Source organism: Homo sapiens, chromosome 7 (genome assembly GCF_000001405.40).
Source record: "Homo sapiens chromosome 7, GRCh38.p14 Primary Assembly".
Classification (NCBI taxonomy): Eukaryota; Metazoa; Chordata; class Mammalia; order Primates; family Hominidae; genus Homo; species Homo sapiens.
In genome coordinates this window covers 25,092,785-25,381,142 of record NC_000007.14, presented here as the reverse complement: position 1 = coordinate 25,381,142, position 288,358 = coordinate 25,092,785, and the positions used below count along the sequence as shown (strand labels likewise).

At 40.9% G+C, this 288,358-nt stretch overlaps 3 protein-coding genes, 7 long non-coding RNA genes, 1 other non-coding gene and 2 pseudogenes across 15 annotated transcripts, besides 15 other annotated features; 6 read left to right on the top strand and 7 right to left on the bottom strand.

Moving 5' to 3' along the window:
• The first annotated feature begins 1,714 nt into the window (after positions 1-1,714).
• Positions 1,715-22,903, top strand: LOC124901604 (uncharacterized). Its single transcript, XR_007060262.1, has 2 exons — positions 1,715-1,842; positions 21,297-22,903. It is a non-coding gene; the product is annotated as an uncharacterized LOC124901604 (long non-coding RNA).
• LOC105375195 (uncharacterized) lies at positions 22,808-52,432 on the bottom strand. The gene is made up of 3 exons (XR_927105.2): positions 51,607-52,432; positions 49,678-49,741; positions 22,808-22,870 (listed from the first exon to the last, which is right to left on the bottom strand). It is a non-coding gene; the product is annotated as an uncharacterized LOC105375195 (long non-coding RNA).
• On the bottom strand, positions 47,429-48,424 carry LOC105375194 (uncharacterized). The gene is made up of 2 exons (XR_927104.2): positions 47,994-48,424; positions 47,429-47,873 (listed from the first exon to the last, which is right to left on the bottom strand). It is a non-coding gene; the product is annotated as an uncharacterized LOC105375194 (long non-coding RNA).
• A 6,790-nt stretch (positions 52,433-59,222) lies between the features above and the next one.
• LOC105375193 (uncharacterized) lies at positions 59,223-59,871 on the bottom strand. Its single transcript, XR_927103.2, has 2 exons — positions 59,404-59,871; positions 59,223-59,293 (listed from the first exon to the last, which is right to left on the bottom strand). It is a non-coding gene; the product is annotated as an uncharacterized LOC105375193 (long non-coding RNA).
• Positions 76,752-77,497: an enhancer, noted in NCBI's record as "OCT4-NANOG-H3K27ac hESC enhancer chr7:25343265-25344010 (GRCh37/hg19 assembly coordinates)". NCBI's record gives its function as "activates a minimal SCP1, AML or CMV promoter by ChIP-STARR-seq in naive H9 embryonic stem cells {active_cell/tissue: H9 hESC(naive)}" and the evidence as "EXISTENCE:reporter gene assay evidence [ECO:0000049][PMID:30033119]".
• Positions 77,498-78,243: an enhancer, noted in NCBI's record as "OCT4-NANOG-H3K27ac hESC enhancer chr7:25342519-25343264 (GRCh37/hg19 assembly coordinates)". NCBI's record gives its function as "activates a minimal SCP1, AML or CMV promoter by ChIP-STARR-seq in naive H9 embryonic stem cells {active_cell/tissue: H9 hESC(naive)}" and the evidence as "EXISTENCE:reporter gene assay evidence [ECO:0000049][PMID:30033119]".
• TSEN15P3 (tRNA splicing endonuclease subunit 15 pseudogene 3) lies at positions 114,853-115,803 on the top strand (annotated as a pseudogene).
• Positions 116,261-116,487, bottom strand: LOC124901858 (small nucleolar RNA U3). Its single transcript, XR_007060685.1, has one exon. It is a non-coding gene; the product is annotated as a small nucleolar RNA U3 (small nucleolar RNA).
• Positions 121,139-121,433: an enhancer, noted in NCBI's record as "tiled region #9537; K562 Activating DNase unmatched - State 12:CtcfO, and HepG2 Activating non-DNase unmatched - State 12:CtcfO". NCBI's record gives its function as "activates a minimal TATA promoter and a strong SV40 promoter by Sharpr-MPRA in K562 cells, with weak activation in HepG2 cells {active_cell/tissue: HepG2 | K562}" and the evidence as "EXISTENCE:reporter gene assay evidence [ECO:0000049][PMID:27701403]".
• Positions 136,451-137,209: an enhancer, noted in NCBI's record as "OCT4-NANOG hESC enhancer chr7:25283553-25284311 (GRCh37/hg19 assembly coordinates)". NCBI's record gives its function as "activates a minimal SCP1, AML or CMV promoter by ChIP-STARR-seq in naive H9 embryonic stem cells {active_cell/tissue: H9 hESC(naive)}" and the evidence as "EXISTENCE:reporter gene assay evidence [ECO:0000049][PMID:30033119]".
• Positions 152,657-156,573, top strand: NPVF (neuropeptide VF precursor). Its single transcript, NM_022150.3, has 3 exons — positions 152,657-152,841; positions 154,117-154,517; positions 155,970-156,573. The coding sequence occupies exons 1-3, from the start codon at positions 152,704-152,706 to the stop codon at positions 156,019-156,021; spliced, it is 591 nt and encodes a 196-aa protein (NP_071433.3). The 5' UTR covers positions 152,657-152,703; the 3' UTR covers positions 156,022-156,573.
• A 9,110-nt stretch (positions 156,574-165,683) lies between these two features.
• On the bottom strand, positions 165,684-227,125 carry LOC124901603 (uncharacterized). Its single transcript, XR_007060261.1, has 3 exons — positions 227,076-227,125; positions 166,947-167,145; positions 165,684-165,894 (listed from the first exon to the last, which is right to left on the bottom strand). It is a non-coding gene; the product is annotated as an uncharacterized LOC124901603 (long non-coding RNA).
• RPL7AP41 (ribosomal protein L7a pseudogene 41) lies at positions 168,158-168,979 on the top strand (annotated as a pseudogene).
• On the bottom strand, positions 187,164-194,238 carry LOC105375191 (uncharacterized). The gene is made up of 3 exons (XR_927102.3): positions 194,104-194,238; positions 192,420-192,479; positions 187,164-187,381 (listed from the first exon to the last, which is right to left on the bottom strand). It is a non-coding gene; the product is annotated as an uncharacterized LOC105375191 (long non-coding RNA).
• Positions 192,308-192,809: an enhancer, noted in NCBI's record as "H3K4me1 hESC enhancer chr7:25227953-25228454 (GRCh37/hg19 assembly coordinates)". NCBI's record gives its function as "activates a minimal SCP1, AML or CMV promoter by ChIP-STARR-seq in naive H9 embryonic stem cells {active_cell/tissue: H9 hESC(naive)}" and the evidence as "EXISTENCE:reporter gene assay evidence [ECO:0000049][PMID:30033119]".
• Positions 200,554-200,943: a silencer, noted in NCBI's record as "silent region_18024". NCBI's record gives its function as "represses an Ori minimal core promoter by ATAC-STARR-seq in GM12878 lymphoblastoid cells {active_cell/tissue: GM12878}" and the evidence as "EXISTENCE:reporter gene assay evidence [ECO:0000049][PMID:35858748]".
• Positions 200,789-255,371, top strand: SPMIP4 (sperm microtubule inner protein 4). Of its 5 annotated transcripts, NM_001371351.1 has the most exons (11): positions 200,789-201,172; positions 201,343-201,481; positions 201,811-201,968; positions 212,678-212,854; positions 219,883-219,954; positions 222,613-222,642; positions 225,951-226,132; positions 229,459-229,547; positions 238,329-238,503; positions 238,811-238,902; positions 244,350-246,451. In NM_001371351.1, the coding sequence occupies exons 3-11, from the start codon at positions 201,835-201,837 to the stop codon at positions 245,169-245,171; spliced, it is 1,773 nt and encodes a 590-aa protein (NP_001358280.1). In that variant the 5' UTR covers positions 200,789-201,172; positions 201,343-201,481; positions 201,811-201,834; the 3' UTR covers positions 245,172-246,451. The 5 variants fall into 5 exon arrangements, with proteins under 5 accessions (NP_001358280.1, XP_047275847.1, NP_001358281.1 ...); XM_047419891.1 differs by lacking the exon at positions 244,350-246,451 and adding an exon at positions 255,166-255,371 and having other exon boundaries at positions 200,789-201,481; NM_001371352.1 differs by lacking the exon at positions 201,343-201,481.
• Positions 201,004-201,283: a silencer, noted in NCBI's record as "silent region_18023". NCBI's record gives its function as "represses an Ori minimal core promoter by ATAC-STARR-seq in GM12878 lymphoblastoid cells {active_cell/tissue: GM12878}" and the evidence as "EXISTENCE:reporter gene assay evidence [ECO:0000049][PMID:35858748]".
• On the bottom strand, positions 203,512-205,329 carry LOC124901602 (uncharacterized). Its single transcript, XR_007060260.1, has 2 exons — positions 205,246-205,329; positions 203,512-204,303 (listed from the first exon to the last, which is right to left on the bottom strand). It is a non-coding gene; the product is annotated as an uncharacterized LOC124901602 (long non-coding RNA).
• Positions 255,473-255,722: an enhancer, noted in NCBI's record as "active region_25768". NCBI's record gives its function as "activates an Ori minimal core promoter by ATAC-STARR-seq in GM12878 lymphoblastoid cells {active_cell/tissue: GM12878}" and the evidence as "EXISTENCE:reporter gene assay evidence [ECO:0000049][PMID:35858748]".
• Positions 255,870-256,413: an enhancer, noted in NCBI's record as "H3K27ac hESC enhancer chr7:25164349-25164892 (GRCh37/hg19 assembly coordinates)". NCBI's record gives its function as "activates a minimal SCP1, AML or CMV promoter by ChIP-STARR-seq in primed H9 embryonic stem cells {active_cell/tissue: H9 hESC(primed)}" and the evidence as "EXISTENCE:reporter gene assay evidence [ECO:0000049][PMID:30033119]".
• On the top strand, positions 255,883-262,487 carry CYCS (cytochrome c, somatic). The gene is made up of 3 exons (NM_018947.6): positions 255,883-255,943; positions 257,016-257,192; positions 257,294-262,487. Exons 2-3 carry the CDS (start codon positions 257,024-257,026, stop codon positions 257,440-257,442), a joined length of 318 nt encoding a protein of 105 aa, NP_061820.1. The 5' UTR covers positions 255,883-255,943; positions 257,016-257,023; the 3' UTR covers positions 257,443-262,487.
• Positions 256,414-256,958: an enhancer, noted in NCBI's record as "H3K27ac hESC enhancer chr7:25163804-25164348 (GRCh37/hg19 assembly coordinates)". NCBI's record gives its function as "activates a minimal SCP1, AML or CMV promoter by ChIP-STARR-seq in primed H9 embryonic stem cells {active_cell/tissue: H9 hESC(primed)}" and the evidence as "EXISTENCE:reporter gene assay evidence [ECO:0000049][PMID:30033119]".
• Positions 263,093-263,362: an enhancer, noted in NCBI's record as "active region_25767". NCBI's record gives its function as "activates an Ori minimal core promoter by ATAC-STARR-seq in GM12878 lymphoblastoid cells {active_cell/tissue: GM12878}" and the evidence as "EXISTENCE:reporter gene assay evidence [ECO:0000049][PMID:35858748]".
• Positions 263,413-263,462: an enhancer, noted in NCBI's record as "active region_25766". NCBI's record gives its function as "activates an Ori minimal core promoter by ATAC-STARR-seq in GM12878 lymphoblastoid cells {active_cell/tissue: GM12878}" and the evidence as "EXISTENCE:reporter gene assay evidence [ECO:0000049][PMID:35858748]".
• Positions 263,613-263,682: an enhancer, noted in NCBI's record as "active region_25765". NCBI's record gives its function as "activates an Ori minimal core promoter by ATAC-STARR-seq in GM12878 lymphoblastoid cells {active_cell/tissue: GM12878}" and the evidence as "EXISTENCE:reporter gene assay evidence [ECO:0000049][PMID:35858748]".
• Positions 286,834-286,913: an enhancer, noted in NCBI's record as "active region_25764". NCBI's record gives its function as "activates an Ori minimal core promoter by ATAC-STARR-seq in GM12878 lymphoblastoid cells {active_cell/tissue: GM12878}" and the evidence as "EXISTENCE:reporter gene assay evidence [ECO:0000049][PMID:35858748]".
• Positions 286,934-286,983: an enhancer, noted in NCBI's record as "active region_25763". NCBI's record gives its function as "activates an Ori minimal core promoter by ATAC-STARR-seq in GM12878 lymphoblastoid cells {active_cell/tissue: GM12878}" and the evidence as "EXISTENCE:reporter gene assay evidence [ECO:0000049][PMID:35858748]".

Here is a 288,358-nt window from a genome sequence, read left to right as displayed (position 1 = left end):
GGTCTCATTTGTTGTAGAAGATTGTAAGAGTTCATTATAATGTAGTACTGCCTGTATGCCAGCTGCTTTACAATGCTGAGTGCTTTACAACCATTATTTCATTTAATCCTCAATAAGACCATTTCTAGATAAAGAAACTGGAATTTGAAAAAGTTTCAAAACTTTTGTCCTAAGTCATGCAATAGTAAGTGAGAGAGCTGGAGTTTGAACAGGAATGTTATGTAGCTTTCTTTGTCCATTTGGGTTGCTATAACAAAAAAACGTAGATGAAGTGGCTTATAAACAACAAATTTATTTCTGATAGTTCTGGAGGCTGGGAAGCCTTAGATTGAAGCACCGGCAGATTCAGTGTCCCGTTTCTGATTCACAGACACCAGTATTCACATGACAGAAGGGGAAGGAAGTTCTCTGATGTCTCTTTTGTAAGGGCACTAATCCCATTCATGATGGTTCCACCCCCATAACCTAATCACCTCCCAAAGACTTATACCTAATACCATCACACTGATGGTTAAGAGGCTCAACATACAAGTGTGAGGGATACAAATATTCAGTCTATAGCACAGCAACACCAGACTCTCCTTATATTTACTTCTCACTGAAGGCTGAACCAAACAGCCCTTCCAGGACAGACAGAATGCCACAGATGCTGGGGAAACCCTACAAGTAATAATGATGGCCCTAATGCAAATTTCAGACTATAAGTCAGCAGAAGCTGCCTTCTAAAGAATTTATTTCGTAATTTACTTCAAATAAATTAGCAAGAACTTTAATGTTTACTGACAAAGGTTTTAACTTTTCAACTCCTCTAAAAGTGGGAAATACTCTTACCCCAAATCTGGGTTATTTTATTCACCAAACCATCAGTATCATTCTTATATATGCTTCCTGGTAGTTCACACTCCTATTTTTCTCTCTTAATTTCATGCATCTTTAGAAATATTAACTGGAAATGATGGAAGTCAGCATGATAGAATAACTGACTTCACACTCTGTATTTTGAAATAATAAAAAGAATAATGTATTACCCATGGGGAAAATCACTCTTCCAGAATTTCAACAATCTTGTTGATGGCTGTTGTGAGACCTCAGTTCTTGTCTTATTAGTTTAAAAGAACTTAAAGAAGAGACACACAGCAAAGGAGCTGCAGCATAGAGCAATTTATTGCAAAAGAGAAAGAATATTCTAAAAGCTGGGTGCAGAATAGACAGTGCACCCTGAGAGAGGATTCATGGCAGGCTGCTCATAAAGAAGAGAAAGCATGGACTGGCCCTAGGGAGACTACCCTTATGGGAATCTTACATGATTATTCATAAGGGTGTGGAAGGAGATGTTACTAGTAAGCATATTGTGGGTGGTCCTCTGGATGCACATGTGCAGTAGCTGTACATGCTTATTCATAGGTCGCATGTCTCATTAACGTCTTAAATCTCCACCCAGGGGTTTTTTTAATATTAGTATTTTTTATATTAGTATTATAATGAGCAAAGGGTCAGTTTGAGGACAGGTAAAATCAAAATGTGCATGCTCTCTACAGAGGAAATTCCCTACTGAAAATAGCTTTGCTTGAATGAGCTTGACTACAGTGTCAACACCAGGGCTTATTGTGTTGGTGGTCATCACGGTTGCCACGTCTGAAAGACGTGGTTACTTCCTTGACTACCTCTCCTGCCTCAATCTTTCAGATACATTCCAGTGTTAGTTCACCATACATATAAATCAAACCCACAATCTGTTAATTGTCTTATTATATGAAGAATGGTCTTGGGCAAAAGAAAGAAAGCATCATCCTTGCTTCAAAAGTGTTGCCAGCCTAAGCCAGATATGGCTACAACCAGTGGGTGAGTATAGTGGCCACTAGAATGGGCACAGGACTGGGTAGTCAGGAGCCTAGGAGTCTGGGCCCAGTTCCCTTAATCTGCTGGGTGATGTTGATATGAAGTCACTTGGCATCCCGGAGCCTGCGTTTGTTCACCTGGAAAGCAAAAGCATTAGAGCAGGTGACTTTTGGGATCCATTGCAAGTCTAGAATTCTAGCATTTTGGTGACAGCCACAAAAATCATCACATTATTGGTGTAAAAAAAATAGTTCTCCTGTTTTTCCAGGATAGTATATAAGCTTCTGAGCCCCACTGTGAGGTGGGCAATCACTCTGTGATTCTCCCCATGCACACATTGTGTATGCATTAAATAAATTGTATGCCTTTTCTCCTGTTCAAACATGTATATATATATGTACGTATATATATAGGGGCAGAAAAATGATAATTTATAAACATGTATCTGTCAAGGTTGAGCTAAAATTCCATTGTTTCCCAGTAATAAGAAAATACTCATTTCATTTCTGACCCATTCATTTACCAAGTAGTACTACCAATCCCCCAAAGAACAGGAGATACAGAATCTTTATCAAGGAAAAAAAATGCCCTTTGGCAATAGTTTAGAGGAGTTTTCTTTTGTATTTCCATGTTATTCTGGAGGAAATAAGATAATGACACGCACATTCAGAATGTGGCCATTCTGCAGGACAAATGACCCTGTTTCTTGAACAAATTAGTAGCATTTAAAAGAGGAAAGAGATTGGCTTACATTAAGAGAAACCTTAAGAAACTTATGAAGTGCAATGTGTGGTCTTTGTCTAAATCCAAACTGTAAAAAAGACCCTTTAAAGACAATCAGGCATTATAGTGTTATTAATACAGGTATATTTTTATATCAGTCTAAGCAAAACATCACCTACTGCATTTCAAAGATTTTCAAACTAACTTTAGAATTTCTACCATTTTGTATTTTCTCACCACTGCTCCTCTCAACTTTCATAATATCTTTGCTTAGTTTCCTTCCTTAGAAAGGAGAGTCTGAGGCAAAGACTTATGTGTGAGTACTTGATTGGTGAAATCCTGAAAAGCACAAGTGAGGAACAAGGGGAAATGAGGGGGCAAGGAAGGAAGGGAGGAAGGAAGGAAGGAGGGAAGGGAGGAAGGAAGGAAGGAAGGAAGGAAAGAAGGGCCAATATAAGGATACATTATTGCATTGGCCACCAAAGAAAACAGCTGGTGACTTGATCCTCCAGGACCATCAGAAGAGCCATATGAATGGTATTTCACAACCATCCATTTAAGGGAAAAACACAGGGAGAATTTGTTCTTCACCCTTTATTGGGTAGAGGTTTGCCCTATGGGGCATTATTTTGCCTGCACTTCCAGGTTGCACAGGTATAGGTGCAGAGCAGGTTCCCTAAATTTGGAGCTAAAAAAACTGTTGGAAGCATAAATTATCCAGTTTCCTCACTTCTCAATTTCATGTTGGTTATATAGTTTTATTAGTATATAATATTATTATAGTATTAGTAAAAACAGAGAAAGTAGATGCTGCTCCAGGGAAGGGGTCAGGGGAGGTGGAGAGTGTTGAGTCACACCTGCAGTAGATGCTAGGAGAATAAGAAAAATTAGGAAGCAATTCATTATTATCTTTTTTTTCTGTAATGAAAGGGTAGATGTAATCCAGTTAAATTTCTGGAAATAATTATTCCAAAATTTGCTTTTGTTTTGAAACTATATTTTTGGTAATATTTTTTCTTTCCATTTTTCTTTAATTTTTTCTTTCCATTTTTCCCAGCTTATGACTCATATCTAGAAAAAGATGTTAATCTTTAAAGTTATAAAAACTTATGAAAAATGCTAATTATATTCAGTGTATTTAATGCAGTTGCATGATTGGGGAAAAAAATATATAATTTAACTGAGTCAATAGTTATAGATAGCCTTCTAGGTCATCATCCATCAAACACTTTGTATACTTCATACCAAGATTTAAAAAGATATTTTCCCACCTCTAAGGGGTTGATAATCTGGTTATAGAGACAAATGCCCATACAAAGTGCTTATGATATAAACATAAGTGCTTTAACTGAAGTACAAAGATCCAACAGAGAATGTGGTTTTGGGAATAGTAACAGTGGTGATGGTGGTAACAGCTTCATAAAGAAATTTGGTCTTGGTGAATTGAAACCCCTTTTGAAACCAACTAAATAATACTCAGATGCCAGATGCATGCATTGAAAGCAAAAAAAAAAAAAGAAACTGTAATTCTGGCTTGATCATTTTGATGCCAATAAATTATCTTTATACTAATGGTGTAATATTGTTGAAGGCTTCTCCTAGGACTTCAAAATAGTCTTCAACAGCCACGTGAGATGATTTTCTTCTTTGAAACCTTATTTCCAAATGAGGAGAGTTCCACATTAGCCTTAAAAAAAAATGCCAGCTTGTTCACAGACAGCAGGTTCTGTGCTGCTAGGGGTAATGAGAAGGTAGCATACTCATGCGGTCCCATCATAAAAGGATTTTCTGGATCCTGGGAACTCGGTCCCTAGAGCAGGTTTTATCCAAGATACAGTTCTTAGTTCAACCACCTGTATGTTAAAAATGAAGACAACTGGGATTCAACTCAGACCCACTGAATCAGATTTTCTGCAAGTAAGTCCAGGAATCTGTGTATATTTTTTAAATTACTCCAGATTATTTTTGTGCATGCAGAAAGGTTGCAAACCTTTCCTCTAGAGAGGAGTTGATCTGAAAGGTAGAGAGGCAGCTGCTTTGCATTATCTAATCTGACTCTTCTGCTGATGTCATTATCCCCAAATTTCCTTGGAAGGGTAATTGCAAAGGATACTTGGCTCCTATCAAGGAGTGGGTTTGCCAAGGGAGCCAGGAGTCTGGACAGGCTCTAAGAACTTTGGGGACCAAGGAAAGAATCTCCTGATGCATGGCTGAATTTGTATTCAACTTTGGATTTTCCCTCTTTGTTCTGTGTCAGTAATTTAAGAGTTGGAAGAGAAAAAATATGACTCATGACTCCAGACAGGGAAACGTGTTTATTTTTCAAATTATAGCAAAACAAACAACTCCAAATCTATGGTCTTGTTTTCCTTTTCACCCCTGTGAGCTCGTGTGTAGGATATAATAATTTCTAGCAGTTCAACTGGTTAGGATCCTGCACCAGGAATCCATGTGCTTAAAAATAAAAAAGAAGCCTAACCAAAGCTGCCCCATGCCCCAACCCCTGGGAACTTTTCCTTCATGAGGAGAAAAATCTGTCTTCAGCCTCCTGCACTGTAGAGGAATTGATGGGAAAGATAAGAAAACGAGAATGTCACATTTATGAGAATACACAGCTGTTCAGAAATCTAGTCTGCACAGCTTAACCTCACCATCCTCTCCAAAACCCCTCATGCCCTTTCAGATCCCCAGTACATCAGTTCATTGTCAGAGCTGATCATATAGCTTTTAGGGTATTTTAATTAGTCCAGTGTTCTTTGGGCTTGAAAATATGCTTTGACTTTCTCTACTAAAATTTCGGTTTAAAAAGGTGGCATGTTGTCCATTTCTTCATATATGCTTAAGAGAATCAAAGCTTACTTAGACATCTTTTGGAAACAAGTACAGAAGCACATTTGAAAACAGCTTAGGAATGTTTGTAAAGATGGCTCTGTTCACCGTCTGCCCTTATGATCAGTCAAATAAGCAAAATCTAAATCCCCGGCTCCCTCCCTGTGCAAGGAGCTACCGCTATTCCCATGAACAGGGCTTGCAAGGCCTGGAAGACTTTCTCAAAGTCACGACCTTTTAATGTCTCATTGATAGAGAAACCCAGAGAGGCTGGACTTGTAATTACTCCTGCACTAACCTGTTATCTTTCTATATGAAAAAATATTTAACTTTATTAACAGAATTGAAAGAGTCAAATAAAATCTAGAATACCTTTTATTCTATTAACTAACTCAGTAGTTCTTTTTAAAACCTGGGAAAAGATTAAAAGCAAAAGCAATAAGTCAGCAATTAGAGCCTCTTGTCCATGGTGGTATTTGTTAATTCTGGAAAGACATGCATGAAAGACTGAGAAGGTGACCCATGCTTTTAACAGTTTCTGGGGACTTAAGGGAGAAAAACCAGAGCCTAGGATTCACCAAGTGAGAGGGTTAGCGATCACCATGTTTTGAACTGGAACCCAAAAAGACCATACTAAAGAAAGTTCCTCTCATGGATGGAAGCCTATCTTTGAATCATCTCAATCCTTGAAATTAGACTAAGATGACACAGCCAAGCATGGTAGCTGATACCTACAATTCCAACACTTTAGGAGGCTGAGGCAGGAAGATCACTTAAGTCCAGGAATTCAGGACCAGACTGGGCAACATAGTGAGACATCTCTATAAAAAATTTAAAACTTAGCCATGTGTGGTGGCTCATGCCTGTAGTCCCAGGTCCTTGGCGGGGGCTGAGTTGGAAGGATCACTTAAGCCCAAGAGGTTGAGGCTGCATTGAGTTGTGATTGTCCCACTGCACTCCAACCTGGGTGGCAAAGTGAGACCTTGTCTCAAAAAAAAAAAAAAAAAAAATCTATTAAAAAATTTTCAAAAAATACAATGTAAGCAGAAAACAAAAAAAATTAAGATCATATCATAGCAGAAATCAATGAAATAGAGAACAGAAACCAAAATCTAGTTTTTTGAGATCAATAAAATTATTGTTAGCCAGACTGATCAGGAAAAAAAAAGAAGGCACAATGATTAATTTAAGGTTTGAAAGAGGTGATGTCACTGCAGATTCTTTAAATATTAAAAAGATAATAAAAAAATACAAGACACTTAGAAAACCTAGATGAAATAGACAAATTTCTTGACAGATGAAAACTGCCAAAGCACACTCAAGAAAAATTAGATCACCTCATTATACTACACGTGTTAAAGAAATTGAATTGACAGTAAATTTCCTCTCTATAAATTAAACCCCAGGCCTAGATGGTTTCACTTGTGACTCCTACCAAACATTTAAAAAAATCATTCCAATTCTACATAAGCTTTTCCAGAAAACTAAAGTAAAAGAAATAATTCCCAAGCCACTTATGAGACCAGTATGCTCCTGAAACCAAAACTAGACAAAGGCAATAAAAGAAATGTATAGACTGAAATCTCTCATGAATGTAGATGTCAAAATTCTTAATAATACTTTAGCAAAATGAATCCAACAATATATTAAAAAGGATAACGCATTATGTCCAAGTGGGTTTTATTCCAAGGGTTTTGCAAAGTTGGTTTAACAAAAATATGGCTATTCAATTGTTTCAGCACAATATGAACTGTTCTTACACATCTAAATTCAAGACTCATTATACAGCAACAATAATCAAAATACTCTGGAGTTGACATCAAGATAGACAAACAAATCAATGAAACTGGATAGAGAGTCCAAAATAACTCTATGCTTTTGTGGGAAATTGATTTTAGACAAGTTGTTAGAATGCCTAAAATGCAAAGGCTAATAATATGAAGTGCTGGTAAGGATGTAGAAGAAGGTGAGCTCTCATATGGTGATGATGGGAATGTAAAATGGTATGGTACAACCTCTTTGGAAAACAGTTCCATATTATCCAGCCATTCCACTCTTAGATATTTACCATAGAAAAAAGAAAGCATATACCCACATAAAGACTTGCACATGAATGTTCATAGTGCTTTATTTTTAATAGGAAAAGCTGGAAACAACCCAGATGTTCATTAACAACAATTTTGGTATATTCATATCATGGACTATCACTCAACAATAAAAGGAATAAACTATGATCTATACCACAAAAGTGTAGCAACATTAATGAGTCTCAAAACATTTGTGCTGAGTGAAAGAACCCAGACAAAAAAGAATATGTATGTTAAGATTTCATTTGTGTAACATTCTAGAAAATGCAAACTAATTTATAATGGCAGAGAGTAGATCAGTAGTTGCCTAACAATCAGGAAGACAGGGAGAGAAAAGAGGTAGGGGTTATGAAATAAATTTTTGATGGCGATGAATATGATCATTATCTTGCTTGGGATAAAGATTTCATGGATGTCAAAATATGTCAAAGCCTAGCAAATTATGTATTTGAAATATGTTGCTTATTATATGACAATTATACCTCCATAAAGCTGTTTTAAAAGTGAGTGGTGTGTCCATTTTACCTTCTTAAGAAACTTTCACTTGGAGCCCTCTCTCCTACTGCACCAATGTACCTGCTCAGGTTGCTCCTGTTGCTAGCTGTCCTCCTAGACATCTCCCTTCACTGTCATCCTAATAATTTATCTTTGCCTCTCCTGTATGTATCTCCTTTGTCTTGGATTCTGTATCTTCCTCTTTCGTGGTTTACTCCCTCAGTAAGGTGGATGAAATCATCAAGTTGCTTCCTCAGAAAAGGTACATATAATGTAAAATCCTTGAGCTCTCCTGAGAGAAAAAAGAGAACTTGTCCAAGACTTATATCTTATAAATTGACCTCCCAGAAAAAGAGTTGACTCTCTTTAAGCCTCAATTTAAATAGGGGATGCCTGATACTTCTGATCATCAACTTTCGGACCCCAGTCTTCCAACCATTATAGGGGAGGAGCGTTACTAACCATGAATGCTGATAATATAAGGTCTGACACTATTTGCCTCTTCATGTAGCTGCAACCTAAAGCTTGAATCCTAGCTCCTTGATCACCCCAGAGAAGAGGCTGATGCTAACTCCAACCAAAAATAGTGTCTTGGCAGAAAAGGGCTGGAGATAATTTTCTGCCAAGTACTACTGCCACTATATTCTGGCCTCTGATTACACAGATGACTTATTAATTCTTCCCTGTTTATGTAGTGTAAAAGTTCCAAAGCCCAAGTGTCTGAGTACATCTCCCCAAGTCTGACATCTCGCTCTGTCAGACTGTGCTCTCCCTTGGAATATGATAGACAATGGGAGAACTTCACTGTTCTGTTGCTGATGTTGCTACCATGAATTTCCCTAGTGAACATTGCTCCAGCAGCCAGCAGCCCTAATATGTATGCTCTCTAGATATTTGCCATTGTTTGCAGAACATCTTGAATATATAGAAAAGTCTTTATTCTCCTGCCCTACCCCCATTACTGCATCACCTTCACCACTATCTAATTGATAGTTTGGCTGGGTATAAAATTCTGGGTTGAAAATAATTTTCCCTTTATAATAAATAAACTCATTCATCAATCGTGTACTCAATTTCAGTGTTACTGCTCAACAGTTTAATTCACTCTGACTTCCAGTCTTTTGTATGTGTCTTGCTTTTGTTTTGCGTTTCTTTTTGGAAACTTAAGAGTCTTCCCACTGGTCCAGTATTCTGAAATTCTATACACATGTATCTTGGTATAAGTATTTTTTACATCTATTAAAAATAGATTCAAGAACACAGCTGTTAGGCCTTTTCTACCAGGAAATTCATGTGCTTTTGTTCTGGAAATTTTTCACTGGATTATTTCTTTGATGATGATGTCCTCTTTATTTTATCCTCATCTCTCTTATACTCAAATTTTGGACTTCCTGGGCTAATTCTTATGTTTTTTTCCTTTCCTATTTCTCATTTCTTTGTCCCCTCTTTCAACTTTCTGTGAGATGTACTAATTTTATCTATGAATCCTTCTTATTTTTCATGTCTGCCATCATAATTTTAATTTCTAAAAGCTCCTTTTTGTCTTCTGAATGCTCCTTTTTTGTAGCTTCTAGTTCACTGTTTCATGAAATATGGTCTTAATTTTCTGGGAATATTAATGAGTTATTTCTTGGCTGTTACTGCTTTTTTGTTCTTTATTTCTTCTCCCTTCTGTATCATTGTCTCTATCCTCTTTGTTTTGATTTCTGTCTTTCGTGTTAGAAGTTATTCTCAAGGGTCTGTTGATCTTTAGCAGACACTTTAGTCATGTTTAAGGGTGGGACCCAAAAGACCTAACTGGAAGCTTTACATGGAGAGTTGGAGTTAGTTAATTGGTTTGTCATGTACAAGAGGTTATGACAGAAAACAAAGGAAAAAAAGAAAAACGTCTCCACAGAAAATGTGCAGATACATAATAATTTTACATTCACATGTGGGAGCTCACAGATTAAGAACTCCTAGTTAACGAAGTAAAATATTCATTGTTGTTTTTATACCTTGAAACTAGTTAATAATGAACAAACACCTTTCTAGCCTTTGCTTGCATACTTAGAATGAAAAGGAGCCCACTATCAGTAAGTTCAGTTCATTTGACCCTGGAAAAGCTCTATTATTAGAAGATACTCTTACTTTGATCTAAAATATGTCTCTCCGTAATTTCTACCATTTTGTCTTATATATACTTACTGCATATATATTAACATTCAAATGATTTTTTTTTTACTTTGTCCTTGGAGCTTTTTAACATAAGTGTTGTTAATCCCACATCAATAATTTCAGCCTTTCTGGGATATTCCTATAAAAACAATGCCTCTGATTTCTCTGCAAATAACCCTGAGAAAAATCAGAAAATAAACTGTCTCCCACCTGGGCTTCTAAGGACATAGCTGGATTGCTGGGTGCTTAGACTTGTGTTCTGCTTCAGACGAGAGATCCCAACTGGAGTACTCAGAGAGTATAGATTAATTCACATTGGGAAAGAGTCGATAACTACTGGGAAGGGGTGGCAGTTGACAACTAGAACTGTTTAGGCTGGCATCAGAGCTATTCGGGACCAGCTGAAATTTGGGAGCTTTGAGAGAGCTATTTCCTATCCAGACTGGTCAGAACCCTAACTGTCAATTCTTCAGTGACAATAGGAAGCTCTTTAGCTTTTAATGTTTTATAACAGCTTAATATGTGGCTTTATTCCCTATCTACTCAACACTAACAGGGTTAAAGGAGATCAAACCTATTCATTCACTTTTACCTGTTCTTTCACTCCGATGTTCTGAAAACTTTCACCTTTTCTTTCATGCCACACAAATCCTGGAGTACTGTCCTTATGCAACAGAGTGCCCAGGCAGTTTGGTCAATCTTTCACAGGCAACAAAATCTATGTGTTTCTCCTACATTCAGCTGAAGAGGGGCTACCAACAAACATCCGTAAATACACAGAGTATGTTGCATTAGCACAGGTGGAAAACCCCTAGCATTCTTTAAGCTGCCATCTAATTCCCTTAAAAGCCAGTCCTTCCACAGTTCACCCTCAGAATGGAATCAAGGTTCCTTTAGCCTTTCTATCTCACCCGCTTCCCCCTTAGCTTTAATATCACAAAGGGAGATGTACTTCCAGTCTCTAATCTGGCTCCATCCCAGCACCTGGCTCTCTTGCCTTTGCGTGAGGACGGGCCAAGAATGAACTCAGTGGGAGAGGATATGCAGGGAGGGCTGGAGCCAGGGGCAGAAACAACCCTCCTTCCAGAGGCAACGGGCTCCACAGCTGTCCCAGGCTTCAGAGCCCTGCAGTGCCAGTCATGAGGCTGGCTCTGCCATGTCTCTCCACACTCCTGGCAAGGGATCTTTTTGTTGTTATTCCCCCTTCTTCCCTTCTGATTCCAGACCCAGTGTTTGCTTGTCTTGCAGCCAAAGATAAGCTCCAGGCATTCAGGAGGCCACATTTTAGACACCCAAATAGAGCATTGACTAAGGGAAAGGAAAAATTTGTCTTAGAAATTGCTTTCCCGTTTGCTTTCTCCTTCCTAGTTCATTTTGATTAGGCAACACTGTGTGTATGGATTCAATGAAATCTCAGGGTGAAAATATCATAAAATGCATTGAGACTAACCTCATGTAATCCTTGAACCCCATTCACCCCATTCCAAATCTACCTTCACTCACAATTGCCTGAAATTTACTGTCTACCCAGGAAACACCCATATTTGCAGCCAGTGTTATTAGAATTGTCTTCTTCCATGACATTCATTGAAGGCAAGATGATGTCTGTTTGAAAAGAAAAAAGTCAAATTTGTTGGTGTGTGTACTGTGGATAGGGATTGTGACTGCATTCTGGGGCTTGCATTTAATCAAGAAATCCTTTCCTATTCTTCCCTATCAAATGGCTTGGGCAGCCTTTCTTCAGCTTCTAGTATGTTAAAAACAAAAATCTAAAACAACATTGAAATTTGCCTCTTTAGAGGATTAGGACTGAAAATGAAATGCTACAGGATACTGTGGTGGCTTAGAGTTGTGTTCATTTTGGGGGAGTCCAGAAGAGAAAATGGGGGACAGAAGGGTTAACCATTGCCTTCTGGGCAGGTCAGTTGATCTAGCAGACACCATAGTCCACTTTGTCTCCGTAAGAAGCATTGCCTGTTCATTGACTTTTGAAATGCAAAACACGCACACTCTTTACTGAGTCATAAATAGATGCAAACAACCCCTAAAACCCACTAGAAAATGAGGCAGAAAGGACAGTGAACACAGGACAGACATTAAAGACAAAACATGGTATAAAACCAGAAGTGACTGGTGACTGTCCAAACCAGAGGAAGTCAAACCACACCTACAAGAGAAGGAAAAGCATGATTCTTTATGACCTGAGAATAGTTTGATCTCTGCTACACAGAGGATGTAAGGGATGTAAAGTAGGGATAGTCCCTGCTGCCTGTGCATTCAGCGTGCCAATTAGAAAACTGGGGGCTGGGGCAGCATCAAGACGGGGCACGGAGTTTTATGAATGATCCCCTGTCTCTGGGAAGACACCTGTGGGGCCTGGTGAGGACATAATGGATAGTGACTGAGCTTCATGGCCTCCCCAGCACAGGAGGTGAGGCTCACAAAGCCAAGGGCCCTAAGCACACAGGGGACTGGAGAACAGACATTTTCCTTCTGTTCTTCAACCATTCAGTGAACAGCTGGGCACCAAGAAAATGAGCAGGTGATTTCAGATTTACGAAGCTGCATTCTGACCCCCTAGGCAGAGTCTTCGAGAACAGAAGGTAGGAGGCTGACAGAGATAGGTAGGTGTGGGCATCTGAACCCAAAACACTAGCTCTGATTACATATGGACCCTTGAACCAGCTGCTAGAAAGGGTTGCCATGGTGCCAGGAAACACCCTTTCTCAGTGTGGAAAAGCCAAGTAGGGATCACCATTTGCTGAAGATTTCTGTTGAATATGCTAGTTCTTGAATTTAGAATGTAATTTAAAATTTCTGCTGCAAATACATCTAAATTTAGGCTTTGATAAAATTCTAGGATTTTCCTTAGATCCTATTGCTTTTTACAGATAATAAGCTCATTTCCACTAGTGATAGGGTCACCAACCCATCTCCCACCGTTCCCTTCCTATGGCAATGAGAACAAAGATGAGAAGAACCAAAGGCAGGAGATGTGCAAATATCCTCATACAGAGAAAGCAACATCACACGAGTTTTATGACAATTCCAGTGCTTACAAAGGAGCATGGAATAAACTAGTTAAGTGATATAAATATTATTGTTCAGAGATATTTGCCGCCCCTCCCTGAAGGAGGATCATATATTTTCTTACCCATTGACATTAGGCTTGGCCATATGAGTTAGTTACTTTCCAAAATGAAATGTAAGCAGAAATGACATGTATGTGTCATTCCAGGCAGAAGCTTTAGGGCCAGTACACGATCTGCCACGTTCTCCTTCCTCTCTGCCAAGAGGTTGTTTCAAATAGATGCTGCTCCTTTACTTTGGGTGCCTATAATGAACTCAATGTGAAGCAGGGCTGGAGCAGAACCATGAATGAGAAATAATCTTTATTACAAACCACTGAGATTTGAGGACTGTTCATTACAGTGGAATAACTTAGCCTACACTAGTTAATACAAAGTACCTTTAGAGGCCATATACATCGACCTTATTTTCAAAATATGCATATTTGAGTTTAAAGGATTAACAAGAACTACAGCAAAATCTTAATTGTGATAATTTCCTGAGTTAGGAAGTATGATTTTTTTCTACTTCATGCTTTTCTAATATTCCTAAAATTTCTACAGTGAAAAAATATTTTATTATTATTAAGGAAAACATAACTGTAATATTCTTTAAAAGACAAAGTTTCAATCCTTGCCTAGTGTGGAAGTTCTATTGAGTCTCACAAGTCATCATTAATTATATGAATTTGGGTGACAAGTATAACACTTTTAAAAGTATTATATTTCTAAGACCTGCAGCAGGTTTCTTTCATGAGCCATGGCTGGCATCTTACCCCGCTTCCTTCTACTTCCTGTCAATCTACAGTCTCCCACGGGTTCCTCCAGGGCAGTGCTAGACTCCAGTGCCCTGAAGTTATCTCCAGTGTGGGTGGCCTACAGCAACTAGCACTCAACATAGAAGAACCTCTATCCTTCTTAGGAGCTCTGTGCACACACTCTTCTCTTGTGTCTCATTTGAAATCATCAAAGTCAAGGGATTCTTTTCCAAGGTGTGTTCCTTCCCTATCAAATGCAAAAATCTGTATCCATGAATATGGGAATAGAGGAAATGCCTCTTTCCTGAAGACATATCAGGATATTGACATTGTATCCCAGCACTAAAACATCTGGGAACCCCTACTTCAAAAGACCAAAAATTAGGGCATGACCTAACTGCATTTGAAACTAGACTCCCATCACTGGGGTGGGCAAAAGTCCCTTGCCTAGACCCTGTTTCTATTTTTTTGGGAAGATCTCCTCTGCCCGTGTTCCCCATGGCCTCTGGCTCTGCCCCTGGGGACTCCTCTTGGTTTTTTACTCTCCTTGGCCACATTTGAGGAAGGCCTCATGGGAAGTAAATAACATTTGAAGCTGTCTTCTATTTTTGGAAGATAAAGGTGCCAGAGTAGTCAAAGGCTTTGGACAAATCAAAAGGCTTTTGTTTGTTTGTTTGTTTGTTTGTTTGTTTGTTTGTTTCCAGGTTAGTGGTTTTATTGACAATAGAACCCCCTGAAGAAATCAGTAGTCTTCTGACCTATTTGTCTCTAGTCAGTTTCAGATGTAGAAATCATACCTAAATTCTCTCTAATACATACTTCTCAAAACTGCCTTATTTCTATTTCTTCAGCTTAGTGGTGGTGACCTTTGAGCATGTCAGGCTTGAAGAGGAAGCCTATACCATTAAACTGATCTTCGTCTTGAAACCTAGTCAACTGATGATTTTTACTGTGCCATTGTGGCTCAAAGGCTTTTGTAAACCCTATCTGTTGCTGTCTGGAGTATAGAAATGGTTAACTTTTCCTAATTTGCAAAGCTCTGAATTTCTGAGATTTCTTCATTTCTTTTCATTTTTGCTTGCCACCTAGCCAGTGTCTTCCTGAGCTCTTCTTTTTTTTGTGAGAGTTATTAAGTACAGCCAATAATAATCAATACACGCCATCTCCCCCATGCTGCAGGCTGAATAGATATGTTGAGGTATACCTTCCAAGTGTTTTGTCACTACTTAACATTAGTTTTCTTCTTCCAGCTCCAGATATCAATTATTCTGCCACCCACTTGCTTCCCTATATGCCACTTCCTTTGAAGGAACACATTTCTGGAACTACCAGGCTACAATCCAGAAAACAGAAGCTGTTCTTGGTATTCTGAGTAGGAAAGAGCTTCATACAGGGAATTAGAGGAGACACAGCTATTGGAAAGTCAAGAGAGCATAGATCAGGAAGGTCGCTTTCAGGAAATCCAGAAGTACAGGATCATTGGAAAGCCACCACCAATGGCCTCAGCTTCTGCAGCATGAACATAGTTCATTTTCAGAAAGACCTGCATTGCGGTTGGAAGTCACTGCCAGTGATCCCAGCTGCCTACAGCACAGAAGCAGATTATTCTTAAGAAAATGCTCTAAAGCAAGCCACCAGTAAAATCCTACATTAGCTGTCTGCTCATGCTTCTATGAGGAAAACAGCATCTCTCTTCTTTCTGCCTTCCCAAATCTTTGGAAATCCCCCTTTGGAGGAATCCAACCAAGACCTTCCTGGCAAGGGAGACTGAGAATGCAGTTTCTGTTTTCTCCCCCTGCAGTTCAGATAAGACTGCTTAGATGGGTGATGATAATATTGAAAACCAAAAATAATATCCTGCACACTGAAGCTCACAGAAATTATTAAAGGTCACGACTGTTATATTTTTGACCATTTTAATTTTCCTGCACCATCTTATCCTGCTCTATGTATCTTGTTTAGCATGTTGATAGCATATAATAAATTATTTGAGGACAATAGCATAAGAAAAGTAAGGTTCCTTCAAGGTCTAAAGTTTTAGCCTATGAGCCTCAAATAAATCTGGACTTCGATAAACATTATTATTGAGTAGAAAAATTATGTGATGAGGAGAGAGGACAAGGCCCACTCCATAGTTTGCTACTAGATTCCACCTTAAAGAAACTGATATTCCTTCTCTAGGCCTCATTATTTCTCATCTGGAATAAAGGTTTTAGACTAGATATGTGGTTTCCAGACTTTCTGATAGCTATGGAGCCATTCTTGAAATGAAATCCCACAAGGAGTTCCAGTAAAGGGAGGATCTGGGCCGGGCACAGTGGCTCACACCTGTAATCCCAGCACTTTGAGAGGCTGAGGTGGCTGGATCACCTGAGGTCAGGAGTTCAAGACCAGCCTGGCCAATGTGGTAAAACCCCATCTCTACTAAAAATACAAAAATTAGCTGGGCATGGTGGCGTTCACCTGTAATCCCAGCTACTGGGGAGGCTGAGGCACAAGAATCACTTCAACCTGGGAGGCAGAGGTTGCAGTGACCCAAGATCTCACCACTGCTCTCCAGCCTGGGCAACAGAGTGAGACTCTGTCTTAGAAAAAAAAAAGTGGGGGAGAGGAGCTGCCCATTTGTAGTGGGATGGAGACCTGGAGCCCAGCCTTCCTGGGACAGCTCTGGAGAGTCCCTTCGGCTCCATCAGGCATAGTTTAAAAACTCCAGGATGGGCCTATCTGTAACATATCCCCCTCTACTTCTAAAGTCATATGACTGTAATCATTTTCCAAGCTTTGACTCTGTTGGAGGTAATGCCAAACACTCATCCTAAAACACATTTTCAGCAAGCTCTATAACTAATTTGTATTTGTAGGCACATCCAGTCAAAAAAAAAAATGCAGGGGAGAAGGGCTCTATTAAAGTGGGACACGCTCAACATTTTGAAAGCATTATGTTTGTGACCCAAAACTCAGGTTCCAAATGCTGTACGACTAACTTAAAAATTTGATGGATCATTATTCAGGTGTTACTCTGATCACCGAAATTATGCCACAGAAGAATGCCCCTAAGCACTGAAAAAGAAAAATGAACAGGTGCTGCTTAGGGGACAGCAATTAGACTTAACCAAAACCTGCTGATGTTGTCATGTGGAAACATAAAACCAATAATAATTTCAAAGGGAGACAGAATTCCACAGCATTCACCAGTCCTTTGCAGCTGTATTAAGTGGAGAACCAACCATGGTTAGGGTCCATTTGGAGTAATTTAAAAGACAGTTCATGCAAGAAAGCAGAGGGGACCAAAATGCATGATTACTAGAACTTTCTTGACAATTCTGTCTTCTTGCCCATTCCCAACTAAGCTTCCATGTTTTTCTTTTTCACTGTGTAATGACCTTATTTGAGCCACTACAAAGGCCAGATCATGAAATCTGCCACTGAGAGCTCAAGTAGGAATAGCCCATTGCAGCAACTTCAGGGAACCCATGAAGGTCTATAATTTTGCCATGTCCTGAGGACCATAAGTTTCTGCAAGCTGTGATGTACCTGGGATAACCCTGCACTTGGCCCTAAAGCCCTCTCACTTCTTTCTAAGATTGCCATGCAGCCATAAATCTGCAAAGCACCAGAAGTCATGTGTGGCTTTTTGTTTAATCGTGATTCCAACTGTGCCTCTAAATCCTTTTGATTCTGAAAAGATCAGCTCAAATCCCGTGTCTTGTTTGATTCCATCCCTAACAACCAAATCCATGATGCCTTCTCCTCTTGCCTTATTGCCTCTGACTTAGTTAAGCATTGTTAATGGTTGCTAGTGTTAACTCTATCTAGGTTGTATCCTCTCCCCTCACCAGAATAAAATAGAAAGCTTATAAACTTTGATATCATAAGCATCAGGATTTGAATCTAGGCTCTGCCCCTTTTTAGCCAATGACCCTCATGTCACCATGAACTTCAGGTTACTTGTACGTAAAGGGGATAATGATTCTGGCATTTCCCAGTGCACTTGCAAAATGCCTAGCATTAAGCTTAGCATATAGTGGCTGCTCAATAAATACAGTTACCTTCCTCTCCTTCCCCTTTTTCCCCCAAATTCCATGTATTTGTATCCTGGGCATATTTTACCTTATGGACAATGACGAATTCTTACTGTGTTTGATAATAAATCTGAAAACAGTATATCAGAAGCAGAGATGAGGAAGTCTTGTGGCAATAGAAGATCAACAGACTAATTTTCTTTCTCCTCCTCCTCTGTGATCTTCACACCAGAATACCCCATGGTAGAAGCCACTGTACAAACCTCCTGACTGGGCAAACCTAGAAGATGTGGCAGAAGTCACAAATTTTCCAAACCTGATTCAATCTACACTTATGGGGGATTAGTAATCTGATCATTATCAGTGGGGACTATCATAAGTGTAGACAAACCACAAGTGAGTGGTACAGATTTTTTCTTATTGATTATCTATAATATTACCTCAATTTTCTAAGTCTCTACTCTTTTTCTATTATGTGGGCAAAATATAATGAGTTTTTAAAATGTGACTAAGTAACACAACAAAATAAGAGTTTAACTCAGAATTTCCATCACCTCAAGCTTGTTTTCCCCTGAGGAAAGAACCACCAGCCCAGGATCCCAGCGTTTCATGGAAATCTAGATGTCTCCTTCAGCAAAGTGGTTAATTATCAAATATGTTTGGAAAAAGTAGTGCTTTTGTCCCTGGGCTTTGCTATGGTTTGAATAGCTCCCCTCCAAAATTCAGGTGTTGCCAATGTGATAGCATTAAGATGAGGGGTCTTTCGCAGATGGCTAGGCCATGAAGACTTCCCCCTCATTAATGACATGAAGGCCCTTGTAAAAGAGAATTCATGTAGCATTGCTCCAGTTTGCTCTTCCTCCTTCTGCTTTGTGAGGTTGCAGCAGGAAGGCCCTCACCAGAAAAAATGCCAGCACCTTGATCTTGGACTTTCCAGCCTCCAGAACTGTGAGAAAAACATTTCTGTTTTTCAGATACTGAGTAATTTGTAATCAGATACTGATTTGTAATCAGATACTGTTTTCAGATACTAAGTAATTTGTAATTTGCTGTAGCAGCACAAACACACTACAACAGGCTCCCTCTGGAAAGATGCCTGGTTGCATAATCACAGAAGACATTGGACAGCAGAAGCCACATATTTCCTAAGACCTCTCAGACTTATGGGATGCCAGGTATTCCTGGTGAATTTCGTTTCACATGGTGCTTGGTTTCTCTTGGTTGTTTGTGTCAGAAGAGCTATTAACACCTAGTAGACACTGGTGTCCACTGGAACACAATTTGGGAAAAGTACCTCTGGTCCACACCCCTCATTTTAGAAGTGAAGTTGCTGAGACCCAAAGATACTGTGACTAGTGACAGAAAATCCCAGTTTTTCAGATATTCAGTGTTCTTCCTAATCGCCCACATTTTCCTCAGGGCTAGATATGGTCTCATGAGAATATACTTCTTTCCTTTGTTACTCTTCTGTTGAATTATTTGCTGTGTGCATGTGCACGTGGATGTGTACACTGCAAAACAGGAGAGCACGCCCTTGAGAAATGTTGGCTCCCATCCTGAAGTGGACACTCATTCATACATTCATTCCACAGAACTAGAAGCCAACAGGACCACGTGAGGAGCACTGTCATGACTGCATGATCAGAAGAGGGAATGCCTGATTCCACCCAGTAGCTGAGATGACACAAGCTGGGTTGTGATCATTCACTCATTCATTATCTGTTGATTCCACAAAGCTTTCTTGAATGCTTGCTGTGTCAAACTGTGCACGGTGCTGTGGATACAAAGATAAGGAAGACACACTCCCTGCCTTCAAGAAGCTTACATTCTAGCATGAAAAACAGGCCTAGCCAGGCACGGTGGCTCACGCCTGTAATCCCAGCACTTTGGGAGGCTGAGACGGGCAGATCACAAGGTCAGGAGATCGAGACCATCGTGGCTAAAACAGTGAAACTCTGTCTCTACTAAAAAAATACAAAAAATTAGCCGGGCATGGTGGTGGGCACCTGTAGTCCCAGCTACTCGGGAAGCTGAGGCAGGAGAATGGTGTGAACCTGGGAGGCAAAGCTTGCAGTGAGCTGAGATCGAGCCACTGCATTCCAGCCTGGATGACAGAGAGAGACTCCGTCCCAAAAAAAAAAAAAAAAAGAAAAAAGTAAAACAGGCCTTCAATAGATAAGTTTAATGAAGTGATGGAACTGTTCTGAGATAAGCCAATTTCTACCTGAGACAACAGGAGATGGGAGAAGTGTGTTTTCTGGAAATAACACTTTGAGCACCTCCTAATAGTCACACACTGACTTTGTTTCCTACAGCACTTGGAGTTCTTTCCTCAAAAGCCCAAAGTATCTCAAGTTTCAATTGTTCAAATTAATCAGAGCAGCAGCAGAGATAATACAAAACAGGGACTAAGAGAAATGCCAATTCTTTGCTTTAGCACGCATCATATGAACATCCATCCACACCCCCACCAGCAGCTTGCCTTCCTAAGTGTGTTTTCTTAAAGCAAATGCTAACATTGGTTTATATCCCTTGAGCACACACCAGCTGGATAGTAGGAGGAAGCCAGTTCAGCATTAAAAATTAACTGCAGATAATTTAGAGGGCAGACAAGCCACAGGCAGATAACGGTGTGGAATATATCATTATAACCAGTGAGGGTCTGTCCAACCCTCCCTGCAACCTCATCTCCTGGCTCTGCTGAGGTTGTGGTCTTGTTACAGGTCTTAAGACACCCTTTTTACGAATATATCAGTAGGAGCATAAACAAGGTCACCTGAAATTTAGAGGACATTAATGAGATCTAGATAAATTCAGATGGCCCGGAATGCAGTTATTAGATCATTTTCAAGTGAATAAAAGGTGAAATTTGCTTTTTACTTTGCCAACCATCTTCTCGCCAGCAAATGCCCGCTGAAAACACTCTCCAAGGCCATAAAGCGATGGGCCTTGAAAGTATGTTTCAGAGAATAACTGAATCAAATTAAACTGCTGTTTATTTTTGCCATAGGAGCTCTGACAAATAAAAATGGAAGATGTTGTTGCCATTTTCATTGACTAAAACAAATCCTTACTGGGGAAAAAAAAGAGGAAAAAGAAACTAAAATGTCAGTTGCTCACATTGTCATTCCCTGCCACTCAGTAAATAAACATAACATCTATTAGTTGTCATGGAAACGTTCCGCCTGATTCTGAGCATCAGAGCTCCACAATAAAGAACCCCTGATATTTGACGCTGTGCACAAACGACTCTTTTGGCATTTCTCATGAGCTCATCAGCACAAGAGCTAACATTTTCCCTGTTTGTTTTCTTTTCAGACACGAATGCATTTGCTTCAGCAAAAGAGACATGTATCTTAGAAACCTATCAAAAATATTTGAATACAGCTACCTCGGCAATCTCTGCTCTACGGGCTCCTCCCCCCACCTTTCTTTTAACCTTTGCCTGAGAAGAATTTAAATGGCATATTTAGTGGCTGTATATTGTGCTTCCTGTACCCACTGCTGCATAAAAGGGATTGATTTAAATCGCTTACAGTAACCATGTGGGGGAGGAGGGTCTAGTTTTCTGCACCAAATGCTCCAGGATGCATAATAAGCAACCACAAATACAGACAACAAATGAGTGTGCTTGCATTTGTCTCTTCTCTGGTAAAGAATTATTCTTTAGTACGGATGGACTGCACACTTTTAGCATCAACAAGAGAGCAGCTCAGATGTGCGAGCACCAATAAAGGATACTTAAGCCTCCGTCCCCCAGGTAATGAGTCTCAGAAATGTTGGCTAAAAAAGTCAGAGAATGTTCCTATTTATAATTTTTTTGAATCATGAAATTTATAACACCTCCCAAAGCAGGAACGGACCAAGTTTAAAGATTACAGCTGAGTGCCAGTAAAGCGTTAAAGGCAACCATTGTTAATAACAATCGGCTGAAAAGCAAGACACAGCTCATGCTTTGGAGCCGTACTAAGAGATTCGGCATCTCTAAAATCGCTAGAGCCTTTGACAAGCCAGGCATAAATCAGGAGGGATTTAAATTCCTGATTTTCTGGCATTTTTTAAGCTATAAATCCTACACATTCCTAAAACCACATGGTCCCATAACTGGAGCTGAGGGCTAGAGTAGGTCCCTGGAACAGTTCAAAGGGTCAAACTGGAATTAGGAGCTCCTGCTTCTCTCTAGGCCTTAAGGCAATTTTTTCTGAAGGACATTTAAAGATTTTTTTTTTAAAGTCTTCTGAAATGAGGCCAAGAGGGTGTTACATTTATCCCAACAATCTACCAGGGCTTTCTCGTCTTTGGATGTAACCATGTTGGGATTTTTCTAGATCTTATTAATCCATGTCTATATACTCAAGATGGTTTGGATAGTCAGAGGTCAGAAAACAATTAAAGGAGGGAGACTAAATGGTCTATAAATGAATGTGATCTATTCAGGGTTTCTTAAAATGAGCTTAAGGACCATTTGCCTTCCTGGAGAGAGATGTGGATGGAAGAGGTGTCCTGCTCCAATCCATGACTTTAGCATGAGGAAAGCATTCAGGATGAATGAAAGAAAGAACAGAGCAGAATCAGGATGCCTGGGTAAGAGACAATAAGTCAAAATAAGATGAAATGAGAACCCAAACTACAGAGTGGCAGCGAAAATGCAGAGTGAATGTGGAAAACTTGATGAAGGTAAAATCTGAAGATCTTGGCACCTAATTGGATTCGCATGAGGAGAACCAGAGAAGGGAGAGTCACTCATGTCCGGGAGGAAAGAGCACAGCATTTGTAACCTAGAAACCTGGACTGAAGGTCTTTATTCTGCCATTTACTAGTTTTGTAAACTCTGGGAAGCCATTCACCTCTGAGTCTCATTTTTATCGGTTGCAAAACAAGGCTGGAAATACCTACAAAATAAATGAGAAAATGTATTAAATGTCTGAAAGATGATGAAATGGATCATTATTTAATAATAGTCACATTAATACTTATGACTTTGAAGTCATTTCTCTTTCTTGTGCCTCAGTTTCTTCATTTGTAAAAGGCAGACCAAAGTGAACCCTACAGGCCCTTCTGGCTCTAACATGTTTTCTATCTACCTGGAGGTGATCAGTTTGGTTTGTACTTAGTGAGTGTGGGCCAGCATTCATGTGAAAAGTTTCCTGATCAAGTTGGTAACACAGATCAGGACTTCTAGAGAGATATTTTTCAAATGGCCACACGGGCCCCAAGGCAGTATTGGGGAATTGCCTAGGGAGCATTTTTGATTGTCAAAATGATTTGGAGGGCACTCCTGAGGTTAGAGGATGGGAACCAGAGATATTAATTTGTTGCACTAGGTGCAGTATGAACACAACAATGAATTGTACTGTGCATGTCCCTCGAGATACTCGAGTAGGACATTGATACTCAAAGTGGGGTCTAGGGATCCCTGGAGGTCCCTGAGTCCTTTTCAAGGATAATTCAAGGTCAAAACCATTTTCACAGGAAGACCATCACATTATGTGCCTTTTTCATTGAGTTGATGTCTCCAATGATGACACAAAAAGAAATGGTAAGTGAAAATGTTGATGCTTTAGCATTAATCAAGGCAGCAGCACTCAACTGAACTATACTAGTGGTTACTGTATCATTCCCTACTATGCACTGGGTGTTAAACAAAATCACCAACAAAACCTTCTAGTTTCATTTAAGAATGTCCTTGATGAAGCAATAAAATTAACTTCATTGAATCTCAGCCCTTGAGTACATACCTTCTTAATATTGTGTCTGGCAAAATGCTGCATATCAAAATATAATTTTGTTTAAATTGCAAACTGAACTAGCCTCTTTTGTCATGCAACATCATTTTTTACTTGAAAAAAGAAGTGACATATGTACTATGATTATTCAGATGCATATCCAGCAGACTACTTTCTCAGAAACAACAAATAATTTTTTTCATTTCCAAGAAATTACTTCCAAGAAAACAACAAAAGTACTTGTTGCCAATGATAAAATTCAAGCATTAAAGAAAAAATTAGAATTATGGAAAATTTGTACCTACCACCATGAGCTTGGCTGCTTCTCAACACTAAAAGACCTTTCTGATGAGATAAGTGTCAGTATTAACTAATGTGATTTACTGATATTGTATAATGAACTGTGTCAACATTTGGAAGATCTGTATAACTCAGTGAGCCAATACTTTACAAATAACCAACGTGTGCTCTTATAAAATCATGCACGGTAAAAGAGCCACTCAAAGTGCAAACTAAGCCAATGGATTTTAATATAACAGAGTACAAAATGTTCACTGATATGGCTTCCAATTCAACATTGCAACTAACATTTAAGAAACTATCACTTGTTAAGTTTTGTGTGTTATCAAATAATATCTACATTACCTGAAAGATCTATTACACGCTCCTGTCTTTTCCAACTATTTCCCAGTGTGAGCCTGGATTTTCTTCAAACACTTCAAGCAAAATGCCATATGGCAACAGAATAAATACAGAAGTGGATAACAGAATTTAGGTGTCTTTAATTAAGCCAGACATTAGAGCGATTTCCAAAAATGTAAAACAATGCCACTCTTCTGATTAAATTATGTTTTGTTTAGGAAGATACAGATACTTTTTTAAAAAATACTATTTTAACATGTAATGGGGTTATTTTTAAAGATAATAAATACTGTTAACATTTCACTTTTAATTTCTAATACAGTAAATATCAGTACAACCTGCATAAATGAACCTTTGAGAAGGCTCTCAACAATCTTTGCGTGTAAAGAGGCGCTAAGACCAAAAAGTTCAAGAACTTTGTTTTCCCGATGTAGGAAAAATTCAATTATCTAAGCCAACAAACATTTTCTCAGAAAAAAAAATAATGTTTTCATTTCCAAGAAATTATTTTCTATAGAAACACAACATACTTTCATATGTTCTAATGTACACCAACATCCAGGATTGCAACTACCATGCAAGTCAATGGTAGATCATGTGTTCTTTGGTTCAAAACTTGACCAAGAATTGTTGACCATTTCATAAAATTACAGCACCAATGGCAACACTAATCATGACATTAGAGTTGTCGATATAGTATACCTGTATTGCCTACCACTGTAGTTGTCTCAGCCCTGTGATTTTTTGATAAGATGCAAACATCTGACATTTCATTTTGTGTTCTAGTGAAGTTGTGCCCAAGGTATTTGCACACTGAAATACACACTGTATTATTTTCTCTCTTTTTTATAATATAGTCAAGGCATTTTATTTTAATTATGTATATAGGTAATTTGTATTATTTATGAATTTCATGATAATAAAAAAGACATTACAAAATATGTGTTTTAAAAGGAGCATTAGGTCTGAGAATCACTGCTCTAGGACAATGAGACAGAGGCTGGTGCAAGATATTTGAGAGTTGACTACATAGAAGTATAGCTGCCGGGCACGGTGGCTCAAGCCTGTAATCCCAGCACTCAGGGAAGCTCAGGTGGGTGGATCACTTGACGTCAGGAGTCCAAGACCAGCCTGGCCAACATGGTGAAAGCCCATCTCTACTAAAAGTACAAAAAAGTTAGCTGGGCGTAGTGGTGTGCACTTGTAGCCCTAGCTACTTGAGAGGCTGTGGCAGGAGAATCACTTGAACCTGGGAGGTGGAGAGTGCAGTGACATGACCTCAGCTCACTGCAGCCTGGGTGACAGAGCAAGACTCCGTCTCAAAAAAAAAAAAAAAAAAAAAGGAAGTATAGCTGAAGCCACAGGGAAGACTCAGCTGCTTATGAGATGTCTAGTTTGGAGTGCCATGCTTTTAAAAATGATACAGGGGCCAGGCGCGGTGGCTCACGCCTGTAATCCCAGCACTTTGGGAGGCCGAGGCGGGTGGATCATGAGGTCAGGAGATCGAGACCATCCTGGCTAACAAGGTGAAACCCCTTCTCTACTAAAAATACAAAAAATTAGCCGGGCGCGGTGGCGGGCGCCTGTAGTCCCAGCTACTGGGGAGGCTGAGGCAGGAGAATGGCGTGAACCCGGGAAGCGGAGCTTGCAGTGAGCCGAGATTGCGCCACTGCAGTCCGCAGTCCGGCCTGGGCGACAGAGCGAGACTCCGTCTCAAAAAAAATAAAAATAAAAATAAATAAATAAATAAATAAATAAAAATGATACAGGACTATCCATTGGTGTATTAGTCCATTTTCACACTGCTATAAAGAACTACGTGAGACTGGGTAGTTTATGAAGAAAGGAGGTTTCATTGACTCACAGTTCCACAAGCTTAACAGGAAGCATGACTGGGAGGCCTCAGAAACTTACAAGTATGGTGGAAGGGGTAGCAAGCACATTGTACTATGGCTCGGGGAAAGAGAGTGAAGGGAGAAGTGCTACACATTTTTAAAATTTCAGATCCTGTAATAACTCACTCACTATCATGAGAACAGCAAAGGGTAAATCTGATCCAATCACCTCCCGTCAGGCCTCTCCTCAAATTCAACATGAGATTGGCGCAGGGACACAAATCCAAACCATATCAATTGGGTAGACACACAGTCCTAAAAGAATGCTGCTCATGAAAATTTGTCCAAAGTTCCCCCAATACTCTCTAGTTGCAAAGTGCTACCTCCTTGTCAATCTTATACTCCTCTTTGCCTACCACCTCTGCCTTGTATGCATTTCCTCCTTGGACTTGTCTGTTTTCTTCAATCAGTGGATACTTCGGCCCATCTCCAAAGTCTATTTTACTAGCCACACTTTCTTGGACACATGACCTCATTCCATTCCCGGTTTAGGCTCTGCTACTGCTGCCTGGGACTTTGAAAACTCCAGAAAACTGTCTGACCACAGAAAGGAAAGAGATCAAAGAGGACAAGTTTAAGAAGAGGAAATGTGAAAAACAAACTTCTTTGAGAAGAGGTTAGGCTCTTGCCACCCTGGGTCTCCCAGTCTCAGCAAAAGTCTTCGTTTCCTCCCTCCTATGAATTCTAAAATTCATCCAATTTCACATTTATGTAAAATGGCAAGATGTCTCACTCTCTTCGCCCATGATTAAAATCCAATTGTTTATTTATAGGGCCATTTGTTGCTGAAGCTTCTCCCTAAAAAATAATAATAATAATAATTGCTTCTTCAGATGGTTTGCTTCTATCTGCCAGAAGATGTCAGTTTGGGATGAGGCCATTCAAACTTGCTCAAATCTGAGCAATAACTCAACTAAAATGAGGTCAATGTAAATGACTACCCACAACGGGGAAAAACCTGTTAAATTAAATCCAGAGTAAGTAGCAACATATCATGTAGTGAGAGTTACATGTGTCAAATGAAGGAGTGTTATGAGGATTAATGAGTCCGTTATTAAAACACGCTTTGGGATTCTTGGATGAATGGCACTGTTGAAAGTGGGGGTAGGGCTGGTATTTACAGATTGCGTTATATCCAGGCCTTGCAACAGACTCTAGGGAAATATAGAGAAAGCAATGGAAGAACTTAAAACATATTTTTGTTGATTGTTGTATCTTATACCACATTTAGCAGTTAAATACTTAATTCAGCAAAATATGTAGACAGATGCCAGTGTGTACTTTGCAAAGTTCTATAAAATGTAGCGTAAGCTCATCGAGAATTTCAACATGGCATTGTGGCCTATGAAAGAAGCACTGGACAAAAGCAAGAACCAATTCAGAATAAATTTATTCTTATTCCCCACAATGGTTTGTGTAATAAGCAGATGTCAGAAATGAGAATGTCAGGGAATTCTCTGTTGGGTGAAGTACGGATCTAGCCTGAGGCAATGACATGATTCCAGGCCATTTCCCTACAATGCTTGATGTTGTCATAGATGGTGGAAAATGCAGTCAATTGCCTGAATGTTTCTAAATTCCTGCAGGTCTCAAGAAGGCTTCCAGATGACTGATTTTCTTTTCCACCTGGAAGTTTGCACATTACAATATGCACAACTGAGATCATCCTATCCTTTGAGATGTTTGTAAAATTGTGATAGGCAAGGCTCTTATCACCTTTCTTACAGAATCATACAGCCTCCATATCCCCCTGTGACTTCCCAGAGGCTGGATCTTCATGGTCCATGAGTCCTAGTGCAGCCAGATCCTCGTTCATAGTTCCCTGCTGCTGCTTGGCACCCCCAGCCTCACCAATCTAGCCACAAAGCCCAGTCCTTTCTTGGATTGCCCCACAGCCTGCTGACATAAAGCATTTGATGTATAGCAGCACATTTTACTGAAAAGTTGGGGTAGCAAATGGCATTTATCTCATAGGAGAAAAAGGAATTGAAAGTATAGTAATAGATATTTCTGTTCTCAAGAACCACCCCTGCCCAGTCACCCCAACCCCAATAATTTCTCATTGGCTGCTTTTCTCTTTACACTTCAGCCTCCTCTAACGCCACTCAGCTCCAGGATTCCTTCATTCCCTTCTTTGCCTCTCCTCTCTTCTGTTTGTTACTTCCAAATTCCTAGTTATTTTCTATGCAGAGCTGTTTTGCTTTTTCTTTGAGATCTCTTCCCAATCCATGCTCTCAGAGCATCATCTTCCATCCTTGATGCAGTTTATTAAGTTTTTTTTTTTTGACTAAAAACATTTTCTCAGGAACAGAAAACCATAATTCTTTTCCCAAATAGGAATTCTGTTGCCTTCCAGGGGAAGCCTTGACCATCTTGCAACTACTTAGGGTTAGGGCCTTTGGAGGGAGCCTCAGGCACCAGTTATGCTGAGAAATCACATCGTTGCCCTCCTTGCTACTTCCTAGTGTCAACCAACAAAATTTTAACAAATTGAGTTTTAAACAGTTAATTGGCTTTTTTTTTGTCGGGGGGACAGAGTCTCTCTGTCACCCAGGCTGGAGTGCAGTGGTGCAATCTCCACTCACTGCAACCTCTGTCTCCTGGGTTCAAGCAATTCTCTGCCTCAGCCTCCTGAGTAGCTGGGATTACAGGTGCCCACCACCACACCTGGCTAATTTTTGTATCTTTAGTAGAGATGAGGTTTCACTATCTTGGCCAGGCTGGTCTTGAACTCCTGACCTTGTGATCCACCCGCCTTGGCCTCCTAAAGGCGTGATCCACCATGCCTGGCCGTTAATTGGCTTTTATTAGCAATTCCTGAACCAGGCAGCATCCAGTCTACAAAATAGACAGAGGCGCTCCACTGGGCATGGCAGAGGAGTCTGTTTTTATCAAGTAGCTTGAGCAGGAACAAGGAAATAGCATAGGGCAAAAAGTAAATTGGTTTACAGCAGGTTACATCTGGTTACCTTCCCTGTGTGTGTTAAAGCATAAGAGACATCCTTATCATGGTGGCTAAGGTTGATTGGGTCCCTTTTTTTTTATTGGTTGTTGTGAATCTCCTGTTTTTTAGAAAATTGGCCTGTGTGGGGATTTGGCTATCATCTCTCTCCTGATTTCTCACAAGTTGAGATCTTACAACTAAACAACTTAGGTTTTGGTCTGATAACGTGGAGCCTTAGCATGAGTGCCTCCATTTGGGGTTGGTCCATCAGGGACTAGTGTAGCAGCTCAGTCCATAACAATGATCTCCCATCATTTTATTTAACGCTAGTGAGGACCTTCCCCTTCCACTGAGCCATCCATGGATGGTCCAGGAGCAGAGATGCCATCCATGCTGAACTCCATCCACACTATACTGTGTAGACCGCTCGTTAACATTAACAAACATACAATTGTAGATCATTCCACGGTATAAGAGATACCTTGGCAGGACATGACAGATTCCAATACAAATTGCCACTATTCCTACTATGGAAAGAAGGACACAATCCCTACAGAAAATATGTCAAAAGGATCATTTGTTTGCTTCTTTGGGGTTTTTTTGAGTCAGAACTTTTTATAATTAAGTTTGATTTATTATTTTGAATAGGTAATATGTGAACAAGTTATAAAATTTTAAAGGTCAAAAGACCAAAAGTGAAAAGTCATTCTTCTTCTCTCTTTTGTCCAGTAAGAGTCCAGCCTTCCTTCCTAGGGGCAACCACAGGCAACAGCTTCTACTGGATCCTCCCAGAGATTTTCTGTGCATTTACAAACATAAATATTTATGCTTTTCCTTAGACAGCTTGTGCCCACTCTATATAGTCTAATGTACTTTTCAATATTTTTTCATTTAATGATGTATCTTGGACATCACTCCTCATCAGTAAATACAGAGACTCATTATTTATATTGGTGCTATAAATTTATATTGTATGTATAGGCCATAATTTATTGAACCACTGATGCACATTTAGATGGTTTTCAATATCTTCCTGTTACAGTCCTGAAAATGAGTACCCTTATGGATATGGTATTTTATACATGTGCAACATATGTATAGGATTAATACTTTGAAAATAAATTCTTAGGTTAAATGGTATGCACATTTTATCTTATTTATTTATTTTTTGAGACTGTGTTTCACTCTTTTTGCCCAGGCTGGAGTGCAATGGTGCAATCTCGGCTCACCACAACCTCCACCTCCCAGGTTCAGGCAATTCTCCTGCCTCAGCCTCCCAAGTAGCTGGGATTACAGGCATGCGCCACCATGCCTGACTAATTTTGTATTTTTACTAGAGATGGGGTTTCTCCATGCTGGTCAGGCTGGTCTTGAACTCCCGACCTCAGGTATCCTCTCATCTTGGTCTCCCAAAGTGCTGGGATTACAGGCGTGAGCCACTGCGCCCCACTGGTATGTGCATTTTATTAGAGATTACCCAATTGCCTGCCATAGAGATTCACTAATTTACCTTCCCAACAATATGTTGAAGAGACAAGAATTTGTCTGCACTTTAGGAGATGGACATGAGTTACAATGGCATATAAAGAGGCGAGAAGAATTCTAGTAAAAAGAAGCGGCTTGCTCCTAGTCTGTAAGCACCTTCAGGACAGTAACTGTGTTGTTCATCATCAGATAATGCAGCCCGTAGCACAAAACCTGGAATGTGTAAATATGCAGACACTGCTGGTAAGTGAGTGGCATGATAACAGTGCAGAGCTAGGAACTAAGCCTAAGCTGACTGGGGGACAGAGAGTAGAACCAACTACCCGGGATATTATGTTTAATGGACGAGAAGTGGCGAAAAAAAAAAAAGATTGAAAATGTAAGTTGCTTTTTCTCTGTCATCACCTAAAAAATAATTTGTGCTCTAACCACTGTTAAAAGTCACAATTAATAGAGAAAATGTGGTGAAATGTACCTTGGATATCATAGCCTTTCATGGGAAAATATGACCATGTCATCCAAGAAAGAACATTAGCTTCTGCTATTTTTCCAACCACCGGTCATTAGTTTTGTCACTATGTAGCCACTCGATCAGGATGTTGTAAGTCCAGATGAATGGTCTTGGCTGCCCTTAAGATCAGGCTAATTGCTGGAGCTGCCACACTGGCCAGCAATCCATCCTGATCATCACATTGGGAGAAATAATCAGATAAGCCTTTCTGGGGCCAATCCATTCTGTATGTATGAAGCCAACAGAGGGCTATGAAGGGAATGGAATACGTAAGCTTAGTTATTGGTTTAATAATCCAAGAAAATAAAGTCTTTTTTAGAAGGTGGGTAAATCAATTATCTAAAGATAGTATAAAGATCACACACAGACACACAAACACACCATATACTTGTACTTCATTGAATGCTACGACCTGCCAGGCACTGTCCCTAGTTTATTTCCAGACGTCACAATTCTAGGTGTTGACATTATTGTCTCCATTTACAGACCAGGAAACTGAAGTCTGGGTAAGTGAATTGTATCTCTCATGATTACTCAGCTAAAAAAGTGATAAGATAAGAATATACCAACCCAGGTATATAAGACGCTGAACCTATATTTCTACTATTCTGTGAGGCTTAAATTGCAAATATGACCTAATGCCATGGGTCATTCACCATTCATCCCTTTATTACATATTTTTTCTTCAAGCTGTCTCAGTAAGTCAGTGGGATGGCAATGTTTATGACATGCAATTAAATGTCAGTCTCACATGCAGGACAACTCCTCTAAATAATGTGTTATACCCTTTCCATATAGAATGAATTAGGCTTCAGATCTAGTAATGGCACATTTGTAGTACATTACTTTCTTTCCAGAACACAACTGATCACCGTGGGCACTGGGGATGCTTTAGCATTTAGGCCCTACATTTATCACAGTGTGTTGCCTGCAACATTTTTTTTTGGTACCTGGCTCATTAGAGAGACCACTAGACATTTTAAAACCAAATTGAGTTTAAATACATTTCCTTGACGCATCTGTTTTGTTAAATGTAGCCCATGAAGCCAACATTAAAAGCAATGCCATTAAGAGGGCATAAGGTAAGCTCATTTAGTTGACCAAATTGTATAACACAATGAATTAATATGGTAATATGCCTTTGGAGACCAGCAACAGATAATAGAGGTGAACAGAGGAGCTCGAGTCTGGTTTTGGAAAAGCAAAAGCAATTCATCATTATGCTGTAACAATATAGGAGAACATTTCTCATTTCCCAGTCTCCTGCCCCCAACTCTGAAAACCTCTGGTCGTACTTTTTGAACACCAACACTGAACAACACAACTTTGCTAACTCAGACTGCTGCATTTTCATTACCCAGAGAACTCTTTTGTTTGTATTTTGAAGCCTTGGTAAATAAGTGGAGATTTCAGTTATGAGTGAGAGTTGGTGAGACATGAAGCTGCCCTTCTCTCCCTGCAGAACAACTAGCAAAACACTCCTCAAATAGAGAGAAGGCAAAGCCAGGAGACGGAGTACAGCAGGTAGAACAAAAATACCATAAGAGATTCCAGCTGTCCCTCCCTCCGAGTCAAGCATTAGAAATTATGTGCTATGTGAATTGACAGTCCAATTTCTTGGCCTCAATCCTTCTCTCAGTGGCTTGAGTCTTGTTTTTATCCTGCCAGAAAGAACCTAATTAAAGCTTATTATGCCTGGTCAGCAAGAATATATCCCCTAGCCACTTTAAGAAAAAAAAAAAACCTATCTAAATAATGTTTTCCCCTGACTGTAAAATTACATATGCGCATTATAGAAAATTTTAGAGAACACAGAAAAGCATGAAGTAGAAAATGCAGTCTTACATAATCCCAATTCTGAGACACTATTAATATTTTAGTGTGTTTATTTCCATTTCACAAACCATTAAATACTTTTCAAAAACAGGATTTTTGTTGCTACATAAAATGATTTTAAAATATTTCTGAGGTTGAATGTTTAGGTTTTCAATTAGTTTGTTTTTTCTTTTTTACAATGCAAAACCATAGTTAAGCTTTTCGCCTCAGTTTCAGTTCCTTTTAGGAGGACATATTCCTAGAAGCAGGCTCCTGGACTGTGAGGTATGGATAATTTTAGAGTCTTTATGTTAAACCCAGTGGATGCTTTTCAATCCTTATTTCTTGACCTCTCAATAACTTCTAATATTGCTGACAGCTACTCCTTTTTTGAAATCTTTTTTCTTTTGCTCTCTGACACCAACTTATCCCAATTCCCTCCTACCTCACAGTCCCTCTCGGGGTCCCCTCCTCTGTCTCACCATCCATGTTGAAGTTCCTTAGGTTTCCATCCTATGCCCTTTCCCCTTTCAGATCTACATTCCTTCTAAGTGATCTCATCTACACTCAGGGTTTCACTTACCAGTTCCATATCTAAACTTCCCTGTTGTTTATCTCTGTTCCAGGCCCTTTTCTCAAGCTCTAGGATACACATCCCAGACACCTTCTCTTTTCCCACATCTGTGTCTCACAGGTATTTCAAACCCTGGATCTTATGACGCTGAGCCTACACTTCCTACTCTCTGTTTCAGAAGGACAAATAATAGTGACAATAGTGCGAATCATTTTCTTGTTCCTGATTTTAATGGAAATGCTTCCTGTTTATATTTAGCAGGATATTGGTCCAAGACAGATTGTGATTATGTAAGACTGTACCAAGGAAGACCTTTTCCTCCTATTTAGACATCACTATTTGTCGATAGTGTGTTAATCCTACCACATAGCCTGACTTTGTGCCTCTGTCCTACCAATGATCTTTGCTTTGGGCGCAAAATTTACCCGATTCATAATGAATGCTATAAAGTTGACAAAGCCTAAAACCACACAGTAAAATAGATTAAAATATTCAATAAAGAACCACAGTTTGTTGAAGACACTAAAAACTAATAAATTGAAAATAAAGAGTTCATAGAAATATCAAAGACAAGATCAATTTTAAAAGCGAGAATCATACCAAATGATCCAGCAATCTCACATCTGGGCATATATCCAAAAGAAGTGAAATTAAGAACTTGAAGAGATATCTACATTCCCATGTTTATTGCAGCATTATTCACAATAGCCAAGATGTGAATATCACCCTAGTATCCAACAGATGAATGGATTTTAAAAATTGTATACACATATAACAAAACATTATCTAGCCTTAAAAAAGAAGGCAATCTTGCCATTTGCAATAACTAGATGAATCTGAAGGACACTGTTCTAAGTGAAATAAGCCAGTCACAGAACAAATGCTTCTTGGTTCCACTTATACGAGATATGTCTGATAGTCAAATTCATAAAAGCAAAGAATAATACAATAGTTGTTCCCAGGTGCTGGGGGGTGGGGTAATTGGGGAGTTAGCTCAATAGGTATAAAGTTTCAGTTATGCTAGATGAATAAATTCTAGACATCGCCTGTAAAATGTAGTGCTTATAGTTAAAAATATGGAATTGTGCACTTAAGATTTGTTAGTTTAAGATCTCACGTTAAGTGTTATTGCCAAATACACACACACACACACACACACACACACACACACAATTAAGACGAAAACAAAAAAAATGAGGAAACTTTGGCAAGTGTTGAATATGTCCATTATCTTGATTGTGGTGATGGTACCATATATTTAGAAATGTCTAAATTCAATAATACACATTAAATTTGTAAAGTTCTTTGTATATAAATTATGCCTCAACAAAGCTGTTAAAAATAAAAACCCAACAAAACCAAACAAAAATCAACAAGCAGTTAAAGTGCACAGGGTAAGCATAGTGAGGATTTAAATTAATGAAAGAATTAACTCTTCTCTTCAAAATTGGGATCTGCAAAATTTGACCTATAGACTTGGAAAAAATAGTGGCCATAACAGATAACTCACAAAGGCAGAAATTATTATCTATAAGATTTGCTATGGGCCAAAGAGAGTGGAAGAGAAACAAAAACAACTAAACAATGAATCAAACTTCTGTGAAGTCAAAGAAAATAATTTCAGAAAAATTAAAATGGGAAAAAGGGAACCAGTTTAACTGTGCTATAAATAATTGATTAAGAAATTAGATCTTATCCATGGACTCTTCACAGAGCAAAAGATAAATGATTTCCTCTGAGGAGGATTCATATTGAGTGTGATGGCTTCTTTTCCTCTTCCTCCCCACACTCCATCCAGAATCAGCAAACAAACTGCACTCTGCATCCTCAGGCTTGCAGCAGGCTGGGTGGCAAGGCTGTTTCCCTGTATGTACAAGATTCTATTTGGAGCCCTGGGGACCTGGAGCCGAGCCTACCTGAACATTACTCATGCCCTTTGCATGGCTCTCCCACACTCTTTCTCTAATATCACACCTAAGCCTTCTATGAAGAAGTCAAAGTTGAAGACTTGCACTGTCACCTGGGCTGGAATGCAGTGGCATGATCTCGACTCATTGCAACCTCTGCCTCCCAGGTTCAAGTGATTCTTCTGCCTCAGCCTCCCGACTAGTTGGGATTACAGGTGCCCAATACCACGCCTGGCTAATTTTTTTTTTATTTTTAGTAGAAAGGGGGTTTCACTGTGTTGGCCAGGCTGGTCTCGAACCCCTGACCTCGTGATCCGCTCACCTTGGCTTCCCAAAGTGCCGGGATTGCAGGCGTGAGCCACCGCACCCAGCCTGAAGACTTTTAAAGCATCAAAGCATCTTGAAAACACCTGCTGCAGTGTTTTCAAGCTGGGGCCATGGCATCCTCAAAACTAAATGCCCATCTAACATTATCTGCAGGGTGAATAAATAATAGATGTTCTACTATTTATTAAAAAGTGCTACTAGATTAATTGTAGTGTTTTCTCATTTTGTGTCTTTTCAATTAACAGATTCTACAAGCCCAAGTTTTTTTATTGAGGAATATACGACATCTTTTTAAGATTAAACAAGGTCTTTAAAGCCAAAATTGATCCAATTCAATCCCTTCATTGCAGACGAGGAGCAGGTAAGTGAAGTGAGACTCACCCAGAGTCACTTATTGAATTAGTAACCAGGCTGGATCTAAATATTCATACCTCTGATTGCACACCAAGGGTTGCTTCTACTAGGTTACTTTCCTCTCTAAGGAAGGACAAACTCAAACATGACTTCAAATTTGCTTCTTTTGAGTTTTTTGTCGTTGTTGTTTTTATAATCAGTGGTAGCTAGGTCCAACTATCCTAGAGAAGCTGCAAAAGTAGACGACCACGCTGATCTTCAGAGAATAATTATAAGACAATCACACCTGAATTAATTGTAATTTATTGTTCATATGGGAAAAACATTTTTCTTTCCTCCTAAGCCACCTCACGTTGAGGACAATGACAACAAAGTCTCAATGATTGTGACCTATTCTTTTCTTCCTGGGCACATGGACCCCCTGGTAGAGACTACATTTCCTGACCTCCTTTGCAGCCAGGTGTGTCTATGGGACTAATGAGACTAAGTACTCACCAACAGGACATGAACAAAAGTGATGTGTCCTAGTATGCCTCACTTGCTTAGAAGAAAAATTCTTGCCTTGGATTTTTGTTTTCTGTCTCTTGCCTTCCCGTTAGCTGGAATGTGAACATACCTGTGTCCCAGCTTTGATTTAGTAGACAAACTTAATGCTCCCATGTGATGAAGGAGCAAAATTAAAAGGGATGGGGAAGCAGGCACTGAAGTCTCTGAGTGACTGCATGGAACTTAGCTACACACCAGTGCAGATCGCGAAAGCTTTGGCTCACATCACTCACTCTTAAGACACTATACTTTGGGGACCCTTTGTCACAGTCACTCTAACTTTACAGTGAGCAAACGTTTTCTTGCCCCTTGGGGGCATTGAGAGAGAAAACTAAAGTCATCAGTTTGCCACTGTGACCAAGTTATATTTAATTCGAGATTAATCTGTGAAGTGCCTGACTGAGGGGGGAAAATGCCAACTCTATTTTTGCAATCAATATGGTGGGTCTGGTTCATGTTACAAAAGTCAGCCATAGATGTCTGATGCATATTTTAGGGGTCTCTATTACCTAACAAATATTTTTTTAAATCCTTTCCTGTTTTTATAATTCCTAGTGAAAGAATTATATGAGTTGGCAGAAAAAAAAAACATAAGAATTTTGCTCTGCATTGCATTCAAAAAAAATATTCCTACCCCTGAAACCTTGATAGTGGATATTAATTTAAATCATGTATGGCATTGTTAAAATATTTTCATGTTGATCTTCTTGACTACTCCTGACATTTTCTCCTTTAAAGAAACTTTACAATGGACCTTCTGGCATATAAGGGGCATTCAAACTTCCTTAACCCTTTTTGCCACATTTTTGTCGAGTTCCCAATCTGACATTACATTTGGACTCACACCTGGCTGCAGCTGACTTGAGAGAATAGGCCCTGGAAGTGTGGGCTGTGGGTGCCTGGTTCTTCCTAGGGCATGCCTTAGGGCTCCTCTTTTTAGATACACAAGCGCCTGAGGCCAGCGCTATCAATGCTCCTGTCAGCCTCCAAAAGGAAGCAGCTGCCTTTCAATCGTGGGCATGGGTAGCTCTATGGAGCCCACACCCAGATTGAGAAGGCATAGTCACCTCTCTCTTGGTCTTCCTAACCCCTACCCCTGTCCTAGAAAGCACCACCCCTCCCCTCTTCCTCCAAGGCATCTTCATAGAATCACGGATTAAATGAGTTCTCCTAGTTCCTTCTGATTTAAAATCTCACACTTTCATTATTTCTAATTGGATTATTTCTTCACTACAATGGGAAAATAAAAGTACTTTTATTTCCCATCAGTTCTGTCTACCTGAATCTCTCTCTTTCTCTGATGATTTACAACTCCAATTGTTCCCAACAGGATTGAAGGTGGCCGACTACTGTCTAACATACAGTGCATGTTTTTGTTCTTGTCTAACCACACAGGTCAGGTAATGTCCTTTTTTAAAATTAGTGACCTGTTGATCTGAAACCCATAATCTTTGTTACTTTCAAAAAATTTGTTATTATAAATTTAATCCCACCACACCTCCAACATGAGGAAAAAAGACTGTTTGGTCCAGTTTGATCCATTACATCTATTCAAGTCCAGAAATATATAATAGGGTGCCCTCCCAAACCATGTGGAAAATATTTCTCACTCTTTTTCAGTTTCTCAACTTTGCTCCAAGGATGGTCCGAGACTTTTCCATCATTGCCTAAGGAACTTAAAGTCTGTCACAGAAAATAACCTCCCACCACTATTCCTGGTTCAGAATCCACCTGTAATACTCATTTTAGTCTTTTGAAGATGAGACAATATTGAATTTTGTTCCAAAAGGCTATATCATAATAGGTGATATATATTTAATTATTTGAAATATAATTCTTAAAGATAGGAATATTTTCAAAGAAACAGCAATTAAGAATACCATTATTTTATTGCTTTGTAATAGTGAACAAGGATGTGAAAATTTTTTTTCTTTATCAACTCTGTCTTATAACAGTTCCTCATATGAAGACAAAATCTTTGGTTGACTTTTATCATGACAATTATCCTCTAAAAAATGAATTATTGGCTCTTACATAAGGAGCTAACACAACCTAAATCTCATATCATATTATACACTGACATGGTAAGTCTTAACTAGACAAGTAGTAGTATAATTTTTGACAGCATTTTGGATTGTGTTAAAAATCACGTAAATGAAGAGTTCTGGTTAATTTTTTTTTTTTTTTTTTTTTTTGAGACAGAGTCTCACTCTGTCACCCAGGCTGGAGTGCAGGGGCACTATCTCAGCTCACTGCAACCTCCGCCTCCCAGGTTAAAGCAATTCTTCTGCCTCAGCCTCCCAAGTAGCTGGGACTACAGGTGTGTGCCACCACACCCAGCTAATGTTTGTATTTTTAGTACAGACAAGGTTTCACCATATTGGCTAGGCTGGTCTCGAACTCCTGACCTCATGATCTGCCTGCCTTTGCCTCCCAGAGTGCTGGGATTACAGGCATGAGCCACCTTGCCCAACCTAATTTATTTTTAAGATCACCCTTTCCATGAAATCTAAACACCAACTTCGATCATAGAAATTTCCTCCTTTTTTCTGTCAGAGGCAAAAGTCAACACAGCTTCTCTCCCAGCTATAAAACAGAGAAGCCAATATATTTTTGAAGACCATAGTTAGTGATAGTCAAACATTGATTATAAATAGTGCAATAATTCAAACATTCACCTCCCTTCCATTGTTTGACCACAAAATGTTAAGTATAAATATGTGATGTTCCTTCTAGACAAATGAGACTCCAGGAAACAAAATTACTTTGTGATCAAACTAAAATCTATTTAGTAAAAAACCTTTAATAAACCTATGGTTTAAAATAAGTCTAAAGCAATGACATGATAAATGCTCTGCTGCAAACATAAACATTATAATCAAATAAAAAGGAGAAGTCAGCTCAATGCTCACATTGTTCTTAGATTCACCATTTACATGTTGAAACTCCATGCTGTAACTCAGAGTGGATAGGAATTGATAAATAAAAACAAAAGAAGCAACGTTGCTTTCCTTACTTCATATGGAGAGAAGGTTGTCTGACTCTACTCACATGGCATACCTGTATGTGTGTGCCCCTCCCACACACACAGCTAAATATAAACACTTCCCAAGTGACTCTGGGAGCTTATTTTAAATGAAAGCTTTAGAAAGATGTATTAAATAATTCATTCACTCTTCAGCAGAAAACTTCCGACTCTCCATTTTTAATGGTTAAAAGATCCCTATTTTTGAAGTCAACTGTGAACACTTGTGCTAGCTTCAGGTTAGTCTTAAAGGGAAACATTTGCTAAATCATGGTCACAGCATAAATCAGGTTGAGATCCAGCTCGATAATATGAGATCACTTAAATGATGGTTGCCTCAAGACTAGAGGTTGGATCAGGCAGTGTTTCCAAATTCCTAACAGCTATTAATTAGGATTCAGGCTACAAAATCAAAATTCCTGAAAATTCTCAGAAAGTTTTCAAATGAGAAACTATTCTTAAAATACTTGTGTCTGGCAAGGTGGCTCACTCCTGTAATCCCAACACTTTGGGAGGCCAATGCGGGTGGATCACTTGAGGTCAGGAGTTCGAGACCAGCCTGGCCAACATAGTGAAACCCTCTCTCTACTAAAAATACAGAAATTAGCCAGGCATAGTAGCGGACACCTGTAGTCCCAGCTACTTGGGAGGTTGAGGCAGGAGAATTGCTTGAACCTGGGAGATGGATGTTGTATTAAGTCGAGATCATGCCACTGCACTCCAGCCTGGGCGACAGATCAAGACTCCGTCTCAAAGAAAACAAAACAAAACAAAAAAATTGTAAAATTTCTCAAACATTTTACTCATCATCGTGCATATCTAAAAATTTGTTTAGTTAATAACAAATATTAACCTTAGCAGGATTTACGAAAAACTGCAGCCTATAGAAGATATTCAAACATGGAAAAACAGCCGCAAATATTATTGGGTAGTATTCAAATAACATTCGGATCTCCCAACAAAGTTGGGAGATAGCACTACACAGAGTCACAGTCTAAGCTGCTCATTTAAAGTCTTATTCTGCTTCCAAAACCCATTATCTCTTGGAATATCACTCATAGGATTTGTATAAAGTACACTATACATACAAATTTATTAATATTTGTTTTACTTGCAAGAATGAGTTACCATTAGCAGCAGAGAGGTTCATAAACACATATTCATAGTGGCCGTGGCTACAAGCAAGGCTGGCTCATTCATTGAATGGTGTTATTTCTCTCTTCTGTGCTTCTAACTAGGTTTCTAGAAATGCCAACCCAAACCTCACAATCCACGTGCTCATGTTTTCTGCTCCTGTGTTCAATATGATATCAGTGAATTGCTTCTATTCAGTCATATCTCTACGTTGATTGTTAAGCTTTAATTTGTCAGAGAATACCCTTTTTTCTTTTCTTCCCAATTTCTCGACAGGTTTTTCTGGGGATTCAAAAGACATGTTTCCTAAGAAGTATAGGGAAGGAATTTCCATATGGAAACACTAGATTTGGCAGAAGAAATAGGTCAGTAAAAAGCACAGAGTTTCACAATAGCATTTTGCTGTATTTTCAAATGATACCCAGCAAAAATACTAGGAACATGGAAAATGGCCCTGCAGCCATCTTTTCTCTTAAAACCTCACCACCAGCTTTCTACCCTCAGCTCAGTTAACCTCACATAGACACCATCTCCTTTCCCTGATACCAAATCCCCTAGGAGCTTAGCTTGGCTCCAGCTCAGCCCTGGCCACAAAACTGATTCTGGCAAGGCCAGCCCTAGAACAGGGTATTCAAACCATGCTCCATGGAACCCTCTGGGCTCAGAACACCTGAGGGGTCCCTGGAGGCAGGGCTAATCAGGCTCCCCTCTGCTTTCAACCATGGTAGCTCCGTGTCTGCCAGTTTAACATATCTGGCTTTTTCCAAAAAGTATTTGTTTGCTTAAAGGATCTGTTCTGTGATGAGTTAATGGGTGCAGCACACCAACATGGCACCTGTATACATATGTAACAAACCTGCACTTTGTGCACATGTACCCTAGAACTTAAAGTATAATTTTAAAAAAAAAGGATCCGTTCTCCTGCTAAAAATATAAACTGAAAAAATTTGAAAATTGCTGACTTAGCCTTGTGAGGCCTGACAAGCAATTTTCAAACTTTTTCAGTGTCTGCTGTTGTCTGTCCCAAAAGTACTACTGTCTGTCCCAACGGCGGGAGCGATCTCTGGGGAACCAGATCAGTTTCAGGCCAGGACCTAAAAATCTAGTGTAGATGGAACCACAGGAAAGTAGTTCCTGGACTTTAAAGGCCAGGCCAGCGTTACCTCCCCTCCACTCAAACCTGAGGACAAATACAGAATGACTGAGCCTTCAGAAGCCCCACATTGGTCTGAACCAGACATGCCCATCTTTGTAGCCAGGCATAACCTATCCGACCCACACCAGCAGACCAGGGACACAGTCAGACTGGAAAGACCTGCAAACCCTCACTCTAGACATATTTCTAAAGTTTTTTTTTTCCCCAAAGTGAGTTTCCAGTGACCCTGCAAACACCTCCACGGAGATTGCAAACTGGGGCAAACCTTTCTTTTTCTTCTTTTCCCTCCTTCCCCATCCCTTTCCCTGTCACCCCTTTTCTCATCTCCTTTCTCATCTCCTTCCTCCTCCCTCTACTTTCTTTCTTCTGTTGCTTCTTCCCCGCCCCTCTACAAAAAAAAAGAATCATTTCACTCTCTATCACAACAACTTTTGGTTTCTCCCCATTTTTGATCCCCCCAAGTTTGATCCCCCAGTTATGGATCACACTTCCCAAATCATCATCCAGGATGCAGTCTACTTTGTCAGCTGATCAACTTATCCTCTCTCCCTTCCTCCTTGGTCCCCATGACCTCAAAACTCCAGGCCCACCACACCAGTCACCGAACACATTGCATTTTCCCTCCCCCATTCCCCTGCTCAGGCTGAGCCACACCACAGCTCTCTCTGTTAAGATCAAGGCTCTGCTCACACATGCTTGAGCTGCCAGTGTTCGAAGTCACTGTCAATTTCTTTGAATGTGGAATGATCCATCACAACACAAAATACCCTGCCTTACATGTAGTATATTCTCAATACACAGAAGAAAGGAATTACACTGAATCCCCTACTCCCAAAGCACACATAATGCTCTTTATATAGCAGGCTTGGAAAATAGGTTATTGACTAGCTAACCAAATAGGAGAAGACCAAGGAAGCATCTCAGGATATTTATGTTGCCTTAGGTCTTAACTTCGAGGCATGAATGTTCTCATACAGAATAAACAGAAACAAAAAGACGCTGGATTTTATTCAAGTGGAAAAGATTTCCAGGTTTTATTCATAGCTTCACATATACCCATTTTATAAATTTTTCAACTCTTAAGCTTCACATTGTCAGAATAAATCTCAGCAAAAACCCTATAGGCCCCCAGCGTAGCAAATTCATAGATGGTGTTACTAACAGGAGCACAAGGTGTGGAACACTGAGTGTGTCATCAGGACTGTGTTCCCTTATTACATATCTTACCATCCTGACCCAGTGACTTGGAATGCTAGATCTCCAAAATGCCAAGTGACATGAAAAATTGACTCTAGTGAATACATTAAACTGCAGAATCATAAGCACTGAATAATTCAAAACAAAAACAGTCTTGTTGAATAAGCTGCAACTTTGATGATAAAGAGGGATAGAATGGACCAATGTTTAAGATTAAGGGCTTTGGAGTCAGATAAACCTACTGTGAAATCTTGGTAAGCTAGCTGTGCCACTACTGGCTGACTCAATTTCCTCCTCTGGAAAATAGGAGTAAGTACCTGGTAGGGCTGTCATAAAGATTAGACGAGATATCTCGTAAGCTGTGTGAAAACAGAGATCACGTCTTGTTTACAATCATTGCCCCAGTGCCTAGCAAAGTGCCTGACACAGCGGGTACTCAAGAAATTTCTGGAGATTCAGAAAAATATACAAATTTCTGAGAAGTGTTGGAAAGGAATTCCCACATGGAAACACTAGGTTTGACAGGAGAAACAAATAAGCAAAATAACCGAGTTTCATAATAGCATTTTGCTGTAATTTCAAATACCACCAAGCAAAACTACTAAGAAAGTGGAAACTTGACGAGTAGATGAAAAAAAATGGACAAATGAATGAATGAACCCCATAGTACAATGCTTGGTATATGTTAAGAACTTTATAAATGGAAGCTTTAAAAGTACATTTTAAATCAGGCCATGTTGGGCTGATGCCTGCATTTATTGTCTTATTGTAAGGTAAAAGGATTTGACTTTTTTTAGTTTAAGATTTGGTACTTTTAATTTTATTTTCAATTATATAAAAACATTATATAATTTCAAATAAACAATCATGTAACAAGTTACATTTATAAAGTCTTACTTCTAACCTGTCCTTTCTTCCCTCTTCCCTTTCTTCTCCCATAGGAAAACTGTTTTAAAAATTTTTTATGGTTTTTTTTTTTCAACTTTTATTTTAGAATCAGAGGGTACAGGTGCAGATTTGTTACAAAGGTATATTGCATGATGCTGAGGTTTGGGGTATGATTGAACTCATCACCTAGGTAGTGAGCACAGTACCCAAAATGTAGTTTTTCAGCCCTTGCCCGCATCCCTGTCTTCTCCCTCTAGTAGTTCCAGTGTTCCAGTGTCTATTGTTCTTCTCTTTATGTTCATGTGTATTCAGTGTTTTGCTCCCACTGTTAAGCAAGAACATGCAGTATTTGGGTTTTTTTGTTTCTGCTTTAGTTTGCTTAGGATAATGGCCTCCAGCTGCATACATGTTGCTGCAATGGACATAATTTTATTCTTTTTTATGACTGCATAGTATTCCATGGTATGTATGTACCAGACTGTATTTACATAATCCACCATGTTTGTTCCACTTCTTTGCTATTGTGAATAGTGCTGCAATGAACATACGAGTGTGCATGTCTTTGGGTAGACCAACTTATTTTCCTTTGAGTATATACCCAGTAATGGGATTGCTGGGTTAAAAGGTAGCGCATCTCTTAGTTTGTTGAGAAATCTCCAAATTGCTCTCCACAGTGGCTGGACTAATTTACATTCCCACCAAGGGTGTGCAAGTATCCCCTTTTTCCATGGCCTTGCCAACATCTGTTATTTTTTTACTTTATTAACAAAAGCCATTCTGACTGGTGTGAGATGGTATCTTATTGTGGTTTTGATTTGCATTTCTCTGATGATTAGTGATGTTGAGTATTTTTTTGTATGTTTATTGGCTGCTTGTATATCTTCTTTTGAGAAGTATCTGTTCATGTCCTTTGCCCACTTTTTATGGGGTTATTTGTTTTTTGCTTGCTGATTTAAGTTCCTTATACATTCTGGATATTAGAGCTTTACTGGATTCATAGTTTGTGAATGTTTTCTCCCATTCTGTATGTTGTCTGTTTACTTCCTTGATAATTTATCTTGCTGTGCAGAAGCTCTTTAGTTTAATTAGATCCCAGTTATCAATTTTTGGTTTTGTTGCAACTGCTTTTGAGAACTTAGACATAAATTCTTTGGCAAGGCCAATAGCAAGAAAGCTATTTCCTAGGTTTTCTTCTGGGATTTTTATAGTTTGAGTTAACCTTTAAATCGAGGTAAGCATGTCTGCAGGTTACTTCATAAGGAGCTTTTACCAAACTTTGCCACTGTATTTGAAGAGCATCAGGACTTTTCCTTGAACCTGCAGAGAGCTGGGACATTCTGAAGAATTCTGAGACAATTTACACTTAATTCAAAGTTCTGGAGGCCTATTTTCCAATTTCTTATTGCCCTATTACCAGGTCCTCAAGGGCTGCTCACTCTCCTCCCAGCGCCTTCTTGTAAGATGACAAGAGGATAAAGTGAGAGTCAAAGAACTTCTTTCTCTTCTGGAAAATTTTGGGTGATTTACTCTGCTCTTTTGCCAAATATTTATGGATCCAAATATTTACGGAACGCCTACTAAGTGATGAGCCTTGTAAATGCAATGGTCATCAAGGCCAAATTGCTGCCTCAGGCAAGGAGGTGACAATCCTGCTGAAGTAGGATTTGAGGGCATACCAAGTGCCTTGACATATATTAACCCCCACAATGTTCGCAGCAACCCAAGAAGTAGTTAGGCACTATTATTATTTTCATTTTGCAACTAGGGAAACTGAGGAACTTGTCCACAGCTGCAGAGCAAGTTCGTGACAGAGCTAGGGTTCAGGCTCAAGTATGAGGCTCCAGAGTCAGTCTTCCATGCCCTGAACGATAATCTATACCAACTCCTGCCTATTATCTACTGATGCAGAAAAAACACTGCAGACAATACAAGTTGCATTTGTTCACAATTCTGCATGTGAGAAATTGGAGCAGGAAATAGCAGAGATAGCTCATCTCTGTTCCACATCTGTAGTTCAGCTGGGATAACTCAAATGACTTGAGAGGGGCTATATGTTTGAAGCCTTTGTTCTCCTTCATGTGGCTTCTCCATGAGGCTAGCCTGGGTTTCCCCACAGCATGGTGGTCTACAGTTCCAAGGGGCAGTGTGCCAATTGCAAATGTGTATCAAGTTCTGCTTGCATCAAACTTGCAAACTGGCCAAAGCAAGTCACATGGGTCAAGCCCAAAATCAATATGGGAGAGGTAAGGGGTGAACACCAGGAATTATGGTTCACCTGGGGCCACCAATGGAATGTCTTACTACAGTAGACAAGTGGGACATAAAAGTGGGGTGAGAATAGCAGGTCTTGGCTTAGGGTTTCTGCTTCTTCATTTTCCTGTATTTCCTTTTACAAAGAATATGCTCCCTACAGGACAGGAGCTTAAAGCTAGCGCATATTACATTACAAATAGTGAAAAAGTGGCCATCCAGCCTCAGAGACAGTTGTCATTTTAGGAGACAAAGGGCAGTATCAATCGATTCACAAACTAAATTGGTTTTCACCTCATTTGATTCACCTGATTTAGATAAGCTGCAGAATGCTAAGTAAGTTAATGGAAAGTTTTCTCGAAAATAATAAATTTCCAGATTTCAAAGCAGACTAGGTCAGTTGTAATATTTACCATTAATAAGGTAGATAAAAATCTGCGCATTTAGCAAATTTGTCACTCAACACAGTGTGATTGGAGGACCAACATGTAAGGAGGAAATGGTAGATGCCAAGAAGTGAAACAAACAAACAATAAAACCAGATAAATAACAGGTTGTTAAGATACCAGTTTCTAAAACAGGAAAATCCTTATTTTCTGAGATGATAAATAAAGGCCTTAAAAAATGACCCAAGTATCATTTCTTGGATACTTGGAAAACAATAGAACCACCTAGAAATTTTGGTCCCATGAGGTCTAATTCTACTTCTTTTCCCATAAGATCCTGATGAATCATTTATTTTTCTACTGCTTTGTTTTTGCAGTTTTAAGTAATCACTGACTGGGAAAAAAAAAATCCCAACTTTTAATTCTAAAAGCAGTTTTGGGCCCAATTTCTTACCTAAAACCAAAGTTAACCATAGGGTAGCAGATAACTTAACCATATGTTTGGTTTTTCTCACACAGGTATTTTTTTATCATTGCTAGAAGCATCATTTTAGCATATGAACTAATACATATGTACATCTACCTACATTGTATATTTATGAGTATGGACTTGCATTTATTCTGTTCTGAAGTATAACTGAAGTCGCATGAGGTAATGTGAATCAAAGATGTAAACCAGGACACAGAATGATCTGTTTGTGTTTATAACTCACTTGCCCCAGTACAATCATGCAGAAATAAAAGTACACACCCTTCAAAATATGAAACAGTTGAGTTCAATTATGTTTACCCTCAGCCAGTTAATTAAAAAGAGTTCATTGATGATGTAATTATGTCACACTTGGGATTAAATACATCAGAGGGATAAGACAAAACGTAGCAGCCAGAAGTTCTGGGGCTGAAGGGAGATGTGATGGTATTTTGCAGAAAGCGTTGCCAGATCAGTACAAGAAACTCTCCACGTCAGTTTTAACCGCCAACTCTTGTAATGTGAGAGCCGGTCACCAGCAAGTTCATAGAAGATTATTCTTCACCAACAGAGTTCCCTTCAGAAACTGTGATCTGTTGTGATTTAAGACTCTTGAAATACAAAGGAAATGTGCAATTTGTGTAAAGCCTTGGACTCTGTACATCTGGAAATGGAGATGTGTCTAAGTTTACAATGCCAGTTTTCTACAGTTCAATTAAGAGGGGCAAAAAGTACACACAGGGTGAGGTGAGTCTTAAGGGTTTCCTGGTGTTCTCACACATACCTAGGCACAGCATTGTGGAAAAGTCTAAATCCACTGGAGACAGCACTGTAATTTATGTCTATTAGGAAGCGGGACAACCCTTGCTCTATTAGAGCAGTGTACGCCTTACAGAGCTTCCATGTATGTGACCTCATCTGATACACAGGCCCATGCTTGAAAATGGGCATTAGAATGTCCCCATTGTGAGGTAAAGAACACAGGATAAAAGAATTTTAAGTGACTTGTCCAAGGTCACACTCTAGTGAATGGCAGTGCTACAACTTGATTCCCAGTAACCATGGTAGATGGTGGTCTTTCTGCCGAACACAGAGCCTTTTCCTACCACCTCTAGCTCCTCGTGGTTCTTAAAAGTGTTCTCAAAAGATCATCCCTAGTCGGGCATGGTGGCTCATGCATGTAATCCCAGGACTTTGGGAGCCCAAGACAGGTAGATGGCTTGAAGTTGGGAGTTTGAGAGCAGCCTGGCCAACATGGTGAAATCCCGTCTCTACTAAAAATACAAAAATTAGCTGTGTGTGGTGGCCCGTGCCTGTAATCCCAGCTACTCAGGAGGCTGAGGGACAGGAATCCCTTGAACCCAGGAGAAGGAGGTTGCAGTGAGCCAAGATCTCATCACTGCACTCCAGCCTGGGCAAAAGAGTGAGACTCTGTCTCGAAAAAAAAAAAAAAAGAAGAAGAAAGAAAGAAAAGAAAAAAAGACTATCCTCATTTCTGAAAACTCTTGACTCCCATATTTATTCAGCTTCCCATATCCATGGAGTAGGGATAAGTATTCTCAGAGAGATGAAATACTTTAAACAATAACTTTATAATGCTGTATGTTCTACAGGAACGTTGAGGCAAGTTGAATTAGAGGGACTGACTACTCAAGTCTCTTATAGCTCTAAGATTCAGAGTCTTTGACCTCACTGGGTCAAAGTTTTCTCATCAATACAGAAGGTTTCAACTAAAAGATCTCTCAGGCCCATTCTGAGCCTAATATTCTATGATGATAGCTATAATCCCTAAAGTTTCTTTGAGTTATGATAGCTAGAACCTGCCACCTCTACTCCAGCCAGAAATAACTGCGATCAAGATGCTTTCCCTCTTGGGAAAAGCTCTCTAGAATTGGGCTTCTCAAGAGGAAAGGGAAGGGAGCCCACATTTCTAACTGCCCACCTCGCAAGTTGGCTTATAGCCCACTCAATGTGACCCTCACAACCGTCCTATTAGTCTCACATTAGAGATGAAGAAAAGGAGGTGCAGAGAAACTAACTACTTTGCAGAGGTCAGAAAGCCATTATCAGTAGAGCTAGGATTCAACCTGTTTGCCTTCAAAGCCCCTGTTCTCTTTCCATAGAGCTATTTGGCAACAGACAAGCTAAAGATCAGAAATACAAACAAAATGAAACACTTTCCCCTAAATAAAACAAACTGTAGCATGGATAGGTGAAATTATTAAAATATGAGTACTCACAGGATTGAAAGAGTGTAGATTTTGTGGTGCGATGTTTCCCAGCCTGTCCAGGGGAAATGCCGGGAAAAGGCATTATCTTTGAGGCCAGAGGCCAAGATTCTGGTCCTGGCTCTTTTGATATTTGAGGAAATGTATTTTTAGATGCCATGATCTAAATAAGTAGTAGTTCTGCTACAAGCTAGAAAATCATGACCACAATAGTAGCAGTTCGCATTCTTGGGTGCTTACCTTGCTCCAGGCTCTGTACGCGGCACTATACTTGGCATTGCCTCATCTTCACCCCATGATAACACTAACAAGAGAGCATATGATTATCCTCATTTTCCAGGTGAGAAAACCAAAGCACATAAAAGTGATGTGGCTTCCCCCAGCCTACATGTCAAGTGGCGGAGCTGGGGTGCAAACCCAGGAGACTGATTGCAGTGCCCAAGCACTTTGCCACCACGTACACGTACTATATATGTGGCTAGACAAATGAGCAAATCCAAAAAGCAGATTAGGGAAGAAAGACTCCCCTTATCAAACACCAAATGCCCTCAACCAAGGGAAAGTTCTACATGGTGCCATTACTGTATTATCCAACTTTCTTCAAAAACTGGCTCTCCCAGAGGTTGCACTTGGGTATCTGAACATTTTGGACAAAGTACTTGCTGTGACCACATACAGCTGCATTGAACAGAAACCCAACATCAGTGGTATAACTAAATCAGGGTCTGTTTTTCTTGCATACCAAGCACTCCAGGGCTGCACGGCTGCCACACTGACTTGAGGACCTATAGGATGGGTTTCTCTTGGTTTTCCAGGCTGCCACTCTTAAGTGCATTGCTTTCATCCTCTTACTTGAAAGATGGATGCTATAGTTCCTTACACCGTTCAATATGGAGTGATTGCCACGTGTAGCTATTTAAGCTTAAATTATTTTAATAAAATTAAATTAAAAATTCTGCTCCTCAGTCACACTAGCCACATTTAAAGTGCTCCATAGACACAGGGGCTAGTGGCTACTCTATGGACAGTGCCAATGGAGCACATTTCCATCATCGCAGAGAGTTCTATCAAACAGTGCTGCTCCGGACAGCACATCTGCAAAGGTAGCAGGAACATGAGGAAGGAGAGAAAGCAACTGAGTGCTGAGGCTGTTCCTTTTTAACAAGAAAACAATAACTTTCCTGGCATCCTCAACCAGTAGAATTTTGCTTTCATCTCATTGGTCAGAATTACAGCACTGACCACTCCTAAATATAAGAGAGCTTTGTTTTCTGGGCCTATTGCTGCCTCGAACTAAAATGGGCTCTGTGGGTAAGGCAGAGAGGGGAATATATAATTAGCCACATAAGTAGCTGTCTTTGCCAGCCTCAGCATCACGTGTAAGTCCAGCTTTAAATGATAGTTGGGTTTACCAAAACAGAAAGAACAAGCCAGGTCATAAACATCTGTCTTTGGACAGCTATGGGGCCCAGGGCATGCAAAGGCATTGAGTACATGATTGCTGCCACCTGGCAGCTCTTTTCATGGGTGAGTGGACAATGAAGCAGGAAAAGCAAAATCAAGAAAGAAGGTATCCGTGTCTAGGCTCTGTGTCTAGCCTGTGGGGCCTTCACCAGGTGGGAGTTCCAGGAAAACAGACTGCAGTGGGCAAAAGGAGTGGTCCTTGTGTGGGGAAAATGCTGCCTGTGGTTTGCCCTACTGAACAATGTGGGTAGGGCCACCCAGCAGTAAACTTAGCTCAAGCTACATGGGCAATGGCCACCTTCTCTGAGGTCACCATGTGGCCTGCTATTGCCATGATGAAAGACTTTCATAAGGAGATGAGCCTTTTAACTGGGCTGTGGCTGTGCGTGGCATAGGAAAATTTGCCTAATGGATCCAATGGCAGGGAGAAGGCTGCAGATAGCTTTCAGGGCCCCAGCAGGCAAAGCCCTAAACCCTTATAGTAACAAATTCAAGTTTGAGTGGTGTAAAGATGGGAGGTAACAAACATGTAGCAGCCTGTGTAGGCACAAAAGGAAAGTGTCTTGAGATTACAGCAAACAAAAGGTGGAGTCAATTGTTGGGAAAACACAAACTTTGTTTCAACAATTTGTCTCTGGCCAGTCTTACAGAAAGATAGAAAATAATTATACATAAACATATAAAGAAAAAAGACAACAAACTTACATCTTCCTCTTTATTGCTACTACTCCTTTGATTGACTTCAGTTTTTGAAAAATGCTTGTTTTTGCTGTTGGTGAAACAAAAGGATGACTTAGTTTAAAATGCATCAGAAGAAAGGCAGAACAATTTGTTTGCCCCCAAGTAATTTCCATGAGGAAAAGTCATGATGCCACTTAGTTCCTTCATCTCTAACAGATGCAAACCTATCCCCCAAAAGACATCTGGAGGCTGGAACACCAAACGGATAACACTGCATCGGTGGTCATATGGTGGCTATTTCCAAATGAGGTGATGGCAAAGAGAAGTTTGCATTTGGACAATAAAATCTATTGCTATCTAGAACTTTTAGTAAATAAATGCCCAGCCCTGAAAGAGTGACTCAGTGTGAGATGAGAGTTGGGGAGAAGAAAGGAAGGGTTTCTGCCAACCTCTAAAACTTGGAAAACATAAAATATTCAGCTGCCCTTAAAGAGAGAGAAGCCCCAGTACTAAAGCTTAGACCCATGGCCAAGGTCATAGTTGCTGAATAAGGTAGAGATTGATTCATTTATTCAGATGTATTAGTTTTCTGGGGCTGCCATAACAAATATCACATACTGTGTGACTTGAGCAAGAGAATTTTATTGTCTCATAGTTCTGCAGGCCAGAAGCCAAAAATCTCAAGCAAGGTGTTGGCAGGGCTGGTTCCCTCTAAGAGGCACTATAGAATCTGTTACATGCTTCCCTCCTAGCTTCTGGTAGTTTGCTGGCAATCTGGCATTGCTTGGCTTGTGGCAACATACCTCCAATCTTTACCTGGCATTCTCCCTGTGTCTGTGTCCAAATTTCCCCCTTTTATTTTATTTATTTTTTTTTTGAGATGGCGTCTCACTCTGTTGCCCAGGCTGGAGTGAAGTGGCATGATCTTGGCTCACTGTGGCTCACTGCATCCTCCGCCTCCTGGGTTCAAGTGATTCTCCTACCTCAGCCTCTCAAGTAGCTGGGATTATAGGCACGCGCCACCACGCCCAGCTAATATTTTTATTTTTAGTAGAGATGGGGTTTCACCATGTTGTCCAGGCTTGTCTCAAACTCCTGATCTTGAGTGATCCGCTCGCTTTGGCCTCCAAAAGTGCTGGGATTACAGGCGTGAGGCACTGGACCTGGCCCAAATTTCCCCCTTTTATAAGGACAACAATCATATTGGATTAGGGCCTACCTTAATGACCTCATCTTCACTTGATCATCTGCAAAGACCTTATTTCCAAGTAAGGTCACATTCACAGGTGCTGGGTATTAAGATTCCAGCCTCTTCTTGGGAGACACAGTTGAAATCATAACAACAGGTTACCCTAGCCAAAGAGTACTTCACTTCACTTTGTCACTCTGGATGGGGCTATGTTAAAGGAAACTTGATGGTGCCATTTTGTTCCTTGGAAATTACTAATATAGAAAACCAACCCCTCTAATTTTCTGGGTGTTTTCAAGCTTCAATCATTTTCTTTATAAAATTGAAAACGTATTGTTCCAACCTTGGATTCTGTGTTAGAAATTTCCAATGGCTTTTTCTACCTCCACCACTTTCTACCCATTCCAGATATCAAGATCTTGGATTTACCATCCGCTCCTGAAAGCACACTGGTTCAAAAGTTTAGTATCTTCCTTAATCCCACTCAAAAACTGGGGAGTCTCGAAACTCAATTCAAGGCAACAAACTTTTATCAAGAAGCCTCACTGTGCCAGATATTATTCTGGGGATTTAAATGCAAGCTCCATGAGTTGGCCATTTTCATACTGCTAAAAAGATGGTCCAGTATGGCGGTCATTGTTGACCCAATTGTTCTCTGCCTTCACGAGGGGATGAGCACGGAGAAAGCTAGGGAGCTCTGCTTTTAAACAAGTTGCTGCATTTTAGGGAAGCAACAGATTTAGGAAAGTTGGGTGATTTTATTTTACAGGCCCAGAAATTCCATATTCTCAACCCCAACCACATGTTAATATGCTTTTCCTTTCCTGCTACTCAAAGTCTGTTCCCAAGCGTTCTAGAACATAGATTGGAACTGCCTTCCCTTTACCATACTCTCTTCATTTCCCACCCTCCCCACCCCCGAAATAAATGACAGAAAAATATTCAAAATTCTTCTCTGTAAAGAAGCCAAAAGACCATGGTCAAATGAGTGTTTTAGGAGCTGGTGATTGTCACCTATCATTATTCTCCTTTCAAAGCTAAATAATCTCAATTTCTTCAAACTTTTTTCCTCATCTTATTTCATAACCTTCTGATTCTCTGTGTTGCTCTCCTGGACTCTATTTTAATTCTTTTAAATTTTAGAGTCAAAACCTGGATGCTTAATTGACGAAGCGCTGAACACATGTGAAGAATGCTGTAAAGAGCACTAATAGATGCTGTGAGATGGGGGGGGGTGGATGTGGAATACACACAGTGCAAGAATGTAAAATGCTTGAGAAATGAAACATCCGCCATAAGTACCACATAGCACTGGCGCTAATTGGACAGGTGTCTTCCAGAAACAGCGGCATGCTATAGAAGGTGCAGGAAATGTTAGCACTGATGTCTTCTCTGTTAGGAACAGCCTTGTGTCAGCAGGGTTTGGGCAGCTTACCAGAAGGATGTCGCCGGCATGACAGGTGAGCTCATGGTCCTCTACTTACAACATAATCACGTTTGTTATGTGACAGCGATTCGACTGCACGGTTCACAGGGAGGTTTGTCAGTCTCGTCGAGGGCTTTCCAACAAGCAACTTGGAAATGAGCGACGGTGAGAATGTGTCTGCGCTGATGCCATCCTGCTGCAAACTCTTTTGGCTCTGAGACGCCATCGCAGGCTTAAATTGCATTCTGCAAAGCCTTTTGTGTGCTACTTACTAGAGCCTCACTGCTTTCCAGGCCCACTTTCCTTGTGCACTCTGAGCCTTGTGGGGACTTATTTTCCTTCTCCCTGCGCCAGTGAGCCTAAGTCCACCTCTCCCGTCCCCAGCCCTCCACTGGGGAGCTGGCAGCGGAGGGCTGGGGATGAAGAACCTGCTGAAGATACCACTTCTTATCTTCACCTCCTCATTTATTTCCCAGGGTGTCTCTTCATCTTGCTAGTCTTATTCTAATTTCATCCTATCCTCAATACAAATGGACAAAAATGATTAAAATGCCATCTTCAAAGTCTACTCTTTTTATTTAAACTACCCCTAATTTATTTTCTATCTTTCTTCCTCTCTCCTATCTCCATCTTATCCCTACACTCCTACACCCACACTCCCCTCCCCCTCAACACACACACACACACACACACACACACACACACACACACACACACACACCCTCCCTTCTTCATGCAACCATTTCCTCCCTGATTTGGGTCCCAGATAAACAAAATCTACCTTGTTTTAATCTCCTGTAGCAATCCATTCAAATCTTATCCCTAAGCATCCAGCGTTTATTTTGTTATTGTAATCTAGACTGGGGAGTAGATTATCCAGACACATGCAAACTCTTCTTTCAAGCATTCTAATTCATAAGCCTCAGTGAATGAGGTGGATGAGGGAGGCGAAATCTTGGGTAATAACAGAAAATTTCATGGAAATCCCCAGACGTTGCAGGGAGCAAATACTAAGTATAATCAACTCAAGCAACAAACAGGATTTACTGGGAGAACAAAGGTTATGAGAAAGGCTGCACTTATTTTTCATGATACAAACAATTCTATTGACTCTTTAAGTTTTCATTCCAAGACCTTTCAATATCATTCAGTATTTGATGAAGATAAAATGTAACAGGGTCACATGTCATGTCACTTATGATAACTTAGCATTATGGTTGGTTGGGAAATAATGCCAGGCATATGAGGCTCACAAATTTGCTTGCTATAAATTCCCAGCACCTGTTTATAATGCACCTTTACTGAAAAAATAGCTCCAATAACATTATATAGCATGGGTCATGAATGCTATTAACCATCCCTATTGCATGTTACAAATTTAAAAGGTTTTTAACTTTACAGAGAATCCATAGGTTTATGAATTGAAAGCCACTAATATAAATCATCCTTGGTAATGAAAAGTGAAAAAAAAGACATAATATAATTTCTATTTGTCAAGGTATAATGATGTCACCATCCATTTATCCTCTGCACTTAAAGGTTGAAGCTCTTCAACAAATCTCTCCTCAGCCAAATACATCTGGTACCTTAATGGAGGCGACAGCACAGGCTTCTGATTAGTTCACACATCACTCACCAATTAGAATAGAAGGTAAAACTTTTTTTTCTTATCTTGAGCAATTCGTTAAAACAATAACCTTTAATGTAGTGACTAATAGTGGGAACATAAAACAATAACTGTGTTATAGCTTTAAAATGATCATTTTGAAGGGCACACTTATACACTGCTGGTGGGAATGTAAACTAGTACAACCTCCATGGAAAACAGTATAGAGATTTCTTTAAAAACTAAAAGTAGACCTACCTTTTGATCTAGCAATCTCACTACAGTGTATCTACACAAAGGAAACGAAGTCATTATATCAAAAAGACACCTGCACACGTATGTTTATTGCAACACAATTCACAATTGCAAAGATATGGAACCAACCTGAGTGTCCATTGACCAATACTATTCAGCCAGAAAAAAGAATAATACAATGTCTTTTGCAGCAACTTTAATGGAGCGGGAGGCCATTATTCTAAGTGAAGTAATCCAGGAATGGAAAACCAAATACTGTCTGTTCATATTTATAAGTGGTAGCTAAACTGTGGGTACACAAAATCATACAGAGTGGTATAATGGACACTGGAGACTCAGAAGGGGGAGGTGGGAGGTGGGTGAGAGATTTTTTTAAAACCACATATTGGGTACAACCTTCACTACTTGCATAACAGGTGAACTAAAATCTCAGACTTCACCACTCTACAGTTTATCCATGTAACCAAAAACTACTCGTACCCCAAAAACTATTGAAATTTAAAAATAAATTAAAAAATGATCTTTTTGAGTAGTTTATAAACTGCTTTGCTTCTAGAGGTGCTATTTTTATCTCAATCACTGCTTTAATTTATTGTTTCTTTAACCAATAATTCAATTCATCACTAAAAAGACAAAATATGGGGTAAGGGGCTCCTGGAAAACTTTTACCTTAAGGATAGCATATACTTATAGGGCTGTCATGAACAGTTGGGAAGGTTGTTCTCTGTCCAAGAAAAGGCCAAGCTGAAGGGCCAGTATGAGTTGAAATATAGCCATTAATCCAGTCAACAATCTTCAGGCACCGACATGTGTTCCATTTGCCAGGAGAATGGGGCACACGATATCACAGAGACCAGTGGTAGACTTTGTACTTATGGGGTTCTAGATATTGAGTAATCTTAGGGAAAGCTGTCTTAATTCTGCCTTTAAGGCTGCTAACTATCACAGAAGAATGGCTACTTGTTCTGGGGAATACAAGGCAGTTCTGATTCCTCACCTAGGGCTCAGTGATGGTTGATTGTGAATCAAACATGCCAAAGGGCCTGGGGAAGGACCTGGCATCCTTTAAGTTCCATCGGCTGGTGGAGAAGGTCACTCTTAGCGCTCCCCTGGGAGATCCATGTATTCTGGTTAGGAAAGTGTTTGAGAAGTGGTTGGGGTAAAAGTAGAGTCCAAGAACTTGAATCTTCAGAAAAAGGGAAATGTTACTCCAGACATTTGAAGGGAAAAATGGGAGTGTGGCTGGAAGAGGAGGAAGGAGAAGTTCTAAAAGGAAAACAGTTAGAAAAGAGAAGGGGGAGCAACATGGCAAATGCTTTATATAGTGCAATGCCACCCACTCCTATAATATCTCCCAAACATCAGTAAAGACTAGAAAAATCACGATACTTGGTATAATAGGGTTCTTGCAAAGAAACAAATACAATAAAGTGATTGAATTCTGCTTCCAGGTCAAGCTAGACCCAGCAAATGAGTCTGCAGGGACCAGAAAAACTCCAGGGATATGCCTTTGATTTTTCCAGTCATGAAATCTGCAGTCTGAAAGCAGTCTTAGAACAGGACAGACCCTACCCCAACATTTGCATTACACTCTCTTGTACTAAAGACAATTGCAATATAAAAATAAACCCTAAGAACTATACATGCACCGTCTCACTTACTCTTCTGAGCAATATCACCAGGCAGATGGAATTATTCATCCCATTTTGCAGCTGAGGAAACTCAGGCTTATGTGCCGAAGACACCAGCTATAATTTGCCAAATGTAATTTGCCCAGAGTGACACAGCTTATAAGAAGTAGAGCTGGAATTGGTATCCAGCACTTTCTGAATCTAGAAACCCCATTTTTTAAAATTGTAGTAAAATCTACATAACATAAAAGTCACCATGTTAACCATTTTTGAGTGTACAATTCATTGACATTTAGTACATTCACACTGTTTTGTCCCCATTACCACTATCTAGATCCAGAACCTTTTTGTCATCCCAAAGGAAACCCATACCCTTTAAGCAGCTCCCCTCCATTATCCCCTTCCCCAGCCCCTGGTAATCATTAATCTGCTTCCTATCCCTGCGGATTTGCAGAGGTCCTATCCTTACCCATGGGCTCTTTTGTACCCAGCACCGTGATGAAATACGGAAGAGGCCTTAGGGTGCTTGTAGCCATCCTGAACTGAATCAGAGGGACTAAGAGACAGAGCTGGGCAGAAAGAATATGAGGAGTAATGTGTCACAAGAGAGGCACTTCTGGTAGCTTTACTTGTAAACCTACATTTTCAATACCTCGTTCTCCTAGCAACATGCAGGTTAATTTAAGGATGTGAGGGAAGTAGAAAGTATCCATATCCTTAGGTTATGGAAAAGAATGATAAGATTCCCATGGATCTAGTTTGGCAAGTCATGGAGGTGAAGAAATGGAAAAATGATTAAGTGAATGTGAACACACATAGAAAGGCTTGCGAGGGAAAAGGGATGCCCTCCAGGCTATGGAAAATTATTCATGAAAGTGAGAACTTTTAAGGAACACACATGATTTAAAAAATGTTGTTTCAAAACATCATTTTGCTTCCGATACTGTTTGGCTGTCTTAAAACTCAGAATCCACTGCCCTCCTGGCTGCAGGAGGGGCACAGGCTGTGTGCTGGTGGTGTGAGCAAGCAAGGGCACCAGACACTCGGTGGGCAGCCCCCTAAATACAACAAGATGAGAAGGAGCTGCAGCCAGGGCTTTTGACTCTTCACAATTTGCAAAGCTACTGGAATTTTAAAAGTGAAAAAATTCTCTCTCTCTCTCTCTCTCTCTCTCTCTCTCTGCCCCCTCCCCCCACCTCCCCAACTCCCCCAGGTTCATGGATGGCTTTTGTGATGGTCATCTCCACTGGGACCGTTATTCAGGGCACTCCAGGAGTTGCTGTATATAAGTTTGTGTAAAGTTGAAACATAAACAGACATCTTATTCTTGACCCAAGTAAAAAGCTCAATGCTTACTTGATTCTCAAAAACTCTGGTTCCCTTACTTTTTCCCCAGGTTCTACTCTCAGTTCAAACTAAGCTACATTCTTAGGACACAGATTTTCAGCTTCTTTAAGAGAATACAACCCTCTCATTCCACCTTCCGTCTCTTTGTTATCTTCTGCCCACCACACACAAATCCCCGGGTCTCGCATGTCTTTGGTCCCTTCAGCTGTGGCTGCCTGCCCTCTAATGCTGCAAATCAGCCTAGGAACAGCTTCCACCTAGGAGTGAGAGAAGAGAGGAGCATCAGTTCCAGATGGGGTGCAGGAAGTTGGGAGGGAGAAAAGAAAAGGCAGCTTTTCTATGTGGTTACTTAGGACTCAGTGCTTACCTCTGCACAGGCAGGAGAGTGGACTTGACGGTGGCAGGGTCCTGTGTGGCACGTAAGCAGTCTCCTGCCAGGGAAGACCTGAATGCCCAGTGACAAAGCTCGCACTCCTCCTGCATTACACTATCATGTGTGCCCTATGACCCTGAGCCTTGTTCACGGTGCTTGGCTCTGCTTGCCCCCTTTGCTCTGCCAGCTCTCATACACACTTTCTTTATTTCTGTAGTGCATTTACAGTCTGCAAACAAGGATTCATCATGGGAAACTGTTTTTAAAGTCAGAAGATCTTGATTCAAGTCCAATTCTGCCCGTTACCATGTGACCTTGAGTGAATCTTGTAATCTCTCTTTTAAAAATACAGACAGCAACACTTGCCCCCTCCATTTACGGCATTACAAGCATCTGATGGGATCACACATTTGAAAATATATTGTAAAACATACATGAATATATGGTGTCTAGTTATCAAGACTCCAGGTCCTGTGCCTTCCAATGAAGTTGTGATTTCCTAACCAATATTAATTAATTAACTAATTTAAAAAAATAAACAATGGCATCTCCTTCTAAACTAGTTTTTAAGCCAAACTATTTACTTTATCCCTTTGCTGTAAATAAAATTTTAAATGCTAACTTCAGTATGCCAAATAATTAAACGTAGGCAATTCTTTTCAGATGTCTGTGTCTTATTAACCTTATGCTAAGAACCAAATTCTGGCTTATCTATGATGCTATGTGAGAAAAACCACACCCAACATGGAATTTGTATGGTTAGACAGAAACTGGAATGAGTGTATCTCTTAGAGGGTTAAAGCAGGCTAAAGGCTGCAAAACAACTAAGACTGAAAAGATTGCAAAAAAAAAAGATGTTTATACCGCTAAAGAGAACAAACTTCTTGAGCCTTCTGGAAGTGCCTTTTTATATACAATTTGTATGCTAATTATAAATCATTTGAATATATTAGATAAAGCAGTTTCCCTCAGGACCTAGTGTTTGGTAAAATTTGCCCTTGAAAAACACAAAGTCAGTGAAGTATTATAAAAGCCAAAGTCTTCGCAGTGGTCTCAAGAGCTTACAAAATCTGCCCCTACGTGCCCTGCAATGTTCTTCCTCATTGGGCCAGTTCCAGCCACATCAGCCTCCCTGGTGCTCCTTGAACAGATTCACCTGGAGCCTTGGCACTGGCTGTTTCCTCTGCTTGGGGTGCTCTATCCATGGACACCCACATGGCTGAATGCTTCCTTTCCTTCAAGTCCTTGCCCATACCCCTTCTCAACCAGGCCTACTCTGAACACACTTGTTGAATTTGCAGCTCTCCATCCTATATTCCATTTGTCTGTTCAATTTTCCATAGTACTTATCACCTTCTAACATACTAGATGATATTTCCTTATTAAATGTCTCTCTCCTTGGTAGAACATAAGCTCCACAGGGCAGAGACTTTTGTCTGTACAGTTTGCTACTGTACCCCAGCACCTAGAACAGTACATAGTACGTAGACACTCAATAAATTGTTTTGAATAAAAAGATGCTAAAAACCTTTGGTGTTTATAACATGGGACTTCAGAGAACTATCTGGAAAGAGAGGTTTCCAGGGACATTACAAAGATCTTCTAGTAAGAAAATGAAAAACAACAGAACAGAAAAATAATGGGACAGAAAAAATAGAACAGAGAAAATGAAAAACTATTATGGAGACAAAGAAATGGAAGCAGAACTGAGGAGGAAGATAAAACTGAGTCTCCTTTCCCTCATGGAACCCAAGAAGGCTTTCTCCACATGCTCTATCAAGACCAAGTTCAAGGTTGGTCTTTTTCAGTTTTGCTTTCTTCGAGGCTGACTGGCAAGGAAGTGAGAGTAGAGCTAAAAAGATCTAAAGACTTCTGGGTTGCCTGTTGATTTCTGGAGGTCAGGGAGTGGAGTAAATTGGCCAAGAGCCCAAAAGGGACCCAGTAGTGAAAGCCAGACTGGAGAAAATTCCCTCATCATCATCAAGAGGAGGGCACCTTCACCCCAAAACAGAAAAGGATGGGAGAGAGAAGGGACTGGCTGGCTCTTTGAAACAGTCACAATGTTCATAGTAAACACCTTTGGGTTAATTCAGCTCATTAATATGAATCCGATCCCACGGCGGTTGCAAAGAAAGGTTTGGTAGAAGAAGGAAAGGTACAGAAAGGGGGACTGTAACTGACATTCCTTTTTTAACTCATTCCTAGCAGAATTGGATATTCAAAGTCTTTATCTGGACCCCTGTGTTCTTCATGAGTGGACGCAGAAGTAGTGCTTTTTAAACAATCTATAATTCAGCATGCCAATGCACAGGTGAATCTAGTTGATAAAACTTGAGTATACCCTGATCTAAAATGTAAGCATGACCTTGGAGAAAAATGAAGGAATTAGGTTCCCTCACTTCAAATTGTATAAAGTTCCTTCTTAATCATTAAGATATATGTTAACTTCTTATTTTTCTCTATAAACCTAATATATTTCCCAAAGCATCCTAATTCATTTCCTTGGGGAGGGAAGAAAAGAGGGCAGGAAGAAGGACAGGGAAAAGGGAAAGAAGGATAAAGAAGCAAGGAAAGAAGGAAGGAAAGAAAGGAAAAATATCACCTATTTTCTTCCCCTGAAATACCATTTTCCCTTGGCCAGCTTCCTGCAGGGGTATGAAGCCAACTCTGCAGCAACCTGGCTTCTGCCACAGCCTAGAGCAGAGCTTCAAAAAGGAATTGAAACTGTTAGGAAGACTCTATATCAGTTATATTTCTCAAAAGAGAATTTAGCAAGATTCACAGACTCAGACTCTGCTAGTTACTTAGCAACTGCCCTCAGGTCAAAAAATGATCCCAAATAGTTGGGGCATGAGGCTGATATTTTTTTTGATCAAACACAGCAAGAGACATGCTGTTTCCTTATTTCTTGATATTCTCTGGTCTCATCCACTCCCAATAAGGTAAGCTTAATGCTGTTACACGTTATGGAAGTAGGTTTTCAAAAAGGAATTGTGTTACTATTGATTGCCGGCCAATGAAATTCTCATTGCTCACTACAAACCTCTAAGATGTTTCTTATGTCACTGCTCTGGGTGACATGGTGGACACTATGTTCTTTCGAGAAAGGCCACACATTGTAATATAGTGGCTGAAGTTTTTATCTTTTTCTATTAAGCAGGAGTTATTTCATTTCAACAAGCTCCCCTTGGAAAGAGAACATGACAAGTTAAACAACAGTCTGTCCTGGGCTGTTGGGCGCTCCTGTCACAGTAACTAGAGTTTCTTCAAGCACAGGCCTCTCTGTAGATTAAAACATATATCTTAAGAGCCCATGTTAAAGTTAATGCAAAAGTTCAGAGGGGCAAAATAATTTAAATGTGCCCAAGTGGTAGCAATAACATCTCTAAAATCTCAGCAGTGAATTATGGATATGTGGAATATTAAAAATGCAAAGCTAACTCAATTTGCATTTGCAATGCCACCTAGCTGTTACTGGGGAAGAGGAAATTGCTTTCTGCTGAATTCAAGGGCACACTACTTAGTGCTGTATTTAAGTCAAGGGGAAAAATTACTCATTTTTATTCTACCACTTAACTTGTGCTTATGTAATCTGTCTGGCACCGGAGTCAGTTGTTTGATATTATTTTCAATCACAGAAAGAGAATATGTAATTCAATCATCACACCTTTATTTTCACTTGCTTGGCAATCTCGCAGAGCCTTATTACCACCAGTAAATCCTAGTCTGTCATCAATCAGCGCTCAGCTGCCGGACTGTTCCCGACAGATCGCACCAACCATCAGTATTATTATTTTTATTTTGGTGAACGGGTCTGAGGGGAGGGCAGAGCCACATTTGTGCTATCAAAGGGGGCAGATAATGCATTCCTTTACCACAGACCTCCCCACCTTTTGCCATCTCTAGGCCACCTTTCCCCAGCAGGTAAATTTTCATGTATGCAAAGTAGCCACTAATATATGGCAAAGCAGAAACCCACTCTCAACTGTGTATCTTCTCCCACCTTGTTCTTCCTCTTTTCCAACTTGTCCTTCCTCCAACTGCTCCTTTTTGTCTTCCCTGCACACTCACCTTAGTCCATCCCTGGTAAATGAACAGGCATTGCCTACACTGCCCATTGGGCCATGACACTGACGTTACCTGCCACCACTCCTTGGCAAAGAGACCCTTAAAGAGCAGGCAGAAGAGGCAGCTATTAAAGTTTCTTATGATGGAAACCCAAAAAGAAAGACAATGTGAAGGACTGGAATCTGGTAAAGAGGGAATCAGAGGAAGGCACAAATAATGTGGGGTCCCTGGTTACAGGGCAAAGGAGAGGCCACACAGCTAGAGGGCCAGGTTGGCCAGAAACTCTGTTTCAGAGAAGACTCCATGCAGTTGGTCCATTTCTCCCTGATCTCTGTGATTATGTGTGATGGCCGTGTTGATCATAAGTTGCTTTGTTTCCCTTTCTTCACATTTCCTTGTATTGATCACTTTATCGGGGATCAGTTTTCTTTTTCACTTATCCCGAATGGAGGTGATATGATCTACTGCAGTGGATCTTAAACCGCAGCGTTGTAAGAACTGTGTAGGCCTCACACTCAGAAATTCTGACTCATTAGGTCTGGGGAGGAGCCTGAGGATCTGCATTTTTAATAAGAACTCCTACCCATGCCCACCGAGGGGTTCTATGTGCAGTTCAGCATTACTCTTTGTAAAAATGGCTTTTTTTTTTAAGACAGAGCCTCACCCTGTTGCCCAGGCTGGAGTGCAGTGGCGCAATCTTGGCTCACTGCATCCTCAGCCTCCTCGGTTCAAGCAATTCTCCTTCCTCAGCCTCCCGAGTAGCTAGGATTACAGGCATGCACCACCATGCCCAGCTAATTTTTGTATTTTTAGTAGAGACGGGGTTTCACCATGTTGGCCAGGCTGGTCTCGAAATCCCAACCTCAGGTGATCCACCCACCTCAGCTTCCCAAAGTGCTGAGATTAGAGGCATGAGCCACCACCCCAGGCCAAAATGGTTTTTTGAAAGCCGCAGAACAAGGGGGGTACTGTTGTGTAGCCTAGTCTAAACAGTCTTTCCCCTTGCATCCTTTTTCTTCTCCTTTTTCTCTCTCTCACTCACACACACACACATGCATGCACACACACACACACACAAACACACACACATGCATGCACACACACACACAAACACACACACATGCATGCACACACACACACACGCACATACTCACTTGCTTTGGTCAATGTGACTAAAAGGTCAAGGTTATCTCTTGGTTGCTGCCTTAAGAAATCAAATCTTTTTGGCAGAGTGTCATAATCAGCTAAAAACATTACCTTTACTTCCACAAAGAGGCAGAAATTACTCCCAAACATCAAAGATGAGGCACGGGGGATCCCTAGACAGTAGCCTATAAAAAACCGAATTGTAGATCAAGACCAGCTTCATAAAAACAATTCCCTTGTTTTTCTAACAAATGAAGCATCCTTGGATTTGGTGGTTTGGGACTTGGTAGTTCTATATAGAGCTCTCAGTAAGATGAATACTTGTAATTTGGGGTTTTTTTCAAAAGCCATGGAATTTCCTTATATATTTATAATGCATATGAGTGGTGAGACAGAATAATTAGGAGTATCTTAGACAACAGAAAGCTCATTTGGTCCTTGGAATTTCAAGCAAAGTCTCTAGTCAGATAATATTTTTAAAAGCAGAATTCAGGCTATTGTTTTGAAAAATACATCAGATGGAAATGAGAGTAGACAAATGAGAGATTTATAATCCCCGTGGTACGCAGTTCATAAATTGGCTGCCCTTTTATCTCTGCAGAAAAAGAAATGGGGAAATTCTGCAAACCCCAGAAGAAATAGGCAGGACATCTAAGTTAAGAATGCAAGGGGAAAGGGACTCCCTATTAAAGCAAAATACTACCCCCTGTGCCCTGCACATATCATAACTTACTTGTTTTATTCCATTCTAGCTGGGCTTTGCTAGGTGGTTTAGTAGTTAGTCTGTATGTGGCCCTAGAAGGAGGGGCGACTAGGAAGTGGCTCCCAGCTGTGCACTTCATGAATTTTACTTTCCTCTTGAGAATATTGTCAATATTGTGTCCCAAGATACAAGCAGCTTCCACCGGAGTTATGTAAACCAATTGACAAAAAGCACCTTATCATTTTAGCACAACTGAAATCAAACTCTGCCCGCACTAAAAAAAAAAAAAATATTGTACAATAAGGGGCTGCCTTAGTTCAAACCCACAGATTCCTTTGAGCAAGCGGCCTCTGTTCCTTCTGCTGGGTCCAGTCTGCCTATTCCCAAAGCTACTGGTGGTGCTGCTACTTCTTCAGGTGAGAAATTATCCTCTGCTTATTGGAAGGTCATTGCCCCCATGGGTCTAACGATATACCTATCCTGTAGCAATACAATATCATGCCATCCATACAACAGAAATTATTAATACATACATAAATAGGCTGGTCATTCCATCGCAAGGAAAAAGAAAAGGTTTAGATGCATGATATAGCTTGGGATGATTCATCGGAGAATGTTGCTAAAGATAGGGCAGTATAATATGGAAGCCGGCCCAAGGAGAAATTGTTACGACATAGATAACACTGGGTTAAAGCTACAGAAAAATGGAAAAGGAAAAATCAAGCTGTTTAAACATTAAACATTTGTTTAAATATTAAAGTAAAGTTAGCCTGACAGCAAAATCGATATTAAATCAGGCCTGGAAACTGTTTTACGACCTCAAACACTGGGCTTCTTAACTGCCAGTGTCATAAATGATGTCACTTTGCAGCATGATCGTGGCTGCCAGCAGCAGGTCAGAAATGCCAGCTTTAATTTTAAAATGTTAATTTGTGATGTAATTTACAGTTTGCTCCCAGGGACAAATGTCGCTCTCTGGGCATGAACCTCCCAAAGCGCTGTTGTGAGCAAAAGGCGTTCTCCCTCTTGATTTCCTCCTACCTTTAACAGCATGGTTTCACAGGGGCCTGCAGATTCTCCTGGGTTTGAATAAAGTATAGGAGGACAGTAATAAATGGGTCAAGGTTATTTTCCAGTCAGTGAGAACATTTTTGAGGAAATGCTTCTGGGGTAAAAGAAAAAAAAAAGCCATAGAAAGCTGTACCTGCTGTAAAACATTGCATGCACAGGCTGGAATTTCCTGCCAACGATATGGCCAGAGTGGGGTTGCAGCAGAGGAAACAACTTTGAGAGGCTTCCTGTACCATGTGACTTGCTGGACCTATGGACAAAGACTTCCTTTATTCCCAGCCTTGGCCCCTCCATTCTCCATTCTCCCACCTGAACCTGTCCTCTCTCTCCCAACACACTCCCCTGCTGGCCTTGTCTCAAAAGCAGCAATGTCTATGTTACTGACTTCTGAGGTCTCTCAGTGTCTCAAACCAAAATAAGCTTTGCCAGTGTGCCCTGTAGAAGCCGCTGGCTTCCCCAAGGTGGCACTGCCTGCCATGGGGACACTGCCTTCAGTAAGAAAGGGTGCACTTAGTTTACATTCCCCAGGTGTGGGTTGAGCAGATACAGCATGGGGTCCTTTGCTTATGGTGGTCCGGTCACAGCTGGCAGCTTTGTAGTTTAGGTGGTTGTCGATGAAGGCCGGGATACAAAGGACCATGGGAAAGCTGAAGTTTGGTGAGTGTGTGTTTGGAGGAGTGGTGATGATGAGAGACTGTGTTTGTCTGCTAGGGCTGCTGTAGCAAAGTACCACAGACTCAGTGGCCTAAACAGAACGTAGTGTCTTACAGTTCTGGTGCTAGAAGCCTGAAATCAAGGTGTTGGTGGGGCCACGTTTCCCCTCAAGGCTCTAGGGAAGCTTCTGTTCCAGGCCCTCTCTCCTAGCTTTGAAAGGTGGCAGTCTAACCCCAGCCTCTGCATGGTGTCCTCAGTGTGTCTGTCTCCATGTCCAAATGTCCCCCTTGTGTAAGGATGCCAGCCACATTGAAATAGCAGCCCATCCTACTCCAGTAGGACCTCATCTTAAATTAACTAATTGTGTTTGCAATAGCCTTATTTCCAAATGAGTTTACATTTTGAGGAAGTATGGGCTAGGATGTCAACACTGAATTTGGAAGCACTGTAACTGAACTTATAACAGTGACAAGCAGGGGTAGGAATCAGGAGGGGTCTAGATAAGAAAACCTGCAGAGATGAGCCCCGAGCAAGAAGGAAGTGTTTGCTGTCCAATAAGCAGGAGACTCAAAGGTAAGACCTAACTCAGAAAGGAATGCTGCTTGGAACAGAATTCCACCTGCCCATCCCCTTGTGGCAGGCCCTGAGATACCAGTGAACACTCCTCAAACAATGTAGCCATTTATGTTATAATTGTATTTTCTACTGAAATTGGATTGGCGTTCAGTTTTCTCTTCTGAAAAAAATCAAAGGACCATGAGAAAAAAAAAAAAAAACCAACACTGAAGCATTTGGGAAAGAGATCGGGGTCAATTTATGTTCCCCTCCAGAGGTAGAAGAAAACACAAACAAAAAGTATATGTGAAACCGAGAACCACACAGGATACATCACTGTGGCTGCAGCACCGCCACTCAGGAGCACCTCTTCCAGCAAACACACTGTCTTGACCCGAGGTGAGGACATGCCCAGGATGGGAGACAGGTCAGTGGGAAGCCACGGACCTCCAAACAACCACAGAGAAGAAGGCAAACAAAAGAAGTCGTTAGACACTACACTTGCAGTTATGGAAGCTCAGTTGTTACACTCTTGGAAGCAGTTCAGATTTCCACAAATGGCATGGAGTTGCTACGTGATAATTTTTTAAATCACAAAATTCATCTCAGCCCAAAAGTTCTAGACTAGAAATTTCTTTCTATAATTTTTATCCACTTGATTTTCTACACAGCTTAGAATAGGCTCCTCTGTCCCCCACTCCCCAGTAGATTTTCCTACACCTCTGCTCCTCTATAAACTTACAGACATCATCCTTCCTGTGAAAGAGATGTACAAGTTCCTACAAATATTGATTGCAATAAATGCCTGTTTTCTGTCTGCCCCAGTTCTGTCAAATTTGTGTTCACAAAGAGAGGTAGGCAAGAAAATTATTCAAGAAAGACACAATTTTTAATTAGAACAGAATAAAACAAAACACGGCCTTGTTTTACAGGTGAAAAGCAATGTCTTCAATTCATGTTCTATCCAAACAGTCCCCTGGAGAACATGCTGTTTTGATGTGCTTACCTGAAATATGAATGACTGATGTTTTGCTTTGGTGGTAGCAGTGGGGGGACTCTTGCAGAGGAGTTACGGGAAAGGGTAGCCTCTAAAGACTTTTGTAACAAAACAAAAAATAAAGTTTGGTTTTGGGTTTTTGTTTCTTTAAGTGTGTGCTCCAGCTTCCAATACAGCAAGGAAAGGCTATTCTGCAAACAAAAGGTGATTTTGCATTCAGGCTTATAAAAGCAAAAATACTTATCAACAGTTTTAAGAGTAAACAGTGTGGTGACATCCTATGGCCACATCACACGCAAACTCTTCCAGGTGACTCTGATGAAGGATTTAGCGTCTGCTTTGTGGAAATAATTATTTATGTGAAGTGTAGCTTAACCACTGTATTAGTCTGTTTTCACATTGCTATGAAGAATGCCACCTGAGACTGGGTCATTTATAAACAAAAGGTCAATTTATTAATTCACCTATGGTTCTACATAGATGGGGAGGCCCCAGGAAACTTACAATCATGGCGGAAGGGTAAGCAGGCATGTCTCACATCGCAGCAGGTGAGAGAGAGGGTGTGTAAAGGGGGAAGAGCCCCTTGTAAAACCATCAGATCTCATGAGAACTCACTCACTATCACGAGAACAGCATGGGGGAACCATCCCCATGAGCCAACCACCTCCCTCCCTCCACATATGAGGAATACAATTTGAGATGAGATTGGGTGAGGACACAGAGCCAAACCATATCAACCACTTTTGTCAACACTTACTAGATCCTATTTTAGTTTACATGGAGGTTAAGGCAAATAAGAACATTTATTTCATCTAGGATCCTAACGTATCAGGCTTTGCTTCTGAGAAGATCCAATGCTTTGCAAAATAAAGGTTATAATGCAAATTAGTGTAAATGTTTCTTTTCCTGATGATGCTAACTGAATCAGTCTGTATTAGTCATCAGATGAGACACATGGTAACTCCTGGCCTTAGAAGGAGCTACAGGTATGTAAATCAAGAGGAAGCCACTCATTGCTCATTGAATGGGCATGTGAAATAACACCAACTGCATACAGAAGAGCATTAACAGGGCTGGGATCCAATGTGTTCCAAATGGATTGTAGTGACCTATGCTCTGGATGAGCCCATTGGAGAGAGGAATCACCTGCTAATTACAGGCAACAGTGTCCTTTCTGGTCTTACAATCCAGGTACTTAAGTGGATTACCTTACCTGGGTTTTAGTGTAATAAAACCAAACGTCCATTTATTAATTGAGTTGCCTTTACTTATAAGTCACTGAAAACCCAACCAAACCTGCTCAAAGAGCAAAGAATGCATGTTAGCCTGGGTAACTGAAAAGTCCAGAGAGGTAGAATGGCTACAGCTGTGGAATCCTACTAAATCAAAGCACTCCTGGTGAGCCTGAAGCAGCCTTAGGACAGAAGCATCACCCTGGAGCATGTGATCATCCAGGCAGTTTGGGAGTGGCAGCTGTTGCCAAGATACTTGCCAAAGGTCCTCCTCTCCTTTTTAGCTGGAATAGCAGAGGTGTTCACTAAAGCAGCAGCTGGGTCTAATGAACCAACACAGGAATTGCAGCAAATTTCTGTGGCCTTACCAAAACCCTGGTGAATCATTTTTTTACTCAAGAACATTTATTTTCAGCAGTCTAGTTTTCTAGTTTTCAAAACTTTCAAAGATAGCATTCGACACAGCTAAGTAACACCCAACATGATAATAATAAATTTACAAAAATTGGGTTGGACTTGAGGTTGCCCTTGATCCACTCAAGAAATCCATCCAATCTCCATTCAGGAAGAGCCTGGGACCCTTAAGAAGGTTCCAGGTCACTGCTGTGCCCCGCCTTAACGGCCCACCAGAATGAACAGGGCCCTGCTGGCAACAGTGAAAATCATATTCATCTCAGCTATGCAGAGATGGCTCAATGTCCCTCCAAGAACACACAATGGCCTCTTCTGTTACCACATCCATGAGGATGCTAGTTTCCAATTTCAGAAGTCAAAGTTCTCATATGGTTGAAGCTAGAGGCTGAGTGGAGAAGGCTTCCAGGAAAGAAGATAGAACCTACAAAGTAGAGATAGATAACTCTACTTTGTAAGGACATTGAGTAAAAGGGTCAATGCCCCCACCAAGCTGGCCTCTCAATCTCTTTGACCCCTAAATAAGAAGAAGAGAAGACAGGGAACAGTTTCATACTTTGGCTGAGACATGGGGCTGGAGCTTTTTATGGACAAAAGATATTTGTTCCCCGCCAAGCCACCCACAGCTCGGGTCCCCTTCTCTGAACCCAAATGATACTGAGTGACTATAAAATACCCCTTTGCTCAAAAGCACCTGGTTTGCATGGTATCCTAATGCAGACTGTCATGCATTCTCCACTTTGGTGTATTTGGTGCCCAAGAATTTGTGTTTTTAACAAATTCCCAGATGGTGCTGATGCTGCTGGTTCAGGGACCACACCTTGGGGACCACTGCCCTATAATGGAGTATGCATCATTAATTGCACATTGGAATCATCTGGGGAACTTAATCCCCTGATGCCTGGGTTCAACCTCCAGAGATTCTAACTGGGTATTGGAATTTATAAAAAAAAAAAAACAGCAACACAGTACTTTTAGGCATAGAGGGTTATGACTGAAACTGTTGTGATTTACGGCGAGAAAGTCATTCACTGTAAACCCAAGATTTCTTCTCAAGGGTAGATCATAGAGGGAAGGAAAGAAACAGGCCGTTTTCATTAGCCATCCCCCTACCCCCATCCAAAGAAAAACCCTAGAAGCGGTTTTCTGGTGAGGATGACTACATTGGCCTAATGAGCCAAAGCATTTTTTCTTGGCTACCTTTGAGATCCACAGGAAAAGAAATCGCTGCTATAGTAACAGGAATGCTTGTACACAGTCAGTCATGGGGGGCAGTAGGATGAATAAATACTTCTGTTTGCACTATAACCCCACGGCCTTTTCTCAGCCATTCAATGTGAGGGGACACTCCCCTACTTTGTAACCTCAGAAACAGAGAGACTTATGCCTGCTGGCTTGCCATGGTAACCAGCAGGAAAGAATTGAGGTTTCTATTCACCCAGGGCAAGAGACTCTGGATTAGCTAGACAGAAGTTGGGCTATAAAATCCATTAATATAGTGTGGAAAAGGCTAATCATTATGCCTCTTGTCAGACTCTAGGATAGAGGCCGTGTGAAAAAAGAAGTTTAACTAGCTGTGGCCTTTACTGTATTTGATAAAGTGTAGTTTACTTTCTACTTGAGGTTTTTATTGACCATAATAATTCTAACTGAAATAAACATTTTGATTACAGCTCTGTTCTGCAACTGCTTAATAGGGAACTAAAATAACTTTCAATAATCATTTTGTGCAAATGGGATTCATTTAGCCTGACAGTTATTCCAGGCATTTATTGGCATGCAGCAGGCTGGGAGGGTTTCCGAGCATAATTACGGGAACGTTTTACACTGGGCTTAACCTTACCAAAATGACAGACTGAAAAGTGGTGTAAAGGAGCAAATAAAACCCATAATCTGCCATAGGAACTCATAAATGAATCCTCTTTCTCTACTGTTTCTGATGCCTAGGACTCTAGTTAAAATTAAAAGGAGTTTTCTTCTGAAACTGACAGTCTGGCCACAAGAGCACACTTTAATGAGGGTAAAATGCAAAGCTGGCACTTTGGGGCAAAGGGATATTTTATAGTCACTCAGTCAGTATTATTTGGGTTCAGCAGAGGAGACCTGAGCTGTGAGTGGCTTAGGGGTACAAACACCGTCTGTCCAGGAAAAGCTCCAGGCCCCTTGTCTCAGCCAAAATGTAAAACTGTTCCCTGTCTTCTCTTCTTAGTTAGGGGTCAAAAAGATTGAGAGGCCAGCTTGGTGAGGGCATTGACCCTTTTACTCAATGTCCTTACAAAGTAGAGTTACCTATCTCTACTTTGCAGGTTCTATCTTCTTTCATGCACGCCTTCTCCACCCAGCCTCTAGCCCCAGCCACATGAAACCTTGGAGATCTGAAGCATCCTCATGGATGGGATAACAGAAGAGACCATTGTGAATTCTTAGAGGAATACTGAGCCATCCCTGCACAGCTGAGATGAATATGATTACTCATCATTGCCAGCAGGGCTGTGTTCATTCTGGCGGGCAGTTAAGATAGGACAGAGCACTGATCTGGAACCTCCTGAAGGGCCCCGGCTCTTCTGTCTGAATGGATATAGGATGAAATCTTTGAGCAGTCCAAAAGCAATCTTAAGTCCAACGCAATTTAAGCAAGTTGATTATTTTCATGGCACTGGCTGATCTGCGTTTTAACAAGCCTCCATGTAAGTCCAATGCATGCTCAGGTTTGAGAACCACTACTGTAAGAGATTGTCCTTAAAGAGGAAAATAGAGCAAAGATGTTTATAAGTAACTCACCTGTAAAGAGAAGCCAGCATTAACCCCTAATGGAACAGATGCAAGATTATATGCCAACAATGTCCACTGACTGTCTGAATAGTAAGACAAAGGACATAAGAGAAGAGGTGCTAAAAATACCACTTAACTCTTACTTAGATGGGTGAGAAGGATCTCTGTGAATCATCATCATAAAAGCCAGCACCGGTTGATATAATAAGAAAATTATAAGAAATAATGAGTTAATAATACTGGCATATTATCTCATGATATAATATATATAATATAATTACATAATAATAATGGCATATTATTACTTATTATTTCTTATAATTTTCTTATCATTAAACCAGTGCTGAATGAATATTAGCATGAGTTAATAATAATAAAATAATAATAATGAGTTAACAATCATAAAAAATAGCAAGTTCACAGAAGCTAGAATGGACACACTAAAAGGCAGAGCTGGCTCAAAAGTAAAATCTTGAGTCAGGCAAATGTTTGCTTCCCCTTTCCTCCCTACCCTGTGTCAGTTCCTCTGATGTCTACTTCTAGGTTCCCAAGGTCCTCATAATTCCCAGAGGCTCTCAGAACAGAGAAAGGAATTCATTTATGCTAAGATCTAAATGACTAACAATTTTGTGCTCTAACTTTCTTTGAAGTATTTCGATTTTAAAGTTCCATGTTCAGAATCCTGTGCTGAACTTGGAGACCTACACAGCATTTCCCAAAGGCCAGGCCCTTTACATATATTAACTCCTTCACATTCATAACAATACTATGAGATCGATACTGGTTTACACCATTTCACAGGTGGAGAAATTGAGGCATGGAGATGTTAAGCAGTTCTCTCAGGGTCAAGCAGCTGAAGCATGACTTCGAACTTAGGTAGTCTGGCTATAAATTATAAGCTCTTAACTATAATATTCAACATCCTCTCAAACAAGTGGACTCTTAGGAAGATTTGGGAAGGAGACGCTCTGAGACAGATACTCACTCCACACCTTGTGAATAACTGCCAATTCTACCTACATATCGGGTCAGTTTTGGTCATGTATCACTTTGGGGTATTATTCCATCTTGGAAAATATGTGTATCACCCTTGTCTTCATAAACTTTTCCTGTCCCTACTGTTTCCATGAATATTTGCCTAATACAAATAAAAATCCTGAATTGTTTTTAAAGGATTTGTTTTTCTTATTAAAGAAAAAATATGATCCAAGTCAATGTAGTGCTTCCAAGATGTGTTTCTTCAAACTCTCAAGCATCCTAGAAATCGCAGGTTACATTAGTTTCTCTGAGAGATCCAACATCGGGACCAAACTCTAGCTTTTGGAGAGAGCTCCGTGGCCCAAGTGGAAGAGGGTTCAGATAAGGTTGGAACTTTTTTCCTCCCACATTTTCTCCGCAAGTCTTTGTCAAAGCCTCTTTCTAGATAAAGTCTTGAATTTGATGAAGGCATCATGCTCTGGCTTCTGACAAGTCTGTCAAAAATAGACTGTCATCCCATTTCAGTGTCATCTCACATCTAAAGACCACGGAATAGAGTGGCTCCGTGTTAGCCCATACAGGACTTACTAAATATTATACGTCTGAATCTTCTTGGCAAAAGCCTTCTCCAGTTGGCTGGGGAAGGGTGGGGTGGCAGCTCTGAGTAATCTTCAATTCTCATCCCTTGACACTTTAATTAAAGTAATTTAACAGCCTGTTAGGCACGATATGCAGAATTTCCTGCTAGGATCCCATGAAGAAAGAGTTGGGGCAACAGGAAGATATGTGTGAGGATGGAAATCCAGGCAGCCTAGGGTTGGAGGGAATCCTGGTTATTACTCAGCCCAGTGGCTGTGACTTTCCCAAGGTCACACAATTAATTAGTAGCCACTCTGGATCCTATACTGGATGAGGAGCTGTGGGATGTTAAATAGGACTATATAGGCATAACCGATTATGAATACTTTTCTAGAAAAGTACAGAGTCTAGGCTTCTCAAAAATTAATGGTCAGCCTAAGAGCACCTTGAGGTCTGAGAAAGGCTGGCAATAATACCAATGACTCAAGATCCTGTGTTTCTTCAGAGGAAAAGGATTGCCAAATGCAGCCTGAGATCCTTCTCATCCCTCCCCTAGTGATATGTCATGGGTACCCTGGAGACATACTGGGGAGTCCCCATGCCTCTCCTTGTTAGGTAGTTAAGAAAACTGCCTCCTATTCAGGCTGGTGCAATCACAAATAGCACCCATGCCATTAATCCTTTTAATCAAGGAGCACTGTCCAGTTCTGACATTCAAAAGTGTTATTCTTTGGCTAGACTTTTTTCCAAGACCTTAAAGAGCTTATTTTTTAATTCCACCATTTGAAAATAAGAATTTTTAGGCTGACAAATAATATGCATTTCATTCTAAAAGTGGATGACATTTACCCTGTTCTCCAGAAAGTATACCCATTAGTATTTCCATGTATGCTGAGCACGAATCAGGATTCAACTGGATTATTTCCATCTTGATTGGTCTGAGGCAGGTGTGAGAGTGTGTGTATATATATATGCATGTATATATAATCCCTATATATGTATGCATGCATATGTAAAATATGTATGCATATATATGCATACATATATAGGGATTATATACACATGCATATATATATATATATATATATATATATATGCACCAGACCAATCAAGCTGGAAATAATCCTATGTATATATGAGATATACATATGAATAGGGATTTTATATATACATATATGCATATATATGTATCAAAGCGATTATATATATAATCCTGAGACATGATGGATTTCAAATAGGCTTGTAATATACTGAGAACTTCATAATGCAAACTCTCAGATTGTGGTTATCACTCGCTCCTCCTTTCACATTTGAGAATCAAGATAAAGGAGAAGGCAGTTGAAGGCTGAGAGGCCAAGTCTGGTGAAGTCCAGGAGCAGAGTTAGCCAGTGGAGGCTGCTGGAGGGGGATATGCTGGAGAAGTGGGAGAATCATTAGTTCTGGCTTATTTTGCAGGCAAATGATCCACGGCTTTAAACAGTTCCTGATTCTATCATAGCTAGAAAAAAAATGCAGTGAAGGAAAGAATTGTGTGCTAAGTCATGAACCCGCAAAAGCAAAAGGGACTTCAGGGGACTGAGAAGCTCAGTTAGATGAGGTTGCTGGCTGGGAGATGGATGGTGGGAAGAGGCAATCAGAATGTGATGAGAAAGAAGTGAAACAAACTGGGTTTGGATCGTGACAGTCCCCCTACTCCCTTACGCTTTCTCTGGCTACACAGGCACAGAGTCACATCTTCCTGGGAAACCTCCAGCCTGTGTTATTGGAATCTTAAACCTGAACGGGATATGAAAGGTCACTAATACTTAGTCTTTGTGACAGATTCCATACTGTTACTCAACTCTGTACTTTGTGTTCTGTGTCTATAGTTTGACTCTTTAAATACATTATCAAAAATTTCATGGGAGGAACCTTCCCTTAATTGTAACTAATTAGGAACAGGCACAGTGACTTAATCAACAACAGTTGTTAAAGCATTTCTACATGCCAAGAGCTCCCTACATATTATATTTAATCCTCAAAATAATTCTGAGGCACATATTATAATTATTTCCATTTTATAAATGGGTAAACTAAGTCAGGAGAGCTTAGGTAATCTGCCCAAGATCACAGAGCTCATAAATGGAAGAATCAGGATTTGAAACCAGGTTGTCTCATCCTGGAGTTTGTGTTTTTAAACTTCAATACTCTACCTGCTTCCCTGGTAAATACTTAAGAAGGTGTTGTTGAATGAATAGAATAAGTGGATGTCGTCATTATTTTTTAATTGAATACTTGCTAATTGAAATACTCTTAGTACATTATTTAATTCTTCAACAACTAAGTGATTTCCTTTATCAAGTCACCAGTGGGCTCCATATTCAAAGAACATAAAGAGCCTACCAGTATTTCTCAGAGGTCTGTGAAAGAGAAACTGCTTCATTAGCTGGCAAAGCACCAACTCTGTCCAGACCACTGGGTTCTTTTCTCTAATACACATGAAAGCTCCCTGAGTGTTGAAGTTTCTCTCTTTCAGGGTGTTAGGCGATCTGATATTACTCTACATCTCAGAAGCATCTCAATCTTAAAAGCAAGAAAGCAAGCAAGATCAAGAGAGGGCTTGGGAATGTACGTCACTGACAGTTGGTGGTAGTGAAGGATCAGACAACTTTCAAATTCAGAGAATAGCCTGGGTGGGGTCCTCATATCTGGCCATCACCCAGAAACCACTAGGAGCCAGGAAACTCTGAGGGAAGGACACAGCTAAGATTTCTATTTAAACCCTAAAATAGGAGGGGTGGGGGTGAAAAGATTGCCCACTGCTATTTCAGAGCCAAATGCAGGCACTTGGGAATTTAAACCCATTATTACTTATCCTTGGCTGGGAAACAGGATGAGCAAAAAAATGAAGGTGCTGACAGCTCTGTTTTCAGACAAGTACCAGAGCAAAATCAAAGTCAGGACAAGCATCAAAGGAATGCAAGCAATGTGACATTCCTGCATTATTTAGGGATGTGAAGAGAAGGGGAGCTGTTCTCCTGAGGAAGGAAAAGCCCTCTCTCTCCTAACATTGGCCAAGAGGAGATGCCTTGCCATGCAATTCCCCTTCTGCAGAGCAGCTGTGCAGGAAAAGCGCCCTCCTTTCCCATGATTCTCATGTGTTTTGACTGATGCTTGTGGAATAGTTTAAACTCAGGCTTTCAAAGGTTGGCCAAACAAATCTTGGACAGAAATGTCAAACTTCAACAAACTATCATGTCCAATGTCTCAATTTCAGCTCAGTGTTTAGACTGGAAGGAAAGCAGATGAATAAAACAAACAATTTTGTATTTACATACATACATATTTGATCACCACGAAAATGACCCACTGCCAGATCACCAAAGGATATAGGTCACAACAGAAGCATGTGGAAGGTACAACTGCAAAGCAATGAGACTTTAATAAGTATGCCATAGTTTATCGTATGAATGAAAAATGTTGTCCTTGAGAATCACCATGGAAATAAGTCACTTATTCTAACAATAGTGCCATTAGTAAAAACATAGGAAGAGTTTGTGAAACATACATAAAAAAGTATTGCTTTACAACGATGAAAAGCTCAAACTCCACTCTGTCACCAACTAGCTGTGTGACCTTAGAAAATGTACTTAACCATAATCTTTCATATTTTCACTGATCAAATGTGAACATTAATTCCTTTGATGCCTGAATAAAATACAGGTGTATGTAAATTTTTGACATCTAGAAAGTACTCACAAATTGTGGCTATAATAATTATCATCATTAATGATGATAATAAGGAACAGGAATCAGCCATTTAAAAGCTATGGAAACTTGAGCAAGTGCCTCAGCCTCTCTGATTCTCAGGTTACTCATTTGAAAAGAAGGTAGAGGCTGAGCATGGTGGCTCCCGCCTGTAATCCCAGCACTTTGGGAGGCCGAGGCAGGCCTCCTACTTGATGTCAGGAGTTTGAGACCAGCCTGGCCAACATGGCAAAACCCTGTTTCTACTAAAAATACAAAAATTAGCTGGGTGTGCGTGCTACTTAGGAGGCTGAGGCAGGAGAATCACTCGAACCCAGGAGGCGGAGGTTGCAGTGAGCTGAGATTGTGCCACTATACTCCAGCCTGGGCAACAGAGCAAGACTCTGTCTCAAAAAAAAAAAAAAGGCGGACGGTGGGTGGGGGGAGGAGGCTTATAAAAAGAAGGTATAATAACATTTCATAAGGTTAATAGAGAGATACATGTGAACATATGAAAAGCATCTAACATAGTCTCAGCTACATATTTGATGCTTAATACAAATTCTCCTTTTTAGTGACACTTTATAGAGCATAATATGGTATTTACTCTGCAAATTAAAGAAAGGCCAGGATAAAGTATCAAATCCAGTTTTCTCCAGAAACTATCTTGCTGTTTAAAACCTTATTCTAATCTATTTAAAACTAAAAGTAAAAATTAAATCCTAGTACAGATTAAATTTGTAATTGGAAACACAACAGATAATACAAACTTCTTGTGTGTTACATTTATAATGCAAGCTAAATAAAATACTTATGAGTAGTAAGATATGAGAACATGGAAACTCTTAAAGATGATAATCATGAGAGTTTATAAGACCTTATATTCAAGTTATTACATAAATGTATTCCTCTTATTTCAGCAAGGAGGCTATAAAAGATGCAAACAACTACCAAAAAAAATCCAGGCTTTCACTTAGAGCGTAGGATGATCAGGAGTGCTAGAAAGAATGAATAAGTCTGTCTTCATTAACTAAGAGTCTAATCAGTTAAAGTCCCCATGGCTATGAAAAAGATCAAAAGATTTTGGAAGTCCTCTTCAAAAGCTTTTGACACCAACCTAGTGTGAAATTCTAAAGTATCTTTACAGTCCTCCACACTCTGGAGTGTTTTAATTCTAGGTTCAATCAGGTGATATTTTCAAAACAAAAGTTAGAGGTAGAGATAGTTATAGCAGTAATGGGAATGGATCAAGACTGGGAATAAAGACTCAATTGGACCTACTACTCAGTGATCATTTAAATAATACTTCTTAAATGTTCTATTTTCTTAGACATGAATACCATAATGTTTTAATATGTAATGATTTTTTATTATACAATTGTAGGAAATCCTTGAGAATGCTAGTTTCTCAGTTAACTAAGTTTACTCTTAGTAACTAAGCCTATCTGTTTAGATAATTAGGCAATCCATCCAAATTATAGAGAGCACACGGGAGAAAGTAGCCTCTTGATTGCTGAGTTTGTAAATTCAAACATGTAAATTGTTTGTCCTCAATATAGGAGATACGGTATCAGTATCACCCGTAGGGTGTTTTCAAACTACAGGCACATGTGTGCACACACACAACACACCCTACCCACCTTCCATCAGAGATTCTGGCCACCTATCTAGATACTATGTAATTTCCTCTGGGAAGGAGAGTGGCTTGTAGGTTAGGAAGAAAAAACCACACAGATGATTCTGATATAGTCTCTCTTCCCACCAGAGACCTACTGCTAAAAATTGATGGCTCGTGTCACAGTTATTTTTTGTATATTTCCGAAGAATCAACATATTTGCTATTATTGTAACAGACTCTTATTCCAGGAAAGGCTGTTGAGATGCAATTGAAATGATGGTAACCGACTTATTCAACCAAACACCCTGTCATTCTCTTAGCCGAAAAAGCCCAACCCAAGTATTTCATGTTCTTAGGCAGGGGCATCTGCAAAGCATGTGTCTGACCAAAAGTTGGTCACTTGAAGAAATACATGAGCAAGTTAAAATATAATTTATAGCACGCTTCTCACTACACATGGATCTGCTCTATGGTGTTTCTACCCTAGCCCCAAGTTTATAGTGCCTAGGATACCAGAAAGACTTTTAGGAGCATGTTGTCAGATCAAAAGCAGCAGAAAAAATGTTGAATTTCTTTTATATCAACTATTTCAATATATTACCACAAAAAAGTACGAGGGTCTACTAGAGATTTTTCATGCACACATCTTTTCTTTCAGTCTTGATATGCAATCTGTCAGCAAACTTTGATTTGCTTTATTAGGCCTCCTTGTTAACAGTTCATTGTCTCACAGCTTTCTGCCCATTTCTCTTGTGATTAATTTCTTCTTGGGTGCCTGTATGCCTGATTTGGGAAATGACACTGTTCACATTGAACTGTTAGTATTTTGTAATAATGAATGTAAATGAAATGTAATAAGAAACCACATACCCTGAAAAGTAAATGATGCTCAGAACCAGACAGGCTGGAGAGAGATGCTTGTGGTATGGAAGTCTTATCAGAAACCAGTTTTATTTTTATTTTAAAAATGTATTTGCCTAAAGAATAGCTATGGGACACTCCAGATGGGCCCATCACTAAGACTAAGGCCAAGTAAATCCATTCAGTTTCTCACATGATCTCCCTCTGACATTACATTCTTGTACTCTCTTCTGAGCCCATGTTTTCTCCCTAGTATATTAGTAAGAGCAAAGACCTTCTAAGGAACAAAATGGATCCACTTTGGAAGCTTAGCACTGAAAACTATTTAATCTGATGCCATAATGAGAAACTATTGCTCAATATTTTTTTCTTTCTATTGAGACAGGGTCTTACTCTGTCACCCAGGCTGGAGTACCATGACATGATCTCAGCTCATTGCAACCTCCACCTCCCAGGCTCAAGTGATCCTTCCACTTCAGCCTCCCGAGTAGCTGGGACCACAGGCGTGCACCACCATGCCTGGCTAATTTTTTGTGTGCTCAACATTTTAATAAGAGCTTTGATCACTGATTTAAGAAAAATTAAAGTGGTAGTATTTGTAGAATATCAGAACAACTAGTTGAAGAGATACATTTCTAGCCATAATTATCTCCCAGCCAGTCACTCCTTTAAGCTCTCTCAATTTACATGCGTTTTCAATGTGCAGTCCTAGCTATTGTTATAATAATTATTTTAACGAGGTTTGTAAAAATAATTTTCAGTTACTGGTAAGTCCCAATTGCCTGACTGGCTAAAAACTGTCAGCCAGATTTCAACCTTGCAGAAGGCAAAAGTCGTAGTTTCATATTCTGATGTCGAGACCCAGACAGGTAACAAAGACAATGATCAAGTACAAAATGTCATACTTCAGAGACATTTCAGGCACTCAAAACAACCTCTTCATACCCAGGAATTTTCAAAACATTGAGTCTGGCTTTCTCCACAACTCAACAGCAGTCCATATGGAGTATAAAATGTGCTTCACGCATGGGCTTTGAATTTTTTAACAAACCATTTATAGCAAAGGTGCTAAAGTTACGCTGGAATTTAAGACAAGAGTAATTGATAAGGCTGGAGTTACAAATACAAATATCCTCAGAGCTCGGATAGTTCCATCACCAAAATGTCTCTATTGGAGTGGAATTACACCTAAAAATCAGTTAGGAGACAAATAATGAATTGACTTAAGATTTTTTCTACAATGCTTTATATTTGCAAAGCCTACTGCAAAGTCTTCATATTTAGAACATCAATACATCTGGTCTGCACAATAAACCTTTTAGCATGAACAGATATGCAGGGCCATAATTCAAACATACAAAATATTAGACTCATTTCTGCTCCCTCTTAACCACACAGTACTGTGGCAAACTCTTCAGAAATGCCGATGGCTGAAAACCTCTCCTTCAACTCCTTCCTGATTTTCCAATATGGTTATGCCTATGACGGCAGTCTCTGCTGGGGGCACAGTGGTAAGTGAAAACAGTAAAATAAGGGTACTCATAAAAGATAGTAAAAGAAGGTGTTGTACACAATGTTCTTACTTCTTAATATTAATAATGTTTATTGGAATCGCTCCTGATTATAAAGTAATTATAGGCTCTTTGTGGGAAATATGAGGCAAGCATTTTTTTAACCTCATCTACTTAAAGAAAAGAAATACTTTTAAGGCTGGGTGCGGTGGCTTACGCCGGTAATGCCAGCACTTTGGGAGGCCGAGGCTGGCGGATCACCTGAGGTCAGGAGTTTGAGACGAGCCTGACCTATATGGAGAAACCCGTCTCTATTAAAAATGCAAAATTAGCCAGGTGTGGTGGCATATGCCTGTAATCCCAGCTACCCGGGAGGCTGAGGCAGGAGAATCACTTGAACCCGGGAGGCGGAGCTTGCAGTCAGCCGAAATCGCACCATTGCACTCCAGCCTGGGCAACAAGAGCGAAACTCCGTCTCAAAAAAAAAAAAAAAATGAAAAAGAAAAAAAACACTTTTAAGGTATGTTTTCCAACTCACTCATCATACCAAAGTTTAGGAACTGGCCAAAAATGAAGTCTCCCAGAATACAGGTCTAAGTTACCCCCGGGGGACTCCTATGCAAAATGTTGACTGACCTAAATATGAACCTTCTTTTGTCCTTACCCTTGTATTTTCTCTGAACCACAAATGCTAGCAGAAATAGGTACCTTAAACCCTTCGAGCAGGATGCCCAGTAAAAGCTAGGTAAGGAAGAAAAGAAAACGATTCCATGTGCTCTGGCAACAGCTTCCATGACCACTGCTCGTGGTGAGTTCTAATGGCTAATGGCTGACAGTGATGGCTAGAGAGCCAGGTCCATCATTATAGGAAGATGGGCTTACACAGGAGGTTGATATTGGTATTATCGCTTTGCCCATCTCCTGCTTTAGCAAATACTAGTACAATGAAAACTGGGAGCAGGACAGGGAAAGACATAATAAACAGTTATATTACCTAACATTCTAACTGTCAAAGGGTACATCATTTTCATCTTAAAATAAAATCTAAAACCTTCGTGACAATTTGAATGTAAAATGAAGACTCTCTTCATAAACCAAACTTCCCTTCTTTGACATTTCTATTATCACTAATTTTCAAAAATGTACAGTAGATCTTGCTAAGCAACAATAAAACCACCCATGTTACAAGTTTAGTTTTATGTAACACTCCATATGGTGGATTCATAATAAATTTCTACTGGGAATACAATCATAAACCACTATTTTCTGCTATAAAAAACCATTAAAGCACAGGCATGCACAAAAAGGTAATCTGCAATAAATTTGGAAATGTTAAAATACCACAAATGTAAATATATTCTGCCCCATTGCAATGCATGTAATTTCCATAGCTTTATTAGAAATCTTGCCTTAGCAGTGGTTTGGCCGATAGGTTATAAATATAGTAGGAATGAGTCAGCATGCAAATCCCTTCTGTGAAAAAACAATTTGAAAGGTTTTATAGCCCAAAGCTGTTTATTATTTTGTAGAATAGTAATGCAAGTTTCTGTTTGGAACCTGCTGAGAAGAGAATTCTCAAAATATCTTGTTTATAAAACAGCAAGGGGGAAACATCGGCAACTTTAAAATAAAAAAGAACATGATTTATGTAAGGCCATAGAAATAGGATGTCCCAAATAAAGTCTGTAACTGATGGAGTGTGCACACGTTAGGGTTGCACAAGAGGTGATCAACATATCCCACCGCGAAGAGGAAAGCAGCATTAACCTGGAACATTTGAATCCTGGGGCAGACAGGTAAATGTCTTTGGAGATGGGAGGAGATAAGGTCATAGAGGTAAGGAATTGAGAAGTGAATTAAGGAAAGAACTGTCAGGAACAACTGCAGGAGAGGATGGCATGAGGAAGAGAAATTGGCAGAGCAGGGGGTCACTGTGATACAAAGAATCTGAGGCCAACACAGGGGCTCTGAAGAGAGCAGCAAACTATAAAAAAGTTTATAGCCAGTGAAGGGGACAAGGCCAAAGATGCAAGAGACAGAAGGCATTCCCAACAGGGTGTGAGGTTCAGGTGGGACAAGAAGGAGGCAGGCTCAGAGACGCAGAGGGGGGGATTCCTTTAGACAGGAGGTGGAGCTGTTTTCTTAGAAAGGGCGAAACTACCAAAGATAAAATCTGCAGAGAGTAAGGAAAGAAGTTGGTGGAACTGAGGCCCGATGGCTTTGGACCAATTCAGAAAACCAAGAGGCAAACTCAGCTTATGACTTTCTTAAAGGTAAGAGTTCCTTTTTAAAAGGTATTCTCATTTTTGGGTGAATATAAAGAGGGTTTATGTGTATGTTGTCAAGGAGTCAAAGACTATAAAAGATTCCAAACCATCTAAGCACATATGGCCATGCACGGACACACGCACAGCAGAAATGCAAGCCCTTCCCAAAACTAGGTATCCCTGCTTATTGAACTGCTCATAGAACCAACTCATGACCTTTTCCCAATTTCTCCTTTCCCCTTGAGAGGCTCTTTCTAGAAAACTCCTGCCCATCTCAAGCAGGACAGAGCTGAGCACCCGCCATATACATAAGTGCATAAGAATCAGCACTTGTCTGCATACCAGGGCCAGGAAAGGACCCACTTAGCTCAAATTAGTTGTGGAAGGCCAGACATCTTTAAAGAATTGGAAAAGACAATGTTAAAAAAAAAAAAAAAAAAAGAGAGAGAGAGAGAAACAAATTAACCTCCCCAAATGAAAAAAATTGGTGCACTTTCTTATCTAATTGTATGAAAAGAGGAGGACAGTGTGAATATGACCAGAAGGATATATGGAGATACTATTTCAGAATTCTGACCAAAAAGAATTAACTATGACCAGAAGGATATATGGAGATACTATTTCAGCATTCTGACCAAAAAAAATTAACAGTCATTCTTTTATATTAAGAGGAAATTGGAGAGGATTGCAAGGGAATACACAAAAATACCAAGAGCTCTTTACTTAAAAGGAATTAAAAAAATTAATTAGAAGAAAATAAAGTGGTGATGTGGGTGAGCACAGAAAATTATTTAGGGAAGGGAAAAGTCAAAAGTATGAGCAAAAAGGTAACCAGAACTCACAGAGCTATTTTGAGAGTGAAAACCAAGTGAAAAATGTCAAGTATAAGATTATTCTTATTTGACATTTTTATACAGCAGCAACTTATAAAAACATCAAACACTGACATAATCCTTCCTCTAGCATTTTAACACATCATTATATCGTTAACAACGTCAAATGGCTGTAGCTATTCATGTGACTTTTTAATAGATTACTTTTATCATAAAAACGTCATTTTTAGGATAATCTGCATTCTCACATTTTTATGCTCAGCTATGGTCTTAAAATGTCAAGTATGAGAGATATCTGTGTCTGCAATTCTTGAAGTTGTCCTCGAGATCTTGAGAGTATCAGTATAAAACAAGCCTCAATCTGAGGCGGCTGCTGTACTCAAATTATTTTTTTTCTACAGTTTTTCTCCTTTTAAAAATAATTACAAGGTGCAAGGATCTGGTAAAGATGAGATTGTAGGTTAAAACCAGAATAGGCTGGAAATTAAGCCTGCTTTGACCCACATGAAAAGCATCTTATAACATGTCCAATCATCCAGGGTTACATTCCCATAAGCGTGATTATATATACGCAGCGTTTGACCCTCTTGCTCCGTTAGCAATGACGGTAATGTATCATTTCACTTCCAGGGGCTGACATGTGCCAAATGTCCAACCAAGTTTCTCTGACCATTCTTCTTAAATGTGAGGAAAACAAAGCAATTAAATAACGTATCAAAGATTAGGCAGCAAGTCGGCCGCAGAAGTGAGATTAGAACTCAACTGAGTCAATAGTCTAGTGCAAAGATTGGTAAAGGTTTTCAGGAAAGGGTGAACAGTCAGTTTTTTAGACTTTGCAGGCCAAACACACTCTATCACAACTACTCAACTCTGATGCTGCAGCACAAAAGACAGCAGGGACTGTACATAAACAAATGGGTGTGACTGTGTTCCAATAAAACTTTATTGACAAAAACAAGCAGTGAGCTGGATTTGGCCCATGGGCCGTAGTTTGCTGACCTCTGATCTCTTGGAGATCTATATACTCTTGGAGATCTATATATAGATATTCTTGACAGAGTATATACTCTGTCAAGATTGCAGCTCAATCCTAAGCAAACAGTAATTTCATTTAGATTCAATAACAGTATCTAACATTACTGAGATCTTATCAAATGCCAAGCACCATGCTAGGTAATTTATACAAATTATCTCATTTTCTCCTATTTCACTACTGTTACTATTCTTACTTTGCAGATGAGAAAATTCAAGTTCAGAGAGGTTATGTGAATTTCAGAAGGTCACTCAGCTTAAGTAATACAGACAGAATTTGAAACTGGGCATCTGGATCAAAGCCCAGGTTCTTAACCACCCACTGCCTGCTGTTCAATGCATGTAACTTATAGGTGTGAAGAAAACACGAAGCCATAGAAAACATGAGCATTTTCCCAAAAAGGGATCGTGGTGTGAAGCGACCTGTCCTCTTTAAACGGACAGAGCTAGACAGGAAACACTCTTACTGTCTAGGCATCTTGAGTCGGCCCCATCCTGATCTCCCTAATGCTGACTGTGCTACGTTAAGCCCATAAACACCACACTGGAAAACAAGAGCCTCCACAAGTTGAATTCTGCAGCCAGCTGATGCCCAGGTCAGTAGATGCTCTCAGCTGCCACTAGAAAGAGGCTGTTGACTAGGGCAGCAAGAAGAAACACAGTAATGAGTTTAAATAACAAACAAAACTGGGGAAGAACCTACCCCAGTACAGATACCTACAGAAGGGTTTGCATGCTAGATCTCTCATTTCATCCTCCACCACTCCATAGCCCCATGGAGATGAATGAAAGACTCTCCACATAACTGACAACCAGCATATGAGGTTTCCAGCACCTATTCGTCTAGCACATTCCTAACTCACAACACCCTCTGAAGCAGGCAAGTGTTATTTTATCTTTGTATTACAGATGGAATAAGAGGGGTCATTACGATTGAGTGAATTGCTTAAGGCCACATAAGAAAAGACTCAATCCTAGCCTTCTAAGTCAGTTTCGGGCCTCTTTCCACTCAGACTGCCTTCTCACCTTCCAAAGGGTCCCACAGTGATAATTCGGAAAGGCAAGCCACATCAAAAATCGAACGGCATTATACAAACATCGATATTTGTTCTTGTTCTTCAACTGAAAACACTGAAAAGACACGCGGAGTAATCCAAATCTTAGGTGATTCCCTCATCATAGTGAATTTCAGGCAGACTATCTATCATAATGAATAAAGGAGGGGGGATCTCTAGTTAAACTGAGTCCCAGAGGCCCAGAAAGTACAAGATCTGCTCTCAACCCTTTTCACCCAAAAATACTCCTGGGATCAGGGTGACCTTAGTTGCCTTGGTCATGTCAGGTCCAAGCCAATGTTTCAGTTGGAGGTCATAGGAGGAGGAGGGGGGCACCTCTATTCAGCCTCCCTGCACCTTTCCCATCATCACAAAAATTTACTCTTTGCCTACCTTCCCCAGCAACTCACTTCACTCCCAGACCCAAGGCGAAGAACACAAAACATCAAATCAAGATCTACTTTTTGTCAACTAGATTATTTGACTATTCCTTCAAACAGTGAGACAAGCTTCTAGTCTAAGCAAAGTTAGTGGGAGCTGCATATAAACAGCTGAGGACAAAGCTTGTCCCTATTTATACAAGATAAAAACTGTTTATCATTTCTCCTTAAAGCAGATGTGGGTGCTGTTTACGTGCACACAGAGGCATTGCTTTTTCAAGTTTCCTTATTGAAGAAGAAAATGCCTAATTTACATGTACAGCCCACAAATTATAGCCTTGCCAGACAAGGAAGCAGATGAAGATTGTGATTGATATTCCAAAATTTCCATCCTGATTCCCCCATCCTCCGAATTAGCCACTCTATAAATCAAACCGACATATGAACATCTGATGTCAAAACCAATAGGTCACATCTGCAAAAAGCATCAGAAACAAAGAACTAGATTCTGTTAGTCCAAAAACTACTTCTACTATCCCCACCACCACTTCCAACATTACCTTAAAATATCCTGTCTGTTCTCAGGAAATATAGTTTTTCATATGCATGTGGGTATAAATGATGGCCATTTTTTTTTCCTTCCTTGCTATGCAGAAAACTGGGATTGGCACTATTTTCCAGGGTAAACCTGAATGAAACCTCAGCTGTTTCTAGGTAAACAACTACTAGTGAAACACACATGTATATTGTTGACCAGTAACCTAACAGAGATGAAAATCCTCATCTATTATTTGGTAACAAACATTGCCTATTTCCCATTAGACTATGGATTCAATCTCTGAGGTCTATGAACTTTGACCCCTACTAACTGTGGAAATTCCTCATTTTTCAAGAGCATTTCTGCTGACCTGGGAACTAAAGTATTTTAAAGTTAAAGGCACAGACTACAAATACAGGAGCATCCCCTTAGGAAATTCACTTAGTGATTCTGAGCATCAGGTCTTCTCTCTCCAGAGGCTCTAAGCATGGAAAGCTGGGCTGTTCCTCCTGTGTAAGCACAAATTGTTGACCTGCCATCCTCAGAACATGTGTTCTGAGCTCTTTTCCAGTAGTGGTGATGGGTTTATAATAGTAAAACTTTTAAATTTCAGGCCTCTTTCCACTCAGACTGCCTTCTCACCTTCCAAAGTGTCCCACAGTGATAATTCAGAAAGGTAAACCACCTCAAAAGTCGAACGGCATTATACAAATATACTCACAGACCATCACAACCAAATTTCTCATTTACAGCTATGGAATCTGAGCTATGAAGAAGGTGACTTCAAGGTCATCTACCTTGTAGCCAAGCCACCCAGGTATCCTGATGTCCAAGTTCCATTCTTCCTCTCCTCTTTCTCCATTTTCAGCTGAGTTATCTGCACACTCACAAAGCCTGCTTGATGACCTTGGCACACACTTGCCAAATGGCTGGTAAGGATGAAAACAGCTCTGGTCTTTCTAAAGCTAACTAGCCCCCGAAGCATCATGAGGTGGTCCGTGCCTCACTCCTACTGCCTGAGCCAAATGACTATAGCAAGTTGCACATACTATGAACCCAGTAAATAATCATTCAGTAAATAAAATAAGCTAGTCAGCCCGGACCATAGAGCCAGATGGCTTATTTTGTGGTTATAATGAGGCGAACGTATTAGTCTGTTCTCTTGCTGCTAATAAAGACATACCCAAGTCTGGGTAATTTATAAAGGAAGAAGGTTTAATGGACTCACAGTTCTACATGGCTGGGGAGGCCTCGCAATTATGATGGAAGGCAAAGGAGAAGTAAAGGCATGTCTTACATGGCAGCAGGCACAACAGCATGTGCAGGGGAACTGCCCTTTTATAAAACCATCAGATCTCATGAGACTTATTCACTATCACAACAACAGCACAGGAAATCCCGCCCCCATGATTCAATTACCTCCCACTGGGTCCCTCCCATGACACGTGGGGATTATAGGAGCTACAGTTCAAGATGGGATTTGGATGGGGACACAGCCTAACCATATCAGCCAAAACATTGTATTATGGCACATTGTAGAAATGAATACACCTTTCCCCACATTGGGTTGGCTCTGTAGGAGCCATCACCAACTTCAGGGCCACAGAGGTCCTTGCTTTTTCATTTTATGGCTAAAGTTTCACCTATTATGGGAGAATTTAATGAAGTGCCTGTTGATCTGGGATTTGGAATCAGAGAATGACTAAACACATTAGAGAATTTTCAAGATCATGCTCTTATATGTTTAAAATTCACTGACTCAGCTGATGGAATTCACCATATTGACCCTGACCTCAAGTCCAACTGTCTTTCCACCAATGCAGGCTGCCTCCTATACACTGGAAGGCTTTTTTGCCCATGAGATTCAATCTCTGCAACATGGAAGCAGTGTCTAGAGTTCAATGTTCTACATAGAGCCCTTCAAACATCTACTGGCTAATTAAGGCTGGAAAGTCAGTCACTTTACTCAGCCCCCCACCACTGGCAGGATAAGACTCCAAGATTTCACTCTCTTATGATGTGTGGGTCAGCTAAAGCAAACTGAAGACTTCTTCCATCTGATTCGGACATGGCATCTGATTCAGCACCCCCTGAGAGACAAGCTTTGGTTTCTGCCTGCAGGTGGGCTGAAATGCAACTGCCTCCTTTTCTCCTTTCTTATACTTTCCTAAGACTCTGCAAATGGCACCCACAATGTGGGCAGTGAGAACATCCAGTCAATAATCACCAGGCTCATGATCATAAGTATGTCAGTCAGACCAGATGTTCTCTCCATAACCTCCTCCCCTAACCCCCCTCTTCACAAATATCTACAGGATAGATCGAGCTTTCTGCTCAAGGGGAATGGGGATGCTTTTCTTCTTGGCTAACAGCTGAGAAAACAAGAACTGTTTGTGTGGGAGTGTCCAGAAGACATGGAAGGGAAGACATCCTCCATACCTTCTTCTCTTTATCCTGGGCAAGGGTCAGTCTGTGAACAGGGTCAAGCCCAATCCAGGGAACTATAGACCTTCCCATCCCCTCCAACACAGCCTCCCCAGCTAGAGTTGGTATGTGTACATCCCTACCACCTTTGAAGGTATGAAGGGATTTACCTGTGTGCACATTGCATGTCCAAGAAAACCCCTGCTCTGCCAGCTTCTCAAATGCTGCACCTTCTTCGATAGTCTCACTGATTTACCAGAGCCTTCTGCTTATTGACTCTACATGACTTCAGTCCTTTATCTGAAAGACCCATCTTTTTTAATATGTATATTTCATGTTGACCTGCAAGTGTTGTCCAGCCAGATTATCCCAATCAACCTAGTGATGGGTGGAGTAACATTTTGCATCTAAATTGTTCTCATAATCCATTGGTTTGCTAACTGGCTTAAATTTTTTTTAAGTAGAGAAAAAACTCCTAAAGAAATAAGGTCAAGTAGGAAGGAACATTCTCGTGTTTGAGAAAAAAATTGGCAGTGTGGAGTCAGCAACCTGGGCTGCAGTGCCAACTCTATTAGGTAGTAATTAATAACAACAGCCAAGCAGAATGAGGGTGATGACAGGTGGCTGCATTTATTGCATATTACTTACATGCCAGGCTACATTCTTAGTGCTTTACACACAATCTCCTTTAATCATAGTTTTCAATGTAAGCAAATTGGTCTGATGCCTTTCTCTTTCTAAGGCTTTGAGCCTCAGGTCTGTCATGCTGAAGTAATAGTCACATCACAAGGTGGTTGTGAAAATTAAGTGAGGTAGTACAGACAAATGCAATTATTAAATGCTAAAGTGCCTTAAAATATGCCTTATTATTATCTTTGTTATTAGGAAAGTTCCATTTCTTCCAGGAACACTCAAATGTAAAGTCCCCAAGCCACCACTGAGTTCTGACCGAGTGTAGAGATCTTTGGGTTAAATGTCTCCTGACAGTGGGCCATGTACCCTCAAACATAAACCAAGGAGGCCAAGTACCATATTTTAAAAACCAGCTTTCACAACATTTGACAGAAGCTTCTGAACTGATCATTATAACATCAAGATTGGAAAAGTCAGTCTTCCAATGATGAAGCTAAAAGAATCTGCCTTGGTTTTGGCCCCCAGTAGATGTTTCCATGACAGCAGAAGGAGATGCCAGCATCCAAGTAGGCTTTGCTCTCTGGAAACTTTCCCAGACTGACCATGCCCTGGAAACCTGCTCCCTCCCACAGGCCCTCTCCAGCAGGGAAGGGCATCTTAAAGAGGCTTCAGGCCTGAGTGCTTCTCTCTGGGCTGCTTGCTCCAGAATAGAGTGTCCTGGTACGAATATACACCTTGTTTTTAAAAATGTTTTCAATGGATTTTTTTCCTGCTAGTTATGATTTTAAGTGTTTCCCCAGGGTTTATTTTTAAAAATAATCCCCTGTCCCTTCAAGAGCTGAATTGAAAACGTTCACATTTTCCCTTGTTCCTCCCAGCACTGAGTTCCTGAAAAAGTGCCAAACTGAATGGTGCAGTCCTGCCGAAAGAGACCCTGCGCTGTGCTGTGTTCTCAAAGGAAGGAATGTGTTTCACATCTCTACACCTCTGCAACTTGGGACAGTGTAGCTTTCCTATGTAAGTTGCCTGTTTAGGTAGAATGATTCACTTGAAGACATCAAGCCATATGTTCTACTCTGTTGGATTTTCAAGAGGCCTCATGACCACCGCGTTAAAGCACTGAACACCATCAACTGTGGTGGAGAAAAAAGTGCTGGTCCCCCTGACCAATAAAGAAAATACCACACAGAAGTATGATATTTTGCCACCATGATACTGATAGGGAGGAGGAAGACCTTAGAGGTATATTGTTTTTAAGGGGAGGGGGCTCTGGGTTTGAATCCTAGTTTCACTCCTTATTAGCTGTGTGACCTTGGGCCAGCTATTTAACTAACCTCTCTGAGCCTGAGTTTTCTAACCTGTAAAATGGAAATAATGACAGTACCTACTTCATCACATGGTCATTAAGAATAAAATAATGAATGTAAAACTTATTTAGGACTTGCAATAAATATTAGTGTTCCTGCTATACTCACTGTATTAGGTTCCCGTGGCTGTATTAGATTATCATAGACTAGGTGCCTTAAAGCAACAGAAACTTAGTCTCTCACAGTTCTGAAGGCCAGAAGTTCAAAATCAAGATGGTGTCAAGATTGGCTCTTTCTGGAGGTCCTGAGGGACTGCCCCCAGGCCCCACAGTTGTAAGATCACCTCCAGCTCTCTATAAGTCCATGGGGGAGGCCAACATGTTTCACACCTTACTCTATGCCCCTGGTTAATTCTAAAGGCAACACTGATTTGGCCATAACGGGGTTCAGAATGCACTACCCCAAAATATGGCACTTTGACATTTGAGAAGCAGGAAGAACTCTCTGACCTCCTCCTGCCCTTCTCCCATGAAGCAGGCCATAAAACCTAGCAAAGAGTCTTCTGACCATCTCCTGAAGTAGGTCACAGACCCTCAGGTGAGAGGTACCTGTTAAAAGGAAAACTTTAGCTGAATTAAATTTAAAAGAGTTTAATTGAGGAGGGGCACAGTAGCTCACGCCTATAATCCCAGCACTTTGGAAGGCCGACGCAGGTGGATCGCTTGAGCCCAGGAGTTCAGACAAGCCTGAGAAATATAGGGAGACTTTGTCTCTTAAAAAAAAAAAAAAAAAAAAAAAAAAAAGAGTTTAATTGAGCAAAGAACCAGGCAGCCTCCTGAGCCAGAGTAGGCTCAGATACTCCAGTTCAGCCATGTGGTGGAAGAAGATGATTTATGGACAGAAAAAGGAACATGACAAAGAGAAAATGGAAGTGAGGTACAGAAACAGCTGGATCGGTTGCAGTTTGTTGTTTGTCTTATTTGAACAGGGTTTGAACAGTTGGCCACTTTTGATCCACCAAAACTCGGTGATTGGCACAAGAGTAGGCTACAGTCTGTATACAACTCCATTTAGGTTATAGTTCACGATGTATAGAGAAGGCTTTAGGCCGAACTTAAAATATGTAAGGAGGCAGCTTTAGGCTAAACTTGATTTAACATACCCATCTTATACAGAGAGGAAAGGAACATTCTTATGTCTGAAGACACAGAGACAGAAGAATCTAAACTGGCCTCAATTCCTCCCTGCCACCCCAGTTTATTACCATTAGATCATGCTCCTTTTGCCTAATCCTACTTCTCCACAACTAACCACTTTTTCATCAAACAGCATAGAAATACACAGGTTTCCCTATTTCTTTGGGTCTTCATTTCTGAAGGCTTTTGTGTCACATAAAACTTGTATTAGATAAATGTGTATGCTTTTCTCTTGTTACTGTGTCTTTTGTTACAAGTGAGAAAAATAAACATTTTTCATCCTCTACAGTTTCTGGCACCCAAAAAGGGACAGCTGATACACCCCACTCACTCCAGACTCTGCAGATGAGATCTGGGACAACTGACAAAAAGCTGGAGACAGGTAAGAATTCTTGCCAAGGTCAGCTCTCCTGGATCTTTATCAGTAGCACCCCGTGGAGAGAAGAAGGTTAAAAACTTTTTCTTTTCCCCTACTTCCCAAATTCTGATTATCAAGAGAAAATCATTTGTTTGAATTGTGACTCCTATGTAAATGTGATTTGGGGTACCCATTCATTATTGATCCTTTCCCTCCCAGGGACAGCTATAACTTTCCTATTTGTCTTGTGTCCTGAGAACTTAGCTTGACTTTCTACCTGTCAGGGCATGCAAATTGTTGGCATTGTAGTCCATAAAATTAAGCTGTAAATAGCTAAAGTTAGACCAGCCAGGATGCCAATCAACTTTTGTTTTGCTTTGCTTTTCTGCATTTTGGGGTACATGGAGAAAGTCTGGAAGATGCTGCCCTGCCTACATAAGGACATGACGACCTTGTAACCTCACTTGAATCTTTGGTCATACAATCTCTCGTATTCTGAAGATTCACCTGGTACACCAATTGTTTGAAACTCAAATACTCTGTTCTCTTGAATCGATGTTAACCATGAGTAAGTTACTAGGCTACAGGCCCTACAAAACCATAACAACAAAAAAGAAATCAATATTAATACATAATTATAGAAGGAAAACTTAAATTAAATTAGAAAGTTAATTCTTTTATTAATTTGCCTGGAATTTTAGCTTGAGGAAAAATGGACTTAATGAAAGGAAAAGGAGGTGGAAGGGAGCTTTGGGTAAAGCAGATGAGGACTTCTGGGTATTTTCAAGGGCTTTAAAGGTCAGTTTTATTCCATTCCATTTTGAATTTATAGATTTTTTTTTCCAAATGAAGAAATATTTTATAACTCTTTACATTTTTTAAAACTGCTTTCAACATGAAGTTTCATTTGTGAGAGCAACAAAATGAGTGGAGATTTTATCAGGCAACCACACTAGATGAATTCCAGCAACTCATAAATTGGCAATTGGGAAGAGATTACTGCTGCCCTAGCTCAAAACCTCACTACCCAGAGTTGGTCAGGGGCATCAGCATCACCTAGGAGCTGGTTAACAATGCAGAATTGCAGCTCCTGGTCCTAGGGAATTGGAATCTGCATTTAACAAGATCCCAAAGGGGTTCACAGGCAGTTTGAGAAGCAATGCTTCTGCCACTGAACAAGCGTAACTTTATGAAATAAAATGGCTAACCAAGGGAAAGTGCTCATAAAGAATATACACTTGATTTTCATTTCCAACAACATGGCAAATTGAGCTAAGAAGATCCTCTTGACAAAGATACTAGAGGTGTAGATAAACTATTAAGTGTTTTCTAAAAGCCAAACTCAAAAGACAAAGGGAAATTTCCAGATACCCCCCAAAACACAATGAAATTCATAGCATGAACTAATGCAGCAGAATCCCAGGGGGTATCAGACATGGTGAGAGGCTCTAACAGCAAGGAACTAGAATCATGAAATCCCCCTGAAAAATCAGAGATGAGGCCTTGAACCCAAGTGTGAGCTAGAACTCACACACTGCCTGCTTTGTGTAAGGGGAACAGGAGAACTTCCCAAGAGGGCCCAGGGTAGAAGCAAAGAAGCTTCAGGTCTGGTGGGCTCCAAAGCCCTAGCATGTGCCACATGCAGATATGGACTCCAAATAAATATCATCCACATGGTGTTGGGATCTTAAACTCATAAAATACTGCAAAAATTCATCCTAGACAAATGAAACCCTTGGGATACTCAGCCATGGCAAATATAAAACCTATAAAGATATTTCCACAGAACTGAACATACATGATTCATACAAATCAAAAATAATTCCAGTTGAAAATAAGCCCACACACAAAAATTAAAGCCACATAAAAAAGGGATTCATTATAAGGAGACATTATCAGGTACTACAATCAGTGGATTAGCATGCCCCAGAACATGAGATAACAGAACAATTCAAAAGGGACTATTGTTTGAGTTTAGCTTCAGAGCAATTTACTAGCAGACAATTTATAGATTTTTTTAAAAAGTGAGGCTAACGGATAGCTTACAGATGAGGAAATTGAAGCTGAGAGAGACAGAGTGCTAATAAGGATTGAGAACTTATAATAAATTTAGTCCCAGTGCCTTTTCTACCACATCACATTATCTGTTTGTTTGTTTGTTTGTTTGTTTGTTTGTTTGTTTGTTTCTGTCTTGTTTCATTTTTTATTTTTATTTTTTGTAGATACAGGATCTCACTATGTTGCCCAGGCTGGTCTTGAACTCCCGACCTCAAGCCATCCTTCCTCCTGGGCATCCCAAAGTGCTGGAATTACAAGTGTGAGCCACCATGCCGTGACACATTATTTGTTTCTAATAAGTGTGTAACTCATACCTACTAGTTGAATCAATTCTTTGACTTGTGGAAAACAAAAGAGAGAAGTGATTCTTAGATGTAGAAAGGAGAATTCACATCCAGTTTATTTGGTCTCCATCAGTCCTATTTCATATACACAGAAAGCAAACAAATTAGTAGGAATCTTTGTGTGCCCAAGAATTTTTGTTGAGAGAAAAAGGAGGTGACAACAATTTTGAGGCAGTTGAACAAAATGGGAGGTAATAGGTAATTAGACATCTGAATGTCCAGGATGTTCAAATGACAAGGATTTATACTTAGGAGTTGCTTTTATTTTTCCAAAGCAGGATGTCAGGTAATCGCTATACCCTGAGCTGAGCTGAGCTGAGCTTTTGCCTTTACTTCCAGAGCATTGGCATGGTGTCTCTGAAAACCTACTGCAAGCAGCAGCTCTAACCCACAAACCCTCATACAGGGTGCTAAGGAACTGTTGTATAGCTCAGGCATTGCTGCAAAGCTGTAATTTCTCATTTCTTACCCCTTCGCTAAATTATAATTTAAATTCCATCATTCAAAACTGCCTGATCTTGGGCCAGATGCATATATCACAAAAAGGCATTAAAATCTGACTTTTTATATCCCCAATAAGAAATGTCATGAGTCCATCACAGAATCATAACTCCCTCTCGAATTAGAGCTAAGAAAGATTTGAACTTCAAAGGGGAACTCTTCAATTACAGGCAAATCTGAGGGCTTTTCTGGTAACCTCTTAAAATTCTGAATTCAAAAAAAAAAGAAGATGACTTGTATTTCAGAGCAAAAGCAACCATGAGTAAATAGCAGTCTGTCAAAGGATGCTACATGTGAAAGTGAGAGAGGAGCTCATTGGTTCATTTCTTTGAAGGCAGTCCCAGGATAACTGGCAACTCAAAACTCAGTAACATTTCAGCGGAGGCCCTAAAACCCAAAACAATTACCCACTGGCTCTTCTGCTGGCTAAGATTTACATCTAGTGGGTTCATCAGGACAGATACCACAGAGGCTCTGCAAAGAGTACTATGGAGCTTAGTGACTTCAGAGCTTGCTCTTGGAATATTTATCATTTTAGCTCAGTCAATAGCTAGTCCTTTGCCAGTGAGGAGATAAGCAAGCAGTCTTAACAGTCTTGATCCTTTCAAAAGATTTTTGTTCCACAGAACACTGGGGAGCAACCATCTTCCCTCCAATGCCCATCCAAGCCTGGGAGAGCGAACAGGAGATATTTTAGACCTTTATAAAAATGATTCACTTATATAAGAAAGAAAAATCTTAACTAAATAGGAAGAGATCAGGATAGAAAACATCCAGAGAGAGAGGTTTAAGAGCAGTGCCAGTTTGTTTTGGCATGATGGACAACAAGGCGGCTTGTTCTAATTGCGACTTGTGGGGCAGTTCTAGTTGAGGAAGGTAGACGGAGGCACTTCCACCTACAGCCACATAAAAGCAGAACTGGCGTCCAAGGGAAAACTGTGACAGAGCAGGATGGGTTTCTCACAATCCATTTTTGTCTTCATTCATTTAATAAATAAAACTCCAACTCTGTATAGATTCACCTCTGACATATGTAAAATAATATTTGAGCTGGGCTTTAAAGCATAGGTAAGATTTGGACCTACAGACAGACTATTGGAAAGTACAGTATTTTTCTCTGCATGACAAACAAGAAGCCAACTAAATCATTGGGTAGAGTATTTGTCAACCTTCGCTGCATCTATGAAACCCCTGGGGAGAATTTTTAAAAACCAATGCTTGGGCCTCACCCTCAGCTATTTTGATCTAATTAATCTGGGATGAGACCCAGGCATGAGTAGTTTCATTTTTTTGAGGGCTGCCCAGGTGATTCTAACGTGCAGCCAGCACTGAGCATCTTGAGCTAGAACACAGCAAACATGGAACCAGTATTTACCTTTGGAAGTAAGTATGTTCCTACTAAAACTTGATAAGAATCCAACTGCCAGTGTGTCATGGCTCACGAATTGACACAATTTCCTTATAGATAAGAGTAGGGGGAAAGACAATAATAAAACACTGACTTCAACATAGCCAAAGTCCTCCGGGAATTCCATGTGTCAGAAGAGGCAATAACACAGGAACTTTATGGGCACCATTTGATGCTCTGGTGGACTCGCTGCCAGAACAGCTCCTAGCGAGAGGAGCTGAGGGAGAAACTGGCCACGTGGAGTCGTAGTGGGCAAATTCAGGGTGTGCACACGCTGCTTTGAAACCAGAGTCAGGAGCACCTGATGGTCTCACCATTGCGGTGGCCTCTGTGAGAATTTAACAATGAAAACATGGGATTTTCTCAGTGAGAAGGAATCTTTCAAAGTTTGAACTTTAAGAGGTTTTAATATCCCAATCTTAGATGAGCCGAGTGCTTGCACTGGGCAACAACAGGGAGTGTTAAGTGTGAGGCTTGGGACTATGTCTGCAGTGGATTCACATTGCTTTCAAGTGGTCTCCTACTATAAATAGGGTAACTTGTGTTCCAGTTATCTATTGCTACATAACCTTCCACCCCAAACATCCAGTGGCTTAATGTGTTGTTCTCTCTGAGTTCTGTGAGTTGCCTGGCTCAGCTGGCTAGTTCTCCCTTGGTTCTGTTACACAGCTGTGGTCAGATAGTAGCTAGAGTCTTCTGAAGCCTCAACTGGACTGGACGGACATCCAAGATGAAGCACTCACATGGTTGGTTAGCCATTAGCTGGCAACTCAGTGAGGACTGTCCACTGTAGTGACCATGTGAAGCCTCTTTATGTGGCTCAGTTCTAAGAGACAGGAAGTAGAAGCTTCCAGTCTCTAAAATCCTAGGCTCAGAAACTGGCAAATACTGCTTCCACCATATTCTATTGGTCAAAGCAGTCACAGAGCCTGCCCATATTTACAAAGAAGAGATGAGACATAGACCCCATGTCTCAAGGGTGAAATGTCAAAAAATGTATAGCAGTCTTTAATTCTCCACAACTTGTGAATAGATTAGCCCTTCTTATTCTCAACACTGTATATTTGAGCTTTAAAAAGTTATTTTTACATGGTTCTCTGATAGCAACTCCCGCAGCAAATATAAAAGGGCAATAACTATACTATTCTTCATTGCAGATGCGTTGCCTGTAAGTTTGAGTTGTTTTTTCCAGCAGTCAGGATGAGTTGGCATCAAGCATTTCTTCTCTCTGTTCAGTCCCCTTTTTGGCCAAAAGCAAAAGTCTGCAAAGACAGGTGACCCGGGTGAAAAACAGTCAGTGGACCAGGGCACAGGTCAGAGCCACACGCAAGGGCCAAACCCATAGCTTGGGCCTTATAGCCACTCTGGAATTTTTCCACAAATTGTGACTGTTGGAATTCTGCCAACGTCAGCCCCACAGTCCATAATGATCCAGTGCCCAACAGTTTCTGCATCGCTAAATGTTTGTGGGGCTCAGAAATCAATATTTAATCACACTTAGCCAGAGCCCAATATTCTGTGAACTCAGCAGTGTATGTTTTTGGTTGCTGGGTATATAAAAGCTAACATGAGAAGCAGAACATTCGTTGGAATGAACTGCATTAAAAATATTACCACTGTGGTACAAATCACTGTTAATGACATTGATCAAGTGCTCATTTTGCAAGGGTCCCACCCTACCAAGAGTTTCAAGATGGTAGAAAGGAAATGGAAGACAGTTTTTTTTTTAACCTCAGAAGATAATGTTTCTCCTTTTCCCCACCCCCCGCCTCAGCTCTTCACTAGGAACATAACAGCTGGATTACTTTCCAAAATCTTTGTCAGCTTTAAAATCCTGTTCAGAGTAATGGGAATATCAGCTACACTTGATTTCCTGGTAGGCAATTGCTAGTTCAGCGAGGAGCGTATTGAGAGACCAAAAAGGCTTTCTCAACCATCAAACCTTCTAAACTATTTGAAAATCACAAAGATCTGAGAATCCTGATGTTACAGTCCAGTCCAGGGCTGGTTGGCACGGGTGTTTCAGGCAACATGCTAATGAGGTAAGTCCAGTCTTCAAGTGCCTTAACCCAAAATTCACATAGCAGGTCCTATAGTTAAAACATAAATGATGGGAGTTTACGTGAGGAAGTGAGAGTAATTAGCACAAGGGCTCCACTGTGCTTAGCAAACCCACCCAAAATTCACACTGCACAACTGCAGATATTGACGTGGAGATCAGTGGAAACACACACACTCACAACTTTGGAAGTTATATTCTGCAACTTTGCCTTGTTTCTCCACATAAATTCATCCTGAGAAAGAGAAAAGTAGGACTCTGACATCCCAGGAGATAAACTAGTATGATTGGGTAGGGCTTGGCCTTCTCCTGTTGACCATAAACAATTTCACAAGAAATCAACATCAGACAAGATCACTCCATGGCCATATTAGACCAAGAAGAAACAGGACCACTCGGTAACTACATCTGAACAAAACCAAACCACAAAATACCAAAAATCCCTCTCTCCCTGCTTACGTGAGTGACTCCTGCTTTGTTCCCAGTTACAGCTTTAGCTTTGCTGCTCTCCCTCAAGATTTACTGATAAACGTCCAATTCAGAGTGAACTTCCAATCCTTGGATCCTCCCCAAGTTACCCAACTAAAGCCCAGATCCTACAAATCCTTTCCAGCATTCTCTTACTGAAACTTTCCAGGCTCCCCATGGAGAGATGAGTAATAAACGCAACTTTTTCAAGCACAGGTATGGTCCTTCACCAGAGGGCATTGACAGGAAATATAGACTTGGAGTGAAGGTTGGAAAAGTAGGACCATGGATGTCTTGCCTTTGGCAGAATAGGGCACTAATAGTAGTGTAGCATAGCTGGTGTTTTAGTCAGGGTTCCCCAGAAAAATAGAACCTATAGGATACATAGTGAAATATCAAAGGGGGCTTATTAGGGGAATTGGCTCACTTGATTATGGAGGCTGAGAAAACCCATGATAGGCCATATGCAAGCTGGAGAACCAAGAGAGCCAGTAGCATGGCTCAGTTCAGGTCTGAAAGCCTCAGAACCAGGGAAGCTGGTGGTGTAAGTTTCAGTCCAAGGCTGAAGGCCTTTTGATGCAAGTCCCAGAGTCCAAAGACCAGAGAACCTGAAGAGTTTACATCCAAGTGAAGAAGGGCATCCCAGTTCTGGCAGAGAAATAAAATTCACCCTTCCTCTGCCTGCCTTTTTGTTCCATCTGAGCCCTCAGCTGTTTGGATGGTGCCTGCCCACGTTGAGGACATATCTTCCCCACTCAGTCCACCAACTCACACACCAATCTCCTCTAAAATACCTGCACAGGCACACTTGGGGCAGCCCAATCATTCTAATCTAATGCAAAACCACCCTGGTTTCCCTTTCAGCAGAAGTATGGGCTCAGTGCCTACTGAGTATTGGGAATAATTATTGCTTTACCTGCTATCCAAGTATTCCTTAACCCAGCCAAGTAGGCATGCAAAATCAACCACCACAGCTGGAATGGTGGTTATGTAGCCATTTTCTTCCAGGTTGCCATTTTGCAACCGCATAAAAACATCACTACTACCATTGATACAATCTGTATGAGTCTATGTAAATATTGGCTGTGCAGTTGGAATCTGCCTTCACCCCTTAAAAAGTAGATGTTCTCTTCAGTCCAAATTGGATTTCTTCACACATATAATCTGCACACCTTACATGCTATGATGTATCTTTATACTCAAAGACTTCTACATTTTTCATTTTGAATACAAAATAATGACATCCAGACTCTCATTTGAAGATTCCTGGCAGACTAGAGCACCACCTGTTCTTGATGTTTTTTCCCCAATCAATTAAGCATTTAAATTGTTTCTCATCTAAATTGAATTTGCCTTTTTTTTCAAATCCTTTTTCTTTCCCACAGCCATCAGCCATATCTTCGTAAGCAACTGTTTAATATGCTAAAGAAACAAAAGTGTAGTTGTAGGGAGGTGGAAATCAGAGAGGATAGGATAGAATGGTGAAGAAAAACTGTAACCTAGTTCTAGACCTGGAACTCACCTTATATAAGGTGAGCTTGGACAGGACACTTGGCCTCTTTAGACTCTAGTTTCCTCCTCCATAAAATGAGGTGAAGATGAGGTCACTAAACTTTCACAAGGTAAAATTGTCACTGTACTCTTATTGCCCACTTTTACTTCCTCATGTCTCAGAAGAAGAGCAGGAGCCCCATCTTCATTCTAAGACTTTCCCTTCCATTTGAGACCCAAGTTCATCCTCCCTGGCTTCCATCAGGATGTTGTTCTTTCTTTTGAATCTTTAATTCCTTTTTTTTTTTCATTAGCTTCTTCCTTTTTTCTACCAAAAGCCCAGCTTCCAATTCACTGTCAAGAACCGTTAACCACACCTGTGGTCTGTGGTTCACACCTGTAATCTCAGCACTCTTCAAAGCTGAGGTGGGCAGATAACTTGAGGTCAGAAGTTTGAGACCTGCCTGGCCAACATGGCAAAACCCTGTCTCTACTAAAAATACAAAAATTCACCAGGTGTGGTGGTACATGACTGTAATCCCAGCTATTTGGGAGGCTGAGGCATGAGAATCACTTGAACCTAGGAGGCAGATGTTGCAGTGAGCCAAGATTGCACCATTGCATTCCAGCCTGGGCAACAGAGGGAGACTCTGTCAAAAAAAAAAAAAAAAAAAAAAAAAAAAACAACCAATAACAGTTGACTTTCTATGGCTTCTTTCTCCATAATTCAACTAGTAGATTGCCCACTGATTCCACATTCCTTCCTTCACAAATGGATCCCGCAGATCCATTTGAAACCATCCCAGTTTTCAAGTGACTGGGAAAACAGGAATCAGAGATTCTGATGGCTCAGTATAGACTAAAGGAAACATTTTGTGTTCAAAGTCACATGTGTTGGAAATGAATTAACACAGCAGCATTACAAGGTATAGTAATCAATATATAATTGTGTTCAATTATTTGTTTGAAGCAGACCATATTTCTATTTTTCCATTAAATTAATTAGAAGCCTTAATGAAAACGTGTTTGGAACACATAATTTGCATGAATTCAATTTTTAAAACTTAATTGGCATTTAAGCAAGTGTTTTTTTTTCAACCAGCTACCAATTCATTTCTCTTGGTTTATGGTTTTATTTATAGTTGATTTTGTTAAACTAGAAAAATTATGGTAATTTAGCTCTTCCCTAAAAGAAGCTAGGCGGAACTTACAAGGCCTATGCTGGTGAAAGTAACAGAAAATCCGTTTTTTATAATTTTCTTTAAGATAGAAAGTATGGCATTTACCCATACCCATATTTTGGGTGTTATCCAAAATAGCAGGTAAGGAAACTCTAGGTTTGTCTCCTCTGCTCCCACACTAACCAAGCCCTGAACCTACTTTCCTGACAATCCTCAGAACTATGGAATTGGCAATGAACAGCACTGGCCAAAGCTATCGCAGCTTTCAAGTGCTTTTAGTAAATAATCTCATTCTATCCTCATCACCCTGGGGAATCAAAAGGGGCAGGTAAGCAATCTATTTTCTCTTCCCAGTTTCCTAGTATCATATAAAAGATCATCTTCCTCACCTTCATTCATGAATTCCAAAGACATTTATTGTGCATTTGCTGTATGCCAGCAGCTGCTCCAGGTCAGTGGTTCTCAAAGTGTGGTCCCCAGACCAACACCATCAACAACACCTGGGAACTTGTTAGGCACATTTTCAGCCCTTCCCCATATGCCAGACTTTGAGAATGGCTATTCTAGACTTTCAGCTACAAAGGTGAGTACTCAAGCCGTGGCTTCGAAAGATTCTCTGGGTCAGTGGAATAGACAGACAAGTGAATAAATCATTGCAATATAATGAGCTATATCCACAATAAGAACATAGAAGAAAAGCAAAGTGAGACAACCAATAGCATTCAAGAGAAGGCCCACCAACCTAAAGCATGCCTTGTGAAGACCACAAAAAAAGGAGTAGAACAAGCAAAAGCCCTCTAATCAGGTGTGGGGTCTCAGGTAACCATCTACCTCCCTGGGTCCCAGGGTGCTCATCAAGGAAGCAATGACCACATCAAAGGTGCTGAAGCGGAATCTAGTCCAAATAGATGATCTGTGAAGCTCCTTCCATGTTCTGTGACTCTCTGCCCTCATTTCCAAGGAGATTATGGTCAAACCTGAGGTCAAATATCAAGAATACATGAAAGGATAAATGAAGAGGTTGTTGTGGTTCATTTTCTTTGGGGAAATCCTCTGTGTCGATGGAAGATGGGAACCTTTCACTTTGTTCAATACCAGTCCCTTATAACACCAACAGCTTCCTATTGGGTAAAAATGCAGCAACCACCCTCATCTTTCTGACCTTGACTATGAGAAAAGCGGCCTGAAGACCTTTCTGTAGTGCTCATCCATGCGGACTTCTTGATGGGACACTCCGTGCAAACGTAAACACATATTCCTTAGGAACAGCTGCCATCTGGATAGCACTTTTCCATTTGGAAAGTGACTCATCTGTGTTATCTTTTTTATGCTTATCAACAGTCCTGTGACCCAAACATCTCTTTCATTTCTCACTAAGAAAAAAACTCAAAAAAGGAGTGGTGTTATGAGTTCAATTGTGCCACCCCCTCCAAAAAAAATCCTTCATATGAGGAAGTTGTAACCCCCAATGCCTCAGAATGTGACCATATTTGAAAAATGGTCATTGCAGATATAATTAGTTAAGATGAGGTCATATGGAGTAGGGTGAGCTCCTAATTCAATATGGCTGCTGTCCTTATAAAAGGGAAGATTTGAGCACATATGTGCACACAGGCAAAATGCTATGTGACAGATGAAGGCAGGGATGGAGATGATGTTTCTGCAAGCCAAGGAACGCCAAAGATGGCCAGCAAACCACCAGGACTGAGACAAGAAACATAGGTCAGATTCTTCTTCACAGCCCTCAGAACGCATCCTACCCACACCTTCATGTTGGACTTCATTCCTCCAGAAGTGTGAAATGATAAAGTTCTGTGGTTTAAGCCACCAGGTTGTGGTACTTGGTTATGGCAGCCTTCACAAACTAATACAAGCAGATTCACCAAAATCTCTGAGGGGCATTGGGCACAAGTGGCTTTCGTGCTGCCCCATTGGAGAAGACACAAAGAAGAGTCAGTGCCCCCCAACTCTGCTGCAGGCCACACGAAGCTCCCATGTCTCAGGGACTCCCTGTCATTAGCAGTCATGCCCAGGGCCATACTCAAAGGAAACAGCAGAACCGGCTGGCACACTGGCGTGCTTGAGGGACCTGGCAGTACCCCAGAAGGAAGAATACAAGTTGAAGGAAAGAGGGGGCGCTGAGGCTGCTACTTGTCTGGGAAGGAGTGTGACAACCTCGTGCCCCATGGGAGTCCCATGAACACATTTGGGGGTCTTTACTTAGCAGGAGGCACAATTTCCCCATCAATGAAGAGACTAAAAGTCACTGAAACAACCAGTTTAATCTGATCAACATTTTTATTAAGAAAATGACCCATAACTGTGAGTTCTCTGCTGGGATTGCTCTGTTCTTCTTGGGAAAAGCAGTATACTCTCACTTCCTATATCATTAAGAGAAAGTTGTTAACCGGAATCTTTTTGTGTCTGGAGAACACGGCAGTTTGGCAGGATTGCAGAGAGGATGGGAGGAAATGGATTCTGAAAATATTAACAACTTCAGTCAGCTATTTTGACCACCAGTCAAGTACAGCTTATACAACTGTTTCAAGATGAAAAATGGGAAATAAAATGAGAAAGGAAGAAAGAAAAAATAAAACAAAATTATGATGTAAAAATATCGAGTCAGTCACTTGCAATTTTCTATGTATCCTAAATAAAATGTATGCTTCATTGCAAGGTAGGGCATTGTTTAATAATGCAAGATCTTGTTCTTTTTACAGAGTGTTAGAGCAGACCCATAAAAAGGAGTGCAGGGAACATTCAGAGGGAAGCAACAGGCTGGATAATTAAGCTGTCAATACATGTAAAAAAAAAAAATATATATATATGTATGTATGTATGTATGTAAATTCAGGGCCCCCCAAATCAGTTTGTGATCAGAGACTGTCATGGAGCACTTGAGAATATTAGCTTAAGTTCACAGCAGACACACAGGAAATGAAGATTCTGGTGGTTTAAAAGAAGATATAATTTACAAATATTATTAAAAGTATAACATTTCAGGGTGTGTATTAATTATATAGTTTTAAAAGATACTTGAAATTATTTAATTACAATTATATAATACTATAAGAAATAAGTATCATAGAGGTTTTCATAATCCAGTATTGAAAAATTGCTAAAAACTATCAATTCTGGGTGTTAGAAATATTTGTTACTTATATTATTCTTCGCCATCTTCTGTTTTCAAAAACATATCTCTAAAGCATTCTTATAAAGATCTTTTATCCTCATATCTAACAAACATTCTGACTGCAGATCTGACATTTACTAGCATTGTGAGTTGGGGCAAATGTTTTACTCTTTCTGCATTGGTTCTTCATACGCAAAGTGAAGTTCATAATAACGTAAGGTTACTATGAGGATTAGATGTGTTGCATATAAAGAGGTGATGTTAAATAGCAAGGATGCCCCAAATAGTGATTACTCTTATTCCTGAATCTCCTCCCCAATGTATAGTCATTCAGCCCCGCCAGGAACACTTTGAACTGTGATGAGAAAATCTCACCTTCTAGGCCAGTCTGTTATGTTTTTAAATTCTTCATTGTCAGAAAGTCCATTTAATGGTCTTCCTATAACTGTCACCAGTGGTCCTTGGGGTTACAGTGTTCTTCCACTCAACATTATTTTGGCATTAAATTCAGCTAAGAACCTTCCACTCAGCTATACCTTTCCCTATCTCCAAAGCTTCTCTTTTCCAGGTTAAAATGTCTCAATATCTTTATCATCTTAAAAGATATTTAATTTTGAGTTCCTGTACCATGATGGTGAGTTTCCTCCAAGCATACTTCCTCTGCCCTTTATCTCTTTAAATTGCAATACCTGGAGGTCAGAATGAAGCTGAACTTCCCTTTCCATCCCATATCTTTACTCTCAATCATGGATGGGCAAACATTTTTTATAAATGGCCAGATGGTAAATATCTTCAGCTTTACCACCCATACAATCGTTATTAAACTACTCAACTTTGCCATTGTAATGCAAAAGCAGCCATAGACAGTACCCTGATACATGGGCATGACTGTGCTTCAATAAAAGGTTTTTTGGGTTTTTTTTACAAAAACAGTAGGCGGGCTGTATTTGACCAACACGTCATAATTTGCTGAACTCTGTGTTTGATGATATTCTCCCAGTAAAGAAGGAGTCCCAATGGCCTTTTTCAATAGCTTCATCACACTATCATATCTTTTGTCATACTTGCCACTGAACTATGTCTCCAACAATATGGCATCAATTTGAGCGCCCTTCTAGGTGCAAAGAAGGACATAGATAAAAGAATAAGAGTTCGCCAACCTCATCTCTGTAGCAGAGAGGAGCATGTCAGAATACTGCAGAACAGATCCTTACTGCCAGTTTCTGCACAGATACGGCAGCAACCAGTCTGCACATATCCATCCAGATGCCACCATAACTGAGTTTAACACAGACAGAAGTTAATGAAAGTTTTCTACAGATATGCAGGAGATTTGGAGATCACAAATGGAGACCTTTGCCTTCATCTGTTACACATCATCTTGATAGATTCAGCTCACCTCTCCAAACTGTTGGGTCGTTCTTGGATAATCATTTTATTATCTAAATGTGTAGAGTCACATCTGTTCTTCTCTTTTGTTTATAAATTATTTTCTTCATTATTCATAAGATGTTTGCATCATCCAGGTATTTACATGGTACCAATTAATTAGTTGCTAATGAGGCACAAAAAGCCATCCAATTACTTTCAGCAGTAGTTCATAATTCAATCCAATATTTTTTGTTTACTCAGACTCAAGAATGCCCTTAATTAAGATTTGCTGTAATTTCCTACCTTGATGATTCAGCTTCTATAGCGTCACTTCCCTATTATCAGCACGCAAGTGAAAAGAACACTGGAGTGTGAGTCAAAATGCAAATACCAGTCCCATTTCCGTTATTTTTTAATTTGAGAGCTTAAGTAAGCTAATTAAGTTCTCTTCAACTGTATCTCTTCATGCATAAAATAGAGAAAATAATACTTTCCCTTCCTTCCTCACAAGTTTCATTTAATTGTCAAACATGGACATGGATTTGAAGGTTATTTTCTCCGTATATGTAATATGCTTATTATATAGAAAGATACTTACATATACTGTTAGCAGGGAAAGTAGGTCACAGACCAGTACTACCATATAATCTTAATTTTTCTAGAGAGAACCACACAAAAATGTTAATAATGGTCATCTCTCTGTAGTAGAATCATGAGTGAAATTTATCTTGCTGCATTTTGTTTATTTGTAATTTCTGTTTTTGTACAATTAGCAATTACTACTCGCATAAAAATAAAAGGGCAAATTTTAGAACAATTGTTTATTGAATTATAAAATAACACATGTTAATTCATAACATTAGAAAACTACAGAATTGTATAAAAAATCACAGATATTAAAATGCCCTTGCTGGACTGTTAATACAACCCAGAAAAGAGTTGCAGTAAGCCATCTCTAAGGCTGAGTTCTTACATCCCATGGTTCTTGATACTCGGTGAGTTATCCTAAGCAGCTGAATAACTATATGCATCAGTCAACATTTTTAGTAAATTTCCACGGCAATTTAAATAAGGAATTAAAACTGCCATGGCCCATGTAATTACAGTTGAATCATAGAGAGCTATTTGGGTTGGCACTGCTAAAACTTCTGTTGTGATACTCTTAAAATGAACAACAAATAAAAAGGTTGGTTTTTGGAGGACCTACATTTTAAATAATTTGGAACAAGTAAACTTAAATGTATAAAGAATATATTTTTAAAAACCAGAGTAAACAAGACACTAATTCCCTTAAAGAGAAGTAAGTTAAGGGTAAACTTTGAAAAAGTCAGATCTTAAATTCTGTGCTGGAATGTTTTCAAATGGCTTTTAAAGCCTAGCTATTCCATCAGAGTCACAGTCACAAAGTCTAGCTATTCCATCAGAGTTGCTCTAAATCAGCTTCTAAGATTAAATATGGATAAAAACACTAAGGCTAATGCAGAGTAATAGGAGCTTATATACGGTACAAACAAATTTCCTCTACCTCTTGTATTATCACCAAATGGGAAACAGAATGAAATTTGTGATTGACTTTTTTAATACAGGAAGTGCATTTTTCATTCTCCTTAAACCAAAAACTCTTGGATGGAAGAATTACATTGTGATCATAAATGCGGACAGAATCACAGCATTTTTTTTCTTTAATTCTTTTCAGAAGGCTTTCTGCATTAGCTAAAGCTATTAACTAAAAATAAATGCAGAGGGAGAAAATATTTGCAAATTATATATCTGATAACAAACTTGTGTTTAGGTAGGGTGCATTAAAAAAACCCTTACAACTCAATAAGAACACAAATAACTCAATTTTAAAATGAGCAAAGGATCTGAATAGACATTTCTCTAAAGAATATAAACAAATGGCCAGTAAGCACACAAAAATATGTTCAGTATCATTGCCCATCAGGGAAATACAAATTGAAACCACAATAAGACACTACTTTATATCCACTGGATGGCAATAATCAGTAATATGGAGAATATCATGTTGGCAAAGATGTGGAGAAATTAGAACCTGCATACTCTGCTTGTTGGAATGTAAAATGGTAACAGCCACTTTGGAGAACAGTCTGGCAGTGCCTCAAAAGGTTAAACATAGAGTTACTATCTGACCCAGCAATTCCCCTTTTAGGTATTTACCCCAGAAAAAGAAAAACTTATGTCTGCACACAAATATGTTGACGATGATCATAGCAGCATTACTCACAGTAGCCAAAAAGTGTAAACAAGTCCATCAAGTGATGAATGGATAACATGAATAGCCATACAATGAAATATTACTCTGACATTAAAAAGAACAATGTACTGATCTATGCTACAACATGAATAAACCTTGGAAATGTGCTAAGTGAAAGAAGCCAGTCACAAAAGACTACATATTGTATGATCCTATTCACATAAAATGTCCAGGATTCGCACCACTGCACTCCAGCCTTGGAAATAAGAGTGAAACTCTGTCTCAAAAAAAAAAAAAAAAAAAAGTAAAATATCCAGGATAAGAAAATCTATAGAGACAAAAAAATTAGTGATTGCCTAGGGCTGGGAATTTTTTTTTTTTTTTTTTTTTTTTTTTTTTGAGACGGAGTCTCGTTCTGTCGCCCAGGCTGGAATGCAATGGTGCAATCTCGGCTCACTCCAACCTCCGCCTCCTGGTTTCAAGTGATTCTCCTGCCTCAGCCTCCTGAGTAGCTGAGATTACAGGCGCATGTCACCACACCGGCTAATTTTTGTATTTTTAGTAGAGACGAGCTTTCACCATGTTGGTCAGGCTGGTCTCGAACTCCTGACCTCGCGATCCACCCGCCTCAGCCTCCCAAAGTTCTGGGATTACAGGTGTGAACCACCACGCCTGGCACTATACAGAAATTGTCTAACTTCTTTCCCTATCTTTATTCCCATTCTCCATACTCAAAAGTTCCACCTCACTTACCAACTATAGAGTCTTCAGGACCCACTCACTGAGGAGCTGGCTTCCTCTCAATCCTCAGTCTAAGGGACTTAAGATAACCCCATCTCTGTTCCCATGGAAATACAGACTTCTTTTTGAGAAAGGAAAATGTCATTTGGATCTAAATTTAAGTATTTTGCTTATTCAGACACTGTACTATAAATCCACCATCTAAGTTTATAAAGAAGCCGTATTTATGATTAAGGAATCTCAGCAAAGACTAAGGTCAAGGTCTCAAGTAAGATTAAATTGAACACTCTATCTTACGTGGCAGATTTTCCCTGTTACGTATCCCTGTAAAGAGATTTGGATTCCCCTATGGCAAATTATTTTACTACGGAACTTATCTTTACCCATTTGAAATGTAAACCTTTATGTTTATATGAACAGCCATGTCAAGATTTGTATCTACTGCTATAAATAGTAATAGCTCAGGAACCGCTTTTTAATGCACATGTAAGGTGTTACTGAACTTACTGGTTTATTAAATTATTATTATTATTATTCATTTCTTACCTAGCCCTAAGCCCTTTGCTTTTTAATACTATAAAAGCCGCTACACATCTTCTGGTTTTTGAAATGGCTGTTTTAAAACTGTTAACTGTCTGCTGAAGCATTTTGCTAAAAGTTTGAATCAAAAGTGCTCCTACTCCAGTGGCCTTCAGCCCCTCTTCTCTGCAGACTGTCATGCCCATAGTCACACCTTAGACTCTCCTCTTGCTGCTAGATGTTGGAGACAGCTGTCCATGCTATAGAGAAGATATTTACCAACAACCTGTGGTCTTGGCCATCCTTTCCCAAACCCCGTGAAGCAAATACCTTGGGTTGGGCTAGAGCATGGGGAGCACCTTTTCCCCAGGATCTAGTAAGCCTCACACTAAAGCAGACTATGAGGCCCAATCTGCATCTTGGATCTCTCCACACCCCAGGCAGCTACAAAGAAGAAAAAGACAGAGTGTGAGCCCAGAGTGCTAACCTTTTAAAGCTGCATAGACAAGAAAGAGAGAGGAAGAAAAGATGGGCAGTGGTCCTACAGAATAAACCCTGGTCAGCTAACCACTTTGGTCACTTGGGTAGAAGAGAGAAGAGAGTAAGTCATATCCATGAGCTGACATCTTTTCTCAAATTGACTTCACCATGAGTAAATATGGCCTCATCAGTACCGTGGAATTTGACCGAGCAGATTAGCATGTCTTCTACCTTGAGGACCCTACCTAGGGTAGGGTGTAAGAGAGCCTCCCCTCTCCTAGAGGTCTATGATTTGGAATATTCAACTTCTGAAATCCAATGAAACCAATAAATCTAATAAATCCAATAGATCGCCAACCTCCTTCAACCCCTCCGTTTCACTTCCATGATTCCTTTCCAGCATTCTTGCCCTTTGTCTCTCCATCTGATCTACCCTGGAATCTCCAGCCTTTGTGAAGACAAATGAACAGCTGAGCCGAGCTATAGGAGACCACATTGCACAGACTGGAAACTCAGAGACACCTTGCACCACTTCTTTTCAGATTAACACCTTCTTCCATTCCACACAGATGTTTTTCCAACTTTCCAACACTCTTATGAGCCTTCTTCCTTTTTTTCTATCCACCATCCTTTCCCCTAGCAGATGTGCTTGACTCCCTCTCTACAGCAGAAATAGGCTTGTGAAGGAAAAGCTGGTGAAGTTGATGAAATTCTTGTATCTGAACCAGTTGTACTTTCTTCCCTCCAGTCTCACACAAAAAGCTCCTCTTCAAATCACTAAGCAATATCCATGTTGTCTCTGAGTAGCATCTACTTATGCTTTTGTGATGTTGCTAAATATAGAAGTCCTTAACTTAATGTATGTTTGATGTGCATTTCTTTTACTATGAAGGAGGTTGAGCATTTTTAAATAGTTTTGTGTACACCGAATCTTCTTTACCAATTCCTTCCATCCAGCATTTTTCTCTCATTCTTTTTCTTTCCTTTTTATTTTTCTTCTTTTCTTAGTTGGCTCTCTATGTTCTTTACCATGTTTGAGCACTGTCTATTCTCATTTGCTTTCTTTCACTTTTGCCTTCATTTCTGTGATGGTTTTACCTTTTTCTTACATTTCTTTGTTGAGTTCTTCCAGCTTACATTTTATCATCTCCTATATCTCACTACATTTTCCTTGGGCTCTTACATATCTGAAGTTCCTGTTTCATAAAAGCTGTTGCTTTAGTGATTATTTTGAATTCATACAATATATATGCAGTGTTCATCTGTTTCAAGGCAATATTTTTCTCATGAGTATTTCTTGTCTAACATTTTTTTTGTTCCTTCTTCCCTTTCCCTTGGTTCATAGTTACGTGGATTTTCACTTTTTGGTTCTTCATTATTGAAAGAGATAGTTTTTTTCAGACCAATTCTTTACCGGTGGGGACCAGTGCCAGGCTCCAACCTGGCTAGAATTTCCTCATTCCCCAGGGTTTTGTGAATGGTGATGATGGGCAGCAGTGGTTTTTTCTCACAATAACAACTTTCTCTTCTCCCCTGATGTCATAGAGATGGTCCTTTTTCTCTACATACAACCTTTCTGTGTGACTTCTCATTTGGCTCTGCTTCCTCCAATTTTTAAAAGCAAATAGTGTGCAGAAGCACCTCTGCCCCTTATCTGTGCACCCTGTTGCAGTGAGGATTTGGAGTTTTGCACCTCAAGGAGTACCCCTTTTACCTTTGATGGCTCTTTGAGACCTGCAATCTCTGCATCCTCTCTCTCCATTCTTGTCAATTCTTACCTTCTCTATCATTGCTTTGGGAATTCACAGCTCCTTACTTTAATCATAGTGGAGTTTGTATTTTTGGTTTTTGCATTCATTTTTTGCCTTTGGATGATTTTTAGGAAGAGCTAGAGGAAATGCCAAATATATGCTTTAATATCTACGGCTGTCCTTTTATACTTTAATATCTAGGTCTGTCCTTTTATACTTTCTCTGAAACCTCGCTCTGTGTATATTTTTAAGCTCTTCTATTTTTTTCTCAAGTTTATGTAAGGAAATAAAAAACCTCCCTGGTATCCCTTGTACTTAATGTCCTTATCTACCACTGTGTCTCCTCTCATTCACTAAATATTTATTAAATGCCTACCATGGATGGGGCATAGCATTTGATATTAGGGTTTTAATGTTGATCAAGGTCAATGTCGCCTCTGCTCCCTCTGAGCTTATAATCTAGGAGAGAAAGCTGAGAATTAAACAAGCAATACAAATACTTTAAATTCACTCTCCCACGTTTCATTTACTTTTCAGTTGTCTGCAATCAAGCTTCTGCCCCTCAGCTCTGCTATATTGTTCAGGCAAAGGTGCCAGAGAAAATTCCATTAACAAATCCAGTGGAAGATCTTCAGTTTCAGCTCACCTTTCTCCTCCATGGGGCAGTTCACCATTCCTCTCTCATTGAAACGTACCCCAGATTTCTGTGATCTCTCATACTCTTTGCCCTTGTCATCTGCCCTTGATTTCTCTGTCTACTGGCAGCTCCTCCTGCTTCTCATTAGCAGCAGGTGTTCTGGAAGCACTACACTAGCCATCATGGAGGAACATGGCGATTCTGAGCTGACCCCCGGCTGCAGCAGGCTGGGCCCTGGCAGCGTTCACAGCAGCTGTGCCCCCTCATGGGCCCTTCAAGGTTGGCTGGATGGGCACCAACCCTAAGTATTTAGAAATGATAGAATGAAGTACAGGAGATGACATCCAAGTTTATATAGCATTCTTAGTTTACCTGGACCTCATGGACAGTAAAAGTTGGCATGAAGTCAATTGTGTGTGGGAATGCTGGAACTGCAGCTCATCTGCCTTGTTCTGAGCTAGAAGGGGAGGGGCTGCAGACTGTGGTGTCTACCCCCTTCACTACTTCCCTCAGCCGTAACTGCTCAAGGGAGATCTTGAAGGCATCTTAGAACACAAAGATGTTCCCAGTGGCATTACTTTTAATAGCCCAAATTACAAACCACCTAAAAATTTAGGTCAGGAATCAGCAAACTTTTTCTATAAAAGATCAGAAAATAAATATTTTAGGATTTGCAGGCCATACTCTCTCAGTCATAAGTTGCCAACACTGCTGTATGTAACACAAAGCAGCCACAGAAAATATGTAAGCAATATGGGCATGGCTGTGTCCCAATAAAACTATCTATAAATGTGGTCCCATAGTTTGCCATCCCCTCGTCCAGGAACTAGTCAATAAAAGGATATATATGAGTGGTACATTAAGTACTCTTTGAAAATTAGTAATCAATATTATTTAAAACATGAGAAAATGTTATATTAAATAAAAATTGCAAGATACAAAAGCGTATGAATGGCTGTAATCATGATTGAAATAACACACCCATCATACGATAAAAAGATGACAAAGGAAATCAAATTACTAACTGTGGTTGCAGTAGGATGGCAGGACAGTAAATAGATAACTTTGTCTTTTCTCAATATTTGTTTTCATTTGTATTACTTTTATAATAAGAATATTTTACCTTAAAAAATTTTTTTAAGTGGGTATGCACTCAAGAGCTTCGTTCTTGGCCATTTTCTCTTTTCATTCTGTGTGTCTTCCGTAAATATCTTCCTGCACCCTTACAGGTTAGCTCTACTTTCAATGACAAACAACTGCCAAATCTATGTCTTTAGCTCAGGCTTCTCTTCTGAGCTCCAGATTCATATTTCAGCCACTTACTAGACCTCGATACCAGGGTGTCCCTCCTTCAATTCCAACTAGACAGATATAAAACTTCAAAAGTAATAATATTTGAAGTAATATCTCTGACGTAATATCTCCAAAATGATTACTAAGCCAATATCCCCTTGCCTGGTTTAGTGGCTTTTCTGTATTCTGCACCTCCCAAAACTAAAGCCAAGCATTTACTCTAAATCTTTGCCATTTTCTGATAACTTTCAACGTATTTTATTTATTTTTCCTTTTTCCTTCTTTTTTTAACTGGAACCACTCCAACTGCTTTCTCCCCCTCTTCCTCTCCCAAAGGAAGAGAAGAACGATCATCAATGGCAAGTGACAGTAGCAGCAAAGCAACTCCATGAGCCAGCTTCATGCTCAGGATCATCCTGCGCCTTCTCCTCATGGGTTCTGCTGCTCTTCTGCAGGTCTGTACGCATTCAGAGAAACTTCCCTAGTAACAAACTATAGAATTGATCCCTGAAAGTATAATCTCTCAGTGTATTTTAATTCTGCTCCCTGGCCTCCAAGCCCACCTTGACTGCCCTGGTCCAATCCCTGGTTGTCCCAGGCCCAGACGACTGCCATTGTCTCTCAGCTGGTCTTCCTGCCTCAGTCTCACTCCCTTCCAGGCAATATTTCCACCAATCTCAGGGTGATCTTCCTAAAATCCAAATTTAATCACAACAGACTCCTATTTAAACCCTTTAATTCCCCCCCCTTCTTCTGGATAAAATATAAACTCTTATCATAATTTTAAAAACCTTGCATGATCTGGCCTCTGCCTACCATCCCAGGATGATGTCCTGCTGCTCCCATTTCTCCCCTGCCCTATACCTTATGTGCTACTATGCCTCATTACTCCTTCTCAAACCCAACATGACAGTTCAGCCCTGTTCCATCCAACATGCTTTTTCCTGGGATACACTTCCTGAAATATTTCTTTTCCTGGGATACACTTCCTGAAATATTTCTTTTCCTGGAACACACTTCCTCTATGTTTCTACCTACGTGAATCATTCTACAGGATTCACCTCAGTGGCTGCCTCCCCATGGAAACCTGGCCTGCCCCACAGCCCACCCTACCACCTTGTCTCCTCTGAGCACCTGTTTGATGTCCTAGATGCATCTGCCCCATTGCATTGGAATTCAGTTTTTGTTCATCTGGCTTTGACTAGGCTGAGAGCTTCTTGAGAGCAAGGACAGGGTCTTACTCATCACTGCACACTTAGTATGTTCCAAAGAGCCTAGGGCTTAAACGCGTGTGAATGAATGAAGGAGCAAGTGACTGAATGAACTGTGGTGAGATTACGATGCGGGGAACAACCTACACTAGTCAGTGGGGAAAGGCATTTTGTAACATTGATGGTGTTGAAAGATGGGAAATACAGTCTTTCTCTCTGGCTATTTAGTATTTTACAGCAGATATTTTCTGAAGTGTTAAAAGTTAAATCAGTTTCCAGGAAAACATGACTGGTGATGTAAAATATGTCATGAGGGGAATATTTCCCCTCCTAATACTTTCCATGCACATGAAAGGGAAAAGTGCACCCACCACATATGCATGATGCTGTCATCTAGAAGTTCATGCTCTCATGTTTCTCCAGGCCCTTATGTGCAGGGTAGCAAATGAGTATGTTGGCTAGGGATCAGTCCACGCACAAAGTTGGCGTGCTCTTTGCCGTGTAATGAGTCATCTCCCTGTCGGTACCTGGTCAGCCCCAGCTCTGAGACAGAGCAGACAAGAAGGGACCCATCTGATGTCCTAGATGCATCTGTCTCATCGTGTTTGAATTATACTGGGCTGATCTGACCAGGCATGAGGAATAGTGCTCCATTTAGGCATGGAGTCACCCCTAGAGCCCGGTCTACTATAAAAGACAGCTATTGGATCCTGGGAGTGCCCATGATGAAGCCAAAACAGGTATCAGGTCACACACATAAGGAATCCATGGGTATTGAAAAATATTGATAAGATGGACATTGTGTCCTATGATGGAAGTCCCACATGAGAGCAAAGGCAGAACCTAAGGCCGTGGTCAGAAGTCAAGGTACAGGTTCAAAGTGGATCCCAGGGAGCAGGAAAGGCAACAGCAGTTTCCTTAAGAAACAAAACCTACACTACAAAACAATGGCAATATGGTATTGATCCTGGTATTTTTATATATATAGATAAGGACTGTGTACGGAACATTTTTTTGGTTTTGGGTGCCCAGAACCATTTCCTCTTATGGTAGGTAATAGAACCTATCTTTCCATCTTTCCTGTGGAAAGCGCATTCCTGTGGCTTGAGTGAAGCTAACCTCACCCTGCCTTGACCCCACGGCGGGCACATGGCCCAGACCTGACCTCACATTCCTCCCCAGGATGCTGGATCTCCAAGGTGGTTGATTGTAAGTCCCAGACTTCTGGCAGCCATGTTGCTTTCCCATCTGAAGGATGAACAGGCAGAAACAAATACAAGTGTGAGACACAGAGAGAGTCAGAGACTGGAGAAGAGCATTTGACCCCTGAAGCAAGAAGCAGCCCTGGAATTTCTTTTAAAGTCTGGATTTGGGGTCTGTGGCTTGCAGCCAAAGGAGTCCTCCCACTAGAGGCCAACGTGTGTTGCTCTTGAGAGGAGGCTGGACTTGGTCGATACTTGGGGCTGGGTTTGCAGTGTGGGCAGAGCACCAGATCTTCTGAGAAATTTTCACAATTCTCTATGTTACCACCACATTTGACGCTGAGATTTTTGTTTCCCAAAAGATAAGTCTAGATGTTTAGTCACTGCTGTTATATTCTTTCCTATGTCTTTGTGTTTCTCATCCTTTTCACACTCATGCTGAACCCTCTGAATGAGAGGAGGGGAAGGCATTGGCTGTATAGCAACTTTTAAGACCACTTGAAGCCACTTATCCAAAGGATACTAGAAGTCATCCTCTGAATATCCGGGGCCTTCTTGTTTAGTGGAGGGCAAGGGACTCCTAGACCAGAATTACTTGTGATCTGAGAAGTCAGCCTAGGCCTGATTTCCCTTAGGATTTCATTTCCCCCTGAAACTAAAGCTGGAAATAGAGCTCTCCTTAGTCCTCCTCCTGCAGAATCACATAATGGTCCTGTATAATTAGCCTGAAGACATTCCCTGCTGTTAGTTTGTCACAAAAACAAGCAGAAAGCACTAGAAAGAAGAGTAGTTATTTAGAAGTAAATAGCAAGGGAAGGTTGGAAATGTTTGATCTCATATATAGATACGGCTTTGTGTTCTCCAAGTAATTACTTTTGGTTTACTTTTTTCTTAAAGTGCATTGAGATTGGAAGGTTAGTAAGAATGAACAATAAAATTAGGTACTAAAAACAAATGAGGCTCTCAAGGGATAGAGTCAAATAAGAGAGAGAAAGTCTTGGCCCTACACTAGTTGCAAAACAGAGTTTTGTCAGCCCCTTCGGTATTTATCAGACCTTCCCTGCTAACACCAATTAAATGAGAGAGGGGATCTCAAAGTTTGGGTCAAAGCCTTTGATTTTCAGATAAGAGATCACATCAACTTTCAGAGAAAATCTCAGATGTCTCTAATATTTCTTTACTATAAAACCTCCTCCAAGGTTTCGATTCCAGAAACGTTTGAATCGCATTTCTGCAAGGTACAAATTAATAGCTCTTACAAAGACGGTCAGAGATTTCATTTTAAAACACTATTAAACCTAGAAGGTAGTAGCCAAATTGGAGAGGATGTTTGATCCTCTCCCAATTTTCCACTGCTGCAAAGCAGAGACTGATAGTAAATCATTCTTTGCAGTCACTTCTCCTGTTTTTTAAGAAGAAGAAATCATTTTAGAAGTTTTTCTCTTTTTTTCCTTGCAAGAGCTTCATAACATCGGCACACAGCTTGTGAAACAGAGGGAGAGAACAGAAACCACATCCGGAAGTAATCATCTCTGCAGCACTGTAATGGATTATATGTGTTAAAGGGGCCGTGGACTAAATTAGCGTGAAGGTATTTCATAAAAAGTTATGTAAATCTTAAGTGGAGGTAATGCTCTTCTCCTTAAACTTAGGAATGAGGAAACCGTAGGCCCCAAGACCTTGCTACAAAACAGTAGCTTTGCTACTTCTTGTGCCACCAGATTAAACAGACAATTGGAATGAAACCACTACCTCATATACTCACATAAACTAAATTTTATTGTTAACCTGGACACACTGAAAATCATGAGACTGATGGAACCAAACTTCCCACAATTGTCCAGTCAATTTGCTATCCTTCTATTTTTTAATTTTTGGGGGGGGGGAATAGGGAATAGCAAAATTGCCTTTTTCTCAGCACTTACTCAGTCTGTAGATAATAGAAAGTTCTTATTCCTTTTAAACTTGCAAATGAGATTCTTTATCTCAGAGGCCCAATCACCATTCCAAAGAGAATATTTTTATTTTCAAGAGATTCTGTTTTTAATTGGCTACTTAGAAAATCTATTTTAGAAAACATACATACTTGCTGGAGTTAACTTGTTCTATATTGTTCAAAAAAGAAAAAAATCTACCAAAAGGAAAACAAAATGGACATTGAAATGCTGTTTTCAGGGATAATAATATTTAACAACTTGGGGGTTGGAGGAAATCGGTCCCCTTTAATATCTCAGTTGGCACTTCGCCCTGTTAGCCCTATGCTAGTTGCATTGTGCTCAGAGGCAACCAGACACTTGCAACGATTGCTTCTGAAGCACCACAGAACTACCTGCAGTAATTTGGTTGTTTTCAACCATTCTCCAAATAAAAATATCCCTTTAACGCAAAGGCTCAGGGTTTATGAGTTGTTTTTTTTTTTAAGAAACTAACGTACACATTCCCATGCATTTTTATCACCTTAGGCTAAAAATATAACAAGCAAAGACTGAGAAGGAGCTGGAAGAAATTAAGAAGAATGCTTTCCAACGTTTGGAAATTCCTTGAACGATGCACATATAATGTATATGCAATAACTCTTCAGTAAAGGAAAAGACATAAAGAAATGAGAGACTGCATAAAAGCCTGGGCAATTCTATATTTTAAATAATAAGGTGAAACGGCAAAATGTTTTGTTCTACGTGGTATCTGTTCAACTGTAATTCTGTACTCCACATGATGTGAAAATCTAAGTTTGAGCAAAGTTGGCCTTCTTTTTTTCTTTAATCCACACTGACATTGTGCCCAGAGATGGGGCTCCAGCTGTTGAGGGACTAGAAGAACCTCAGGGAGTGAGTGATCAGCTCAATACCGAATCCTCCGTGTGCCAAGAGGATCCCTTTGACCCTGAAGCCATTGCAAATTGTTGCTTTTTCTTGTAAGTAGAGTCTGCCCCCACGTGGTGAAAGTGAGAGGCTGCTTTTACACACCAGGACGCCTTCCTCTCGCTTCTAGGGCAGCAATTTTTGTAGCGACTGGCGCCCTTTTACCACCATTCTATCTTTGAACTGCTCTTCCTTCTTCCCTTCCCTCTGTCCTACTTCCCCCTTTTCCTCTTCTCCTTCCTTTCGTCTTCTTTCTGTTTCATCCCCTCTACTTCTTCCTTCCCCTTTGCTTTCCTGAGCCCTCCACTGTATTATTCAGTGGCCCAGACCCCGTGTCTGGGGGAGGATCTGGACTCTGATTTGAGGAATTCAGGAAAGACAATTTCAATAAATAATTAGAGAATAATCACTTTAAGGGATAACAACATGACATCGTAGATCCTGAACCAGAGATTGAGATACCTGGCTTTCACACGCCGTGGCTCTGTCCCAGAAATAGGATACAGATATGACATGTTTATATGCAAAGTAAGAAATCTAGGCGTAAGCATAGCTTCATAGAGAACCAGGAGGCAGAAAGACAAAATGGGTTCATCTGCCCTCTTTTTAAAAAAAGCAGTAAAGACACCTAATGCTGATCCCACCAGCTCCCGCTGAGCCACTCCAAATACATGCAATCTAAGCAATCGAAAACCAATGCTCATGTGGCAATACAGCCTCAAGATAAAGCTCCTTGCTTCCCTCGTGGTCCTATTACAGGCAGCCCGTCATCCCTAGGGCCATCCTGAGCAACCAGTCCACCCTGGACATCATTTTCATCATGTCACATCCCTACCCAGAAATCTTCAAAGGTATGTTGCCTTCAAAGTCCAAATACCTCGTGCATTATTCAGGATCTCTCTCTCTCTCTCTCTCTCTCTCTCTCTCTCTCTCTCTCTCTCTCTCTCGCAAACACACACACACACAAACACACACACACACACACACACACACACACACACACACACACACACACACACCATAGTCTCAACCTACTCAAGTTCTCTACTTCAGCCACATTTCTCTCCTGGGCATCCCCTAATGTCCATCTTTTTCTTGCCTCTGTACTTTTACATTTGCTGATTCCCAGCACAGCCTTTTGTGGTGCTTCTGTCAGTCTGGAAGTCCTTTTTTTTTCAACACTGAAACTGCATTAGTACACAAAGCAAGACATGTCACCTAGGGAGATGGAAGTTGAGGGTGCTTTCATACCCATATGAAAGCCTCATATCAAGATACAATACATATATTTTAATACAACTGTAATTTACAGAGCTATTAATCTTCCAAGGCAGGAGGTGGGGTGAGGGTAGGGAGGGCAAAGTGTTCATAAACTACCAAGGAAGAGTTCTAGTGGTTTATGCTATTGCCAGAATCCTGAGATGGAATTATGACCCTATAACTCAGTTAGCCAGCTCTTTCCATTCTCTAATGGATGCCTTGGAGACGTGGCTTCCTGCTCAATTTCCCTGTATACTCTGTAGCTTTCACTCCCTTCCAAATGCACCGGGGAGCCTCCTAACCACCTCATGTGACAAGCTGTTTGAGCTATGTCTTTGTTTGGGAAATGTAGAAGGAAGACTCCCATACCCCTCTCAATCTAAAGATTCTGCATAGGATGGGGGCGGGAAGAGCTCTCTTCCATAGCAGCAGATAGAAATGCCATGAAGTGCCCACCCATGGCCTCCAAATCGGCACAAAATATCCGCAGGTAAGGGAAGAACTAAACACCACTCAAGTATTGCCCATCGTTTACCTTCTGGATGCACAACTAGTATAGTATTACTCGTTGTAATCCATGAACCCTCTGCATTGTAATCACCTGGCATGGTCCTTGGAAATGCTGGTTCCTAGGCTGCACCTCAGACCTATACAATCAGAATCCAGGGGGTAGAGCCTTGAAATATGGAGGTGTTATAAATAATTGAAGTCATTCGTATCCATTTGAGCATTTGAGCATCTCTTTTTCAGGTATTCACTGTGTTTTTCTTCATTGTGCTGAATGCAGTACTCCAGACAGGGCCTGCCTCAAACAAAATCACAAAGGGCTAAATGTGTCAAAACTCCTGCTTCATGAACCCACATCTGCCCTTGGACCTGCTGCTCCTGATCTCTGGCCCTGTGGCTATGTCAGTGCACTCATCCTGACCCTGGGCCCCCTGAATGCCAGCCTGGACTTATCTTGCCCATGCGAACATGTGTGAGCACCTAGGCCATTCCTTTCACCTTCCTGTCTAACAAATTGATTTGATTTGTGCCTGGTTTCCTCAAGATTTTGCTATTCATTAGATGACAGTTAACCAATATAATTTAACGACTAATCCATATTAAAGGGTTAATGTAGGTATTTGTTACTCTTTGGCTGAGTCGAGGGACATATTCTGAGGCAGATGAAGAGGGGCTTGGCCTTCTCAATCACACCAGTTAGGTTTATCCTGTCTCTACCATTTGCTAGGAGGTCTCAAATTCTATGCAATTTTATTTCTAAAGTGGATAAATAATCCCCCCACTTATCCCCAAAGAGTGGAGCTTAAAAGCACTTTAGGAACTGAAAAGTAGTACATAAGCAAAAGAATTTGTTATAATTCATCTCAAGATCAGCCCCAATTTATGGATACCATGGAAATTGTTTTCCTGATTTTCACTCTCCTGGTAGTAATAAAAAAAATTCTGATGAAGGTCCTTCCAGCCAAGTCTATGTGGAATATGTCCTTTGATAAGGTGGCCAGCGTTCCCAGAGCTGGCCCTGCCTGGGCTCATCCTCTGTGTCCTCTCCATCCTCATGACACTTGGGCTTAGACCAGCCGCACCATGTGAATATGGCCTATTGAGAATCACCTAGGGAGTCTTACCCACCACACTGCACAGAAAGGAAACAGCTCCAGAGAGGTGATTGGAGGTACTGGCAGGGAAGGAACCAGAACCTGGACCACACTGCCTTGAGGTACGGTTTCCAAATGTATTTTCAGATGTCTTTGGGACATTTTTATGGTTCTTGGGGATGTGCCCACCTCATCCGTTTCCATCCCTTGATGTCTCCCATTCTCCTCATCTCCATGCTATGACCAAATTGCCCTCTAGATAGTTCTTCTCCTCAGCTGTCGCTTTCGATGTTAAGAACATCCTCTAGGAGTAGCACAACACATCTAGATGCTCTGTGAGCAAAACCCATACCCTGTGCTTTGCTGGCCCTTATCTGTGTAGACTGTGCTTTCTCTGGAGTTTCATGCCACGCTGACATTTGGCTGCCTACTCGCTGCTGAAAGGCTTATGTGATGGATGAGTGGTTAGACTGCACTAATCTGCTCTGTACACAGCTACGGCCTCACATGGATGATGGGAAGAGCTGGAAGGATGAGAAAAGATCTTAAAAGTCATGACCAACTCCTCCAAAGAGACGGACAAGAATCCCACATGGAGTGTGTTGCAGTATGTTCAAGGAGCTTTTCTAAAACCTATATTTCAAAAAGACTAAGCTCAAGCCTCTGCCTTTTAGGCTACATCAGCACACTGAAATGAGCCCCACAGATGGCCTTTGTACATGAACTCCTGGCATACTGGTTTTTTTTCAGCCCCAGAATTCCCTTGAACTTTGGAAAATGCTAATTGAAATACAAGGCATATGTTCTTTAGCGTGAGCCAGTGAGAGAAATCTAAGGACTGGACAATGCTGTCAAGTAAATATGATGCACAGTAACAGTGGCGGTGTGTAACTAGTAGCGAATTTGAAAACCAAATCTGAGAACATTTGGTGGCTTGATTAATTTGCTTTGCCCATCCGCCATCTGTTGTTGTCTCCAGGAGCCCAGGATGGGGCACCCTGCTTGATTCTGCTGACTTAGGCCACCTGGAAGCTCTCCTTCTATAGGGAGTGGGGGTGGACTCTGCGGAACAAAAGTCCCCGGCCCTGCTCCTCTGATCCCACTGTGCAGCTGGGAAATCAGGTTTGTAGAAGCAGCTCCTCCCATATGCTTCAGAATGACTTTTACATCCTCTATCTCTGTTTAAAACCAGTGTACATTCACAGGTTCACCTGTTTTATATCTTCCCATGCTGATAACTGCAGAGCAAAGTGAGGTCACTTGGTGACAATCAGCCAATTGCTTCTTTTGAGCTGAACTGTAGAATGTCACATTTGAATTGTGCTACCCGCCCCACCCTTTTTGGCTGAGTTAACTCATTCTTTTCAGAGCAAAGCTTTTCACCAAATGCCTTATACAAACTTGGTGTGTAGTGCCATTGATAAGTAAGCTCAGCTTTGCTTTCTGAACTAGGTCATGAAAATGATGCTCATCTTTGCCCTTGTCCTGCTCCCCCAACCCAGACACTTAAGTGCCCCATTCATTTTTCAATAGAAACATAGTGAGTGTTCACATGTGAGCTAGATACTGGGAAGTCAGAAGTGAGAGCTTAGTCCTTGGTCCTCATGGGGCTCACAGGCTAGTGGGGAAACTTAAATAAATAAAACTACGCTGCAGATATTTTGACAGAGATTTACACAGGCTACTTGTAGCAAAGGTTTATTGTAGCCCACCAAACGGATTCCACTCCTCTTCCATATTAATTGAGTTGCCCAGCTCCACATCACACCTCCTTCCCTTCCCACAAATTCCCTCCCTGCAACTTGGTGTGGTCATATGACCAAGACCTCCCCATCAGGAATATGAGTTAGAAGTGACGTGTGCCACTTCCAGGCCTGGGCCTTCAACCGTGGCACACGTGCTCTACCACTTTCTTACCCTTTCTGGTGAGCTGGAACATGATAAGGCCTGTAAGCTAGCATCAACCATGTGAAAGAGGATGGTGCTCCAGGTGATGGGGAGAAATGAGATGGAAGGAGCCCTCGTGACTGCACGGAGCAAATGGGCCCCTCTGCCGGTTCTGGATTGCTTCGAGAATGAGAATAAAGGGCCTTGTTTCTTAAGCCACTGTGTTGTTGGGCCTCTTTGTTACTGCAGCTTAGCTTTCACTCTAATCAGTACAACTCTGTGTTCCACACTGAAGCACTGTCTGAAATGGGAGTAAACGATCTTCATCTGAGATTACACACAAAGAATCTCCATATTTCCTTGATTCAGATTCACCAGATGTTAATGCTTTCCCATATTTGTCTATCTCTGTTTGCATATGTAAATATATATACATTTGTGTGTGTATTTCCCCTGAACTGTTCATGAGAAAGTTACAGACATAAATAGTTAAGTGTGTATTTCTATCAAAAACAAGGACATGCTCTTACATACAATAGTACAGTTGTTAAAATCTGAAAAAGTAACATTGATACCCACCTTATTATGTTACCTAAGGACCTTATTTCATTATTAGACTAATTGTCCTAATAATATCTTTTATAGTAAAAGAGAGAAAAAATGTATTACTCAAGGATCCAATCCAAGATCATGTCTTGAGTGATCGTTGTCTCCTTTTCTTCTTTAATCTGTAATAATTTCTCAGTTTGTCTTTGTCTTTTATGACTTTGACATCTGAAAGAATACAGACCAGTTATTTTAGAGTTTGTCTCTCTCAATTTGAGTTTGTCCTCAAGGTTAGATTCAGATTATATTTTTGACAGGAATCTCACAGAAGTGATACTGTGTTCTCATTGCCTCCTATCAGGTGGCACAAAATTTCCATCTGTCCCATTACTGATAATGTTAACTTTGATTACTTGGTTAAGGTGCCAGATTTATCCATTGTAGTTACTATTTTTTTCCTTCATAATAAAGATGAAAAAGGGAGAGAAAATAAAAGGAAAGGATTCCTTTTATTTATAGGGATTCATACCATTAGACAAGAAGGTGCTTTTCCTTTACAGATCTTTCTTTGATAACCCCATCTCTATTCCTGGTTTCTTCTTAGATGGCTTATGGGACCCATGAATCACATCTAATCTCCTCACAGAGCCCTCTGTATGACTGAATACTCTGGCCTTTTGGCCCCTCTGATGCACTGGCAAGAGGTTGTCCAGCCACACCCTTGGCTTTCCCTTCAAGACGTACTTTCTTGACAGTAAATCTCCTCATTTTAGTGTCTTTTGCAATATGGATTGGCTGAGAATTTCCCAAACTATCAAGTCCTGGTTCCTTTTTGCTTAACAGTTCTTTCTTCAATCCCTCTGTTTCCTTTTACATCTTATTGTAAGCAGCAGGAAGAAACAAGGCTGCATCTTCAACTATTTGCTTTCAACACTAAGCTTTCTGCTACTATATAGCAAGGGTCACCTTTCTTGCAGTTTTCAATAAGGTGTTCCTCATTTCCTTTGTGCCTCCATCAGCAGTGATGCTAGCATCCATATTTCTATCAATGGCCTATTTATGGTAATTGACGTATTCCCTTAGAAAACATAGGTTTTCTCTACCGTGCTCCCCAATTCCTTCTGAACCCTCACAAGCAAATTCTTTAATATCAATGTTTTACTTGCAATCTATTCAAGACAATCTAGGCTTCTTCTATTATATTCCTCAAAATTCTTCTAGCATCCACTTATTACCTATTCCAAAGCAACTTTCACATTTTTAGGTATTTGTTACGGCGGCACCCCACCCTTGGTACCAAAATCTGTATTCATTTCTTAGTACTGCTGTAACAAATTGCCACAAACTTTGTGACTGAAAGCAACACAAATTTATTATCTTATGGTTCTAGTGGTCAGAAGTGTAAAATGGATCCATAGGACTGCATTCGTTTTGGGGACTTTAGGGGAGAATTTGTTTCCTTACCTTTTCCAGCTTCTAGAGGCCTCCTATATTCTTTGGCTCATGACGTCTTCCTCCATCTTTAAATCATCTTCCTCCTCCCTGACCTCTGCTTCCATTCTTAAATATTCACTCACATTTCTGTCCCTTCTGCCTTCCTCTTATAAGACCACTGTGGTTACCTTGGGCCCACCCAGATAATCCAGGATAATCTCCCCATATCAATATCCTTAACTCAATCACATCTGCAAAGTCCCTTTTCCCTATCATGTCTCATATTCACAGGTTCTGGGGATTAGGATGTGGACATTTTTGGGTGGCCAGCTAGAATGGTCTTGAAGGTCTGTCTATTGTCCATAATGACCCACACAAAAGAAGGTAGTTAATTCATCAACTTAAAGGTGAATTCATTGAATTAGAGGTTAATTCATCAGTCCTTGGTATAATCGCCAATAATTACAGGGAGAATAGTTGGGTCAAAAAGGAGCCCCCAACACAAATGGTGAGACAATTCATGGTCCATTCTCTTCCACATACAAACATAGAACCTGAAAGTCTCCCAGTTACTCCAATTTGATATTTGTTGTTAAACTTGATCTCAATCACAAGTATGTTGAGTTAAAAAACATGGGCAGTGCCACTGAGTAGTTACAGTCATACATTATTTAACCTAACACTGCTCAGGCAGCGGGAGAAGCATATGAATTTATAATCAGTCAGATTGAAACAATGTTGTGCCAGACTGTGTGTTTGTAACCATTCATAACATCAGACATAGCAGAATAATCCAGGACCAGTCATGTCCCAGGTTTCTTTTGCCCAGGCTGCCACCTGGAAAATGTACCAATCAGGCTGACCCGGATTTGCTATTAGGGGAAGGAAAGACATACCATGTCCATGATTAGTCAGAATGGAGTCCCAAGCTTTCATAACGGATCTATATAACTCTGTACTCCTTTTGTACTAATTATTACTCAGAAGTAACCAAAAAGGATGACCTTTTCTTGAGACAGCCAAATCAAGTGACCAAATTGCCTTACTAAAATATGTAGACCAGGAAAATGTACTGGACAAAGAGTCAGAAACACTTTTGAGTTAGTTTTTGAGAATGCCATTCTAGCACTCAGCAATACTGGATATAGTAAGGAATATGGAATGTCCATTTAAGTATTTGACTATTATCTCATTGTTAGATGTTCTTTGCAAATGATTCAGAAAGCCTAATGCATGACACAATTTCACTTTAAAGCACAATGGTGTGGCTAGAGTCAGCTGATTGGACTGAAACAGCAATAGCATAACCTTAAAAAGAAAAATGTCAAAGCATTGAGACAACAATGGTAGTCTCAAAAGGGGGTCAAAGATTTGATATAGTCAATTTGCCAGGAATAGACAGAGGTAATGTCCTGTGCAATGTGGCCTACTTTACCACAGAACAAACAGGCCAAAATTCGGCAGGAGTCACAAGTCTGGTATACAGTGGAAGCTTCTGCATCAGAAACACATGGTCCTTTACAGTGTCTAGTCTGCAATGGTGGATCTGTTGCCATTTCTGATGAGGTGAGGACACCAGGCAGCAATAGGAGCAATCTGGGCATTGCACACTCAATCAACAGCTCAATTCTCATTGTTCCCATCAGACAACAGGCCCTTACAATGCCATCAACACAAGGGACCCAGACTATCTACTTGGGAGACACAATTTGTTTATACAGTTCATGGCCGCAGAGAGGAATATCTTTATCTGCCCGTGTTAGTCTTCCAAGTGGCAGACCACATGGCTAGGCCATTGGTAACAGCCTAAGAGTCAGAAATAGTCCTTAGGAGTACTGTCTAAGGCGAGGGTGTGGCTTTCAATTCAGCCCATTGTGCTGCAGTTGGTCTTACAGAATTGTCACTGAGGCTGGATGGTTGCTTCCACCCAGTGGACATCATCAGATGTCATCTTAGCTAAACCATCATCAGTGAAAGAGCTCAGGGTTACAGACCAACCTTGATGAATCAAGGGCCCTATTGAGCCAGCAGCTTTCCTTCAGGCAGTGGAGGGGGAGATAAAAGTTTCTTCCAAAGAGATGACTGCTACTGTTTCACGTAAAACTCAGTGGCCTCTCAGATGCCACTAGAGCAGCACTCTTAAATATACTATTTCTATTTGACAAGACAGGCTCACTGGGCGCTTCCCACCTTGTTTTGTTGAGTTCTGTTTGACCCATCCCAAATGGGAATATCCAGCCTGAGAGTCACAGGCTTCTGTTGGAAAGATTTTCAGTTTAAACAAGAGCTTAGTAGCAGGTTAATAGCTGCCAATAGGGAAGAGTGTGGTGGGAGGAGTACTTGGTGGCTGTGTGAGAGAAGTGGAGCTAATGTACTGAAGAATGGCCTCTCTTAGTATTCCAGCAGTCATTATCCCTCACTAAAGCTGACATTTCCCTTTCTCCCTCAGGTTTATATATTGTTTCTGTTGGACTTGCTGGACAGTACATGTGGTCATCCCCGAACAGGAAAATTCCCTCTGATATTTGTGGACATTCACAGTACAAGCATATAAAATATCATTACCAATCATGCATTCAGCCGTGCAAACCACAACAGGATATTGAATTAGCCCAGAATTTCCACCCAGTAGGCCACATTAGCTCCCCCTCCCTACTTCCAACTTTGTCCAAATCCCACAGGCTGCAAGGAGCTGACCTGAGTACATGTCAGGATCTACAGCAACAGCCTCTAGACCACGCTATTTCCCAGCTGAGAGGGCAGGGTTGAATGCCAGCAGGGAGGATAAGGCTATGGTGTTAGCCTTTTCATTTTACCTCTTTTGACCCTTCACCCCCAGGTTGGTGCCCAAGCACTGGCACTACTTCCTCCTCATATACCCCTGGCATCCAGCGAGCACCAGGGCTCAGGGTCCCCTTTCATTCTACCCTGTAAACACCCTGGCTACAGCTCCACCATGCTGTTCTGAAGGCTTTGGAGACCCCTGTGCCTAGTGCCCATCTCTCACTGGTGAAGTTGAACTGTGGCAAGGACCAGGGACATGACTGCAGCACCTCAGTGCTACTAAGCAAGGTTCTGTGTTCACTTTTCCTTCTGAGCACTCTCCCGCTCATGGCTTAACCAATGTTTTCAGCTCATATAAACCAATGGTTTTGGTTCATGGAAAGCTCTATGTAAATAGCAAAGTCCTCATTGCTAACATCAGTTGTTTGGCTTTGAGGACTCCTGGCTCAATGTCCATAGAGACATTGTGTTTCAGCCGGGGCCAAGGAGCTTGCTCGCCCATTGTCCTGATAACATTTCTGACTCTGCCCACCAAGAGGAGAGAATGAGCAACAATCAAGCACCATTCAGGTGGCTTGTTTAGTCCTGGTTTTTGCTGCTTAGCCTCTAAGCATTAATTCAACTCATGTTTATTAAGAGATAGGACAGTGGGAAACCCCTCCTCCACCGCCACCTTCCACACGCACAATCCTCCCCCTCCCAACTACTTGGGGCAGGAACATTTGCTACCAGATCCCAGGGAGTTTTCTCATCTATCTGATCCTGGTTTATGGAATCCTTGTTCTTCCTTTTCAAGAAAGCCAAGTCCCTTGGGCTGGGCGTGGTGGCTCATGCCTGTAATCCCAGCACCTTGGGAGGCTGAGGCAGGAGGATCACGAGGTCAGAAGTTCAAGACCAGCCTGGCCAGCATGGTGAAACCCTGTCTCTACTAAAAATGCATGGTGGTGTGTGCCTGTAGTCCCAGCTACTCAGAAGGCTGAGGCAGGAGGATCGCTTAAACCTGGCAGGCACAGGTTGCAGTGAGCAGAGAGCACGCCACTGAACTTCAGCCTGGGCGACAGAGCGAGACTCTGTCTCAAAAGTAAATAAATAAATAAATTTTAATTAAAACAAAAAAAGAAAGCCAAGTTCCCATCTGCATTCCTTCCTTATCACCAAAACTGTCAAGGCTGCAATTTTATTTTACCCTACTTTTTTAAGCTACTAAGTTAACCTGTTACAGTGTCATGGATACTGGCAGAAAACACAAGACTCTGGGGTCAGAGACAACAGACTTTATTACTCACAGCATAGCAAGCATCATAAGCATCAGCATGTTTACACTGGCTCCCTTTGCTTTTATGTCCCATGACGGCTACATGGCAGGCCTGCATATGCAGCATGCTGTGTTATGGGAGAAAAACACTGAACTTCAAAAATCTGCCACTTTTATAGCAAACAGTAAGCAAGCCTGTTCTTTGTCTCAGAGGGAGATATCACCTCATCTTTCAAAGTTGTTCACTACAGATGAAACCCTGAGAAATTACCTAGGTAAAGAGAAGCCAAGGCACATTTTTGGCATACCCAGCAAGACGTGTAAAAGCACAAGAGACCTATGGAGGGGTTTCTCAACAACAACCAGCACTCTTGTAACCTCCCGATGGGTTCGCCTTGCTTGTTCCCTAGACAAAGCCCATTTATCAAGACGGGGGAATTGCAATGGGGAAAGAGTAATTCATGCAGAGCCAGCTGTGTGGGAGATGGGAGTTTTATTAGTACTCAAATCACGGTAGGGGCTTGGAAGTGGGGCGTGCTGATTTGTCAGGGTGGAGATGGAATCATAGGGGGTCGAAGTGAGGTTTGCTGCTGTCTTCTATTCCAGGGTGGGATGGCAGAACTGGTTGAGCCAGATTACCACGGTCTGGGTGTTCCCAGTGTCAGGTGATCCGTCCAGTGCAGGGTCTGCAAAATATCTCAAGAACTGATCTTAGGTTTTACAATAATGATGTTACCCCCAGAAGTAATTTGGGGAGGTTCAGACTCTTGCAGTCAGAGGTTGCATACCCCCTAAACCATAATTTCTATTCTTATAGCTAATTTGGTAGTCCTGCAAAGGCAGACTGGTGCCCAGGCAAGAAGTGGGTCTTTTCAGGAAAGGGCTATTATCAATTTTGTTTTAAAGTCAAACCATAAACTGAATTCCTTCCCAAAGTTAGTTCAGCCTATGTCCAGGAATGAGCAAGGATAGCTTAAATGTCAGAAGCAAGATGGAGTCGATTAGCTCTGATCTCTTTCACTGCCATAATTTCCTCAGTTATAATCTTTGCAATGGCAGTTTCAATCTGGGAAAAAAGAATAGTAATTTGTAAAGGCCTGCATTGTCATCTTTGCCAACTTCCTGGTTTAAATACTCCCACCGTGGCTGACTTCACTATGTTATCACTCAACTCAGAGTCGGGAAGAGATGTGCACATGTGCTGGCTTGACCAACCTTTGGTAATTCTTGCTTAAATCAATTATTACTATGATTGTTGTCCTTGACTTTAAAATCCATATCTGAATCTTTCATCAAACATATACATGCATCATGTGACATACAATCATCTCACCTGTTTTCAAAATGTATCCCTGCATAACTTTCCAACTGTATATTATCATCTCTTTGTAGTTTGCTTACAAGACTGAATACAAGAGCATTTCTCCCCTGAGGATCTCAAAACAATTTCTGGAGAGGTTTGGAGGGGAAATCTTGGGTTATAGTCATGGCTAAAATAGAACCCAGAAAATCAAAATGCTAAGAACTGGGATGTGACAGATCCAGCCTCTGGCTAGTGGTGAATCTCCCTCAGTTCTTCTTTGCATCTTTAGTAAACCATTATACCTGTGTTTTTAAGTTTCTGAATCTGTGATCATCTTCTATAACATTATCTGATGTTAATTTTCTTCATAGTATTTATCATTCTCTTACATTTACTGGGTTTTGTTTTTGTTTGTTTGTTTGTCTAACATATTCATTGATTGTCTCACTGCCTTTAGGGTACAAAAACAAGAATTTTGTCTATCTTGTTTACCACTTTTTCCCCAGCACCAAGAACAGTGCCTAGCATGTGGAAGATACTCGATAAATATAGGATAAATAAATAAATTCTGATTCCTGATTTGGTATCTATTCCACTTCATTATCTGGCTTTTTTGATAGCAGGCATGGCAGATGGCAATCAAGATGGCAAACAGAAGCTCTAAATTTTTCCTCCTGTAATTAAAATTTCATTGAATTTCAGGACATCTGATATCCTAATGCTGCCTCTCATACACTATATAAAATCAAAGAAGTCATTTAACCATTCCATGCCTCAGCTTCTCCCATCTAAAGTGCTCAAGGATCTCTGAAAGAATTGTTTCCATTTTCATTGTTTCTGGAACCGTGCCATGCTGGGTACATACCAACAAGTTTTTGTCTCATTCTGACAACATTCATCTTTCTGGAGGGTAGTGGGAAGTAGAGATGAACAGCTGTAGTCTTACATTTCTGTCACCCATTGGAGAAATTCAGAAATTCTTTGAAGGCAATTTCTCAGCTTCTCTGTAACCAGGGTCTAAACCATCACTCTGAAAAATTTCCCAAGCTTACCACTCATCCATTTTCTCATCTATAAAATGGGGCTAATAACACCTACATCACAGGGTTGTGGCATTAATTAGATAACCTAAATCAATGGTTCTCAAAGTGGGGTCCCTGGACCAGCAACACTGGCCTCACCCGTCAGCTAGTTAGCAGTGCAAATTTTTGAATCCCACTCCAGACCTACTGAAGCAGAAATGCTAGGGTCACCACCTGCAGCTGTGTTTTAATAGGTATTCCAGGTAATTCTGATACATACTAAAGTCTGAGAATTGCTGACAGATGAAGTCATCTGACACTTAACCCACAAATGTTTGCTTTTCATTTATTCATTCAGGTTCATTAGCCACCCAAACCAATCCCAGATATACTACAGAATTATTCATCCTCACCCCACTTGGTAGATGTAAACAATGGGTGGGAGACTTGGGAGCAGACCCTGCTCTAGAACCCAACTGTAAATGTTTGCTTCAATTGCTGTTCCTCTTCTCCACAATTTTTGCAACTTGACTAAATGTTACCTCCATGATTATACTTTTCTTTCTCCTATATCTTGTTTCAATAGGCCATTTTACACATACATGAGTAGCTAATAGGTCAACTGCACAGTCATATTCTAAGAAGGCCAGTAATGCTTAGGGCTGCTGGCTTCAGAATCAACCACCCTGGGGCTCACACCATCCAGGTAGCACTAGACAAGTTAGTCTTGGTGGAACCTGAGTTTTTCAAATGAAAAATTGAGTTAACAACAATAAAAGTCTCCATTTATTGAGTGACTACTATGGGCCAGGCACTATGCTAGGTATTTTACATTTGGTGTACATTGTCTCTTTGAAGCAAAACAATGAATTATCTTTTCTTTTCTTCAAACATCTCTTAGTTAAATACTTCTAACATTTTCATAATGGTGTTGCAATATTCAGGACCCATCATATCTTTGTTTTCATAACCAAATGATAGTAAAGATATTTTGCAGGAAAACAAGAACTTCATTAATTACTAGCTTTTCAGCAAACCTGTTAGAGTGCCCCAGTTCCATTAAGCGAGCTATATTAGTTGGAAAAATGGGTTTAATTTTGCTGCAGGTTTAGAGAAAGTGGAAATAACTTCTAAATAGTGGTGTGTCTGTGCTTTGTGGTAGAAGGTTCCTAGTTCATACTTAATTGAAAAGGCAAGTCACTGTTGAATTGTGAAAATCCTGGAAGAGTTTTTAAAGTAATTTAATGTAGCATTTTATGGTAGCTTTTGTAAGTTTCAAATTTGCGATGGATATCAAGGGATGTATATGCCTTCTGATCCCTTAGATTTAATCAGACTTCTCGCTTGCTTGCATAATGGTTTATGGTACCTTTGATGATTTGCAGCCAACCTAGCACTTTTAATAATTTACTGTAAAAGCATTTAATTTTTAATGGACAAGAATGGGCTAGAGGTAACTTTTGCATTGGTAAGTGCTCTCATGAAGAGTGGGAAAAAGAAACAGTATATTTAAATTCCAAACGTTATTGAAAAGCATTCGTCTTTTATTACCAAAATCAAATGCATAATTGAAGAACATACCTAACCCAAAATTATTGTTCATGCTTTATTTAACTATAAGATAACATTGCTTTCATGATGCTATCATGAGAACATTTTTTCAAATTCTCATGTTTTTCTTATCTTCCATAGTTTTCAATATGCTGTCCCCCTAGAAAAAGCATAATTGCCACACTTTGTTACAGCTTGCTAATCGAGAAGAGCCCAACAAAAGAATGGCTTGTAATGTCTGGTACATATTAATAAAAAAAACTATCGTTTTATATTCATTGTCCTTCAAAGTTTTTCTAAGAGCTCCATATAATGTGCATACCCAGGAATGACTTCACAACTAGTCTTAAAAATATGAGAGTTTCCATGTGGAAAGAAAAATGGGAAGATGCCAGGATAAATATTTTTTAAAGACTTGATGGAAGACAAAACATATCTTGCCTGCAGAGGCACATAAAACAAAAAATGTTGCAATCACCAAATAATCCCTTTTTCAGATATGCCATATGTAAAAATAAGAATAGCTTCACAGAACTGCTTTCTGGGGAATCAACTAACAACCTACAGCCCTGGAAAGTTTTCTGCTCATCTAACATTCCACAACTGACTGTCCCCACACTTACCCTGAAAGGGGCTACAGGGAGAACTCTGATGGTCAAGGGTTAGAGTCTGTGAGCTCTGTTTCTGGAACACCTTTTAGAATTCAGGCATCAGAGCAGTTGCTTGAGAATGTGAAACTCATTCTCTTTGTTTTGGCTTTCAAATAGCCTTAAAGCTAAACCCTGCTACAGAGGATTGGCTCCCAGGAACACTTGGTCCTTAGCCAAGGAATTTGTGCTCAGTCAAAATTAGCCCATCTAAAGATAAAAGTTCCAGGATACAATCCCCATTTCCATGCATGGTTTCCCGGGGTGAACCTGCAGGTGCGAGACTTAACTGGTTAAGAAGGACTCTATCTACTGCCTGTGATCTATTGGCTTCCTGGCAGGGGTTATATATAACAATTCCTTTCTCTATTAGCCAGATTCTCAGCTCCACCCCAGCTAATGAACAGAAACTTCTAGAGCTAGTCAATTGTCTCCTGGATTTGAGGAAGCAGGAATTGCCCCTGAGCAATTCAGGGGCAATTGCCTGTCAATTTAGCCATTTTGAACTGACAAGTTCAGGGGCACCTGAGTTGGATGATCTTTACCAATCCTATCCACACATCTCTTTTCTCCAGCTCTCTCAAACTCTTTATCTCACATCACCAACACACAGACTTTTGGAGGTAGAGAGCCCTTAAAGATTATCCCACAATCCACAGATTTTTTGCAGGAAGAAACTACAAGCTAAATAACTTGCTCAAGGTTACCCAGAAGCTAGAAACTAGAAGGCAGACTCCCTAACTTCCAAATCAAGTGCTTGTCCCATTACTTCATATGGTCTCTTTCTCTCCTCCCTCGCCTCCCCAACTACTATCATCCATTTTGCTTTGGTTTTAGGCCTTGCCATGGTGCCAGGGGTACTCAGGAGTGTCACTTCCCTGCAGTGGTAGACTTCATTGCTGTGGGGGAGGAAATAATGGGTGTTCCTGACCCCAAGCTAACAACCTTTCTGGCTTAACTTTTTTTCCCTCTTCCTCTTCTAATCAGATATGCTACCTATTTTTTACATTCTGACAACCTACAGAAAGAGTTGACTTATCCCTACCTAATTTGCCATCCTAGTCTGTACGACAGAAACATAATTAATTTTCTTGGACACATGGATTCTTCTTAATATCCTTACCAGGTTATAAGTTTATAAACCATCTTCAAAAAGAGAACACAGAACTGTAGAAAAGGATGTTATAAATGTAGCCTTCTAGCCAAGCTGCATCTTGGCCTGAGTCCTTACATTTCCCCAAATCTATGCCAACCAAATACCTGAAGCCATATACCACAGTGTTAACATTCGTCATGCATGGGCATAGAACTGAAGTGTAGTAGAGCCAGAGAGGGAGATTATTATCTTCATTCTTGCACATCTTTTAAAAGGTTTTTTAAAATGAATGAAGGAAGGGAGGGAGTGGGGAGAGCGGAAGGAAGGAAGGAAAAAAAGTGAGAAAAATGTGCCCAACCCACAATAAAATTTGAAGCCTGAAACCTAGAATATATCAGGAAAAAAAATTAACTATTATAAATTAAAAGGCTAAAAGCATAATATAGTCAAATCTGTAATTCCATAAATCTATAATGCCAGCTTTTTAATGAAAGGTAAAGAGGTCTATAAATTCAATATTTTCCCTTAGCAGGTAAAAAAAAAAAAGAGGAAATTCTGAGTTATAGACTGGTAGTGAGTATACACCAAAAAGGTCTCCATTATGAATAGGTACTATGTTCATACAAGGCGGAAAACAGACTGAGTAACAGTCAATCTTGCTTTTTTGGCAGACTAAATGATTAACCATTTCACAACAGAGTCTATCTCAATCCAATCAACTCTATGGAAATTAGTCACTATAATGGAGAAAGTACTTAACTCAAAAGGTTCATTCATTAATCACACATCAACACACCAGAAAGATAATCTTTCTGCTTAAGCTCCCAGGTTCTACTTATTCATCCATTCCTTCGGCAGATCTTTGTTGAGCTCTTACAATGACCCAGCCACTCTGTAGGGCACTGACAATAAAAATACACTCCTTAAAATAAAGGCAATTATAGATCAGAAGGGGAAAATAAAAATAAATAAGTTAGTTAATGATCTGAACATTAACATAGATCTGACACACACACACAAAAAAATGCTAAAGGAGTAGGAGGCAAAAGGGAAAAACTGCACATCCATTCTAGGGCAAGTGGAGAAATCTTCACAGAGGAAGTAACATCTGAATCACGACTCGAAGGATGAATAGGAGTTCATCACAAAGTTTCCAATGAAAATCAAACCCTGAAAACAAAAAAGAAGAGGCCAAGTTTATGAATACCTCCAGTAGGCCAAGATTTCCCAATTGTTTACAGATCTTACCTATAAAAAGGGATTCCACGACTGGCGCAGTGGCTCACGCCTGTGATCTCAGCACTTTGGGAGGCCAAGGTAGGCAAATCACCTGAGGTCAGGAGTTCAAGACCAGCCTGGCCAACATGGCAAAACCCTGTCTCTACTAAAAATACAAAAATTAGCCAGGTGTGGTAGTGGGCACCTCTAATCCCAGCTACTCGGGAGGCTGAGGCTGGAGAATCACTTGAACCCGGGAGGCAGAGTTTGTAGTGAGCCAAGATTGCACCACCGCACTCCAACCTGGCCAACAAGGTGAGATTTTGTCTCAAAAAAAGAAAGGGATTCCACCATCAAAATAAAATTTAGAAAATGCTGGATTCTGCAACATTAAACAGTTTTCTTCACAGCAGGACTTCTCAGAACCTTCACATCTCACAGAATACATGCCATAGGTTAACACTGGTTACTCCATGGGCATAAAACTGCAGTGGAGGATAGTCCGTGCACATTATGAATTTAGAAAAGAGGGGCACAGTATGCAGTGATATCCAGGCTTAAGGAAAGCCCAGCTTTTTGATAGAACTGAGGATCTGCTTTTCTGTGTATATACTTTTAAGTCTGTATTTGTAGTCTGAACTTATTTTCATGCATGTTTTAGACTAAGATAAGAAAAGATGACTGTATGCTCCATTAATGAATGTTGGAGTCCCTCTTGAAAAAAAAAGTAGCAGCCAAGCCTTATTTATTATTGCTAACTTCAACATTGCGAATATTCTCATTCCAGAAAGGTTGTCCTTGCCTTACAAGATCCTAGGGAGGATGTGCTACCATGTTGTTTGGCTTTCATTGTTACAAGAAGACTAGAAAACCCAGAGTAAGATGCTGAACAATGCAATGCATATAATTGGTGATTGTGTACTAGACAGCTATACCAAATAGCAACGCAGGAATTACTTTTCTTCTTCGGATAATCCTTAACAAATAGATGAATAATCGATTTTTTCCTTCATATCCACTTCATGTGTGTGAAATAGTTTTTATTGAATTCTGCTTTTTTTAATTTGTGAAAAAAGTACAACTTAAGTATATTTTAAAGAGTGCTAAATATTAATAAAAAGTAAAGGGGAGAAATGCAGATGGCCCAGGTAATATTGTGAAAGACAAATGACTCAGTCAGTCACTATTCCTGTGAACAGAACTTCAGAAACTGCAGCTAAAGAAAGACTTCAGCCCTGTTATATGATGCTATTTAAAACCTGTACTACCTGTATAATAGGCTGGAAAGGAACTATTCAATTGATGAAAGGAGATTTAGATCTATGACTTACATTACCATGATGAATCCTCCATTAATATTAAAGTTCTATCCATCATATGGGAAATTTCCCTGTAGAGTTTTTAACATGTCCCTGGTGCCTGACTTAATATATAAATCATTGCCGTCCTGAGAAGTCAGCACAGGATCTCTGCTTATAGCTTTTTCTGTATTACACCTTTTCCCGTTTTACTTCTGTGCAAATTTAGTCCTTTTTAGTTTTAGAACACAGAAAGTCGCCCTCTTCCAATTATCCGTGTTCACCTCGTGCTCACAGATACTCTCCTTCCGCATTTGATACTGTTTCCCCTTTCCCTTTTGTTTGCTGATAGTAAAATTAGCAGCAGTAAGAAGTCTGCCCTGTAGGCTTAGGAAACTTGGCTCAAGCTGTCAGTTCAAGCAATAAATGCTGGCCAGCTTCGATTTTGTAGCCTGTAAAATTTTGGATACCATAGCTCAGATTCTTTGGTCAGCGGCCACAGTCTGCAAATGTCACATTTCATCAAAATCGTTTCAGCAACTGCTGTTCACAGGCATGTCCAAAGACAGGGGGTGATGCAATAGGATCCTGTGGGACTGGACTTGGAGTCTCTCGGCACTCATTTATCCGGTAGTAAGAACAACGCTGTCGCAGGTTCTCAAGTGTGACAATAATTTGGGAATCTCCAAATTCAAGATGCTCCAAATTCAACTACTTTTGAGATTTTGGGCGGAGGTTGGGGAGGAAGAATAACAGGCCAAGAATCATTCAATAGGCCTGGTTCTCTCTTCTGTGCCAGGAAGAAAACCTAGAATATAAAGGTTCATCTTCTACCAACCTTTGAAATTATGCTCTCCACCCTTTCAAGCCTGAGTCTCACCTCCTCTTCTCTCCACCCACACACATACACACACACACACACACACACACAGTCATTAACTCTGGAAGATTGGAAGAATAATAGCAGCAGCGCTAGTGCCACCAGTAATTAACATTCACTGGGAGCTTACTGAGTTGAGCATTTGCTCAACTTTTTCTTTAAATGGGTTCTTCAGAAACCTTGACAGGCTTGTGCCTGTAATCACGTGGATTGCTTGAGGTCAGGAGTTTGAGACCAGCCTGGCCAACCCCATCTTCACTAAAAATACAAAATGTAGCAGGCATGGTGGGCACCTGTAGTCCCAGCTACTCAGGAGGCTGAGGCAGGAGAATCCCTTGAACCCGGGAGGCAGAGGTTGAGTGAGCCGAGATCGTGCCACTGCACTCCAGCCCAGGCAACAGAGTGAGACTCCGCCTCCCCACCCCCCGCCCCCCAGAAAAAGAAACCTTGACTGGGCCTGTGAACAAAGAACACGTGGACACTGAATAGTTGCCCTTCACCCCATGGCTTAATTTTGTTACAGAATGTGGCCAACCCACATCACCCTCTTCCACTTCAACTCTTGTCACAGTTTACCCATCAGAAGGCTCCCCAGAGAGGGGATGTGTTTCCTCTGCTCAAACTCACTCCTGAGGGAGAGGGGTCAACATACCTCAGAGCATCCCAAATGTTCTTTGCTAGTATGGAGTTAGAGGAGGGAGGCGTGGAACAAAATGGCCCCAGTCTCTTAGATGGTGGGCACCCACTGCTAGCAATGTAAGGGAGAAATTACCTGCCAGATTTTTCATTCAAAAAACTTTATAAATTTTTAAATCTTACCCTTTCAGAATGAGCCATAAATGGGTCAAATGATACAGAATAGTCTAATAAATGTGGTATAAATTCTTTATAATTATGGAAATGGTAGCTTCCTTATTGGTCACATGAGTCATATAACATGTAATTCCCTGTCTCAAGTTATTAATAATGGATACACAGTTATCAAATTGTTCTAATGAACACTTTTAAAATACTTTCTGTCACTGAAAGCAAATATTTTATTGTAGACAGATATGCTTGTATGAGTGAACTTAAATGTCCCATTATCACTACTACTAATTTAGTGTAAATGCTGTTTAAAAAAAATTGACAGCAATGACACACTAATTACCAAAATAATAGATACTTGTATTTGGAATTATACACAAGGGTCTTATTTTTACTATCTCTAAAATAAACACTCCTTACTGATCTGTACAGGTCATTATATAAAGAAAAGAAATTTGGGATTGTGTCTCCAAGGAAGACTACCCAACTATCAGGCAGAGACTGGCAAATCTGCCAACTTCATAAAAAAATTAACTTTCTTGCTCAAAAAACCATTCTACTTCAGGTCATAGAACTTACCCCACCTTGGTAAACTCAGCAGGAAGAAATAAGGCAAGCCAGTATCATCACAGCAAAATAAAGGGTGTAAAATGTTTAGGAAAGAAGCCCAAATTGAAAAGAGTTAGGACCATTTAGGGACCAAACCATCTGGTCCTGGAATTCTCTGAGCAGTGCTTCATATCTGGTGTGAGCATAACGCTGGAAACAGGAGCACCTCCAAATGCCAGGGAGAAACACCTGAGCCAAGGCTTTCACCTGCCAGGGGAGACCAGGAATCTTATAAGCTCTCAAAGTTGGCACTGCTTTTGATGGATATATGGAGAAATAGCTGGGAATTGTGCCCTCAGCTGCCCCTGGGGAAGGAAGATCTAGAATTTGTTTTGTTTTGGTATTTTTTTTTTACCATCAAAACCCCATATGAGCCACAAAAGTATCGCACAAGAACACCTGCTTGCAAAAACAAAGATCCAGATGGCACAGCTGAAAACACTGTTTCCTGGTATCACCAGGCTAGAATAGAGACCTCCACAGCATCTTCAGAGAGACACAGAGAAATACCTGCAGTGACAGAGAATGGTTAAGTCACCCTCTGATTGCAGGTCAGAACTTAGGTTTTCACCAGCTAAGGAAATAGTTTTTCTCAGCACAAGGAATTGGAGTCAGGGAGAGATGAGGCCAGATTCTACCTGACCTGCTCTGTCTCTCTAGCTGTATTGGACACCTTTTGTATTGTCTTCCCAGTAGTGCCACCCACCCCCAGCACTTCTCAGAGGGTTATATAGGATCTTCTATGGTAATACAATGTGGACCACCCCTGGCCACAGATGATTTGGTTCAGATGGGGCACCTTATCTAGACTGGGCCAATCAGAGTCATCCCCTGGTACTTTGAAACTGAGAAAGCTAAGGCAGTTTTTCACAGGATAGCCAGAATTGAGGATATGTAAACTCAGGAGGTTTTGACAAATAGATAGAGAAGTCTAAAAATCTAGATAGTAGTAAGAGGGGATAATGAAATAGACTCAGAGAAGAAATGAGAATCCAAGAGAAAGTCTCGATGGTGATTTGAGTCTTTGGTTCCAGATGTTCTATAGGCCCTAATCTCATTCATAAGACATCCCAGTATCCTCATAACAGATTCCTCATTTTGCTTAAATGCATTAGATATTTCAATAATGTGCAACTGAGGAGTGCTGAGTAATAATATATCAGGTAAATGAGAGCCTAGTTTTGCAGCTGTGCTGATAGGAAAGATTCAACTACACAACATTTACAAGAATAGGAAACTTGGCTGGGTGTAGTGGCTCACACCTGTAATCCCAGCACTTTGGGAGGCCAAGGCAGGAGGATTGCTTGAGCCCAGGAGTTTGAGACCAGCCCAGGCAACATAGCAAGACCCCATCTCTACACAAAATAGACAGATAGATAGATAGATAGATAGATAGATAGATAGATAGATAGATAGATTAGATAGATAGATAGGAATGGGTCTGGTGGCATGTGCCTGTGGTCCCAGCTACCTGGGAGGCTGAGGTGGGAGGATTGCTTGGGCTGGGAAGTTCAAGGCTACAGTGAGCCATAATTGTGCCACTGCACTCCAGCCTGGACAACAGAGCGAGACTCTGTCTCAAAAAAAAGAAAGAATAGAAAACTGCCCAAGAGGCAGGGAGGTCCAATGTGCACCCACAGTGGTTTCTCTCCTGTTCCACCTCTCGCTGTGCCCTGCTTAGTCTGTATGTTAGGGGCTCCCCTAGCATTCTGGGACTCCTTCTCCATGGATATTTTTATTCAAGTAAGATCAGATTAAAATATACATCAGAGGAAGTTTGGGAGTGGTAAATATAAATAAGCAATCAGCCTAAAGTGTATGAAAACATAGGACGAGCTATTCCACCTCAAGTTTGGGGCATGAGGCATGGACAGAAGGGCTGTTGACTGAAGATCCACATCACTCTCCTAATTGGATGCTTCTAGATTGTGGATCACCGCCTACCTCCATCAGCGAATCAGAAAGACATCTCTACTGAGGCAAAGCTCCCACTATTCTAAAACTGCTCTGGGTCATTCAAGTCTATGTTTATAACAGGCTATTGTCCCTAGAACTGCTGTGCCTACTTACGCATTTAAATATTCTCTAAAACCTTTACCGACGTATTTTATTTTTATTATAGGTTCTCAAAAGAGAAATATCTGATCTCTTAAACTCACCAGTTTAAAACCTAGGAAGTTTTAAAACCCAATATATAATTAAATCCATTAGGTATGTTAAAAGAAAAACTTGAGACAAATTAAATGTAATAGTTTAACTGAACAAGAATGAGCCTCAAAACCAGAACAGGTTCAGACAACATCAGCCTGCAATGTAGTCTGGTGGCATTTATGGACAAAAAATGTAAGTGAGGTACAGACACAGCTCAATTAGTTACAGCTTGGCATTTGCTTTGTTTGAATATGGTCTGAGGAGTCAGCCACCTAAGACTGACTGAAGCTCAGCTGCAGTGATTGGATGAGACTCAGTTGTGTGTTACAAAAGTACTCTCCTAAGTTAGGCTTTCATTTAGTTTATGTACTAACTTAGGTTGCAGTTCTTTATGTAAGGAATCAAGTGTGGAGGCATCCTCAGGCCAACTTAAGTTTCATTTAACAGGTATTTAATGCTGATTATATTAATATCTATTTAGCTCATTTTACCTCAATTAGTACAGAAAATTTCACTTTAGAGTTTGTCTTGTAGAATCAGGAGATGGCCAGAAAATCTCCCCCTTTAATTAAATTTATACCTAAAGTTGCTATAGGTTTAAAAGTGTATTTTTAAGTACTCTTCCAAAGACAGCAGTAATGATTTAGCGGAAGCTTTTCCTGTTTCCTTGCTTGGAATTGGTTGAGTTTTGTCATGGAATTGCTTGAGAACTGCTGTGCTGTAATTCCTGGCTATAGCATGAACACATCCCTTTGGGGGGATCCAATAAAACCAGTGTTGAAGGGAAGTGCCGACTCCTCAGTACTGAAGGGCAGTCTCTCTGACTCAGGTGAAAGAGGCACCCACTGGGTATGAAGTACTCATAGGTAGAGCAGAGGGGCATGGAGTGTTGCCAAAGCCAAAGGGCTAAAAACAGAAGAAAGTGCCAGTGTGTTCATGCAAGGTCGGCCAGAGCCAGGCCAGCTGCTATTCAGAATCCAGGCAATTGTGTGGATGCTACGTGGACCTTTGAGGAAATTCTTACCAACAGCACTCAGGAGCACAGCACCAACATGCCCCCCCCCAAAAAGAAAACAAACAAACAACAACAACCCCTTCATGTGGGCATTTCAATCAGTTCCCTTTTCATCAGAGATGAAAGAGCAGCTGGGAGGACCCACATTAGTGATGATGTTCATTCTGCCTTTATTCCTATGCTGGAGATGGGAAAACGGCTGTCTCTGCAAACATCCTCCACGAACCACATCAGTGTAAGTTTAAGCAACAGATTTCCTCCCCGATAAAGATGTGGCCAGGCACCGGGTACGGTGGCTAACGCCTGTAATCCCAACACTTTGGGAGGCTGAGGTGGGCGGATCAGGAGGTCAGGAGATAGAGACTAGCCTGGCCAACATGCTGAAACCCCGTCTCTACTAAAAATACAAAAACTAGCTGGGTGTGGTGGTGCATGCCTATCATCCCAGCTACTCAGGAGGCTGAGGCACAAGAATCGCTTGAACCCAGGAAGTGGAGGTTGCAGTGAGCTGAGATCGCGCCACTGCACTCCAGCATGGAGACAGAGCGAGACTGTCTCAAAAAAATAAGTAAATAAATAAATAAATAAATAAATAAATAAGATGTGGCCAGGCTTGTGGAAAAGGGCAGCCTAAGGATTAGGCTAGGTCCTTCCTAAGCCACTCAAAGTCTTAAATTTTCCTTTTTTATTAAAGCAAATTATTACTTGAAGAGTACATTCTACATTTTAGAGCAGAATCCTTCAAAAAAAAAAGATAAATCAAAAACCCCCAAGATATTGAAAAAGCACACACTTTACAAGAAATTAAATTGTCCTGCTCAGGTTAGAATGACAAGATGGCTGCTTGCTTATTTTAAAAATATCAAAAGCAAGACTGGTCAAAAAGAAAAAAAAATACGAGGGAAAGTTTTGGTTTCCATTACCTATATTTGTGTAAAAGCTACGTGTTGTTTTAACTAAACATCTGGTCTTTGTCTCTCACGTACAGAATTCTGAGTTTTCTTGACACTTTGGCAAGAGGTACCACAAACCCCTGCCAGGCCAGTAAAAATCACACATTTTTCCTGAAAGAGAAAAAAAAGTCAATAAAAATGAAACATTAAAAAACGTAAAAGCTTGAATTGGAAAGCTGTGCTGTAGAGAGCCTCCTTCCTAATCAGCCTTACACAATTGCTTTAAAAAATCTAAAAAAATACTACCATTCTCTATTGTTTGAAAGATCTAATAGAGATACTGAATGTTTGCTCAATATATTGCTCTAAAATATGTCCTGTAGATATAGGGACCTTGCCATTGATTCAATTTTCCAGAGTAAATCATGTGAATTAATTTTTATAAATATTTAATGTTTATTCTTGTACAAACTGATTCTTTAAGTTACTTCAACTCGAGATGAATTTCAACTGCTTTTACTAGATGGAGGAATAATCTTTGTCTTACATTCACATCAGCACCTTCTAAAACCCTGGCGTTATAATCTGTCGTAGTAAAAAGCAGAGAAGTAAATACAATCCTGCTCTCCAAATATGACAAGCTGATTATAACAAGCCACTCATAAATCCTGAAAAAAAGTACTACCATACTTTTTTTAATAAGAATTTTTTACAATTTGCATAGGATGTTTTTATTTGGAACAAAGGCAGGTATTTCTTTCTCCTTGCCACACATAATGCTGAAATGAATTATATGGTAATACTACCATCCGTCTCTAAAGAAGGCCTGAATTAGTTCCCAAATGGTTGCAAAATACTTTGCAAACATGAAATGCAAAATAAGACTCTAATGCCTATAAATACTTCCTTATAACAACTAGGTTATACTTAGATGGAAAAGAAGAAATAAACATTATAAAAAGGCAAGTGCCCTGGAAGTATGCTGCTGGGTTGAGGAGAAGGGCTCTGTAATGGGGCTCCTCCAGATATTAAATTAACCACCTTTTTGGTAGCCCTCACTATGACCTTAAGAAGCATGGAACTATGCATAGAGTGAGCTGCCCCTTCTACATAAAGATTTAAGTAGAAACTTGCAGCCCATGGCACAAAACCTCTTATTTTAAATATTTACTAGAAGTGCAAATAGTCTAGAATCTCACAAAGTCAAAAACCCAAACTCAAGTCAGCTCCTTTTCTGACTGGTGAAATTGAACTCCCATTCTACCTGCCTGCCCGAAGTTAGGATGTGGCTAGTGGGCATAGAGAGATAATAAGCAAGCAGAGAACCCTTTTCTGTTCTGAAGTCGGCCTAGTGGGAGACCCTGAAGCCTCACCAGGAAGCACTCCTTGGGGCTGCGCAGTCCCTGTTCCTACCCATCCTGGTGTTTGGGCACAACTGATGGCCATCAACACAGTAAGATCCATCAGAACATATTGAACTTATCAAACTGCATATTAAACTAGAAACAGAATAAACCAAAACTCACATTCAACCTACTTATACTTAATTGTATAGAGCTCAGTCTGGGAAAGTCTTCAATGTGAAATCCCAAAAAGATAATGTTAAGACATTGTGATTTCACGACAAGCCACAAACCTAGGCCAACGCTGGGGAAAAATAACTAAACAACTTCAGTTTTAACTCCTATTTCCCATAATAATAAAAAAATTACTAATTCACTTAGAAATAAAATTTCCTGGGCATCTGTGCAATAGACAATGAAAATACTCCTACATTCTACACAAGCAAGCTCCTTCCCTCACAAAGTTTGCGGAGCCATGGATGGTTCAGGACAAGTTAGAGTGATAAGAGCAACGATTAGCAAAGAAAAAACAGCTATGTCTTAGAGACGGAAGTCAAGAGAGACTTTTCACAACATATCATACCTCAGCTGAGGCCCAAACAATGAATAGGTGTGAGAAGGAGAGAGGCCAGTGGATGAACATTAGATGCACCGGAAAATCATGGGCAGAGGCCTGGAGGCGAGAGAAAGCTCATCTATTTGGAGGAACAGAAAGAAGTTCATCGTCAAGCAAGGAGCTGGTAGGGAGTGGCAAGAGTCCATGCAGGTAAATAAACAGAGATAAATAGAGTACAGATCATGAAGGGTAGGCGACCTGAGTGATTCTGAGGGAAATGGGAAATGACTGAAAGACATTAAGAACGAAAGTCATAAATGTACTTTGGGAGGCCAAGGAGGGCAGATCATCAGGTCAGGAGATCAAGCCCATCCTGGCTAACACGGTGAAACCCCGTCTCTACTAAAAATACAAAAAATTAGCCAGGCGTGGTGACACATGCCTGTAGTCCCAGATACTTGGGAGGCTGAGGTAGAAGAATCCCTTGAACACAGGAGGCGGAGGTTGCAGTGAGCCAAGATCACACCACTGTACTCCAACTTGGCCACAGAGCAAGACTCCGTCTCAATTTTAAAAAAAATTGTCTGATTACACCATGGAGAAAGAATTGGAAAAGATCAAGAAAAGGATCTAGGCAAGAGAAAAATGATAAATTGAGTTATGGCCATGGGAGTGGAAAGAAGTGAGCAGATTTAAGAGCCATTTAGAAGTTGGAAGAGAACAGACTTTATCAGGCAAACTAGTAGTCATTAAGTTTAGACTGTGTTCATACCCTGGTTCTGACACTTACTGGGAAAGTTGTTTAATTCCTCTGCACCTCAGTCTCCCTTTTTGAAGAGTAGGCACAATAATAGTAGCTGCTCATGGGATTATTATGAAAGATAAGTGAGTTAATTCACAGAATGCTTAGAAGAATTTCTGGAACGTGATAAATGCTTTTAAAAATTGGCTTTTATTATTATTGAGTGTAACAGCCCAAAACTAGAAACACAATTATCATCAACTGTAGAATAAGATGTGGGAGGAAATAGGGATCTCACAAGGGAATTTAGCCTGGATAAATGAATGGATGATAGTAACCTTGCCAGTTATAGACCTATTGCAATAGCTCTACATCTACCCTTCAATGCATGCTTTGAGATAAGGGAGATGGACCCAGTAAGAATTTCTCCTTTGCAGCAGGCATAATTTTAAGTTCTGTCAGTAGAAGGTACTGAAGGGTTACTAAAGCAAAGAGGTACTTTTCCTGATCCAATCATGCATCTGCTTGCTTCTCTGTGTGCAGCTGCCAGTAGTACATGTGGGGTCATCCAATGGTGCTCACCCCCATCAGGTTTCAGTGGGAGATTCCTAGGAGTCTCACAGATATTCCGGAAGTTGCCTGACCTACCTACATTCCAAAAGGTTTCCTGCTTGAGACTACAGATAAGTTCTGGCCAGGAGCAATGCAGCAAACTTCCCTGCCATCACACTTTCTCCAATATGATCTAAATTCCAACCAGCTTGTTCTTTCCTTGGATATTGTCTCTCAACTGTAGTGTATTCTTCACCCCTTTATAGTTAATTTCCTGTTATAATTAATAATTATTTGTATTAATCACTTCCTGTTCAAGTTACTGTGTGTTTTCTGTCTCCTGATTGGACCCTGACAGATGCAGTACTATTCATCGAAATGAGAAACATAGGAGGAAAAATAGGTATGGAAAAGATAAATTCCATTTCAGACATACTGAACTTGAAATGTTTGTGGGATGTCCAAACAGCACTGTCTGGTAGGAAGCTGAGTGGGAGGTTCAAAAGCTCAGGAGAAGTGACCAGCCTGAAGAGATAGGCTTAGAATTGAGTAGTCCTAGAGCCACTAAAATCTTAGCAAATGAAGCATGTATTTAAATGCCACAAGTCCGAGAGAGAGATTTTTTTAAATTTTTCATATCCTCATATGTCTCACCAAGAGACCCTAAACCAATTAATCTGTATGTGTGTATGCAGTAGCACATTTCAACAAAAGATTTATGGTGATTTCATACTTTGTATGTTCTATATCTGTTAACACTTTCAAAGTTAAATGAAGATATAATTGAAAAGAGCCAAGACCCGTTTTTTTTTTGTTGTTGTTTGTTTGTTGGTTGGTTGTTTTTATTGAGACAGAGTCTCGCTCTGTCATCCAGGCTGGAGTGCAATGGTGTGATCTCAGCTCACGGCAACCTCCACCTCCTGGATTCAAGCGATTCTCCTGCCTCAGCCTCCTGAGTAGCTGGGATTACAGGCATGTGCCACCATTCCTGGCTAATTTTTGTATTTTTAGTAGAGATGGAGTTTCAGCATGTTGGCCAGGCTGGTCTTGAACTCCTGACCTCAGGTGATCTGCCAGCCTCAGCCTCCCAAAGTGCTGGGATTACAGACATGAGCCACGTGCCTGGCCCAAGCCCCATATTAATAAGATAATTCTAATTACCTTCCAAACGTGGAGTCCTAACCTGGTGGAGGCAGGGAGCAATTAAGTCATATGTGTATGCTGATTGTCATCAGGAAAATTCTAATGGATCTGCCAACACCCATTAGTAGCAGCACTGAAAACTGGTGAGCTGCTTAATTTGCATTTTATCTGAAAATGACAACTAGATAAAAATACATTTTGAAAAAGACTCAGGCTGATGCCTTCTGCTTTTTCTGGGGTGTGAATTCAGTCAACAAAACTTGCCCCTTGATTCATTCATTTCTCAAAAGTTTGGATCTACTGACTACACACACATACATACACACACACACACACACACACACACACACACACACAAAGAAATTCCATCAGCAGTTTGCAAAAGAACAATTTGGAAGAGAAATGTATTAAATCCTCAGGGAAATTAAACCCAAATAATCCAATAATGGCATTACAAAATTAACGATAGACTATGAATTGAATTAATTGCCTCCTACTGTGGGGTTCTTGGCTACTACAAACCAAAACAAATGAAGCCAATGATGTCAAATGCCTTAAGAGAGACCATAGGCAAGTTTGTATCACAAGAGTTCACCCACTGTGGTTTTTCAACTTTCTGGCTTGTTCTGGAGATCAATATGAAGAAAGATCTTCACTTCTGCCATCTCACGTCTCAAATTACATACGGTAGGTTGGTGAGAGAGGTGAGAGGTGGCACAGTTCTAGACACAACAGAGCAATTTTACAACTCTTTGTGAATTACCTCTAACTGTCTGTGTCTAGAAGTAGCTGGACTGTAGGAAATCCATGCAAGTCTTTTTCTCCTGAAAGGGCTGAAGGGACTGGTGGGAACAAGTAAAGGTGTCTCTAGAACCCAGGCAGTCTAGTGATAAGGCAGATATTTAAGAACAGTCAGCTGCTCCAAAAGAGATTCGCTTTGGCATTTCAGTAAATGCGCATTTATTTCTGTAAATTCTCTTTTAATGTCATGATGACAGCACACCTTTGGCAATACGCGATTACCTAAATAATATGCGTCCTGGGACCAATAGAGTTAGCATGTGTATGACTTACCAAGCCCCTGCTAGTCTCCCTAAGGACTTTGAGAGGGAAGGTAGGATGCAGCATCTTGATAGAAAGTTTTGGTGATTGACACAGCTTTACCAAATAAGACCCATAGAGCAAATACAGAGGGCCTGACTGCCTCCAGCTTCTCCTGAGACGCCAGTTTGTCAAAATGCCTATCAAGTATTTGCTCATATACACATCCTTCATGTTACGGCTAACATTGACCCCTGAAGCTTTTTAATAACCAAACAGCATTTTACAAAAAAACTAATTCATGGCATTTTGTTGGGATATTATAATTTTTTTCACATTCTTAATTTTGCTTGACATTTTGAAAATACTACGCCTAACTCTTTTGTGCAGATTAAAAAAAAAAAAACATAGCTAGCATGGATTGAATACTTCCTTTTCCTTCCCTCAAGAATTGACACAAACACCAAAAACAAAATACTTTTTGTTTAAGCTTAGAGAAATGAAGCATTCTGTCTGTTTGGAATCTTAATTACTATCCCCCCAAACTTACCTAATTAGAAGCTCTTTTATAATGAGGAAAATTATTTTCAAAGTTAATGAATTTGCAAGCACAAACATTGCTGTCTTCCCAGAATGAATTATTCACATTCCTTACATGCATATTTTAGTTGTACACTCTAATTAATATTAGTACTTAAAATGTGTGAGATTGATTTCACTGTTTAAAAAAAACTTTCCTTTGTTTTTAGACGATATAAAAACACCACAATTTTTTTCTCCTCTCATAAACATTGGGCTGCACATAGAGACTTAATTTTAGATTTAGACAAAATGGAAATTATTTCATCAAAACTATTCATTTTATTGACTTTAGCCACTTCAAGCTTGTTAACATCAAACATTTTTTGTGCAGATGAATTAGTGATGTCCAATCTTCACAGCAAAGAAAATTATGACAAATATTCTGAGGTAAGTTTTTTAAATCTCTCTAATGTGAGTAGCATTAATTACATAATATTAATCCTAAGTCTAATGATTTTGTAAAGACTAAGAAGTAAGTTGGTGTGTACTCTGTTTTTTTGTGAAATTTCAGCCTTCCTCTGACAATGTATAAATGTCACTTGTTTATTTAGCACGACAGCAATCAGGCTGGCCTCTGTCATGACAATTGTACTGGTGAGTATGGTACTTAGCAAGCATACAGCGCATTAATAATTTTCAATCAACTCACAAGTGCATATTTGTAATAAATGGTTGGCAGAAATAAGATTTGGGTACATTTCAGCTGGACATTCAAATTGTTTTAAACTACAAACAAACAAACAAAAAACACATTTCTTTTGGGCTTAGCAATTACAAACTGGCCAATGTGTACTAAATCTATATCTTAGTAAAGTGTTTACCTGTAGATGGTAAAATTGCAAATTGTTTTTATTTTCTTTTATGTGTTTTCCAAATCTGATGAAATTAGCGTGTATACTCATTTTACTCAAGGGATAATCAGAAAACAATCATTTAAAAATTTCCATATGGACAAGCTCCTATGGTAAAGACTAAATCTAATTAAATATTCTCTGTATTTGAGATGGTTCCTACAAAGTTGGCATACTTGTGATGCAGTAACCCATAAACCAATGAGTTCTTTGCTAAAAATGTATTTTATATTCTAATAAAAATGCAATTGGTTTCTTGAGAAAGCTTTAGAGTGGTACCCTGAGTAAGATAGAATAAAAAAGAAATCCACTGGGCCTTCTACAACTATACCCCAAAACCTGGCCAGCATCTCTGTTTTGATGTACCGTGTTTCCATGTGCCACTTTGGCCTTTAAAGAGAAACATGAAAAATGAGTGGGAGGTTTCTCTAAAATCAAATTATAAAAATATATAAAATATTCCATAAGCAACATGAATCAAAAAAACCAAAAGAGAATAACTGCAGTAAAATAAACTTTTGCCACATTTCAGTACTTCATTATGTTCCTGCTGCTTGAACTCATTGCTGTATTCACTATATATATTTTATAAATATTTTATGGTTGTCTTACAATAGTCTAGGGACAGAGAAACTATATTGCTTTAAAAAGCTTAATACAAATCATTTAAAAATTCTGCACATATGAACACAAACTTTGTTTATAGCTTTAACAATTCTGCAGATTAAAGTCTAGATTTAAGTTAATTGGGGGTTTAAATCTGTTGCTTATAACAACAGTATGTTATTGTAATGGTCATTTCTAATTATAGCCTAGAGGATACCCAAAAGGGGAAAGAAGCCTCAATTTTGAGGAATTAAAAGATTGGGGACCAAAAAATGTTATTAAGATGAGTACACCTGCAGTCAATAAAATGCCACACTCCTTCGCCAACTTGCCATTGAGATTTGGGAGGAACGTTCAAGAAGAAAGAAGTGCTGGAGCAACAGCCAACCTGCCTCTGAGATCTGGAAGAAATATGGAGGTGAGCCTCGTGAGACGTGTTCCTAACCTGCCCCAAAGGTTTGGGAGAACAACAACAGCCAAAAGTGTCTGCAGGATGCTGAGTGATTTGTGTCAAGGATCCATGCATTCACCATGTGCCAATGACTTATTTTACTCCATGACCTGCCAGCACCAAGAAATCCAGAATCCCGATCAAAAACAGTCAAGGTAAATACCTGGAAACCAGTCAAAGTGCATGGGCAGTTATATAGAGGTGGTCTAGAAACTTTAAAAATGACTACATCTTTTCAACATAAGTTTCTAAGACAGTAAGTTTCCTAGCAGGAGAGAGAGGCAAAGACACAAGGAACTAAATACCTGTAAATTGGGAACTATAGAAGGCCAGGTATAATAAGCATGGCTCAAGGTATAAAATCATAGGATGGCTTCCCCTAAGCCACATATAAGCATCAATCTCCTTATCCTATAGCTGCTCACTAAGTCCATGCAATGACAGTATATTGTCTAAACGCTGGACCTCTCCCACATAAAAAGTCTCATGGGAGAGAGTTGTTCAGGTGCAAAGGACCCCATCTCAATAATCTAGGTCTCAAATGCAGCAGGTTTTCTTTCCTAACTTTTAATCAAAGTGTTTTCTTTTATCTGGATCTCATCTTATAAACTCTGTTATAATCATTATTTATATTAAGAAATATGTATTATCTCCTATGTACACATCAGAATGTAAGATTTAAAAATTAATAACCTACCTACCTGTTCTTTTATAGTAGAGAGCGTATGCTTAAAAAAAATTTTTTTTATATGAAGTAGAACATGATGCTTTAGTTAAGACCTGAAGAAAGTACAGTGGCAGATTGTGTCACCTTATCTGAGAGACCTTCTCAGGACACTCCAGGTTTGTTCTTTTCCATGGTACTTATCCCATCTGACATATATTTAGGGTTCATTGCCTTTATTAGAATTTCAGTCCTACAAATCCCATAATTTTTGTCCACTGCCATATGCCCAGAGCCTAAGAACTGTGTCTACCACATAGTAAGCCCTCAATATCTGACGGGATGAATGAAATAAGAGAGGCACTAATAAGGTCCTGCAGAGGGTCAGAAAAAAAGAGAGTGTTTCTGTATGTGGAAACCTGCCTTTCAAAAGCAGCTTTCTCTTGAACATTCGGAGACTGGTGAGAAGAGGGAGGTCATTTTTAGGCACTAAAGCAAGGTGAGCCAAGAACAGCCGAGGCGCCCTTTGGCAAGAGCAAAAAGGATGTGAAGAAGAGAGGAAAGAAGTCTAGACCGTTAGAGTAAGAGCAGAGAGCGCAGATATTGAGGACCCGGACAAGGACTTGGGGCGTCATTCATCAGGAGAGGGAGAACCACTGACATTTCTGCTGAGGTTGTGGGATGTTATACAGAGGCAGAATTGACAGCTAATCAGATGTTGGGAGTGGGGCGGTGTGGAGGGAGAGAGATGAATCAATGATAAGTGTTTGGGACTGAGTGCCCATCACAGATTCAGCATCCCCCCAATATCTCACTCATTTCAAGTGCAACACAATTCAACTCAAGTATAATTAGGCAGTTAGGACTATGGCTTGTATTTGTATACACACTTGCATGCTGTTGTTCTGATGGGTGACAACATTTTATACTGCTTACATTTTAGGAGACTGCTATTCAAGAAAATAGATGATGCAGAATTGAAACAAGAAAAATAAGAAACCTGGAGCCTGTCCCTAAAGCTGTGGCCTGTAATCTACAAATGGCTCTATAGCGAAGACCACACGGAAGAGTAGCTACATACACTTCATCAGCTATGGATCATCAACGGCAATTTTTCCTTGTCAGTACAGCTATAATAGTATCTTGAAAGTTGTAAAAAAATTAAAGCATATTTGTTACGTAAAGTTAAAATGATTTTTGTCTGAATAAAAAAAAAGCATTGCAAATGCTTTAGAAATCTCTGATAATGGAGAGAGAGACAGAGGACCCTCCTCACTACCCTATATAAAAATCATTGGCACAGTTACACTTAATAAAAAAAATTAAACAGAAGAGCACCCTGAAAAACATTATGATGGAAATTAAATAGTATGCCAGAATAACATGGTTGACAAATAAGTGAACAAGGATTAAAAATCACTTACAAACGTGTTTCTGTACACCCTTTCTATCGTGTCAAATGTTAATGAATCTGTGATCAATTGAAATGTAAATGTCTGTGTAAAACTACAAAATAAAAACTCTTAGACTTTAGGGAGAAAAGAAAAAGGCAACTATGAGTTACCTCTTTTAGTGTCTCCTCTATCTACATCCAGAAATTTGCCTCTAGTGAGTTTCTTTCCTCCTCATTTAACATTTCAAGTTTTTGATTTGCAAAAAGATCTGGCTATTCCTCAACTAAGAATTTATAAATTCAGTACACCACAACACAATGCAGTGACTTTCCTTTAACCCTAAGGATATGAAGTCCTTCATCAGATATAGCTAGTTTATTGAACAGTCTCAACCCCACTGGGTGCACACAGGAAATGGTTTTATTTTTCTCCCAGTGTGCCCCGCGCTGGGCTGTGGTGAATCTCCCGCCCCTGCTGATTAAAGGTCCCTTAATGCTACCCTGGACATACTGCATAACTCCCTCGGTCACTTCCTGGTATTAAAAAACTTCGTCAAGTCCAGTTGAAGACTCCAACCTCATATCCAAAAATAAAGTGTCCCCACCCACCTCCATGGCTGGCTGGGCTGGTGGAAGGGCCTAAAGTGGGAAAGGGGCAGGTCTGCTCTTTCTGTCTTCCTCCCCTTTCTCACCTCAGAGGTAGGGTGCTGGGAGGGAACATGGTAGGCTCTGAAAAACAATCTCCCCTCCTATCTTCTCCAGGGCAAGGGAGGAATTGGGATGGTGGGGGTGGTCAAGAGAAGCGGTCTCCTCCTCTCTATATAAAGTTGCTGCTTCTACAGGAGCGTTCTTCGGGAAGACTCGCAGGGGCCTTCACACAGGTCACCTACCTGGGGGCTCTGGATGCTACTTGATCTCTTCCAACTACCCCCGTCTCATCTGTTCTCCCCATAGTTTTTATTGCCAGACAGAAAGGCTCAAGCCAGCTACCCTCCCAGCGACCGCTTGGAGCATAGAAAATGCAGACATCCCCCCAGCCAGACCAAGGGCGGACTGCAGGCTGCCCCTCCACTGCCCGCCGTCGTCTCCACCCCTCTGCCCCTGTTTGGGAGGGGGCAGGCAGGTCATAAGTCTACTGCCTAAGCAAGCAGCCAGTCAAAAGTAGCATGCAGGGCGCCTGTCAAAACCCCATACTCTAGAAGTGGTTTTCTAGGAATGCCTCTTACTTGGCTTCCTGGGGGAGCAGCAGCTGCAGCAGACCCCCTCCAAGGCAAACCCTCATAACTGTACATGTTGGAAGGGCACAGCCAAGACAGGGAGGGCTGCTGTGGCTCTGCCGGGTCTTAGCAAACCACAAGCAGGTGTCTGGCTCTTGCCATCCATGGTTCTCTTTGCTTAGCATCTCTGCTAAAGTATTTAGCCTCTCTGTACACCTCCAGATGTGGTCCCCAGTTGCCAATTCTGAGTGACAGAGAGAGTATCCTGCAACGTCCTGCTACACTAATAAATAAAAGATCACCTGGTCCCGCGAGATTATGTGACACAGGGAAATTTCTTGTCATAGAAATGGATTCTTTACCTAAGCCCCTAATTTATGAGAAATGTTAGCTGAATAGCAAAGTGTTGGCTGTCCCCTCATCTGCTTGGCTTATTCTGTTGTGACACCACACCGGCTTCTTCACCAGCTTCCATAAGAACCCCATTCACGTAACTCAATGTGGAGCTTGCGATTTTGCAGAGAATTTGCAAGATCACATGGTGCAGCATTTCACTGGGAAAGTCTCCATCAGGCCTCTTCCGGCTCTCTCATTAACTGGACCCCTGGCAAGCTCCCCTCCTCTCTGACCTCTGTTACTCACTCCAGAGTGGCTTCATGGGTGTGCAATCCCTGCAGTCACACAAAGCCCCACACTTGGCTCAGTGCTCTGCTGTCACTGTCTTGAATTTGTTAAGTATTTCAAGGGGCCCCACGTTTATACTTTGCACTGGACCCTGCATATCATGCAGCCTGTCTTGCTTCCCCCAGAATCAGCCCTGCTGGATCCCACAACATCCCATTCCCCGCCACCCATGTTTATTAATCAGAGCAGCTTCCATTTTCTACATCAGACCCAAAAGCCAGCTTCATGCAGGCCTGGGAGGTCTGCTTTCATCCTACAGTGGGTATAAAATACAACTGCGTGACTCATGAAGTGTGCTCAAAATGCAAATTTATTTTTGTGTCCCACTGCCCCTTTCTAATATAAGGGATGGGGAAGAGGGTGTGCAGAAATCTTCCTCTGACCCTCAACGGAAACTTGGCCAGATGCCATGAACTTCACCTCTCTCTTAAGTAATGTTAAGCCTTTGGCCTCTCTGAGTCAAAAACACAGTCTCAATTCCATTGTCATCAACCTTTCAGCCTGCATTCAGCTGTTCATACATTCATTCTGCACCCTTCCCATGCTGAGGCCTGAGTCTGGAGACAGGACTGTGGTTGGCTTCCGTTCTCTCTTCCACCCTCATCTGCCGCTTCTCTCCCTGGCTGCCTTTTTGGACTCCACTGGGAGTTAAGAGAATTTGGGATGAGAGGAGAGGGGATGGGACAGTTCTCACCTGGATGGACTCACTCTCAGGAATGAGGGGATGGCACTGCCGACCATTACCGGACACTCTCCCTGCCATTCTGTCATCCTGTGAAATCTTCCGGGCCCCACAGTGGCCTCAGCCCTCAGCCCTGGGGCATGGGCATCCACTCCATACATGCCTATTTCTCTTCTGGGGTCCTCTTGAGTAGGACTTGAAATATCTCCAGTAACTCTCTGTCTGCTGCAGCCTGTGTCTGGTTGTGCGCAGCTCACCCTCCACACCTGGCTGTGATCCCAAATGGCTCCTCTGTCCTGCTGCCCCCAGGCTCTTCAGCCTTTTTGGCTTTTGTTTTTCTCAACCTCATAGAATACATTTCCTCATCATGTGGAAGCCCCTCCCTGATGAAGGGTGAGGACACAGTAATTCCAGACCCCTGGGCATGGACACAGGTTTCAGCTCACAGCGAGGTAACAACTCTCTCCAAAGGAATCTCTCCTGAACCCAAATCTTATCCTTTTATTGTCTCCAAGTGAGTGAAGGAAATGAGCATTGGTGGAACCAGTTTCCAACCACATCCTTCAGAAAGTCTGCAAATAGTGATCTGACTTTGGAATTATATGTCTATCAGTTTTGGTGGTTTTGGTTAAAGCTTCACTTTTCACATCCTTTGCAACAAAGATGAATCTCTCCTTAAGAGGAGTGCTCACGGCTGCTAAAATGATGTTTTCTCTGAATCAATAAGCGTATATATACATTTTTGTGGAGAGAGAGTTCATAATGCTTGTGGAGATTCTCAAAGCGGTTTGTAATCCATAAAGTTTAAGAATCACTATAATAAAAGATTATGGCTAGAATTATTTTAAGTTAATATCTAATCCAACTTACAGATGAATACAGTTATCTGATTGGCCATTTAGGTGTTGAGAACATAATGCCGGAACAATCAAAATCATTTCAGTAATTTAGCTTGAACTTCCTCCAAATACTGGCATTGACAGTGGCATAAAATAGAAGTGAGGTGGTAATTGTGTTCTTCTCCTTAATGTGCTTTTCCAGGTACTTCCTTCCCAGTATCCATTCCACTTTTCTCTTCTCTTCCAACACTTCCCTTTCCCAAGGAAATTCCATCTGGACTGGTCCTAACCCAAGCTTCAGCTGGCCTGTGAAGAGAGCAGAGTGTGGGGCTTCAGGGGGACGCGGGATGGAACACACCCCACACAGCAAGGGTTTTCATGGAAGGCGGCTTTCACGTGCTCCCAGGTCTGCATTTCATACATCATACTATGACAACGACCTTGAGAAATACACAAAGGAAAAAAAATGTATTGACTCTGGGACAAATTTCTCAGTGAGAAAAATGAAAGGTCAGTGTTCACCTAACTGTGACCGACAAAATGAAATGGACAAGGAAGGTGAGTGTGTTGCCCTCCGTGTGTTTATTCTTTTTTTTCCCTTGAAGATCTTCTTGGGGACTTTATGTGAGGCTCTGTGACCAGAGTTTTCTTATTACTTAATTAACACACCAATCCACAAGTTATTTCCTGAAAACATGCACTTTCACATTTCCATGCCTTCATTCCTGCTAATTCCTTCAGCTCAAAGGCCTCTTTTCTACCGATCAAAATCCTTTGAAACACAGGTCAAATTTGGATGTAGCTGCATATAATAAAAACCTAAATAATACTGTTTTAACCAAGAGAAACTTTTTTTCTCCTCACACAAAATGATTGGGAAGGAAGCAGTTCTGGGCTGCCATGGGAATTCCACACCCTCATCCAAGATCCAAACCCTCCCATCCTGCTGCTGCACCGGCCTAAGTACATGACTCCACCACGCCGGCACATCCCTTTCCAGGCAGTAGAAACAAAGGGGCCAGGTAAAGACTCCTTCTTTTAAAAAAAAAAAAAAAAAAAAAAAAGCCTATTTAAAGAGCACCATCCAGTGGGGTGGAAAGCAAGGGGAAGGACAGCATTAGGACAAATACCTAATGCATGCGGGGCTTAAAACCTAGATGACGGGTTAATGGGTGCAGCAAACCACCATGGCATATGTATACCTACCTAACAAACATGCATGTTCTGCGCATGTATCCCAGAATTTAAAATAAAATAAATAAAGAGCACCATCTGACTACTTCCTCTTTCATGTAAGTGATCACTCCACTCTGCAGGTGAGACTGGGAAATGTCATTTCTCCATTAGGCGCATTGTCCCAATCACTATGACACAAAAAAGAGCATGAATATCAAGCGGACAACTTGACGGGTCCCCCTCACCAAATACGAGGTGACTTCTTTGTTATAGAAAATATGGAACATATTTTAATGGTTTTTCTTCACTAAACCAGGGTTAACAGTGGTTGTATGGACATTTGGGACTGTGTCATTCTTTGTTGTGGGGACTTCCTGGTGTATCGTAGGATGCTTAGCAGCATCGGAAGCCTCTAACCACCAGAGGCCAGTAGGATCGCTCCCCTACTGTGACAACCAAAAATATCTCCAGACATTGCCAAATGCTCCTGAGGGTGGAGTGGGGGGTCATCCCTAATTAGAAACTGCTGCACTAGACTGTTCTAATCATCTTTGAATCCCCTCCTCCCAGCTTAAAAATAATAGTAATTATTAATTGTTATGATAACTATGTATTTTAGCATTTAAGGCTATTTTAACCACTTCTGTTATATTCATTTTTATGTATGAGAACTGAGCTCAGAAAGAACTTTCCCAATAAATGGGAGCTAACAAGTGGGTTCAACCAAGGTCTGATTTTTAAGTGTTGCTCTTCTGAACCATCATCCACTGCCCTGTTCACTACCACACAACCAACCCTGCAGCATAATAAGCATTCAGGAAACATGCGTTGAATTATGTTTAAATAAGAAAAAAGTGGATATACTGAAGCCCAGGAATAAATCCTTGGAGTTTTAAAACACTATATAAAGATTTTAGAAGGAAGGGAGGGAGGGAGGAGAAGGGGGGAGAAAGGAAAAAAGGAAGAGAGGGAGCAAGGTAGGAAGAGGGAGAAGAAGGAAGAGAGGGGAAGGGAGGAAGAATGGGAAGAAAGAAGGACCATAGATTCCTGAAGAGCTTTAGTTTAGTTGTTCTTTAAGGTATCTACTTCTAGAGCAGGCAAGGAGATGCCTACCTTACCAGTCATGAGTGACTGTAAAAGGTAAAAGCATCACAGAATACAAGCTGGACCACTTTTATCTTAGACTCTCAAGGAGCAAGTCATGTTTTTTGATTTTTATCCTTTAGCAAAAAAGGTGCTATTGTTGGTGATAAAATTTGACTGTCAGTTTCTGCTTCAGTAGTAAAATTGAAGTGGTCCAAGCCAGGCACCGTGGCTCATGCCTGTAGTCCCAGCACTTTGGGAGGCTGTTGGGTGGATCACTTGAAACCAGGAGTTTGAGACCAGCCTGGGCAACAAAGTGAGATCCCATCTCTATGTTTTTAAATTTTGTAATAAAAGGAAATTGAAGTGGTCCAGAGAGCCACTGAAATATGCATTCATGGCAAATGGAGTGAAGGCAAAGGCGGCCAGTAGGTAAACTTCTGCCTGGATGGGTCTTGCCTCCCTGGGTTATTTGCAGTCTGCGACAGATCTCATTCATGAATTAGGACAAAGCAGTAAAGGAATTAAAGTAAATCAGAAGTAAGTTTGCTCCTGCGCACTGGCATGAATTGTACTAGCTGTTCCCTCCCTCTCACTCAGATGAGTGTGTGCTGGTGAATGCTCTGTGGAAAATAGAATCACTTTGCTTCTTGGAGTCAGGCCTGAATTCGGAAAATATTATGTGGTGAGCATTTGTCCCTCTTCATTATATCCACTGTTTACTTGGATTTCTTATTAAGTGGCCCAGAGTTCCTGAAATGTTTATTAGATGTTGCACATTTTATTCACCATTGCTAGAAATACTAAAAATCAGAAAGATTCCATTTGCCCTTTTTAAATTTTTTAAATTGTAGTAAAATATACATAACATAAAGTTTACCATTGTAACCATCTTGATGTGTACAATTCAGTGGCATTAAGTACATTTCACTTGCCTTTTTACATAGTCTGATGCTATTCACTAATTATGCTCACACTATTAATACCTACAAAATCACACCCAAAGCTTAAGTGCTATTTTGGCTACCATAAAAAAAATCCTATGAGAAAAACAAGGTTTTATAAATGACAGACTTATTTAGTAATGTCATGTTTTTCACCAGAACATTAAATTTTTCCTACAGTCCCGTTAAGCCTATCTTAAAAGGGGGTAGTTGTTGCTAATTTTTTTTCTCCCGAACTCTTTTATCATTTCACCAGTTTATAATATATTAGATTCACCTGAGACAAGAGCTACTGCGTCTTTGGAAATGCCTGGGACAGCAAAGGTTTCTGTTAGCAGTCAGAGATGGAGAGACATTAATTTCAGCACAGTAATGAAAATGAAGAGTTGATTAGTTTAATTTTCCTAAGAAATGAAGAATGGTCAACAATCACTCATCTGCTATTTTATAGCACTTTTCTTTGACCTTCTGGGCTCCTCCACATCCTTCCTAATAGCCTATTTATACTTTGCTTCTCATCTGCTTCCCTGATCTTTTTATATTGCAGTCAATAAAATTTAGAACCTTTACACCTAGTATCTTAGAATATATAATAATAACAATTAGTCAAATAGATGCCCAAGGATAACTAATAAAAATAATTGCTCATAAAATATGCCACGGCATTTTCCTTTTATAATATAACACAAATGTGATACATATAATCCTATATGTAGCTTAGGAAATAGAAAGTATTATCACCCATTATTCTCTTCCTAAATATAGGAACTAAAGTATGAAAGAAGCCAAACAGGAAAATTACGATTAGAATCAGGAGTGGAATTAAATTATAACTAGATTAATGTCAAATTAATACTCTCTTTGTAGAAGTAGAGAAATATTATTTTAATCCTGAAAAAAAAATTATCTTAAAATTTATTTCACTTCTTGCCAGATTTCTAGGCATTGGTATATTGTGGTTAATAAATAAAACATAAAACTATTGTTTCTCTTTCTTAAAATATGCAACAACAGTAATTAGCTACAGCAACGCACCAACATAATTTTCAAACTGCTTTTAAAATATCACCTAGCTTCTCCTTTGTAATTGAAAGCACTGAGATGTGACAATATTGCAAAATTACTTTTGACCACTAGAGGGCAGAAAATACTCCACGTTTGTACATAACTAATTTTAAATTCTTAGACCAAAACAATAAACACCACCAGCACAACAAAAAGGCCTTCTTGTTTTATACTGTACACTTAAGGCTCAGTTAATAACCTTTAAACTTTTTAAATTTTAAACTAAAATATAAACATCAACAGTTTAAAGAAGGCAAAAGTAAACATGTTTGTTGCATCTTAAGTCTAGTTACACGTTAAGGATCATTTCTCAGCAGTGAGGAATCAGCACATCCTCTAGAAAAGGCAGAGGACTTAAAACAGCACCCACTGAGAATAAGCAAGACCATTTTTACATTAAAATATCTACAGTGGAATGCAAAGGTGGTATTTATTATAAAATTGAAAGTCACCAAAGTCCCAAAGCAATCTAATGCAAAACTATTTACATTTGAATCTTTAATTTCTACATATATTCTCTTTTACTACAAACCAACTAATTGTGGCAAAGATCTAATTGTGGCAAAGATGGTTTTGGTTTCCTCCTAATTTATCTATGTGACCTAATTAACTTTTGCTTCCCTCCCAATGAAGCCATTTGCATTTCAGTAACTAAGGCATTACTTTGTTTGATTAGAAAGTACAACCTCTTCACTTTTTCACTCTCATTAATTAAAACACATCGTGGTAAATTAAGCCATTTGGATTTCATCGTGGGTGGGTGACATTTTAACTACTGCCCCTTCAACCTTCTCTCTCTGTCAATCTCAGCTATGTCCTACATCACGGGAGAGCGAGAGGGCAATGGCAGCAGGCTGATGGAGGAACGGAGCCAGCAGGGAGCCAGGGGTTATACATCACTGCAGTCGGTGACTTCTCTGATGCATGAGGCACTCACTTGCCAATCAAACCTGATACAGCTTTTACCTTGTGGGGTTATGCGTGACTTTATCCAAGACATGAAATCATTTCTGAGGTCTAGTTTCTTAACCTACACAAACCTGCTCTCCCCACTTTTCAGGTCTCCCCACTCTTCACTCTAACACTAGTAAACACAGCACAGTGCTACAGCTAAGGTGGGGTTGGGACAGGGTGGAGGTGTCACTCCTAGTGGACTAAGAAAAGCAATGCACTTTTAAAAGCAGGGCTAGTCACAGAAGAGAAAAGCTTCTGTATTATCACCTATTGGTGGCAGTTACATACTGGCAAATTTGAAAGAATCTTCTAACAATTATAGCCGCCAGAAATAGATCTAACATGAGCCACAAGAAGGTGTTCAAGGATGGTTATACAACAGGAATATCACAGATGCCATTTCTGCATGAGATGTGAAGATTTATGAGTTGACTTCTAAACTCTTATAATTCTTCTTTTAAAATTAATTTTCTCTTTAACAAAGAGATACATGTATAAAGTTTTAAAATTCCAAAGAATTCCGCAAGGCTTTTAATCAAATTAATCACCCCGGTTTCCCAGGGACAGTTCTGATGTGTATGAGTCAGCTTGAGCTGCCACAACAAATACCATAGACTGGGTGGCTTAAACAACAGACTTTTAATGTATTTTTTCACATTCTGGAGAATGGAAGTCTGAGATTGGGACACCAGCATGGTGGAGTTCTCGCGAGGGCTATCTTCCTGGCTTGCAGATGGCCGCTTCTCACTATATGTTCGCATATCTTTTCCTTGGTGCATGTACATGAAGAGACAGCTATCTGTCTCTTCCTCTTCTTATGAGGACACAGTCCTATAGGATTAAGGACCCATCATTATGACTTCACTGAACCCTAAGTACTTCCTAAAGACCATCTCTCCAGATACAATCACATTGGAGGTTAGGGCTTCAACATATAAACTTGGGGTGGTAGGGGTGGGGGGCATGACTTAATTAATAGCAAAATTTATGCCTATTATCCCAGTGTAATTATTAACAGTGACCCCTTTCACTCTCAAAAATGTCTCAGTTGGATGGAAAATGACCACCCCAAGTCTCAATTTCATCCAATCCGAATTCCTCTTCCCCAGAAGCAACTACTTGCCATTTGTTATGACTTCCTCTATTTGGCTACAAACGTCTGAAAATCATGATTATACCAGGTGCATCAGTTGAAATTTGTGTTTGGATGGCGGGGCATGGTGGCTCACATCTGTAATCCCAGTACTTTCGGAGGCTGAGGCGGGTGGATCACCTGAGGTCTGGAGTTCGAGACCAGCCTGGCCAACATGGTGAAACTCCGTCTCTACTAAAAATACAAAAAATTAGCTGGGTGTGGTGGCGGGCATCTGTAATCCCAGCTACTCGGGAGGCTGAGGCAGGAGAATTGCTTGAATCTGGGAGGCAGAGGCTGCAGTGAGCTGAGGTTGTGCTATTGCACTCCAGCCTGGGCAACAAGAATGAAACTCCATTTCCAAAAACAAAAAAACAAAAAAAACTGCATTTTGATACTAATTTAGAGACCAAGGGGGAATATCACTGACTTAAACAGATAGAAAGGAGTGCCTGAGAGGTAAGTTGCATGAAGATTTATTCATCTGAAAATAAATTTTCCTACCTCTAAATTTTGTTAGAATTTTATATCCAACCAAAATCTCAGCAAAGTGAGGGGATAGGAAAAGTTGTGTCCTTGTTGAGACATGATACATACATCTCCCTTCAGGGTAGGATTTGCTACCCAAGCTGTCAGATCTAGCGGGGAACGTTCAGCTGCAGAGAGCTACCTGGCCCACCAGAACGCCTTCCCAGGTCAATGGCATCCAATACCCTGTCAAAAAAGGGGTATAAAGGCCATTTACACCCACCTGGGATTGCTCTGGTAGGCCATATGTGCTCTGGAGCGCCACAGAGGGTTAGCCAAGGTCTTGCCAAGGTTTCCTCACAGATGGACTTCTTTTTCTGCCCAGTTCTTCTTTTCCTTATCTTTCTTCCTCAGGTGTTGATCTTTAATAAACATCTTGTACTCCAAACTGCATCTCAGCATCTGCTTCCAGAAAAACCAACCTGTACCAAATGAGTAACACAGTTCAAAATTCAAAAGGTGCAAAAAAAAAAAAAAACAAATATATATATTTGCAAAATTCAAAAGGTGCAAAAAAACTAAAAATATATATATTTGTTAAAAATATATATATTCACTATATATATATTCACTATACATATTCACTATATATATTCACTATACATATATTCAATATATATATTCACTATATATATATTCACTATATATATTCAATATATATATTCACTATATATATTCAATATATATATTCACTATATATATTCAATATATATATTCACTATATATATATTCAATATATATATTCACTATATATATTCAATATATATATTCACTATATATATATTCAATATATATATTCACTATATATATATTCACTATATATATATTCACTATATATATATTCACTATATATATATTCACTATATATATATTCACTATATATATTCAATATATATATATTCACTATATATATTCACTATACATATATTCAATATATATATATTCACTATATGTATTCACTATATATATATTCACTATATATATTCACTATATATATATTCACTATATATATTCACTATATATATTCACTATATATATTCACTATATATATTCAATATATATATTCACTATATATATTCACTATATATATTCAATATATATATATTCAATATATATATATTCAATATATACATATTCAATATATATATTCACTATATATATTCACTATATATATTCACTATATATATTCACTATATATATATTCACTCTATATATATATGTGTGTGTATATATATATATATGTGTGTGTGTATATATATATATATATATATATATATATATATAGTGAAACCTCTCCCTCTCTCCATTCAATTCTAGTTACCAATTCCCCTGGCCAAAGTCAACCCATGTGACCAGGTTCTTATGCATATTTCCAGAAATTTTCTATGGGTATATAAGAAATGGTGTGTGTATGTAACTTATAAGAAAATATGGCTCTCTCTTCCTGCCACCCAAGATGCCGAAAGGAAAGAAGGCCAAGGGGAAGAAGGTGGCTCCGGCCCCTGCTGTCGTGAAGAAACAGGAGGTTAAGAAAGTGGCGAGTCCCCTGTTTGACAAAAGGCCTAAGAATTTTGGCATTGGACAGGACATCCAGCCCAAAAGAGACCTCACCTGCTTCATGAAATTGTCTGTATTAGGTTATATCAGGTTGCAGTGGCAGAGAGCCATTCTCCGTAAGCGACTTGAAAGTGCCTCCTGCGTGCGATTAACCAGTTCACCCAAGCCCTGCACCTCCAAACAGCTACTCAGCTGCTTCAGCTGGCCCACAACTACAGACCAGAGACAAAGCAAGAGAAGAAGCAGAGGCTGTTGGTCCGGGCTGAGAAGAAAGCTGCCAGCAAAGGGGACATCCCCACTAGGAGACCACTTGTCCTTCAAGCAGGAGTTAACACCGTCACCACCTTGGTGGAGAACAAGAAGACTCAGCTGGTGGTGATGGCACACGATGTGGATACCATCCAGCTGGTTGTCTTCCTGCCTGCCTTATGTCGTAAAATGGGGGTCTCTTCCCCTGCATTATCAAGGGGAAGGCAAGACTGGGACGTGTAGTCCACAGGAAGACCTGCACCACTGTTGCCTTCACGCAGGTGAACTCGGAAGACAAAGGAGCTTTGGCTAAGCTGGCGGAAGCTATGAGGACCAACTACAACAACAGATAACGATGAGATCCACCGTCACTGGGGAGGCAATGTCCTGGGTCCCAAATCTGTGGCTCACATTGCCAAGCTTGGAAAGGCAAAGTTTAAAGAACTTACCGGCCGGGCGCAGTGGCTCACGCCTGTAATCCCAACACTTTGGGAGGCCGAGGCGGGCGGATCACGAGGTCAGCAAATCGAGACCATCCTGGCTAACACGGTGAAACCCGGTCTCTACTAAAAAGACAAAAAAATAGCCAGGCATGGTGGCGGGAGCCTGTAGTCCCAGCTACTCAGGAGGCTGAGGCAGGAGAATGGCGTGAACCCGGGAGGCAGAGCTTGCAGGGAGCCGAGATCATGCCACTGCACTCCAGCCTGGGAGACAGAGTGAGATTCTGTCTCAAAAAAAAAAAGATATATTTTGGAGGTTTCACATTAGTACATAAAATGTATCATCAATAACGAAACCTATGGGATACAACAAAAGCAGTCCTAAGAGGAAAGTTTATAACAACACACACCTACATCAAAAAAGAAGAAAGACTGTAAAATTTGTGACAGTGAAAAAAAAAATTTTTTAAGCAGAAGATCCCAAATAAACCATCTAACATTACACCACAAGGAACTAGAAAAAGAACAAAACACACATTTTTGTTTTCTTTGAGACATGGTTTCATTCTGTCACCCAAGCTGGTGTGCAGTAGTGCAACTGGCTCACTGCAGCCTCTACCTCCCAGGTTCAAGCGATCCTCCCACTTCAGTCTCCCAAATAGCTAAGACCACAGGTGTGTGCCAGCCACCATGTCCAGCTAACTTTTTATTTTTTGTAAAGACCAGGTCTTGCTGTGTTCCCCAGGCTGGTGTTGAACTCTTGGGCTCAAGAGATCTTCCCACCTCACCCTCCTAAAGCATTAGGATTACAGGTGTGAGCCAGCATGCCTGGCCTAAACATGAAATTAAACAGAAGGAAGAAAACAATAAAAAGCAGAACATAAATAAATCAAATTAAGCACAGAAAAGCCATAGAAAGAATCAACAAAACTAACAGTTTTTTTGAAAAAATAAACAAAATTGACAAACCCTTAGCTAATTTAACTAAGGGAAAAAAAGAAGACTCAAATAAATCAAAAATGAAAGTGAAGAAATTGCAATCGATGCCTCAGAAATAAAAAGGATTATAAGAGATTATTATGAACAATTATTTGCCAACAAATTGAATAACCAGAGGAAATAAAGTCTTAGAAACCTACAACCTACTAAGACTGAGTCAGGAAGAAACAGAAAACCTGGACAGACCAATAATAAAGAGAGAGATTGAAGAAGTAATCAGAAACCTCCCAACAAAGAAAACCAGGGTCTGATGGCTTCACAGCTGAATTCTACCAAACATTCCAAGAGGAATTAATACCAGTACTTCTTAAACTCTTCTGAAAAATAGAGCCCCTCTTTTTTTTCCATCCTGACTAACACAGTGAAACCCTGTCTCTACTAAAAATACAAAAAATTAGCTGAGCGTGGCAGCATGCACCTGTAGTCCCAGCTGCTGGGGAGGCTGAGGCAGGAGAATGGCGTGAACCCAGGAGGCAGAGCTTGCAGTGAGCTGAGATTGCCCTACTGCACTCCAGCCTGGGCGATAGAGCAAGACTCCATCTCAAAAAAAAAAAAAAGAAAGAAAAAGAAAAATAGAGCCTGAAGAAATATATTTCCAAACTGATTTTATGAGGTCTGCATCACCTTGACACCTATGCCAGACAAAGATATCACAAGAAAGTAAAACTACAGACCAATTTATCTGATTAAAATTCATGCAAAAATTATCAATAAAATATTAGCAAACCCAATCCAACAAAACATCGAAACAATTATACATCATGATGAAGTGGGATTTATCCCTGGCATGCATGGCTGGTTCAAGATATGCAAATCAATCAATGTCATACATAACATTAACAGAATGAAAGACAAAGATCACATGATCATCTCAACTGGTACAGAAAAAGCATGGGACGAAGTCCAACATCCTTTCTTGATAAAAGTTCTCAACAGTTTAGGTATAGAAAAAAACTTTCAACGTAATAAAGGCCACTTACAAAAAATTCACAGCTAACATAATCAATGGGGAATAACTGAAATATTTACCACTAAGACCTGGTACAAGGCAAGGATGCCCACTCACCTTCCCTTATAAATACAATCCTAAAATTCAAATGGAAGCATAAACGACCCCAGAGAGCCAAAACAATTCTGAAAAGGAAAAACACAGTTGGAGGCATTACACTCCTGACTTAAAACTATATTGCAAAGCTATAGAAATCAAAACAGTAGGGTACTGGCATAAAAGCAGACACATATACTAGGAGAACAGAATGGAAAGCCCAGAAATAAATCTGAACATATACAGTCAACTAATTTCTAACAAGGACACCAACAAGGCAAATGGAGAGAAGATAGTTGCTTCAATGAATGATGCCTGGGAAAACTAGAATTCTATATGCAAAGAACAAAATTAGACCCATATCCATCATATACCATACACCAAAATCAACTCAAAATGGATAAATGACATAAATATAGGATCAGAAAGTATAAAACTCCTAGAAGAGAACATAGGGGGAAATCTCCTGGATATTGGCCTCAGCAATAGCTTTTTGTATATCACACCGAAATCTCAGACCTAAAAATAAAACTAAATAAATGGTATTATATCAAACTAAAAAGCTTCTGCACAGCAGAAAAAAAATGAAACAGCAGCCTATGGATTAGGAAAAAGTATTTGCAAACCATATATCTGATAAGGGGTTAATAACCAAAATTCATAAAAAACTCACACAACTAAATAGGGGGGAAACAACCTGTTTATAAACTGGGCAAAAGAGATGAGTAGGCTTTTCTCCAAGGGAGAAATAAGAGTTTCAAATAGGTGTATGAAAAGGTGCTCAATATCATTAATTATCATGGAACTGCAAATGAAAACCACTGTGAGATATCATCTCACACCTGTTAGGATGGACATTATCAAAAAGTCAAAAGATAACAAATGTTGGCAAGGGTGTGGAGAAAAGAAAATTTTTGTACACTGTTGGGGGATTGCAGATTGGTGCAGCCATTATGGAAAAGAGTACAGAGGTTTCTAAATAAATTAAAAATAGAACTACCACATGACCCCACAATCCCTCTTCTGGGCATATGATATACCTAAAAGAAATGAAATTACCACCTCATAAAGATGTCTACACTCCCATGTTTATTGCAGCATTACAATAGCCAAGCTATGGAAACAACCTAAGTCTCTGTGAACAAGTGGATAAAGAAACTGTGGTACACACGTACAGTGGAATATTATTCTACCTTAAAATGGAATGAGATCTTGCCATTTATCACACATGGATGAACCTGGAGGACATTATACAAAGTGAAGTAAGCCAGACACAAAAAGAAAAATATGGCAGGATCCTAATCTCACTTACATGTAACATCAAAAAAAAAAGTTAAATATTTAGAGATAGGGAACAAAACAGTGGTTAACAGAGATGGGGTGGGGAGGACATGGGGAGATATAGGTCCAAAGGTACAAAACAGCAGATATGTGGGGCAAACAAGTTTAGAGATCTGATGTACAACATGAGGACTGTAGGTAACAAAATTAGACTGGATATGGGATTCATCCTAAGACTGTAGATTTTAGCTGCTCCTGTCAAAAAAGCAAAAGAAAATGGGTAATTATGTGAAATGATGGATGTGTTAATTTGCTTCACTATAAGAACTTCTTTACAAAATATATATATAAAACCATAATAACATCATGCTATGTCTTAGACATGCACAATTTCTTTAAGTATCTTTATTTTTAATTGGTATTCCATTACAGAGATGTAACATAATTTATTTGGTGGACATTTAAGTTATATCAAAGCTTTTCCTATTACACACAATGCTGAACTGAATAATCTGTGTGTGTTCAAGCCCTGTGAGTGTGTGTGTAAAAGAAAAATTCCTAGAAGGGTAATTTCTAGGTCAAAATGCTAAACAGTCATAACTTTGATAGATATTGGTAAATTGCCCTCCATCTACACTGTACCGATTCACACTCCCTTGGAAAACATATGAAAGCCTATTTCTCCATACCCTTCCTTTATGTGTATAACTGAATTAAGAAAGTACCATATTAAATATAAACAAAAACTAGCCAAGTGCAGTGACTCACACCTATAATCCCAATGCTTTGGGAGGCCAAAGCACAAGAATTGCTTGGGGCCAAGAGTTCAAGACCAGCCTGCGCAATATAGTTAGACAATTTTTTTTAATTAGCCAGGAGTTGAGGTGTGCACCTTTAGACCTAGCTACTCAGGTTGCTGAGGCAGGAGGATTGCTTGTGCCCAGAAGTTCGAGGCTGCAGTGAGCTATGATTGCACCACTGTACTCCAGCATGGGCAACAGAATGAGACCCTGTCTCTATATAATAAGAATAATATAATGAAGATATAAATTTAAATATAACTTTCAGTGTTTTAAAATTAAAATATAAATTTAAAGTGTTGGGATAAAATTTAAAGTGTTGGGATAAAAATATATAGTATTCTAATATTTTCTTTCCAGGCCCTATTAGGTCATCTTGTGTCATCTTGGTTATGTCTCACCTTACTTTGGAAGCCAATGGTTTGCTAAACTGAAGAGTTTTCTGGGATCAGGGATCAGGCCTGAACAGTAGTTGTTCAAGTAACATTTATGAAATGGACAAAGTAATGGCAAAAAAAAGAAAGAAACCAGGTAGCCATAAATGCAAATATATGGTACGCCTCATTGTAAGTGCATATTTTACTATAAATATGTGTAAGAGTTGTGTCCATATGTATAGTATATATTAGTAAAGAGATATGTGTGTGACTAAAACACACACACACACACACAGGGCCTAATGCACAAATTCTTTTACTGAGTGTATAATCAAAATATTTTAAACATCTCTTTGCCCACATCAATAAATTTCTATCAATCTTGCTTTCTGGGCGTCAAAATCTATGATATGCCTCTTTAGATTAAGTAGATTTTTATAAAACCTCTCCACCTATTCTGCCAAAAACTACTCCCATCTTCAGCATATTCCACTGAAATGCGTATCACTTTGCCATCCACACTTCACATAGGTCCAGTTCATTTTTGATCAGCAAAGATTTCTTAAGCTCCTACTATGTATGCTACCCTGGGGCTTCATGTGCATAATAAAAACCTTGGTGTTCATAACCCCTTATCTTAACCCAGACACTTCCTTCTAGTAATTCCAAGTCTTTAGATAAACTCTTTCAAGCAACTGCCAATCAATAAATACCACTCCCTGGAGTTGTCCCGCCTTTCTAGACCAAACCAGTGTACGTCTTGCATGTACTGATTGATGTATTATGTCTCCCTAAAACATATAAAACCAAACTGTAGCCTAACCACTTTAGGCTCGCATTCTCAGGACCTTCTGTGTCACAGGCATGCCATTAACCTTGGCAAAATAAACTTCTAAATTGATTGAGACCTGTCTCGAAAACGTTTTGGTTTATAGCTTCAATGCTGGCAAACTGACCATATTCAGTACCTCCCTATCATTTTTCTATCTTGACATTTGATTCCATGATTATTACATGTAAAGTGATTATGCTTGAATTTTCATCAATTATAAAATATATTGCCCATTCTCCTGTCTGCTTTTTTTTTCTCTTCCTTCTCTATTCACTTTGTCACATAAATGGACTGATCCTGCAAAAAGATGTACATGGCTAATATTGTGAGATATTAATTTATATATTTAGCCCTCCCAGTATTTCTCCTTTGCTCTTTCTTATGCTGCATGCCTCAGGGGAGGTTTGTGGTAAGGTGGAAAGTGAAGAACCAACTTTCTAGCCCTGTTTCCTAAACTATATGCCTCAGAGCAAGGATAGCATTTTTTTTAAGAAGAAGCAGCAGAATGTCTGAAAAGAGGAGAATGGAGCAAAGCATTCGTTCAAGCTGAGAGGAGCAGAAAGAAACTCTTGTGGATCCTGAAGCAGTGGGAACCAGGGAACTGGAGTGAGGCCACAGCCAGTTGGGTTTCCCATGCATCATGGAGTGAAGACATACAAATATAGAAAATTGACATCACGGTGAAAATTGCCAACTTGACTACCAGAATGGTGCTTCTGGTCACTGCACAACACCCTCCACAATCTCCATGAAATCCTGATGAGGGAGGATATACCCAAGAGTAACTGATGTAAAATCCTCCCACACCCTGCAGGCTGATCGCTCAGAAACAAAATTAAATTTATATATAAAAAACAGATACAGTTTGTTTTTGAGCTCCTGAATTTTGTATCCTAAAAGATATACCACCTACAATGGAAATAACTGAGTTGCTCTGGATATAGAAAGTCAAGATTGTGTCTTAGTGCTATTATTTTCCTCCATGGCATAGGAGACAATGTGGATAGTCCTGATGTGGAATTAAGCAATGAATAATGATGCTTGCATTTTCCATATCAGGGAATCGAAAATTATTTCCTTCTTACTTTACCCATGACCTGCATCGGATAAGATGCTTTTGTTATAGCTTTCCATTTTAGTCAGATTTGCTGACAATAATGTTGATAATTTGCCTAGCTACTCTTAAATTTGCCATTTTCCTCATTGGAGCACCTATTCGCCAAAGGCTGTTAGCGTAATAATTAGTGGCCCGTTCTTGACCCTGATGTGGCCATTCATTTATCTTTTAGAATAGTTTAAATGTTTTGAGATAAATGGTTTTCTTTTCCTTTTCTGACATCTGATCTTTATCTTTCTTCCAAGGAATTGCCTTTCCAAAAAGACAAATCACGCTAACATACATCAGAAGAATAGCACTTTTTGGTTGTTATTGTTTTGCTTTCTTTTATTTTGGACATCAGGTGCTTGCAGACAGTTGGGTTACTTGTACTCCTGAATTCAGGGCTTGCTATCATGCCCCTCTCATTTTATTTTATTTCTTTTATCACTGACTACCACTTCCATTCCCTCTTTCCCCCATAGGCTCTAAATGGATTCAATATAAGTCTTCAAATATGCATGCATCCTCTATCTGTGTGTGTTTAATTCAACTCAGTGATAAAGTGCCTTAGATCTCATTCTGTTTCTTACTGTTTCGGTCAACATTGTTTTCTATCTATCCATGGTGCAATATGCACAGTTAGGAAAACAGAAAACAAACTAGGCATTTCAGCAGAGAGAATTTAATACAGAAAATTGGTTATACAGATGTTAGAGGCCTGAGAGAAAAACAAAAAGAGGATATAGGAAACCAAAAATAATATTGACAGTAAGCAGGTAACACCCATACAGCTGGGGAAGCAGAGGAAAAACTAGAAATTAGCGAATCCTAGAAGCTCAGAGAAGATGCACGGAGCTTGGATTCAGACCTCTTGGGGTGGAGGGCCTCAAACATAGAGTAAGACTCCAGGAGCCCGAGAAGAGAACAGCTGCCGGGGTGCAAGCGCTAAGCAGAGATTCTGGACACTTAACGGTGCTGAGGTGACAGTGGAGTTCAGGCCCAGCCAGAGGGACTTTGAGGAATATCCTGACCCTTTAGTTGAGATCCTTTTGTAAAACGCCATGTCCTGGAAGTGGGGGCAAAACTGAAAAAACCTACCCTAAAGCCTAACACGAAGCCTCAACAGAATCAAAGCAATGTGCTGGTGATTTAACTGCTGCCAAAACAAAACTCAACACTTTTTAGAGGATCATAGCATAATCCAAAGCTTCTACAGTCTATGTCAATAATATTTGCAGTACAATTTTAAAAAACTTCTAGATATGCAAAGAAGAAAAACGTGTCTGATAAGAAATAAAGCGGTCAATGAAGCAGACCCAGGAACAATCTATATATCAGGTCTTAAAATAACTGTGATTAATAGCTTTTAAATACATTAGACTCCTAGTTCCAGCTCTGACGTGTGAAGAGCATAAAAGGTGTCATTCCTGTTCTTACAATAAAGGGGGAAAAAAGCTGAAAAAATGGAAAATCGATGACTGTTCTTGGACTCATTAGACAACTGAGTCGACAGAGAAAACCACCATCCTGAAATCTAAAGAGACATTTGAATACAAACACACACACAGACACACACACACACACATGCACACACACACAACTAAGTTTATGTTTACCTGGAGCAGAAGCCACTGAGCCACTGGAGCTATAAACTGGTAGTAACACACAAGTAGTAATTTTGACAAACTGTTGAGAGCTGAGTGTAGATTAGCATAAGAGTGAAAAATTCCTGGGGGCTACAGTCTGAGACATAACCTTTCATAGATTTTACTTCCTCAAACCCAACTGAGTTCTTATGGTCAACAGTCAAGAAAGATCCCCTTGTGGCTCTAGTAGGAGAAGGGGAATTATAACCATTTATAACCATATGCCCAGATCCTTGCCTAGCATTACTGTCTCACCTACTCAGGAGAGGAGAGTGATGGCTAAGTAATACTCGTGAAGGACATTGTCCAGGAACACAGGCCTACTATGAAAATGAAATTTAATTATAATATTATAGATAACTTCCCCTCCCCTACACCTTACCACCATATCAACAGCCTCCAGTATAATAACAATGAATTATATCTGAAAGAACTGCAATGTGCAGATTCTATTTAAGAAGGCATTCTGGCCGGTTATGGTGGCTCACACCTGTAATCCCAGCACTTTGTGAGGCTGAGGCGGTCAGATCACTTTAGCCCAGGAGTTCAAGACCAGCCTGGGCAATATAACGAAACCCCATCTCCATTAAAAGTACAAAAATTGGGCAGTCATGGTGGCATATGCCTGTAGTCCCAGCTAGTGGGGAGGCTGAGGTGGTAAGATCCCTTGAGCCCAGGAGGTTGAGGCTGCAGTGAGCTGAGATTGCACCACTGCACTCCAGCCTTGGTGACAGAGCGAGATGCTGTCAAAAAAAAAAGAGGGAGTTCTTAGAGAAGCCCAAAGACCACAGAGGAGAAATCATGGACACTGGAGTAATTTGAAGCCTCTGGCACCTACAGCTACAGAAGCATTAAATACAACCCAACTATTAGCCAGATCAACATAAAACTTCACAATAAAGACCTAGTTAACCTCAATTCTTATTATCCAACCTAACATAGCTAACTTTAAACAAAAAATTACAAGACATGTCAAAAGAAAGAAAAAAAACACAGTCTGAAAAGACAAAACAAGCACCAGAACCAGACTCAGATATGACACAGACTCTGGAATTACCATATAGGGAATTTTAAATAACAATGATTAATATGTCAAGGGCTCTAATGAAAAAAGTAGACAACATGAAAAGCAGATGTAAGCAGAGATGTAATTTAATGTAGGCAGAGAGAGAGAGAAACTCTAAGAAAGAAACAAAAAAGAAATGCTAGCAAAAAAAAAAAAAAAGCACTGTAACAGAAATGAAGAATGACCTTGATGGGCTCACTAGTACACTGGAGATGAATAAGGAACAACCAGTGAGTTTGAAGACAGGTCAACAAAAACTTCCCAAACTGAAATGCAAAGAGAAAAAAGAATAGGAAAATAAAAAAAAAAAAAAACAGAATAGGACATCCAAAAACATGGGATAATTTCAAAAGGTGAAATATATGCATAATTGAATAACAGAAGAAAAAAGAGAGAATGGAGCAGAAGAAATATTTGAAATAATCATAGTCAAGAACTTTCCAAAATGAACGATAGACACCAAACCACAGATCCAGGAAGTTCAGAGAACATCAAGCAGTACCCAAAAAGTCTACATCTAGGCATCGCATACTCAAACTGCCAAAAACCAAACACTTGAAAACAGCCAGGGGAAGACAAATAAATTTTTAATGGGCAGAACAAATAAAAACATGGAGTATTTTAAAACATAATTTAAATCTATAAAAAAAATCAAATGATAAACTGCAAAATATGAAATCTGAAATTTAAAATCCTTTGGATGCCGCTTAACAGCCAACTAAACTCAGCAGAAGACAGCATGAGTAAACTTCAAGCAGATCAATAGACAGTATTGAAACAAGAGCAGAGATGAAAAATAATGAAAATAGAACAGAGCAGAAGAGAAATGTGAGACACAGTCAGAAGATCTCCAAAGGGTAGGAGAGAATTTGATAAAGCCAGTACTTAAAGAAATCCTGGCTGAGAATAATCCAAAACTGATTAACTACATCAATCTAGAGAGTCAAGAAGTTCGAAGAACACTAAGCAGGAAAAATAAAAACAGACCTACACCTATGCACATTATAATCAAAGTGGAGAAAAACAAAGTTAGAGAGAAAATCGTAAAAGTAGACTGGGCGTGGTGGCTCACGCCTATAATCCCAGCACTTTGGGAGGCTGAGGCAGGTGGATCACCTGAGGTCAGGAGTTCAAGAGCAGCCTGGCCAACATGGCGAAACCCTGTCTCTACTGAAAACACAAAAATTAGCTAGGCATGGTGGTGTGCTCCTGTAATCCCAGCTACTCTGGAGGCTGAGACAGGAGAATTGCTTGAACCGGGGAGGCAGGGGTTGCAGTGAGCCAAGATCGCACCATTACACTCCAGCATGGGTCACAGAGTGAGACTCTGTTAAAAATTACATGTTATCTTCAGTGGGAAAATGCAAATTACAGTTAACTTCTCAATAGAAACAATGGAAGCCAGAAGACAATGAAGAGACACCTTAATGTTTAGAAACAGTCAACCTATACAGTGAAAACTTCTTTCAAAAATGAAGGCAGGCTCAACGCCTGTAATCCTAGCACTTTGGGAGGCGAAGGCTGGTGGATGGCTTGAGCCCAGGAGCTTGAGAGCAGCCTGGCCAACATAGTGAAACCCCATTTCTACAAAAAACACAAAAATTAGCCAGGCATGGCAGCACACACCTGTAGTCCCAGCTATTCAGGAGGCTGAGGTGGGAGAATCACATGAGCCTGGAAGGTCGAGGTTGCAGTGATTCCAGACTGTGCCACTGCATTCCAGCCTGAGCGTTGAAGTGAGACCCTATCTCAGTAAAAGAAGGAGAGAAGAAAGAAGAGGAGGAGGAGGAGGAGGAGGAAAGAGGAAAGAAGAGGAAGGAGAAGAAGAAGAAAGTGGCAAAGTAAATAAGTTGTCAGACATTCTCAGACAAACAAAGGCTTAAAGAGCTCTTCACCATTGTGCTTACTCTACAAGGAATACTAAATTCTTCAGGCTAAAAGATCATGTTCCTAGATGGAAACATGGAAATGCAAGAGGCAGTACATGCCAGAAAAGGAAAGTATGTGGGTAAATCTAAAATTATTGATCATTTAGAGAAACAATAATAGCAATGTCATGTGAGCTGTGTAACAGAAGTCAAATCAATGACAACAATAGCAAACAAGGTGAGGTCGAAGGCAAATGGAATTAAACTTTTGTAAATTTTCTGCATTGTTCAGTATGCAGGAAAAGCACTAATTACTAATGTACACAAACTGTAATAAAGATATGTTTTGTAATTTATTTTGCACCCACTAACAAAATGACACTAAAAGATACAATAAAAAGGTTAATGGAGGAGATAAATTGAATAACACAATCTTGATTAATACAAACGGCAGCAAAATAGGCATAAAGGAATACAAAAGAGATGAGATAGAAAACTAAGAGCAAGATAATAGACCTAAAAGTATCACTTTGGCTTCTGAGTGGAATACAGGCTGTAGATGGCAAGAAAGGAAGCAAGGAGACTAGTTAGAAGACTTTAAAAATAACACAGAATAGATAATGGAAGTTGGATCAGGTTGGCACTTCAGAGGTTGTGCAAAGTGGCCAGATTCTGAGTGTATTTTGAAGGTAGAATTAATAGGACATGCTATAAATTGGATGAGGGATATGAGAAAAAGAGAGGTGCTGAAGATAACTCCAAAGTTTTCTACTTGAATAACTAAAAAGATAGAATGTGAATCTGAAAGAAATTTAACAGAATGGTCAAGAATAGAATCTATCCATGAGTGTGAACCAAATGGTACTATTATGCTGTGGGCTATTATTTTGAAAGAACTCAAAGCTTTGTAAAACACAAAAACATATCAAAGACATTTGAAATTGATATAATTTTTTAACATTTTATAATATTAATAAATAAACCAAACTACAAAAAATAAAAATAAAAAAAGGAATTTCCAGCATTCCCTATTCCCAAGACTCAACAAGAGCTGACTTGCTCAATCCAATGGCAAATACTCAATGCAATGGATTTATTAAGCACCTACAGACGTGTTTCCAGAGTTACTTACCTCATTGGCATTAACTGCAAAGATAAAACATCCAACCAATTGTTCTTTTGGTGGACATTTAAGTGCCTGTTAGGTACCAAGCACTAATCATAGGCATTTGAAACCCGAAATGAATAGAAAAACACAGTTCCTGCTTTCTAGGTACTCCTGGATAAACTCCATATAAACTGGCCTGCAGCCAGGAGTGGTGGCTCACACCTGTAATCCCAGTATTGTGGGAGGCCGAGGTGGGCGGATCACCTGAGGTCAGGAGCTTGAGACCAGCCTGGCTAACATGGTGAAACCCCATCTCTACTAAAAATACAAAAATTAGCGGGGCGTGATGGTGAGCGCCTGTAATCCCAGCTACTCAGGAGGCTGAGGCAGAAGAATCACTTGGACCCAGGAGGCAGAGTTGCAGTGAGCTGAGAACACATCACTGCACTGTAGTCTGGAAGACAGAGCAAGACTCCAACTCAAATAAATAAATAAATAAACAGACCTGCTCATGTCACAAGGGGGAAGACAAGAGAGAATATTTAACTTTCCAAAGACAGGAAAGGAAAATCAGGATAGCAGAGTGGACAAGAGCACAGCTTTGATGCCCAGACAAACCTGGACCATTTTTCTCACATGTCACATGGTAATAATATCTATCTCACAGGTGTGTTATAGAATTTAAAACTACATACACTTACACACATTTACAGACATATAATTGTATCACAGCACCAGGCACATAATATACATTAAATAAATTATCATTATTATTATGGTGTGTGAGTTATCTGTTTATTGGCTCTCAGGTCCAAATCAACTCTTCTTCACCCTGCTTTGTGAGACTCTGCAAACGTTTCTCCTGTCTTTTAAGCTTCACCAAAAGACAGCACTGGAGTGACCTTAAAAGGCAAAGATAACAGGAAGACACCTCAGTTTCAGGTTCTTGTCTTCTGATGTTTTTATTATTACTATTATTATTATTATTATTCAGCATGGGAGTCCAGTGGCCTCATGTTCAGTTCCAGCTCTGCCCTCAGGCCACTCCCTCCACCAGCAGCCACATCCACCAGCAATGGCAGGCCACATCTACAGACCAGTTCTGCTCAGCTCACACCCTCCAACAAGAGCGGACTACTTCTAGGGACTACCGCCGCCTGCACCCTGGCAAGTTTCTTCTCCATCTGAAGGCTTGGAAGCCATGCTGTCTTCCAAGAAGTTTGCATCTCAGCCTTCGTTGAGGCAGGGAGACCCTTCTGGTCCTAAGTTTCTTTATTGTTTACTCTACCTCAGCCTACAAGTTATAGCTTCTTAAAGTCCTCTTTGGTCCCTCTGAGTAGTTAAGCACTTTCCTCTAGTAAACAAGCTTTTACTTATTAAATTTGTCCCGTTCAAATAATGGGTGTGGTTTCTGTCTCCTTGCTGAACACAGACTGATACATAAGGTTTACCAAAGAGAATGAAACTTGGTATGAATGAATAGCAGGTGGAAAGGTATGCAGACAAGAAAAAGGCTGTCAGGAAATTGCAAGTAGGTAGTTCAATAGAACTGGAGAGTGGGCTGTGGGTGGGACAGGGCTGATGAAGACAGATCTGATTCTGAAGGAATTTTTTTAAGTTATGAATTCTGCTTTCATTCTGTAAACAGGGATCCATGGTGGATTTCAAGCAAGATTCATGACAGATTCGCATTTTAGAAAAATCTCCCTGGTGGCAGTGTAAGAATAACAGGATGAGTATAAAACTTAGAGGTAGGCAGAGCAGTAAAAGAATACTGACTGACATTTCTAGAACTCACGAACACCTCCAATTGCCTCTATTCCCAGGACACAGGAACATTACACTTCCCAGCTTGTTAATTTTATGCATGGCCCCCTAATTTCCTTTGGCTGCTGAATTATGAAGAAACTGATGTGAATTACTTATGAGTCAAAGCGGTTAAGAACCGATGCTTAATAACCCATGCTCCCTTCTTCTGCTGATACAAACCCTGAAGCCTCATATTGAGAAGACAGAGTTAGGAGACAGTGGACTCCCCACCAACCTGGGCCCTGAATGACACAATATGACAATACACAGCCCCTTGCTGTCTTGGTTTAAAGAGAACAAGGGGAGACAACCCACTGGGATTTTAGGCCACTTAGATTTGGGACTACATGTTCCTGCAGCATGAACTTGTCTATCCTGACTCCATGCAGAGACTTTCTTCTCTCTCTTTTCAGCCAGAATGATAGTTAAACATGGAGTTTGTGACATAGATGACAAACTCTTGGATGAATACACTGAAGTGTCCCTGAGGTTAATACAGAGTTCTGTGTCTCTCAGTCTGGAAACCAGTCTTGAAAGAGTAAACACCAACTGCCTGGCACTTCACAGCCTCGGTTCAACCATGGTTGTCATCATTTGCCATCACATCAATTCACACAAAGATCAAATACTGGTGATCCACAACAGCTTAAAATCATCCTTTATATGTATACATATACATATGTATGTTTTTTCTATACATTATTGTTATTAGGAGAAGAATTTTACAGACAGCTTTAACTTCAAGAGAGCAAAAAAATTATCCAAGCTGAGTATTGTCAAAAGAATTTCCCCCATAGCTCTCAAACACTGTCCTCAGATCACTGCTATTCAAATTGTGGTCTCTGTCCAGTAATAAATACAGATCCATGACAAGATAAGTAAAGAAATTGAGCTGACTTGGTGGCCGGGCACGGTAGCTCACACTTACAATCCCAGCACTTTGGGAGGCCGAGGCAGGGGGATCACTTGAGGCCAGGAGTTCAAAACCAGCCTGGTCAACATGGGGAAACCCTGTCTCTACTAAAAATACAAAAATTAGCCAGGTGTGGTGGCTCAGGAGGCTGAGGCAGGAGAATCACTTGAACCCGGGAGAAGGAGGTTACAGTGATGCAGTGAGCAGAGGTCATGCCATTACACTCCAGCCTAGGCGACAAGCGCAAAACTCTGTCACCAAAAAAAAAATAAAAAACTATTGGCCATCATCTCTTCAAACTGTTTATGTTGTCCCACAGCTTTGGTGCCCTATTTTTTTGTTTTGTTTTGTTTTCACTCTTTTCTTTGTGTCTCAGTTTAGGTTATTTGTTTATTTATTGTTTTGAGACAGGGTCTCACTCGGTCACAGTTTAGGTAATTTCAATCAACTTTCACGTTCACTGCTTTGTTCTTCAGTTGTGTTTGACAGAGCAGGAGCACCATCATCTCAGACAAACACCGTCACTTTAAATCCCAGCTCCCTTTCTAGCCTCATGCATTTCAAGGAAATCATTTCTCTTCTAACTACAATCAGCCAGAAAGAGCAAACAGTAAAACACAGATAACACAGCCCCGGCACAGAGGAAAGTAGGGGAAAGTCTCTTGGGTAACTGCCAAACTTCACTCTCATACAATAGGCCCAGTAAAACAGTGGGCCTTAATAAGCACATTCCTTTCCCTTCGGGTGCACTAAGATAGGGAAGCTAAATGCAAACTCAGGGGGTATGCCTGCAGCTGCAAAAAAAAAAAAAAAAAAAAAAAAGTGTGGAAACAAACACACAACTCTCCCTCCCAAATAAACACAACAAAAAAACACAAAAGTGTCCAAGCCTCCAACAAACTCTCTTACCCTAAATCCTTAAACACTCTTAGTCTGTAAAAAAATGTGCCTCTACCCTAACTCAGCCAAAAGCCCCTCTCAGGTTCGTTTTCTCTAAAATAAACCTGTCCTTAACTGCCAAGCCACCTTTTGTGTTTCTTTCCTCTTTCTTTAATTCTTACAGGGTTGAGTCTACTGATAGTCCTGTCAAATGCATACTTCATCTCTGCTACCATCACTTTTTTTTCTTCTGGCATTCCCATTAGACTCTTCCTTACAGCTTCCATCTCTCTGTTGACATTCCCCATCTAGTCATGCATGTGGTCCACCTGAGTCTGTTTCTGTTGATTGATTTTTCCCCTGACAGTGGGTTGTTTTCAGTTGCTCTTGTGTGTCCTGTGATCTTTGATTGAATGTTTGACATGTGTAAGACAGTAGAGACTGAAGCAAGAAGTATTTATGCCCGGAAATGGGCATGCCTTTCCTTCTACTACCTGCTGGTATGAGGGGTTGAGTTGATCTAGTGATGAGTTCAACTGGGTCTGGGTTTTGCTGTTGCCATTTTAGTTCAATGCACCACTGGCTTCAAATCCCCCTAGTGCTACTGCGTCCCTGGGTAAGGGCTGGGCTCACAATATTCATGCTCCACCCTCAGATTTACACCTTCCCCGTGTGCCCATCCACATTTTTTGGCTGTCCCTTGCTGTAGACTGCTATTACTTGTTACTTGGTGCTTGTTGACCTGGTGTGGGGTCAGGGCCACTGTCTGTCGTTTTGTTCCAGACTCAGTGTGAGGCAGGCCCAGTGTTCCAGGGCCCAGAGAATGAGGCTTTTTTATCCATCCTTTCTTCCCCAGGACAAGGGGCACTCTAATGGACTGGGACAATTTCCTGCCTGCAATTGCCATGAGCATTTTTCTTTTCCTTCCCAATATGAACTCCAAATATCTGAGACAGGTCTCAGTTAATTTAGAAAGTTTATTTTGCCAAGGTTGCAGACAAGCACCCATGACACAGCCTCAGGAGGTTCTGATGACAGGTGCCCAAGGTGGTAGGGACACCCCTTGGTTTTACACATTTTAGGGAGACTTGAGACATCAGTCAATATGTGTAAGAGGTACATTGGTTCAGTCTGGAAAGGTGGGTCAATTCAAGGTGAAGATGGGACAACTCGAAGCAGGGAGGGGCCTTCCAGGTCATAGGTATATAAGAGACAAATGGTTGCATTCTTTTGAGTTTATGGTTAGCCTCTCCAAAGAAGGCAATCAGATATGCATTCATGTCAGTGAGCAGAGGGGTGACTTTGAACAGAATGGGAGGCAGGTTTGCCCTAAGCAGTTCCCAGCTTGACTTTTCCTTTTAGCTTAGTGATTCTGGGGCACCAAGATTTATTTTCCTTTCACACCACCAACCTCAGTGGGATTTTCCTGCAGCCTGAGGTCAGCAGGGTTTTCTGCCCTTTCCCCAAAAGGTATGGCTTTTGTTTGTTCCGGAAGAAGAGTCTGGAAGAGCTTTGTGCATTTCCTGCAGTGGCAGCTGCTCCCCTGCCCCAAGCTGGCACTGTTGTGGGAGGCTCTATCTGGTCTCCCACTCTGTGCCCAATACATTCATGTGTGAGTGGGGCTCAGTGGCCTTCTATAGAGAAGCACCTGCAAGAGAGTGTGAACTCTGCTTGTCCAAAGATCCCAGGAGGTCCACACTTTCATGCTGACTCAAACACAGCCTTCAGTGATTCTTTAAAGGCATCGACTGAGCCAGTCTTCCCCACCTGTGTGGCAGGGCTGTCTCCTTCTCACGCTTGGCCACAGACAGCCATGTTCACACCTCCTCTTCTCAGAGGCTCCTGCCTTCCTTCAACCTCAGGCTGAATGTTTGCCCTGTGACTTCAGCTTCTGATGGGTTCAGGGAAAGGTATGATCTTGTAGATTATCTGTTGTTTTACTGTTACCAGAGGAGTGAGACCCATTCTGATTTTCTACTTCCTAGTCGGCAACTGGAAGCCAGAGCAATGTTTGCAAACATCAGTCAGATCACCTCCTCATTGCTGAAAACCATGCTGAACACAGTCAGAATGAAATCTCCATTTGGTGCGGGGGGCTTTCAAGCTCCACACGGCCTGGCCCTGGTGTCCTCTCAACCTCAGCCCTCCTGACTCTCCAGGACCCACTGTCCCAGGCCATATGAAGCTCATTCTCAGAGAAGTCCTCCACTTCTCATTCCTGCCCTGAGGGCTTTGCCTGGCTTTTCCCTCTGCCAGGAATGCTATTTCCTCCATTCTCACTCAGGTCAGAGGGAATGTTCCTTATCCTGCAATCCTCAGTTCAAAGTTTACCCTCTCTGAGAGCCCTCCCCTCTTTCCAAGGTTTCCCCCTCCCAGATCCCATAAAAGTTCAAACATCTTACCATATTACATATGATTTTGGAAGCTTCTCAAAATTTATTTTTGGAATAAAGGAGATGGATGAAGATGAGATTTCTCCCAGCCATATTTATTTGGTCCTCAATATTTTGCTCAAATTACCCAGGTTGGTAGTTCTCAACCTTAGCTGAGACAACGGCATCCACCTGCCAAGGGTGAAGGCCCACGATAGGCTGTTCTGGGCACCTGGAGGCAGAAGGGGTCAGGGACCAGACGTCTTTATAGGTTCAGCCTCCTGGGATCATTCAGGGACCACAAAGATATCCAGTTTTCTGTAGGAAGCAAGACATCTGGTGACTGCTCTATTCTACTTCAATCCTCACTCACTCTCACCAGTGAAGCTGCCTTAGGAACAACACCAGCCAAGCAAAGAGGGTGTTTGGTTTGGGGAAAAAATGATCTATTGACTCCAAAGCAGCCTCTGTGCTAGTGGAGACCCCATCTCAAGAGGAGGGATGGCAGACTCCACAATTCCCAGCTGTCAATACAGGAGGGGGCTTCGTTTTCCTGGGTCACTGAAAAAGAACAAGAGAACTCTGGGGCCTTGGTCCTGGAGAAGACCCAGGGGGACCATCCCTCCCAGAAACACTCTGGAAAAAGGTTGTGGAGTTGTTTTTATCTGTAAATGTCCATATCTGATAGTTCAGGATTTCTTGCTTTTTAGGGTTTCACTAAAGTTTTAGGTTACTAAGAATAAAAATTCCAGTTAACACATACTTCTGTATACAAAATATGCTAGAAAGGGTTATGTTATTAGTGAAAAAAAGAATAATTTTGTCTAATTCAGAAGTTATCTGAAAGTTAGCTTAAATTACAGATTTGAAAAGGTTATTTATGAAACAATGTAGTAAGGAATAATTAAGTAGGGGAGAAAGATGAAAAAAATTTAAATAATAAAATATTCTTTAAAACCTGATAGAGAAATGGAGACATTTGGCTAATTAACATTTTCATTGTTAAAGCCAAGTCTTGATTAAAGTAAAATAAGAAGTATTGTAAAGAAATGAATCAGCAGTTTGGCAATTCTTTTTTAAATATAGTTAAGTATGAAGCTGGGTTTAGTGTGGAGCCAAATTTCACATACATGCTTGCATTGCTTCACTCTGTTTACTGTTTTGCTTGGATAGTGCTAGAGTACTTACTGGTCATGTGCCTAAAGTGAATTTCTTAATTGCACAGAATTTATAATAATATTGATGAACTTAAGGATATTAAATTGTGTATCAGGAATAAAATATGTAATATGTGGGTTTTGGGGATCAGTAACACTGTAGCCTCCAAGGTATATTGAGTAGGAAAATTTAGGGTTGGTCTCCTGTTTTTTGTTTCTGCTTCTAGTTTTCATTCATTTGCTGTTTATTCTCCTCTAGCTTTGTGTGTATGTATATGTGTATGCATATATATAAAACCATGATTTTTTTTTTTTAGTTCCTAGTGGAAGGCTTTTACTTGGTTCTGTGAATACTTATTTTGTTTCCTATGCATTTCTAGCAAATCATTATTTGTTCCATTTATCTGGAATTTCTACACTGCCTTTGTTGGGCCACAGGAGTTAATGGAGCACACCAGCTTTCTATCCAAAACTAGTTTTTTGGATTCTAGGCTCCCTGATACTTTAAGTGTGTTGAGTATACTCTAATAAATAGAATTTGAGTCACATTTCTCTCTCTCTCTGCCTAATTTCTCCAAAATTTGTAAACTATTTGTGAATATTCCTAATTCATGGCAATGTGTTTGTTTGCATACAGTCAAGCGGGGTCAACTAGGGCCGGTCAGGGAGAGAGAACCCAGAAACGTGGCAAGCTGGCAAAAGGGTAAGAATTTCTTACCAGCCAGTCACTGGCCTCTTTCTCTCTGTACAAACTGGTTAAATAAATAGTAAAAGTCACTGTTTATCTCCTCTGTAAAGTTTTAATTGATACAAAAGAGCTTTAATTAATTGGTTTAATAATAATAAGAGCTTAAATCAAATATTTTGTCAAAAAAGTGAAAAATGTAATGCCTTTTATTTAGTTCATGTGACTTGTGTAATCTTTGGGAAATAAAGACAGTCTTAAAGATTATTGGTAAAATACAAATGTCTTCAAAATGTAAACATGTGGCCTAAGTTATGCTCAAATTTCAGGTTTGCTAAATGCTTTAAGGTCATAAACTGCTCCTTTAGCTTTTGAAAGTTGTTTAACTTGTCTGCTTTCCACCAGGTAAGGCCTGAGGACATGTGGAGGTGGCCGCACCCCTGGCTAATGCTGGAAATAGTCAAACCTTATCAGAACATAACTTACCAGGTTTTACATTAAAATTAAAATTGCTGAGAGTCACCATTATAACATGTAATTAAGACTACTAGAAACAGTTTTACATGCAAGGTGTGTAAGAACAGAAGAATTTTTTTTTGTAAAAGATTATAAAAGGTTTTCGCTTCTTTAAAATTTCTGAGTTATCATTTTGGCAAAATAAATAGTTTATGGTAATCTGGAATTCCAAAATCAAACTTCAGTTTTAAAATTTTCTTTCCTGATGCCTAGCTTTTTGAATTGATCAGAGGGCCCTTGAAAACATCTGGAAAAGAAGTAAACGAGATTATTTGACATGTTTAGGTATATGGGATTGCCAAAATGATGTTCAATCTTCTTTAGGTTATGTTTTTGTAAATAATACTAATATATATTCCAAAATTGTATGGGATTTCTAAAATTCTAATGTGTAAGTATATGCTATCAATTATAATTATGGTTATTATGTTAAGTTACTGTAAACCACAGAAATAACCAAATTTCCTTGTATAAAGCTACTAACCCAAGTAGAACAAAAAAAAATTAAATGCCAAGAAAAGTCAGATTCTCATGTTAAACCAGCTGATACTGAAATTGTTTAGATATACAATTTGAATAAACTTCACAGTCTAAGTCAAATTACCTTTGATAACTCATCAGTTGTCAGTGCTATGCACCTAATTTAGAAAAACTACTGGTATTCGAGAGGATATACATCTAATGTTAATAAGCATGGACTCATGGAGAACCAGGATGACCACCTTGTCCTTCTTGAGTCCTTAAAGTTTTTATTATTAAAAGTTCTGCATTCCATGACTCATCATGGAAAAGATAAAATAATCCAAAGTGAATACATTCATGTAGTAACTTACAAATTACTAAAATAGTTTATAACCAATGTTTGGCTCTATATTCATGGGAAAACAATTAAAGCTTCAGGTACATTTGGTCACCTGGTGGGCCATTTGAACATTTCGTAAAGGGATTTCACGCAACTGTTATTTTCAGTGCATGTTTTCTGATTGTATAAAAGCTTTCCTGGCCAGGCACGGTGGCTCATGCCTGTAATCCCAGCACTTTGGGAGGCTGAGGCAGGTGGATCGCCTGAGGTCAGGAGTTCGAGACCAGCCTGGCCAAAATGGCGAAATACTGCCTCTACTAAAAATACAAAAAGTTAGCCAGCCATAGTGGCGGGTGCCTGTAATCCCAGCTACTCAGAAGGATGAGGCAGGAGAATCACTTGAACCTAGGAGGCAGAGGTTGCAGTGAGCCGAGATCGTACCATTGCACTCCAGCCTGGGTGACACAGCAAGACTCTGTTTCCAAAAAAAGAAAAAAAAAGCTTTCCCATGCCAGAGGGCTGATGTTATCACAGCAGATTATTATGCTACAGTGTAGTTTCACCAGGTAAAGAAAACTTTTTATGGTTTGGATCTTCTGAGAACGTCAAAGAAAAACTGTCCTTGCCATCCACACTATTACAAAATTTCAGGACCTTGAACTTTGGGTTCATAATCTCACAACTGAGAAAGGTCCCTCATCACTCTTGGAACTCTACACCCATTGAAATCCTTAAGGTAAAACTAGCCAGGAAAGTTTCTCCCCAGAAGAAGATGGCATCTTGATGTGAACAGCTTTTTCCATGTTCACAGATTAAGACTTCTATTATCATGAAACTCTAATCTTTGAATATTTTTTCCTGCTTATGCTTCTATAAACAATAGAAGTGGTTAGGGGGTCAGTCTGTTATGTGCACTTGTGGGGTATACTTTTATTTGTGAAGAAGTTTACAGCCAGCCTTATACATGGATAAACTTATACTTTGATAGATAAAAGATGAAGACCCAATGTAGGTACAAAACTTTAATGGTACATACATTGCCTCGTAATCAGTTATGAACAAAACATTGGTTCATTCCTTTTAACCCACATCATGGGTTAAAAAGTACACTGCCAGGAGGTCTTCACTCTTCTAGAAGGGCATCATTTGTCAGGCCCTTTTTCCATGGTTTAAAGTAAAAAAAGCAATGATTAGAAATGTATCCCTCGTGATAGACTCTGTAGCAAATTATAAAGGTAAGGACACAGAAACTTTAAATTCTCTTGTGTAAGTTATGATAGAATTGGCAGAACAAGAAGTATCTGTGCCACTGCTGGCACTTGTGGCCTATGGAAAAATACATCAGGTGAAAATTATAGAAATTCAGTGGTAGGGGATTAACAAAGAGACTACTTGTTAAGTGAGTAGACTCTTTATCTAGCTCATTCTTTGCTCTATTTGATTTTAGGATGTTTGACTTATGGGGACCTTGGGTAAGGAGCAAACTGCAAACTCTTTGTTTTATCCTCCCAATAGTCATAAGAATAGTCTCCCTTGTGCACTGTATTGTCTCGAAGGTTTTAAATGCTTGCATGCAGCCGTCTCTAGAACATCACATGGTCTCCCTTCAACCAGAATGACAAGAGCTGAAAGAAATATGCAACCTTGAGGACACCGCAACCTATCAATGACGTGCTGAGACCAGAAACCCAAAATGATGGTAACTGAGAGTAGCGCGAAGGCCCTAAGTTTTGGTCACACTCTTACCTAAGTGAGAACCTGACCAAAAAGGGGGAATATTTTTAAACAAAATTCTGGGAGGCCATTGTTTTGTTCCTCCCACCCAGAGCACAACCGTCACCTGATCCATCTTCAGCACAGTTCCTGAAGCCTCCCGATCCATGTGGTCTATCCTGACCCCACAGGTGGGGCCTAGTGCATGAGCTTAGTCCAAAACAAGGCAAGAAGAATGGACACTGAGCTTTCCAGATGGAACCTCCCTTCTCCCAGCACCCAGGAGTTGAGATGGGCTCCTCCAACAGGAGGGAGCATCTGTGGCGCCGCATGGAGCAGCCTCTCCTAGCAGAGCCGCAGACAGCCAGGCAGGAAGCTGGTCAGTGGCAGGAGCTCTGCTGGGCGCCCTGCAGGGCAGACAGGAGCCCACCCTTGGCTCTCCGCCACAGGCCCCTGACACCTGCACCGCTGAGCACCACTTACTTGTTGTTATTGAGACTGTCCATGGGCTGCTGGGACTGTCCATTCATCCCGCTCTCTTTGCTATAACAAACAACAGCAGAATTCAGCATCATTTAAAATCATCAGACACAGAGACACAAGGCTCTCATGATACCAACACTTATCCGGGCCCGACCATGCAGACACTGCACTGGGGTGCACTTTATGTTTCAGGTAAATATCACCCCACGTTTTGTGAGGATACCGAGACAGAGCCCACCTGGGTCCCAGAGTCACCTGGCCTGGACCCTGGCCCTTCCAACTTGGGTCCTGAATGGGCCTGGTGATGGGAATTGGATCTGGGACAAATGTGACTTTGGTGTGTGACACAGAGATGGTGAAGGCACTCTTCCTCCCACATGTAAAGGGTTCATTTGAAAAGGGTAAGTCAAATCCATTCCACAACCTAGACAACTGCTTCCTCAAAAGGGGCAAAGATTGCTGCTCATTATTTCTCCACCAGCACCTCTCCTGGTGAGATGGGGGAGATGCGGGTGCTGGGAACAGGAAGTCCCACGCGTTATTGCCGTGTTTTCCCATGGCTGTGGTTGGCCGAAAACACAAGATCTTTGAGACCCTGACCTTAGCAACAGTACTGTCACCTCCCTCGGTATGTGACGTCGTGGTCAGGCTGACAACACAGAGCTCTGACTCTGGTGATCTTGTGTTATTCAAGAGGACATCTGTGTGCCACAAGATGGGTGGGACAGCCATGAGAAAGGACACCAGGAAGAGGCTGATAACTAACAAAAGGCAACATGCTTTTTACAGTGCTGGCACTGGGACGGTGGCCCTCTAAAAAATAACATCCTCCAAATCATAACATCCGCATCTCAACCCTCAGAACGTGAGACTGGGACCTCATTTGTGAAAACGGTATTTGCAGATGGAATCAAGGTAAGGATATCGAGATGAGACACTCCTGGAATGATCTGCCTAGGCCCCGAATCCAATGACCACTGTTTCTGACAGAGAAGCAGAGGGAAATTGGACACACACTCGGGGGAGCCGGCTGTGTGACCTGGAAGCCAGGGAAGGGACACGGCCACAGAAGGAACATATGGAAACACCAGCAGCTGGAGGCTGTGAGGAATGGAATCCCCCTAGACCCTTTGTAGGAAGTGGGGCCCTGCCAACCCCTTGATTTCAGATTCCCAACCTCTAGAACTGTGAGAAAATTAATTTCTGTGGTTCTAAGCTTCCAAGTTTTTGGTTGTTTGTCACAGTTCCATAGGAAACTCATATGTGTCTCACACATTAGTAAACAGCATGGTATTCTGGAGGCTTAAATTCCAAGGGCCCCACGATATTACATATTTGAAAAGGAAAATGCAATCTACAACTGCAAAAGCAACGATGTCTGTCTGTACTTCAACACCTGTTCCACCAATTAAAGCTCTGCCTTCTCGCTGTGATCCCACCTTGATGACTTTGCCAGTTTGAAAGTGGATTCAAAATTGTTAGAGAAACATTCAAAGCAAAAACAGTGTACCTGGAAAAAAAAACTCATTAAAATGTGTCTTATCTTAGGATTAGGATAAATAGGTTTTTGGAAGGTGGGGTTTATATTAATATCAACAGTCATCTTATCACAGGAGCTCCGAGCTGGGTTCCTGTCCTGATCACAGTCCCTCTGGACACAGAACAGGCCAACACCCCCGCCTACCTGGAGGCCATGAAAGGGGTCATGTCCAGCTCCAGGGCAAGGAACATGTACGTGGTGATTGTCCGCTGCAGCTTGGCTGAGTGTTCAAATCACTGCAGAAATAGGAAAAAGGCAGAGAGAAGAGGAAAGAAGACCAGAAATGTCACTGGAGGCTTCAGGGTCTTCCTCCGATAACATGTGCCTGTGTATCTCATTGTATTTTACTGAATTGCCTTTTAGCTACACATGGAATTACAGATTCAATAACACAATGGTAATCCATACAAGTCCTCATTTACAGGGTTCCAGTCAAGTCTTCAAATGATGGGATTGTTCCGTGTAACACCAAGGATACAAAAAGTAATCTCACAGCAAACACAGCAAAGCATAGACAACCAAACAAAGACCCATGACTCGTGGCAGAATAAATGAACAACTTGTTTCTTTCACCAGACAGAAGACAGTCTTTTGCCTAGATCGGGAGTCACGCATTCCAGCCAGTGAGCTAGGAATGGGTGCTTTCCACATTTAAAGAGTTGTAAAATGAAAGAAGAACATGCAACAGAGACTGTATGATCGCATGTGGCCCGTGGAGCCTGGCACCTTCACTATCTGGGCCTTTGGAGAAAGAGCTTGCCAACTCCTGTACTGGATCCTAATGCTGAGGGCCTTTGTTCTAAAGTAAAAGAACAACAGAAAACCTGAGGAGGGAGTAGCTGGAGGAATTTGGGTAGAAGTAATAAAAACACAACCACTCTCTCACAACCACTCCCCTCCCCTAGAAGAGTAGCTCACATCCTACTTTCACTGTGAGGCCACTGCTTTTGTTTACCACAGCACAGACAGAAGGACAATTCACTCACACCCTCTTGTTTCCTCTGTGTTCTTGCTGACTTGCCGCAATTATTAAAAATGTTGGCCAGGCGTGGTGGCTCACGCCTGTAATTCCAGCACTTTGGGAGGCCGAGGCAGGCAGGTCACCAGAAGTCAGGAGTTCAAGACCAGCCTGGCCAACATGGCAAACCCCGTCTCTAATAATACAAAAATTTGCCGGGTGTGGTGATGCACGTCTGCAATTCCAGCTACTCAGGAGGCTGAGGCAGAAAAATCGCTTGAACCCAGGAGGCAAAAGTTGCAGTGAGCCGGATTGTGCCACTGTACTCCAGCCTGGGTGACAGAGTGAGACTGTGTCTCAAAAAAAAAAAAAAAAAAAACAACTCTGCACACCAAACCAAGAGGCTGCAAGTTGTACTGTGGGCTAAAAACCGAGTCTGCCACTAGAGTTGGCTTTCTGGAAAGCCAACTATTTTGAGATAGGAACAGTCTACAATGGGCAGTTTCTTCATGGTGAGCTGATTCGTGAACTCCTGTTACTTATGGCAATCACTGTGCTTGATCTTGGCACTGCTACCCAAGTACTCTGGTCTGGTGAATCTACAAGGTGTTTTAAAAAGACAGAAGTGGTAAGGGAGATGTAAGAGACAGGAAAAAGAGAGGAAAGGGGTATTTTATCTCTTTCAATGGGTTGATTTTCCTACAAAAAACGCCCACATACAACTGTGAATGTTTACAATTTCACAATGAAAAAAAGAGAAAATGTTTTCCACCTTTGCTGCCTATCTCTTTAAAGAATATTTATCTTAAATATTTTGTTTCAAGAAAAGACCTGGGGAAGTGATAATTTTCTAAGTACCATATGACCCAGCAGTCAAATTTGAGCCAGAAAAATGAAAACTAATGTTCACACAAAAACTGTCCAGAAATGTGTACCACAGTGTTACTCATAATAATAATCACAAAACTGGAAACAACCTCATTTCTTCCCATGGATGAATAAAGAAATTGTGGAACATCTGTACCATGGAACACAAGTCAGCAGCGAAAAGGAAGGAACTACTGACCCCAGCCGCACCCTGGATGCATCCCCAGAGAGTTATGATGAGCAAGAAAAGCCAATCCCAAAGGGCTCCCTGTTGTATGATTCAGTTGACATGACATTCTGGAAATGTCAGGTTTATGGAAATGGAGAAGGAGTCCCCGGTGGCTGGGGTTACAGAGCGAGTGGTGAGGGAGGAGGCGATGAAGATGCTGGGTACTTACCGCATCTTCCCTCCCTGACTAGGTATCACCATGCCCTGAGTACAGAATGTGACACCACAGGATGCTCCCGGACTGTCCTCATCAGCTGGAGCCCCCGGGGGACAGCATGTCTTCCTGTCAGTTGCATCTAGAAGTGCCATGCCCACCCTCTCTATCGAATACACGTTTCATCCATATTTGTGTGTGTGGATCAGTGAAGAAGAAACTTAAGTAGTGGAACTTAATACATATGTGGAAAACATATTCTACATAACTTCACTCAACCAGGCAGTAGGGATAGCACATGGGGCCATCTGTATATAGGTCATAGTTCAAAGCATTGAATCATGACAGAGGAATAGAGACTGACCACTGAGTCTTCTGAGCAGAGGTTTAAGATTAGAGAGAAAAAGGCTACCCAGAAGGAACTCAAATTCATGGGACAAAATGTTAGAATATCCATGTAGGAAGATGCAAAGAAAGATAAAAGGAAAGATGCCAGGGAGGCCACAAGGACAAACAACTGCATGTAACCAAGGGCACATGGCCGGGTCACCTCGCTAAAGGGTCCTGATGATCATGTTTCTAAATAGAAGAACCTTACATTGCTTTTCAGACATTTCCAAGGGAATGATATCAGAAGCACAAGAGTCTTGGTTAGGTGACCATGGACCCCTACAGCAAGAGTGCTGGCCCCAGTCGAGCACTTACCTCACTGATTATGACTCTCCATGGCTCCATGTCCCCATAGATTGTAGGTGCTAGGACAACCCCTGATGCATTCTAGGTAACTGTTTACTAAATAGCACATTTTATAAATGTGTGCATCAACGTCACTTCAGTGTTCACTACTAAATGACCACCTAGTTCCTTAGCTACTCAAGGCAAAAAAAAAATTATTATTGTTTTTCACACAGTAAATTTTTTATTGGAGGAGGAGAACATCTAAAATCTACATTCTTAGAAAAATTTTAGTATGCAATACAATATTATGAATATTATAATCCTTGTGCTGCACATTACATTTCTAGGCTTATTCAATTGATCATAGTTGACATGACTACAACCATAAAGACTGTTGAGATTACAATGCTCTTTAAAAATAACCCTCTTCAAGAAAAAAATTGAAATGACACCCACAAAAAAGCTGATTGCGTTTTTATAATAAACAACTATGAAAGAAAGAAAATATGTTTTGAGAAGAATTTAAAGTACTGAACTTAGGTTAAATTATTTAGTACCAAAAAAGTATTAAAGTGTAATTTAACTCATTTGTAGTTTAAAGTCAGCAGAATATACATACTTTTAATTGTCATCCTACTAAGAAGATACATATACTGAAATCAACAAGGCTTTAAGTTTTTCAATTTTTAAAGATGCATATTTTAACGTTACTGAGACACTTTCCAACACATCTTCTAAGCAAGGCACCAGACTCCAAATTGTTTTTTCATGTAAAAAATATTCACTGGGCCGGGTGCATGACTCACGCCTGTAATCCCAGCACTTTGGGAGGCCAAAGCAGACGGATCACCTAAGGTCAGGAGTCTGAGACCAGCCTAGCCAATATGGCAAAACCCCGTCTCTACTAAAAATACAAAAAATTAGCCAGGCGTGGTGGCGAGCACTCGTAATCCCAACTACTTGGGAGGCTGAGGCAGGAGAATTGTTTGAACCGGGGAGGCGGAGGTTGCAGTGAGCCAAAATCACACCATTGTACTCCAGCCTGGGCAACAGAGACTCTGTTTCAAAAAGAAAAAAAAAATCATGTTCCTGGTCTCTTCATTCATTTTACTGGTCTCTATAACAGACTTAAAAGAAAGGTTATAGACTGTAATTCATGCTTTATGTTATTATCTACCTCCTACTTATTCTTTACCTGAAGGTGAAAGGTCTAACTGTGATTTGGAATTGTCATCAACCCACAGTATTCTAAGCATATATTATTTTCATTGCCAAATTTCATCTTCCCTGCTTGAAGGATTACTAGCAAAATGAGGTGGTGACAAGATCAACATGTGAGAAGTCAAAAGAAGGCAATCTGAGGCTACTGGCCCCCTGGCCATGTTATACCTAAGAAATTCGTCACTTGAGCATCCCTGGGTAGGAGGCTACTTTGTGTTGTTGAGATCACATCCTGGCTGAGATGGAGTGAGTTAAATCACAAAAGCTAAGAGTAACGAGTGTTGGTCAAACAAATAGACCCAATCCTGATATCCCTGAAAATTTCAGATGGAGAAGCATTTTCAAAGAAAACAATTGTTTTACAACGATCTGACAATGAATTTTTCTTGCCGGTACATTTTATTTGAAAAACGATAAAGATAAAAATAATTACATTTATCTGCCTTTTACACTCATCTGACCTAAAATAAAATTTCAAATCCCCTAGAACCTGGAGGCTATCACATGGCATATCCTGATCATTCAACCTGGAGTTGACACACTTTCTCCGGTGTCACTACCATCCATGTACATACATGGCTAGTGATGCATCTTCATCAGATGCCTCTGATTAAATCTATCATGCTCAGTTATTCCTCCCAGGAAGAATCAAGCCATGGGAAAATAGGACTAAGGTTGAGGATGAGAAAAAGGTGAAGTATAGAAAGTACTGGAAGACTGGGGACATGAAATGGGCTGGGGAGACAAGGAATTTAATGGGAGATCCTGAACACAGAGGAGCAGAAAAGGGGCAAAAGCTTACAATGAACTACCAGAAATTGGAGGGGAAATAAAGATGTCAAAGATAAAAGCCAGTTTCACCTAATACACAACTCTGTCTCCAGCAGGATCTATTCCTCTAGGCTTAGTGGGTGGTAACTACTGGAAGGTCGGCAGAGGTGCAGGAACTAAGAAATAAACCAAGACTACAAAATTACCACTGTGCCTACTTCAATACACCTTTCTTCCCCCACTCCAGGTAACACTCACATAGAAGGCACAGCACAAAATGAATGCCCACTGGTTGGTTAGTAGAAAGTTGTAAAGTAGGCAGAGAATAGCAAAGGCACCATCATACTGTTACCAAGCAAAGGAGGCTCGCTGCCCGAGGCACTAGAAGTCAATACTATAACACTGGGTTTTTGATAAAATAAAAACTTTTATTGCATGTCAACCAACAAAGAAATAGGAAGTCCAGCTCAAATCTGTCTCCCTGTGCTGGCTTTAGGACAATTATTTTATTAGAAATGGTTTTGAGTGTGGATTCTGGGATTAGCAGGTGCTTGGTGGAAGGAAAGAGGAAGTCTGGAAAGTCCTTGCGCATGTGCTCTTATTTCTTCATGCTACCTAAGGGTTCCACGTGCAAATTCAGTGAGGAGTTAGTATGAAACATGGCAGTAGAAATTCAGCTGTAAGGTCAGCAAGCTGGATCTGTGCAGACTCTAGTTGGCCTTATATGTTCCAGTGGATTTCAGCCAGTTTTATTAACCTACAAGCCCAGGCATTTCAGCATTTCAGCAATTTGTTTCTTTTATCTGCCATCCTGTAAACTCAAGAATTTCTATGACTGTTTTCTTTAACTCTTTGGCACACAGTTTCAACGCCCTTCTTCTCAGAGGTGGTCATTCTCACCCTCACCTTCTGGTTCCTGCAGGCTCATTTCTAGCCTCCCACACTGTATTAGTCTTTTCTCACAATGCTGTAAAGAACTGCCCAAGACTGGGTAATTTATAAACGAAGGAGGTTTAGTTGACTCACAATCTCACATGGCTGCGGAGGCCTCAGGAAACTTACAATCATGGCAGAAGGCCACGGAGAAGCAGTTACCTTCTCCACAAGGGGGCAGGAAGGAAAAGTGCTGGGAGAAGGGAGAAGAGCCTCTTATAAAACCATCAGATCTCGTGAGAATTCACTCGCTATTACGAGAACAGCATGGGGGAAACTGCCCCCATGATCCAATTACTTCCACCTGGTCTCTCCTTTGACAAGCGGGGATTATGGGTATTACAATTCAAGATGAGATTTGAGTGGGGACACAAAGCCTAACCATATCACACATATACACACAACCTAACCTCCTCACATCCCATTCCTTGATGGGGTGGCAGGTGGCGAGGGGGGGGTGACATCCCTTATTGTCAGCCATCACAGGAACTCATGACCCTGTAGGTGCAGATTCATGGCTCACATTTGTATCTTTTGGGGAAAACTGAGGTAATCAAGGTGGGGCTAGGCCCTGGGGACGAGGCAAGTAAAGGACTTTGCCATGTCCGCACCCACCAGGGAAGGAGCAGAGACTCTGTTAGGGCGCCATGCCAGGGGCTGCAGTTTCAGAATCCTGCAGACTCCACCCTCTATCTGGCCACACTGTCCCCAATTTTTGCGAGGTGACCTGGGGAGGGAGGACAGGTCGGATGCTCCGACCTCACCAGGGACTCCACTGGACCGGAGCTCTTCCTCCTCCGCCCAGTCCACATGAGAGAGCTCCCTGGCCGGCCCTGAGACAGCTCCAGACCTGGTAGCCCTGGAAAAAGAAACTGGTATCGCCATCGCCGCCGCCGCTAGAGGGCGCCTGGGGGCGGGGCGCGGGTGGGGCAAGGCGGGGTCCGACTGGAGGCAGGGCGGTGAGCCGAGAGGGGCGGGGCAAGGGACCGGGAGGCGGGGCCAGGGGTCGCAAGGCGGAAGAGCCCCTCTCGCCTCCGACCCGGCGCCTCGCACTCCGTTCACTCTCGGTTCCTCTTCGCATTCTTGCCAGTCCCGTAGCGCTGGGCTGGTTTCCTCCGAGGTCTCTAAGAGCCTCCTACTGCGCCCCGCTCGCCGCCCGGAAGCCCCCAGCCCCTCAAGGACGCATCACCTAATGCCGCGGTCACGGCCACCGTCACAAGCGCCCCCAGCCCCACCCCACCCCGGCCTGCCCGCCGTCCTTCTCCCGCCCCCGCCCCTGCCTGCCAGCTCCACCGGGCCGTAGGTGCGGACGACCTCAAAATTCCTCGGCCCGCGAAGGCCGCCAGCTGCGGGGAGGGGAGGGGAGGCGCGGTCCCGCAGCGCCCCCAGGCTCATGTCCCAGGTATGTCCAGACCCCCGAGGCACCGCTTGCAGGGCAGTGACAGCCCGTGAGGCTCGGCCTCGACCCCTGGCACCCTTGGTCCCAGCTACGCCGGCTCCTGGCCTTCCCCCAAGTCCGAGAGAGAGGTGGGATTCTCCCCGACGCAGTTGGAAACCGGGAATCCCCTTTAGGGTCCCGTTCGTGCTGCACTACTGACTCCACCATCTGCAAAGGGATTCTTGTCCAGAATCCCCGAAGGCTTTAGGACAGCGCTTATTTTGTTGAATGAAGAGTCTCTAATTTTCGGAAAGACCACAGGCTAAAAGTCAAGTGAGTTTTCTTGAATAGTTATAGTTAAATTTAAGGCAGGAATTGAATGTCAGTTGATGGCCACAAAGTAGCGGACTGGTACGAACCTACTGGATGATCATTCTGGTGACTACTTGGAGGCACCGTCCACTTTGTGGATTTGTTTCAGTTGAAATTTATTTCCATAGAACTTATTTAGGTCTCTATTTATTACTGATTTGACGGCTTTCAGTGCAGAGGGAAGCCTGTGACGTCTGTGCAGCGTCAGGTTGAACAATTTAGCAGTGTAAAATGTGTTTTCTGCCTGCCTTGACTCGACAAGCCAAATGTGCCCTCCTTTTCTTTTCCAGGTTGTGCCTTTTTAGCCAAGAAGCATGGAAGTCATTCACGGCAGGCCCTACTGTTGCAGGGAGCTTGAAGGAGCTGACATACTGTCCAACACCTTTTACTCTAATGAATTGCACAACCCCCTCCAGACGGTTACTCGCCCAACTGCCTCAGAGGACAGGTAAAACAAAAACTAGAAAAAGCAAACAAGAAAAAGCAGTTTTAATGTATTCGTGTATTTTATTATGTGAGGAAAAACATTTATTGTTCTGGGGCTCTTCTGTTTCTTGTTTGTTTGTTTGTTTGTTTGTTTTTGAGACGGTGTCTCGCTCTGTCGCCCAGGCTGGAGTGTAGTGGTGCGATCTCGGCTCACTGGGACCTCTGCCTCCCAGGTTCAGGTGATTCTCCTGCCTCACCCTCCAGAGTAGCTGGGATTACAGGCATGCACCACCATGCCCAGCTAATATTTTTGCATTTTTAGTAGAGACAGGGTTTCACTATGTTGGCCAGGCTGTTCTCAAACTCCTGACCTCAAATGATCCACCCACCTCGGCCTCCCAAAGTGCTGGGATTACAGGCGTGACCACTGCGCCGGGCCGGGGCTCTTCTGCTTATCATATAATAGGGAAGGCAAAACGTGGCAATTATCTGAACCTTCAAGTGTCTGTAAGGAACTCGAGAAGTAAGTGGCTGTCTACTATAAAAGCCACACATCAAATTCATCCACTACATTCTAAAATCTTAGAATGGTCCGTTCCTTCATTGGGAAATTAATATGTTGTAAGCAAAGACTTTTATAAATAGTACTGTATTGGTTCCCTAACATGCCCTTCTACCATCTGCCCAAAAATACTCCCAGAATTTGCTGCTTATACTTGTGTAAATTTTTGCTTCACCAAATTCCCTGTAACACATTAATTATACATTATGATTTAATTTATGAAAAGCAGTTTGGTGATTTCTCAAAGAACTCAAAACAGAATTACCATTTGACCCAGCAATCCCATTATTGGATTCTAAGTTGTTCTTATAAGTTGTTCTATCAAAGGAATATAAGTTGTTCTACCATAAAGACACATGCACAAGTATGTTCATCACAGCACTATTCACAATAGCAAAGACATGGAATCAGCATAAATGACCATCAGTGGTTGACTGGATAAAGAAAACATGGTACATATACACCATGGAATACTATGCAGCCATAAAAAAACGAGATCATGTCCTTTGCAGCAACGTGGATGGAGCTGGAGGCCATTATTCTAAAGCAAACTAACACGGGAACAGAAAACCAAATATCACCTATTCTGACTTATAAGTGGGAGCTAAACATTGAGTACACATGGAGACAAAGAAGGGAACCACAGACACCAAGGCCTACTTGAGGGTGGAGAGAGGGAGGAAGGTGAGGATCAGAAAACTACCTCTTGGGTACTATGCTTATCACCTGGGTGACAAAATAATTTGTACACTGAACCACTGCAACATGCAATTTACCTGTATAATGAACCTGCATATGTCCCCCTGAACCTAGAAAAAAAGTTTAAAAAAAAAAATTACAATGAAAATAATTGCACCTATCTAGTGATTACTGTGTGTCAGCACTCTACCAAATGCTTTGTATGTAGTAATTCTTTTAATCCTCATGACAACCCTATAAGTACTACTGTTATCTGCATTTTACATATGAAATAACAGATACACACAAGTAATTTGCCAAGATCTTAGTGTCAGCATTTCCTGTATTGTATTTACTTGAATCATTTTGAGAAAAGGAAAAGGAAAAAACACCTCAAAACACCTGGACAGTGAAAAAATAGCCTGAGTGGTTGTCTACTTGTTTTGTGTTTTTTGTTTTTTTGTTTTTTTTTTATTAGACGGAGTCTCACTCTGTTGCCAGGCTGGAGTGCAGTGGCACAATCTCGGCTTACTGCAACCTCCGCCTCCTGGGTTCAAGCAATTCTCCTGCCTCAGCCTCCTGAGTAGCTGGGACTACAGGCACACACCACCTCGCCCAGCTAATTCTTTTGTATTTTTAGTAGAAATGGGGTTTCACTATGTTGGCCAGGATGGTCTCGATCTCCTGACCTCGTGATCCATCCGCCTCAGCCTCCCAATCATTTAAGAATTCTCTAGGAAACCAGACGGGAAGTCACCCAGCCTCAGTTTAAACTCTTCCAAAAAGGATAGCACTTCCACACCAGGCAGTCCATTCCATTTTTGAATGCTCCTGATTGTTAGATCATTTTCTTTCTAATGTGAACAATTTTTCCCTTGTAATTTCTGCCTGCTGATTCTGGTTCTTCCCTCTGAAGCTATGCAGAATAGTCATTCATCATCCCATGCTAGCAGCCCTTCAAGATCTGAAGATTCTCTTGTCCCATGTGAGAATTCTGTTTGCCAGACTAAACACTGATTCTCACAGATTCAGCTCCTTTTTCTTCTTGCGCTTAGCCTTTCACCATCTCGATCAGACTTCCACAGATCTTCTCCGGTTTACAAACATGCTCTTTATACTAATAAAGAAAAAGAATGATTTTTCCGTAATTATAAAACTAACACACATTCCTCATAATGTAGAAATCATAGAAATTTGTAAGGAAAACAAATTCTTTATTTTTCCAACAGAAAAATTATGAAAATGAAGCACAGGAAAGAAGCCCTCTATATTTCCTTTATCCAGAGATAATAACCACTGTGTTAACATCTTAATATGTGTCCTCTCCAATTTTTTTAAATGTAAAGATCATATTCAACATTTTTTAAATCAATTGCTATTTTCACTTAATGAAAAGAAATATTCTTGTATTGGAGGAAAAGGAGCTCTTGTCACTTCTGGGTCAGTCCTTGCTGCCCCTACTCCTCTACCATTGACCTGATTCACAAGAGTGGTTTTCAGCCCTAAATTCCTGTTCAACTCCAAGGGTTATCACATTAGGCAGAGCTTCCCTTGAGTCAAATAAAACCCTTAGTGGATTGTGTGTGATCTGGGAATGGGCAGTTGTCCCTGGCTCAAAAACAGCAATGTGAGGTTTTATATTTGGCCTAAAGGAATCCAAGAATTTAGGGCTGCCATATCTGAATGCACCATCAAAAAGCACTGTCAAAGGCTTTTCACTGAAATGTTGATCCCCTCTACCTAAACGGTCCTATAGTTGGTTAGTGATCAGCTCCAAAACCCTTAACTGGCATGAAATTTAAGAGAAGCACGTTTTTTGTTAACTGACTATAAAATTCAACACGATATATGGCCAACTATAAACTACAAAAAGGTATTATTTGAAGCTCTATCTAGGTATAACCATGCTCCTGGCTCCTAATAACTACAACTTGCTTTCCCTTTTATTTCACGTGAATTCTTTCCTTTCACAATCACCAGATTAAGAAAACCAGGATGATCATGTGTTCTCAGAACCCCTCCTCTTAACCCCCTCTTAAAAAGCAGCCAGACAGCTTACAAAAGAGTGTCTTTCCTCTCAGTGTTAGTGATGGAACGGCTCTGGACGGTGATAACAGGATACTGGTGGTAACTCTGTTCTATCATTGCTGAGCCTCACTTCTTCAGACCAAGTGCAGGGTCCGTGGCTCCCAATTTGAATCACAAGGTATCTCAACAGCAAAATAAAACAATACAAAACAGAAAGCCCCTGGTTTTTCAGGATTACCTTCATAATGGTAAGGGTGAACGTGAGCCCTAGCATACGTTTGCACTCAGCAGCTTAATTTTCTAAACACAGATGTACTTAAAGGGACACCCTTTTTCAATATCATGATGTATCCAGGTACAACTTAGATCATGTAGGCCATACCTACAACCTAGATGCAGCCATCATGGCACTCACTTGGCAGTTTTAACAGTGACGCAAAACGATTTCCTCACATCAGCCTACTTTTTTTTTCTTTTCACAATAGGTGAGGTGAATACAAAAATTAGCCAGGTGTGGTGGCTCACACCTGTAGGTCCCAGCTACTTGGGAGGCTGAGGTGGGAGGATCACTTGAGCCTAGAGGCAGAGGTTGTAGTATGCCAAGATCACACCACAGCACTCCAGACTGGGCAACAGAGCGAGACTCTTTCTCAAAAATCAAAACAAAATAAAACAATACAAAAATAGGTGACACGGCCTAGCTCCCCTGTTACCCAGGACTGGTCTACAGACAGGGTACTTCAAAATCACCTGAGGAGCTTTCTAGAAAAACAGATTCCCAGGCTGCCTCTATATATGGACATTCTGACTCCCCAGGTCTGAGGGGGTGCAAGGGAATCTGCATTTTTTAGTTTTTCAGCTTACATTGAGAACTACTGGGCTAGCAGCACTGAAAATATAAGAAAACCAGGACTATGGATCTGGCTTACCTGATGACCAAGAGCAAGTTAGTTGCTACACTTTAATTACTTTACTCAAGTGGATTTTTTGGGACAATTATGCTAGCCACTATTTTATATAAACTTGCTTGATCTCCATTAAAAATATTAAGTATATAAACAGGTGGTAATTTTTTCTCATTTCTTCTGTTGAAAATTTAACTGGCAGGAACAGCTACTCAAAATCATCAAGATTCCTATCCTCTTTTTCATTCAGCTGACTTCTCCTTAACTTCTAGCAAGTTCTCTCAGCTCACAGGGCAAACAAACATATCCATTAAGGAAGTGCCTTGAGAATTGCTTAGGATTTCATTATATAATAGGATTTCATTATAGAATTTCATTATCAGTTCCCATTTTGTTTCTGGATTCACTTTGCTGTTGTCCGACTCTTAAAACATTTTTTTAAATAATAGTTATCTGCCAACTAAAAATGCGGGTCATGTTTATCTCGAGCTTTTCTCTAGTCACGCCTCCTAGTAGTTACTGGCTAAATTACTGAATTTGGGGTTTGATGCATAAAATCTTGTACAGTGACTTTAAAATGAAATACTGGCTCATCTATAGGGAATGTGTCCTTTTCAAAAACAAGTAAACAATTTTCTATCGCTAGAGATGGTAGCACCAATAATTTGATAATTATTCTCTTTGTTATAGAGATGTATTTTATTTACATTGAGAACTACTGGGCTAGCAGAAAGGGAGAGAGAGGGAGAGAGACATGGAGAGAGAGTGAGAGAGACAGTGAGAGAGAGGGGGAGGAAAAGAGGGAGAGAGAGAAAGGGAGACGGAGAGAGAGGGGGAAAGAGAAAGGTTTAAAATTTCATTAAAATTATTAAAACATAGCCCTCATTTGGAGTTGGCAGATAACTATCATTTTTTAAAAATGTTTAAGAATCAGAAAGCAATGAAGTGAATCCAGAAACAAATGGGAGCCTATAATGAAATCCTATCATGAAATCCTAAATTATTACATCCTAAAATGTCAATTTTTATTTTAATTTGGTTCCTTCTCTACAATTCTGTGAGTATTAAGGCTAAGGGGAGGGAGACATGATACCTTAAAGTAAGAGGGAAATATGACTTATTTATGCATTGTCTTTTATTTTAAATGATTTCCTGCAACTTTCCAGCTTTAGGTGGATGCCAGCCCAAATGATTGATTAGCATTTTCTACCGGCTCATCTTCTGGGGACGATGTAATATACGGGGGTCAGATGTTGAGAAATTGACTCATTTAGGTTTTGAATGTAACTTTTACAAACTTAGATATTAAAGCTTAGGTTGTCATTAATCAAATGCATTTAAATATTTTTCACTTGTCATGTCCCCCAAATCGTGTCTGTTGATCGTTGTCAGACAGCTAGGGAGGACGTAGAGGTCTGAGAGCTGAATGCCAGCATCCCTTCTGCAGCACCCCAAATCAGTGGGCCCAGGACTCTCCTTGCCTAGCCAGTGCGGGGTTAGCAAACTTTTTTTCTGTAAAGAGCCAGATGGTAAATATTGTAGGCTTTACGGTCTCTGTCCAACTATTCAACTCTGCCATTGTGGGGCAAAAGCAGCCATAGACCGTATGTATATAGTCCATAAATGAATGGTCATGGCTGTATTCCAATAGACTTTTGTTTACAAAAACGGGCAGGGAGTTGGATTTGGCCCATGGGCCATGCTTTGCCAACTCTCAATCTAGTGACTTCACAAGATAATACATTCCACTTATAGTCCTGAGTGTTGCTTCTTCATTCTATTCAACAATTATTACAGGTGGGGGAGGAGGGGTTATGTTAAGCCAAGCACTGTACTGGTAAAGAGAAAAAAGTAGCTCCACAGTCCATACCTCTTTCTCTTTCCCTCTCTCTCTCTTCCTGTCTCTCCCCTTCTCTCTCCCTATCTACCTACCTATCTCCCCTTCTCTTTCCCATTCTCTCCCCCTCTCTCTCCCTCCCTTTTTCTCCCACTTTCTTCCCCCTTCCTTCTCTCGCCCTCCTCCCCCAACCCTTCACCCCACCACCCCCTTCCTCTCCTCCATGTTTCTGACTGGATCCTACTGTTCTCAGGGTATAGTCCAGAGGATTTAGAAGGCCCCACAGGATACTGTCCTTGTTTTCCTCTCATGCTCCACCTCTCACCATGGCCCTTGTCTACATGCCCCAAGTTCTAGAATTCTATATCAACTCTTCTAATATAGTTCAAAATTCAACTCTATTTTCTCAGCCCCTAAGATCTGGGTAAGTTCTACTGAGATCTCAGATCTTTACTCCATGCCTTGTGGAATTCCTCCAAATTTATCCAAGTTCCCAGGACAAGGATAGGGATAGCATTTGAAAGTCTCATGGTCACTTCTGACTTTGGGTTCCTGGTTCCACTTAAAACAACACACTGACCCAGATGTGAAACTCAGTCATCCCTCATTTTTCTCTAAGGACCTTGTCCATGCAGAGCATTTGTGAGCCTGGTAAACTTCACTGAACTGTTGGGGATCAGGAAGGAGAGTCACACCATGCCATGCTACATGTAACCAAAACACCTTGTTAGCCATAACTTCCACATTCTTAAAAGGTCTTTAACCAGCTGTCGCCAAGGGTTTCTCCCTGGGTTTTCAACCAGTGCAGTCCCCAGTAGCCTCACCATCCTGCTGGCTCCTCTCATCTCCCTCTTCCCTTACTCCCCTTTCCTCTCCTCTCCCTCTTTCAAGAGCAAACAAACAAGTTTCTCCCACTGCAGAGCAGTTTAATCAGTCTGAGCTTGCTTGAGCTCCTACCACCACCCATACTTTCAGAGTCTCTGTGTCTGCAAGGGGCTTAACAGAATATTTTACCAAACAAAAGTAATTCTTCCCTAAGAGAGATTCTACACTGAAGTCAACACTGTCAGGAATTTTCCAGTCTATTAAACTCTAGGCCTTTTTACCTGCTATTCCCTTGCATGCCACAGTATTTCTTCTGTTTCCTCTAGATAACTCCTACTCATCCTTTAGAACACATCTTGTGATTTCCCGCAAGAATCCTTCCTACTGAAAGGATTCCTGTTTGTCCTGCAAAGTGCCTTATAGGTATATACCATAATACCAATCCAGGACCACTTAAATCCAAGCTTAAGTTTAGGGTAGATGCAAACTGGGGCCACAGGGGAACTGGTTAACTTCTGACTCACCTTGAACATGAGAGGGTAAGCATTTTAAGGTCCCAGCTTCTTGTGTAGATGGTCTCCTTTAGTTTCCTCACTTGGCTGATTTCCATATCCCTCACCTTAAAACAAAAATGTAAATTTGCCAGGATCAGCCCTGCCCTAAGGGCAGAAGTGGCTTCCCTGCTTGCTTACTTCACTGGGTTCCTATTTACCCTCTATGTAGCACTTATCCCTTTCTGTCTTGTCAAAAAGCTAGTTGTTTTTAAGATTTTTTTTTCTCCTCCCAGTATTTTTAGTTGTTTTCAGTGGGAAGTTTGGTCCAAATAACCTAGGCCGCCATTACTGGAAACTGAAAGTCATTAAATCCTTCCTAATTAGGAAGCAGAACTTTTGCCAGATGCATTTGCAGGTGTTTTTGTAAGGCTGTGTTCCTAACCAGAAGATTTGATTCCTCTATCACAGAAAGCAGTATAGGAAACAAATCCATCTCTTTGGCCTTACTCATTTATTCAATAGTATTATTTGAGTGCTTCCTGTGTGCCAGGCACTGGGGTAAAGGTTACAACAGTGAGCCAGTAGAATCCCTGCCCTTCACTCCTTTGTTAAGAAAAAGCAGAGTAAATCATCTGAGCTACCAGTTTCAAGATTAGATAAGCCCTACCAACCAATTTAGGAAACCGCCAGTCCACTGCATAGTACTGTTGTAAGGGGTGGGACTTGGAGACATGATTAACTTACAAGGTAACAATTGAATAGAATAGTGCTTCTAAAACTTTAGCATGCACAAGAATCACCTGGAGGGCTTCTTAAAACATTACTGCACCCCATCCCCAGAGATTCTGATTCTTAGGTTTTGAGATGGATCCTGAGCATTTGCATTTCTAAGAAGCTCTAAGGAGATGCTTATGCAACTAGTCTAGGGACCACTCTTTGAGAACCATTGTTATAGTAGCCCTAGATAAAACTTATGGGTAAGTAGCTCCTTTACAAGATTAGGAATATTCCTTTACAATACTCTCCATTTCTGAAAATCCAAAGATAATCTTTAGCCAAGACCATTTAATGAGGAAGAAGGATTTTCAACAAATAGAGCTAGAACAACTGGATATCCACATGCAAAAGAATAGATGCATGAGATCCCTTATCTCATATTGTATCCAAAATTAACTTATCCTGAATCAAAGACCTAAGCGTAAGGGCTAAACTGTAAGATACTTAGAAGAAAACATAGCGATAAATCTTTATGGCCTTGGATTTGTAACTGTGTTCTTAGATATGACTCCAAAAGCACAAGCAATAAAAGGAAAAACAGATCAAGTGAACTTCGTCAAAATTAAAAAACTTTTTTGCTTCAAGGGACACTATCAAGTAAGTAAAAAGTAATTGCACAGAACAGGAGAAAATATCTGCCTATTATCCCTGACAAGGGACTTATATGTAGGATATATAAAGAACTCTTGTAACGCAAAAATAAGACAAATAACAAAAAATGCAAAGGATCTGAATAGATATTTCTCCAATAAAGATATTGCCAATAGGTACATGGAAAAAAATGCTCAACATCATTAGTCATTGGGGAAATGCAAATCAAAACTACAATTAGATACCACTTCACATCCACTAGAATGGCAATAATTTTTTTAAATTTTAACAGAAAATAGCAAGTGTTGGCAAAGATGTGGAGATACTGGAATCCTCATACAATGTTGGTAGGAATGTAAAATGGAGCAGCTACTGTAGAAAACAGTTTGGCAGTTCCTCAACAAGTTAAACAGAATCACCATATGACCCACTTCTAATTTAATTCCCCAAAGAATTAAAAACAGGTATTCAAACCAAAACTTGAACATGAATATTCATAGCAGTATTATTCACGAGAGTTAAAAGGTGAAAATAACCCAAATGTCCATCAACTGATGAATGGTGAAACAAAACGTGATATATCTATACAGTGGAATATTACGTAGCCATTAAAAGGAATGAAGGGCTGGGCACAGTGACTCACGCCTGTAATCCTAACACTTTGGGAGGCCAAGGTAGGGGGGATCACCTGAGGTCAGGAGTTCAAAACCAACCTGGCCAACATGGCGAAACCATGTCTCTACTGAAAATACAAAAAATTAGCCAGGCGTGGTGGTGGGCACCTGTAATCCCAGCTACTCGGGAGGCTGAGACAGGAGAATCACTTGAACCCTGAGGTGAGGTAGAGGCTGCAGTGAGCCAAGATCACGCCATTGCACTCCAGCCTGGGCAACAAGAGCGAAACTCCATCTCAAAAAAACAAATAAATAAATAAATGGAATGGAGTATGGACACATACTACAAAATGGATGAACCTTGAAAACTTTATGCCAAGTCAAAGAAGCCCATCACAAAAGGCCACGTGTTACATTATTCTACTTACAGGAAATGTCCAGAATAGGCAAATCTACAGAAAGTAGATTAGTATAATAGTTGCCGAGGGAAAGAGTGAGGGTGGGGAGTATAGGGGATGATGGCTTAGCAATACAGGGTATTCTTGAGATGATGAAAATGCTGTAAAGTTGACTGTGGGGATGCTCGCACTTATCTGTGAATAAACTTTAAAGCCATTGAATTATACACTTTATTTTTTAATTAATTATAAATTTATAAAATAGAGACAGGGTCTTGCTATGTTGCCCAGGCTGGTCTTGAACTCCTGAGCTCAAGCAGTCCTCCTGCCTTGGCCTCCCAAAGTGCTGGGATTACAGGCATGAGCCACTGCACCTGGCCTGAATTGTACACTTTAAATCGATGAATTGTGTGGCAAGTGAATTAAATCTCAATAAACCTGTTTTTAAAAATAAACACATGGGCAGATGCAGTGGCTCACACCTGTAATCTCAAGCACTTTGGGAGGCCGAGGCGGGTGGATCACCTGAGGTCAGGAGTTCGAGACCAGCCTGGCCGACATGGTGAGACCCCCGTCTCTACTAAAAATGCAAAAATTACCCGGGTGTGATGGCACGCCCCTGTAATGTCAGCTACTCGGGAGGCTGAGGTGGGAGAATTGCTTGAACCCAGGAGGCAGAGGCTGCAGTGAGCCAAGATCATGCCACTGCACTCCAGCCTGGGCAACAGAGTGAGAACCTGTCTCAAAAAAAAAAAAACGAAAATGAAAAAAATAAACACACTATAACTGATGACCAAAAAAAGGATAATCTGTAAGTCCTCAGAAATTTAACCTCATTCTTTCAGCAGTCCCATGATGCCTAAATAACCAGTATCATAATCTACCTGACACTGAGAATTCTGTGTTCTGAAGATTTAATCTGAAAATACTTATGAAGTGGTAGGAATTTTATGCAATCTGTTATGCAATTTTATGCATCTGTTATGTTGCTGAGGCTCTTTGAAGTCTCTCTTTTTTCACAGGTATCAGGAATTAAGGGAGTCACTTCAACAATGTAGGCTTCCTTGGGGCGCTGAAAGAGAGTATGGTGGGATAATACCGATTTCACTCCCCGAGGACCACAGGCCAAAGTATGAGCCTCCTCGTGTCATGGGCAAAGGACATCAGCATTATGGATTTGGTGGAGAAACCTGGCCAAGGTAAATAAACTTTCTGCCATTCACAGAAAGGTCTTTATTATCCATTTTTCTTTACTTCCATTGTGAGTCCTTTGTTTGCTTAAATCTGTCTTCAAACTTATTTCTCTTACTATTTATGAAAAGACACAGAATGAAAAATTAATTTCTAATTGTGAAATAATAATAAATGAATGGTTTTTGCTGTCCTTAGTGATGTTAAAATATTGTGATCAGAAATTTTGATTCATTTAATGTTCCTGAGATAGAAAGAGAGAAAACAATTAAATTTTAAATATTTTTGTTTGAGCAAAGACCTGGCCTAATCTGTACAGATGCTCTTGGTTTTTGGAACTTTTGATTTGTAATTTGTCAGTCTTTTTGATAGTCACTAGAATCTACTGGGCATTGTTTTCAGGTGATAAAACCTTTCAATAATAGTTTATAAATCTTAAAGTTACTCAGCAACTCTATTCAAAACACATTAAAATTCAACAGAAAGCAGAAAAAAATCTGAATAGCAAATGTTATATTAAATATTTCCTAAGGATTTACTCAGAGCAGAGTCTATCATACACTTGGCACAGAGCCTGCTTCCTCCTGCTTTATCTAACAATCCTGATTATCTGGTTTATGAACACTCTAGTTAACTAGTTCTTTGTTCTAAAGCAGGTAAAAGAAATAAATTAAGGCAGACAAGCCACAGCAAGAGAGAGAAACATTAACAACAGGGACATGTGCCGCCGATGACCTTATCAAAGCCTCAGAAAAGCAATAAAAAGCAGACAAATAAAAAGGCCTGACAGTCACAGGCCAATTAGAAAGATTCAGACATCAACATAAATAATAGATAGTGAGGACCTCACATTCATTCATTCACTCAACAGGTGTGTTTAAGCCCACGCTCTCATGGAACTGTAATGTCTTTCTGAAGCAGATACTGCCATCCTTGTTTTACAATGAATAAACAGACCCAAGAGATTCAGCACCTTTCCTTGGGTCAGACAATTATAAAGTTGTGGAATAGGGATTTGAATCCAGATGTATTGACTCCAACACCCAAGTTCTTTTCATCTGTTCATTTTATTTGTGCATCTGTTTATTCATTTATCTGCTCAGTAATTTAAGTATAGGAAGCATTGTTCTAGAGACTGGGGAGATAGCTCTGTATGGAATTTACAGCTACTGCCCTCCCAAAATTTAATTATTAAAAAATGCACAATACTTTATAAGAATTAGAAATATTCATACAGAATTCCAGTGTGTAAAAAGAAAGCCAAAGACTTGTTTCTTAAGGATGATCTACTTCAAAATGATATTTGTGCATGATCTCTTACTGAATGTGACAAGGAGAGAGAAAATACTTGTTCCACTTAGAATGCCAGTTACACTTGCATATCTCTTAATTTTTTTTTTTGAGGTGGAGTTTCACTCTTGTTGACCAGGCTGGAGTGCAGTGGCATGATCTCAGCTCACTGCAACCTCCCCTTCCTGAGTTCAAGCAATTCTCCTGCCTCAGCCTCCCAGCCTAGCTGGGATTACAGGCGTGTGCCACCACGCCCAGCTAATTTTGTATTTTTAGTAGAGACTAAAACATGGGGTTTCTCCATGTGGATCAGGCAGGTCTCGAACTCCCGACCTCAGGTGATCCACCTGCCTCGGCCTCCCAAAGTGTTGGGATTACAGACATGAGCCACCGCGCCTGGCCAATCCTGTTTTTATTTTTGAGACAGAGTCTTGCTGTGTTGCCCAGGCTCGAGTGCAGTGGCACGATCTCAGCTCACTGCAAGCTCTGCCTCCCAGGTTCATGCCATTCTCCTGCCTCAGCCTCCCGAGTAGCTGGGACTACAGGCGTCCGCCACCACGCCCAGCTAATCTTTTGTATTTTTAGTAGAGACGGGGTTTCACCGTGTTAGCCAGGATGGTCTCGATCTCCTGACCTCATGATCCGCCCACCTGGGCCTTCCAAAGTGCTGGGATTACAGGCGTGAGCCACCACGCCCGGCAATCCTGTTCTTAAACTAACCATTGCTCTCCAGCCTGGGCAACAAGAGTGAAACTCCGTCTCAAAAAAAAAAAGAAGACGGAAAGAAAGAAAAAAGAGCAAGATTATGAGACAAAACTGTGGGATGCCTAGAGAAATAGGCTCATTGTTCGGCATCCAGGAATAGTGGCCAGACTCACTCCCAGGACTGGCCTCATCAGGGAAGAAGTGCCTCTTTAACTGGACACCTCTCCTGCAACCTTATTGGTGGTTTGGATGCCCCTCATGAAGCTCATGTTCTCAGGCTACTCACAGTCAACTCAAAATCTAGTATAGATATGGATGATTGGCAGAACTTAGGGCACATTTGCACCCTGGCTGCTAGGAAGGCTGGGAAGCGGGGTGTTCCAAATGTGGGAAACTAGCAAAATGTAGAGAGGGTATTGTAAAGATGACAGTCTTGAGTGCCAGTGGACTGTCACTCTAAACAACAGCAGCAACAATAGCATGCTTTTCTATTCAATACACGGTACATCGGCATCACCTAGGAAATGGCGAATGCCACATCTCAGCCTCCACCCCAGATTTACTGAAACAGAATCTGCATTTTAACAAGATAACCTCAGATAATTCCAACGTGCAGCAAAGTTGGAGGACCGTTGCTTCAATGTAAGAAAATGCGGCCAGGCGCGGCGGCTCACGCCTGTAATCCCAGCACCTTGGGAGGCCAAGGTGGGCAGATCATGAGGTCAGGAGGCTGAGGCAGGAGAATCACTTAAACCCAGGAGGCAGAGGTTATAGTGAGCCAAGATTGTGCCATTGCACCCCAGCCTGGGCGACAGAGTGAGACTCCGTCTAAAAAAAACAAAAAAGCAACAATTTTCATACAAATGAAAATATACTCACCTCCCCAAAAGCAGAGGCCAAAGGAAAGTGGTTTCCAACTTTGCTATATCCAATTCCAAGTGCCCACTCCTGTCTAGTTCAGTTGTAATCTTGTCCCAATATTCTATACCTATGCTCTCTAATAAAGTTAACCATCACCAATGCATCCTATATGAAATAATAAGGAAAATGAAGAGGAAAAAAGAAAATACATAAAAGTATATAAGACACATCAAGGCAGAAAATAGGAGAAGCGACTGTAGTCCTCATTCCCACACCTGGTCATGAGGCTATCATTGGTGTTATAATTTCCTTCCTCCAGAAAAGAAGTCATTATATGAAAAAGACACTTGTACACACATGTTTATAGCAGCACAATTCGCAATTGCAAAAATACGGAACCAGCCCAAGTGCCCATTAACCGAGTAGATGGAGAAAATGTGGCATAGATATACCATGGAATACTACTCACCATAAAAAGAAATGAAATAATGGCATTCACAGCAACCTGGAGGGAGTTGGAGACCATTATTCTAAGTGAAGTAACTCAGGAATGGAAAATCAGACATTGTATGTTCTCACCTAGAAGTTGGAGCTAAGCTATGAGGATACAAAAGCATAAGAATGATACAATGGACTCTGGGGACTCAGGGGGAAGGTTGGGAAAGGGGTGAGGGATAAAAGACTACACATTGGGTACAGTGTACACTGCTTGGGTGATGGTTACACCAAAATCTCAGAAATCACCAGTAAAGAATTTATTCATTTATTCACCACCTGTTCCCCAAAAACTATTGAAATTAAAAATGCTTTTATAAATAATAATAATTTCCTTCCTTCACTACCTATTCCAAGTTCCCTTGCCCTCAGCAAATACCTGAGCTGGTAGGAGTATGTTACTTGATAGAACAACCCAAAAGTATGTTCTAAGAGATCTTAGCTCTTAGTGGTTCTGCCTGTGTGTAAGGCTGCTATAGTGTTTCATTAACTCCATGCTACTGAAGACAATACTAGGTGTTCAAAAGGTTCCCCAGGTTCCAGAAATACTCCTTTCCCCCATCATTGTGTAATATCCTCTGGCCCTTGATATTCAGGATCAGTCATCCTGCCCAAAATTACCACATCATTATCAATTCAGCTTCCAATGCAATTGGAACCATTGTTGTACCCCCTGATGGAAGCATTTCTCCCTTGACCTCTAAACCACCAAAGCTCGAGGTAGCTGGGGAGGGAGTCAAATTTTCTCAAGTGTAACCATAAGTATAACAGTAAGACGCACCACTCCCACTTCCACTCTTTGGTTTTCAGACCATGCATTCTGGCTAAGGGGGAATCTATTTATTGGTCACTGGTTCAGAGCGTGTCCCACACTCTTTAGGACAACACTTAGCCATAATTGAATATTCAGTAAGCCATCCTAATGTTCGGTAAGTATGGCAAAACCTAACATTCTATCAATACGGTGAATCATTTGAATTCAACCAACTGTTGCCCAATGTCTTTTGCAGTACATTGAGTTCCTTAGTCAAAAATAATATTGTTTAATACGTCATGGCAATGAATGAGACATTTAGTAAGTTTACTGATGATGTTACTTGCAGAGGCACGGTGAGAAGGGAAGGGAAATCCCTATTTTGAAGAAGTGTCTAATCTTATGAGGATAAGTTATCTCTTTGATGATGGAAGGGGTTCAATGTAATTATCCTACCACCAGATGGCTGACTAGTACATCCAGGGATAGGTCACCCTATCAAGTGCTTATGATTGGTCACTTCTGATGGCAAACTCAAATTTGCCAATAGCCAGGTGAGTCTTAGTGAGGGAAGTTCATGTCACTGAGTCCATATGTGATAATTTCTGTGCTGCCGCCATGATCACTTCGTTATGAAGCCACTGAGCAAGCACCAGGGTGACTGGAGAAAACCTGACACACACACAGCTGGTCGTTTTATCTACCTAATTATTGAGAACATACTCAATGGCGTGTTTCTCTAGGTGAGCATTCTTGTGGGGTACAAATAACCCTCACACTCCAGGGCCATTCGGAGGCTGGAAAAAGCAAGTTAAAAAGAATGATGTAGATCTATGTTTGTCTACATTTACAGACATATGGCTATTTCTAGATTATAGAGAGAAAAAAAACCAAAATTGCCTAATACTATGTATCCAGTGATTCCACACATACAGGAAATGACACTATATTTTCAATGGGTACATTGTTTTTAATTTCTCACAGTATTCTACAATACGGATGCATCATAGATTATTAGCCGTCATGTATTCTTTTCTCTCTGTGTCTCTTTTTACATTAACCGTACTTTAAAAAGCATCCTTGTACAAGGCTTCTTGAGATCATGCTCAAAGGTTTCTAAAAGGCAAATCCAGCTGGGCGCAGTGGCTCATGCCTGTAATCCCAGCACTTTGGGAGGCTGAGGTGGGCGGACCACCTGAGGTCAGGAGTTGGAGACCAGCCTGGCCAACATGGTGAAACTGTCTCTACAGAAATTAGCCGGGCACGATGGCGGGTGCCTGTAATCCCAGCTACTCAGGAGGCTGAGGCGGGAGAATCATTTGAACCCAGGAGGTAGAAGTTGCAGTGAGCTGAGATCACGCCATTGCACTCCAGCCTGGGTAACAGAGCAAGACTCCATCTCAAAAAAAAATTTAAATAAATAAATAAATAAATGCCAAATCCTAAGTGGGTCATAGTATAGGGATTTTTTTAAACCTTAGTGCATGTAGCACAAATGATTTATATTGTCATGGTAGTGTCTAAAAGTATTCATTTCCTCACACTCCCGGCCATCTATATTATCAAAATGTATAGTTTTTGCCTATCTAATGAATATAGAGGGTATCATGGTTATGAGAATGCATTTCTCTGCTTACTAGTTGGGTTGAGTACTTTTCTTATCCTTTAGGTATGGCCATTCTACATTTCCTTTTCTACGTTTATTCTTCGCCCATTTTTATTGTTTGTATTTTACTTATAGATTCTTGTTGGTTCTTTATGTTCTGGAAACAATCCTTTATGTGTTATCTTTATTAATATTTGCAAGTATTTCTTCTAATTTTTATTTTATTTGAACTTCTACGGTTTTGTCTGATAATTTAATTTGGGTTTTTTAGTTTTTTTATTTTTTATTTTTTTAATTAATTTTTTTTTTTTTTTTGAGACAGAGTTTCACTCTGTTGCCCAGGCTGGAGTACAGTGGCATGATCTCAGCTCAGTGCAACCTCTGCCTCCCAGGTTCAAGCAATTCTCATGCCTCAGCCTCCCGAGTAGCTGGGATTACAGGTGTGGGCCACCACACCCAGCAAATTTTTTCTATTTTTAGTAGAGATGGTTTTCACTGTGTTGGCCAGGCTAGTCTCGAACTCCTGGCCTCAAGTGATCCGCCGACCTCAGCCTCCCACAGTGCTAAGATTATAGGCGTGAGCCACCACTCCCAGCCTTATAATTAAATTTGATGATCAAATTTTCTTTCAGGCTTTTGACTTTTAAAATAGAATTATTGTTTTAAAGGTCCTTCCTACCACCAAAGAAAAAGCATATTCCTATACATTTTCTTTTAATTTTTGTACAGGTTTTTCCCCAAATACTTTAGATTTTTAAATCCATCTGAAATTATCTTTCTGAATAATTTCAAATGAATACTGAATTTTTTCTATATTAAAAAATACATCCTGGCTGGGCATGGTGGCTCATGCCTGTAATCCCAGCACTTTGGGAGGCTGAGGCGGGAGAATCATTTGAGTCCAGGAGTTTGAGACTAGCCTGGGCAACATAGCAAGACTGTCTCTACCAAAAAAAAAAAAAAAATCTATAAATAAAATAAATAAAAAGTTCTAACATTTTAAAAAAGAAAAATACATCTTTTTTCCCCTGGTTTAAAATGACACCTTTGGCCAGGCACAGTAGCTCATGTCTGTAATCCCAGCACTTTGGGAGGCCAAGGCAGGAGGATCTCTTGAGCCCAGGAGTTCAAGATAAGTCTGGGCAACATAGCAAGACCTCGTCTCTATTTATTATAAAATAATAATAAATAAAATGACACCTTTTCATATATTGAATTTCTACATATATGTGGATATGTTATTAATCTATTTGTCTTTTACTATCTCACCATTATATTGTGTTAATTTTAAAACATGTTTAATTTAATCTTTTCTTTCTTTTCAGAAAGCTTCCTGTTGAACAATTTTATTATTTGACCCAGAACAAAAAAAGTGATGTCTATGGAAATGATTCTTTGTAAGTCTGGGTTTTTTTCCTTATATAAAATCAAATAACATTTTTAAGTGGAAATGAGTTATATGAGACATTTTTAAAGCCCCAAATGGGGACTTTTAGAGAAACAAATTATTTCTTTTTTAAAATAGAGACAATGCCAGAAACCAAGACCAAACAAACAAAAGCAAATAAATAACAAACCAATAGTTTTTAGTGTTTAAAGAAATCAAGAAAAAAAAACAGGAGCTGATGAATAGTAATGTTCAAAGGGATTCCTAAAAGTTATCTTGGTCCATTTTCCTGCCTTTGACCTACTTACCCAACCTAGTAAGAATCTGCTACATTTATTAAAATATCAATAGAAAATGCCATAGTGGCCCTCAATAAATTTTCAACCAGAATTTTACAAGGATAGAAGTTTTTTATTATCATCTACAAATAACTCTTAATAACACTTCCTAAGTATTATTTTTAACGTAAGGCATACTTGTTAATTTACCCGTCACTTAAAGGTATTCTTTTCAAGTGTATTATTTTGTTACACTTTTAAATAGTTTGTCGTGTACATTACAAAAGCATACATTTTTATTTTTAGATAAAAATAAAACACAGCTGGGCACAGTGGCTCATGCCTGTAATTCCCAACACTTTGGGAGGCTGAGGAGGGTGCATCACCTGAGGTCAGGAGTTCAAGACCAGCCTGGCCAACATGGCGAAACCCTGTCTCTACTAAAAATATAAAAATTAGCTGGGCGTGATGGCAGGCGGCTGTAATCCCAGCTACTAGGGAGGCTGAGGCAGGAGAATCACTTGAACCCAGGAGGCGGAGGTTGCAGTGAGCCGAGATCACGCCATTGCACTCTAGTCTGGGCGACAAGAGCAAAACTCCATCTCAAACAAACAAACAAATAAATATTAAACACGACAGCATAGAAGTAATAATGGAACTATCACTTCTTTATTAAGAAGTACTAGTTGTTGATAGGTAAAAATTTAATATAGAAGTTAGCCACTAGATGGCGCCAAAAAGACAAAATTTGTGGTTGTCTCGGTTTATCCCTTTGGTGATTTTTGCAAAGCAGATGTGAAGGGTGGCAGTAAAATTAATGGGCTGATTTAGGTCAAGGAAGAGGTGTCTCAGCATTTGTTACTTTCATTTTATCTTTTCAGATCTTGAAGTTTTAAAAAAGATTTTATATTTTAAATTTATTTTTTTTTTTCATTTCGAATCAAATCAAAATGGCATATGCTTTTAGGCATATGCTTATCAATATTGTAGTGGAATTTGTCACATAAGAATAATTTTAGATGCTAGCTTAATGTATTATATATAGTTGCCAATCTATTAATAACAACTCTAGATTCCTTGGATTCATATATTCATCACTTCCCTGCCCTTTGTGCCCCCACCATCTTTCCAACTCAGTGATGTTGATGGAAGATAGAACATGCTTTTTTTAGTTTCGTGCCCACAGATTTAGAGTTGAAATTTAAAAAGATATAAACTTTTATAGTTCATGAGAGTCAGGTGTTTATAATACATTACAGGATAATAAATTTATATGGCTTACATGCCACTTTCTAGGGAGTATCTGCTAGCATGGAGGAACATCTAAAAAATTAAACAGTGTATTCAATTTTACTGACTTTTACTATCAAATTGATAACATTCTGTTCATTTTTCACACCTGGAATCTTTCAGAATTTTATTTGCATAGGCTGAAACGAATTGTTGAAATCCAATGTAGGTGGATGATTACCCGTCTTTAGTCGACTTTTTTCCAGGGCTACAGGATTATTTCTTGGCATGCAAGGTTCGGAGTAATTAGTAAATGCACAGCCTTGGAATGAACTGCTTCAGAAAAGGCATGCTTCCAGGAACTTGGTCAGTTTTGTTCTATTCCCTCTGCTGACCGGGCAACATTTACTATCATGAGAGATCAGCAACACAGAGCAAAGGTAGAAAGCATACATGGTACTTAAATATCCTCTCCAGCTGGGCCACACTCGCGTCACTTTAGGCTATGAAATTGCACCCCATGTATAACGTCAGGCTTCCTCAGAGCACTCTGGCTACTGCCTGACTATGAGAGTAAAGGTCAGAAAGAACCAGAGCTCTCTTATCATTAGAAGTAGTCATCCCTTGTATCTTCACCACAAATGGAAAATGCAGAAACAGTGGTGAGGTTAGAATAAATGGATGGAAAAATTAATCAACAGACAACTGAGATAAGGAAACAACATATGCCTGTCTTGTCAATATTCAGGAATCCAGAAAGTTAATCAAGAACATTATCTTAATGACATTACAGTTTGAAAATGGGGTATATCATTATTATTATTTTTTTTTTTTTTGAGACAGACTTTTGCTCTGTCACCCAGCAACCTCCACCTCCTGGGTAATCCTGAGTAGCTGGGATTACAGGCATGCACCACCATGCCTAGCTAATTTTTTTTGTATTTTTGGTATTTTTGGTATTTTTCTATTTTGTATGTTGCCCAGGCTGGTCTCGAACTCCTGAGCTCAAGCGATCCGCCCACCTTGGCCTCCCAAAGTGCTGGGATTACAGGCATGAGCCACCATGCCCAGCCTATATCATTAATCAAGTTTCTAATAGGGATATAAACCTTTAAAAGCCCTCAATATAAGTTAGAACTTGTTTCCTGTTTTTATTCTAGGATACCCAAGCCGCCTAATTCAACAGTAGGGTAAGTAAATAACTTATATTTTCCTTCTCTGTTATAATCAAAGAAAAAAAAATTGACATTTCCTATGTCTTAGAAGTGTGAAAACAAGTGAGACTTCCCATGAAAACGTTTCTTTTTTTTTTTTTTTTTTTTGAGACAGAGTCTCACTTTGTCGCCCAGGCTGGAGTACAGTAGTGCCATCACAGCTCACTGCAGCCTTGACCTCCCTGGGATGAGGTGATCCTTCCACCTTCACCTCCCAAGTAGCTGGGACTACAGGTGTGCACCACTATGCCTGGCTAATTTTTGTAATTTTTGTAGAGATGGGTTCTTGCTATGTTGCCCAGGCTGGTCTTGAACCCCTGGGCTCAAGTGATCCGCCCACCTCGGCCTCCCAAAGTACTGGATCACAGGCGTGAGCCACAGTGCCTGGCCTGAAAACTATGTCTTAACAGTTGGAAGGAAAGGCTGGTACAAGTCCAGGGTAACATTACTTTGATTTCTCTCCTGTTATATCCCCTGAAAATCTTTTTTAGTAAATGTTTTATTTTCGTATAATTTTAGGTTTATAGAATTATTAGAAGATAGTGTGGAGAGTTCCCATATACATCACACGCAGCTTCCCCTATTGTTAACATCTCACATTAATATGGCACATTTGTCACAATTAATGAAACATTGCTGATGCATCACTGTGACCCAAAATCCATGCTTTATCCAGATTTCCTCAGTTTTTCCTTCATGTCCTTCTTCTGTCCCAGGATCCCATCCAGAGTACCGCATTACATTCAGTCACCATCTCTCCTTAGGTTCCTCTTGGCTGTGACAGTTTCTCAGACTTCCCTTGTTTTAATGACCTTGACAATTTTTAGGATTATTGGTTAGATATTTTGTAGAATGCCCCCAAATTGGGCTTTGACTGACATTTTTCTTATGGTTAGACTGGGATGATGTATTTGTGGAAGGAAGACCACAGAGATAAAGTTCTGTTTTCATCGCATCGTAGCAAGGGTACATGCCGTTGGCATGATCTATCCCTGGTGATGTTAACCCTGACTGCCCGGCAGAGGTGTCCTCAGCAGGTTTCCCCGCTGCACACACACTCTTTCTTTCCTCCTTTCCACACTGCACTCTAGAAGAAGTTCTCTGTGTGTCTGTGTGCAGCCCACACTTAAGGCATCTGGATTTATACTCCACCTTCTTGAAAGCAGACTACCTGCATAAATTATTTGGCATTCTACATGGGAGATGTATCGATTCCACTCCATTTGTTTATTTATTCAATCACTTATTTCTCTCAGTATAGACTCATGGAAATTTATTTTGTGCTTTAGTACTTAGGTAGCAATCCAATACCACTTTCTTTTGTTACTAAGATTGGCAATGAGGAGCTCTTTGAGTTCGCTCCTATATTCTTTTGACATTTCCCCATCATCGTGGGGTTTTGGCTTTCTTTTTTTTTTCCTTTTAGCATTTCCTTTCTTTCTGTCACTCTGCAATAATCCAGGCTCATCTTATATAATAGCTTCCAGAGTGGCCGGGCGCAGTGGCTCATGCCTGTAATCCCAGCACTTTGGGAGGCCGAGGCAGGTGGATCACAAGGTCAGGAGTTCAAGACCAGCCTGGCCAACATGGTGAAACCCCATCTCTACTACAGATACAAAAAATTAGTTGGGTGTGGTGGTGAGCACCTGTAATCCCAGCTACTTGGGAGGCTGAGGCAGGAGAATCCCTTGAACCTGGGAGGCGGAGGTTGCAGTGAGCTGAGATCCTGCCATTGCACTCCAGCCTGGATGACAGAGCAAGACTCTGTCTCAAAAATAATAGTAATAGTAATAATAACTCCCAGAAACCCTGACTCCTTTGATTGGGGACAGGTGTTAGAAGCCGAGATCTGAGCACCCAGTATCCTCCGTGCCACAGGAGTCCTCTATCAAGCTTAACAGAAATTATTAAGCTGCCATTTAAAAAATTGTGTTTCAGCTAAAGACCTATTCAAAAGGCTATTAAAATTAACTTCTAGGTTTTTTTGGTCTTTCTATTTTTTAAAAAACGACAAAGTGAAGAACCCTTGTCTTGAGCTTTTCAAATTCTCTTCATAAACAGTTTGAAAAGTAAAGTCCTTTTTGTTAGGTCATATTTCTTGGATTCACCTTTCTGCTTGTAGCCTGGCAAGTTCCAAGGTGGGAGGCCGGAAGTCTGAGATGAAGACCTCAGCAGGGTTGGTTCCTTCTGAGGACTGTGATAGAGACTCTGTCCCGTGCCTCTCCCCTGGCTTCTGGGCTTTGCTGGTGATCTTTGGCACTCCTTGGCTTGTAGATGCATCATCCCGATCTCTGCCTTATCTTCACATGGCATCCTCCTCAGGTGTTTGTCTGTGTCCAACTTTCCCTTTCCTAAAAGGATACCAGGCATCTTGGGTTAGGGGCCCACCCTGCTCCAGTATGGAATAACTCGGTCTTAACTAAGTATATCTGTAATGACCCTATTTCCATACAAGGTTACAATATGTGGCCCTGGAGACTAGGATTTCAATATATGGATGAGGGCGGAAGGGAGGAATTCAACACATAAACACTTGGTCTTGCTTTTTTCTGCTTAATTTTCTTGTTATGAATAACATTTCTCTATCCCATGGACTTCCTAATTTTGCTTTTCTTCTAGTTTAGACAGCTCCCACATGGTTTTTTTTTAACCTCTGCCAGTTCTCCAAATGATAGGAAAATTATATCCCTATGGTCTCTTTAACATGTTTATTTTTTCCTTCAGTGTGCTAGCTGTTTTTGGCTTTTTGATTTTGAAGCAGTACTGTGTATATAAACAGGGGTTATATTTTGTTGATTGTTGATTGTTGATTGATTGCTTAAAGAAACAGATGGCCTGGGTTGAAAGTTCATTCAAAGATGGTTAGAGATCACTTTGCTGAAGCAGAATGCCCAAAACAATTCCTGGGAGCCTCTTAAAATAAGACACAGTAATTAAAAGCAACTATACCATTCTACAAACACAAAACTCATTTATTTTTTGCTTTATATTTTTTATACGAGTTATGAAACTTACTCACTGACAAAGAATTGGGCATGATTTATTTTAAAATTAAATTTAGTTTTGTCTAGCAAAATTAAGAAAATGTCCTGTTTTGTGGTATACATTCCAAGAGAATGCTAATTCCATGAGCACAGGGACATTGACTCACTGTCCTATCCCCCAGCATTAGAACAGTTTCTGCCATTTAAAAAAGGGTCCCAATAAATTTTTGATGATTAATTTTTTCAACCATACTTCTTTCTGTTCTTTTCATTTTGTTTTGTTTCCTCAATAAATCTTAGAGAGATCTGCTTGCCATATCCAATTGAACACCCCTACCACACACACATCTGTCGCGGCGCCATGTTCCCCACCTTCACGTCACCTGAGGACCTCTACACGGGCATTAAAGCCCGCACCCAGCAGCCCTTTCCTCCCACGGTGCCAACCAAGGCTTATGATTCAACAGTTTTGAAGACAAGAGGTAAAATGTGACCTGGAATCAGAACTGTATTAATTCTTATTATTGGGATTTCTTCAATAATAAAATTAAAGCAAGGAGCACAAAGGACTCAAGTCACAAATGTGTGACTCAATAGATCAGGAAACTTGTTCACAGCTGCGACTTTACAAATCAGCTGGCGCGCCACCATGGACCCATCAAATCAGACTCTCTGCAGGTGCTCCCAAACTTTCCCCTTGACACAGCCTCTCATGTTACAATCAGAAACCAAAACGTTGTAGAATTGGTGGTTTTTATTCCACTTCTATTTTCTATTTTTATTTCTTTCCTGCTCTCACGGTTTAGCTTTTAAAAATTTCATCCTAGCCCAGGTGATCAGCACAAGGGACAGTGTTTGCATCAATCACAGAGTCTGGACGTGGATGCAGCAGTGATAGAATTGAAAGATCCCCATTGAAATAAGATGCAGAAAGCAATGGGAGTAGTTTGTTCAGTCCTTCTTAACACCCTGGAGCAGGTTCTCCCAGCTGCAAACCTTGGAGTCTTTGTGAATGTGTTTTATCAGGAATCCCGTACACTAGTCATCGAATCTCTCCCACACTAGACACCTCGGTCTTTGCTGAGGAGTCCTACACATGTGCGTAAACAGAGAGGCCACCTCTGGAGAAAGAGTGAAAACACTTGAGAGAGGGACAGAAATGATACATGGTAGGCAAAGACAAATATTTGTTGAGTGCATTTAGGTGAGGTAGAAAAGACTCAAGAATTGTCCTATCCTGCAGTTCCTCTATACATGAATATTTGGACCAAAATGCAAGGACAGAATATTGCCATCGTCAGCCTCAACCTCGGTGTCTTATTAGCAGACAGTAACGTTTTGAAAGCTAACATAGTGGAATATGTAAGAGCATGGATTCTAGAGTCAGACTGCATGAGTAGAATTCTGGATCTGCCACTTACTCACCTGCGGTCCATGGGAGAGTTTCTGAACTCCTCTGTTCTGCTTCGCAGTCTGCAAAATGGGAATATTATTAATAGAACCTACTTATCAAATAACAGAGATAAATGTTAGCAGTTATTCTCTTACCCTGCTAGCGTATAATGACTGCAGTATGTGTGTACCATGCTGAACTTTCCCATTGCCTCTCAGACTAGGCAGCATTGGAAAAAGGCAGTGAAAGCTGTATCAAGTATACTGGCTGTTAGTATCGAGCACCATGCTTAGCTCTATAGCAGAAGTGGGGAGAGATGGTGCCATGCAAAAGAACTATAAATGTTCTAAAGGAAATGATAAGTATGATACATAAACAAGTAAAATTTTTATGACTTTGTTACGTAAATTGTCAAAGTAGATTTCTTTTTCTCAATCCTGAATTCAGTAATTTCTGAAATTATCTGAAGTACACATAGTTAGCAAGAAATCACAGAAATATGTGTTGAATTCATAACAACACTTTTTTTTTTTTTTGAGACGGAGTCTTGCTCTGTTGCCCAGGCCTAGAGTGCAGTGGCACTTTCTGGAACCTCTGCTTCCCGGGTCCAAGTGATTCTCCTGCCTCAGCCTCCCAAGTAGCAGGGACTATAGGCACGTGCCACCACACCCACCCACCCACCTAGTTTTTGTATTTTTAGTAGAGACAGGGTTTCACCATGTTGGCCAGGCTGGTCTCGAACTCCTGACGTCAAGTGATCTGCCCGCCTCAGCCTCACAAAGTGCTGGGATTACAGGCATGAGCCACCATGGCCAGCCCATAAAAACACTTTTCAGTGCAGTAACATAAGGGACTGAAAAAACAAGTTGTCATCTTAATTTCCTGCTCTTCCAAGCCTCTACCTCTCTCCAACCATTCAGTCACTATTAGGGAATTTTTAAAAGATGAGCATCCTCTAACAACCCTTATAAAAAAATCTTTCCAGGAACTAGTACAGCATTAGGTTTCTACTCTTCCACTTATTTTAATTCTTCTTTATTAGAACTAAGAAGCATGGGCCAGGTGTGGTGGCTCATGCCTGTAATCCTAGCACTTTGGGAGGCCAAAGTGGGCAGATCACTTGAGGCCAGGAGTTCGAGACCAGCCTGGGCAATATGGCAAAACTCTGTCTCTAGTAAAACTACAAAAATTAGCCAGGCCTGGTGGTGCATGCCTGTAGTCCCGGCTAATTGGGAGGCTGAGGCATGAGAATCTCTTGAACCCAGGAGGCAGAGGTTACAGTGAGCTGAGATCATGCCACTGCACTCCAGCCTGGGTGACAGAGAGACTCTGTCTCAAAAAAAAAAAAAAAGAGAGACAACGAAGGGAGGGAGGGAGGGAGGAAAAGGAAGAGAGAGAGAAAGAGGAAGGGAGGGAGGAAGGAAAGAAGGAAGGAAGGAAGGAAAGAAGTTAGGAAGTTAAGAGTGCAGACTCTAGAATCAGATTGCCTGAGTTTGAATTCTACCTTTGAGATGTGGACAAATCACTTATTCTCTCTCCGCTTCAATTTCTTTATTCACTAAAGTTGGAATAACAGTACCTTTCTTATAGTAATGTTAAAAATTGCATGTGATGATGTATATAAAACAGTACAGTGACTGGCACATGGTAAGTGTTCAATAAACACCAGCCCTTGTTCTTATTACATATGAAGATGGGTGTTCAGAACATTCTTTAACTTGAAACTTATCACGAGAGCAAAGCGAGCCATGCTGTTTGGTAAAGCTTATCAGATATAAAACAAAATCTAAAAAGCTGTATTGTTTAAGATGTTCCCTTTCAATACCTTTTTGGTAAGCAAGTACTAACTCAGTTTCAGAAAACTTGATATTTAGGCAGAGAAAAGCCAAAACAGATAATATAGAAATGTATTTGTTGAGCCCCCAGAGGCCAGAAAAAAAGATCAGAAAGAGGATCCAGGAACACTTACTATTTACCTAAGATCTCTCTCATTAAGAAGAAAGGTGAAGTACTAGTGACTCCTATTACTACTGAGAGCACTAGGGTTAAAGACTCATTCACACTCTGTGTGGCCCACATGCTGCTCCTGCACATGCTCAAGAATTCAAGAGCAACAAGCCAAGTGTGGTGGCCTGCCCTGCCCTGTAGTCCCAGCTACTCAGGAGGCTGACGTGGAAAGATCATTTGAGCCCAAGGGTTCAAGTCCAGCTTGGGAAACATAGCAAGACGCTATCTTAAAAAAAATAAAAAATAAAAAGAATTCAAGAGCAAGCTGAATCTCTCTAAAGCTGTAACTACATAGGTAAAATGTACACCAACATCCATCTCTACCTTGTATTATCTCATTTCTATTTATTGTACCTATTAATCCTCTAAAAGACTGTTCTTATTTATTGCTTTTCCTGAAATTTTCAGGTAATCCTTATAGATATGAACTGATTGATATTCCCATGGATTCAAAGAAGAAAGCACTGACTTGGCCAGGTCAAGGTGTATATTATGATGTAAGTATCTTTTTAAATGTGTGTTTAAAGGAAAGTAACAAATATTTTTAGTCAATACCTTTATAAAAATCTAGGCTTGACATGGTGGCACATGCCCATAATCCCAGCACTTAGGGAAGCCAAGGTGGGCAGATTGCTTGAGGTCAGGAGTTTGAGACCAGCCTGACCAACATGGTGAAACCCTGTCTCTACTAGAAAATACAAAAATTAGCCGGGTGTGGTGGTGCATACCTGTAGTCCTAGCTACTCGGGAGGCTGAGGCATGAGAATCGCTTGAACCTGGGAGGTGAAGTTTGCAGTGAGCCAAGATCATGCCACTGCACTCCAGCCTGAGCAACAGAGTGAACTCTGTTTAAAAAAAAAAAAAAAAATCTAAAAGTTTATTTTCATTTTCTATCTGAATGTAAAATTTGAGATTTTGACTATGATTTACATTTTTCAGTTTTCTTAGCTGATTTCATGTGCTGTTGGTAGTTATGGAACATTCCACAGTTACCAAAAAAAAAGATTGCCCCCAGGAAGATGGTGGAGGAGGGCTGCATTTCTCACACTGTGTTCCTCCAACCCTATTCTTACAACTTATAATACCTCCAGTCACTCCAAATATGCAGAGAGTAAATGGGAGATTTCCAGAAAGATTTGCAAGCTATTATTGTTCCAGCCATTATTATCATATTGGTGTCAAGTTTAAAATGAAATAAAGCAATAGCCACCATTTATTGAGAAATTGCTACACATCTAACCACTCTAAATACATCATTTAACCCTTTCAATAACCTCCTAAGGTTAGCATCATCATTTCCATTTTATAGATAAGGAAACTGTGACTCAGAATTTGTGACTATGTCATGATCACAGAAATCTGGTTTGTGAAGTTCTAGTCTCTGACCTTAACCTCTGTCCCATAACTCCACATGGATAAAAAGAGAAAATTATAAATCAAGAGGGAAAATATCTAGACGTTTGAAAATAATAATAGCTAACATGGTTGGTGAGAAGCAGTGCCAAGTGTTCTCCATATATTATCTCTTGGCATCCAGCAATCCATGAGATAGGCAAGTGATAATTTTGGGAGGTTGAAAACATTTGAATTTTACCTGGCAAACCACTGTGACAGGCCCAGCATGTGGTCATCGCCATGTCACAGAGTCATCTATAAAGTAAGTCATTTCCCGTTTGTTTTTTTATAGTTAAATGTCAAAAAGAAGTCCTAACGAAGCGTCTGTTTTACTGGATCTCTTTCAGTTTTTAAGCAAAATCTATATCTAAACAACCCAGAAATATGAGAGTTATTCTAGAACCCATCCTATCATTACATGTTCTTATAGCCAAAGGCTCCAGATCTGTAGCTAAGTTTCTTCCTAGTCATTAAAATCCTGTTTTCCTCATGTCACATTCCTTGGCAGCCATCCTGAATAGCTCCCCTCTGCCTGAGTGTAAATCCCTATGCCTTAACTGAGGTGCAGAGACCCCTCAGGATCTGCCCTTACCTCCAGCCTGCAGCCTGGCCCCACCCACTGGTTCCCAAACAGGTTCATGCCATTTCCCTTCCTGGAATGCCCTCCTCCCAAGGCCTCTCTGCCCAACACTTGCTAATTCAAGGCTCAGCTCAACCCTCTTTGTTTCTGTTATGTAGCAAAGAGAACCAGGTCAGGAGGCCTGTGTGCTTGCTGGTCACTCCTCTGTTGCCATTTACTGTGTGAGTGATACTAGGCAGATTATTTCCCTTTTCTGAGCTTCAATTCATAAAACGTATCTGGGTAATTTCACTAAAAATCTGTCCTGTAAATTTCACAAGATAAGAGGATCATATGAAAGATTCAAAACTAGAAAATACTATAATTTATAAGGCATTATTATTACTCCAGCAGCAGAAATGATATCTCCCTCATCTGACTTCTGCCACACATACTGTAACCAGTAACTTTTCACGTATTTCATATTTCATCAATTAAATTATGAGTTATTTGAGAACAGAATGTGTTATGTGTATATCCCCACAGTGCATTGTACATAAATATTTTTGGCTGATTTATTTATTTATTTCTTATTTCTGATGATTAATCCCACTTTCTTAATCTTTATTAACTGCTCTTAATTTTCAACCTTTCACATTTTCTTCTGGCTCATCCCTAACTCTAATCAAGTTTTGCATTTCCCTGGACAAAGAAGTAAAAATAAAATAGATGCTGAGCTTCGTGGGAGTAACTCATGACTCACCTTTTTTTCTCTCTAATCTCTAGGATAATACCCTATACTTGTCCTTCCTATTTTTCCTGCCTTTTGTCATTTAATTGGGGAGGTAATCTACAGTGTTCTTTATCTACAATGTTCTATTCCTATTAAAGGATTTTTTTTTAAGAGATGAAGTCTCATTATGTTGCCCACTAACCAGAAAGGGGGAATTGTTAAGTATAGCCTACAGCTACCTCCTCATGTCTTTTAAGTTTGGCCTAAAGATTTCTCCATACAGAATGAACTGCAGCCTAACTGGATGCATAAACAGACTGTAACCTACTCTTGTGCCAATCACCTAGTTTTGGCCAATCAAAGGCAGCCAACTGTTCAAACCGTGTTCAAATAAGACAAACATTAAGGTGTAACCAATCTGGCTGTTTCTGTGTCTCACTTCTGTTTTCTATAGGTCACTTTCCTTTTTCTGTCCATAAACCTTCTTCCACCACCTGGCGGCGGCAGAGTCTCTGAACCTATTTTGGTTTGGCGACTGCCCAATTTATGAGTTGGTTTTTGTTTAATTAAATGCTTTAAATTCTAAAATATTAAATAAAAATGAGAAACAAAAGAAAAAGAGATGGCCAGATGCAGTGGCTCACGCCTGTAATCCCTTTGGGAGACACTTTGGGAGGCCAAGGCAGGTGGATCAGTTGAGGTCAGGAGCTTGAGACCAGCCTGACCAACATGGCGGAACACTGACTCTACTAAAAATACAAAAATTAGTTGGGCATGGTGGGGCATGCCTGTAACCTCAGCTACTCAGGAGGCCGAGGCAGGAGAATCGCATGAACTCGGGAGGCAGAGGCTGCAGTGACCCGAGGTGGCACCACTGCACTCCAGCCTGGGTGAGAGTCAGACTCTGTCTCAAAAAAAAAAAAAAAAAGAGGCAGATTCTGTCTCATGCTGCCTTTCTCAGATCTATTAATTATTTAACACCAGGCTGGAGTGCAGTGGCTGTTCACAGGTGCAATCATGGCACACCATATCCTCAAACTTCTGGCCTTCTGCATCCTCCTGCTTCAGCCTCCTAAGTATCTGGGACTGCAGCTGTGCACGACCACACCAGGCTCAGGAGGATATTTTTTATAGTATTTACCTTTCCTATTGCCAGAGCAGTGGTCCTCAACCTTGGCTGCACATTAGAATCACCAGGGGTGCAGGTTGCACCCCACACCAATTACATCATTCTCTGAGAATGGAACTCATAACAAGAATGCCTTGTTTTTCAAGGACTTGTAACTTGCATTTCTGGGATAATAGTCTTCTCCCTCCTTCTGCTCTACCCAGGGAAGGAGAAGGGACACTACTAACCTGATAAGCAGGTCCAAAAATGTGTAACTTAGCTGCAAAACAGAAAACTCCGGGAACCGTATGTTAGTACTTTCCCTCCAAGCCAATAAGAAAATATGTATAACATACTGCTCTAAAACTTATCAGTTCTGTGACCTGGGTAACATACTTAATCCTTCAATACCTAGTTTCCTCACAGATAAAGCAGGAATAATAATAAAATCTACCTGATAATGCTGTCCTGAGAATGAAATACACAGAAAAGCACCCAGCACAATATTGGTACATCGTAAGTTCATAATAAATATTAGCTGCTATCGGTATTATTATTACAATGGTTATAATACTTTGTTGACCTAGCAACATAAAGAAATGGGTAACCTTGGAAAGGAGAATATTCCACATAAGAACGTTAACCTTTTAAAAATTAAGTCCCGGGGCTTCATGTTAACAGTGTGTTAAATGTCGTTTTTCCCTCCTCCTTTCACGTTGCATGTGGATGCAGCAGCTGTGCCTTGAGCAGCTACTGAGATCAGACGCCCCTTTCCCACCCAGACCCCAGAGCTGCCCTAGCTTTGCCTCTTTGGACTGGCCCAGTTTTCCCCACCAGAGTCATTAGTGATCATTGTACTTATCACTCTATTCGGGGCCTCTCCTGCTACCCTTCTCTTCCCACTGAGATCTCTTCTCACTGACCGTTTCCATCTGTTACCAAACCAATCAACATTCCTTTTCCTTTTCCAATTGGCAAACATAAATAGGTTTTATTTTTATTTTGAAATGGAGTCTTGTTCTGTCACCCAGGCTGAAGTGCAGTGGCACAATCTCGGCTCACTGCAGCCTCCGCCTTCCGGGTTCAAGCAATTCTCCTGCCTCAGTCTCCAGAGTACCTAAGCCCACAGATGTGCGCCACTATGCCCAGCTAATTTTTGTATTTTTAGTAGAGATGGGTTCACCCTGTTGTCCGGGCTGGCCTCAAACTCCTGGCCTCAAGTGATCCTCCCTCCTCGGCCTCCCAAAGTGCTGGGATTACAGGTGTGAGCCACTGTGTGTGGCCCATACATAGGTTTTAATACTTGACTCTTCTGGGCTGTTGGTTTCATTGCTTACTCAAGTGAAGGCTTTTGTCCTGTTTCTCAAGAACTTGAATGTCTAGCCTTAGCTTTTAGGATATGAGAATAGTCTCTAGGATGTAATCTACCTTGTAATCATTTTTTGATAAGATGAGATATAATCACAAAGGTCAAGTGCCATAAACCTCCTTACTTTGGACTTTTTGAAATGTTTTTAACAAAACCATTTTCAAAGCCTCACTGAGAATAACACAGTGTTCATTACAACCCAGCTTTCTGCAAACCTAAATATTTGGACAGACCCTTGGCTTCCCTTTGAAAGAGAGCTCACTGATATCACCCCTTCAAAGGGGAGCAGTTTTTCTTCTTGATCCACCTGCCATCTTTCCAATCTAAAATGCCCATTCCCATCCTAGAGATACTTTCCTCATTCCAGGGACAATTCTCTCTCCAACATACCACCCATACTCCACACTCATCCTTAAGTGGCCATAATGAATTTGGTGATCATGCAGGGACCTCCTTTAGAAAGGAGTCATCTTACCAAATAACTGGATGCCCACAGTGCACCTCTCCATGACTGCCAGCACCCTGTGCCCCCTCCCACCTGCTCAGGCCCATTGACAGACAAGGTGCCCAGAATGGGAAACAAACTGTCTCTCTCTCTCCTCATCTTCTGTCTCACACCCGCAGTGTTCCCACCATTCCATCTCAGGCAGCGCTGTTATCCAACCAGGCGTCCTCTTCTCCCTTCAGCCGTCTCTCTTTCCCAAGCCCTGACTAGAGGCCAAAAATAATTCTCTCTGCCAGTCTCTCATTTGCTCCCTCTCTCCATCTCTCTCTCTCTCTCTGTCTTCATTCCAGATGTAAATGAACGAAGTGCCTTATCATAACCTGTTAGTGTAAAAATGGTGCTAATAGAATTAATTAAAATATCTAATAAAGAACCAGTATTCCCAAATGCTAAAGCCTCTGCAAATGGCAATGTGGTCTCCACAGTAAACCTTTTAACCTCCCCTATTTAACCTGGTTAAGCCCCATCATTCAAGACTAAAATAAAACAAAAAAAAAAACTATATTTGCTTTTTTTGTTTCATTTAATATATTACAACCATGTTATTTTAGTGACAATTTATGGAGTTTTGGTGCCTAGCACAGAACTCTCAGAACCTTGTACATGGTTTTGCATGCAATAGGTATTCAGTAAATGTTTATTAAATAGGTTATGAGTTACATATATTATATGAGCTATGCTGGGAATGTAACCACCATTTATATAGTACTATTCCTCTGAGAATATATTCCAAATTCAAAACAACTAATGTCACTTCTTTGTAGACTGGAGTGTCTGTCTAGAAACTAACATCTCAGGAACTGGAATTCCTTTCTGCCGTAGGCTTATCTTCCATATCAGATATAAACTGTACCCTGAGTTTAGTGTATCGAGCCAATGAATACCTTTGGAGTGAATGACTTCCACCACCCCTCTCTCACTATCCTCTCAGAGTAACATCCCTTTAACATACTGAAAATTGGCCAGTTCCCCTCTCAAATGTTTCCTGCCTCTTTAGCCCCTTCTCAAGACATCACACGCTACAGTAAAATTTCACATTGCTTATTTCCTTTCCCGTGCCCTTGAATGTGTTTCAGTAGATCTCTGTTGTTAGTTCAACCAGTGTAAGATACAAGATTAATCCAGCCTCATAGAACAATATTTTTTTAAAAGTCCTTCTTGGCCGGGCATGGTGACTCATGCCTGTAATCCCAGCATTTTGGGAGGCCGAGGCAGGCAAATCACCTGAGGTCAGGAGTTGGAGACCAGCCTGGCCAACCATGGTGAAACCCGGTCTCTACTAAAAGTACAAAAATTAGCCGGGCGTGGTGGTGCACATCTGTAGTCCCAGCTACTTGGGAGGCTGAGGCAGGAGAATCACTTGAACCCGGGAGGCATAGGTTGTAGTGAGCCGAGATCGCACCACTGCACTCCAGTCTGGGGGACAAGAGCAAGAGCAAGACTCCATCTCAAAAAAAAAAAAACAGTCCTTCTTATTTCCAAGTAAACTGGCTCTGCAAATAATGAAAAAGATAAGGAGATCAAAAGGGGCTTTCTTTATCCCTGAATAAGTAAGCCACATATTTGTTAAAGGTTTATAGGGGTAGCAGTGCCTTTTACCATGATTACTGTATATGTAAAATGGAATCACTCTAATCTCACAGGGTTGCTATGAACAGCATAACCCTTAGGCCCAGGAACTTTAGAAGGCCCCACACTTTAGAGGGCCAGTTCTGGCCTTCCTCTGGCTGTGGCCCTTTCTGTGGAGCAAGAGGATATGTTCGTCTGGAGCCCATGCTCCTCTGTCTCCCTCCCCTGACCATGATCTTGAACCACAGAATTCCCTGACCAAATGGCTTTAAACCCAATCCTAGGCCCTTCTTAGGGTCTCTTCCTTATGTCCATCTTCCCAAGGGTTGGCAGTGCTGCCAAGCTGGTATATACCTCATGGCCAAAGGAGTGACCAAAACATGACTGCATGCCTGTTTGCTAGAAGTGAGGTGGTGGGTAAATGGGGCGGGTAAAGAAGAAAGCAGTCAGGGTGCTGAGGCCAGGGGCCAGCGGCTGGCTCTCCCTGAACCACCCTGTCCCAGTGCAGAACTCGAAGTAGTCCAAGAAGTCCAAATTTAAACCTGGTCTTCCAGGTTGTTCCAGAGATATTTTGTCAAAGCAGGTGAAAGGAACATATTTTATTTAACATTTATTTACTTGATTTATAAATTTAACTATTTAGTGAAATGGAATACAGACTTCCATTTGTACTTTCATCCCAGGCCCTCAAGTGTTAAGGGTGGGCCTGGCTGTGAGGGCACCCAGCAGCCTAATGTTGAAGAAATGCTACTTCCACACTTGCCACCACTATCCATACCTCTGCTCCTGCTGTTCCTTTGGCCTCCACATCTCTGCACATCATTCAAGGCCCAGTTTCTGCATATAACATGACATGGCCTCTTGTCTTCACCCTCCCTCCCTGTTTCCCAGCTCCACTTCCCCATTCAGGTGAATTCAATCTCTCCCTTCTTTGAACTTTCAAATAATTGTGTCTCATGGTCGAGCATGGTAGCTCATGTCTATAATCCTAACGCTTGATAGGCTGAAGTAGGAGGATCTCTTGAGGTCAGGAGTTTGAGACCAGCCTGGGCAACATGATGAGACCCTGTCTCTACAAAAAGTATTTTTTAAAGAAAAAGCCAGGAGTGGTGGTACAGGCCTGTAGTCCAGGCTGTTCAGGAGGCTGAGGCCAGAGAATCACTTGAGCCCAAGGGTTGGAGGTTTCAGTGAGCTATGATTGTACCACTGCACTCCAGCCTGGGTGGCAGGGTGAGACCCTGTCTCTGGAAAAAAAAAAAAAAAAAAAAAAAGTGTCTTTACTTCTTTTATGACAAAGAATTACTTGTTAAAATCTTTTTGTCATTTGTGTTTCATGGTTTATCTCCCCTACTAGCCAATATGTTCCTGGATGGCAAGATTTGTTTTGGATCCATGCTTGTTTGCAGCCACTACTGTGCACATATAGGTGCTTAGTAAATATTAAGTATCATAAGAGAGATACTGAGAAAAGGTGAATTTCTAAGTAATCAAAAAGACTGCAGTGAAACTCACTTATTCACTCATGTTTACATGCATAGCTCTTTTGAAAATATAAAATAAAACTCTCTAGTTACGTCTGAAGAATGAAAATTTTATTTGAATTTGAGTGATTTAAACTTCATTGGAAATTCATAAAAGACATCAAATGGTTTCATTTCAGGCATGGAAGGAAAAGTAGAAGGCACACAATTTTAGCTAAACTTAGCCAAAAGACCACCTTAGAGCCCTTTGTATTGCTAATAAAATTTCACTGGAGGTAGAATATTCAGGGACATTTCTCCAATACACATTATCAAAGTCCCAGCTAAGGCAAAAGACTTTTAGAAAAGACCTTACCATTTATTTGATAGAATATTGTGTTTAACTCTATATATGGTTCCAATTATAGCAATTAGTAATTAACTAGTAATTAATGACAAAAAAAAAACCATTCTGACGTCAGCCTGGAATTTCCTTTGCCTCTTTCCTGCTGAGATCATGAATCAGGTCTTATTCTACTAGATGACATTAACAGCAGTAATCTTTATGTTCATATTTTAGTTTCCCAGAGGTGTTGAGAAAAATAAGCCAGTATTCTACCCAAAACCTCCTAAAACCTTCGCTCCTAACACTTCTTTAAATTCATGGGACCCTATTTGCTCTGCCAAAGAAGCCAACATACAAAGAAATCTTGAGAGGTCCCACTGGCTCACTTCGTACACTCATGATTTTACAGGTATGAGTTCACTTTCATACAAGTAAAAATTAGAACAAAATTGGAATATTTAACAAATGCTATGACAAGCTTTCAACTTCTCATGTTTTTGCCTTTTTCTCAAAGTATTTAAATCCTAAAGTATTTAAATAAGAATTAAGGTGGGTGGTAAATTTCTCTTCATAGGTAGCTGGGAGGTAGGGTTGGTTTTCATTTTATTGGTTCTAATTATATTACAAAAGGAATGGGTAAGTTTTCCTATAAAGGGTAATATAACTGTCGTTCTTCGTTTACCCTAACAAAATAATAAGGTGATGTTTCCATTAAGGTCTGGGGCCCATGGACCCCCTTGAACTGGATGATTACCATGAAAAGATGGTAGCAGAGTTAACACGAAAGATAGGATTTGACCCAGAGCCGGTAAGTAATTGCAGTCAACTCTCAGTTATTTTGGGGGAGAGTGCTGGGCTCCTTCTTGCTTTGCCACTTTTTGTGTCCTGGGTTTTAGCAACCAAGTTAGCAAATGGAAATTTTTACTTATTTTAGAAGTGAATTCTGAGCTGATTTGAACTGGTTTGAATACTTTGTCTGCTGTTTGGGAAAACAAGCAAGATTTCTTTTCTTGGGCCAGGCGCAGTGCCTCACACCTGTAATCCCAGCACTCTGGGAGGCCGAGGCGGACAGATCACGAGGTCAGGAGTTCGAGACCAGCCTGGCCAATATGGTGAAACTCTGTCTCTACTAAAAATACACAAATTAGCCAGGCGTGGTGGCACTCGCCTCTACTCCCAGCTGCTCAGGAGGCTGAGGCAGAAGAATCGCTCGAACCCAGGAGGCAGAGGTTGCAATGAGCTGAGATCGTGCCACTGCGCTCCAGCCTAGACGACAGAGCGAGACTACGTCTCAAAAAAAAGAGATTTCTTTTCTTCTTCAGAGTGGTTTTTTTTTTTTAACAGATTTTCTACTATGCTACTGTTGCTGAAATAACTTACAAAAGAAGCAGTTTACAAAAGAATTTAACTAGTGATTTAATGAGATTCCTAGTAAATTCCGTAGATCTTTGCTTTTTTTTTTTTTTTTTTTTTTCCTTGAGACAGAGTCTCACTCTGTTGCCAGGCTGGAGTACGGTGGCACGATCTCAGCTCACTGCAACCTCCGCCTCCTTGGTTCAAGCGATTCTCATGCCTCAGCCTCCAGAATAGCTGGGATTACAGGCACGCACCACCACACCCAGCTAATTTTTGTATTTGTAGTAGAGACGGGGTTTCACCATGTTGACCAGGATGGTCTCGATCTCCTGACCTCGTGATTCGCCCGCCTCGGCCTCCCAAAGTGCTGGGATTACAGGCGTGAGCTACTGCGCCTGGCCCTTTGCATATTTATATATCTTGTACATTACCATTGCTTTTGAAGAAATAAAGGCTTCCTCCTGATATTCATAATAATTGAGAGCTGGCTGAATTACAATGAAAAGCCAATACGTTCTCTGCAGATATCAGTAGAGACTTTTAAATTGATTATGCGAAATGGCCTGGAAGAAATAATCAAGCCCTTTAATGAGCAAAAGTATAATCTGTTGGTTTAATTATGTAAATGAGATGAAATGACCTAATAGTTTGCATATGTGTTGTTTTATTTGAGGCCTAAATTTTATTCTCGACGACTACAAATTTTGAAAACAAAATTAACATTTTAAAGGTATATAAATTGTGAAAAACACAAGGAAAAACATCTGTAAGATTATTTCAGTTTGAACACTTTAAAAACTGAGCTGGGTCAGGCTCGGTGGCTCATGCCTGTAATCCTAGCACTTTGGGAGGCTGAGGCGGGTGGATCGCCTGAGGTCAGGAGTTCGAGACCAGCCTGGCCAACATGGTGAGACCCGTCTCTACTAAAAATACAAAAATTAGCCGGGCGTGGTGGTGGGCGCCTGTAATCCCAGCTACTCTGGAGGCTGAGGCAGGAGAATCGCTTCAGCCAGGGGGATGGGGCGGAGGTTGCAGCAAGCCAAGATCATGCTGGGCGGGGGGAGAAAAGAAAACAAAAAAACTGAGCTGAGGGCCGGGCGTGGTGGCTCTTGCCTATAATCCCAGCACTTTGGGAGACTGAGGCGGGTGGACCACCTGAGGTCAGGAGTTGGAGACCAGCCTGGCCAACATGGTGAAACCCTGTCTCTACTAAAAATACAAAAATTAACCGGGCATGGTGGCACATGCCTGTAGTCCTAGCTACTCAGGAGGCTAAGGTGGGAGAATCGCTTGAATCTGGGAAGCAGAGGTTGCTGTGAGCAAAGGTTGTGCCACTGCACTCCAGCCTGGGCAACAGAGTGAGACTCCATCTCAAAATAAATTAATAAATAAAATAAAAACTGAGCTGAACATACTGATTTTACATTTGCTTCAGCATTTCCTAAGGTGATATAAAATCATAACACCAGGAGCAGGTTTATAGGCTGTGTTTTATCATTCACTGAAGGGTTTTTAATAATTTTTTTGTTGAATTTGCAATGAGCATTCTCTAAGTATAGAAAATATTATATGAACATATGTTGTCAGGTGTGTTCAACAACTGTCCAGATTTCCAGAGATTCGACCCTGTATGGTATGTACAAAATACATATTCCATTATATACAGGATGTTTGCCAAATATGTTATATGCAAAATCATTGTGCAAGCAAATCAACTCTTAAATATTTATGAATAACGAGATAAAATATACCTAAGATAATTGGAAGTTTAAAAGAAAGTTTTAGTGACTCTTGCTGGTTTCTGATTAAACCATAAAGAACAGACTGGGAAAACATGTTTTAATGGTAATAAAAATGTGTATGAAATATTTTATTGTAGTAGTGTAAAATAAAAGCACTAAAAACTGCTTCTTGCATACAGAAATATATATGGTCAAAGTACAATATGATAAGTCCTGTCCTTTTTTATGACAAATTTAACAAAGCACGTCAAAGAGCTGAAGTTTTTTCATCACAGTATTTACTCAAACTTGATTAGCTAAAGGCTGTAACAAATTTGTTACCTCAATATGGAAATTTCTCTGACTATGAACAGATTAGCTTTCAAAAGGATGTTCCTAAGTCCATTTTTTTAAGTCCAAGCTACAGTGATTATTTTCTCACTACTCTCATTTGTATTATCTCTGCTGTCAATTCCATCATCATTATACATACATTCTTTGGTAGTTTTTTTACTTTAACATATTATTATAAAATGTTTGAAACATACAGAAAAGTAAAAAAAAAAATGTATAATTAACACCCATATACTCACCACCTAGATTCTACCACTAACATTTTGCTATGCTTGTTTTATCACATAATCTATCCATCTTTCCATCCCTCTAACCATCCATCATCCAGAAATAATAAAAATATATTATTTGTATGCATTTTAGAGTAAATTGCAGACATTAGTATACTTCACTCCTAAACATGCAGCATGTATATTATCAACCAGAGTTCAATATTTGTTTGCGGTTTTTTTTTCTTTTAAGATGAAATAAAGTTCAATGCAATTGCACAAATCTTAAGTGTACATTCATCGAGTTTTAACAAACACACCTTTGTAACCCAAACCCCTATCAAGATACAGAATACTATCATTCCAGAAAGTTTCCTCCTCATACCCCCTCCCAGTCAGCTGCATCCTCTTCCCACCACCCAGCGTGTATCTATTAATAGCACTTTAAATACACTCACTACTTTCGCAGTTACCAGACATAATTGAGTTCATATTTATAAAACAACTTAAAAAGAAGCACAGACATGACACCTCAGACCAGTGTTTCTCAAAGCATAGCAAATCTCCAGCCTCACCATCACCTGAAATGCTCGTTGAAAATTCAGCTTCCATATATTTACATGCAAATCTGTGTATGGACATATGTTTTTGTTTTGGGAGAGTAGTTATATGATTTTAGGAAACTTCAAAACCATTTTTCAAAGTGGCTGTAACTCTTTACATTCCAACCAGAAATGTATGAGGGTTTTTATTACTCAACATAAATGCCAACAGTTATTTATTTCTCTCTTTTTGATTATACGGTGACTGTGGAGTATTAACTCATTGTGGTTATTTTTGGTTTTGTAAATAAATTTTATTAGAACATGGCAACAGTTGCTGGGCACAGTGGCTCAGGCCTGTAATCCTGTCATTTTTGGGAGGCAAAGGCAGGAGGATTGCTTGAGCCTAGTAGTTAGAGACCAGCCTGGGCAACATAACAAGACTCTATCTTCACAAAAAGAAAATAAAAGAACTCAGCAATATTCATTTGTTTATGGATTGTTTATGGTTGATTTTATTCAACAATGGCAGAGTTGCATTGTTACAATGATGATCACATGGTCCACAATGCTTACACTAAATTATGAGCTTATTACTACTTGGCCTTTTACAGAAAAAAGTTTTCTGATCCCTGGAATAGATCAACAAAATTGACAAACTTCTAGTTAGATTGATTAAGAACAAAAGAATACACACATAAATCACAGTTATAATGAATTTTTTTAAAAGATTATCATTACATATTCTCCAGGCATTAAAAAGATCATAACTTAAAATTGACAAGTGTCCTTAAAAAGTGGTCCTCCCAAAATTGGCATGAGAAGATAAAGAAAATCTGAATAGTCCTATACATAATAATAAATTGAATTTATCAAAAACCCTCCTAAAATGGAAAGTCTAGACCCAAGTGGTTTTACTGGTAAATCTTTTCTAATCTTCAAGGAGAAATAACACCAATCTTACACAAGATTTTTAGAATGTAAGGAAGGTTAAATTACCCCATATTATGGGTAATCTCTTTTGTTGAAGTTGTAGCATAATCCCAAGTACCTCAGAATGTGACCTTATTTGGAAATAGGGTCATTTCCAAGGTAATCAAGTTAAAATGAGGTCATGAGGGTGAATTTAATCCAATCTAACTGGTGTTCTTATAAAAAGAAAATTTAGAGGTAGACATGCTGCAGAGAGAATGTCTTGTGAACATGAAAGCAGACAGTGGGGTCATGCCTCTACAAGCCAAGGGACACTAAAGATTTCCATTAAACCACCCAGAATCTTGGGAAGAGGCAGGAATCAGATTTTTCTTCACAACCCTCAGAAGAAACCAACCCTGCCAATACACTGAGGCTGAACTTCCAGAACTATGAGACAATAAATTTCTATTGTTGAAGCCACCCAGTTTGTGGTACCTCATTATGGCAGCGCTAGCAAATTAATACACTCCGCAACTTGTTTCATGAGGTTCGCATTACTCTAATACTGTCAAAACCTGCCAAAACCATAAGAGAATGAAAACCAAAGAGAAAGGAAAGAAAAAAGAAAAAATAAAAAAAAAAAAAAAAAAGAAAATTCAGCTTCCTGGGGCCCACTACAGGCCTTCTGACCCACAGTCTTGGAGGGTCTTAGGAGTCAGGAATCTCCTGCCAGCTCTGCAGATGATTCTGACTCAGCCAAGGTTTAAGGGCACTTGCTAAGGCCTAATAAAGGAGACTTTGGCTGAGATTAAATAACTGCACACGCGGCTAATGCCATCTGTTAGTGATGGACAGAAGTTTTATTCCAGTGATTGCTTTATATCTTTGAAGTTTAAAAGCAGAGTTCCCACACAGAAAGAGTTCTGTATAGCCAAATAAAAAACATGCCCCTTTCATACTCTCTAAAACCAGTAAAGGAGGAAAATGTATTTGGACCCAAATTTCAATGTCTTTAAATTAGTATCAAAGAGCATTGCAATGTACACTCCTATGCCCATCTCGTGTACTCAGACAATGAAAATGGGTATGACTTTTGACCTACCATTTGTGGCAATATCCCTGATCAATTTTTTTCTCCTTTTTATCCCACAACTACAGCAAGAAAAATTCCACCCTGTCTTCAAACCTCCCAGACCGTTGGAAGGACGAATTGCCCGATTAATTCAGAACCGACGTTCTCTGGAGGCTATAGTCCAGCAAAGACCACGTTCCTGTCCAGATTGTACTCCTAGAGTTTTGTGTAATTTTCATACCTTTGTACCCAGTTCTAAAGAAATGGTGGCACTTAGTGATAACATACCAGCCGGTGTGACCCATAAAAACCAGGATATTGAAGAGAAGATCATAGAAGAACAGAGCTTGCTGTCTACCTATGAACTCCCATCTTGTTACCCAACAAAAGACCTAACTAGCATTTATGACATAAAGCCATTTCCAAAAATCACAGATACTAAAAAGACAGAAGATTTATACTGGAGACAGCAGTCACTAAAAACCCAACCCACACCTTACTGTAAACCAGACCACTGGATTCACTATGAAAATCTTAAATCTCCCCTACGTGATCAGTATAATATGTGTCCAGACCCTGTTAGCCTTAGTAAACCTAGTGTTTTACAAAATAAACAAGACACGGAAGCTTTCACTTTAGAACATTTTTTAAGTAAGCCAGAAGAAGAGTTGTTCTTGAATATGGAAAACAATGAAGAAACAAGACCTGTTCTTGGTTGGATTCCTAGAGCTGGAGTGACCAAACCTCAGACCAACCTGCTGGAGCTTAAGAACTCTTTTTCAAAAACTGGTGCACAAAAGCGTTTCCATAAATCAATTCTAGAAGACCATAAAGACCTCAGGGATAATGAGCATTCGGGGATGAAGCACCAATTCTATGGCCATAATTCCTATTATTTCTATAATTGAGATACTCATTCTTCCCTTCAAAACCCAGCCTCTTGCAAGAAGCTAAAAAATATAACAGAATTTCCTTCGTATTGCTGGATTCTGTTTTCTAGATTAAACCACAAGGACCTTGTTAGTGAGGTTTACATTTTCAGGAATTTAAGTTAGTATCTGGTTGGAGGAACCCAGAAAAGGTGATGTTATGACTTCTTGAAAAGTTTAACAATTTGGCAATAAAATATTAGAACTAGAAAAATTTATAGTCTTTAATCTCTCATCTTCAGATTATACAAGGAAATTTTCCAAAATCACAAAAAGCAATGTGTACAACAAAGTTTACATCATTGTTTCACCAAAAAAAATTGAAAAGCTGGAAAGAACTCAAATGATCAATAATTAATGAATGACTATACAAATTATAGTATCTTAATAAAAATGAGAACACTGTCCCTTTATGTAAATTTTTGTACATAGTAGCATTAGGTAGAAAAGACAAAACCCAAACACCTAGTTAATTGAGGGATGGACACCTCTAAAAACTATATTGTCTTAAAAGTATGTGGACTCTGTTCCTTTATGTAAACATGTAAAGAAAATAAGTCAGCGAAAAAAATGAAACCCAAAACTCTCTGCATGTACACATTACAAATTGAATTGTTTGCTTACCCTTAACCTTCTGATTGAGAAACATAACTGTTTCTTTTATGCAGATAAAATTATTTTACTGAAGATCTAGCAATGGCCTTAATTAGCAACTGGTGAGTTCTAATTATAGCAAGAAAGGATGGCTTGGTATCAGTTATTACAGAGCCCCAAATCTTCATTTCTGGAGTGTGTTCTCTAAGAGTTTGGCTAACTCCCATATGCAAGTCAATTCATTTAATGTGCCAAGAGGTAGATTTTAAACATAGTCTATCGTGGAAGTTCAAGAGGAATTTCTTTAAGTATTTTGTGAATATTTATTTTAATTTTATGACCAACATGTCATTTGGTTGTAACCTCCTTAAAACTATTCTGGGCTAAAGTTAGAGAATTTTTTTCCAACTGCATTCTGTACAGCACTAGTTACATTATGACAGGAAGTAAAAGTTTACATGGTGAAATAATACTGGGGAAATCGGAGCAACAATGTCAGTTGCATGCCTTGGTCACTGGGTTCTCTATAGCCTTTAATATGTAATGCAATTGGGAGTGTCTGAAGTGAGGGAGATATAGTGTACACACTTTTTATCACAGAGTAGATCACTGGAATGGAATTCCAAATAATAAACTTTGGAAGGTGTAACTCTCCAGTATAAAAATTTGAGGTTTTGATTGCACTCCTAGAGTTTTGTGTAATGTTCATACCTTTGTACCCAGCTTCCCTGGGTTGCATGGAAATTAGTTAGAAATTACATTCTAAATATGGTGTTCACTCTGCCTACCTCCATGCAAGGGTGGCACAGCCTTCTCTTTAGGCATTGTCATAGTCATGCTTCTCAACTAAGAGGAAGTCAGCCTTTCCTTTAACTCTGCTGATTGTTAAAGCTAATGAATCTGCCCTTATTTGATGACAGAAAATACCAAACTCCAAGCATGCTCATCAAAAAGCTCAATTTTTTTGTTTTGTGTGTGTGTGTTTTTTGTTTTTGTTTTTTTGGTTTTTTTTTTTTTTTTTTTACAAAATGTGTTAGTTTACTAACTGGTTCTTTTGTGTGTGTGTGTGTGTTTTGTTTTTGTTTTTGTTTTTGTTTAAGTCAGAGTCTCACACTGTTGCCTGGGCTGGAATGCAATGGTACAATCTTGGCTCACTGCAACCTCCGCCTCCTGGGTTCAAGCGATTCTCCTGCCTCAGCCTCCCAAGTAGCTGGGATTACAGGCACCTGCCACCACGCCCGGCTAAGTTTTTGTATTTTTAGTAGAGAAGAGTTTTCACTAGTTGGCCAGGCTGGTCTCGAACTCCTGACCTCGTGATCCACCTGCCTCGGCCTCCCAAAGTGCTGGGATTACAAGCGTGAGCCACCATGCCCAGCCTAGTAACTCTATTTTTGTCATACATTGGCAACGTCTTTAATATCCAGAGATTCGGTATTATAAAGTTAAGACTCACTTGTCCAGTACATGCACAATATATACAGTACAGAAAAGTTAAATCAAAAGAACATAATATATAGAGCAATGGATAAGCTGAAATGTTCTAGTACACATTAGCAAAACACCTTTTGCAATTTCCTCCCTCCTCCCTCAACCCAATGAATGATACAGAGAGTACACTGTTCACAGAGGTGGTTTAACATTCTATTATACTTCCAAACACGGTATTTTCCATTAATTTTTAAAAGCTATTTACAAAAAGCGTTACTCTACTACTTCTGCTTTTAAAACATTAGGCACATCCGAATATCTACAAAGACTAGATATTTCATATCAGAACTTGTCTACTATATACACAGCAGTTAAATTACACACATTACAAGGGTCACAATCTGAGAGATCTTCTAAATATGACCACTTTGGCCTTGAACCATTCTATCCTCACTTCCTTCTCTCTGCCTTCAATCCAGTGGACAAACATAAGCATGTGTAATGCTTAGAGATGGTTGAACAAATTCATATCCAAGTCATTTACAGAAGACAACTTGCTATTTCAACACAAAGTGTACAAAACTGTGCTAATTCTAAGTGCTTTCATACACTGGCAACCTCTTTAACATCTAGAGACTGGATGTTGCAAAATTAGGACTCATTTGTCCATTATATACACTATATACACAGCAAAACAAAATGCACAAAACATACAGAAAAAAAGTTCCTGAAAATGTCCAAATATGAACACACTAGCATATTACCTTTTGCAATTCCTTCCCTCCTACCTCCTCTAAACCACTGAACAAGTACAGACAATAATATACTGCTCACAGAAGTGGTGTAACAATTCCATTTCCAAAAGCCAATTTTCCTATGAATTTTAGCAAAAAGTGATATTTTACTACCTCTACATTTAACATACATAAGGAGTTAATTTGTCCACTATGTGTACAGCAGTCTTGAATAAATTGCACACATGTAAGAGTAGTTATAATTTGAAAGAGCCTTTAAAATATGAACATTCTGGCCTAAAACCCTTCCCATCTCCATCAACTCAGTGGTCAATAATGCTCAAATTTTCGGAAATTTGAGCAAAATGTATAAAACATACTCGTTTACTAAACTTACTTTTGTTATACACAAGCAACTCTTTAACATCTAGAAAGACTAGATGTTGTAAATTAGGTATTGTTTATCCTTTATATACACAGATAAGTACAATAAAATGCATAGAAGTAAGGAACAGTGGTTAATCTTGCCTCACTGTGGACATCAGCATAGAGCTCTTTGCACTTCCTTTTCCTGTCTCCTCCCCTGAAACAGTGCACAAACACAATGTGTACTACTCAAGGGGTGGTTTGGCCATTCTCCCCCAAACATTTCTTATGGAATTTTAACAAAAAGACATTTACAAAATGTATCATTTTACAACCTCTACTTTTACTTTTAACAAATGTATCAGGCACTGAATACCTACAAAGCCTAGATATTTCAAAAAAGTACTTAGCATTGTCAATGATATATACAGTAGTGAGGAATAAAATGCACACAACAATAGTTATACTGAGAGACAGGACTAGCTGGATTTCCTAGGTCGACTAAAAATCCCCAAGCTTAGCTGGGAAGGTGACCCCTTCCACCTTTAAACATGGGGCTTGCAACTTAGCTCACACCCGACCAATCAGATAGTAAAGAGAGCTCACTAAAATGCTAATTAGGCGAAAACAGGAGGTAAAGAAATAGCTAATCATCTGTTGCATGACAGCACAGCGGGAGGGACAATGATCGGGATAGAAACCCAGGCATTCGAGCCAGCAACAGCTACCCTCTTTGGGTCCCCTCCCTGTGTATGGGAGATCTGTTTTCACTCTATTTCACTCTATTAAATCTTGCAACTGCACTCTTCTGGTCCATGTTTGTTAAGGCTCGCTCGAGCTGAGCTTTCACTTGCCGTCCACCACTGCTGTTTGCCGCCGTCGCAGACCCGCCGCTGACTTCCATCCCTCCGGATCCAGCAGGGTGTCAGCTGTGCTCCTGATCCAGCGAGGTGCCCATTGCCACTCCCAATAAGGCTAAAGGCTTGCCATTGTTCCTGCAGGGCTAAGTGCCTGGGTTCGTCCTAATTGAGCTGAACACTAGTCACTGGGTTCCATGGTTCTCTTCCGTGACCCATGGCTTCTAATAGAGCTATAACACTCACCACATGGCTCAAGATTCCATTCCTTGGAATCTGTGAGGCCAAGAACCCCAGGTCAGAGAACACGAGGCTTGCCACCATCTTGGAAGTGGCCTGCTGCCATTTTGGAAGTGGCCTGCCACCATCTTGGGAGCTCTGGGAGCAAGGACCACTCCTCCCCCACCGTAACAATAATACGAAGTGTTTTCTAAATATGACCAGTCTGGCATAGAACCTTTTTCTCTACCTTCTCAGGTCTTCCAGCTCCATGTCCTCTAACCCAGCAGTCCACAACCTTTCTGGCATCAGGAACCAGTTTTGTGGAAGGCAATTTTTCCATGGACCGGGGCATGGGGGAGGATGATTTTAGGATCATTCAAGTGCATTACATTTATTGTGCACTTTATTTCTATTATTATTACATTATAATATACAGTGAAATAATTATATAACTCACCATAATGTAGAATCAGTGGGAGCCCTGAGCTTGTTTTCTTGCATCTAGATGGTCCCATGTGGGGGTGATGGGAGATAGTGACAGATCATCAGGCATTAGATTCTCATAAGGAGCATGCAACCTAGATCCCTTGCATGTGCAGTTCACAATAGAGTTCAAGTTCCTATGAGAATCTAATGCCACCATTGATCTGACAGGAGATGGAGCTCAGGCAGTAATGTGCGTGAAGGGGAGTGGTAGTAAATACAGATGAAGCTTCATTTGCTCACCCCCCACTCACCTCCTTCTATGTGGCCCTGTTCCTAACAGGCCACAGAGCAGGGATTGAGGGCCCTGCTCCAAACCACTGAACAGATATGGATGTGTGTTGCTCCCAGTGTCACTGAAACTGCATTTGCAAAAATGATGAAAGTCAAATAAATCTGACATAGCTATTTCCATCTTGCTTCTAACCTCACAAGCTGTGTGTTCATTCCTGGGCATAGGCCAAGCTAACTACGGGAGGAATTTATAGTTTAACTGTAAGGCAAAGACAATAATAGCTCCTTCCTTCCCAAAACTAACCCCCTACTTGTTCAGGAACCAAAAATCACCCTTGAAAAACTAATGAAAGGTCACAAGGTTAGGATTATGGGAGGGGCCTGAATTGCTAAGAAGTAGGTGTAGTTAAGTGATAACTGGCTGGGCGCGGTGGCTCACACCTATAATCCCAGCACTTTGGGAGGCTGACGTGGGCGGAACATCTGAGGTCAGGAGTTCAAGACCAGTCTGGCTAACATGGTGAAACCCTGTTTCTACTAGAAATACAAAAAATTAGCCGGGCATGGTGGCACACACCTGTAATCCCAGCTACTTGAGAGGCTGAGGCAGGAGAATCTCTTGAACCTGGGAGGCAGAGGTTGCAGTGAGCCGAGATCGCGCAATTGTACTACAGCTTGGGCAACAAGAGCGAAACTCCGTCTCAAAAAAAAAAAAAAAAAGAAGTGATAACCAGCCACTGTCCCCAGCTTGCTTTTCTTTTTTCTTTTCTTTCTTTTTTGTTTTTTTGAGATGCGGAGTCTTTCTCTGTCGCCCAGGTTGGAGCGCAGTGCAGTGGCATGATCTCAGCTCACTGCAACCTCCACCTCCCAGGTTCAAGTGATTCTCCTGCCTCAGCCTCCCAAGTAGCTGGGATTACAGGCATGCACCACCACACTGGGCTAATTTTTTGTATTTTTAGTAGAGACGGGGTTTCACCATGTTGGCCAGGCTGGTCTCATACTCCTGACATCAAGTGATCCACCCGCCTCGGCCTCCCAAAGTGTTGGGATTACAGGCATGAGCCACCACACCCAGCCACCAACTATCCTTGAAAAACCCTAGCTTCCGTATTCTTAGGGAGGCAGATTTGAAAATTATCTCCCATCCTTCTGCTTGGCTGGCCCTCTGATAATTAAACTCTTTCTCTGCTCCAAAAACTGTTGCTCTCAATGCATTGGCTTTTCTAGGCAGCAGGCAAGAAGAACCCATTGGGCTGTTACAGCACTTCCAGAGGTAGTCTAATAACTCCTCTCCAAAAAGTCATTTTGGTGGAGAGGTGGAGCAAGATGGCCAAATGGAAGCCTCCAGGAATTGCCCCCGACATAGGAACAACAAATTGAACAACTATCCACCCAAAAAAGAACCTTCATAAGAACCAAAAATCATGTGAGCAATCACAGTACCTGGTTTTAACATCATATTAAGGAAAGAGGCACTGAAGAGGGTAAAAAAGGCAGTCTTGGATTGCCTACACCACCCCTTCCACATCCCCCAGCAGTGGCCACATGGCATAGAGAATCAGTGTGCTTGCGGAAGGGACAGGGCAGTGATTGCAGGGCCTTGCATTGGAACTCAGTGCTGCCCTGTCACAGTGAAAAACAACACTGGGCAGAAATCAGCCAGTGCCCAGAGGGAGCATGTAGATGAGCCCTAGCTAGAGAGGAGTCATTCATCCAAGCAGCCAGAACCTGAGTTCTAGCAGGCCCAGCTACCGTGGGCTAAAGTGCTCTGGGGGGGTCCCAAATAAACTTGAAAGGCAGAATAGGCCAAAAGAACTACAATTCTTGGGCAAGTTCTGTTGCTGGGCTTGGAGCCATTGGGCTTAGAATGTACATGACCTAGTGAGATGCTAGCCAGGGAGGCCAAGGGAATGCTTGCATCACCCTTCTCCAAGCCACAGGCACTGCTGCTGACAGTACTGGGAGAGACTCCTTCCCACCACTTGAGGAGAAGAGAGGGGAGAGTAAAGAAGACATTGTCTTACAACTTGAATACCAGCTCAGCCACGGTAGAACTGTGCACTAGGGGGAGGCCCCCATTTCATGCCCTAGCCCCCACATGAAATTTCTAGAGACACCCTGGGCCAGAACGGAACCTGTTGCCTTAAAGGGAAGAGCCCAGGCCTGGCAAGATTCATCACTTGCTGACTAAAGAGACTTTGGGCTTGAATAATCAGTAGTAGTAGCCAGCCATGCTGGCTTCAGGTGTGGTGGCTTCAGGGGAGAGACTCCTATTTGAGGAAAGGAGAGGGAAAAGTAAGGAGACTTTGTCTTGCGACTTGGATACCAGCTCAGCTACTGGGGAGTAGGGCACCAAGCAGGCTCCTGGAGTCCCTGATTCCATGCCTTGGCTCCTAGACAGCATTTCTGGACATGCCCTGGGCCAAAGAGGACCCCACTGCCCTGAAAGGAGAAACTCGGGACTAATAGCATTTATCACAAGCTGACTGAAGAGCCCCTGTGCCTTGAGTGAATGTTGGCATAGCCAGGAAGTACTAGCCATGGGCTAGTGCAATGGTGGTCATGGGGAAGGACTTTGATGCTTGAGGAAAGAGGAGGGAAGAGTGAGAATAACTTTATCTTGTGGTTTGGGTGCCAGGTCAGCCACAGTGGAATAGAGTACCAGGTAGATTCCTAAGGTTCCCGACCCCAAGCCCTGGCTTCCAGACAGCATCTCTGGACCTACTTGAAGATGGAGAGAACTTGTTGCCCTGATAGGAAGGACACAAGGCTGGCTGAATTCACCAGCTTCTGAATGCAGGCCTTGAGGAAACATAAGCTACTGTAGCTAGACAGTGGTCACTGCAAGCCTTGGACCAGACCCAGTGCTATGTTGGCATCAGGTCTCTCCTAGCACAGTCACAGTGGAGGCAGCCACAAGGGTGCTTGTGTCACCTCTCCCCTAGCTCCAGACAGCTCAGTGCAGAGACTCCATTTGTTTGGGTGAAAGTAAGATAAGAGAACAGAGTCTCTGCCTGGTAATCCAGGTAATTCTCCTGGATCTTACCCAAGACCACAAATGTCATACCCCTACAAGTCTGCAAAAGCTATAGTTTTACTGAGCTTCGGATGGCCCCTAATGCAGATATAGCTGCAGTGACCAAAGACTTAGATCACAACACCCAAGTCCCTTCAAATACTTGGAAAGCCATCCCAAGAAGGGTGGATACAAAAAAATAAAAAGCCCAGACTGTGAAGACAATAATAAATACCTAACTCTTCAGTGCCCAGACACCAACAAAAATCCACAAGCATCAAGACCACCCTGGTAAACACGACCTCACCAAACAAACTAATGAAGGCACAAGTGACCAATTCCAGAGAGAAAGAGATATGTGACTTTTCAAACAGAGAATTCAAAATAGCTGTGTTGAGGAAGCTCAACAAAATTCAAGATAACACAGAGAAGAAATTCAGAATTCTACAAGATAAATTTAACAGAGATTAAAACAATTAAAAAGAATCTAGCAGAAATTCTGAAGCTGAAAAATCCAATTAACGTACTAAAAAATGCAGTCCCTTACAGGCAGAATTGATCAAACAGAAGGAAGAATTAGTGAGCTTGAAGATGGGCTATTTGAAAATACACACTCAGAAGAGACAAAAGAAAAAAGAATAAAAATGAATGAGGTACACCTATAAGATCTAGAAACTGGCTTCAAAGGGCAAATCTAAGAGTTACTGGCCATAAAGAGGAGCTAGAGAGAGAGATCAGGGTAGAAAGTTTATTCAGCGAGATAATGACAGAGAACTTCCCAAACCTAGAGAAAGATATCAATATTCAAGTACAAGAAGGTTATAAAACACCAAGCAGATTTAACCCAACGAAGACACCCCAAAACATTTAATAATCAAACTCCCAAAGATCCAGGATAAAGAAAGAATCCTAAAAGCAAGCAAGAGAAAAGAAACAAATAACATAAAAAGGAGTTCTAATAAGTCTGGCAGCAAACTTATCAGTGGAACTTTACAGGCCGGGAGGGAGTGGCATTACATATTTAAAGTGCTGAGGGAAAAAACTTTTATCCTAGAATAGTACATCCAGTGAAAATATCCTTCAGATGTGAGGGAGAAATAAAGACTTTCCCAGGCAAACAGAAGCTGAGGGATTTCATCAACACCAGACCTGTCCTACAAGAAATGCTAAAGGGAGTTCCTCAGTCTGAAAGAAAAGGACATTCGTAAGCAATAAGAAACCACCTGAAGGTACAAAACTCACTACTAATAGTAAGTACACAGAAAAACACACAATATTATAATACTGTAATTGTGTGTAAACTGTTCATATCTTGAGTAGAAAGACTTAGAGATTAACCTAACTTATCAAAAATAATAGCTATAACAACTTTTCAAGACATAGTATAATAATATATAAATAGAAACAAGAAAAAGTTTTAAAAGTGGGGAGAGTGAAGTTAAAGTGCAGAGTTTTTCTTAGTTTTCTCTTTGATTTTTGTTTATGCAATCAATGTTATGTTGTCATCAGTTTAAAACAATGGGTTATAAAATATTATTTGCCCTGGGCGTGGTGGCTCACACCTGTAATCCCAGCACTTTGGGAGGCCGATGCGGGTGAATCACCTGAGGTCAGGAGTTCGAGACCAGCCTGACCAAATAGTGAAACCCCATCTCTACTAAAAATACAAAAATTAGCTGGGCGTGGTGGTTTGCTCCCGTAGTCCCAGCTACTTGGGGGGCTGAGACATTAAATGGCGCCACTGAAGAAGAATGAATAAGGTCTAGTAATACAACAGGGTGACTACACTCAACAATAATTTATTGTACATTAAACAAACTAAAAGTATAATTGGATTGCTTGTAACAGAAAAAAAGGATAAATGCTTGAGGTGATGGATAGACCGTTTACCCTGATGTGATTATTATACATTGTATGCCTGTATCAAAATATCTCATGTACCTCTTAAGTATATATATATATTTACCTACTTCGTACTCATAAAAATTTTAAAAGGTACATAAATGTTATCATTGCATCCTCTTAATTTTATTTTTCAGTTCCAGAGGGATAATCCTGTCTCTGCCGCAAATGCAGCACCTTCCTCAGTCTTGGGGCGTCCATCAAGCGGAGAGCTGGAATGTGACTGAAAGTAACAGAGTATAGGTGGAACTAGAACAAGGTCACGAGCTGGTGCCCAACTCGTGTAACTCCTGGTTCCAGGCTGTCCCTCTAGGATGCTGTTGGCGCCAGCCGTGGTAGTAGGACAGAGTCTGGGTAAAGGTCGCCTGCTGACAAGATGGTAGCTAGGAGACCTCTAGGTGCGCCAAAATTAGGGCGTCTTTTCCTGGACCGGCAAAACGCCCTGCTCAAAGCTCATTACATCACCACGCCCAAGAACTGATACTTTAGCAGGGCAACGCACCAACCAAGCGACTCCGCCCCACCCTCCCCGCTCCTCCAGCACACGCAAGCGCACAGAGGCCCGCGAGTGACGTCACCTCTCCCGACACCACCTCGTTGTCGTACGACCAAAGGCCTGTCGTAACGGCCGGGAAAAGCCTCGAGAAGAAGGGCACGCACGCCGTACACCCTAACATGCTCGCCAGCATGCGCGCGCAGGTCCTTGGCGCAGGCATTGGGACTGGAGCCAATGAGGTGCGGCGACGTTACTGCGTAGCCGCCAGCTCGGCCGCACGTCAGGGCGCGGGAGCGCGGAGCGAGTTTGGTTGCACTTACACCGGTACTTAAGCGCGGACCGGCGTGTCCTTGGACTTAGAGAGTGGGGACGTCCGGCTTCGGAGCGGGAGTGTTCGTTGTGCCAGCGACTAAAAAGAGGTGAGAGCGGGTCGCGGAGGCCGCACCTGGTTAGAGGCAGAGCTGTGGGAGGCGCGCACTTGCGAGCGACCGAAACCCAAGCGGGGAGCATTCGAGTGGAGCCCGCGCTGGGTGGGAGGGCGGGGAGTGAAGACCCTGGACTGTGGTCAGACCGAGCTGGGCGAGTAACGGCTTGAGGTGCGGCGGAGCCCTAACTAGGGACAGGTATGGTCTCGGTCAGGGACTGGAGGCGGCTTGGATACAGATCCGAGGAGGAGGCGGCCTCTTCCGTAGTGGTTGCTGAAGGGCTATGGAAATGATAGGCAAGACTTCCCTCCTGGAAAGCCGAAGCTTAGAGCTTCACGTTCTTCTTCAGAGGGCAAAAGCTGTTGCTCTTCTAATAAGGGGCCAGTTCTTTTCGTGGGCACATGTTTCTTCCGTCAGTCGTTCTGACATCCTAGAAGGAGTTTCATCAATCACCTTGAAACCGACCTGGACGGGTGACCTCGTGGTCGCCCCAGGAGATCACAGGTAGGGGAGTTGGGATGTCCCCGGGGGACCGTGCAGCCTGCCCCTGAGCTCCCATTCACAAGTTCGAGTGTCAAGCTACTCCTGTGACCTGGGCAGATAGAAACAGCCAGGACCGCTTTTTAAACATTTGTGTGCTTTGCGTTATCCTCAGGGAGAGGTGGCTTTACATTGTAGTAAGATTAAATGGTTAGGTCTTTTTAAAAGTTGCGGTTGTGGTGATTTTGGCTTAATGTGTTCGCCCTTGAGCTTCAGATCTGTGACTTCGTGACCATGATTGTCTCTTCTGAAACTGGAGTTTGAATTAGGTTCCCTCTTTGCTTGGGCTTTAACGTTCCTTCACGTATACACACAAAAATACGTTTTTGAGGAGGTACTCCTAAAAATGTTTTTGGTATTAAAGAATATTTGGTATAAAGAGTATTAAAGCAAAACAAGATTCATTCTGGTATTTAATGACATAAATTAGCAATGGATTGGTAATTAAGTGGCTAGAGTGGTCATTCATTTACACTGTATTTGTTACCTGAGGAAAAATTTACTAAGTTGAAGCTTTCGTTTTTAGAATTAAATATGGGTGATGTTGAGAAAGGCAAGAAGATTTTTATTATGAAGTGTTCCCAGTGCCACACCGTTGAAAAGGGAGGCAAGCACAAGACTGGGCCAAATCTCCATGGTCTCTTTGGGCGGAAGACAGGTCAGGCCCCTGGATACTCTTACACAGCCGCCAATAAGAACAAAGGTAAGAGTCACTTGTTAAATAAAACAACACAAAATGCAGGAATATAACATGTGGCAAACTATCAGGAGTGTGAAATAACCGATGCATTCTTTCTTGTTTAGGCATCATCTGGGGAGAGGATACACTGATGGAGTATTTGGAGAATCCCAAGAAGTACATCCCTGGAACAAAAATGATCTTTGTCGGCATTAAGAAGAAGGAAGAAAGGGCAGACTTAATAGCTTATCTCAAAAAAGCTACTAATGAGTAATAATTGGCCACTGCCTTATTTATTACAAAACAGAAATGTCTCATGACTTTTTTATGTGTACCATCCTTTAATAGATCTCATACACCAGAATTCAGATCATGAATGACTGACAGAATATTTTGTTGGGCAGTCCTGATTTAAAACTAAGACTGGCTTGTGGTTAAATGAATATGTTCAGTTTTTGAATTTTAATAGTAACTCCAATTCAGTAAATGGTATCACTGTTTACCCCTTTTAAAGATATGATTAGACTTCGTTAGTAATGTTCAACTTTTCACAAAGATGGTGAGTGCCATCTTAAAACTTACTGGAGATTGGTTTTATATTTAGATTTATATAACTGGTTATGTGAATATATTTAAATACTGGGGAAATTGCTTCACTGTCTTAGAACCAAGCAAGATTCACCTGTGTTTTGTGTTCATGTTCATTTGCCTCTTAAAGGCAAGGGTTGAAGATAAATAAGGTAGCAATGTCTATAGTTTTGGCCTTAACTATGCCAATCTAATTATAATTCCCTGTATTTAAAATGGTTTCTTTTACTTATTGAAAGGCATTTTAGTGTGGTTTATGTGTAATATTAAAGATTATTCAACACCTCTCACATCTTACAGATCTATAAGGTCACATGCTTTTAAAATAGTAGCAAGTTAAACTTCACTCTTGAATTCTTTACAATCTAAGTCAAACTAAGTTATAATTTAGGATTGTCTTTAAACAGCCATTCAGAAACAAAACTGTAGAACTGTGTATTTGATTGGGAATGGTGCTTTTGCCAACTTAAAAGGATTAAAGTAACGGAGATATACACAAATTTTAAAATTATGTGTGATCACAAGACTAAAGATAATTAAAAAGAAAACCACAGATCATGACTTTTTGACTGTGCTTGATTTCATGACTGATGCACAAATTTTAATGATTAAAAAGTGCAGGAGCCCTAAATGTCAGTGCAGCAGCCCTAAATGTCAGTGCAGCAGTGTTAACCAGTCATGGTGCTAGATTGTTTACTTGGTTTTCTAGGACTGCCTCAACTAGAATAACACTTCACTAATTGACTCTTAGTTTCTTTGCTCAGATTGAGAACTGCAGCATTTATGCCAGACATGGACAGAGGAATGCCTGTGGTCATAGTTTTGTGATGTGTAACAGTGTATAATTACATACTGAATTATTTCATGCATAGTCTGTGCCATACACATTTAGAGTAGTCCTTGGAGATTTTATGGAGATGGTGAGCACAAGGTAAGTCATAAAGAATAATGAGAAAATAAATCTATGCTGGTGCAGCTGAGAACTGTATCTTTGTGGGACAGTGAGAAGACTGAGAAGATGTGAATCCATGGTCTCAAAGGTGATAGGGACGATTAGATAGGTGTTTTAAGGCCTGAAAGCAATTTATAACATATGAGTCTTATTTTTATTTATAGAAATGTGGAAAGCTTGCTGTAATTCATATTTGAAGTCCTAGTCTGAGTTCTGGTGGGGAATTTAAAAATGCATCCTGGAAATCCTTTAAAGATTTCAGACTTTGAAAGGCCTTGTAGCAGAGGACTTGGTGACTGTATAAAGTTAGTGGTATTCAGGGACAGTGTAGCAAGTAGCTTACAAGGGGACAATTCTGGACTAATGAGAAAGACCTGAAGTGAAGGCTAGAGAGTTGATTTTTTTTTTTTTTGGCATCCTGGAAATGATACAGGAAACATATTAAGATAGATACAGAAATGTGTTCAACCTTCCATCTTGGCTAGTTGTGGCGTTTAGTTTGTTTTTTGAGACATGGTCACGCTGTGTCGCCAAGGCTGGAGTGCAGTGGTGCGATCTCGGCTGGCTGCAACCTCTATTTCCCAGGCTCAAGCGATTCTCTCACTTCAGCTTCCCAAGTAGCTGGGACTACAGGTGTTCGCCACCATGCCCAGCTAATTTTTTTGTAGAGATGGAGTTTTGCCATGTGGTCCCAGGCTGGTCTCAAACTCCTGAGCTCAAGCAATCCGTCCACTTGCCTTGGCTCCCCAAAGTGCTGGGATTACAGGCGTGAGCCACCAGGCCCTGCCTGGTTTTCAAATTCAGAAATCTTATTATTTAACCCAGAAGTAATCAGCCCAGTAGTAACTTAGGTTTAATTTTTTTTCAGGTTTAAAATTTTTCTCATTTATTTTTTCTGAGACGGAGTTTCGCCCTTTTCGCCCAGGCTGAGTACAGTGGTGCAATCTCACTGCAACCTCCGCCTTCCAGTTGCAAGTGATTCTCCTGCCTCAGCCTCCTGAGTAGCTGGGATTACAGGCACCCGCCACCACGCCTGGCTAATTTTTGTATTTTTAGTGGAGATGGTGTTTCACCATGTTGGCCAGACTGGTCTTGGACTCCTGACCTCGTGATCCACCCACCTTGGCCTCCCAAAGTTCTAGGATTACAGGTGTGAGCCACCACGTCCGGCCAATTTTTCTCATTTCTATGCCTCCTATATTAAGGTCTGTGTTGGCACAGATGAGTAACTGCCATGTTCTAGGTCAGTTATACCCAAGCACTTCTGGTGGTTTAAAATGTGATTCTGTAACTTTTTTATTTTTATTTTTTTGAGATAATTTCACTCTTGTTGCCCAGGCTGGAGTGCAATGGCGTGATCGCTGCTCACCGCAACCTCCGCCTTCCAGGTTCAAGCGATTCTCCTGACTCAGCCTCTCAAGTAGCTGGGATTACAAGCATGCGCCACCATGCCCAGCTTATTTTGTGTTTTTAGTAGAGACAGGGTTTCTCCATGCTGGACAGGCTGGTCTTGAACTCCCGACGTCAGGTGATCTACCTGCCTCGGCCTCCCAAAGTGCTGGGATTACAGGCGTGAGCCACCACGCCTGGCCAATTATGTAATTTTTTAAAAAGGACATTTCTATCAGGGATATATACCTTCAGAAATAAGGAAATAGGGGAAAAAAAGAGCACTATAAACCACATGTTTTCATTTCTAGTGCTTCGCTGTAAGTGGCTAGGTTGGTAGAATCAAAAACAAGGGCCAGATGTATTTAAGGGGTATTCAGATGCCACCTACATGCTTATTTTGTCTAGAACAGTGCTGTCTAATAGAACTTTCTGTGACGATGGATATTTTGTAGACTTTTGCTGTCCAGTGTGGTAGCCACTAACCACATGTGGCTGTTAAGCCCTTGAAATATAGCTAGTGTGACTAGAAAGTATTTTATTTTAAATTTACATAGGCACAAGTGGCTAGTGGCTACTGTATTGACATTCTGGGTCTAGGACTAGAACCAGTGGTCTGTAACAAAAGTACTTTCTCTTTACTCTATTAAATCTAGAATTAGCCGGGCATGGTCGCTCATGCCTGTAATCCCAGCACTTTGGGAGGCCAAGGCAGGCAGATCACTTGAGGTCAGGCGTTTGAGACCAGCCTGGTCAACATGGCGAAACCCTGTCTCTACAAAAAACATAAAAATTAGCCAGGTGTGGTGGTGGGCACCTGTAATCTCAGCTACTTGGGAGGCTGAGGCACAAGAATCACTTGAACTTGGGAGGTGGAGGTTGCAGTGAGCCAAGATTGTGCCACTGCACTCAAGCCTGGGTGACGAGTGAAACTGTCTCCAAAAAAAAAAAAAAATCTAGAATTCTTGGAAGTACATTATATTGCCCTTCAGAATAGATTCCAGTTCCTGTTGTGCTCACCTTTATAATTTTACCATAAGTTTTACCTATTCGTAAGTTGGCAGTTTTAGATAGATAACATTCTGGTGGTAGCTAGGGATTTACCTTTTGTCATCCTTTTCCTGCACTTCTCTTGAATTCCTTTATAGATGTACAGTTTTGCTTTAACCACTGAAGATTGCTGTAAATTATAAAGGGTGTGATAGAATCCACATGGCTGTCAAGAAGGAGATCTTACCAAGGACAGTTGACTGACTAGTCTCAGATTGTTTCATATCATTTATACTTGGGTAAGAGTAAACTAGATAACTGGGCGTCGTGGTGCACACCTGTAGTCCCAGCCACTCTGAGGCAGGAGGACTGCTTGTGCCCAGAAGTTCGAGGCTGCAGTGTAGCTGTGATTGTGCTACTGCACTCCAGCCTGGGCAACAGATAAAGGAAACTCCATCTCTTTTAAAAAAAAAAAAAGTGGTCTGGGTGCAGTAGGTCATGCCTGCAATCCCAGCACTTTGGGAGGCCAAGGCAGGCAGATCACCTGAGGTCAGGAGCTTGAGACCAGCCTGGCCAACATGGTGAAACCCCATCTCTACCAAAAATATAAAAACTAGCTGGGCGTGGTGGCGGCACCTGTAATTGCAGCTATTTGAGAGGCTGAGGCAGGAGAATCGCTTGAACCTGGGAGATGGGGGTTGCAGTGAGCCAAGACCGCCCCATCGCACTCCAGCCTGGGCAACAATAGTGAAACTCCGTCTCAAAAAGAAAAAAAGTTTCCTTAGAATGGAAAATATTCATTCATGAGCTCTTTTGGCAATCCGTCATCAGTATATTCTGAAAACCAATAAGATGTTGCCAAGTTGGGGGCGAGAGCTATGTAATGCAAGGCATATGCCTGATGAAGTATACAAATACACCTGACCAGAAACTTTGTCTCCCACATAAGTCTCTTCTAGGCACTGTCGGGGTACATACTGAGCTGCTGCTTTGGCTGTATTTTCTGTGCCTCAGAATAACCATTGTCCTGGTGTTCATATCCTTAGAGTTCAGTACAAAATGTTGGATATCCATTTAATAGGTTCCAGGTTATCTTAGTTGGAGTTTGGGGTATTTGAAAACGTCATGCCTTCAGGCTATCATTTCCCTCAGAAAGCTAAGTAAATTTACTGCATTCATTTCTCAAAGAGTAAAAGTGCAGGTTGTATGTGTCTATGAACATTTAAACATGTTAAAATGTTAAATTTAACATTTTAAATTTAAACATTTAAATATGTCTGTAACTTGAACAGTGTAGTTTCAGAAAGGACCACTGGGCTAGTGTAATGCAGAAAATGCTGGGTCTAGGATTAGGAGAAAATTGTGTTTAGTGTGTATCAATAAACAGCCCGTGGACCCAATCTGACCAGATGCCTGTTTTTGTAAAGAGAACTTTATTGGGCTTGGTGCAGTGGCTTATGCCTGTAATCCCAGCACTTTGGGAGGACAGGGCAGATGGATCACAAGGTCAGGAGTTTGAGACCAGCCTGACCAACATGGTGAAAGCCCGTCTCTACTAAAATACAAAAATTACCTAGGGGTGGGGGGCGGTGGGCACCTGAAATCCAGCTACTCGGAGGCTGAGGCAGGAGAATCGCTTCAACCTGAGAGGCAGAGGTTGCAGTGAGCCAAGATCACACCACTGCACTCCAGCTTGGGCAACAGAGCAAGACTCCGTCTCAAGAAAAAAAACTTTATTGGATCACAGTCACATTCGTTAGTGTATTGTTTAGGGCTGCTTTGGGCTACAACATTAGAGGTTAGTGGTTGTGACAAAGCCTAAAATATTTAGTGTGGCATTTTACAGAGTTTCTCAGTTCTGTGTTTAGAGCTTTGCTTTATCAATCTGATTAACACAACGTTGTATTTGTGGAGAATGGGAATAAGCACCTCAAAAGATTCACTGAATGATGTGTGAATGCCTGTAACTGGCAAGCACAGAAAAATTTGTTCATATCTATGTCAAATTCCTTGAAAGTCACATAGTGAAAAGTCACTACTTCCAAGGTTAGCAAGAACCTATTTGTCGATATTTTCTATTCTCAATTGACTCAATCTGTGTGACATCTGACACACTTGACTGCTCTTATTTTCTCACTTCCCTCAGTTTGTTAGTTTCACATTCACATAGAATGAAACAGACATAAACATCGTTATGTATGTGTAGCTGTAATAATCTCTTGATAACCCACATACTTCAGCATGACGTTTTGCCCAAATTCTAGTCCCTGAACTTAAATTGCTTTGTAGTTATAAAGTGCGTTCATATCTCAATTCATCCTCAGCACCTCAAAAGGCACTGGGGACAGGCTCAGAGGTTGTTACTGCTAAAGGTCACACAGATACACTTCCTCGTTAGCAGTACCACATGTACTGACACCAACCCTTCCTCCGTGCCTTCTAAAACGCCACATAAACTGGGTCATCTCTTTTAGCCTCTTTACAGAATGTACACACTTTGTTAATAGAAACAGGGCTTTCTCCAGGCCCATGAACTTCTCAGCCCTCACAAATAGAGACTGCTTCCACACAGTCCACAAAAGAGGCCATGTAGTCTTGGCATCTTCCAAATCATCACTCTTCTCTCACAGGCAGAGCTACTTGTGTGAGGTTTCTGACATCTGCATGGACCTTTGGACCTTTTGCTGTCATCTGTGTACTTCTAGACCATTACTCACTGGGCACTTCACCTGGCTTATGATCTCTACTGCAACCCTTTTTTATTTTTAAAAGTTATCCTGGTAATAGCTGTATACATTCAAAGAACCTATCCTTAATGCCACTGTAGCCTCAATTTTTTACTTGATTTTAACTCTTCTGAGGGCTTTCCCATCATTATAATTTAGACTTATCAGTACTCCAGAACTACTCCACCTCTGAAATTAGAAATCCCAATACACCAGTCTTTGATCACAAGCTCATATTGTTCCTTGTCTCTCATTCTTATTTCTGTTGTATCTCCTTGAACTCACCAAAACCCCTAGGTCCCGATCATACTCTTCAGCCTCCCTTCCTCGGCCAGCCTCTCAGTGTATCTCTTCCATCACTGCATTGCCTACATCCTCTACCTTTGTCACTTGTATTTCCTTTTGTGGCATCTGTCCTGCAAACAGCCTGAGAACAGCCCAGCAATCTTTGCTTCCATACCTGATCTGAACACCGTAGGAGAAAATCACACTGCTGTCCGTCAGCACCACTGTAAACTTAACCGTCTCTGATTCAGCTGAACCAGCAGAAACCTTGCGCAGCTGTCCTTTTATGTATCCATTCTTATCCCAGTCTTCATTGTTATTTTAGATGTTCATCATGCTCCTCATGATTCTTATCCCCACTGCCTTTCTTATAGCAGATGGCCTTGCCTCCCATTTCAGATATGAATTATTTACTTCCTGACTACGAGGAAGGTTTCTGCTGTACCCCATCCTTCACTTTGAATGTTGTTCTTAATTCAGATATGTTTCAGAATGGTCAATCACATCAGAACAGTCGCTCTACATATTACACCCCAACATGGTCATTCTAACACCCATTCTCAACCCCCTTGTCCTCTGCCTCCCTCTCCCATAAAAGTTGGAAGGACTACATGTCTACTTTCTTTTTAGCCCAGGAACTTTGCATGGGAAGCCACATTTAAACAATATAAATTCTGGAAATTAATATTTTCTAATTCAGTTTAACAAAATTATAGTTGTCTCTACCTGAATTGGGCATGTGTAGTGCGTCCAGACCAAGAGATGATACATCTTTGCAATTTGGGGATAGCAGGAGAAATCTGTAGATTTTCTAAGTCACCTGCACTGAGTTGGGGCATGTTGTGTTGTCAGTAAGATGAAAACTTCTATACTTGTTTACTGGTGAATGGTAGAGGAAGACAGCCCAAGGATCTGAGACCTCCACTGACACTGCATAATGGAACCTTAGGCACATTAACCTCTCTGTATTTTAGTTTCCTCATCTGTAAACTGGCACTAATTATTTTAGCCCTTAGGGTGGTTTTAAGGATTAAACAAGAGAATGTACTTGGCATGTTGCCTGGCAGTCAGTAAACATTCAAAGATTAGCTATTCTTGAACTAGATGGGCAACAATTTATCAAATTGTTTAACAATTGGACATATTGCCTGGGAGAGAGGGTGCTCACTGAGATGATTCTTCCAAGTGAAGTGAACAGGATGGTTTAGTGGGAGAGAAGTGCCTGGAATTAGGGATTTGTATTCCTGACTCTGGCCCTTAATTCTAACCATTGACTCATCAAGTGATGTCTCATACACTTTTAGTGACCTGGACCAAGAATCAATTAAGTTCAACCTCCACCAACTTCATTTACCTTGAAAGCTTTTCTAAGGGGGGGGTCCAAGGCTTGTAGTCAAATGTATGTATACACTGATATGTATACATTCTCATCTTCTAAGTGTGCCTAGTTTCTCTAGTAATCTACGAAAGGCATAGTTTTTAATATCCCATTTACTGGTATAATGCCAGCGCTAGTCAATTTCTCCTGAATCTTAAAATCAACATGAAGAGAAACAAATTGAGTTGGGAATATGTGCATTAGAGGCAGCTTAGAGTGGGAAATGTTTAGGTGGTTGGCTGCAACCCTCCACTGTTCCATCTCCCAGGAGGATTTATTAGGATGTTCCATCCAGGTCATAGCAGGTTGCCACCTGGAGGGCCCTTACCTATGAAGAACTAGTGGTTCTGCCTCTCGTCCTGTCACAATGCCTTGCTAACTTGTGTTTAGCAATGTTCAGTAGTTACCTTGTTAGAGTTTTGATTCTGGAACATTAGCACTTCCTATAATTTTTTTTTTTTTTTTTTTTGAGATGGAGTCTTGCCCTGTTGCCCAGGCTAGGGTGCAGTGGTGCAATCTCAGCTCACTGCAACCTCCACCTCCTGGGTTCAAGCGATTCTCCTGTCTCAGCCTCCCAAGTAGCTGGGATTACAGGCACACCACCATGCCTGGCTAATTTTTGTATTTTTAGTAGAGATGGAGTTTCGCCATGTTGGCCAGGCTGGTCTTGAACTCCTGACCTCAGGTGATCCACCTGCCTTGGCGTCCCAAAGTGCTGGGATTACAAGTGTGAGCCACTGCTCCTGGCCCCTCCTGTAATTCTTTTTTTCTTTTTCTTTTTTTTTTTTTTTTTTTTTTTTTTTTGAGACAGAGTCTCGCTCTTTTCGCCCAGGCTGGACTGCAGTGGCGCTATCTCGGCTCACTGCAAGCTCCGCCTCCCGGGTTCACGCCATTCTCCTGCCTCAGCCTCCCAAGTAGCTGGGACTACAGGTGCCTGCCACCATGCCCGGCTAATTTTTTGTATTTTTAGTAGAGATGGGGTTTCACCGTGTTAGCCAGGATGGTCTCGATCTCCTGACCTCGTGATCCTCCCGCCTCGGCCTCCCGAAGTGCTGGGATTACAGGCATGAGCCACCGCACCTGGGCACCTCCTATAATTCTTGAATGGGGCATATGTGATGGTGATAACAAAAAATCACTGTGCTAGCCGGACAAACACTGTATGTTGAGTACAAAGGTTAGAGTTGGTATAGGAAGAGACCTATGGGAGAGATTTTTAATTTATGAGTCTCCTGAGTTAGACTAGGTTAAGATATTTAAAAAACCAGTGCTTAGTGGGAAGTGACAGGGCCAGCCCATTTCACCCCCTCCTAACCTGGTATGTCTCAAAATAAGAATGAAGGAGGGTTTTTTGTGCGGTACCTCAAGGTCAGGGAAAGATTCATTTAGGCTGAGCATGGTGGCTTATGCCTGTAATCCCAATGCTATGGGCTGAAAAAGAAGGATTACTTGAGGCAGGAGTTTGAGACAAGCCTGGACAATACAACAAGACCCCACCTCTACAGACAATTTCTTATAAAATTAGCCATGCATGGTGGCATGTGCCTGTAGCCCTAGCTACTTGAGAGGCTGAGGCAGGAGCATCGTTTGAGCCTAGGAGTTAAGGTTTATAATAAGCTATGATTGTGCCACTGCACTCCAGCCTGGGCAACAGAGTGAGACCCTGTCTTAATAAAAGATTCAGAGAGTCTTTTACCATTATAAAGCAAATGTAGGCTGTACATGCCAGATTCCTTTTGTAGATATCCTGCCTGAAGATTCTGATAGCTTCCTACTCATTATGCTAAACTTGATGAAGCAGGTTAGCACCAATGCCTGTATTAGATACAAGAGAATACAGCCAAGGTATGTGATTTCCTAAGGGACCCTGTCAGCTGAAGCAGTTCCCCGCTCCACCCAAGTTGGTTCTCCATCAGAATACCTTGGAAGTGGAGAGCTAATGTCTTTACTCTTGGCCTTCTACACAGCAGGGGCTATATTAAAATCTAACTACCTTTTGAGTTCATAGGAAGGCAGGGAACTGCCCTTCAGGAAACAGCCTCCCCACCATTGGTTCTTCTAATTTACTGGTCATTCCTTCTCAACTTCATCTGCAGGCCTCTTTTTTGTCCAGTCTTGCAGAGATTGCTGTTGGTCTACTCAATACCCATTCTCTCCTTCATTTTTAGTAACAGAACTTTGGTTCTTTTCAGGGAAAAATGTACCTGTAAGAGATTACATTGTCCAACTTCCATAGACGTGATTAATGGGTCAAGTGGAAGTCAGTTGGGTGGGACTTCTGGGAAATCTTCTGGAGACCTGACTTAGATAGGAGGACTGCCCTTTTGCCCTTTGCTTTTCCTTTTCCTGCCTAGAACCGGGATGGAGTGGCTGAAGCTCCACTGGCAGCCAACTGGGGTTTTTGGCACCACTGAGGATGGAAGCCACACACCTGAGGATGGCAGAACACAAGGACAGAAGGACCTGGCACACTGGGGAAGTGATGAAGCTGCCATGCTGACTCAGACTTCTTTAACAATTTAAGAATTGCCCTTCTTATTTAAACTATTGTCATTTCAATTTCTGTAATATGCAGCTGATACTAATTTTTTTGTTTTTTTGGTTTTTTTTTTTTTGAGATGGAGTCTCACTCTGTCACCCAGGCTGGAGTACAGTGGCACGATCTCGGCTCACTGCAACCTCCACCTCCCAGGTTCAAGCAATTCTCTGCCTCAGCCTCCTGAGTAGCTGGGATTACAGACGCCCACCACCACACCCGGCTAATTTTTGTATTTTTAGTAAAGAGGGGGTTTCACCATCTTGGCCAGGCTGGTCTTGAACTCCTGACCTCATGATCCACCCACCTCGGCCTCCCAAAGTGCTGGGATTACAGGCGTGAACTACCACTCCCGGCCACTAATTCTGATACACTCACTCCTTATGTAATAGTGACTCATAAAGTTATGCCTTCAAAAATTTTTCTGTATATTTTTTTCCCCTGGCAATATCCACACGCATGCCTTAAGAACACCAATGACTTCATATCCACAGTGCAAATCTGTCTTGAGCTCAACGGCTATACACTCAACTGTCTTTTAGACATATTTATCTGAGCTCTCCCACGGACACTGTGGAAGGCTAAATAAGGGCTCAAACGTGTCCATGCCCTAATCCCTGGAACCTGTGAATGGTACCTTGTATGGCAAAAGGGACTTTACAAATGTGACTAAGTTAAGGATCTTGAGATAGGGAGTATACCCCACAGTATTTAGATGGGCTTGATATAATTACAAATATCCTTATAAATGGGGGAAGCAGGAGTCAGAGTCAGAAGGCAGCAGTGTGACAGAGGAAGCAGAGACTGGTGTAAGGTGGCCACAGTCAAGGAGTACTGGCAGCCTCTAGAAGCTGAAAGAGGCAAGGAATGTTTATTAGTCCGTTTTCATGCTGCTGATAAAAGACATACCTGAGACTGGGTAATTTATAAAGGAAAGGGGTTTAATTGACTCACAGTTCCACAGGGCTGGGGAGGCCTCACAATCATGGTGGAAGATGATAAAAGAGCAAAGGAGTGTTTTACATGGTGGCCAGCAAAGAGAATGAGAACCAAGAAAAAGGGGTTTTTCCTTATAAAATTGTCAGGTCTTGTGAGACTTATTCAGTACCATAAGAACAGTATGGGGGAAACCAAACCTATGATTCAATTATCTCCCACAGGGTTCCTCCCACAACACATGGGAATTATGGGAGCTAAAATTTCAATATGAGATTTGGGTGGGGACACAGCCAAACCATATCATTCCACCCTGGGCCCTCCAAATCTTGTGTCCTCACATTTCAAAACCAATCATGCCTTCCCAACAGTCCCCCAAAGTCTTAATTCATTTCAGCATTAACTCAAAAGTCCACAGTCCAAAGTCTCACCTGAGATTAGGCAAGCCCCTTCTGCCTATGAGACTATAAAATTAAAAGCAAGTTAGTTACTTCCTAGATACAATGGGGGTACAAACATTGGGTAAATACAGCCATTCCAAATGGGAGAATTTGGCCAAAACAAAGGGGCTAAAGGCCCCATGCAAGTCTGAAATTTAGCAGGACAATCAAATCTTAAAGCTCCAACATGATCTCCTTTGACTCTGTGTCTCATATCCAGGTCATGCTGATGCAAGAGGTGGGTTCCCATGGTCTTGGGCAGCTCTGCCCCTGTGGCTTTGCAGGGTATGGCCTCCCTCCTGGCTGCTTTCATGGTCTAGCATTGTCTGCAGCTTTTCTAGGTGCGCAGTGCAAGCTGTCAGTGGATCTACCATTCTGGGGTCTGGAGGATGGTGGCCCGCTTCTCACAGCTCCACTAAGCAGTGCCCAGTGGAGACTTGTGTGGGGGCTTCAACCCCACATTTCCCTTCCACACTGCCCTAGCAGAGGTTCTCCATGAGGGCCCTATCCCTGTAGCAAACTTTAGGGACATTTCCACATATCCTCTGAAATCTAGGTGGAGGTTCCCAAACCTCAGTCTTTTTTTTTTTTGAGATGGCATTTCGCTCTTGTTGCCCAGGCTGGAGTGCAATGATGCAATCTCGGCTCACCACAACCTCCACCTCCTGGGTTCAACCGATTCTCCTGCCTTGGCCACCTGAGTAGCTGGAATTATAGGCATGCACCACCACGCCCAGCTAATTTTGTATTTTTAGTAGAGACGCGGTTTCTCCATGTTGGTCAGGCTAGTCTCGAACTCCCGACCTCAGGTGATCTGCCCACTTCGGCCTCCCAAAGTGCTGGAATTACAGGCATGAGCCACTGTGCCTGGCCAGTTCTTGACTTCTGTGCACTTGCAGGCTCAACACCACGTGGAAGCTGCCAAGTCTTGGGGCTTGCACCCTCTGAAGTCTGAGCTGTACCTTGGCCCCTTTTAGCCATGGCTGGAGTGGCTGGGACACAGGGCACCAAGTACTTAGGCTGCACAGCACAGAGGGGCCCTGGGCCTGGCCCACAAAACCATTTTTTCTTCCTATGCCTGCAGGCCTGTAATGGGAGGGGCTGCCACAAAGGTCTCTGATATGCCCTGGAGACATCTTCCCAATTGTCTTGGCAGTTAACATTTGGCTCCTTGTTACTTATGCAAATTTCTGCAGCGGGCTTCAATTTCTCCTCAGAAAATGAGGTTTTTTTTTCTATTGCATCATCAGGCTGCAATTTTCCAAACTTTTATGCTCTGTTTTCCTTTTAAAACTGAATGGTTTTAACAGCACCCAAGTCACCTCTTGAATGCTTTGCTGCTTAGAAATTTCTTCCACCAGATACCCTAAATTATCTCTCTCAATTTCAACATTCCACAAATCTCTAGGGCAGGGGAAAAATGCCACCAGTCTCTTTGCTAAAACATAACAAGAGTCACTTTATTCCAATTTCCAACAAGTTCCTCATCTCCATCTGAGACCGCCTCAGCATAGATTTCATTGTCCATATCACTATCAATCAGCATTTTGGTCAAAACCATTCAACAAGGCTCTAGGAAGTTCTAAACTTTCCCACATTTTCCTGTCTTCTGAGCCCTCCAAACTGTTCCAACCTCTGCCTGTTACCCAGTTCCAAAGTCACTTCCACATTTTTGGGTATCTTTACAGCAGCACCCCACTCTATACCAATTTACTGTAGTAATCCATTTTCATGCTGCTGATAAAGACATACCTGAGACTGGGTAATTTATAAAGGAAAGAGATTTAATTGACTCACAGTTCCACATGCCTGGGGAGGCCTCACAATCATGGCGTAAGATGAAGGAAGAGCAAAGGGGCATCTTACGTGGCGGCTAGCAAAAAGAGAATGAGAATGTGAACCCCCAAAATTTGAGACAACTCTCAGTTAATTTAGAAAGTTTATTTTGCTAAGGTTGAAAATGCACACCCATGACACAGCCTCAGGAAGTCCTGATGACATGTGCCCAAGGTGGTTGGGGCACAGCTTGGTTTTATACATTTTAGGGAGACATGAGACATCAATCAATATATATAAAAAGTACATTGGTTAGGGGGTTTCCAAGTCACAGGTAGGTGAGACAAATGGTTGCATTCTTTTGACTTTCTGATAAGCCTTTCCAAAGGAGGCAATCAGAATATGTATCTATTTCAGTGAACAGAGGAATGACTTTGAATAGAATGGGAGGGAGGTTAGCCCTGAGCAGTTTCCAGCTTGAATTTCCTTTTCCTCAGCTCACTGCAGCCAAGATATTTTCCTTTCACAAGAGCCAAGTGAAAGCGGTTTCCCCTTATAAAACCATCAGATCTTGTGAGACTTATTCACTATCACGAGAACAGTATGGGGGAAGCCACCCCCATGATTCGATTATCTCCCACTGGGTCCCTTCCACAACATGTGGGAATTATGGGAGCTAAAATTCAAGTTGAGATTTGGGTGGGCACACAGCCAAACCATATCAGAATGGATTCCCTTATCAAATCCCCAGATGGAACCAGCTTTGTTTTCACCCTGATTTTTAGCCCACTGAGGCTCATTTTGGCCTTCTAACCTCCAAAACTGTAAGAGGATAAAGTGTACAGTAAGTTGTTACAATAGTGGTGGGAAATTAACACAAGCACCTCAAACCTAACATATCCAAAATAAATTCATTAATTTTCTCCCAAAACCTGATCCTCTTATATTGCCTACCTTTACACCATCCAAACCAGAAATTACTCATATATACTAAATTGTCTTATTCTCTCCTCCTCACTCATCACTGGGTATTTTTGGTTCTATGCATTATCCTTCAAATCAGTTCCTGATTCAAGCTTGCATATCTTCCATCTGTGCTATTACTGTAGCCCAGTGGTTCTCAACTGGGGGCAAATTTGTCACCTAGGGAACATTTGGCAATGTCTGGAGACATTTTGATTGTCACCACTGTGTGGGGGGCTGCTACTCACTGGCATCTAGTGGTTAGAGGCCAAAGATGCTCCTGAACATCCACAGTGCACATGACAGCCCCCACAACAAAGAATTATCTGGCCCAAAACATCAATAGCACCAAGGATGAGAAACTGCTATAGTCTTATAACTAGTCTCCCTACCTCCCATATTAAGCCATTCCAGTCATGATCATTATAAATTCCAATTCCCTGATTAAATCTATTTTGTTATTAATCATAACTTGAAATCCCTTTTCTTTTCTTTTCTTTTCTTTTCTTTCTTTCTTTCTTTTTTTTTTTTTTTTGAGACAGAGTCTCGCTCTTTTCGCCCAGGCCGGACTGCAGTGGCGCTATCTCGGCTCACTGCAAGCTCCGCCTCCCGGGTTCACGCCATTCTCCTGCCTCAGCCTCTCGAGTAGCTGGGACTACAGGTGCCCGCCACCGCGCCCAGCTAATTTTTTGTATTTTTAGTAGAGACGGAGTTTCACCATGTTAGCAAGGATGGTCTCGATTTCCTGACCTTGTGATCCGCCCGCCTCGGCCTCCCAAAGTGCTGGGATTACAGGCTTGAGCCACCGTGCCCAGCCGAAATCCCTTTTCAATAGCATCAATATCTGGATCATTTGTGAACTTGTTGGCTTTTATTTCTCTCCGTTTTCAGTCATTTTGTCCTTTTTCTTGAAATGCCAGGTCATTTTTAATTGAATGCTGACTTGGGCTATGAAAAGTGATAGTGGCTCTGTAGGTTATCTTACTCCAGGGAAGGTTTACCCTTTCTTTTGTTAGATGGAATGATTATCTTAATCCGTTTAGAGACTGTGCTGACTCAAGGCTGGGTTGAAAATGTGGAAAGACTTTTACCTCTGGCTCAATTCCACTTTTTTTTTTAAGATGGGGTGTCATTCTATCGTCCAAGCTGCAGTGGCACGACAAGGGCTCACTGCAGGCTCAGCATTCCAGGCTCAAGCAATCCTCCCACCTCAGCCTCCTGAGTAGTTGGGATTAAAGGCACTCGCAACCATGCTCGGCTAATTTTTTTTTTAATTTTTTGTAGAGACGGGGTCTCACTATTCAACTCCACTCTTCTTCTTCTTTTATTTCTTTTTCTTTTTTTCTTTTTTTTTTTTTTTTTTTTGAGACGGAGTTTTGCTCTTGTCGCCCAGGCTGGAGTGCAGTGGCGCAATCTCGGCTTACTACAACCTCCACCTCCCGGGTTCAAGCGATTCTCCTGCCTCAGCCTCCAGAGTAGCTGGGGCTACAGGCACACGCCACCACGCTGGCTGACTTTTGTATTTTTAGTAGAGACGGGGTTTCCTCGTGTTGACCAAGATGTTCTCAATCTCCGGACCTTGTGATCTGCCCGCCTCGGCCTCCCAAAGTGCTGGGATTATAGGCGTGAGCCACCGTCAACTCCACTCTTAAAGTGTAGCTTTTTGGAGTTCTAACAGAGCCTAGGGAGTTGACTGGGCCTATCCTAAGGCAAGTCTTTAACTTTATTTCTTTGACAAAAACTCTGTTCAGCTCTTTAGGAACTTTCTGCTGGGCTTCTTAGCCTCCTGCCTTGTTCAGCTTGAAAACGTAGCAAATGTCTTTTTTTTGAGACGGAGTTTTTGCTCTTGTTGCCTAGGCTGGAGTGCAATGGCACAATCTTGGCTCACTGCAACCTCCACCTCCCGTGTTCAAGCGATTTTCCTGCCTCAGCCTCTGAGTAGCTGGGATTACAGGCATGTGCCACCATGCCCAGCTAATTTTGTATTTTTAGTAGAGACGGGGTTTCTCCATTTGATCAGGCTAGTCTCGAACTCCTGACCTCAGGTGATCTGCCCACCTCGGCCTCCCAAAGTGCTGGGATTACAGGCGTAAGCCACTGTACCCGGCAGCAAATGTTTTAAGGGTAGGCTGTTGGGCACATATTCTGCCCCTTCCTTCTCACTGAGATATTCCTCCTTCAAGTCTCTGGTTATTGTTTCTTTATCCCCAAGATACTGCCAAGAGCTCTATGGTTTCTCTGCCTTTCAGGAGAGGGTCTCTACCCCAGCCCTGTCCCTGGGTTCTTAGGCTTTTGCTTCACACCCAGAACTGGTAATCACTCAGAGGAAAAATGTAGCTACAGAATGTCACCTCACCTCTCTTTGCAATTCTTTCTCCAAGGTCTTCTCCTTTCAAGTCCTGATTTCTTCTCCATTATCTTCAAGCAGATTTTTAAAAAGACAACAAAACAAAACAAACAAACAAACAAACAAAACCCTAGTTGGGTTTTTTTACAGGCGCGGTGGCTCACGCCTGTAATCCCAGCACTATGGGAGGCCAAGGCGGGCAGATCATCTAAGGTCAGGAGTTCCAGACCAGCCTGGCCAACATGGTGAAACCCCATCTCTACTGAAAATACAAAAGAATTTGCCAGGTGTGGTGGTGTGTGCCTGTAATCCCAGCTACTCAGCATGCTGAGGCAGAAGAATCGCTTGAACCCGGGAGGTGGAGGTTGCAGTGAGCTGAGGTCGCCCCATTGCACTCCAGCCTGGGCAAAAAGAGCGAAAATTTGTCTCAAAAAAAAAAAAGAAAGAAAGAAAGCAACGCTGGTTTTTCTTACCATTCTCAGTAGGAGTGCTCTGCTGCAAGATACTTCATCTTTGGCTCCACACAAGAAAGAGGTGGACCTCAGGCCTCATCAACTCCCCACAGCCCTCCCTCTTTATCTTGGACCTGCAGGTTCACTTACAGATGACCTGCCCTTATAAAGAACTTGCCTAACATCTCAGCCCTGCCTTAATGCCAGCAGAATAACATTGTCTTTCCTCACAATCTCCCAGCATCTCAGTCCCATTTATTTCCAGATCCCCAAACTAGCCTCCCTCTACATCCCAGGCCAGAGTAAACAATACTTGGACTTTCTTTACTTTTCTCAAAAGCAGGATTGCCTGCTTTCTAAATCCTGTGATTTTATTTTGTAGTGGTTCCCACTCCTGTCTCCTTGTTAAAATTCTGTAGTAAATGCTGTGCCTGCTCCAAATAAATTATGGAAGAAAACACATTTGGACACTCACAGATATATCGCATTCTGTTTTTCCATTTATTCCCAAGATAAAAGGTTTGATAGCCCTCTCGTAGGTTGAATTCTCTTCTATGGATTGTAAATTAGTCAATTTGTGACTATTTTGCTAAGCAGAGTCAAAGATCCCTATTAAAAACAATAATGGTGGCCATTTTATAACTATGGTATTTTGTGCTTCAATTGCATGGATACCAGGGGTTTTCTATGCCTGGTCTCATTTAGCACTTAATCCTGTGCATATTGGGGGCGGGGGCAGTAACTGTTGAATGCACTTTATTTAATCAGGAAACAGAAGCTAAGCGATGTTAGATTGCTCATTAGTAAGTTATAGAACTAAGATTCAAAGTCAAGACTCTCCAACGTCAAAACTCTTGCCCTTCCTAATACAGTTCTGCCTCCTAGCCCTTAATTCTCAGTATCTGATGTTACATAATTTCAAACCCTGGTCAGTCATTGTAACTACCCATGGGTCCCCAGAGAGAATGTGGATGTCTCAGAATGGTCCATCACCTTGACTGAACAGTTAAAATGCAGTGACAACATAGGACATGTTTAGAGGCTGATAATAAAATTTAAAAATATTATGCCTTCCATCAACAGATGAATGGATAAAGAAAATGTGGTCTATGTACACAATAGAATACTAGATAGCCTTTAAAAAGGAAATTCTCGCTGGGCACGGTGACTCATGTATGTAATCCCAGCACTTTGGGAGGCCAAGACAGGTGGATCTCCTGAGGTCAGAAGTTCGAGACCAGCCTGCCCAACATGGTGAAACCCCGTCACTACTAAAAATACAAAAATTAGGCTGGGCACAGTGGCTCACACCTGTGATCCTAGCACTTTGGGAGGCTGAGGTGGGCAGATCACGAGATCAGGAGTTCGAGACCAGCCTGGCCAACATAGTGAAACCCTGTCTCTACTAAAAATACAAAACGTTGCCGGGCATGGTGGTGCACACCTGTAGTCCCAGCTACTTGGGAGGCTGAGGCAAGAGAATCGCTTGAACCTGGGAGGCAGAGGTTGTGTGTTGAGCCAAGATCACACCATTGTATTTCAGCCTGGGCAACAGAGCAAGACTCCATCTCAAAAAAAAAAAAAAAAAAAAACTAGCCTGGCTTGATGATGGACACCTGTAATCCCAGCTACTTGGGAGGCTGAGGCAGGAGAATCACTTGAACCTGGGAGGCAGAGGTTGCAGTGAGCTGAGACTGCGCCATTGCACTCCAGCCTGGGCAACCAGTGAAACTCTGTCTCAAGAAAAATATAAATAAATATAATCCCAGCACTTTGGGAGTCCAAGGCAGGTGGAGCAGACGGTCAGAAGTTCAAGACCAGCCTGGCCAACACAGTGAAACCCCATCTCTACTAAAAATACAAAAATTAGCCGGGCATGGTGGCCGTTGCCTGTAATCCCAGCTACTCAGAAGGCTGAGGCAGAAAATTGCTTGAACCTGGGAGGCAGAGGTTGCAGTGAGCCGAGATCACATCCCTGCAATCCAGCCTGGGTGACAGAGCAAGACTCTGTCTCAAAAATAATGATAATAAATAAATGAATTAAATTAAAAATAAAAAGGAAATTCTGCCATTTGTGAGAACATGGATGAACTTGAAGGGCATTATGCTAAGTGAAATAAACCAGGCTCAGAAAGACAAACACTGCATAATGTCACTTGTATGTAGAATCTGAAAAACCCGAACTCATAGAAGGAAAGAGTAGAATGGTGGTCACCAGAGGCTGGCCGGTGGGTGGGACGAGCGTGAAAAAAGGGGAAATGGTCAAAGCATACAAAGTTTTAGTCATTTATTGCACAGCAGGGTGACTATAGTAATGTATATTTCAAAATTGCTATTAGAGTAGATGTTTAAATGTTTTTACCACAAAAATGATAAGCCGTTGATGGATGTGTTAATTACCTTGAATTAATCTTTCTACAGTGTATGCATATATCAAAACAACACATTGAACCCCATAAATATATACAAATATTATGCCTAAGTACTAGTTAGTGACTGAGAACACACAAAGAAGATTGGAAGCTTTAAGTACATTATCTCTCAAAAGAAAAAGAGATTATTGGTACAATCGTTGCTGACTTGCTGATGGGGCAAGGGGCACTACTGACCTCCTCTGGGCTATGCATAGATGAGGAGCAAAAGATGTAGACAAAGAAGTGGAATCGTGGCCTATGCAAATACCCAGCTAGTCCCTCACTGGAGTGACTCCTTGGACTCTTCCAGGTAGGTCTACATGTGCTGTTAGTTCCCAAACCCAGTTAACGTTTGTGTCACTCCTATAGCTGGAACTGCCTTTTTCTCCAGCACGATTTGTTTTAAATATGTTCTAGTCAGGGCTCCTAGCAAAGAAAAGAGATTTCATCAAGATATCTCAGATAAAGGAAAGTTTTGGAGGTTTGGGTTTTTAAAGAATAAGATATACTATCAATAATGAAAAGTCTGAAGGCCAGGCATAGTGGCTCATACCTGTAATGTCAGCACTTTGCGAGGCTGAGGCAGGAGGATCGCTTGAGCCAGGAGTTCAAGAATGCAGTGAGCTATGATTGCACCATTGCACTCCAGCCTGCCTGGGTGACAGAGTGACACCCTGTCTCAAAAATATAATAATAATAATAATAATAATAATAATAATAATAATAATAAAGATTCTGAGGTTTTACTCTACTTGGAAGCTAACAAGTTAGCCTGCCACCATTTTGTGGATGCTGGCAAAAGACACAAGACTCTTGGTCAGAGACAAGGGATAATTTATTAATTGCTAGAATAGCAAAAGCCAGAGTATCATCATTTCTGTGTCAGTTCCTTAACTCCAAGTCCCACAGGGTGACACAAAGATGGCCAGATATTACCTACGCCTGCAGTGGGTTACATTACACAAAGATCCCAGAGCACAGGGAACCTGAATCTTTTATAATGAGCCTAAACCTGAATGACTTTGCCCCCTTGGGAGAAATTATCTTTATTTTCCTAGTCGGTAAACAAAACGTGCCTTTTGCTCTAGAGGAACACACTATCTTTATCTTCCAAGGCTGTTCATTATACAAACATCCTTGAAAAAAATCATCCAGAACTAAGTCTCTATTCTCCAGAACAGTACCTCTGTTCACAAGATGAGTGGATGCATGAGAGACTCATGGAGAACTGTCTCCCAACACACGCAACCCATGGAACGTGTGGAAATTCAAGGACAAGCCTGGGCCTCACAGAGTCAGGAGCTAGAGGATGGCAGGGTTTGGGGATCTTAACTCTAGAGCACTACTATTACTGGGATTCAGCCACAATCCACATGTCTTACTGCCCTGCTACCAACTGGAAAATCCGTTTTTAAATTTCAGTGCAAAATACAATTGACACAGATCCTTTTTTATCCCGGACCTTAAGGCATATATTGCTGATTAATCTGTGTTCTGGCTTTGGTCCGTGTTCATCAATGACTTAGACAGTAGTGGTTGGAAGAGTTCATATGGTCTTAAAAACCTCCAATGTGGGTGTTGATGCCTCTAGGAGGGTTCAAATAATGATCTCTCTTTTCCCCACACAAGTCCTGAATAAAATGAAAAATAAAACAAAGAACAAGTTAGATGGGAAACTAAATACCACCTCATCTACTGATAAAGATGAAGCTGGGAAGCTTAGGGCAAGACCAAGCAAGCCTACTAGCTGGACCCCAGAGTTAGACAGATTTCAGCACCCACTTGCAGGCAGTGCTGGACAGAGGAGTTAGAATGTCTGCTTCCTTGAAATGTTAGCTCCCAAAAGGAAAGAGAGATTCAAACCATATAGGCCTATTTCAATTCTCCCTAAATTTACAGAGGAAGAGGTAAAGGAGTGAGGAGATGCCATGAGTTCTATTAACTGAGCTTCCTCCACATAGATGGACACATTGGGTAGTATTTTTTTTTCTAATAGTAGGAAGCAGTAACCACTGATACTGGAATCATCTTCAATCTCTTACCCACTCCCCCCACCCCCATTGCATGCTAGGCATCCCCTTCATATCGTATATTTCCCATCACAGTCTCTGAGGCCCTGGAGGACAGGGTCAATGTTCTATTTATCTTTGTAAATAGAACAAAGATTTTTTATATCCCTAACAATATACTATTTGGCAGTATGAAACTAGTAAATATTCTATGAATTAATATATATGATCTCCCCAACAATAATTTAAGCTCTGGGATGGCAGAGACTACCTCATTTAATTTCTATTTCTCACACTGCTGTCAATTAATCTTATTTGATTGCCTGAACCAGAGATCTCAGACTCCCTCAAGAAATGGGGGTTTACTGGAAAAAAAACTTACTGTAATGTTGGAAGCTGGAATGGCATAGGCCTATAAAAGTAACTCTATTCACAGTCTGAAGCAGCTTTAGGGACCAGATTAACAGTTTTGCCCCTTCAGCAGTTGTTGGATCTTTCTTTTCTTTTCTTTTCTTTTTTTTTTTTTTTTTTTAAGACAGAGTTTTGCTCTTGCCGCCCACGCTGCAGTGCAATGGCACGATCTTGGCTCACTGCAACCTCCACCTCCCGGGTCCAGGCAATTCTCCTGTCTCAGCCTCCTGAGTAGCTGGGATTACAGGCACCTGCCACCATGCCTGGCTAATTTTTGAATTTTTTAGTAGAGATGGGGTTTTACCATGTTGGCCAGGCTGGTCCTGAACTTCTGACCTCAGGTAATCCACCTGCCTTGGCCTCCCAAAGTGCTTGAATTACAGGCGTGAGCCACTGCGCCCAGCCATTGTTGGATCTTTCATCTAATTTGCTACTGTTAATATGGCTTCTCTTTTTAGTATTTGTTTCTTTTTGATGTCTTCTCTGTGCCTGCTATTGACTAGCTGACCCTGCCCCCATTCAACCACGTAAGTGAGAAAATTCAATTGACTTGATTAACTCTCCTTGACAGGTAGAGCTTTTTAAACCAAGCCACTTCATAAGTTGCTTGGTGCCCATCTTTGTCCTGATAGCCTTCTCTTACTCCAAAAACCACCTAGGGCCCATATCAATTAATTCAGGGCTCTCAGGAAGGTACTTTTCCTAGGAAGCAGTTGGTGGGCCTGACAGACCTTGTGGCTGGAATTTCTAATAAGGGTCTTACACAGGGCTTAAATTAAATGTTTATTTATGTTATCTGAAGAGTGAGTCTGAAGAATTTCATGACTATGTATAATTTATTTAATCCTGTTTAGTAAATTCTAGATATTTGTTTGAGCCTTAACACTGAGCTAGGGTATAAATATTCTATTCTGTGACTAGTATCTGTCAGTTATTTTGAGATTCTGGAAGAGTTTGTGAATCTTTCTCTTCACAGTCAGTTCCCTGCCTTTGACTAAAAAGCCAACTTTTTTTTGAAGTTAAACATTTTCCCCAGTGCATTGGAGAGCTATGGCACTTTGTTTTCAAATGATCATTCACCAGGACGATATGTTCTTTCCTCTCTCAGAATCATTCAGGACAGCGCTTTTACAAATATAAGCAATTTCAGGTTAGTCTGATTTGGCCTTTCAGTATTGCCTTATGTCTTTCTTAAAAATTTAACATGAATTTATTTATTTATCTATTTATTTTTCTAAAAGGTTTTTGAAATGGAGTCTTGCTCTGTTGCCCAGGCTGGAGTGCAGTGGTGCAATCTCTGCTCACTGCAACCTCCGCCTCCCCAGTTCAAGCAATCCTCCTGCCTCAGCCTCCCAACTAGCTGGGACTACAGGCATGCACCACCATGCCCAGCTAATTTTTTTTTTTTTTTTAGTGGAGATAGGGTTTTGCCATGTTGGCCAGGCTGGTCTCGAACTCCTAACCACAAGTGATCCACTTGCCTTGGCCTCCCCAAGTGCTGGGATTACAGGCATGAGCCACCGTGCCCCGCTAACATGAATTTTTAACATACATTTTGGCTGGGCAAGGTGGTTTACACCTGTAATCCCAGCTACTTAGGAGGCTGAGGTGGGAGGATCACTTGAGGCCAGGACTTTGAGACCCCCATCTCTAAAGATGAATAAATAAAAATACACATTTTGTATATTCTATCAATATTTTACATACATTATCTCAGTCTTCCTTACAGCCCTATGAAGTAAGTGTTTTTAGTGTTTTACAGATTAGAAAATTAGAGCTCAGGGGTCAGATGTGGTGGCTCATGCCTGTAATCCCAGAACTTTGGGAGGCTGAGATGGGTGGATCACTTGAGGCCAAGAATTTGAGACCAGCCTGGCTAACATGGTGAAACCCCGTCTCCACTAAAAATACAAAAATTAGCCAGGCATGGTGGCACGCACATGTAATCCCAGCTACTCGGGAGGCTGAGGCATGAGAATCGCTTGAACCTGGGAGGCGGGGGTTGCAGTGAGTGAAGATGGCACAACTGCACTCCAGCCTGGGCAACAGAGTGAGACTCCATATCAAAAATAAATAAATAAATGAAAAAGAAAATTAGAGCTCAGGAAGGTTAAGTAATTTGTCCAAGTGTGCACAACTGATGAGCACAGGAATGGAGGTTTCAAACCCAGGGCTGTCAAGGGCTATGGTCTTTACACTCACCTATGTTGAGTTATTTTCTAGGCTCTTTCGGAACACAGAGTATTATGTGGTGGATCACAGAAAAGTGAAACTGCCTCGCAGCTCTCTTCTTTCTTGCTCACCACCTCTCCCTCCCATAGTTGCATTACCTGTTGCAACTAACTGGATTCTCTTTGTTCCATCCATCCACCAATATCTACTACATATTTTGATGCTTAATACATAAAAATACCTATTGGAAGCCTAAAAATTACACAAATTTAAATTTAGATGATTTAATAACACATTATAAGGTCAGATATTATCTAGGAGCTCTGAAGGGAATAAATGAGGAAATTAAAAGTATAACAAAAATAAAAAAATAAAAAAGTGTTCTTGAGAGTAGGGTGAAAGAAAAAATCAGGGATCTTAAGAACTTCATATTATTCTCAGTTTTTCCTGGAGCTGGCTCTGTATACACGTGATTCTGAGGGTGACAGCAGCTTTTAAAAACTGGTAGCCAAAATTCTAACACTTCGCATAAAATAAAAATGCATTGAAAAATACCCCTTGGCAAATCAGGGCGACCTGGCATTGCTTGGCCTCATAGTGAACACAAGAGGGCGCTGAACTCCACAGTGATGCACAGGCCACAAGTAGCGTGGCAGCATGTATACAAATAAGCAGCATGTATACAAATAGTTGTTTTCAAGCGATATTTCTTAAAAGTTATACCAAGTGTTAAAAAGACTTATAGCTTCTCTCCTAGTTATATCTACCTCTAGTTTAGTAGATATCCATCTCAGTTAATTTTATGATTTTATGTGCCTGGAAAATTTGCCAGAGACCAGATTGAAGGTCTTTTTTTTTTTTGTCTTTTTTTTTTCTTGAGACAGTCTCCCTCTGTCACCTAGGTTGGAATGCAGTGGTGCGATCTTGACTCACTGCAACCTCCACCTCCCGGGCCTCAGCCTCCCGAGTAGCTGGGATTACAAGCGTATGCCACCATGCTTGGCTAATTTTTTTTGGATTTTTAGTAGAGATGGGGTTTCACCATGTTGACCAGACTGGTCTCAAACTCCTGACCTCAAGTGATCCACCCTCCTCGGCCTCCCAAAGTGCTGGAATTACAGGCGTGAGCCACCACACCCGGCCGGTCTTAACATTTCTGAAGAAATCAAAAAAAGGTTGGTGAGGCATGGGAGCATAGAAAGAAATGTTGCAGAAGCATCAGTAGGGACCATGCAAGCTTTCTTGGCGAAGGAGGAGCCTTAGCAATGACTTCAAATATTGCAATTCCATAAGAAGACCTGCACCGTCTTAGCTGGAGACCATTAACTTCCCTAAAACCATTAACTCTTCACATCAGCCAACCCCTATGCTCTGGTTCCATACTCACAAAGCAACCTCTGACAATTATTTAGCTTCTCGTGGGTGTCTGTGTCCAGGGATGGAGTGCTCAAGAACAAAACAAACATTAAAAATTCTCATTTCCCATGGCAAAACAAAACAAAAATGGGAATATTATAAATAAGTACTGTCCGGGTGCAGTGGCTCACGCCTGTAATCCCAGTACTTTGGGAGGCCGAGGCAGGCGGATCACCTGAGGTCAGGAGTTCGAGACCAGGCTGGCCAACATGGTAAAACCCCATCTCTACTAAAAATGCAAAAATTAGCTGGGTGTGGTAGCTGGTGCCCGTAATCCGAGCTACTTGGGAGGCTGAGGCAGGAGAATTGCTTGAACCCGGGAGGTGGAGGTTGCAGTGAGCCGAGATTGCACCACTGCACTCCAGCCTGGGGGAAAAGAGCGAGACTTCGTCTCAAAAATAAATAAATAAATAAATAAATAAATACATAAAACTACATTTGGTAGCAGTTATATTTCTTATTTTGGGAGAGTCAAAGGACAAAGAAGATTTTTAAATGATACCCAGATTTTAAATCTGTGTGTCAGAGAAAACCACTAATAGAAATAGGAAAGAGTTGGGGGACAATGGGAATTAAGGTTTTGCCATGAATATGAGGTGCAGGTGGCAACTATCAACGAGCCGTCGGAAATGAGATATTGGTACTTAGGAGAGATAGGGAGGAAGATACCTGTTTAGGTCTCATTGGCACGGAAAGATTATTGCATGGATGGGATTACTGGGGAGGAGCGTGGAGAAAGAAGAAATGAGGCCTGAGGGGCCAGGCGCAGCGGCTCACGCCTGTAATCCCAGCATTTTGGGAGGCCGAGGTGGGCGGATCACTTGAGGCCAGGAGTTCATGACCAGCCTGGCCAACATGGTGAAACCTCATCTCTACTAAAAATACAAAAAAATTAGTTGGGCATGGTGGCATGCACCTGTAATCCCAGCTACTCGGGAGGCTGAGGCAGGAGAATCGCTTGAACCCAGGAGGCGGAGGTTGCAGTGAGCTGAGATTGCACCACTGCACTCCAGCCTGGGTGACAGAGCAAGACTCTGTCTCAAAAAAAAAAAAAAAAAAAAAAAAAGTCCGGGCACGGTGGCTGACGCCTGTAATCCCAGCACTTTGGGAGGCTGAGGGGGTGGATCACCCAAGGTCAGGAGTTCAAGTCCAGCCTGACCAACATGGTGAAACCCCGTCTCTACTAAAAATACAAAAATTAGCTGGGCATGGTGGCGGGTGCCTGTAATCCCAGCCACTCAGGAGGCTGAGGCCGGAGAATTGCTCGAACCCAGGTGGCAGAGGTTGCAGTGAGCCAAAATTGCGCCATTGCACTCCAGCCTGGGTGACAAGAGCGAAACTCCATCTCAAAAAAAAAAAAAAAAGAAAGAAAGAAAGAAATGAAAAAAGAAATGAGGCCCAAGGACAGTTTTAGGGAGCTAGGAAATAAAACCCAAGAAAGGCAATGACAGGATAGGGAGGATAGATGTCATTTGGAAAAGGAAAGAGTAAGAGAGTAGTATCAAATGCTGCAGAAAAAAACAAAAAGGACAAGGACTGGATTTTTCCATTTAAAAATCACCAATGACATTCGAGAGGACAAGTTTCAACAGATACGTTGGGTTAGAAGTTAAATATTAACCAGTTAACCCGTAGGTGGCCCTGGAACATCTTGTCATATCAGGAGCAAGAAAACCCTCATCTTGGAAGTCAACTTGAAAAGGATAACACTGGCCAAAGATGGGTTAATATGAGTGTCAATAAGGATAGTAATGGTATTAGTTCTCTATTGCTGCTGTAAAAAATTGCCACAATTTAGTGGCTTAAAACAACACAAAGTGGCACTTCTATAGGTTAGAAATCCAACCCATGTCTCACTGAGCTCACATCAAAATGTCAGCAGGGCTGTGTTCCTTCCTGCAATTCTAGGGAAAAATCTGTTTCCTTGCCATTTTCCAGCTCCTAGAGGTTGTTGCCTGCATTCCTTGGCTGGTGGCCACCTTCCTCCATCTTCAAAGCCAGCAATGGTAGAGTCTTCATATTACATCACTCTGCCCTCCTCTTTTGCCTGCCTTATCTATTTGTAAAGACCTTTGTGATTACGTTTGGCCCACTGGGATAATCCGGGCTAATCTCCCTATTTTAAGGTCAGCTGATAAGTAACCTTAATTCCATCTGGAATCTTAATTCCTCTTTGCCACATAACAGCATACAAGTTCCTGGGATTAGGACATAGATCTCTTTGGGGGAAGCATTATTCTGTCTACCACAGCACTACAACAGATTGACACACATCAAATATGTTTAAATGCATGAGTTCAAGATAATATTATATTAAGACAAACAAACAAAACTCACTGCCAGGAAACTGACACAGTGCTTTTGAAAACTGGTAAATAAAGAGAAACGATCAACTATTTGTCCTGCCTTTCCTGTAAGGACTCTTACCTTGGTAACCAAAAAGTTGATAAAGTTTTCTTTATAAAAGTTACTACCTGGAAAGCTAATACATGAGCAGCAGGTGCCACCATTTCCCAATGCTCAGTGAATTAATGAATCTGAGCAGTGATTATCAGTGATGGCTAACATCACAAAAACAAAACAGATATCAGGATATTCTGTCTTCTGACAGGAATACAGAATACCACCTGCAACTCCTTCTTGCCAACACAACTGATCCCAAAACTAGTGAAGCCTCCAGCTTCAACCAACAGTTTACAGGAAATACAGGGGATAAAGGAACACACGAAATGACCACATAGGTGCAGTGAACAAAACCCAGACTGTGGGAAAGTCCACGGGACAAATGACCTATTTCTTCAAGAAATCGTAAGAACAACAACAACAAAGATAGAGGGCAACTTATTGTTGGAAGACTTAAAAATGAAACATATCAACAATGACAATGCATGGATTTTATTTGGGTCCAAATTCAAGCCAACTAACTTAATAATTTATAAGGCAATTAGGAAAATGTAAATAATGACTGCATGAATAACTGATGATATTAAGAAAGTGTTTGATTTTCTCAGGTGTTCCAATGAAATATTTACAGATTAAATGACATAATGTCTGGGATTTGCATCAAAATAACCTAGAGGCAAGGCCAGGAGTAGGTTGGGGAACAGATGAAACAAGAGTGGACAAGATGGAGACGATTACCATAAACTGATAATTGTTGAAGCCAGGTAATGGGTTCAGGGAGTTTCATTATACTGCTTTCTTTCTCTTTTTAAAAATACTTGCAGTTGTCTACAGTTAAAGAAAAATATCATTTAAAAAGGTGGTTGAGCCCGGGCGCAGTGGCTCACGCTTGTATTCGTGTTTCCACTGAGTCAGCTGCAGGCTGAGGGGAGAAAGCTCTGCCTGATCTAAGTACTGCATTACATTTTGTGTCCACTGGGCGGCAATATCAACATTTGATCCTGCCTGCCACTAAATCCTCAGGAGGCAGCAGTGCCAGATTACATCTGTGTCTGTGAAGTTCCACCTTTCCCGCTTCTGATCATTTTCTTCCCCCATTCTCCACCCTGTCAAACGTGGAGCTGCCAGAGCCACGGTGACTGGGAAAGAGGAGCAGACGGTACAGGCTAGGAAACAGAGAGGAGGCTGATCTTCCCACCTTTCCTCAAGTTGGGGTAGAGGAAAGGCTTTCATCTTAAAGACTTGCATTTTTGTTTTGTTTTGTTTTGTTTGTTTTGTTTGTTTGTTTGTTTGTTTTTTGAGACGGAGTCTCGCTCTATTGCCCAGGCTGGAGTGCAGTGGCGCGATCTCGGCTCACTGCAAGCTCTGCCTCCCGGGTTTATGCCATTCTCCTGCCTCAGCCTCCTGAGTAGCTGGGACTACAGGCGCCCGCCACCATGCCCGGCCAATTTTTTGTATTTTTAGTAGAGACGGGGTTTCACCGTGTTAGCCAGGATGGTCTCGATCTCCTGACCTCGTGATCCGCCCGCCTCGGCCTGCCAAAGTGCTGGGATTACAGGCGTGAGCCACCGCGCCCGGCCTAAAGATTTGCATTTTGACTAATGCATGAGATAAAATTTTAACTAGTGGCTTGGCCCTAGACAAGACCAGAGGATTTTTTTTTATTACCTAAGAGTAGAGCTGATACTGAGCCAGTCCACACCATTATGGCCGGACCCATTGTCAAAATACTCAAATCTCCTGTACTAGTTGGTAAATAGCCCCAGCCTGCACCCCTGGTGTTCACTCACCCACCGCCCTGGCTGCCATGACCCTGATGCTGGAACCCTCCATGAGCCCTGCCATGCAGAAACTAAAGAGGTCACACTTGGCCCAGCAGGGGGCCCCCAAGAGCTGCTCCACTTTGGCCAGTGTGAGTTCCAATTGGGGTTGCAGCTGAAACAATTATTAAGATTGGCCAGAGAAATCACGGGACAGGGAAGGGCAGGAACCAGTCCCACTAAGCCTGTGGGGGAAAGGAATAAAGTTATTTTCACTGTACTTCCTTTTGGTTAAAGTACTGATTACACAATTATTGACATACTTAGGAAAATCAACAACCACAATGACAAAATGAAGGAAATGAAAAAGTCAGAGTTGCAGGGTATAAGATACACCTATGCAAATAAACTGCATTTCTACACCAAGTTAAATTTTAAATGATTAAAAATTCCATTCATAACAGCAAAAAGGCACTAGTAATTCAAGACAGGAGATTTTGTCAAGGAAGTAATTTCTTTTTTTTTTTTTTTTTGAGACGGAGTATCGCTTTGTCGCCCAGGCTGGAGTGCTGTGGCGCGATCTCGGCTGTTTGCAACCTCTGCCTCCCGAGTGAAAGCGATTCTCCTGCCTCAGCCTCCTGAGTAGCTGGGATTACAGGCGCACGCCACTGTGCCCGGCTAATTTTTGTATTTTTAGTAGAGACGGGGTTTCACATGTTGGTCAGGCTGGTCTCTAACACCTGACCTCGTGATCCGCCCGCCTCAGCCTCCCAAAGTGCTGGGATTATAGGCATAAACTACCGCGCCCGGCCGGAAGTAATTTCTAAATCCCGGGAGAAGATAGAAA

Coding starts and splice junctions, on each gene's coding strand:
- NPVF (NM_022150.3), top strand. CDS start 152,704: ATGGAAATTATTTCATCAAAACTATTCATTTTATTGACTTTAGCCACT. Junction 152,842..154,116: donor ATTATGACAAATATTCTGAG/GTAAGTTTTTTA, acceptor TTCTAATTATAG/CCTAGAGGATACCCAAAAGG. Junction 154,518..155,969: donor CCCGATCAAAAACAGTCAAG/GTAAATACCTGG, acceptor CTTACATTTTAG/GAGACTGCTATTCAAGAAAA.
- SPMIP4 (NM_001371352.1), top strand. CDS start 201,835: ATGGAAGTCATTCACGGCAGGCCCTACTGTTGCAGGGAGCTTGAAGGA. Junction 201,969..212,677: donor CCAACTGCCTCAGAGGACAG/GTAAAACAAAAA, acceptor CTTTTTTCACAG/GTATCAGGAATTAAGGGAGT. Junction 238,504..238,810: donor GTACACTCATGATTTTACAG/GTATGAGTTCAC, acceptor GTTTCCATTAAG/GTCTGGGGCCCATGGACCCC.
- CYCS (NM_018947.6), top strand. CDS start 257,024: ATGGGTGATGTTGAGAAAGGCAAGAAGATTTTTATTATGAAGTGTTCC. Junction 257,193..257,293: donor AGCCGCCAATAAGAACAAAG/GTAAGAGTCACT, acceptor TTTCTTGTTTAG/GCATCATCTGGGGAGAGGAT.